Source organism: Macrosteles quadrilineatus, unplaced genomic scaffold (assembly GCF_028750875.1).
Source record: "Macrosteles quadrilineatus isolate MER2022 unplaced genomic scaffold, UCM_ALF_1.0 Scaffold_8__2_contigs__length_117827958, whole genome shotgun sequence".
Classification (NCBI taxonomy): Eukaryota; Metazoa; Arthropoda; class Insecta; order Hemiptera; family Cicadellidae; genus Macrosteles; species Macrosteles quadrilineatus.
Window position 1 is genome coordinate 116,536,138 of NW_026542601.1, and position 282,269 is coordinate 116,818,406.

The following is a 282,269-nucleotide window of genomic DNA, read 5'->3' on the forward strand; positions in this document are numbered from 1 at the left end:
TCCCGTTATAATCTTTCCTGTTTATTTGCTAAATATATTATTTGGTAAAATATTATTTAATTACTAGCTGACCCGGCGAACTTCGTATCGCCTAAGTTATAGGTTTCCCCTAAGACAGACCGATGGAAAGAAAGTACCGTTACGTTTAATTTTCAAGATGATCTCGTTCGCATCGCTCAATCACGTCCTGGTTGAAGTTCGTTCGCTACGCTCACTCACCTTTTGGTTGCAAATTAGCTGTTGTCATAAATGTAAAAGAAATAATAGTGCTGCACCCTGTTGGTAATCCTTGTAACTTTAATGCTATTGAACATCATAGAACAGAACCAACTTGTTTCATTGAAACAGCCGTTAAGATTCATTAATTCCATTTCTCATAAGGTTAACATGGGAAACTCCAGAGCCACTGGGGCGGAGCCCTTTTAAGAATTTCGAAACGGGAAATAGTTTACGTCCGATTCGCATACCTACAGAATTTACACACCAAATTTCATAACGATCGGTGAAGTCGTTCCGGAGGAGTTTGCAGACAAACACTGTGACACGAGAATTTTATATATTAGATGTAACTTGACTGATTATAGTAAATCTATGAAGTTTTGTGTGGAGTTGGAAGGTGAATTGTTTTTTTTTTTATCAAGGTAGAGTAACTTTTTGGTTGTAACATAGTTTGGAGACCATTTTCTTTCACATTCTCACCTTGTTGGCAAACACTAGTTGCATACGCACTATTGTTATCAATTCTGATAAATTGACCTTCGGATCATCAAAATTTAAAGAAAGGTCCATATTACTTGTGTTAGTGTCGAAAAGATCCGTTGTAGTTAAAATCAACTATAGTGTCTCATTTTGCGAAAAAACAGAGTACATCTTCAGGATGGAATTTATGTGAGTGTGATAATAATTTACGATAAATAAAATCGTGTTCTGTGAAAGGTGTTTTAAGTTGTTACAATGTTTCAATACATAAAATGTGTAAAATAAATGTTAAAACAGGGGACTTATTGGAATGTGTTACGCTAGTATTAATTCATAATCTTTCTAGGTTAAATTAATACAGATGCCTCAGTATCGACTCCAGAAGTACGATTTTAAATCCATCTTAGGAATATGAACCAAAGAATTAGTGATTACGTCACTAACCGTATCTTCTTTATCACTTCCCTTGGAAACAAATTGATGGTTATTCGAGTTTTAGTTCTAGATTCGGGGAAATGCCACAAAACACGACACGATAGACTTTTCTCTATTTTTCAACACTGATCAAGCTCATGGTTTTGCTTTGATTGCCTGTGATCTAATTCCCATTATATTTATATCAATGGACCATTTTCGGACTTATGTTTAAATAATTGGCACAACTACTTACTCATGTCATTTTATAATTGTACAAGGTAAACAAAAACAAAAACGTATACTAAGCTTTCAAAAATTAAAAAAAAAACACTTTTTACACCTCATGCGAGAATGTTGAAAATAATTCATTGTAGCAAACAATGTTTTTAAATATTACATAATTTATTTTCCTTCGGAGGTCTTTGGTTTAATTTACAGTCGAAGTTAATAAAAAAAAGTGTCCCGAGTATCATTTTCATTTCCGGTTTTACAACCGTTCACGTTTCCATAGCAAAGCTGGATTAGTTTCTGGAAGGAAGGATCTTGTTGCCTCATTATAAAAAGTGGTTTAACCTGGGGAAAATGATTGAAAATGAGTTCAACGTGTTTATATTTGTAACTTTTAATATTGAAAAATGGTTCGCCTTTTGAAGGCTCTGTAATTAATGAATCTACAGGCCTATGGGTATTCTATAGGTATTGAATATTATTAAATAGCATTAAGACTATTACCACGACTTAATTCGTCAGTCAGTATGAATATTAAAATATCCCCGCCACAGCAAACCTGCAGACTACGTGAATTTCAGTTGCCTTCATTAGATTTTGATAAACATATTTACATAAAAATATTGAATTGTTTCTGTCTAAATAACATTAGGCTTAATGACTTAATAGCTTAACAATTATTTTTAGTGAAATGTAAATATCACTATGAATACTATTTAATAATAATGAAAAATGAACAATGTATTTAAACAGTCTACGCGTATTGATATTTGTAGCCTAAGTAAGGTAGCTGAATCTCTCTTTATGGTATATATCTCCAATTTACATACTTTATACATTGTATATTAGTAGTTTCATTCTTATAATAATTCTTTTCACCGCACATTTATGTTACTTTAATTTTTACGGTCAATTAAATACTATATTATTCAAATCCAAGAAAACGCCTAATAATTATTATAAACCAATTTAAAATATCCAAGCTGCGCAAGTAGCCTCCTCGTTTACCTAAAAACAGTAGATAATAACTTAGCTCCAACACAAATATAATGCATTCCTAACCTAGAATTTCTGCATAAACTAATCTTTAGGTGGACAGAATAAATTATGTTGATCCTACGCCTATTTAAAGTACAATGCTAGCAACTAAATTAATTGAATGAACATTTCTCTTCATGTTGAAGTTGATAGTTTCCAGAGAGCTGTTGACTTGAACTCTCTGTTTGTGTTCAAAGTTTGCCAATGTTTATTTCTCCTTCACATCAACTGCTACTTGGGTAACCAATATGAAATATGTTACGAGGGCACACAGGAACTGAAACAGAACAAAACATTGATATTCAAAATAATTACGATCTCTTTAAGGTCGATTGATGATTTACAGTAATAGCCATAGAAAAGTGGCGATGAAATACCTTACCATTGTATCAATTAATTCTGTTTGTCCTAGGACGCTAGGCACGAGCTCAGAATTGATTTTCACATCACTTCGGATTACGGCATTATCACTTGGATAAAATCCATTGGTGATTTGGAGGGATTTTAACCCGATACCACAGGAACCGAAGCTCTAACCACTAGACCAGCAGCTCCCCGAGTAGTGACAGCAGTACAGTATACTCAATTGTAAATTACTGTCACTCTTCTCTTGTAAATCTCTGATAATGCGGGAAGGAAGCTTTATTTGCTAACAAATTCTACAATCTGAGTAAATAAAAAGAAAATTCAGTGAAATGACAAAATAAGCTAACGAAATATACCTCAGCAATCTCAAATTTAACAATTGGTGCAAGGAGATGCCATGGTGATAAGGTGAAAATTACTTAAGAGTACAGTTACCATCATGATACACTACCTATAATAATGTACTATAATATATATAATACTATAATACATCATAATGATGTAATATCCTTCCAGATATTTCCTTTGTAGTGTTAACGTTTGAATTTTGAAGGAGATATTTTATATTCTAAAATTACTGAAAGCGCAAATAATGGATACGGTAATCATTTTTTTTAGTGAAATAAATAACGTCTTACAGATCCAGTGAAGTGTTTTGAGAGATTGACCACTCCAGGTACTTGGACTTGGACTTTGTTCCTGTCCAACTGGTAAACCAGAAGGTCCATCTAAAAATGTTTTGTTCCAAGTTACATTTAATGGAAATGAAATGCACATTAGTGGGAACAGGAAATCGATACAATCCAACATTTCCTTTACTTAGTATTTTGATCTCGTATGGTTAAAACATTGTTGCTGATAATAATATTTTGTTTTCATTTTCATTCCACACTATTCTTTCTTATTTTGGATTTCTATGTGTAAAATGTTTTACCTACTCAAGCAACAATGCTTCAATCTTACAGAAGGCTATAAACTGAGTTTCTCACAAAGTAAAAATTGTGAAATTGTTATGGTTTCAATTATTGTATATCAAACTTGTTTAAGTGTTTATTGGAAACGAAAAATATATGTGCCTCTTAAAAAACGAATGAATGAAATTATGTACAAATTTAAATATCCGTGTTGCTCAAAATATAAATATAAATGCAAAGTAGGTACACAAACTGTTGTTCAGAATTAATTCTTCAACGGACTACAAAAACGGACACACTCCTATGTTATTATAAAATTTGCAAATCAGACTTGAAAATGTTGAAAAACTAAATTATTTAATTAAAAGTTCACATTGAGTGACTGCTTTGATTTAAAACTCCTTAACCATCTGCGAAAGTCAATATTTATCTAAAAGTACGATAGGCAAGTGTACAATACAATTTCAATAAGCTAGGGAAAACATATTGCAATAAGCGTTCATTGCAGATGAATGGCACGTTCTTATTTGCAAGATCATAAGTTGTTAAGTTATAAGACAATTGTAAGATTGTTAATTATTTGTAGTTCTAAGAGGCAGGTTTTACCTGAGAACGTATACAGTCGTTTAAAGAGCAGATCTTCTCGTCAAATACTTTATTAAGCATGACAGTGCTCTGAAAACGATTAAACATTCATTAGACAACCAATATTATTCACAACATCCAATTGATATTCAATTGAATCCATATTCATTGAAATCAAATCGATACTCAATTGAAGGTTTATTGTAAAGCTTTACAAATAACTATGGTTTAGTTAACTTATAACTCTACTTTAAAAATCACGATTCCTGAACCGTTTGTTTAAACTATATTTTAGATTGAAATATGACACTCGTAAGCCTTTTTTATTTCCTTGATCAAGTTATTAAATACCTTCTAGATACATTACCAAACAACTCAACACTAATGGAGTACGATTTACTCACAATAAACCAGCACAGGTAGTGAATGTAAGCCAAAAATTGTAGGCTAATTGTAAAAAATGTCAACTAAAAAGCTAATCACACGTCAACATGTTTTAACTGCTCAGTTGTGTAACGTGTGATACATCCATCAGACTTTTTCTTTTCATTATTTTTTTAGTTTCGTTAACATAACGAACCTTTAGTTTGTTTACAAACCTACAAACCACTAAATAATTGAGAAAATATTGTCTTCGTGCTCTGTAACTCATCATTTACTACCGGTTAAACTATAGTCAATATATATCCAAAAGGTGGTAAAAGACAATTGGTTTAAGTGAACACCAATCATCAGACCTACATGGGCTAATCATTCTGTCACCTGTAAGTGCCGTCCATTAAGTCTGATGACGATTACAGAAATCAATCGCCTTTGACAATCAAAGACCTTTAAAACTGTGCATAGGTCAACTTAAAAAGTATTCTACCAATTGTTGTGTCGACTACTGTAATTCCATGGTCTGTGCCTGAAGAAACTAAAAGGCATATTGTGTTATTGTACAACAGAAACGAAATAAACTGTTTTCCACGGTAATATAATAAAACGTTTAAGAAATGTTCACCCAATTATCTTTCAAATGGGCTACTCAGTTTGTTCTCATACAAATTTGTTAGTTAATTTGTTGGCCCCAAAAGTCGAAACCCGAAACTCAAATATCAAAATTAAAAAGCAAGTCCTGTTTACTTAGTTGAGGTTCCAAAAATTAAGATAGGCTACTTAATAATAAAATGTTTTGTATTGAATCAAAACTGAAATCAGAAAATTAATTTATCTCACTAATTTCTATATCTTCACGGGGGTAAAAATCTGGGGGTAAATCAGGGCCGTACATCTACAGTTGCCTAAACGCTAGTTATATGGACAGGGGGTAGAATTCTGGGTTTTAATGCTAAACTAATTTATCACGCCCTGTCTATTTTCATTAGACTCCCAAATCCACTAGGGTAAAATTCCGCCCACTAATAAACTTTAGATCGCTCAGGTTACTACGTCATAGTGACGTCAGCTTTGCCCAGAGGGTAAAATTGCAGGGGAATGAAATTCCGGCGACCCGAAATGCTTCCACACAACTTACCCCAGAGGTACAAGCCCCACCAGGTTGAGAACCGCTGTCCTAACGCCTTATGGAAATGAAAAAAATATCATATTACCTTAAGATGTATTTTTGAAATGTATGATTTTTATGATATTTGAGGTTTAAAATTTTTACAACCAAACAAATCCTACATACCACCACGTGCAGCCGGCGGGAGAAGTAGCCTATGGAGACAACCAGTACAATACACAAAAGCAGCTCGGTGTTCCAGAAGAGAAAACAGTGACATTCCTTGAAATCGCAGTAGGCCGCGGTCATGACGTGGACTGCTAGGAAGGCGCAGAAGGTGGCCAACTTCAGACCGAAGGCGGCGTTGAGATGTCCAACACAGTCCAGCAGCTCCACGTACAGCGAGCGGTAATGGTCAAGTCTTAGCCGAGACTTGGCAGTGTTATGACGACAGGCCATCTAAGTTATTACATAGAAAGGATTTGTTTAAAAATTGTTTTGCATTATATTCCAACTTATCATTCTATCTTCTATACAAGCTGAATGGTGCGTGGCAACGTCGCATCAGTTGACCTATTATCGTGGTAATAACAGGAATAACAAACGTACTAATGAAAATTGTGTAGAAGCTCCATTATGAATTGTAACAGCTATTCCAGTAGGTACCACAGCCTTGGAGTCCATGCATTTATGCATTACGCTAATTAAAAAAGTTACGTTAAATTTTCCATTTAAATGAAAAATATACAAAAATATATCGTTTCAGTTAGCAAAATCGTAAGATAATTGGAAAATAATACAATTTAAAGTATGTAAATGTGTACTTTTCATAAAAACTCAGTGGTTGTTTGTCTTTTACCCCTTTAAAACAGATTTAAATTATCTTTAATTCTAAACAAACTTAAGCTATGTTTGCGTGAACCCTTTCTAACTGCAGCTGATCCGATGTTGACCTAGGTTTCGGCCCTTTGGGGTTTTGCAGTTCTAAAATGCAGATTTGTTATTTAACTAACTGATGTGTCTTCATGGCTATGAAAAAAAAACGGTACTTACGTATTATACGGAGGCCACTTATTTTACAGCGCGCTGCGGTGGTTAGGTTAGGTTGGTCTATTATAAATATGTTTGTAGGACTTTCCCACTTTCGTTATGAATCGAACCAGTCAAGTCATAAAAGCTTCATGATGACCAAACCACCGCAGCGCGTTGTATAAGGGTGGCCTCCGTATAATACTTAAGTACCGAAAAAACAGTGCAACTCTAAATTGTTGTTCGAATTTTTTTATTGCTTTTACTTTCCAGTGTTACACAATTAAATTGAACGAGTTTTGTGCTAGTTCGTTTGCACGTCCATAATTACAAATTGAATTATAGTTGTAAAATACCTTTCTTTCATCCGTTTTAAATTCACTAACTTTGAACCCTAGTTTGATAATCATAGGTAAAATTACTAGTGTGTAAATTAGCTTTTATTAACAGTCTAAAAACAGTGCAATTTACCTGAACGTATTTCAACCAAGACGTATGCAGCTGCAATATGCGGCAGAATATTTCATTGCAAAAGAAGAAATAAAGCATGCATTGGAGAATTTCTGGCGAGCGGTAAATTGACATTGCGAAAACAGTTGCGTAGTTGACATCTGGCAAGATGGATCGTCTCCAAACCAACAAGAGGAACTGAACCATTGGTGCAATGATCCATACAAGACCTCTCTCAAACTTTGACACACGTTTCGTCAGCACGGGCACTCGGTGGATGCGGCTGTCGTATCTATCCAGCTGATGCAACAACGCGCAGACATCTGACCAGCCAATCAGGGAAGCCACACATGTCGAAGGAACGAGTATAGACTGATATATCAGATTGGGCCATGCAAAATAACTCACGAGATTTGCATTAGCCACGTAGACTGTGAAAGGAACAATGTTGAAGAATATGTTGAACAAGGTGGACAAGCTTAGCACAGAGAATTTGATAGTTAGTGTATCACTTGAAAGTGTTGCTCGCACTGGAAACTGACCAAAGAGACGACTCACAACTCCCAGGGGACCAAACCTCTCGTAGAGAATCTTCAACAGTTGTACTTCTGTCTCTAGCATCTTGAGCGGAGGATATCTCATTTGTAAGTCCTGCGCAAAAAAGGACATTAAGGTATTTAAAAATTGCATTCAATATCGGTACTAAATACTTGAATAGCTGTTTCAAAAAAGACTTTGACAGCTTCTTCACGTCTAACAATTTTGCTTATAGAAAAATTTTTGATCCTAAAGGTACTGTGACACATAACAAGTTTCTCTCTTGTAACTTTATCCTATATCTGTGAATACAAAACATGTCCCTACAAAAACTTAATTGTATTTACAGTTTAATTATTTGAGGTTAAGTCCCATCCTTGAGTTTTTTTTTTAGAAAGGCTATGGACATGATAGTTCTTGGAAAATCTCCTAATGAAAAACAACTGTACTGTAGATGTCTTAGATCTAAGCATGGTCCTGAAAGTTTCTGATATATACTCCTCAGTAGTAAGAAGCATATAATACCTATTCGTCTGGAATAAAAAAATAAATATTGAAGAAGGGTAAAAGTTAGTTAATATGCACCTTATAATATTTTAAAATACAATGAAACCAATGGTATAGAGGCAAATGTCTGGTATATGATCACTAAACTAAAGTTCATTAAAAGGCTTGCCATGTTAAATGTCTGAGCTTTTTCAAATAAACTGACGGATTATAATATTACACAAAGTCTGCTTCCAAGAAGGTTGTTGTAAGGCTTGGGCTTAATTAAGAAACTTCTTTGTGTGCTCAGTGACTTAGCTCTATTTTTTTATACGTCACACTTTTTATATTATAATTCATGAACTGGGAGTGCCTTTTTGCGACGTAGTTAAGCTGAGGTACGTAAACATAATGTTTTCATATTTGTAGAGTGCGAAAAATAAGTTAATGCAATGGAAGTAATTTTCAGTGTTTATTTGCAAATCCTTTAGCTATTTTTATATGTTGTGAAAACATAAAACTATACCACCCGCACTTTTATGGCAAGCCAAAAACAGGTGTAACTTTTGTTATTTTTCAATCATATAATTTGCTCATAATTTTATATAGTAAAAATTAGCTTAAGTTGAGAAGACCGAAGAGTACCCACATACTTTATTTAAAATGTTGACCAGATTAAACCTATCCAGTAATACTCCCACTGCAGCAAACCTGCTGGCTAAATGAATTTCCATTTTTCTGATCAGATAACACTGAAATACCCCCCTAATCAGTTTACATATATTCATTATCCATTTAAATTACATGATATTTAGTGAATGCTTAGGTTTGTTGCTACGAGGATTGAGATAAAGTGTGTTATTTATTTAAATTTTATTAGCTCATTGTGAAATAAATACATTTACCAATTTTGATCAAGATATATCCGTAACGTTGACTACAAAAGTTAGCTTACCCTCCATAAAAATAACAAGGAAGTTTAAATTTGTTTTCAGTCCGTGACCTTTGAACGTACAACGGCGCTTCAATATACTTTTTTTAGCTCTACAAAATTCTTTGGAAAGAAACTGCAAAGTTTTACATTTTCAGGGTTAAAAATTGGAAACCCCAATTACCTATGGTTCCCCGTTTCCAATTTCTAATTCGGTTTTCATGTGGTTTCGAAGTCCCATTGCCAATCATGCTGGCTCACGAAATCGTAGGAATAAACGTATAGTAGGTTAGCGGGTTTTCACTTCTAAATTTCATCAAAATCAGATGCTTTTACTCGAGTTATCGTGCTAACAGACACACAAAAACATGTATACAGTATGCATATAATATTTGAATCTGAGCTGATGGTGTTTTAGCCTCTGGGGACATCAAAACAGACAATTACAACAGTCCCGGGTCTAGGTCTTACGGTAATAGCTTTTATCCTATATGGGATAGTCACTAATATTACCAGCGTGTAGCTAATTGGAAGGTAAATATTTTTAAAATGCCCTGCTCATTATTCAAACAACTCGTAGTTTCGTGTATTTCCCAGTGCAAGCAACCTGTACTCACGTACATGTTGTACATGTGAAACTCTCCATGTAAAACGTGTTGTTTCATGTAACCGCTTGTTGGAAACTCATGTATAATTTATATCACTACTCAGGGACATAAAAAGAGGAATCCTTAAATTTTTTTGTGATCCACTTAAACACATGTATATTTCAAAAATGAGTTTTAATAGTTTCGTACTGCATGTTAAAGTAAAAACTCATAGTAGTTAGTTCAAGTATATCTTATTATAATGAAGTGAAGTTTAGTTGGAAGTAGAACAATAAAGAGCATTAAATAGTTTGGATGGGATTAGTAGTGGTTTGTCCCATTCTCAAACTTTAATAGATTTGTCTATTCCTCATGTAGTATATGGAGAATGTAGACCTATTGTTTTCGTCGAAATCAGCTAACTAATTTATACTGCTTTATAAATTACAGTAAAAAAATATATAACCACTCCGGTAATTTTCTAACACACTGTTTATACGAAATAGATGCAGTCTTTATTGGCCCCTATCACATTGTTATCAACCTATTTTATACTCAGATTTATAGATTTTAACCATAAGAGATGAACTATGGTGTTCTTCGTTCAGCAAAAAGTTAATCAAACATATTATATAGTTAAAATAATCATTTCAAAGAAGTTTGAATACTGATTACAGCCGGCAGTATCAGTATTTTTTTTTTAAGTTTATAGAAATCAATTAAACTAAATTAATATAATGTTGCAGTCTACTTACTTATTTTAAACAATGTTTTTATTCGGGCATGAGGCTCTTTTGAGGCTACTTTTGTTGTAATATATCGCACGTCCTATATATTCTGTTTTCTATAAACGTTAGTGTCCTTTTAAAGCCAGTATATTTAATCTACATTGTTATAGTAATTTTCACAGTTTACTTCCCACTCAAGTAATATATTTATTTTGATAATCTCTCGTTATGGAAAATGATGCATACAAATAAGCTACTAAGCAGAGCATGAAATTGGTTAGCTTTTACCAGGAAATGTTAATAAGTCGTCAAACTATTGTAACTTATCAATTAATTAATCAGCTTAATAATTAATACTTATTCCAATTACCTACATTAAAAAAATCCTTTCTGAATGTCATTATTGTCATTACCAGTGTTATTTTAGCCCATATTTACTGTGGTATGAAAACAATAAAACATTATCATACTGATAAAATTATTAACAAAAATTGATAAATAAGTTGCGAATGGATCCAGAATGAATTTATGTTAATATTACGTCAAAAATAAAATAATTTATGTTTTTTGTCTTTCTTTATTACTTAAAATGTGGTACTTAACAAATAAACTTATTCTCAGGAAAAATTTATCGAAGGTACGGTTAAGCTTAAATTACTTGGACAAATAATACGCGTTTTTTATTTTATATTTATGAAGAAGTGTGTTTTTATTTGCAGGATTTATTCCTGAACAAATTTTGTTTGAGATCAAATTTAAGAGGCTATCTTATAGCGTAAAAAGAGTACAGGTAAATTTCCGAAAAATCTTTCTTACATGTATCATTGAATGGAGTGATACAATATTCTCCAAAGATTAATACAACATTTTTATTTGGCTTGTAATTTTCTTCCAATAAAAGGTCATAATCATCATCATTTACTTTTATTTTAATACTAGATTTTAAAGTATAAAGTAATTTCTTTTTTTTCAGCTTAACATCGTTCTTTAGCTGAAATGAGTGAATCAATGTTTTCATTGTATTTAACCTTTAGCTTTTTTTCATAAAGATTGATCACTATATATACTTATAATAATAATCAGTAGCAAATGTTTTTTTGTTTAAATGCAGCCCGAAATAAACCAAAATTGCGCAATCATTTTATTTACTAGAATAGATCGATTTTTGACGATAATTCAAAATATTCGTATTCTTTGGTGAACTAGATCTGTTTGCATTCACCAGCTTGGACTTCCAACAACGTCAACACAGTGATGTGTCCACAATGCTGCCTTTTATTGCAGCTTGGTACACGGAATAGTGATACAACCTATCTATCCGAGGCTACTGACAATACGACAATGTTGGACCATCATCAAATTTAGTACGGGGCATTTAGACCATAGCCTAAGCATCCACACTAAAAGTAACCCTCAAATTTAATACTGTAAAAAGAAAAATTTGAGCGTTGGGTTTGACGGGGAGGTTGCTAGGTAAAGAATTTTTTTTTTATATGAAACATTTTAAAAATTACTCTTATGCTGTTAACGTACGCTCTATATGAAATCGTAAATTAAAAAAACTAACAAAAATTCCAAAACCATTATGGTTCTTTTTACAACATCCCACAAGTAAACATTTACAGGGTTTTAAAAGTTTATACTTTTCATAAGTTAATATGACTTTTATTACTATTTAAACTTTATTGTAAATACAGGATTCTGGTTTAATGTGTTGTGTCAAACTGTGACTTTACTGGGCTGATCATGTTAGTGATCACCCATTTAATGAACCACAAACTTAACCTCGTCACAATGGGCGTTACTTCTTATTGAAAATGCCACTTCCACATTGCATTGAGTCAGTTACCTGATGAAACTTAAAGGACTAGGTCACATGTAAAATGGCACTTGCGACTTTACTTACACTTTCATTAACTGGTCTACCTAGGGGCTTGGATACTTACAAGGACTTTCTAAAACAATATGTACGTTTTATTTTCAATTCTATGATTAGTTTTAAGGTTTCATTATTTGGGAATTTACAACGTCCGTTTAGAGAGAAGAAAATCATAAATTTAGTTCATATATTTATTCATTTTTATATTTCAATTAAATAAACAGTTAAGTTTGCAAATCTAAAAGTATTACAGATTGGACCATAACCCTCGTCTTAAAAGAATTTGTATAACATAGTTATAGAATGTCACAAATGTTTTCTGGCCATTTAGAACGGTTAAAACTAATTGTAAAGCAAACTGTTCTAAACAGAAATGCCTCACGGAGTTTTAAGACATGTCAACTTTTCTAATGGGTTCTTTTAGGTTTTTAATTTAATGTAAGATTAAATTAAACTTGTTCCAGCCATAACTTCAGTTTTACGAAGACGTCCATTTAATGTTGTCTTGACTAGATTAGAAAAACATTATCCTTTCAAGAGTAGTAAATACACGTCAATATCTGAAACACGTTTTATGTAGTATGGTATCTATTATACAGGGTGGCTGAAAAGTAACTTGCACCCCCCCTTAACTTTTCAACCATTAGAGATATTTGAAATCGGTTTGTGGCAACCTTCTTAGATATGGAGGGCTACAATAATTATGGCCAATTTTGAAAATTTTGCCCTTAGGGGTAGCGGGGGTAGGGGGTAGTTAAAAATTGTTAAATGACAAGTATAGTCGAGTTGGTATCATTTTACAGGTCTTGACGAATCATAAACATTGAAATAAAGAAAACCAAAATCATCTCACTAATAACAAAATGGCGCCCTAAAACGTTTCAAATCCAAATAACCATGAGGGTGGCAAAAAAATTAACTTGCACCCTCTTTAACCTATTGACTATTTGAGATATTTGAAATCGGTTTGGGGCAACTTGTTTGGATATAAAGGGCTACAATAATTATGGTCAATTTTGAAAATTTTGCCCTTAGGGGTAGCTGGGGTAGGGGGTAGCTCAAAATTTTCAAAATTGACCATAATTATTGTAGCCCTTCATATCCAAACAAGTTGCCGCAAACCGATTTCAAATATCAAAAATAGTTAAAAAGTTAAAGAGGGTGCAAGTTAATTTTTTTGCCACACTCATGGTTATTTGGATTTGAAACGTTTTAGGGCGCCATTTTGTTATTAGTGAGCCGATTTTGGTTTTCTTTATGTCAATGTTTATGTTTTGTCAAGAGCTGTAAAATGATACCAAACTCGACTATACTTGTCATTTGAAAATTTTGAGCTACCCCCTACCCCCGCTACCCCTAAGGGCAAAATTTTCAAAATTGACCATAATTATTGTAGCCCCTCATATCTAAGAAGGTTGCCGCAAACAGATTTCAAATATCTCAAATGGTTGAAAAGCTACTATGGGGTGCAAGTTACTTTTCAGCCACCCTGTATAAAATACATATGATCTCTGAGTAATTGTATTTGCTAATTCTGGGTGGGTGTACAACACCAACCTGAGTAGTGTTTGAGTTTTACAAATTCACTTGAACCAAACCGCATCTTGTGTGGTCTTAAAATGCGTCTTGATGTCCAAAGTTTCAAGATTTCGTAAAAATATTTAGGAAAATTTCAACACGTTATAATTTGCAGACCATATTGCTCTATACTTCACATTGAACAGAATCGACCGTGTAGTGACGATGTCTACATCGCTGAAGACACGTCGTGGGACTAACAGGTTTATGGACCCATCGACTGCTGTCTCGCATATGTTAGTCAGTGTTTTGCATCTTCTTGAAAAACAATCATGGCTTTATTCGTTTATATTCTCCAATCTTATATTGTAATATGGTTTTGGCTGAACACAGTTCAAGCAAACTAAACTTAAGTTATGTTTGTATTGAGAAACTAATACACTCATGTGCGTCAAAATTATTTCATTTTTTTTTCGTCAAAGTTTTTGAGTTTGAATTTTGGGGGGAAGTGTCTGTTTTTGTACCCCTGTGAACTTGGTTATGAAAGTAATATCTAGCTGTGTCTGTATGTGTTTGGATGTGTACAGAACTACAGATTACAGCTGCGATCCGATTATAATGAAATGTACTATTTGGGCACTAATCCAAGGTCTTCTAGGCATTTTATTTTTTTCATTTCGATTTTTAGTGGAGAGTCTAAATAAACCCCTATAAAATAACGGGAAACTAATACTGTCATGAAAACTGCCATAAACATATCGATTAAATCACTATATTATGGTCCTTTAACTCTAAAAAATGGTAAAATCCCCAATGCTGTAACAAGTATGGTTCAAAGTTACTACATTTTCAAGATTTCACTCATACAATATCATAGCTACTCCCAACGCTTACCAGTACAAGGTTGTTGACACGCTAATGAAAGAAAGTATGTGTCAGTCTTCTGATACAGTTTTTATATATAAAACCTACACGATATATGGATGAAAAATTATCAATTATCTATCATTAAGATGGGGACGCCACTTAGGTGCGTATTTTAACCCAAATATGAGTGAAGGATGAGTGTAGAATGGTGTGAGATGATCTGTGTAGCTTTGTTACTGACTAAGATCAGCTGTTTCATTAGCCAGGATCATTTATTTAAAGCCCAATGATCAGGAACAGCTGGGTCCAGTTTCGAACCATCAAAAAGCTACTGACTTTTCTCAGGATCGAACCGGCGACCTTTTTATTAGTAGGCGAGTATAAATAATGTGTGAAGTACGAGTATATATTCCATTACGGAAATTGATGAGATGACAATTGATAAGATGTACAATCCATCATCCGTGGTACTCAGGGTGTGACAATATGGTAATACCAAACAAGCGGTTGCCTTGGATACCACGACGATACGTGACACTTGACACCTTCCCAAAAGGTTAGATTTATTTTTCATGTATATCAATGCCTATCTCTTATATAATACATCATGTATAATGCAAAATAATATTGACGGCAATTAACGTTTCTGGTAACTATTACTTTCTTTGGGGAAAAAACTTAGAGAACGCCATTTAAGAATTCAGAAGAGGTTTTTTACTATACTTAGCATGGTGGCATTTTGGTTTGTACGATGTTGGTTTTTTACCAAATACTTGGTTCACAAATAATAATATACTTTAAAAATATTATATTATCTATGTCAAATTCAACGATTTCTTGCCCTGATGTGTCTGGACCGTGCAGTAACTCTGGACTGAAATAAACCTTCCCCGATGTTTACACGGGATGTAAAACGATATCGGAGAATCAACTATTTATATCGCAAATACAGTACTCGCTATTACTTGTAACTTGTCGAACACATATGTCGATATACGTCATAACTAGGACACATACGAGATCAAAATTGTTCAAAAGACGCTTTAGGCCAGTGTAATAGATTAAATTTTTTTCATACAGTTTTTTCCAAGTTGACTAGTTCAAAAAACTAAAAGTTTGCACATTGTTGATCTCGTCTTATCAAACCATCAAAGTTTTCCTTCAGTTCAGCTTAGCTGTTGTAAACGAAGTTTACATAGCCTACTTTTTGTGCAGAGCAGATGCTGTCGATTCCAGCTGATTATGTTTTACCTTAAGGAAATAAAAAAAAAACTTATACCGTTAAGTATGAAGTGTTTAAAATATGCAATTTTTCTGCATAATTTTGCAAACCTTTTACGAATACAATGGTGTGAATGATTTTTGAGTTGTGTATTTTGGTGTATGGATTAATTTATAACAGATCGGAAAGGTTCACATTGAGTTGGTTATTTTATTTGTAGATTTATGCTTCAGCAAAAATACTAACGGAGAAATTCGAATAGTATATAAACTTGGATTTTATTAATATTAAAATAAAAAAAGTTTAACGTTAACTTTTTGCCTAAATTCTATTTGTATTTAAGGATGAAAATAAGAAGGATAGAACGTAAATAAAATGTCCTTCAACAAAATAAACTGTTTCAAGATATCCTTGGAATTCGATTATCAAAGTGTAGTGATTTACCGGACCGTAAAATGTTTTTGTTGTACCTAAGTTTATATAGTACTAGTTGTTACCCACGGGCTTAACCCCGTTTGACTTCATGAGTATTACAAAAACTATTGATTGGTTACGTTAAACTGAAATAGACCAAACATAATACAGTAATACAAACACATTATCACACCTGAATTCAATAAGGCAATAAATTGGAAGAATAACAAACAAATAAGTACAGCCGAGGTATTTTTAACATTAGGCATATGGAAAGTTCCCTTACGACCTAAAAGGACAATCTATAAAATATAGAATAGTTTTGCGTAAGTATATGGTTTATGGGGGTGTGACTTGTAGTTTTATCAAAATTTCATGGGTACTTTGGGATTTACATATGGATAAGTTATGTACATATTTTTTATTTATTTATTCAAACCTCTGGGGACATAAAAATGAAAAGCAAATCATTCCCTAGGTCTTATCATGACACCTACAGTAATGAATAGCTACTTCCCTATACAGGTTACAGTAAGGATAAAAATTATAAAATGTAATATTTGTAAGCTTAAAACCCCATAACTTTATGTTCACAGACACTATAACAATTCAAATGAAAAGCGTTTTTTGCATCGACATAAAAAACAAGAATAGTGTTTTTGGTGGGGACATCGAAATAATATAATAAATCGGCCCCGTGTCTGGATTTTACCGTGCCACCATAAGATTATTTTTCCCATAGGGGAAATTCACTAAAATATACTTAAATTTCCTTATGTAAAAAGTATATATTTGGTTGCTAGATTTTAATTTTGACCTAGAACTTTTTTATAAATTTTAATTTACGAACGGAATTTAAAAAGCGTCTTCATACAGAAAAGCTTACGATACAATGAGCGTTGTAAAACGGTCTTTTGCAGCATAGGCTAATCTTAAGCTCATCTAGCTTCAACCAATCAATGTAAACACTTTTGAACTGCATCGTCTCGAGAGGATCCTTCGTTTACAAATTACAAAAATTAATACTTTTCCGAGCTACAAATTTCGATTGAATCTTCCAATAGTGAGGCGTAAGTAAAACAAAATTTAACATTAAATGACGCTTTGTATCTGGTAGGTAAATAAAATCGATTGAAATACTTCCATCGCATGTTAATGGCTTGTCACATGCTATAAAATATTAATTACGGTTATTGATTTAGCGAACGATTTTATAAATAGTCGATGATATGACACAGAGGGAAAGGTTTACGAATTGACAACATTCATTTACTGTGATTAATTTTAATTTCAATGATTGTATACAGTTTTAATAGTCTGTGATCATAACCGATTGAATGCACTCTTTTTGGAAACTAGTTTAAAGTAACTTTTTGAAATATAGTCTCCGTTGAGTATCTGTTACGTATGTCATATTCAACTAAACCAAAACTTTGACGCTAGAAGCGTAAGTAGCAAGGAGTTTCAAACACATATACAGTATTTAATTGACATTTAAATACATTTGTTTTTCCACAAAGAATATAAAGGTTGGATTACTTAACTCTGCACATCCAGGTATTTATATTTAGTTCTTAAAATTTTATTGCGAGACAAAGTTTTTACTTTGTTATGATTACACTTCCTGGACCAAAACGAGTTCACTTCAGGGAATCCTCTCAGAGAAAAGATCATGTTTCCTTGTTAGAAACTGAAACTTTGGTTGCTTACAGGTTCAACAACTTTTTATCATTTCCTTGTTCAGTGCAAAGGTGATCTTAGTAAATTAATACAAAACCTATTAAAAGGTCTGTATTCATTGTTTTAGCTGATTGCCATAAGAATCGAAATCGAAATAACATGCCGTGCTTTACTTTCACGTTTTGAATACGAGTTGACATTTGACGGAAAATGTCATAATTTGAAAACTGTCTGAAAATATCATCATCGGAATCATTTTTCGAGGGGTAAATTTGATTCATCATATCCATGTTTCTCAGAGCTCAATGTACTACGTTTAAGATCACTTTTATTGTTTAGTGTTTTAAAATTATTTCATCGTATTTAACAGTTCTGAATGATGAGGGAAACACCAGATCAAGGCTAAGAAATGCTTATTTCAGTGTTGTGATCGAACTTAACATGTTTTACTCAATCATATTCTTTCATTTCCCCACGTATATTTAACAGCCTACCAAATGATTTAACAACCCGCAAATAATAAATTTGTAAGAAAATTAAGGATTTGTCTAAAGAACTAGAGGGACATTGAAGGTCCATGTAGTTGGGTAGTGTTAAGATTAGAGTTAGGAGTAAAGGCTTATTAACTTTAAAATGTATGCGAGTTGTTATCATCAACTTGTTTGAATTTCCTATGACTAATATATCTTATGTAATATTTTTATTTATCTATAAAATCTAAATGTAGAAATCGCTTAACCTTTTGTTATCTTGTAAGTTAGAGAGTTAAAAATGTTAAATATGATAAACCTCTTGTTTGTAAAAAGGACAATTATCAATTATTCTATATAAACTCAGTTAAAGATGGCATACGATGAAACTCCTTTTATTAAAAATACAAAAACTACAATAAAAGTTAAAGATTACTTTAATAACTTTTGCTCATGGTCAAGTAAAATATTGCTGATCCACCACAAATCAAAACTGCATCTTTTAAGGAATAAAAATAGCTTCAATCAAATGACAATCAACTTGAAAACTCAGCGATTTGACTTTCCGCAAACCAAACACAATTTAACTTTGTACAGTACTTCTAAAGTGATCCACTTATTGAAAGTTGGATCTTGAGCTACCTTTAGTTAATTGAGAGGGTCCCTAATACAATTAACTATTTCGTTCAGATGTAACAATTTTACTAATACAACATTGAAATCTTTATATTTTATTTTACACTAAACTAAAGTGTATGTTAGGCAATTTTTTATCGATTTTCTTAAGCATAACAGTCTGCGTAACATTCTTTATCTCTTAGAAAATGTGTATTTATAAAATAATACGTACAGTAATTACATATAAATCTATAAATCGTCAAAAATAAAAATTATTATATTCGTAATTTTGCCGACAAAGCAAATAATCAGGAAACGGGAATATTCCTATAGAATTTCTCGGTTTGTATTAGTTTGAGCAATCTTAATACTTATTTTGTCCACTGGTTGTACTCAATCGAAAGACTTTCAGACAGTCAGATAAGCACCTATTGTTTAAATAGAATAGATTAGAAAGGATAGACAATACTGCAACTAATTATGGAAGCCGGAATTAAAGAGTTAAAGTTTAAATATTACAGACTTGTCCCGGTGAAGACAAAAATTAAGTTTTACACTGTGGAACTTTATTACCCCTCAGAATTAAATTCTTTTGTTTCCCTCTTTTTAATTAAAACAGAATCCTCTCAGTAAAGGATCAAGAACTGTTTAGTGGTCTAATTTGTAAAGAGGGGATATTCAAGGGGTATAAAAGAATGAAATGCATACTAATTGACTATGCTAATAATATAGGTATCTACTGAAATTTAGAAAAATAAATTGAGAGAATATTCTAGAACGAAGAACTTCTTATCAGAATATTCGATTCAAATACAGCAATACACCAATAGCTACATCAATGTGATTAGTTGTGGACCCCACCTATGAACTAAGAAAGACAGATTATGAAAACGGGTTCAATATTCTGTAATCCCCTCAACGATATTTCATTACATAATCAATTATTACAAAACCCCGCAATTTTTTTGTAAATTTGTTTTTCCAAGCAAATTAAAGGTAGTTCTTGTACCTGGACATTATTATTATACTATACCAGAACTGAAAGTTTAAATTGTCTATTGTTTCTTTGTTGTAACCAACCTAAGGTATTTAGCAGGACTATTAGAACAGAAAACGGTATGGATCATAAACATAAACAAATTACTTAACTGGCTCGAATCCTGTACTAATAACATTAACATAAGGTTTAGATAGTTCCATTAAAGCTTATAATAATGTTTACTTTCAGGCCAGTAACATAATTTATTTATGTTTTTGATCCATTTCGTTCCTGTTCTAGTATTTGTGGTATTTAGAAAAATGTTTTCTTTTGCTTGCATACAAATTTAAGTTTAATCTGAAAAATTTAATTATTGATAAATTAACTGGAAACTTGCTCAATTTACAGGTTTGCTGATTAGGTTGGATTTTGTTTGTTAACACATTGATTAAGAAATTAAAAATCTATGAATAATTAAAAAAAAGAATATGATTACAAAACTAGTTGGTTCCTTAAAACTCCTCTCCTATCAAAGAAAAATTCGATGACGTATTAAGTGATTAATAGGTTAATCAAACCTCTGTAATGGGGGTTGCTAAGCCAAACCATTATTGGCTGTATTACTAATTATGTTTGACATGGTCTAACAATATGTATAGTGGTATTCTGAAGATATTGCGTTTGACCAAGATAACTGTAATAGGGTATATGCAATAGTTCACAACTTCAACACAGTCATGAAGTCTTATCAAACCATAAAATATTAATAAGAAGATAATTACATCATAATTGAAATTGTTGCTTATTAACTAACACCAGTTCTTGATACTTATTTAATTAACACCAGTCATTTTAGAACCAGATTCAATAAATTAAAGATAGAGTCAGTATTAAACTCCAGACCAAGTGAACTCAATATTAATAATTGTCTTATTCTATTTTTCAAATGTAATTTAATCATTTACTAGTGAACCTGTGCGGCTCAATGCCCCGCAAAATTACATATGAATTTAGAAAACAAATTCATCGTGTTATATATTGGCTCAACGTCAAAAATTAAATACAGTAATAATAAATCCTTAGAAGAGAAGCAGTCCAGCAATTTTCTAGCTGTATGTGTATTTTATTTAGTAAGTTAGTAAGTGTTCAAATATGTTATAGTGTAGTTATTTTTAAATATATTTTAAAACACATTTAACAAAATTTTGTATCATATCAAACCAATAGGCCTGTGTAGCATATTTTGAGGGTCATAAAAATGCTGCTTGAAGAAAACACTTTTAAAAATAAACACTAAAAAACTATATTTGAACCACAAAAACACTTCCATGAATACAACGATTTTAGTCTTAAAGTTACCTTCAGGAAGATTACCCTCGTCAAAATTTTCCATAATGAATATGTGTAACCTATTAAAATATAGTTGCCCAAGACCGAAATCGGTCTGGGTAAGAACAGTGCTGATCTTGAGTTAAAGTGCTTAAGTTACTTGGCTTGGTGCTTTCATAACTGCAAATTCAAAATACACCCACAAGTAAAAAAGAATCAAGTTATTGGTTGTGTAACCTATGTTTGTGTAACAACATTATTCTCATGAAGAAGATGATTTGTTTGATTTGTCAATCAGCTGTTTTGTTTCAAATAAATTAATAATGTCAAAGATTTGTGATTTTTACATAAATTATTATAGTAAAGTTTTCTAAATCTTGGTAACTTATTCTTAACAAAATTTTACCATTCCCAGCATTAATATAAAGTAGTAAGATCCTTTATGAGTAAACTTTAAAGATAAACAATCCTTGATTGAAATGTAGTATACATTAACAGCCATAATACACAGCAATTATTATGTAGTTGACTTTGACTATATGTTCAAGTAAAAAACATATGTTTCTGTAAATAAAAATTATCTCCCATGTTATCCTTATGGAGAAATACGAAACTTTAAAGGGCTCCAAGGCCTCACCCTCTAATTATTCCCCTAAAAAGAATGTTTCCTGCACCACTTCATGTTACGCTCTTTCCAATGACACCAAAAACATGTCAATCGGTTTAGTAGTTTCGGAGGAGTAATTGTCACAAAAAACCTGCTTGCGTATTAAATAAGTATAGATAATGTTAGTACTGAAGTGTAAAAGTTATATTTTTCGGTGTAAACAAAACTCGATGTGATTTTCATATGGTTTAACTGAAAAAAAACAATCACTAATTAGGTTTTCTTTTTTTTTTTACTGCCAAATCCTTGTCTTCAGAAAGCATAGTCATGTGAAACGTGCTATTGTATAAACATGAGACTGAGCTTTAATGAACCACAAATACATTCGAGGATTACGTCATTAGCGTGTCCAAATGCAACAGATTTGAACACGAGTAAACACATAATGCGTGTCAATATTATGTGTGGTGCCACTACACACTGCCACAATTATTTCAATCGTGTTTTGTGTATGTTTAAATATTTTGTTTAACATTTTAGTAGCCCTAGCAACCTAGGCTACACGGTTTGACACTCCATGCCTTTCTTCATAAATAAATTAATCTTTTTACCTGAATGATTTATTTTAGTGCACTCCTCCGCTAGATATATGTAACAGACGTTTTTTGTAGACTATTAAGTCCGTTTAGGTTCTGATGAGCCTATAAAGTAGCGAGGTGGGTATTATTGTTAATATTAATTCGTCTCTATCGCAGCAAAATTTAAAATACAAATTTCATATTTACTTTGTTTGCATTTCTTACATTCAATATACTCTTATTGGATTAATACTTTATACTTTTCAATGAAATGGCGACCATACAAAGTAGGTATTTTAAGCTATATTGATATTATTCTTATTGGAAACAGACGAACAAGCACTGCAATTAATTATCTATATTTTCAGTAGTTCCAACGGATAAACATTGTCTATTAAGTGGTCGTACATCGTTGTAAACCGTGGGTACAGAGCTACTAGTGTGGTATAACATATGTTTGTAAATACATTTTAAAACTAACTACAAAGGTCAGAGAAATCAAAAATTTTCAAGTCCAACCGTTTTTGCATTTTATCCATCATATTTCCATCAATATTTAAAAGATTGTTTCCAGCCTAATGGTTGTAAAATCATCAATAGCTTTATTAGAACCTTTCACATGCTATTAAAAATATGTTATCTCTGGAAATGATTAATTGGAAAACATAAAATAACATTACAACAAAGTACAGTAAGACATGAAGGCGTAAGTGGCGAAGAAAAGTGGCATCAAAGGAAATCACCCATTCACTTTGTGGCTTTGGGCTTTTTGTTTCATGGCCTTCGTTGCCTAAAGCAATGATTTTAAAGTGCGAGATGCTTTGCTAGAGTCAGCATTTTCGAGGTCATGGACATCGTCAGTACTATTTTGATAAATGTTGTTTACAAATCCACGTTGGCTTTTTTGAATTAAACAGAGTAATTGCACAGCAAACATGCTTAGGCAATTAGTTTTCAATACGAGAACACAAATAAAAGTTACATCTATGAAGAATTACCCTTAGAAAGCTTAGAAAAATAAAAGTTAACTAATACTAGCTCAAATAATACTAAACAAGGATTATTGTAGAAAATCTGGACAAACTTCGAAATTAATTTTCATTAGATATCAAACAAATTATTAACTCAATTTGGCACAAGTTTGATCCCTCACATTTCAATGTCGCCTAAAATACTGTTGAAGTAAGGCTGAATCCTCATTATAGAGGCATACCTTAAGAAATAAATATTCAATTCCAGATGTTTCCAATTTATTTTCGCTCCTCAATTACCCATTAAAACAATATTTCTCAGGGAGAATATTTTATAAAAGTCAATTAAACCAATATCTCGTTCCTAGCGTATGAAAACGTAATTTTTCTTCTCAGAATGATTGGTTCCACTCTGGAGACCCGTAGAGTTTTAAAGTGATTCATCATTATGTAAATGTAAACTCAATATTGTTTATTTTTATAGATAGTAAGGTTACGTTAATACCAATGTGCTTTAATATCTTGGTTTTCCCATGAATATTTGTAGTTTCATCCCTCAAAGTATAATTTTTCGTTGTAAAAATAGTTTTGTCTGTTAAATAAAAAAATAGTTTTACTTACTTGTATGGAATGTGTGTTATTTGATTGGGCGAAGATAATGATGGTGACAATCAATCATTTAGCGTTACGTGTCAATATGAATTTGTATATGATATGTAACAAGAACGTTGACTGATTTCATATTATTATCAATAATTGTATGGTGAATATTCATAGTAATGTACTGTTCACCACGACAACATTTTACCACTTACTCATAACCTTATCTGAATCCATTCGTGATTAAATAATACTAGTGTACCTGTTGCTCGAATTAGATCGATTGCGAAGTATTATTAGGCGTTATTTTAAAGCGAATAATAGTAATAATTTCCGATTACCTTAAAAGAGGTGACTCAAAGATTATGGAAATGCTCATGATGTACATAACATTTCGATATAATCAACATTTCTTGTAATTATCTTATCATTTATGAAAAGCTGATCTTGTTTTTTTCTACAAATATTTCCCACTCATAGCCGCATTAGGTTGTCCGTAATAACGATTGTTAATTTTTTTTAACCATTATCTCTGATTCTTAACCTTGGTGGTGTTCTATGACTATCCGATGTTTCCATAGTTTGCAAATCGGCTCTTTTAATGATTGCCCAAGAAATGCAGCACAGTGTTAATTCAGTTCACTTTTTATTATATCAAATTGTCCAGGCTTTCTCGTTATTTTCCATCGTAATATTTATCCCTACCCAAATTTAAATCGTAAATATTTCACCTCAACCAAGTCAGTAAATGTTTACAGCACACGTTTCCTTAAATCTATATAAATAAAATTAGAGTTTTGTCTGTACATTGCTTAGAATAATGAACTTTTTGGTTATTTTTACATTTCATAGGTCAGAGAAACCGAATCAAACCTTATCTCAATTTCTGTCTGTCTGTCTGTCTGTCTGTCTGTCTGTCTATCTGTCATTCTCTTGGTAACGCTAAAATACGCACTTTATTACAACTACTCCTCAATAACTATAGCACTGTCCCGCCTGAAACTTATTTTCCAAATACTATACATATATGAGATGGTTTTAGACGTATTTCATCGAATATGAGACAGTTAGATATTTAACAGTAAACCCTTGAAAATCAAGTTTTTGTCGATTTTTGACGTGGAATTTCTGGAAGCCCATGTTAACCTTATGAGAAATGAAATTATTGAATCTTAACAGCTGTTTCAATTAAACAAGTTGGTTCTGTTCTGTGATGTTCAATAGCATTAAAGTTACAAGGATTACCAACAGGGTGCAGCACTAACACTATTATTTCTTTTACATTTATGACAACAGCTAATTTGCAACCTGGAGGCGAGTGAGCGTAGCGAACGAGCTAACCTGAAGGCAAGTGAGCGTAGCGAACGAGCTAACCTGAAGGAAAGTGAGCGCAGCGAACGAGCTCCAACATACAGGTGAGTGAGCGTAGCGAACGAACTTCAACCAGGACGTGATTGAGCCATGCAAACGAGATCAGATAGTAAAAATAAAAGTAAGCCTACCGTTATAGGATCGACCGGCAGACACAGAGGTAATTTAACCTTTTATTGATTGTCATACCGATCCGGAACAACAAAAAACAACATAAAATGAAGCTATGTATAATAGTTTGGCCAGCATATATTAAAATATGCAAACCAACTGCTGTTCGTTATATAAGAAGGTTTCAACTGAATATTATAAGATCCCCGTGCGTAGAACGGGTACACAGCTAGTTGCAACTAAAATAATAATAGCAATTAAATTATTCAGCTGATCATAATGTAAAGAAATATGTTCTTCATAAGGATAACATGGGAACTTTAAAAGCCACTGGGACAGCTCCCAAAGGGCTTTTAAAAAAAATGTAAGGTCAGTACACACCTAGACGAACATTTTGGTATACTAGTGTCCCTGTTGCTCAAATTCGAGCGATTGCGAAGTAATATTAGGCGTTATTTTAAAGGGAATAACAGTAATAATTTCTGATCACCTTAAAAGAGTTGACTCAAAGATTGTGGAAATGCTCATGATGTACATAACAGTTCGATATAATAAAACATTTCTTGTAAATATCTTATCATTTTTGAAAAGCTGATCTTGTTTTTAGTTGTTCCTACAAATTTTTCCCACCCATAGCCTCATTAGGTTGTCCATAATAACGATTCTAATTTTTTTTTACATAGTTCTGATTCTTCTACTTGGTGGTGTTCTATGACTTTCCTATGTTTCCATAGTTTGCAAATCGGCTCTTTTAATGATTGCTCAAGAAATACAGCACAGTGTTAATTCAGTTTACTTTTTAGTATATCAAATAGTCCAGGCTTTCTCGCTTTTTTCCATTGTAATATTTACCCCTACCCATATTCAAATATTAAATATTTATTTCAGCACACGTTTCCTTAAATTGCAACTAAAATAATAACAGCAATTAATTAAATGATCCAGCTAATCATCAGTCAACAGTGCCTTAGTATCATATAAAACTAGTAGTAGTTATATATCGATGTGTCCAGACAAACATTGGGAACATAGAAATGATGCGTTTCGAACATAATGTACTTTTAACAGAATCATTCTTCAAGTAAATTTTCAAACATAGCACGTTGAGATTAAAAATCATTCAACATCGACTTGGTTTTTTTTTTATTTATACTCAATTTTGTTAATTTGACATAAATATTCACTGTGCTAAAACATCCAAAATGAGTATTTGGAACATTGTGTACATTTTTCAAACTGCCCCAACATTAGATGCCATGTACCGGGATCCCTGTGGATAAAAGCAAAACAATAAAATTTCCAGAACTCTGCTGTGGCAAGAGAGAATGGGAGCGCATTTATTTTCCGTTTCTTTGTTTCATGACCGCTCTTTACCCCATTCCTGTTCTTGAAAGAGAAAAACGTACGCTAATTTTTCAAGGAAAATATAGCGATCACTTTCTTAAGAAATGTGTTTATTTATGTTAACCAACCGTGAGTTCTAGGTGGGGATGTCGTTATAATTCATCGACAAACTTTGATTGCTGTTTTTTGCATTTATAGTTTAAAATGTTTAAGCATATTGCTGCTAATGTTAACATGCAACCTAAAAATATAGGTTAATTAGGAGGTGGGGTCCCTATGCTAGTGGGGAAAGTTCTATTCATAAATCACATTGATAGTAAACTAGTCATGTTAAAAAAACTACATCAAAGGTTAGTGCAAACTGGTATAGTAAGTGTGTTGCTATTGTACTTGTGTTTCATCTAACATATTGTACTAGCACAAACCGTCGCGGCTTTGCACACAACTTAAAAAAACATTGTGTTTTGCTTGTTAGAAAATGGCAATTAATACTTAAATGATATAATAATAAGGATACATGTTAAGCTAAGGGGGAACTTCTTAATTTACATTATTAACTGTCATTCCACCAAGAGCTTTTGACTACTCACTCTTTTTTGCTTGTGTCTACGCCAGTACGGAATTATTTAAATTAAGGTACTTCAAACCCTTTTAAGGAAAAGTAGTCAAAGCAGATTAAAACTCGGGAACAATAACTGGAACTTCCCTTGAATTATATAGTATGTCAAGTTAGATAAAACCATAGCAAAAACCGTATTCGTTATATCAGCAAATATTAACTATTATAATTGATATAAGTGTGACATTATGGAAACGCTAAAATATGTATCACACAATATTGATTGATAACCAGCATCCTTAATGAGTTTTAAAATTCGTAGAAAGTGGGAGAGGGCGTTGGTCCACTAATTGTTTAGCATGTAAAATTATTTGTGCATGCAAATAGTAATCATACAAACAATTATTGCACTTTGAACACAACATCTGTTTGCTGGGGTGGTTTCTGTAGAAAATCCAATATGTGCTAATTAATAATGCATAGATATATTTATTTCCGTCACCTCGTTTGATCGTTATGTATGTTTACCTAGAACTAGATTTAATCGTTGATGTTGAATTACATTACCAAATTATCCCCCGACGAAAATGGTTTGGGAGAATTTTCAATAAGCCTGAAATATTTCCGTGATCAACTCTTTAAAACTGGAGTTGCAGTCAAACTTATTCTTTCTTTGGAGAATTCACTGATCATACGCTCTAAAATACAGGATATCCTTCAAGAACTACATAAGGTGTTCAAACATACTAATAAAAATAGTATAGTTGCAATATAATGAAAATGGGTTACTCTTTTAAAACTGATGTAGTGGTCATGTTGTATTTCTTGTATTTAGACCACCAAGGAGTTGTATAACTGAATTTTACCTTTGTCTACAGAAAAAAGGGTTTTTCTTTCTTCTGCCTTTTTTCAAAACACCTTTATCTGTGAAAAAAGGAAGGATGAGTGTTGAGTGAAGTAAAATAATCCGTACATATTTTTTACGAAGTAAGATTAGCTTTGTCATTAGCCGGAATAATTTATTTAAAGCCCAATTAACAGAACTAGCTGAACCCAGTTACGAATCATAAAACAACTGCTGACTTTTCTAGGACCAATCTAGGGTTTCAGATACAAGTATTACACATTCAAATTACAAGTATTACACGTATTATAATGTAACATGACGTTTTCCAATGACTTATGTAATTTAAGTTCAAGGGAAATTCGTGATCTTATGTCTTAGTTGAAACATCAACACTTCAAAATAATGTTGGACGAATATTTCGAGAGGAATTGTTGAACCAAGTTCATTTTGAGTGGTGTTAATATATTTAAACTATTAAAAAAATAAATTATGAAGTAACATGATGGAACATAAGAAATGTCTATGGTTTTTTTCAAAAACCAAACAATAAATCAGGAAGCAGTTCTGGGCATAATTTATATTCATTTCATGTAAAGCTGTGAGGAGTGTGAAGCGGCATTGTGCTCATGATATATGCGGCATATGCGTCATCACTTTCTGCCTCAATATTTGCAAAATTGAAAATAATATTACTGTGTGTGCGATAAAAGAAACAAATTAAATATGAAATTCCCTCCAAAATTACTTATTTATCTTTTGGAGCATTTTACTTTTCAAGACGTTTTAAGATGTTTGTAAGTTTAGGATTAGTTGTATGCGGGGTAAAGTTAGCTTCAAATTAATGGTTAGTTTTTTAACAATCTGGATAAAATACTAGCAATTTCCTTCATGAATATATTGTCTGAACAACTACTAGTTTTATTTCCATGTTGAGAATAAAAAATTTAAATTTTAAATTTATAATACGAGAGGAAAGGTTTATAGTTATTTGCTATGTTTTGATACCTTTACTAATAAATACTGTATATAAAGGAACTCTTTATCTAATTGTTATCAAGTATAATTTCTTCATAGTATTACCAAACGGCTTTTTCATTATAAAAAATAAACTATTACTGCACTTATTCTCATATTTTTTTTATTAAGTATAGGCAGGCTTTAATAAAACATTCATTCATGGAACATTAAAATGTCATTACAATTTTATGATAAATATTTAGGGGGATTTAAACAAAAGAAAACGAAACAAAGAAGCTACAGTTAGTTGTTTTGTTTAGGATGAAAATAAAACTTAAATAAAAGGCGCACAAAACGAAGAGTTATTAAAACCCGATACAGCGTTCCAATGAAAGGAGCTGATGAATTGGCGTCTCTCATTCAGCTTCAGAGATTTTTAAAAGAATATTAAGAGCGTTACCTGATGACCGATTTTATTTTCTTCCATAAATTGTGTTTGTATTTGAAACGAAATTAACTGCGTTTGAACAGTTTTATCTCCTTAGAATCTATATTGAAGAGTTATTATGTACCAATACTCTTCTTGTTTTTCAAATGCTTTTGCAAATATGACTCAGTTTATCTCACTAATGTGTGTTCATCTTGCCTATATTAAAAAGTTATAGAGCACTAGATTTGTGAATGGTGTTACCGCCATTTAAGCTAATGGCACAATCAGGTTAAAATAACCGTTTAAAATATTTTTTTGGAGGGAGGTTAAAATGTGTTTACTCACTCTGAGTCTGAGAGGTTCAATGTCCTCTCAGTAACACAAAACATACTACTAATACCCAGAATGCTAACCGCGCGTGTTAAGTACTCGGAGAGAATGCTGGTGGCTCTGCCCACGAATTAACAGGCAAAGCTCTCCTTTGCGGTTAGCATTCTGGGTAATAGTAGTATGTTTTCTGTGTCTCAGTACAGTACTCCCACTGGCTTTTTGCCCAGACTACCGGCTAAAAATCCCCTCATATCCTTGGACACTAGCCTAGCCTGGAACTGTTTAGCACATTACTTTGGGCTAGGCTTTCTTAACTATGTAATTAGGACTTTCCTTCTTATATTCTACTGAACGTCAAATTTGATCGAGATCGTCATTTTATACCGAAAGTATAGTCTCGGCGAACTGCTTGACAAAGTGCCAGGTGCCCTCCCCCTGAAGCATAGCTCCAGCGATGTTGTCGGGAGTGATGTCGAAGTCGAAATTATATACCAATTTTATGGATTCCTGCACCCTGTACTCACCTCAAAATAAATCGTTTATCCATACATCCGGTATAAAAAAGTTTATTAGGCAATCAGTCAAAGTTTTCAACAGTTCAACTTTGTTATTGAATATGAAATTTTAGAATATCAAACTCTGCATGTTTTTATACAGTGTGAGATTTTTCGTTTTTGCACTCTCGAGAACCATGCTCAAGGGTATCGTAGTTTGGAGGTGTTTGGGGATGAATCATTGATTTAATCTTCAGCCAACAAGCCAATCCAATCCACGTCCACAAAAAAAAACTGCCAACATCTAAGATCTAATCTAATAGATTTGAGATTTGACTCGTTCGGCGTTCCGAGTTCCTCCGTGTTCCTTTTGCCGTTTGCCGTTTGTGATCGGATAAACAACACACAGCGAAACATAACCTCAAACACTGAGAATTGAGAATCGATTGACTAATTTTGTGTAAATTAGGGTAGGCGAATCATTCTCGTGATAAAATTAAAACATTTATGAGGGACAATTAAATTGAATGAACTATAAGTCGTAAAAACTGTAGATATTCGTTTAAATAAATCAATAACTTAAACTTAGGTCGGTTTAAAAACCCAATTTTAAAATGGATAAAGAACATTTGTATGCCTACTTTAAAAATATGATGTTAGTTTTGTTACCACCGAAGTGCTACGACGAATTTTTTGTTAACTTCAACTTCCTTGATGGTAAGTTTTAGATGTAGGCTACTTAGATTGGAAACACTAGTCTATGCCTAGGCCCTAGGGCCTACTTCCTTGATGGAACTTTTAACCTATCAAAAAGACAGGTATTTTTGAACTTTCTAGACTTTTCTTTAAAACGTTTTTAAACTATTCCTACGATCTTAATAAACAAGAAAATACCTTTAAACTATTTTTTAAGGCGCGGAATTCACTGCAAATTGCGAAAATATATGAACTAGGCTAGGCCTAGGCTACTTTCTCAATGCGCGGAGCATATCGTACGTCAAGAAACAAGGAGCGGAGTGATACGGACCGGTGACTAGGCCTACCTACTTACTCTTGGGCACCTATTTGTGTTGCCAGCTGATTAGAAATAAGGATTTAATAAGCGATATATTGAACCGCATCAAAATTGATATTTAATCCGATAACTTAATAACTCATAGGTTATACGGTATGTTGAATTTCATGGACGGTACAGTAGGTATTAACTTAGCCTACACTTAGGGCCTATTAATAAACACAGATTGATCACTGATCTAATTTAGGCGTGTGGGGAAGGCAGGTCGTGGTTTATGAGAATTTGTGGCCATTAAGTGTTTTGAAGTAAGGTTAGATTAGGCAGGTAAAGTGTAGGTTATAGGTAAGTAATCGGGTCGTTTATTTGTGTTGCACCATATTGTTTTTTATCTTTTGGAATAGTTGGTTAAACGAGGAAACGATTTCAAAAATGCTTGCAAAAGACGACCCGATTAAGTTTACCACTACTCAGAACAAGACCTACACTTTAACTTAAACCTAATCTAACCTTACCTCAAAGGACTTAATGGAGTCAAGAATTTTCATAAACCACGACCTGCCTTCCCCACATGCCTTTTCTGCTGTAAAACCAATTTATGTAACCATACAGCACGTTTGGTTACGTTAGGTAAGTTTAGAATAGGAAAATATGATTTTATTTTAATGCCATTAAAATTTACCCCTAAAATTAACAATCAATATTAAATCAATGGTCAGCTGGTAACACAAACCATTCTAGGAGCCCAAAAGAAAATAGTCACCAGTCAGTCAGTATCACTCCGCTCCTCGTTCCTCGACAAGCAATGTGCTCCGCGACTTGAAAAAATAGATATCCATATATTTTTGTAATTTGCAGTGGTTTCCGCACCTTAAAAAATGTTTTACAGGTATTTTCTTGTCTACCTATTAGGATAGTAGGAATAATTTAAAAACGTTTTAAAGAGAAGTCCAGAAAGTTCAGATTTACCAAAAGACATTATTAACATACCTTAAATTAGTTAATTGTTATTTAGGAACAGTGGCAGATCTAGAACAGTCACAAGGGGGGGGGGGGCGAACCGCGGGGTCATTTGGGTAAACCTGGGGGATTCGGGGTTACCCCCCCAAAAATTTATGTAAGTCTCCAAAATGGCAGTTTTATACCATTTCTTTGTCCAAAGTTAGCGTGACAAATTATTTTACGCAATATATATGCACTAACTTACTGTTTTACGTGCAGTAAAAAAATATATATATGTATGCCCGATGGGGGGGGGCAGTCGCCCCCCCCTCTGTATCCCCCACTGTTTAGGAATAGCTAGGCCAGATAGATAGCCCACCTAGTCTAAATCACAGTAAACATACTACTATAGGCCTAACCCAGAATGCTAACCGCATGGTAAAAAGCGTTTTAAGTACTTCGAGAGAGTTTTGCCTGTCTATTCGTAGGCAGCGCCACCAGCGTTGCTATGCACTCAGTACTTAAAGCTTTTTACCATACGGTTGGCATTCTGGGTTATAGTAGTATGTTTTCTGTGGTCTAAATAGACAATTCTAGCTAAGAGTCCTAAGTAAGGTAGAGCTTTAATGGCAACCTTTGTGTTTGTTATGCAAAATAAGTGAGGCCTAATAAGATATTTTGATCAAATAGCCAGGCTCAAACATCCAGGGCTTTCTAAAATAAGTAGCGCCCAGCCAAGGTTGCTAAGTACATATATTAAATAATATAAATAAATATATATTGGCTGCTAAGTACATGGTGTAGCTTATAAATTTGGAAACTGCAAGAAACCTACCTAACTTATGGTTTAATAACTTATGTGAATCAGTCTCATAACCATACAAGTAGACCTATAACTTAACTTAAGTGAGTAAGTAGGCCTGACTTATATCAAATAAATATGGGTGATTGCGGGTGGTGTCAGCCAATTAGTTCAAGGAGAGCACAGGAAATTTAAAAAGTAATTTACCCTACTTCTTAACTGTTCGAATGACTTTTAATCAGAGGTACTTTAAAACTTTAATGTCTAAAATAAGTTGGCACAACCGTTAAAACTGGATTTAAATTTCTTATTCACCTCCCGGAGGGCGGAGGGATAAAGTTTAGCTGTAGGTAGCTCCATAAAAACTAGGACAAAAAATAAGTGAATATTTAAATTAGACCTATGAGAAATACATTCACCTTATCATAGTAGAGTAGGCTGTTTTGTTTAGAATTAAGTTAGTAAATCATAATTAGTAGGCTACCTATAGATTTTAGTGGATTAAGTAGGCCTAATTATTTTTTTTGTTTTAGTCCCATGTTTAAAGGCTGCGGTGAGCAAAGGCCTTGGTCTTGCAATAGTTGCTGGTTCGTTAATGGGTAAGTTTGATTTAAGTTTTGGCAATTTGTTACCTTTTCATCCTTGTTTAACTTAACCCTTTCGGTGCTATGATCCAATATATCGAATCACGGCTTTTTTAAGAAAATGGCTAAAGATCCGATATATTGGATGACTTAATTTGCCGAAAAATGCTAAGATCCAATATATCGGATTTTACAATAATGCATTTAAATCTCTGTTGTTTATTGTAATGGCAATTATTTAATGCAATATATTTTAATTCAGATGTGGTTGGTTCCACTTGCCCCCATGGTGGGGCAAATTAGAACCACAAAACACAATTTTTTTTATAAGTAGGCCCTAAAAAACATTTTTTTAAAGTTGTTGTCTTTAAAAAGCTAATTAGTTGTAGTTATGGTACAAAACATTTCACAACTACAAGTATAATATTACCTGAGCAATGTAAGGTCAAAGTTGCTATGCTAAAACCTGGTTCCACATACCCCACTTGACCCTAATTCCTTTAAAATATGAATATACTCATAAGGTTAACATGGGAAACTCTAGAGCCACTGGGGCGGACCCAGAAAGGATTTTTGAGATGAGAATATGTCTATATGTTAATCGAGAATGTGAGCTATCATCATACTAAATTTCAACCCAATCCAACCAGTAGTTGATTGACAGCGTGATTGAACTTCAAACAAACAAAGACACAAACTTTCACATTTATAATACTAGCGGAGTACCCGTTCTTCGTACTGGTTTGGCATATAAGTATAAAATGCTTATTGCAGTTATACTCAAGCTTTGTGTTTGCAATGGGGGAGGAAACAGTTTGATAAAATTTACTTCTTTAAATTTACAGTATACTATAGTATTACACAATCTACCATAGCCATAATGTTCTACCACTTTACCTAATCAATAAAGAAACAAAATTAGTAAAAATTTGCCACTGGGGCGGAGCCCGAAAGGATTTTTGAGATAAGAAAATGCTTATATGTTAGGTCTAATCGTGTGAGCTATCATCATGCCAAATTCCAGCCCAATCCGTCCAGCACGCCCGTTTTTGACCCTATCAGCACCCTATGCAAAACTAATAGCAGCGCCCCTTTAATTCAGGGTGTCCACCGGCTGGGAAAACCGGGAATTATGCTGGAGTTTTTTTTTTTACCAGGAATTATGTGTAAATTTTGTATTTCTTCTTAGTATTTTCAATTTACCGCGATCCCGCATGACAACAGTGACGTATCTGTGATTACCATTTTGCCGCGATCTGACAGACGATTATTACGTCTACATGACCGTGGGAGACGTTGTAATATTGTCTACACAGCCCCGAGGGATAATCAGAATTTTGCCCCTATCACAGAAGACAATGATAATGTCTACACGAAGACGACGATGATTTTCATACGACTGAGGACTGAGGGATATGATTAACTTTTTCCGCAACCGTGGGAGATGATTAGGATTTCCACACGGCCGCAAGGGATTACCAGAAGTTAACCGCGATCATATGCAAATACAAATAGCATTTTATTTATTTACCAATTTTTTGCACCACCCCCCCTCCCCCCCCCCCTCCCCCCCCCCCCCAAAAAGCCAAATTGCCTCGCCCTAGGCACATGTCTACCGTGCCTTTTCGGCAAGATTTACCCATTTAAAACCCTCATATCTGATGGGTTTGGAACAATTTAAAGATTGATTGGTACTTTCCTGTTAAAGGGAACATTCATTATTATCGATCTGATTTTTTTTTCTCGATATATTGATATTTTTGTTTTCCTTACGATCCATTCCTTCTGTTTTAATATCTTCAAACGCATACAAATTGACAACTGATCTTGTTAGGCAAAAATAATATATAGCCTATGTGGATTCAGAAATAAAACTGTTCTAAACTAACCTTACATAACTAACAAACTTGCTGTACCAATTGAAACAGAATGTTGTATGATAACGGGAAAAGGCATTATGTGGGGAATATGAAATGTAATTTTGAAATGTTACAGCAAGTTTGGTTGGTTAGGTAAGATTAGTTGAGAACAGTTTCATTTTAATATAATATTTTTATATTGTTTGTTGATATTGAACAATATTTATTTATCGTATTTAGGTAATTTGAGTACTTTCCTGTTAAAGGGAACATTCATTATTATCGATGATTTGTTTTGATATATCGATATTTTTGTTTTCCTTACGATCCATATTTCTTCTGTTTTAATATCTTAAACATATGATAAATTACAATTTGACAAATCTGTTCCTGTTTTAAACTGTTCTAAACTAACATAACTAAGTTAACCAAACTTGCTGTACCATTTCAAAATTCTGTTTGATAACATAAAGGCATGAGGGTAATATCAAAAGGGATTTTGAAATAGTACAGCAAGTTTGGTTAGTTATGTTAGGTTAGTTTAGAACAATTTCATTTCAATATATTTTTTAATTCTTCATGTTGACGCTGAACAATAAGTTTTTGAAGCTGTCAGCTGATATGTTTTAATCCGATATTATCAATATCGATATATTGGATCAAAAAGTAAAATTTCGATGTACCTATCAAAAAATTGTCGATAATAATGAATGTTCCCTTTAATAGGAAAGAACCGTAGTCGGGTTGTTTATTGATGTTACCCCCATGTTGTTTTTCATCTGTTATAATAGTTGGTTAAACAAGAGGACAATTTGAATAATGCTTGCAAAAAAAGTCTTAAAACTAATTTGGCTGTTTTTATGTTTTAGTGAAATTACCCCAGATAATCAAAATCGTGCAAAACAAGAGTGCAGCTGGCCTAAGTTTCCTAAGTGTGATACTAGACTTGTATGCAGTCACTACTGGAGTTGCCTATAGTTATGCTAAAGGCTTTACTTTTAGGTAAGTAAGATTTTGAATTGGCCAAAGAAAAAAGTTTGACTTGATCATTTTGAGGTTTCTAAAAAGTACTTTTAACCATATAATTTTTACCAGCCAGTACAGCTTGGGACACGTAAGCTGGCATTAGTGCAGTGTTGGAGGGGGGAGGTAAGGAAAAGACCGGACTGCAAACATTTCTGCTGTGTACTTGAGCGCCTTCTTGTGGGTTGCGAGGCCAGTTGATGTAACCCGCATGACGGCAAATGCTGTCAAGTGCCAGTTTACATGATTTGAGCTGTATTATCTGATAGTATTGAATAAATAAGAACTTTTTAAGGTTTAAATATATTCCAAGAATTGCTTTAATATTGAAAAGCTAAGTTAATATGTGTATTTCTTACTCAGATTTTATTCCCAGTTGGAAGGCTCATATTTACTTGAATCCAAATACAACTTGGTGCCCTATCCTAAATACACAGCATTTAACTTATACTTCACAACTGAAGACATAACTCCCTCCTACTCAAACCCTCCTTGGGTAAAAAAGCTGTCAGCGACAGTGAATTATTGTATTATTTTGTGTAGGCCTAGTGTAAGTTTTACTATGTTTCTTAAGCCAGAACCAACTAAAATTATATTATATATTATTAGTTATATTATTCTATTTAAGGAAAACTTTAATGATGTTTATAATTTTGCAGTGCGTGGGGTGATGCCCTATTCTTACTCATACAGACAACACTTATTGCCGCAATGGTACTTCACTTTAACTACTCGAGTAACCTAGCAGCTGTGTTTGTTGGTGTGTTCTCCATCATATTGTACGCATTGTTGGGTGGACTCACGCCCCTGGACATATTGTGGTCACTGCAAGCTGTTAGCGTTCCTATCATGTTCGCTGGAAAGGTTGGTAATTTGGGTTACTAACTTATGGTCTTTATCTGACTCAGGGTGTCTAGTAGTCGGGAAAATCGGGAAAGTCGGGAAATAGTATTGAATTTCAAAATGGTCTTGAAAAGTCGGGATTTAGTCTTAAATTTGATTTCAAAGTCGGGAATTTTTATGATTTTGCCGCGATCGTCGTCTTCCGTTTACGTAACCGCGAAAGCCAATGATGATTGTCCTCACGGCCTCGGGAATTGTTCATGATTTTGTCGCGATCGCGGACGTCGACGATGCCGTTTCCGTGACCGCGGGAGACGACGATGATGTCTACACGGCCGCTAGAAATGTTCATGATTTTGTCGTGATCGCGGACGTCGACGATGACGTTTCCGTGACCGCGGGAGACGACGATGATGTCTACACGGCCGCGGGAAATGTTCATGATTTTGCCGCGATAGTGGACGACGACGATGACGTTTCCAAAACCACGGGAGACGACGATGACCTTTTCGTGACGACGATAACGTTACCGTGACCGCGGGAGACGAGGATGACGTTTCCGTGACCGCGGGAGATGACGATGAAGTTTCCGTGATCTCGGGAGACGACGATGATGTCTACACGGCCGCGGGAAATGTTCATGATTTTGCCGCGATCGAGGACGACAGCGATGATGTTTCCGTGACCGCGGGAGATGACGATGACGTTTCCGTCACCGCGGGAGTCGACGATGATGTCTACACGGCCGCGGGAAATGTTCATGATTTGTCGCGATCGCGGACGACGACGATTACGTTTCCGTGACCGCGGGAGATGACGATGAAGTTACCGGGACCGCGGGAGATGATGATGAAGTTTCCGTGACCGCGAAAGACGACGATGATGTATACACGGCCGCGGGAAATGTTCATGATTTGTCGCGATCGCGGACGACGACGATTACGTTTCTGTGACCGCGGGAGATGACGATGAAGTTACCGGGACCGCGGGAGATTACGATTAAGTTTCCGTGACCGTAGGAGACGACGATGATGTCTACACGGCCGCGGGAAATGTTCATGATTTTGCCGCGATCGAGGACGACAGCGATGATGTTTCCGTGACCGCAGGAGATGACGATGACGTTTCCGTGACCGCGGGAGTCGACGATGATATCTGCTCGGCTGCAGGAAATGTTCATGATTTTGCCGCGATCGAGGACGACGGCGATGACGTTTCCGTGACCGTGGGAGATGACGATGACGTTTCCGTCACCGCGGGAGTCGACGATGATGTCTACACGGCCGCGGGAAATGTTCATGATTTGTCGTGATCGCGGACGACGACGATTACGTTTCCGTGACCGCGGGAGATGACGATGAAGTTACCGGGACCGCGGGAGATGACGATGAAGTTTCCGTGACCGCGGGAGACGACGATGATGTATACACGGCCGCGGGAAATGTTCATGATTTTGCCGTGATCGCGGACGACGACGATCATGTTTCTGTAACCGCTGCTGTCAATGATGATGTCTAAACATACGGTACCCCGAAGATTTCATGATAAAAAAATCAAATATGCTAGTTAGAATTTTTTATTGCTGCAATATTTCTTTACTTGAAAACACCACATTATCATAATACTACTTTATGACAAAGACAAAGAGTTGTTGTAGTATTATTTAGAACATTTGGTTAGAAAAAGCTATAAAAATTGGTATCGGTATCAAGAATCGAGAATCGATACATTTTGGTATCAACACCCACAAATTGTGGAAAAAACTAGTCTTGAAAAATCTGGAATTAGTCTTGAAAAGTCTGGAATTAGTCTTGAAATTTATAATGGAAATAAACTAGACACCCTGTTTTATTTATTTATTTACTACATGTCATTACATCATTTTTTGACAGGACATAAAGTCATATACAGGATATACTAAAACTAAGAAATAACAAAAATGCCTTACTAAATTATTAATCTAACTTAACATCCCTATTTAAATAACATTCTATAGAAAAAAAATTTTTTGTTTTTAACCAGGTCTTCAGGGTGGATCTGAACTGTGTTTTACTATCAATATTTTTTATGCGGAGTGGTAACTTATTGTAAACTTGTGGGCCTATATATTGGGGAGATAAATGAAATTTCTCTAATCTATGGGTTTCAGGCTTAATATAACTCTTATATAACTCTTGTAATATAACTCTTACTCTCCTGTGACTGCAAAGAGGGTCAAAACACAAATATTTAAATTAATTACTGCACCCTCATCTGCCTACTGTAAGCCATCAAGTAGGCCACATTGTACACGCAAAACATTTTTTATATTTCATCCTACAACATATGATGGTGGCCATATTTATTTTTTCAAAGGGTAATACTCATTTTTTAAACTCGTTTTAAGACTGATGGTTCTTTTCACCTAGCCTAACTTTAGTTAGTGCTTATTAGTCTTGATTTATTCTCCCAAGTGGAGGTGTTAAGGGATAATCTAAGTAAAACTACGATGAAAAACGAATTTAAACTATAAAATAATCAAATGTATTTCTCATTAATGTTTTCATGACAAGGAACAATATTGGACAACAAAACAGACAGCTGATAGTAAAAAAAAACAACATTCATATCATCTGTATGACTATTACAAATAAATAGAAAAGGCAGGCATTTTCAACAATTAGGTCTAATTGAGATGGATTCCTCTTGATCCATGGAGTAAATCTATTATCATGTGATAGGTATCTAGATTTGAGACAGGTAGGCTTATCAAATACTAATAGACAGTAGCCTAATATTAACACTTTCTAGAAGGTTATAAACCTAAACCAAATAATATTTTATTTTTGTCTGTAAACTCGGTGGTTCCAGCAAAATAATTTTTCAACACATTCCCTCCCAGCCATCAGACTGCTGCTCTCAATAGGCCATGTATATTCTAACACTACTTGGTAGTGGTGTGTCAGTAGTAAAATTGTATATAAATCTTGAGGGCAGAAATGGTTTCCTTTTCCTACCAGTAGCCTAAATATTTACCTATCCAGTATCCAGAGAATCACTTTTGACTTTACGATTGCAGATGGTTCAAGCGTGGACTAACTACAGTAACGGTAGCACAGGACAGTTGTCAGCCATGACCTGTGTTATGTTGCTGTTTGGTTCGACCGCTCGTATCTTCACCTCCATCCAAGAGACAGGAGACCCAGTGATCATCGTGACCTATGCGCTAGCAACTCTTGGCAACGCAGTGCTCGTCGGTCAGTTCATCTACTACGGCTACAGCGGACAACAAGACTCTGTGAAGGGCAAGAAGGCGAAGAAGAATGCTGCCAAGAAAGCTCAATAGGAGGTGAGGAAATTATGTGCAATGTTTTCCAACGCTAGAAGTAAAGTCACACTATAACATTGTATTCTTCAGGTGAAATAACGTCCTTGTACTTTCAATCTTATCGTGAACTATTCTGCGACTCAGCTTTCATGCTGATATTATCTGCGCTTTTGTAGCAAACGCCAATCCCCAAGTGTTCTGTTACTGCTCCGAAGATGGCACTCAGAATTTGCGCCAAAGCTTTTGACCCCTGTAGAGAGAACTAGACATTCCATTCTCATGTTAAAATGATAACCAGTTTTATAATGAAATTGAATGCAGAATCGTGGTCTTCTGGTAAGGACCATATTAAAATCAACGAATCACAATAACTTACCGACGTTTTGGCCTCGATGTAGAATGTCATCTACTTAATTTGTCATCACTGGAGACGTAGGAATTGGCTAACTCAGGAACTCGCTAACTCGGTCGTGTGTCGGAACTGGCTAACTCTGGAACTGGCTAACCGTCTCAGTCAGGAATTGGCTAACTCCGGAACCCGCTAACTCGATTTTGTCTCGCGGCGGAATTCGCTAACTCTGGAAGTCGCTAACCCGGCCGCGCCCACTGCACGGAGCGTTGCCAACCTTGTACGACAAAATAATCGTACACTGCCGTATTTCAAAATGTCAGTGTCAATAAAGATACAGTAAATGTTATTGTTTTTGTTATCAATTCCACTTTTAACAGATAACTAGCCCAAAGTAATTCAAAGACAATTAAAAAATCATGAAAAAGTGTTTTTTTTATTAAACTGTACAATGACCAGTTAAATGTTTATGATTTCGATCTTAAATATAAATGCCATCAGTATAAAAGAAAATAATAGAATACGAAAAATATTAAAAACTCAGTTGAATTGGTACTAAATAATTAAACCTCTACGAAACTAAGCTAAAATACACGCAAGTTCTTAAACACGGAAAACAGATTTAATCGTAATGTCGTAATAAACCAAAACCATTAATTAATACAGTCATCAACCATCGTAACTTTCATAACTAATTCATAGATTTTAAATTAAATGTTCGTCGTTGAACCGTCCAACTTACGTGTACAAATATGATGACATAGACTAAGTTTTTATCCAGGCCTAATAGTTTGAACCAAAGCATTGTAGGCCTACTAGTAAATAGTTGCCTAATTCTAAAATGTGTTGAATTTTTTAGCAATAATGTTACATGTTTTAAAACCGTTTTTAGATTGTACACCTAAGCACCACTAGTAAAAATAGGAGAAGATATAATATTCATATAATAAAACGTGACAAGGTTATTTTAATTCACGATTCTTAATAAACGAATTGACGGATTTTCCTGATTTGAGTGTTGTTTTTCCTTTATATTGCCTTCACAATCGATATAAACTATACCAAGCCATTGCTATTGCCGTTGGTAAATGAAATAAAATAAATAAATAATTGCTCGGTTCACCGTTCCCCAGTACTGAGCTACACAATAGAAAATAGCTTTGTTTTTGGATAAGATCAAGTAATTTTAGCTATGGCCACCATTCATAAGAATTGTAACAAACAAGAACGCCTGGGTCCATTTAGAACCAGCCTGGAGAAAAACTCCAGACTTTTAAAAAGTAGGCCTACTGAAAGACGAAAAATTCATATTAATTCAACAAAATTAAGAGGATGACCCGGGTTCTACACTAATAGCCTACGATAAAAGAAATTTACAAGTTGTACTTATGCGTAGACTAACTTTTAATGCAATCCATGAATACATTAGGCTTACCACTTTATAATGTATTGATAAATGTTTATTTAAATTCAATAGCTCTATTTAAAACACATTACCACTACAATGTAATTCTTTACTGACGTTTAACGTGTAAATTTTATTATGATTTATGATTCAAGGTTACAAGCCCAGTATATAAAATACGAACTCAATAATTTTATTTGCAGAAGTTCACAAAATGGTATTTATTCGAATAAAAGAAACAAATGGCGGACACCGAAAATAGACATTTCATAACATGTAATAGATCCAAATTAAATGTGCATTTTTATCTTTTTGCATAAAAATAAGCTACTATTTAAGTAAGAAACCCACATATAAAACATACTCCCTTAGTACATTTCTCATCCTTATGGATCAGCTGAAGACAGTTTTATTGTTAGTTCTGTCCGGTGCACTGTCTTTAGAGGTCGTGCTTTGTTTACAATTGTTTCTTGTTTTCAGTCATTTAAAACCTCGTTTAACCAAATAACATGCTCTAATCACAACTAATAACACGTCCCCTAGTTATATAACCAAACAGTAAAGAACAAATCATGAAGTTAACTATAAAATAATAGAAACACAATTTTGTCGACACTAGCGATCAGTGTCACCGGACATGAACTAGACACGACAAACGAGCTTCAAAGTTTACAATGGGATGTAAAGTTTACTTGTGTTGGTTAGTCTATGGTAAGACTATAATGCATTTTCCATAATAATATTCATAAGAATAATGTTAAACATACTTCTAAATATATTTATTTTAACGACTACGTTGCTCATACTCCTAATTAATCGTAGGATACGACATTATGGTACCGATACGATATAGGTACTACACTTTCGGCAACACTGGCCAAAAATATTCGTGCTTGGCTCCCATTGGACGGCCCGCGAGGCTTCTGATTGGGAGTTAGCGAGTTCCGCCGAGGGACCGAGTTAGCGACTTCCGTACGAGGACGGAATTCGCTAACCCGGCTCTAGAGCGGGTTAGCGGGTTCCGGAGTTAGCCAATTCCGAAACCGAACAAGTTAGCGAGTTCCTCTCATCGACCAAATTTGAAGATAGGGCTTTTAACATGGGGTTAGCGAGTTCCAGAGTTAGCCAATTCCGCGGACCCCATCACTGTGTAGTCAAGTCACCCTGAGGATAGCACTCTCTACATCGAGGCTAAAACAATGGTGAGTGATAGTCATACGTTGATTTTAACATGGTCGTCACTAGAAGACCACAATTCTGCAGTAAGTGACTAGGGAAACCTATTCAAGAAGAAAGTGAACGTGGGTAGTTTATTGAGTCACCAACAGTGTACTAATATTACTGATTGTTGTTGTATGAGCCCATTTAAAAATCAATCCAAACAAAAAAAGACTATAAAGTATCATTAAATTTTTAAGAAATCAATTCTGACAGCATTACACTCAGTGGCCCATTCAACTAGATAATATTTGCATACAAAATGTGTCTACAGTTTGTCCTGTTTTCCTGATTATGGTTAACAACTATTGTCTTTGAACAGATAATTTGAAATCCTTATGAAAGTAAAATGTTTGTGGATTTATATATTCTGCGATATTCTTTTTCATCTAAAGCTCTGCTGAATACCACAACTGTGATCTGATTGAGACCAGAGAGTGTTTAAATCTCCTTATTCCTGTAATACTTTTGTAATATCAAGGACTGGTTTGTGTGTGTGTGGCGTAATACAGACATGCAAAACATAAAGACAAATACTGCAAACAAAAGTTCTCATTTGTTTCTTTGTGATAACATAAGCTCCTCTTTCAGTAAGTCCTCCCTTCAGTCCTTTGCCATTGAAGATTTTTTATTTTTATACTGAGTATTTTTGTCAATAACAAAACATAAAATTTAACAGGCTGCTGCTTTATGGAATAACTTCTCTGGGTTTTTAACATGATTTGTATTGAGTGCATCTCTCTAACGTTGTGCTTATTAACTACTATAATCTATTGAAATAAGAAATAAATTTTGTTTTTTTTTACACTTCTGATTTTCTAAATTTGAATTCTGAATAAAAAGTTTTTCCATGTGAATTAAGTTTTTTATTTTAAAATAACGTCTTCACTAACATTATACATGTGGATGAAATAAAAGTCATGATGATTGTAATTGAAGTATGTCACTATCGGATTAGAAATGTTCTTTGTTGTTTTGTAATTATTTAGCACAGCAAGACTCCGAGGACTCTTAACAACTCAACTGTCGTTTTGTGTACCCTCTTCTGCTATTGGTTTAATTTTCTTCACCCCTTCTGTTTTCTGGTTACCTTCCTATCAGATTCTTCTCGTACATTTGGCGTGAGGGGTATGACCTTGATGAAACACTGTACTCAATGTATATGTGAATAAAGATTGATTGATACTGCTTGTCTTATTATGTGCTCATTCAATCTTAGCCTTCTGTTTCTTATGTCTGCTGCTGTCTGGTCCTCTGTAGAGATATCATATGTATTGCCTGTTATCCTCCATGTGTTCCCTTGTAATTTGCTTTTGTCACTTTACAGGTGCAGCTGTGGAAGCCATCAGAAAGGTGACTCGTCCGTCCAGCTTGCTCTCTTGCCTTTACGTTGTAAATCAATACAGTTTTGTTGCTGGATGCCTATGATTCAAAGTCATTGAAATAGTTTGCTCCTTAGTATCAGAATTAACTAGGCTATCTATAGGTAATAACTGATAAGTTAATAAAAGCTCAACCAATTAGATTGTGAATGTTAGGCAAATCATGATAGGGTTTTTTAAGGATAATCCACGCCTGACCATTAGTGTTTTTTTTATCCAAATTTAGATGCTTTAATTTAATTTTCAAATCTTGTAGACTTTTATTCTTAGTCAGCACGAATAGTAAAACATTAACAAATAAATTACGTAGAAAATTAACTATTAATTTATATTCTCAAATAATTAGCTTGAAATTTACTGTTTCAGTTCAGTGGCAGAAAAACCAAATTTACTGGTTTTTTTAGTGTCAAAAATTAGGCTTGTAGTGTTTCAATCCATGTACATCGCTGGCTAACTTCACTTATAATTTTTAATTCGTATTTGATTGTTAAAGACAAATATCTCCAAAGATTTGTATCTTCCAAATATTTACCAGTCACCAAAACTCTTGTGTCGCTGATGTCTTCATTGCTTAGATAGTAGTGAATTAGTAGTCATAAAGTGTAGCCCTTTTTTTAAATGTTTTATCCTCCTGTTACAATTTTTAATCTTTATTAAAATTTGTTCTTGCTCTGTAGTGGTGAATGTTTAATGTAATGCCAAAAATACAATTGATGTATATTGTATTGGCAATGTTCTATTTTTCTCCAATATGAGACAAGTCTTAAGGTTAGTACTCATTCTAAATTCATTTTATCTGTAAATCAAAAAAGCTAACAAAGGTTTTAGATTTTTTTTCTCGAATGAATAATAGGCCTATATTGGTTGTTCTTGCTTAATCTGGTAAAAATGGTTGATCAAAGAAATATGTAAATATAAATCTCTTAAAAGAAGTTTATATATATATATATGTCTGTGTATGTATCCTAAATACTTAATTACCCCTTCTGCAGTGAAGTATTATAATTACTGTCTGTTGAGACTCTCTAATGTACATAAATTATAATGTGTAAATATGTTTTAATATTTTCATAAATCATCCAACTTTTGAGCTGAGTTTGTTTTTTTATAGGTGTATACAGTAAGATTCCTTATTAACTCAGTGTTATTAACTCTTTCTCTTAGGAAATATCCTGAAGGTGTTTTATTAACTTTTTAACATTCCACTATCACCATTAAAGCTGAAACAAGAATATTCAGTTTCTAATTGTTGTTTATTGTTACTTTGTAAGATGCAGAAATGTGTAAAATTAATAATGCAACTGATTTATCTATTCACAGTTAACTAGATTCATCTAATAATTGTTTCTCTTCATATCTTTGTGTTATAAAACTGTACAATGTATTGTACCGAAGTGTAATATGTATAAGTCTGAAGATGTGCCCTTTTTTCTAGGTTCAAATTTGTGCTCCAACTATTTATTATCAATATCTCTGTTGATAATATTTAGAGAAAATAATCAAAACGTACGTAAATTATAGTAACGTTCTAGTTGGTATGAAATTCTAGTGATGAATTGAAACTTGAAAGTTTTATGAGTTAATGACTAATTGAAATTTTGGATTATGTTAGTGAAAAAATAAAAAAAAATAAATCTTAACCCTTTAAAACCTTATAGCGAGTTTAGCTCATCACGGAATTTCGTAGTTCATTACCCGCACTAATCCTGTAGTTCGTTGAATCTCACCTGCAAGTGCTAGTGTTGCATTCATACTTTAGTCCACTCGTTCCGGCCGACAGTGGCATAGTGGCTGAGTTGACTAAGGCAAGACATGTGGACTGATGAGATAAAGAAATTATTAAAATTGATTTGTCAATGGGTTGAATCATTAAATGTTGTCACATTGATGAGTTAGAATTATCTGGTGATTAGTTAACTGATATGTAGGTTAATTCTCATGCCTTGTTCGCAAATTGAAGCATAGTATTCTAGTGCAAAGATTTTCTTAAAACCTTCCACTCCTTTGCCATAAGCTTCCAAAATAATGTTAACTATTGATGATTTGCTGATCTTGTAGTTTTAGTTACAGTTTTGTAATGGGCTTTTCTAGTGAGTTCATGTTTTTCATTTTTTTACCCATGGTTTAGTTATTTTAGACCATTCACAAACTGTTTCAAAGTTAGGTGAGATAAAGGGGGTGGAATCCCTTCCCCTCAAACCGCCTACATTTTTTCAAACAAGTAGGATCCAAAATAGCTTCCCTTTAACCCTACCTCACATAGTGATTTACTGATTTATTACCCTTAAGTAAATAAATAAAAAAATTATATTATCTGAGTTTTCCTTGTCGGGAACTCCACCCCAAATGTTTGACCTTTTAATAAGCTGATAATATTTTGTGTCTAGGATAAATTTACGAGAAGACTTTTGTCTGTAAGTAATGTCTAAAATATATTTCTGTGATTTAAAACAATGTCGTACAATATTTTTGTATGATTGTGTCAAAAAAATATAATGTTAACAGTAAATAATTTAAAGGTTTTTAATTATGTGATCATACCAAAGATTAAAATTATGTTCAATCAATCTTAGTTTTAAATAAATTTCTGATTATGAATTGTTTATTAAATACTCGGAATTTATTTTTAGTCTTGAAGAATGTATTCCAAATTTTAATGTGAATGTGTGATTTATAGATTTATTTTAACGTTATTAGTAATTTATCTTTATGCATAAATTTATATTGTGCCATTAATTGATGTGTTGAACAATTATAAAGTTTCTGTGTAACATGCTTTGTTATGTTAATTTTGTATGCCTTTAGTTTTGGGGTAATTTCAAATAAGACATATCGTTATTTGAACACTGATAAGAGTTGCTTTTGTTTTACCCTGAATTTGAGAAGGCATTGGTAGTTTCAAGTTGAGACTAAATACTCGTCTTTTGCATCAAAATTAAAATAACTAAAAATCTAAATATCTTTTATTTTGTAGAAAATAAGACAATGTTTACAAAATATAAATGTATAGCCTACAATAAAAATCAGTTTTAAGATGTATAGCCAAAAAAAACTAAATTAATCCCACATAGGATTAAGTAGTATCACATGTTTGAATGTGTTACTACTTACTTTCTGATCATTATCTAGGTAGGCTTTCCAAAACCCCCGGTTTTGTCAAATACAAAGGCTAAGGGCTCTATTACCAGGCGACGTCACCGGTGGCGTCACCGGTCCTGACATGTTGGTGGGCACTGGTTCTTACGGTAATTGCAAATATTACACTAGGGTCACTGGTTGCGTCACCAGCCTTTGGTGACTGACCGGTGACCAGACGAGTAACCACTAGTGACCAAGATTTGTCGCTGGGCTTTGAATCAAATGGCACATATTACACACAGTCACTGCGGCTACGTCACCACTGTATTTTTGTGCTCTGCAAGTTCAGATTGTTTAATGTCAGTGTAGTGAGTGGACGTAATGTCGGAAAAATATAAAGAAATACTACTTCTTGCTCTTTTGATGAGGAAAAGGGGGAGACTTGGTTTTTCTCTTTCTTGGTATCTTTTTCACCACTACATTTTATAGTAGACTAGCTTCCTTTGACTGAGTTGTCTTCCCATTTTCCTTTCCCTGCTTCTCTTTCCCGTTTATTCACTAATATTTGTTCACTGGACATTTTTTAAACTGAAGAGGTAAGATGCGGATAACAGAGCCCTTTGTCCTTCAACGAGTTGACAGCGCTGAATGTATGTAGACACTAGAGTGGAAGAACTTTGAGGGTTGGTCTCACTTTTTTTAATTTTTTTAATGATACGTGGAATGTGTTATGCACTTCCCGATAAACTTTAAAACTGTTTAAACTTTCTTATTAAATGGCGACCATACAAAGTAGGTATTTTAAGCCAAGTATCAATTCAATTATCAATTATTTAAGATGGGGACGCCACAATGTGCATATTTTAACCCAAATATGAGTGGAGCGATCTTGTAGTCTTGTTAGTGACTAGATTCGTTGAGCGCACCTCCTGGTGACTTCTGGTGTTGAAGCTGGCTGCCCAAGTGCCCGTACAGTAACCGGCGACGCCACCGGTGACGTTGCCTGGTGACCAAGTGTAATAGGGCCCTAAATATGAAGTTTGAATATAAAACATTGTTTTGATTGGCACCCTTGATAGTGATTCAGTTTAAATACATTTTTAAATGTTTAATTGTATATTATCTTCTTTGTGTAACTACCTACATTGATATTATATGGTAAAACTGTAGAAACATTATTCTTTATTAAGATAAAACCAGCTCCATGCTAGACTATGTTAGGTAATCTGATGTCATCTCAACTCGCAACTACAAGTTTTAGTTCAACTACAACTTCTAAACAGAAAGCAAATTGTAATCATGTGCAATTTAAATTTAATATGCCTACACATTGTCTAAAAAGTGTTTTTCAGATCAAATTTAACTTGTTTGCTCCTTCATCAAAATTATTGGATGCAAACTTTTTCTTACCCTTGAGACAGTAGCTCAAGATTTCTTTCAACATGGATTCTTGAATGTTAAACACTACCGTAATAAAAGGAATGAAGTTATCAAGAGATAATTTGTGCATGTACATACCATACATACGGCCAAGCTCTCATTGTGTGAATAAAAAGGTTCTATAGAGGGATTTTGGAGTTTTACTTAAGCATAGAGTGAACAAAAGTTTTTCTGCGTTTCTGTACCAACAAACCCAGTGGTGTAGTACGGCAGGAATGCATTGGGGCATACCCATCACTCTGTTTTTTCCATAGAACTAACATTGGATGCGAGCCATGAGACATATTTTTCCGTGGCAATGGTGAATGTACATGGGTTTTCCTGCATTGGAAAATTTTACAACTGCAACAAACCACTATTTTCCCTCATAGCAAGGACAGTAGATAAGGAAATGGAGCATATTTGTAATGGACTCTAAAGGTGTATAACAAGTCAACAAGATTTGTTGAATTGTGTAATATAGCTAACTCCCACGTGAGATGTACATCGGCTTCCTTACTCACTTTTTTATTTGCATTTCATCTGCACCTGGTTCCTGTTTGTTCCATATCACAAATTATGTACATATTGTACATGTGCCACGGATATCAATAATTAAGGGTTTAAAATACAAGGGGAGTGAAGTGAACTATGTTTTGGCAAATTTTTTTTTAATCAACTCTACCTATGGCAATAGCACCGTTGGCTCATTGGCTGGAAAGAAAGAATAGTGGTTATGGTAGGCCTAGCCTGGTAACAACAGAAGCTTTGTATTCACCCAAAGCACAAATTGACATGAAACTAAAATTTTTGCATCATTGCAGGGGTACGTGGCTCCAGGAATAATTTTTTGGGTAGGCCTAATAAGGATCAAGAAGCTAGGTTGTGTTGCTAGCCTAGTGGTTAGCGTCTCGGACTTCGGTGCGGGAGGGACGGGTTCAATCCCCGGCACATCCACAAAGCTCTAATGGGTTTTGGCAGCTTTCCATTAAAAGTGTTTGACTTGATTACAAAAATGCCACTGGCGTAGAGTAGATACGAGCAAAAAAAAAGAAGGAGTTTGATAGGGGAACGAGAGGTTTGAGGGGCTTTTCCACAAAAAGGAGGAATTTTACAATTTAAATGCAAACTGAGTTTGAATGCTTTCAATTTATTTACATACTAGCTGTAACCCGCGGGCTTTGCCCCGTTTAACTTCTTAATTTTCAAGATGATCTCGTTCGCATGGCTCAATCACGTCCTGGTTGAAGTTCGTTCGCTACGCTCACTCACCTTTAGGTTGGAGCTCGTTCGCTGACTCACTTGCCTTCAGGTTAGCTCGTTCGCTACGCTCACTTGCCTTCAGGTTAGCTCGTTCACTACGCTCACTCGCCTTTTGGTTGCAAATTAGCTGTTGTCATAAATGTAAAAGAAATAATAGTGCTGCACCCTGTTGGTAATCCTTGTAACTTTAATGCTATTGAACATCATAGAACAGAACCAACTTGTTTAATTGAAACAGCTGTTAAGATTCATTAATTCCATTTCTCAGGTTAACATGGGAAACTCCAGAGCCACTGGGGCGGAGCCGATTGGACGGATCACGAAATTGATGGTGTATAAACCTATTCCATGAAATTCTACACGTAGGCTATGTACCAAGTTTCGTGGCAATCGGTTCAGCGGTGTCTGAGTTTATCACTGCCAAACAAACAAATATATATATATACAAACATCCTCTTTTATACTTATAGATAATTCAATTACTTTATTTATTCATAATTTTTAAATATCTACTAAAATTTTGGGTAGGCCTGGGCCTACCTCTATGGTCTGCCTTCTGGAGCTGCCCCTGCAACCGATAGGTACGTCCTATAAGTAAGATATCGGATACATAAGATGTTTGTGTCTTAGAGCAGGGGCATTAGTATCTTTCGTGTATGGGTTGCTGAGTGAATACAGTGCTTTCCTGGCAATCAGAAGGTGCTGTGTGATCCTATCCTAAGGGGAAATACTTCATATGGTTAGTTTGAAACAGGACCCAGTTGCCCTTTGGTCATTTGACTTTTGATGGTCCTAGATCCAGTTCAAGTTACATTCTAAAACGAAGCTGTCATATTACTAATTTAACAATCGTACTTGCCTTTAAGTAAAAACCATGTTTTTGCGTCGTAAATACGTATAATAGGGTAGTGGGGTATTGGTCAACGCCGATTGAAGGCGTACTGATACATAATATCATTGACTAACCAACAGTATGTTTTATTTAAGACAGTATTTACAAAAATATTAATTGTTCTACTGCAACAATTTTGTAATCGAAGTATACAAAGGTTTATAGCAGATCAATGGAGACGTCTTAATCCACAATAAAAATATATTATCAGTGGGTAAATTTAATCTACGGTAGTGTCGATGTCAATTCCATCTGAACACTAATTTCGTCCGTGGCCTGTACTCTAACCAGTCTTACCAGCAAACTCGTTATAAAAATGAAATATTTGACAGAAGGTTTAGGTTATCAGCACTGATTCCAGAATCGACGTCTTGGTAAAATGGCGTTGTAAAGTGTTCGGGTGGATTGGTTTATGTTTGTCGCTGCATTATGCTGTTATTATAAAAGAAGTGTGTGTTTTGTGTGTAGTGTAAATGATCAGGATACTATACGGATGTGTTTTCATTGGATTATAACCTTCGGAGACACTTAAGTGCATCCAAAATGAGGTAAGTTATGTTGATGATTCGGGATAGGTTTACATAGCCTAAGTGCATTATTATAAGAGGGTAGGGTTTATTTATGAATGGTTTATGAAATTATATGCTCTTTATCTCTTATACTTTCAATTAAAATCGCAACCCTAAACGAATAGCTTCGATGCAACAAGTTTCAGGAGAGCATTAGACTCATATTGCCTTATGTTTGCATGAAACCATTTAAGTTAGGCCTACCCTTTCAATTTTTACCTAAGCCTAGCCAATGCCATAGCTATGGATGATTTACTTATAGGTACAGTATTACTGGACACGATATTTAGAATCATCAAAATCCAATTTAGATCTAACATCTAATAAGTTATTATTAACTCAATACCTCCTCAATAACTTATTACTTCCTGAGAACACTCAATCATTTAACTTAGTTGGTGACTTTCCTTATTATGTTACTTGTACCTGGTAACTTATAGCTTGGACACAATTTATGGTATGGTAGGCCTACGTCCAAAGTGCACGCCGATTCAGATTATCGGCGGCATGAATGGCAAGTTACTTGCATTCAAATGGAAGTGGCTGCTGGTTGCTGAGCCCGTGCGCAAGCACCTGCTTACCAGAATGAATTTTTCATTCTCGTTTCAGATTCCCATTCAGATTTTGCTCGTACTAACACTAAGTAAGTTGGTCAAATAAGTTTTGTTTTTATAGTAAGTTAGCCTAAAATATTTAGGCCTAATTTCTTCTCTATTTAGGGTTACTTACCGTACCACTAAACGCTCTTCCGAAATTTTTTTTTTTAGGTTATCTGGTACAGCAGTTTTTTACAATACGATGTCCATTTTAAATAATAAGTTGCGGTGGTTTCAGGATCCATTCAACACAATATATAAAGAAGCTCTCCTTCATTTCTAAGTTAGCTATGGTATCAGAGGTCCATATGGGTACATCTTAATATCCATGAACATAATTTTTCACTGGCGGCTGTAACTTCATAACAGTTTCAGGCGCTATAATTTTACATGTAATTCCTCATCTGACAATACCATAGCGACAAGTGACTTGTTTCTTTGCTGACCGAGTGAGTAAGTTTACTGGGGGCGTATTTCCTGGTTGCACTGTGGTCACCATAAAATTTCTGAATCGGTGTGCACTCTGGACGTACTGTTAGGCCCCAACTTGAACTTATGCCTGCGCTTTATATATGCCCCGATTACTTTATTAGCCTAAATTAAAATTAGCGAAAGGCCTGGTCTATACTAAGTTATAGTCCTCGCCACCCTAACTTGAGGCAGCCCAAGCCTGCATTAGATATATGGCGTGCGGCCTTGGGATGCCTCAAGTTAGGGTGGTGAGGACTATAGAACATGTTCCACAACCCGTTTTTAGGTAGGCCTACCGGTAGCTTTTATACCGTAAGTCCAACCATAACTCTGCATTCTTGAATTAAAGGTTGAAACTTGTGTTCTGACTTTTTGAGTCTATTCCTGGAAACTCAATGATAGGCCTGTAACACGAGTATGCCTAGGTATATGTATATTTTAGGTACCTACGGTAAGAAAATATTTACTTACAATCTTGCAAATTAAGTAAAGCTTATTTTCTGTATCCTCAATTATGAAAGATGTAAACTATGTGTTAGTAAGTTTATAAGGCCTATGAATTAAGAAACAAATCTCTTAACTTAAACCCCTTTCAAATTCATTACCTAACTTAAGTTATTTATTAGCCTATGTGGTTTAAACCAATAACAAAGTGGCAGTAATCAGAAAATGCTGATGACAGTCCAGGACCCTAACTTTTCACCTCCATCAACTTAAAACCTAAAAAAAAAACTTAGGCTACAATGTAGAATTCCAGTTTTAAAAAAATTGAACAGCCCTTGGCGTCACAGACTTATGATTAGCTTAGGCTAGCTTTGGAGAATTTCATTTTGTAATAAGTTAGGTGGTTCCAAGGATAAGTTGCAGCTCTGCAGAGAACCTGGTACCGTATGAATTATATTAGGTAGGTATCAATTTTGATTCGGTTGGATATTTCACTTCTAAAGTACCGGTAACTTATAACTTAGATGTTATTTTTTCCCAATGTAGACCTATCCCAATAGTAGGCCTAAGCTAAAAGATCATTAGGTCTACAATTTTACTTAGTTCGACCACAGTAACTAAACGTCTACGGTAGGTAGGCTACATGAAAATACCGGTTGATATTGCTTTACTAAATCTTAACAGCTTTTTAAAACGTTTCTTCAAATAGACGTTAATGATCGGCTTGGCTCCTCCCACCCATTTAAACCTCGGAGCGTTTAATTATTGAATTCTGAAGTAGAATTCCCATCTCTGAGGCTATGTGGGCCAGCTGTTGCCAATTTTTTTTTAAGAACATTTGTGTGAGCCAGTCACAGAATGTGCTAGGCCTAGCGTCCAAAATAAAAAATTCCATTTTCTACCCTTTTTATTGTTTCTGACATATTTGTTAAAGTCATTCCATTAACTTAGCCTACTTTGTTTTAGTAAAACGTTTGTGTATTTGACATTACCTAAATTTAGTACCGTAATGTAAAATTTCGATCTGATAGTGACTCACATCAACTACGACTATTTTGTATCAAAACTGGCGACGAATTTAACAAAGTAGGCCAATTAATAGTGGTGGTATTAATAGTCAAAGTTTTGGGTTAGCGGATTTCTACCCCCGGATATTTACCCCCATGAAAAAACGCCTATGTCATTTTGACGTCACGAGGGGTGGGGCCTATACACTGTCGAGAAACAGCCCGCGACTGCAAATCTACCCCCGGACATCTACCCCCAGACATCTACCCCCGGAGATCTACCCCCAGAAATCTACCCCCAGAAATCTACCCCCAGAAATCTACCCCCGGACATCTACCCCCGGAAATCCACCCCCGTGGTACTTATGAAACTTGTTATAGATGTTGATAGTTGTGAGCGAAACTGATAAGTTAAATTGATGAAATAGTTGTATTTTGTATTATATCTATAAAAAAATGTTTATTTATTGCTTTATTAAAAACCATGAAACGTGATCGCTCCACTCAACTGGCTTTCACTGCCATGAAAGCAATCCTAGTTGACAAAGTTGCACCTAGCATGGGTAAATGTTTATGATTTTGTTTATATATCATTGTTGATTGAAATAGCTTGTTGTACAATGTTAAGTTTTCCATGCAATGCGCAAAGGTTTGTAATTTATTACATTCCTTATCATGGTATAAAATTTAAATCACGTCCTACATTTATTTTAGGCGCACATTAAAATTAGCCTAGATGTAAAAATCTAATTTATTTTGACTAATATGCTATCTAAATTGTAATTGTTTTAAAATATTGCAAACAGTTACAAGTATTTTGTCGCAGAAAAGGGTTAAACAAAAGTTTTATTGAAACTTCTGAGAAAAAAATCTTAGTAAGGGTACTTGTACGAAGAACATGTTGTGTCAATCAGGTAGACAGACAAACCCTTAAGAAAATTAGAATACTTTCATAAACCCATCAACAACAATCCTACAAAGAACGAGAAATATGCTATCAGGTCCGTTTCGGAATGCCGGGGGTTGAAACTATTTGAACACCTGCGCTGCTTCCCGGGAAAGGTTACAGAGTACTTCGCGGTAAGAAAATGTAATTCGTTCTTCCAGCATTTCGCTTAGAAGTTTTAATTATGTATCATTATTCTATTTAGGTAGGTAGCATTTTATGTCTTTGCTGTGTGCTTTTATTAGGAAATACTGTAGCTGTTTGTTTATTTGACAGCTTAAAGTACACCATTGCCCCTCAAGAACTGTAGATAGTCGCACAAAGCTTTAGCTGAGTGCGGCCTAACATTTTGAAAGTAGCAATGACTGTTTGTGCTCGTACTACACCTGATATTTCCTACCACCAAAATTAACCTATTATAACACACAGATTAAAAAGTTTATGATTATGATAGTCTGTTTACAAAATGTCATTTAGGTGATGTTTGCTTCCTTATGTTATGGTATTTGGTAACCGGATGTTAGTGTTTTACACCAATAGTTAAATCAGTTGATTTAGCGAGCGAGAATAAATCAAATTGAAATGAGCTACGGTATTTTGCGTAGGGTACTGTTCACAGGTGTGGCAATATGAATATGTCGGCCTTAGTCACTAACAAGACTACAAGATCGCGCCACTCATCCTACACTCATCTCCATTCATACTTGGCTTAAAATACCTACTTTGTATGGTCGCCATTTCATCAAAAAGTATTTAAGTATTAATGTGATCATTTCCACGCAGTAGTAGAAACTTTATTATTTCCATACAATTTAAGTCTTAGGCCTACTTGTCCAATTTGGTATGGGAAACCACAATTTCATTTTGCCTCGGAAACATTGTTGGGTCCCATTTTAAACTGCCTTGTGCAGGGGTCCCCTTGTTGAGATTACATCTTGGATAAAAATAAAAAAGCTATACCACACAGAAGTTATCAAAAGAGCTTAAATCCTGGGTGTTATTAGCTTAATGAAAGTGTACATTCAAACCTCATGTTTATGGCAATGTCATTACATTACCTACAGCTTTTTCATGTTTTCACTTTCTGCATGCTGTCTTTTCATACAACCGAAATTTTAGTTTTTTCTGTTTGCATTGAAGGCTCAGAATTTCATGTTTTACTTAGTTGTGATGTGTCAAAACCGAATCTCAAATCTCAAAACCGTAGAAAAATGTCGGTTTTCAAGATTTAAAACTTCAAAAATTAATTCAATTTTACAACACTGTTTTTGTCTATAAAAATTAGAGCCTAAAGCAATTGACTTATCGGTTAAAAAAAGTATTCATATCATCAGTACTTAAAACGAAAAAGTACCTAACAGTCCGAGGATTAGTCTAATTTTATTTTATTTATGTCGAAAATATCAAAGAGTCGTGCACATCACATATATTTTATGTCAGCCGAAATGCAGAACCGAGCGCTATGTACCGAGAGTCCACATTCAAATGAGTGTTCGACATAGGTAATAAATTCACGTAGCGAGGGGAAGGGAGACACCCCCGTGATAATGTGATGTTGTGCGGGAGGGAGGGGTTGCCCTATGCCCTATGCCCTACCCAACGCCTTCCGTGTTGGGTAGTTTGTGTTTTTGGTAGCCCTCACCCCAGTGACGTGATCGTGATTACAGTTTTTTTTGCAAACAACCCTTCTTTTCCTAGTTTCCTGATATCGCGATTGTCGTTAGTAATTTCTTGTTTCTTAGGCTAGTTTCAACTGTTTGTTTTCGGAAAAATTTCTCATGACACTTGATTGTAGGGTTAGTCACTTGGTACTATAACTCCATGTAACGTCGGTAAAATTTTATACCATGGTCATTGACAAATAATGTTGAGTAGTGCTGAAATCTCTGTGCTTTACTACATTTAATAGTCTAGTATTTTTTTTTCTTAATCCAGGCCTTTCTGTTATCTGTATACCGCAGTCACTTTTGAACCTTACTGTCCTCTAAATCACCTACACCTTTCTTACATTGAGTTTACTGAACTTTTAGATCATCTTCTACCAACATTTTTCACCAGACTAAAGATCGGTTCACAAAAATAGACTCATCCATGGTAAAAATCTCGCATACCGGTAGCCTTTATTTGTACAGGTTGTATAGTTCCGGTTGCATGTACTCTATAATCTCGGAACGTTTACTTATCACCTCAGCCCGTGTGTACAAGTATAGGAATTCAAATTGATTGTGTACATTATTTTATTGTCCTGTAGTCATATTTGTCCCTCGCGGTACGAAAACTGCAAATGAAATAAATTATGAAATGGCAAGCTACTTGCAAGTCGAAGAGATCATCTCAAGGACGTATAGATTGAATGCATCGATCGTTAAGTAGCCACGGACAATGTAAGGTTTATGCTTGGGTTTGACAGTGCGTCGCATTGCTTATTGCATCTTTAATCGTTCCTGTGCATACTCTCAAGGCGTTCGCCAAAACCGGACGAGAAATCAAACTGTATCGTCGTCTATATCCAAGTTCCTGTTTGTTACCCAACCTAATCGTCGACCAAACTTTTCTCTATCTAATATTTGTTTTCATCTATACTGGATATCCGAATTGTTATTGTGATCGCCTTTAAATCAGGAGGTTGCTTATGCGATTCCGAGCGGGATAGGTTCTCGACTCAGTTGCCATTAAAGTTGAGTTCGTCAAATGAACTATAGAGCTGGCAGTTAATGATGCTAAATATTAACAGGTTGATGTAGAATAGTAAAGAGACTAGGGGTTGGGCCGTTACCTTACAAAAAATGTCAAGAAATGCCTATGATTAATGAGGGAAACCCGTAAGTGCATAAAATGTCACCGCCCCAATTTGCCGTTATCCAACTTTGTCCTAGTCCGAGTTTGTCGTTAACCTACTTTGTCGCAGATCGACTTTGGTCCATGTCTGTCTTCACACCAACTGGTTCTACAATCTCCATAGAACTAAGCCGACTACAGTACTACAACAGCGCTCGCTGTCGCCGGTAGCGGTGGTCCTGCTGGGAGGCTAGAGGCGGTAGCGGTTGGCCTGCTGGGAGGCTAGAGGCGGTAGCGGTTGGCCTGCTGGGAGGCTAGAGAGGCTAGGAGGCTGTGGCGGTGGTACAATCAAACTAATTACACGTCCAACCCCATCTCTTGCTCTCATTCGTTACAATGTTTCCGCTTGTTTTGTCAGCGAAGGACGTTTGAGTGTTTCTTCTATTAACAGTTGGGTCGATGTTCTAAATTGCCGTTTAGCGGTACTGTCACGACTATATTCGTAGTTTCGATTTTTCGCTTTTGCAACATAAAGTTTTTAAAGTACTTCAAAGAGTGTGAATTGAAAGAAAAAGTCTAAAAGATACAAAGATGACGCTGTTATATCCTCCCGGATTTTGTCATCAAACCTCTTCGCAGTTTAAGATTTTTTCGTATCGGAATAGTAATTTGTTATATTATTTATTGTTAAACTTTTCTGTTGTCCTTATCGTTGAATAGCATTGACTATGTTGACGTTGCGTTATTAATTGATTTATTGCGTTTTAATGCAATTATTACCGTACTATTACATTTTATTTATTAGTTTTTTGTTATTTTTGCTAGTTCCTCTAAGGACTGCTCTGTCCCAAACGGTTCACACCAAGGCTTTTAAAATTTATTTACAGTAATATCATGATTAGGAGTGTGTTAGTATTTTTATGTTACGTAATACTTGTGTAAATAAATAAAAATTCCCTTAATTTTCAAGAGATTCAAGAATTTCCCTCAGATAAAAGACATTTTTTTTAATAATTTTAATAGTTTTTAAGTAATAAGTTTCATCTTAAGCCTATTATTAATTTGGTGTAGATGCCATATTTAACCATTTAAATACAGTACTCTGATAGTTATTTTTAATTTAAGTATAAAAAAAACGAGGTGTCAAGCTTTGGAAATTGATTTTAAATTTCAAACTCATGGTAAATTGGTTGGTTTCCTATATTGTATACACCCTTCAACAGTCGAATCTAACAGACCAATTCATTATGTACTTTTAAATAAATCTGTAAACGTCAACACGTCCGCAAACCATCAGTGTATCGTCCACTATCACTTATAACTTCTTCAGGTAAACGTCAGACATCGCAGGAGTCACGTGTCATGTATTCGTTTGGTCGCTCTTCAATAATGAAATTTCCTCCAGATAAACTCGTCCTTTGTTCACCGTGCTTCTTGTATACATAGAGCACCACGCCCTACGCTCTTGTCATGTTTTTGTGTTTGTTTTAAATGTGGCGCGGAAGTGGCTTTTGGCATGAACAATCGCCGTGTTGTCCGTATTATTTTTAACAGCGTTTGCGTTGTATTTCTAATTTGTTTTCGCTGTAATGTTTTTTTTAGCGGATTAAACTGTGCAATTGGCTGCGTTCACGTTGTTTTTCTCGTTTAAGTTGGCATGACTTTAATTATTGACAGTATTAATTCTGTTTAGGATGGCCCAAAAAACTATAACATGTACAGTATTTTTAATTACTCTATGCGACATGTTAAACTTTGTCCAAACGACCCCATAGCTTTACTTGACGTCAGAGCAAAATTAGTTTTTAATTTAACAAAATAAAAATATGTTTGAGTTTACTTATGTAGGCCTACATAATTTCATTTGGTTGAATCCTTGTGTGTTAAAAAAACAAGTTTTTTTGTCCTAGGACGCTAGACACGAGCCTGGGGTGGTTATTCACATTACTTCAGGCTAGACCTAGGAGTTGTGGTATTATCTTAGATAAAATCAATTGGTGATTTGGCGGGATTTTAACCCGGGACCTCTTGGACCGAAGTCCCGTGCTCTAACCACTAGACCAGCTCGCTCCCCCGTAAAAAGAAACAAAAAATACCCCCGCCGCAGCAAACCTGCCGTCTAAGCGAATTTCCATTTGGTCGGATTGATTTTCAATTGATCTATTTAAATAACATTAGGTTTAACGAGTACCTATGTTTGCTGCTACAAGGAAACTAATAAAGTAGTGTGTTTTTAGTAAAATATTTATAGCTTACTACAAAATAAATAAATTTGCCAAGTTTGATCAAAATATATCCATAAACAAGCAAACTACAACATTTTACAATATTCTCCATAAGAATAACATGGGAATTTTTAATTTACCATTTTTTTAGTTTTCTCCGTAACCAATAACCGTACAAAAACACTTTGATATACTGAATTGTTTGTTTTTTTTAAGCTCTTTAAGAAGGTTTAGAGAAAAATTGGGAAATTTTGTGTTTTGAGGGTAAGAAGTGAGAAAACCCAATTTTTACCCCCATAAAACCCCGTTCCCATGGTCCGATCATACTGGATCGCGAACTCATTCAAGTTTATCCTGCCTTACACCTTCAAACCAAATTTCATCAAAATCGGATAAAAATTACTCAAGTTATCGTGTTCACGGACACATATATATATATAAATCTATATATATATATATATCTATATATATATACATATATAAAAATTTGAACGAATGGTGTTTTTGGCCTCTGGGGACATTAAAATGAAAAAGTAAATCGGTCCCGGGCCTAAGTCTTACCATGAGACCTACGGTAATAGCTACTTCCCTATAGGGAAATTCGCTAAAAACAAGTAATTCGTTTGAAAACATAGAGTGAAAAACAAACGTTTTAAGTTTTTAGCAAAACTAGTTGTATTATTAACAGTATCTTAAAATTGAAACTAGTATTATTAACAGTATCATAAAATTAAAAATTTATTACTGAAATAAATTATGTATCTTATCAACAAGCAGAAATAAATGGACGAAGAAAACAACTGTATTTGCCGATTACTGACTACAAACAATTTTATTAGCTTCACAAAGTGTCGATGACTTGCAAACAGCACTCGGCGGCATATTTCGTGAATGTAGGACAACAGGTAAACGGCCCAGGTTACTATTGTAGGTGTATAGTCAATGCTATTGTGAAGCATATCGAACGCAGACTTTATTAGAGATTCTTTATACACATAAACACATTTTGTATAGATTTATGGCACGAAAAAATCAAAATATCACTTTTTGAACTTGTGTGACTTGGGTTACTTTGTGGAACCCAGTAGTAGTTCGAATGGTTTTCTGTTTTGAACTCTGTTTGAATTTGTAACATTTTTTTGTAAGTATATTTTCCAAACCCTGGTTTTGAACTATCAAACCTATTTTGATAGTCCTAGATGTTTTTTAAGTACAGCTGGTTCCAGTTTAGATCTATATCTTCCTTTTGCTCAGTATGGAAGAGTGAATGCAGGCAGGGTGTAGAATAGGGTAGGTGTTTTGTGAAGCTTTATTACTTAGATTTGGCGTTTCTTTGGCCAGGATCATTTAGAAGCTTACATCTGGGTCAAGTTTCGAATCATCAAAAAGCTACGTTTCTCAAGATGGAACATGTTGACGATGCTGATTACAAGACGAGCACAACCACCCAGTTATCCTACTGTCGCGTCCTTTTAACTTGTTTGAAACTAAGAGTGTCGTCGTGTTACTTGACCAAGTGAAAGTGACGTCACTATAGTCACGTTTAGCAGGAAACTGGAAGGTGGAGAGCGCAGGTGCAGTGTAAGAGACACCGTGACAGCCAAGTCAGCGGTGCGAGAAGACACCTGTCCTCCCAGCTGGACCACCCTTGCATACTGACACGACTCGGTGGCTCGGAACCCATCGTCAGACACTATGAGCTATAGCGGGGTGTTGAGCTTACATGGGAGATGATTGGACGAAGAGGATTATTTGGAGGGAAATCTTCTCAGCCCGTAACATAAAACTATGAAATATAGTTACTATTTAGCTTGAGGTTCAACTCTACAGGAAAACGATAGAGGAGGAAATGCGTCGACTTCTGCATTGTATATGCACATCCTTGAAATCTCTGCGTGACTTGTCTTCACTATCGACCTCCACAGATGAGTTGAAGCAAGCACAAGATATGATTATATCCCTTTTTAATATGGGAAAATTTAACATAGTTATGATGAGTGAAAGATATGTGAAGGACGAGTAAAACGCTTTGTTGCTTTGTTACTGAATCAATAAGATCCGCTTTTTCATCAGCGAGGACCATTTGTCAGCCCGATTAAGGACAGTGGGTAAGTATGGAAACCTCGGAAAGTTACTGATTTCTAAAGATTGGAACGGAAACCTCCAAATAGGTTAGGTGAACACAAACCACTACGAGACATGCCTAGTTTTGCTTCGTGCTCATAGCTGTTACATTATAAGTGTGTGATCTTTTCCGCATTTTCATAACATTCACATCAATATGGGCCGAGAGATTGTGTCGGACGATTAGAGTGAAGGAAAAGTCTTATATTTCTCGAAAACTGCAAGTACATAGACCCATTCATTAGACACCAATGTCCTCGCACCCTCTTCTGTGGTTATACTTTATCTAAATCCTTAAGAGTAGGTTGCTGATCTTCTCTCATAGGTGATTGACAGTTGACGATTGCAACCGTAATTGTTGTGTTCAAATTAGGCAACATGTCCCTCGTAGTGGCCAGGAAGCCCCTGTGTACGGACAGACCATTAACTAATTGTGACTCATACCCCCCTCATCTCATCACATATGGTCGATGGCTCTTCAGCTCCAACATCTGGCTCTGCCTCATTGTTTTAACTGCTCTATTCACTTTGGCTGTTTTTGTTTACATGTACACGTTACCAGTGTGACACATAAGTTCTGATTTCGCAGATGTCCTATTACTTGCACTACACTCCACTACAGAAAGTAGATTTTGGTATTAATTTTGATTTGTCGAAGGCTGTGATGTAAAGTACTTATTTTGTGTAAAAGCAAACGGGATAATACTACCTTTTGCCGCTAATTTGTTTTCGCTCGAATCTCCCTTACTACAGAAACTGCTTAATTTGCGTTGGTCGGTGAAGCAATTCAGAATACAGTGTTGGCCATTAATAGTTTATACATGGTATTTAAAACTGTTCGTACTTTATCTTCTCAACCACCCCTATGTGCTCCGCTCGTTGTCAACACCTTACGTGCTCTACTTGATGGCGGGGTGGAGATGAGAGATAAAGTGACAGTCAGGTCGATATGTCAACGATTGAGGTGAAATGTTACATCATCCAGGTTCGCCCTTGACTTATATTTTAAGTTCTATGTTTTATTAGATAGTTTATTAAGTTCTACGGAAGAAGTTTAAAAGTCTATATTCATAATAATAGGCCTACTATGTCATTATTATAAAGAACAAAATTGTTTGACCACACAACTTTGCAAACTTCATTTCATGATAGGCTCTTACAATTATTGAACAATAATCAGATATAGGCTTATTCATTGAGATGAAATGTTAAGTTATATGTTATATGTTAATCGTGTGTGTAAGTGTATGTATGACATTTATGAGAAACCTTCGTAGTGCACGTGTTCAATGAACGAAAAATTCGCTTGGTATGCAAAGAGACGTTTTCACTTATGGTTGTTTATTATTGGCTAGTAATTAATTATGAGGATCAATTTGTGATAAGACAGTCCGAAGGCTGCGCCAGCTCGATAGTGGGAGGCTTTTATGTTGAGATATCGGGTAGGCAAACAAATCCACCCTTCTTGAAGTTCCGTCTTCCCTTCCCAAGGTTATAGGTCAGAGACTTGTTTAAAGGCAACTAGATTAAGTTGCCAGATTTTCTTATTGGTTCAAGGCTTTTGTTTATTACTTCAAAATCGTGTACCCTTTGAGGTTTTTTTTAACAATACATACTTTTGTTGTTAGGATATCCCTGTGAAGTCATTACAGAATTTTTTGTATACATCGGAAAAGTCCCCAAAGTACATTTTAAGGAAAATCTACACAATGTCATGCCGGTAGTTTTATTTAAAATGTAAAAAACCATCAAAACAGTTCTATTATTTACAAAAAAGTGTATTGGCTTAGCTACTAGGCTACCTATATTTTTTGGCACCCATGATTATTTTGATTAATTTACTTTCATAATTTATCCCAAACGTGTTTATATCCTTATTTATTATCTTTAATTTTATTGAAATTATCGATTTCAGTACAGTATTTAAAAAGTGTTCTCAAATAAAACTACTTCGTGAGTTATATGTCCCCTAAGTTCCTCTAAAATGCATATTATCTTGTTAGCAAACAATTATTTTCCTACAATACTTTGAAAGGCGAGTAGCTAATCTAAAACGTTAGAGTGCCTAATTAACAAAGATCGAAATGAACTAGTATAAATCAGTTTATTCCTCCAGGTAATACGAGTACGTAGGTTTTAAAATGCAATTTGTATGTATTGGCAAAGGTAGGTTGCAATTTACTTTGATAACACATATATAGGGTAACCGTGCCACCTGAAGTGTGTCACTAGGACAGCCTGTGGGAGGACTTGCTGTATTATTGGAAATTGGGGCATTGTACCATTTAAGTTTTTGGTGTCAAACGGTGAAGTAGGTTACTATGAGGCAGGTGTCGTATTATGTGTTCAGTCGTGTCCAAGTAAGACAGTATGATTTGATGATGTCAAAATGTAATCTATGGGAATTCTTGTTATACAGGGTGTCCCGTAACTCTCTGGACATATGTATAATGTATATAGCGTTATTCCTTAGGTCAAGACAAACACACTTCACCATAGGAACATGGGTATGTGGTGCATAGTTTTCCGTCTGTCTGTATTTATGTGTTAAAAAAAAAAACTAACAACTTCTTCACCGTTTAGCGTTGATATTTTGCAAAAATGTTTATCTTATTAAGGCCTAATATCGTTAGAAATAATACTAAAAAATCATTAACCGTTTCAAAATGGCGGCCATTTAAAATATTTGATGCCAAATTTCACAATAACCGTTACATTTACAAAAAAATTGTAAGAGACAGAAGTTAGTAAGTTTTATGTAGTTTTCAATGATACCTTATTTGTTAAGAATGGATCAATAATATCAAAGAAACGTGTTATTTTCATAATGATTGACCACTTTTCTCCATTTAAACTCCATGTAAAATGAGTAATAGCATTGTTTAAATGGAGAAACATTTTACTTGTGGAGAAGTGCCACAACATTGATTACAGTTAAGAAATATATGATCGATTTTAAGCAACAAACATCGTTGTGTACCAAATACTGTTATGTTGGATGGCGAACGATTGGTGGCTTTTGAGGTTTTGTGGTAACACTCGTGATCTTTTAGCTATATCAGCTGACACGACAACAAAACTCCAACATTGAACATATGTCCAGGAATTTAAATAAAAGTCTATGAAGTTTTAATGGTGTATTGAACAAAATCGTAGATTTCACTGTTAAGTATTTGTCCTCCCACATATTCATACTTGGAAGGTAATTAAATTAGTAAAATTCCTGAGTATGCAGTTTTGTTATTGATTTGTCAATTGCGTATTCCTTTGACATTCGTTAGTCAGAGTATTTTATCGTTATAATTGTGGAGTCTTGTCTGAAACCATTCTACCACGAAAACTAACCAACACACGCAGTAATCGCCAATGGTTTTTATCTATACAATGAACAAAAGAGTGCGACTTCCTATAAAGGGTTTTTGATATCAACGCAAACTCCGGCAAAGCTGGTCAACTTATTGACATTTTTGGAGAATTCACCACTTGTCTTAATACCAGAGAAATACATCGGACTGCAACCGCCCAAAACCCAATCTTTTTTTGAAGCCGATTTGGAGTTTTAAAACACCATTTTAAAAGAAGTCTTTGGATAGTTTGCCGTGGAATCTTAAATGACAAAACTGTAAAATTATTAAAAAAAAACTTTCCTCAGAAGCCATAAGCACCCTCCCTAACACCTTTAAATTCAAATTGAACCAAGCTATGTTTAAGTATGTTTATTTCATTTTCTGTATTAGACTACTGTATAACAAAACGTCAACCCTAATCTTCTCCAGGCACAACTTGCATATAAAGTAGTTGGAGCAGCCAACGGTTTTCAACCAAAGCTGTTTTATAATTCGAACTCAATTGACTCATGCACTCTGCGCCAATTTGCTGTCCTAATTAATATGACGCCTGAGAAGCCATACGATACAATACGGTTGTAAAGTTGATTAGTTAGAGTTGAAGCGCAGTTTTAGCGACATTATCTTAATTGCGTCATGTCGCTTGCCGCCTCGGTTACTCAAGTCAGTTGCGACATAACAAGATTACATTCCTGGAATATTTTTGCTTCACTCTTTTAATTAGCTTTTGTTAACCACCTTGAGGTAAATTCTCGGGGATTTTATTTCAAGCAAGGAATCATCTTTGGAATCCTGAGGGTTTCTAAATTATTGAGGTTTGTTTAACCAGAATGTTGTTTATTATACAGGTACATCGATTACGTTCGTAGTGTTAGCTAGACAGCAACGAAACGAACCTAGATAGTTTACGCATTTGGCCTTTTAGCGAATTTTCCATAAAGGGAATAAGCTTTTACCGCAAGTCTCATGGTAGACTCGGGACCGATTTACTATTTCGCTTCGATGTCCCCAGAGGCCAAAAAATGCCAGCCAAATTTGTATTGATTTCTTTACCGAAAGTTGGATGAGAAATTCATTTGCAGGTGTTTTATTCCATTTGGAATATCTTCTCAAATTTAATAAAAATTTCTAAAACTTATGCTCAACAAGGTTGTCCGTTACTTGAATTTTATTGCCAAGTGCTGCCTCTAGGTACATAAATAGTTAAACAGTATTTTATTAAGGTTTGTCAGTTTTTTTGCACGATGCGTACCTTTCGTACAGTCAGGTAGTTGGGGCATAGAAATTTAAACAAAGCTTCACATAAATTTAATTAACGTCAGCAGTCGAGTAGTAGGATCAAAATATTTTGTTCTTGGTAACTTGGATAAATAATTTAAACTTGTGGTTTTGTGTGTTGTTAAGTTCAGCAATAATTGGACTACTGTAGGCTATTAAGCTGCAAACAAAACAGTTAGGTTCGCCATCAACAATGGGCAATACAAGACTTGTATCACATCGAAGAACAAGATTTGTTAACGTGTTTGGATTTTGTTGCATGCTAGATAGAGTGTTTTGTTTCGTAAGCAAGTCCGGAAGTTGTCAAAACGTTGTGTTGAAAGGTTGTCATCGTCTATGACTGATGCTGAATGTAGCAATTGCTTTAACTTCAAATCGGACTTTTTACAATGTAATATAATAGTATGACATTTATGTTGGTATCTTCATTTACCATGGCTTTGAAGGGTTATTTGAAATTGTGAGTGTATGCCTGCTAATTAATTATCATACATAATGATGATGATGATGATGATGATGATGATGATGATTATGGTGATGACGGCAGTCAAACATTTTCCAGTGAAGAAAGTAGCCCTACAAAAAAAAACCCCTCCATGTCCACTCCTTTGATGTCTCCCGTTATTGTTGTCCTACTCAAAACGTACAGTACAAAGTACTGTAGCCGGGAAATACTCTGATGAATTCCAATATTTTGATATATGCGTTGTCACTAACGCGAATTCCTATTGCATACAACTAAAATTTAGCCTCGTTTGCTCTAAAGTACATCCGATACTAGTGTAAAGTTGTCGGAAAAAGGGCGATATTAAGATATATATCTGTCCGCACATAGTATATCCGCACTTTTGACTATATCCCAGCTAATGAAGTAATAAAAAGTGGGTTGAGTAGATCGGGGACGATTTTGACATTGAAATGCAATTGTAACGATTATTTTTTGCTGTACTTTATTCCCACCCTCACAACCAAGGACGCAGGCTCTGCTCCGATAATGCTTAGCACATTACTTTTGTCAATGGCTGGAGGGTCGCGGAATTATCACCTGAAAAATTCCATGGGTAATGGCGGGATTTGAACCCGGGCCCTTGTAGACAGAAGCCCTGTACCATACTACTAGGCCAGGTCGCTTTGAAAATACGGATGGAATGAGAAAACAGCCTTTTTGGAAACAATTCCAAGTATTTTTACCGAAAGACTGTCTACTTAATTTTTGCCAGAAGGGGTAAAATTCCGATGACTATGTAATCGTTCACATGAGTAATGTAGCGTTTATTTGAACAAAGGCACCGTATTGAGTCATTTTAGGAACACTAAGTGAGTAATGGTTGAGTAATTTGGCTATTCCTGGAATTCTAAGTATATCAGAGAGAAATTGGTGTTATTGGTGACTTGGGACATTGGCTGAGCAACTAGCGATGCGACCTATTATCGCTTAACTGTACTAGAACTAGAACTGGTGTACTGACGTTGCTCTGAGTACTTGGTACGGAACAGTGCTTTGTACAATATGCCCACTGTATGGAATCAATTCGGAGGATTTACCATTGTACCCAGGGCCAACCGTATTTATTTTGGTCAAATCACCAACGATAATAGTCACGCCCACTGATATTGGGTATTCAATTATTCGTTTCGCATTGGAACAAGTTTTGAAGCCTATTCAAATGCTCAATTTGCATTGCAGTGATCCCAGACACAATGAGACTCCTAGAGAGTACACTATTGCTATTCATTGATAACGTAGAGACGTACTATCGTCTACGAACTACAGACTCCAAACGAGGGATTCGGACTAATATTTTGGCAAAATAGTGGATTCTTGTTCTTTTTACTTTGCTGAACTAGAGTTTGTTAACCTCCACGAAGTACGGTTGTATGGACCACCTAACCGAATATCTTAAGTAATAAAACTGCGATGACTTTAGCATGTATGTTGGAACCCTGACTATAGGCCTGGTCAACGGTCTTGTAGACGAAGATTCAGTAGACAGGTTGCATCATACAGACTGTAGTCAGTCTGACCATCGGTCACTGATGTGATGTAGATGCGTTGGTCGCGCCGTGACTATTACAGAAGTCGTGCAACTGGTTTTATACGTTTTATCCCACCTCAGCAGCTTCCTTTCTTCCACTAATCCCATGACTGGACCTCACGATGACTAATACTCCAGGTTCGGTTAGGGGTTTAGTGCGAAATAATTTTGAATTTCGTTGTATTCGCTTGTTTTTGAGCTCTTCCAAGATGTTGATTAGTCGAATCTCGCTAATCAATAGCTACGCCTTGAGCCTCTATACGATTGTACAACATATTAATGTATTATGGAGAGAAAAAAATACAATACAGCAAGATTGAAATTAAGACCATATAGTGTAATTTAAAGTTTTAACTCTTTGACAGTTAATGTTGAAAGCTGCACGTAGCTAGTTAATCTGCATTCGAATTATGTTATTGAACATTCGAATTATGAATCCATTAATATTTTACGTTGAATTAAAGATCCAACCCTTGGCCTTGTTACTATCCAACGTCGAATTTTTTAGTATTATTAACACAAATTTTATCTGGGCCCAGAATCGATCTCGCTTGAAATCGCGTCCCATCTTAAATAATTGATAATTGAAATAATTGAACCAACTACCTTCACATTTGAAGATGACACTATAACCACCTCACAGTTTAGTAGAGTTATTCTAAATTACATAATTAGTGTACATCGCTTCCGTAAAACAAATATAAAAATCTGAATCGTTCCGAATATACCATTTCCCCCCATGTACCATTATCATACTGTAGTTACCATGCAATTTTATAAAAACGAATTATTCCAATTCAAACCATAGAATACGATACAACAGTTCTGTGTTGTGTTACCAAAATGTCACTATCACGGCAGTACAGGATCTCTGTGAGGCTGTCCGCTACACGTGAAAGTGATAGTGCATGCAGCAAGCGCCAGATGAATGGTGATGACGAACATCTAACGACCAGTGTAACCGTGTCGTAACCACGACCGGACCCGGTTATTCCACCTCTAGTCACAGCTGGTCCCGATAATTACCACTTTACCGCCTGATTCACTTTTTGTCGGAGCCGTCTTTATCATTTCTCTGAAGTTTTCTATTTTCCCTAAACGTGGGTTTAGGGTGGTTGTTAGCGTGTGTGACTGGTCCGCAGGTTCGATCCCTACGTGATGCAATGTGTGCAGTGGTTTGGATTCCATTCTTAATCCTCCGTGGGATTAAGTTTGGAAATGGCTGATTATCCAGGTCCCAGGTTTGGTACGTTACGGGTTGTGTGTACGAGGATTTTAAATGAAAAAAAAAAGATTTATTTAGTCAGGCAAAGTTAGGACCACATGGCCCTCTCTTACACTTACCCTGTGAAGGAGGATTTTAAGGACATCAATAATAGGTCAATCTGTTGGACTTGCTTATGATAGACTTTGTAAACATTTCAGCACAATGGGTTGTTCCGCTTATCTGGAACAATTACAGACACTCAAAGACACACTCATGGAAACAACCTATTGTTCATGAAATTTTGTAGATTAAGTTAGAACATAAATAATAATAATACGGTACGTATAATGAACAATTAGCACACTAGATAAGATGTAGAGGCATTTGGTTCTCTGTATAGCAATTGTTAAACAATCGTAGCATGTGTTGAAGAAGTAAAAGAAGAAGTAAAAGAAGAAGTAAAAGAAGAAGTAAATGTTCTGCAGCCATTAAAACAGCTGTAATGGTTATGCTCGTATGACGTCAGAAAACCACGAATTTCGCTAAGCTGTTCTACTCGGTGGTTTCAATAATAACTTGCGCCGATTCTCGTCCGTATGTTTCAAGAAGGTCCAGAATGTAAATGGGGAACCTTTAAGGCCTACCTATTAATATGTTAATTTTTTAACAGGTCTAACTAGGGTGTTTTAATTGTAATTGACTAATCGTTCGTTATCTTCTTCCAGTGATCCCGTAAGCTTTTGCGATCTAAAACACTTCATAAGTCAATAATGTTTGCAGGTTTGTTTTGGAGTTGCTGTATGGTGCCAGAGCAATAACTAGGATGTACTCGAATTTGTTTGGATAAAAGTCTACAAACTTCAAAAATAAATGTATAAAGTATATTTAACGCTCTGTCCAGAAAATCTTAGGTGCTCTTATTTTATAGACACTTTTGTAGAAACTTTATATGTAGAAATATTTAATTTTTTGATGTTTACTGTATTTCGTGTTCACCACTGTTTAGTAATGTAATTCAATATGAAAGTGTAATTTTGTTTTGTTTTTCGTTTGTAATTTTGTGTTTTGTGTTACAGGTAAGCCTGATTTATTCCGTCATGGGGTCAGCAAAGTTGTAAGTTAAATTAATACAAACTATACTAGTCTTTGCAGACTTATTTATCTTAATTTGATTTTTAAATATTGATATATAAAATACGTTACTTATACAATAAGGACTCTTAAAACAATATCAGTTAAAATAATGTAGACCTGGTTTCCAATCAACTTCTATTTACTGTATATATTGCTTTAAATACGAGAGTTGGTTAGAAAGTATAGAAACACCGTGTCCGACCATCCTACAGCAACCACAATGTTTCTCTGGTTGAGACGTTTGAATAGACTTTTTGTGTGGCCAATTTAAGGCTCTGTATTTGAAAATTATTTTTATTTTTATTCTTAAGGTGAAGAGGTTGTACAAATTTTAATGTGGAATACTTTGAACATTATTGGTAATGATATTTTTTATGTAATCCTCAACTTAAGTTTCAAAAAAGGAGAACATCATTTTACACTTTACCACACACTTCCAAGGGTTGTTAACCTATTATCGAATTATTTAAGACTAATAATTTTATTTCATAATTATTTTGAAGTCCTTCACTAAATATGTTTAATGTGTTCTAGGATTGCCTGTATACATATTTTTGTGAACTTTCTTTGATTTAAAGGTATTATATAGGCTACACAAAACTATTTATTATGACCAGTTCAACATTGAATAGAGTTATAGGGATGGCTAAGGTGTTTCAAAGAATAAAATCAAACTAACCAACATTTTATGCATGCGCGAGTTGACAATAATATGTGTTAACTTGTATGGCTATTATGAAAATATTATTTTAAGGTTATGTAGTAATATTTTACCTCGACTTATGACATTTATTATTGCGAATAACCTTAAGTAATATCTTAAAATCAAAATGTCTTATTTTTGTAATATTTTAACTTAGTGAATATAAACTGAATTCAAAAGTAAGTAAAACAGGTAATTTGAGGAAGAAAGTTAATGGAGTTCTATCGTGTTTAAATATGTTTCCTTTGATCAAATATTAAAGTTACCTCGTCGTCTAAGGAAGTCAAAAATAAATAAGGTAATTAAGTCGTTTATCATGAGATTTCTTGTAAGAGTTTAGACGTAAACTATTAGTTGTATATTTAGGCATTCTATGTTCAATAAACTCTTTTAATGCCACACGAACACAAATTTTTGTCTCCAAAACAGGCCATGAAATAAAATTCAAACACAAGATAGATTTTGGTTTCGCATATTGTCATTCAGATTTATGCAAATTTTATTCGGGGATTGTAGATTTATGCAAATTAAATTTATAGTATTACTCTCGGTTGTATACGCTGTCTTTAGTTTTATTTTCTATTACTATAGACATACATAGGTTCAGCACTTGTATGATTTTTTCATGTAATTTGATGATTGAAAGTTACTTTTTATGTTTTATGGAAAATACCCGAAATTGGCTGGCAATTTATTTTATTTCATTTTCCCCTTAAATCAAAATAGGCTACAACAAACTTATTAAATGTTTCAACTACAGCTTTGTGGCAAGTAGATCTACATACTGTACTTTGTATTATTTTCGTAGGAATTCAACCTTGTTTGAGTCAATTAAATGTGTGGTAGTTTAATATACCATTTAAAAAATTAATCCCAGCTAATGTAAATACTATAATTATTTTCTACTAAAACTGGATATAAAGAAATTCACAGCAGTTTAATTTGTTGACTTATAACCTGGGGCAGAACTCTTTCGGATTTTGTGGTCGGTTTAAGAAACTAGGATGGCAATTTATGAAATGAAATGAGATTTATTTTCCTTTAAACACTGTACAAATGCAATGGGCATCGTTAATATCACTATACAAAACTCAACCTAAGAAAAAACAGCACGCAAAATAGGATTTTACTCACATTTTGCTCGAATGTCAAGTAGCTCGAGATTACTGAATCTTTGAAAAAATATACAATTTGCATATATATGAAAAATATTAAAAAATTTGTTTGATTCGGACGGTGTATATATGTAGATAAATATACCCGAGTAGCACATACAGCGTTGGATTGTCGATCGGCTCGATATCCTTGGATTACCCGTGGATATCAACCCCGCGACGCGACCCTAATCTCCCGAGAGCTGACTGATCCGATATTGGGTTATTAGAGCTGACCTCAGCTCGTCACTACGTCTCGTCTGAGTGTTAGTTTGTTGTGTGATATGTGTTTATTAGCTTAAACAACATTTTATGTCGTTTAAAACATCCTTGGCCGTCATCTCGTGTGATGCATGGACTTATTACTTACATAATTGAAGCGTTTAAAATGAATGCATTTTTTAATTCCTTTTAAAAGGTTGAAAACTCAATATTATATAATGGGGGGTACGATGGGGTAGTCTGTAGTTCGTTGGATGGGTTGAAGTTGAAGTACAGTCACACAAGTCAAACATTGTTGGTTACTGTACTCACGGATATGAGTAGTCGATAATAAGTAAGTATTGAAATCACCCAGTGGTCAAAACACGACTATCTGAACTTATTGTCATTAAGTAGAACACATATAAAAATCACGTAGGTTCTCTATGACGCACGTGCTACGTGACTATCTCACGTCCGTGGTGGTGTTTGACTACGAGGCACGCCTGGACGTGACTTGACGTGACCTACACGCGTGCAGTGATCTTGTACACTACAGTATCAGTGATCAGTGATCAGTGTACCCTCGTGCTGCCATGATTCGCCGATATATGTAAGTCTACTCACACGTTATTGCGATAAGTCGATCTACATAATTAGATTATGTACAATTTGTCGCCTTAAAAATGTAAACCACGTACTTCAACTTACAAGATTACTTTCAAGGTTAACGTATATTTGTTGGACCACTAGACATCCACTTCTTTTTCTAGGGTTCTAGGGACGGCTTCTCAGCATCACCAATGATTTAGCTGTGATAGCGCCTTGATATGAGGGTTGTCCACCTCAAGAGGTACAACTATCAAATTGATAACAGACCTCGTATGAAGGAAACTATATAAATCACATTATAAATGCAATACCATAATATACAAACATTGTGAATGTTGAGCAAGTCAGTTTCTACGTACCCTTACTAAACCTGACGACTGTACAAGTTGACAGTGCCGTTGAAACTTGGTTATAAAAGACAGAGATTTAATCAGGTTTATTATGTTTGCTTCAACTTTTGATTCTTTGTAGTAGTGACTTTTTATGTATCAGACCAGGTTCTTGGACTCAGTTCATTGTTTGTCAAGGAGTTCAAAGGTTGCCTTAGTTTTGCAACCTTTCAATTTTACCATCGTAACAGGTTTTCAATCAACACGCAATAACTAATACGAGAGGTCGTCCAGTGGTCGAAACTCGACCAAAAATATCTAATGTACTGTACTCACTTATCTATTTTCACCCCACACTGTAAATAAAACATGTGATTGGAGTTTCTTCCATTTGTTTTGATTTTCTGTTTATATTTCGTTGTTATTTCGTCGCCATGGCAACGCATAAGATCCATGTTAATTTTTTCAAATTTTTAAACTCATTTTTCGTGCTTATCTTTGAGCCTATTTAAATTTATAAAGGGATTCTGCACACCTACAGGAAAATAGCTTTCTAACGGTATGCGTAGATTTTACCTACGATGCACACGAGCTGAGAAAAAAGGTTTTAAAGAAACATGCTTGCCTATTAATATATAGATTGCGTCTTTGAATTGCTAAAAACATGTATCAGCTACTATACACAAAACGTGAATCATACAGTTACAGCAATTACTTTAGATGCTGACGGAAAAATCTCTCTTCCACTCTTGTCATGGACTGTATTTGACCTTTAGTTGCATAATGCAAACCATTATTAGATGTCGCTTTAGAGTCTGTGGGAAATATTTTTTTTATCTACCTTATACGCCTGATGGTTATCTTCGATTTTGTCATAACCTGCAAAAATCACGCCAGTAAATAATGTATACAGTAGTTTTTTTATTTAGAAATTTCGAACCGCTACAAAAAAACACGTTCTTTTATTTTCAGTGTAGAGTTTACTGTTTTTAATTAAAATAGGTTTTCCGTCCAATATTTTATGTTCCATACGGACGAACAACGATTATATGATTTTTTAAACAAAAAAACACGTAGTTCCATATTGCTGAAGCATAAGTGATCTTAATGATACCTAAGACTATACATCGTAGAATTGGTTGTTGAAGAATCGTTTCTTCGTTCTTCTTTATTTGTAAGCAATTCATTCCACAAGTGGACCTGATCAGAGTTACGTGCAGTGTGCAGCAAGTGTGCAGTATCATTGACTATAAACCACAAATCAATTGATGTATGGTATATAGTATGTACATACCATTCATTTATGGTATATAGTATGTATATACCATTTATCCTATGGTATAATATTACTGTATACCATTCATTTATGGTATATAGTCAATGGCAGTATCCAACGCAGTTTTGCCGGCTCCCGTCCTGAGGAAGGAACTTGTTGAGATGATGGTCCTGTAATGCCACTTGATGTCTTTGTCTCAGCCTAGCCTCATTACAGGCGCCAGGTCCACGGTTGTAGCCTCGTACGTGGGTGTCTAGTGACTGGTCAGCTACTAGTGTTGACCACCTAAATATTCTATGTCCGTGTTCTTCCTGACGAATGGACACGATGTCACAGGAGCCGATCATGAAACTCTCCTACAGCATTGGACATGTTGACGTGTTTAGACAAAATGTGGTTTTGGGCGTTTAAGTTATAGTTTTGCAAAGACTGTTGTAGGACTTGGTGAGAGGAGTGGTTTGGGATATTATTCCACAGACGCTAGGCACGAGTCTGGGATTGTTTTTCACATTTCTTCAGGCTAGACAGGGGTTGCGGCATTATCACTTTGATATATGGCGAGATTTGAACCCGGGACCTCCTGCACCGAAGTCCCGCACACTAACCACTAGGCCAGCTCGTTGCCCGTTAGTACGGATAATGGTGCTGTAACTTATAACACTTGAACTTTATGAAAATCTGTAACAGCTGAATTATGAGAATATTCAAAAAATTGTGGTTTGGACCTTAATCCATCTCTTTGTTCTCATACGCAATATTTAATTCGTGTGTTTGGTTCGGTCTTAATGAGATATCAACATGAGACTTTTCAATCTTATTAACTCTTTACAAAATAATTATTTTAGATTCCAGTCGTTGGTATTTTGCGGGTTTTTTTAAATTTGGACACCACGAAATCGGTCTGAAGTCGCAGAATTTCCTTTTTTTGTTGTTGTTTAGATTTGCCAACTTGCGTGAGTATGGTCTTTAGTAAGGATTATGCTAAGCGTGGTGTAAGGTGCAATTATTATGTCTGGTGCAGTTTTGAGTTCCAAATCTTTGCTGAGAAGTTTTTTTAGAAGACCACCAAGCGTCGGCGACACTCCTGTTCTATTATCCTGTCGGCGCGTTGATGATTTGTTGATTGGCCTAGTTACAACGTTTATGGTGATGTATCTGGAGACCTTCAGTGTTCTGCTTCTATAAAACCCTAGACTTTAGTTTTAATGTATATTCATTAAAGATAATCGGTCATTAGCTGTTAAATTCTGTGGCTGTATGTGAATTAGTAATTGGTAATGCTAAGTTCGCAAAAGTTTGCCTTGTAGTGAACTGCTACTAGATGAGTTCCCTTGCTTTTGCCCCTTTAAAATATTGTGAAATTAAGGCTTCCTCCCTGTCTAAGATTTGCAATTTTTTCCCATAACACACTCTTCAACATTTTCTTATGGCTTTTAGATCATTCAAACTGTTTTTTTTTTTTCTAGTTACTTCGTCTTTCGGTTCCTATGCGTGATCGTTCACCATGTTCGCAAATGTTTTAGAATCGATTGGGAACGAATTCAAACCCTGTCTAGAAAAGGGAGTTTGTAATATTACAGACACAGAAACATTACAGCAGTCGACATTTAACATTGGTCAATGGTTACATCGTTGAACAAGGCGAGGCAAGGTAACGTTTTGTATATTAACTTTACGATAATATATTTGTGGGTTTGTCAAATACCCTCCATATGTGTTTAGATATATGGGTTTGTAATATTGTGTACTTGCCAACTACTTCCGATCACTCATTGGTAAATGAATCATCAGTATGAAGACGCTGCTTGAAATGATAAGGCGTGATAATACGAGCACACCTATCTCTTAGTCAGTTTCGCTTCAATGACAAACTAAGAACGGTGAACACACTCGGTATTATTGGTCGATAAAAATTTATCTTAGTTAGGTTTAGTAATTTGTGTATTAGCCCGCATTATGTGTTCGTACGATGGATTTTATCATCTGATTGAGTGAGTAGGCAAAATTTCTTAGTTTTAATAATACTTGTACATGTTTTTGAATCACCCACGTATTTGAATTTTAGTATTAAGTAGACCACCCACGACGTACAGAATTTTAAACATTTAAATTGTTATATTCACCTGCGATTTATATTGTATAGCTTAAAAGCGATTTAAAGGAAATTTGTCAATTAATAAAATCTAAACATATGCATAAGCTTGAATCAAAGTGATTACCTTTAGACATAATGTGTGTCATAATTCAAGTTCCTTCACTGCAAAGACAAAAAGAGACGTAAATTAAAACCACACGAGACATAATTGCGGTTTGGTTTTAATAACTTGCTTCTAGAAGCCATTACGGTTCTCTCTGTCTTTGTCCTGAAACTGTCCTTCTTTGTAGCTACGATTGTTTTACGTTTTGTTAATACACTGCACATTCATGTCATAGTTTCCTTGCACAGACTATTTTTAACTCGTCGATTTTGTTATTTTAAATGTTAAAAACTCAAAGACGACTGAACACTACACATTGTACTACATTGTTTGCAACCAAGTCGCGAGGTGTGAATGAAGTTACATACGAACTCAAAGGTAAGCGGATATTAAGAACACGTCAGACTTTAGCTTTTAATGGGTTTTAAAATTTTACTTGCAGTATCTTGAATAAATTCTATTGAGGACTTAAATGAAACAAGCCTCGAGTTTGTAAAATTACAGCACACAATTTGGAAGTATTAAGAGAAATGGAGGCAATTTGTTGAATTGATTGTACATTTTGAACACCTTTGTTAATTAATATTATCTGTATTCACCAGCATTAGACAGGTTTTCAAACTTATCTCCGACTATTTCCATTCAAAGAGAGTTTAGCTGAGGTTATTCTATTGCATTCAACTCGAAATGAATCCGTTTGGTGATTGACCTAATGGCTTCTATAAACGCCGAACATCCTTTTGATAGAAATGTAATGGTTTTGTAGTGGAAATGTAGTGGTTTTGAATCAAACCTAATTTTATAATTTTGTCTAACAGTAAATACATGATAAACTATAAGGATAACTACAGTACTTAACGATTGCCTTGGTGAAGGGACGTTTCGTTGAATCTGTACACCAACAAATTAATTGTAAACAAGTTATAGTTAGCTCATTTCTTCGTAGGTTGTAGTTAGCTTATATTTTGTAGTTTCTCACTGTGTATCTGTTCGACTCTGGTGATAAAAAAAAATGCTTGACCGCAGTCGGTTAACAATTTTACTGAAAAGTAGATCTTCAACCCCGACCAAAACATAAGCTCCTTTCAAGTCCTTGAAATTCTTTCGGGTTACGCCCCATTGGCGTCCAAAGATTTGAGGTGATGGTTTTAGTATCTCTTGACATTTCATATTGATATTTATCTATGACTATGAAAGAAACCCCACAATGTATACTCAATCTATTTACATTTACTCTGTTAACATTAATACTATACTAGTGGTCGTCCAGTGGCCGAAAACTCGACCAAAATATACATCCCATCTCTATGGACCAGCTGTCGCAATTTTTTTATTAAAAACATGTGTGAGCCAGTTACCGAATGCTTGTCTTAAATTCAATTTTCCACTGTTTTTTCTAAATATTTATTTTTTGTTGCTGAGAAATATTATGGGTCATAACAGTTACTATAGCTGTAAGTAACTTATAAGTCATTCCATAAGTTTGACTTGGTTAAAAAAACATCGTGTATTCGACAGAAATTAGTCATTTAGTTCAGCGCAATCTGTTAGTGGCTCGCATCAACTACGACGAATTTAATAAACAAAACTGGTGACAACTTTAACATGGGGATGGAGTGTAAATGTTCAGGCTTCTCTAAAACATGTGATTGTAATTTCTTCAATTTTTTTCTATTTCGTTGTTACTTCGTCACCAGCATACCAACCCATAAAGCCCATGTTCATTTTTTTAAATTTCAAAACCAATTTTTTATGCTTATATTTGAGCCTATTTTAATTTTTAAAGGGATTCTGTTCTTCTACTGGAAAATGTCTTTTTTTTAACGGTATGCGTAGATTTTCCCTGCGATGCACACGAGCTGAGAAAAAAGGTTTTAAAGAAACATGTTTGCCTATTAATATATAGATACAGTTTACCACTGCTCACGGTTGATTTTCTCAGCTAATAGTGGTACACTTGACTTTTGTTTCTAAAAGGGGATGTAACGATTTTAAAGTACTGTAGATCTAAAGAACCAAGTTTTAGTTCTACCTTATGTCTTTGCGAAGCACGAATAAAGCAAATGTTTTTGAGCAATGAGTTTTTCAATATTTTCTTAAGATTAAAAAGTAATGCTTTTCGAAAAAAATAAATATTTTATGAGTTGCACTTCGGAGCAAGTTTTTACATAGGATAAAAGGGGTCGATCGCGTGTTTTCAAGTGCCTCCCGCCGCAATGGTTTATCACAGTGTCACTGAACTGTTGTCTAATGTTTGAACTCAATTCAACGAGTTGTTTTGGCGCCAGTTACATATAAGACAAATAGACAACCATTATTCGCGGCAAAGCCACACTTGTTGTTAAACATTGTACCACAGGGCGATATTTTCGCATCGCTACACCAAGTAAGTCTTTGTTATAATGTTACAATATTTGTTGATTAATAACATTTGGTGTATTTCACTTGCATTGGTTATTCAAATCTTAAAATGATACAAAAAAGTTGTATGTACTACACTATATTACAAGATTATTTAGTTTTAATCGACTACTAGCCTACTTCAGTTTTGAATGAAAGAGTGGACATGTTTAATGATAAGTAATCGGCCCAATCAATGGATAATGAATATTGAAAACTTTGAATGCACCTGTCCGTATAGGAGTCAACTGTTTGACAATATTTTGTAGATAACATACATGACGGATCACATCGCACGGACAGTTTTCAATTATTGTTATTGTTATTGTTTTCAATATATTATACTTTTAACATATTTATTTCCTACCCTTTGATGGCTACTCTCTCCTTTAAACTTATGAAACGAATAACTTTTTTGAACTACGTATAAAGTAAGACATTGTACATAAGTGACATTTTGATTATCTTAAAAGAGTATTCCTTTATTTTATGGGTCCTTACTGAATTTTATATAAATATAATTTTAAAACTCTTTTCTTTAGAGAAACCCTTTTCCATCCAAAGGTTAATCTAAGACTTTCTCTGGACATCAGGAGTTATGTCTGATAAAACAATGGGGACTGATGTTAAAATTTACTCCAGAACTTAAACGTCATTTTCCTAGTATGTAACTTAAACGCCTTAATGCGTTGAATCATAATGTTAGAGCTTATAATATTTTGTAATTAGTCATAGCCTAGTCCTAGTACTTATAACAGGACATTGTGAAGGTAAATAATGAAATTTGCCCAAAAGAAATCTTCTAAAACGCAAGTCATGATTTTGAGGTTATAATTAAATCGAGTTTTAATTCAAACGGAGCATTGTTCTCGCCTTAAAATAACTTATGTTTTCCACGTTATGGATATAAAATCAATGATAAATACAAATAAATCTGCTACTGTGTTGTTAATTTAAAATGTAAGTTTATTGTACAAGTGCAACGCACTAGTGAATCACTGTATGAGTATCAATGCTCGTCGTTCAATAAGTCAAGTGGAGTGCTCTTCTTTTTTAACCATTCCAACATTTTGCTCGGTCGACCCTCCTACCAAAGCTCCCATCCCTCTACCCCTCCATACCCTCCCCATCCTGCCGACAGAGGTTTCATTCACCTCTTCTGCATTTGAAAATTGTCTTGTCGTGCAACTTCAACCATTAAATCGATCATTTGATTGCCGTAAACCAAAATGATTTTCCAAATCCAGTTGTTTCACATCGATGGAAGAATTAAATGTTATTTGTGAATTAAGAAATAACGTGTCCAAAGTTCGCAGATCTACAGGGGTTTTTCGACGTTTTTTTTATGTTTAACTAGATGATCCATGCTGCTCCGCAGCGTTGAAATAAATATCACATCCCAGAAATAATCAAATTTATGATTTTTGATTGAGTAACACAGTATCTTGAACCTAACTGATTACACGGTCAATGGCTAAAATTAAAGCCTATGATTTACTGATTATTTGAGTCTAAAACATATTATAAGAACACATAAACGATACCAACAACAATAGCTATTGATTTTTAATCATAGAAAACCCGTATAAAAATGTCAATGTTGGTTGTTCATCTTGCGTTTGATTTAAACTCGTCCGATTTGAATAACGAATAGCTTAAACGAATGCCGATATTTCACTGAATGTTCTTAGTCCGTGTAGGATTATTAAGGAACGCGGCAGCGTTCCGCCCCCCCAAGTCCCCCAGCGGTACACAGCTGCTGCAGTGTATATATACATGACGTGACAAAGTGGCTTTTTTACTCGTCTATAGCTCTGAAGAAACAAAAGCTATTAAAATAATTGTTCATCCACTGGATAGGGGCAATCATTCTTGGCAAAATAAAAAAAAGAATTTAAAAAAAGGTTGTGTTTGAGCCAAGAAAAACTAGTTTGAAAATTCACAAATTTTCCGTGTTCTCCTTCTTCTCCTTAAATGTTGACGGACCTACAGCCCAAACCACTGGCTCAATTTTAATGTTTTTTATGTTGTTTGAAAGCCCTTAGCGTGTAGATGTGCCTTTTGAGGGTCACAAGTCGGTGCGTTGACCCATAAACCCTTGGCAAGCCCTCAAAGTACGATTTTGGCCCATTTAAATAACATGGGATTAAAATCAAAACAAAAGAAGGATCAGCTGCGATTAAATCTCAATTAATTTAAAATGTTAGAGAAATTCATAGGATCAGCTGAAAAATTATTTTAAAACTTTTATAAAGTATTTTTTCAGGTATACCGAATGATTTGAGCTACTTACTATATAAAATTACTTAGAGCAGTGATATTCCCCGATACTTTCCATTGAAAAATGCAGTGTACCGATGGTACACTGGTACAGCAGCTCGTCATTTTTAACAGTTTAATACTACTTATCAAAACATATGAAACCTAGGAACTTGAAACTTAGTACTAGTACTAAGGTTAGTTTTAACATTGTTTCTTCATAATATTGCCAAAATTTATTTAACTAAATAAGGTTAGTTTTATGTTTTGATACACTAAAACAAATAAAACAAATAAATCGGGAAAATCCGTCTACGTATGTTAAACAAGCAAAAAAGTGAATGTAAAAAGTGATATGTAAATTTAGGATAAAAATGAGTTTTTCAATATTTGTTTTGCCTTATGCTATTTCTAACAAACCTAATCTGTTTGATTACATTTTTACTTCTCTAATAAGGGCTCAATTTACACTAGTCTTTAGATATACGGGTTTAATTATCGGAACACTTATGTAACACCAATGCATTTTATGTGTAGTTGTGCCCTGGTCTATATATAAGAGAAAAGAGGATTTTTATTTTAACTGTTAATTTTCTACAAAAATAAATACAATCTAACAAAAAACCACTAAGTGGTAACACTTCCCCCGCCAAGTCAGCAACCCAAAAAAGACAATAAATCACCACTTTTCCGCCAAGTAAAACAATGTAATGTATGTAAGTTTGGCCACTTGGCGGCAGACTTTTGCTTGATCACTTTAAAAAATACCATAAAATTAGTTTCATTGAGCAAGTATCTCTCCCAATAGTACATTGCTAGATGAGAGCTTATTTTACAAAATTTGACCTTATTTGTGTCACATTTCATAAAATCATAATAGTGATGGTTTTATATTTACTGATTACCTCGAAATTATTATACTTAGTTGGACTAATTAATTAGAGAAGTTTATTTGTGAAATTATCCACCAACGTAACTTAAATGAAAAAAAAACCAAGCAAAAGTCTGCCGCCAAGTTGCCAAACTTACATACATTACATTGTTTTACTTGGCGGAAAAGTGGTGATTTATTGTCTTTTTTGGGTTGCTGACTTGGCGGGGGAAGTGTTACCACTTAGTGGTTTTTTGTTAGATATAATTATCACTGGTGAAATACATCTTAAACTAGGGTTGCTTTCAGAGGTGAAAGCCAGTTGAGCGGAACAAACTTGATTTGATATACGTATAAGTAACTAAATGTAAAAAAGTCAATAGATGTACTAATGCTGGTTTTATTGATTAAAATTATAATAATTCAGATTTGGTTTTACTACATCTTGTTATTCAGATACCTCTTCCAAAAGTGCATTATGGTAGTTTTGACCAGGAAAATACTACAGTACTGTAGTTGGAATCTGGTATTAACATCCAAAAAGGGCATTAAAGTATAAAAAAGAGAAAGGAAATTTAACATTCAAATTCAACTCTGTAACCTACAACAAAAACATTGGACTGCATTTTTCACCCTTACAATCGGTTAGAGTAGGCTATATTAAAGTATAAAAACAACAGTAACTATTAAAAAAACTAGTATTAAAGTATTACAACAGGAGGGGAAATTTGACATTTAAATTCAACTGTGCAACATAAACATTGGTCTTCATTTCAACCCCTGCAATCGGTTAAACTCAGCTTTCTTTGCTACCTTCCCCACATTCCTAGATTAGATCAGTGTTCAATCTGCGATTCATTAATAAGTGTAATAGCTGACTGCACCGTCGATGTAATTCAACATAATATAACCTGTGATGTATTATCGGATTAAATATCGATTTCGATTCGGTTCGATATATCGCTTATTAAATCCTGATTTCTAACATTGGCTGTTTCTAATCAGCTGGCAACACAAATAGGTTCCAAAGAAAGTAGTCACTGTTCCGTATCCCTCCGCTCCTTGTTTATGATCCGCGCATTGAGAAAGTAGTTCCGTATATTTTCTCGATTTTCAGTGAATTCCGCGCCTTAAAAAAATGTTTTAACGGCATTTTCTTGTTTATTGAAATCATAGGAATGGTTTAAAAACGTTTAAAATAAAAGTCTAGAAAGTTCAGAAATACCTTATGATTCTCTTGTTTACATTTTTCTTGTAAACAAAAAACCGTCATATGGCTACTTTTGTCCCATAAGCCTAATGTTAAAATTTGGAAATTTTAAGTTCGTTTTAAATTGCATTGGCATTATCTAATTGAGATTTGTTTGTTTAAAAACCATCTCACTATTAGTCTAAGTAATTTTGTTAAGTTTGGCTGAAATGTGTTCAGCCGTTATTGAGTGATGTTTCTCTATTTGTTGCATTGAAGTTGATCCCAAAGAGCTACGCTCGCTTCGCTCGCTCCGCTCAATTAAAGTAAGAATTCGAAAAATAAATCTAATTTATGGTTTTTGGTCGAGTAGTAGATAAATATATGCCGATGCTTGATTGATGTGCAATTTATGCGTGCATACCTTTAAATTTGAGACCTCAATCATTAAAACCAGTCGGGTAGAAGAGCCAAACAATCTCGGAAAAGAAAACCCAAATCTTTTAATAGCCTATATAAGATGTTTCACTTTCCCTTCTATACTCTCTGTTGTATTTTGGTTTGCAGAGATATTATTTCATCACTGTTCACGATCAGAACTTTCGTAGATTATTTACTTGTAAAAGGTTATAAATTACCAACTGTATGGTTTTTGTATCCTTCCGAATCGTTGGTTTATTGATTCTGCTACGTAATTCAAACCAACTCCCAATATATTTCGCGCGTTTGCAGAAATGCACATTCGTCATTTTTATTTCCATGTATTAAAGCCACATTTTTCTTGTTAATTGGTCTTTTATCTATTGTTAATTTCAAGTAGTTGTCGTTGTAAAAAGTAATCTCCTATTTTTTAGTGCTGTTGTCAAATATTATTTTTCTAGAATAAACTACACAGGTGTGAAAAAGTATGCTCGTTAAACTAATTAATCAAATTGTCAAATTCTGCCTCCTTCTTTCTGACATGAAAACATAGATAGTTATATAAGCAGTTGATTAATTATTTTGTTAAATTCATCGGGAGCTGTAAAAACACAAGGTAGCAATGTCATCAAGATCAACAACTCAATTATTGTACTGTTTTGAAACATAAAGATGGCAACAATCGTCTTCATCAACCTATTTAATCGTATCCACAACTTAACCTTACACAATATTACCATAGTGTCTGTAGAACTGTTTTAGCGGTTTCTCCAGATATCTGTGACTCAAGGTTCCGTAAAACAGCATACTAAAAGGTCTTGGAATATATAATAATATAATAAGCCTAAACTTCAGCTGGCTCTATGAGGTTTGAGTTTAGTTAGTTATTACCAATAGACTATCAATGTGAGGACTGCCAATGTTATCCGCCTGTACTTGGGTGGCAGATACCTCCACACGTCGCTCATCTACCATTCTATTGTATCTCTGTTAGACCTTGTTGAAGCTGTCTAGTAGAATGGCATGCGCCTGTAGATCATAAGCCCCCAAACAATTTTACTTGAAAATTTAAAACTGCCCTGAACTTAATGCAAGCCGACACAACTGAAAGAAATATGCTTTTCTGAAACCACCATTGCAAACTGTTTGCCAGCCGATAAAGAACTGTCGCATAATTTCATCTGGGTTTCTATCATTTTGTAACGAAAACAGTGTCTTAAACCCCTTTTTAGGTGTCAGCTTGTATAAAATGTGTAAATAGAACGTGGAGATCTTCTGCAAAATACCGGCATATTTTCCATTGTGAATTCAAGCACAATAACATTGAAAAGTCAAGCTCAAAGGCATTCCTGAAGATGCCGCGGACTCGGTTGACGGCGTATAGAAACTCAGTAATGAACATTTCCCGGTATTGTAAATTGATTTTTGTCAGCGCCGACCCTTAGCAATGCTGCTGATAAGGCGATGTTGGCCTCAGCCTTTTAGATATCGGGCCGAGGTCAAGTGTGCAATTCATTGGTCATTGTCGTCGCAATAGTGAAGCTGTGTGTATTGTGCTGAAATGGATTTCAAGATTTTGTGACGTTTTGGGAGATTTCCGTGATGAAACGTGTGTTTTGTTCGTGCTGCGCCAAAAACGAAATGTCTTCGAAGAGGTTAGTTTTGGATTTGGTAGTTTTAGAGAGATTTTTCTTGTATTTAGAATATCCGCTGTGATATTAGTGGAACGTTTCTTTAGCGATTTCCGTCCCTTTTATACATATCGATTATCAAGTTTTACCGAATGTTTAAAGGAATTAATAGTTTTTTATATTTTATACTGTAGTACAACCTACAGCTATTATATTGTATTAGTGCTATTTGCTCATAGATCTTGGAAGATCCGTTGTGTAATTATCATTAACCAGAAGCTTTAACCCGCGAACCTAGAATTTAAAATTCACATGAATTTCCTGCATTAACAGCAAGTGTAGTACTGCCATTGGTAATAAGGTTTTACATGTTAAATATGGTAATTTAAAAGATATTATTAAATTGAATTTTAATTTTTTTGTCTGAGGAATAGTTTTGAGAAAACAATGAAGTTAGATTGGTATTTAATATAAAGCATGCGAATATCATATCTATAAAGTGTTTATTATTTTTTTATTTGACTGTATTTAATATTTAGTTTATGCTTGTTATACTTAAAAGTTTCCTTAAACATCAACGTTTACAAATTAAATTTAATGACTTTTAAAGAGGTTGATCCAAGAGAATGGACCAAATTTGTTAAAAATTTTTTGCTCAACTGTGTGACGAACCAAAAGGCAATCCAGACGTCATTCCTTATCCATATCAACTAGAATATTTGTTTACTTTTTTGGCAAACAAAAGGTATAATAAAAAATTAGCAGAAGGTTTGCAGAAATATTATTTTCATTCGTCATTTTGCTTAGCCTATGTATTAGAAATTGCATCATGTTGTAAGGCATGTTTCCACACTGAATCGGTTTAGAGTACGATTGATTATCTTGTGAGTGGAAAGCAAGATACGATTTCAGGGGTTCGAGTAGTGCGAAGGGGTCGAAGTGTGAAGATTAATTTATAACCCAGCTACGTGTTACGGTACTTTTATGCTGTAGGGAATTTCCTTCATGTTTGGCAATGCCGTTTAAGCCATTGGTGGTTTCAAAATTTGGCTTTTCACCTTTCTAAATTATACAGAAGACTATGGATGCCAATGATATCAACTGGAAATATTTAGTTGCCTAACTTATGTAGGTACTTATACTTACTGCAATGGGGTTGTTTGATATAAATTATATCATTTGTGTATACGTTACTTCATAGGTGTTGAGGTTTGTAAGTATTCGTCTTAAGTTTTTCCGTTTTTTATGAATAAAGAAAGTAGTTTTCTATCTCGGAAGTAGATTTTATGTGTAGCAATATTGAGTCTATACAAAGGCGAGTGTCTAGGCAATGCGTCAAAGGTCATGGTATCACATAACAGCTTGTGGCGCGTGTCCGGTTACTACTGTATACATGTACCACTTAACACCTAGGTACCATACCTCGCACAATGAGCAGACGTTAAGATTGTTTCAGCACAATAATCGGGCGTTAGGATTGTTCTAGCACAATGGCCCGAAGGCGTTAGGTTTGTTCTAGCATATTGGTCGGGCGTTAGGATTGTTCTAGCATACTGGTTGGGCGTTAGGATTGTTCTAGCATATTGGTCGGGCGTTAGGATTGTACTAGCACAATGGTCTGAGGTTTAGATTGTTCTAGCACACAATGGTCAATGGTCGGGCGTTAGGATTGTTCTAGCACACAATGGTTGGACTTTAGGATTGTTCTAGCATACAATGGTCAATGGCCGGGCGTTAGGATTGTTCTAGCACACAATGGTCAATGGTCGGGCGTTAGGATTGTACTAGCACAATGGTCTGAGGTTTAGATTGTTCTAGCATATTGGTCGGGCGTTAGGATTGTACTAGCACCATGGTCGGAGGTTTAGATTGTTCTAGCACAATGGTCGGAGATTTAGATTGTTCTAGCATATTGGTCGGGCGTTAGGATTGTTCTGGCACACAATGGTTGGACGTTAGGATTTTACTAGCACAATGGTCGGAGATTTAGATTGTTCTAGCATATTGGTCGAGCGTTAGGATTGTTCTAGCACACAATGGTTGGACATTAAGATTGTTCTAGCGTTAGGATTGTTCTAGCATACAATGGTTGGACATTAGGTAGTTCTAGCACACAATGGTCAATGGTCGGGTGTTAGGATTGTTCTGGCACAATGGCCCGAAGACGTTAGGATTGTTCAAGTGCAGTGGTCGAGTGTTAAGATTGTTTTAGTACAATAGCCCGACGTACTCTAGAAACTAGCAGCCGGACGTCAAGATTGTTTAGACACAAGTAATTGACAGACCTTAAGATTGTTCAAGTTCAAGCATATTATAGTCGATGGTGGGCATATCTAGCTGTGTTTTCCATTATTTGCGTCGGACAAGTGGTTCAAGCGAACTATTAGATCGTGTTTCAATTCATTTTTAGTCAATTGCTGACCATAAGTGGACTAAGTGTTGGGTCACTAATGACTCAACCCCGTGAGTCAGCAGAATACACCGCATCGATTTTGCAAGACACGGCAAGATTCAACTGTCGTGACATCGAAATGTGACACCGAGTTTACTGTTAGTTGTTATGTAACCTATTAATTCTGGGAAAGACAAAAACAATATTGACACATGACCTATTAAATAATACAGTATTGGGTGTTACTTTGACATTTGGAATGGTCTCTTTCATAAGTTGTTAGTCGACTTCTGTACTTGGTTTAGGCTACGCGTGCTTTACAAAGGGGTAGGGACAATAAGATCGAAGATGAGGCAACCATTGATTATAGACACGTAACCCAATACCGTCGCTTTGTTGATTAAATTCTCTTTGCGTTACAGTAATTCAGTTGTACGGCAGAATTGAATTAGTAACTTTGTTGGAAACAAAGTAAACGTACAATTTTATTGTGGTAATAATTTTTGTTGCTCTACTGAAGATAAAATATTTGCTTTAAAATCTCCACCTCGGATAGTTAACGTCCCCAGACTATAAGTATCCGAGAGTATTTAAGGAACATAAATAGGCTTACCTATATGTGTTGTCTGTGGTAATTATAAAATTTTGTCTAAAATTTTACCGAGTTAGTTCACATTGTTCATGCGTTTATTTAGAAGAAACCGATACGCAGATGGAAACAATCTATATTTTGTAATATTAAATAGATTAACTGCATGTCTTTCAAGGATCGATCTACTGTACAGTAAAAAGATTTTCCTCGCTTAAGGCTGCCGGTTTGATCCAAAGAAAATTGTTTGAATCTGGACCCCCAGCTACCCTTGATCAATGGGGTTTATCAAATTTTCGAATTTCAACTGATGATCATTGTTTTGTCAACATTTTCGAGTTCGAGTTTTGGGTGGACATATCTGTGTTGGGTCTCCTGGACCCACAAAAGTAGTTAGAATGCGTGTGTGTTGATGTGTACAGACTACATGTAGCATGTAGTCTGATTTTGAAGAAATTTGATATGTGGGTACAAGTACATGGTATCTCCAGACTTATTATTTCATTTTCTTTTCATTGTATTTGGAATTTCCCCATAACCCATAAAATAAGTAAAAAATATGTTTTCCCCAAAAATGCCCGAACAATTTTGAAAACAATTGTATGTTATGGTCCTTTCAACTATGAAAAAATATCTGTTCGAAAGGTATTGCAAATTTTGTTATTTTACCCATAAATTATTATAGTTACTGCCACCGCTTGCCGATGAATAGGGTTGTTGACAAGCTAATAAGTATATGTCAGATAGCCATTATCTTTGCACTCACATATTTGGACTACAAATGTAACCTAACTATTGGTGAGTTTCCCCTACAATCAGCAGGGATTCAAGCCCCCAACACTTCGACTTGTACTGTAGAATGTAAGTGTGTACGAGGTTTACGTTTACGACTGTGGGTGGTAGGGCGTATGTAAGGGTGGGTTTGTGGTAGTTCTCACCGCCTCCGTCGCGGCGCCAGTGTACAGTCACCACGTCGTCCATTGAATCATCGAGTTAACCATGTGTCAGTTCCCAGTTCGTAGTTATGTGCCTTGCGCCGATACCGTCGAAAGATCTTTATTCGGAGTAAAATTCTCTTACACCATACTTAGATCTGTATAAACACGTAGGAATATTGTGTACTACTGCGGCGTTAGGTTTAATGATTTTATGACGTCAGGTTTCAGTTACTGTAGAAATCATTTGGTAGCAATGCACGCTTTAATAGAGATTTAGTTAAAATTCCAGGAATAGACTAGTCCTTAGCCTATTAGCATGATCATATTTCCAAGGCGCTTGTCATTCGCACACATATGGCGTTGGACGTTGGTCTTTAATTTATTAAATGCCTCCAGTAAACCACGAGTCAAATTTTTAGCAAATAATAACGTACCAAAGATTTACAATGTACAGTTTGACGTTTCGGAACAAATAATACAAATACTAAAATTACTTTAGCATAGATGCAAATTACTGTTTTGATTTCACTGACAGATTGTTTCTTTGACATCATGACTTTACATCATTATTGATTTCACTGCCAATAAATCATCCGTGTTTGGTTTTCTCGTGTCCTTGTTATTTCTAAAATTTGGCAATAAAACCATTTTAATTACACCTTAATATTCCTTTGTGTCAATGTTTTCTGCGAATACGTAATATTATCAGTCTGTATTTTAAGTCTTGTTAAAAATTGACTCATTGAGACTTGCAAAATTGACTTTAATCGAACATGACTTGAATATCCGATTTTTTAAGCCTATAAAAGTGAGAATAGTTTAAATGTGCAGATCTATGCAGTTATTTTTTACAACTTCGTAGATATTTTGGGGTCGGAATTCGTTCTTATTATTTTTTTCGTATGACCCATTTTTTTTGCTTCTGTCTCCGTGTAGTTAAATATCCAATTTAATTAAATTGGGTAGTTAAATGATTTCTTTCGTTACGAATGTCGATAACCAGGCCTTTACCACAATTTTTGACCATAACCATATTAAACTCTGTATCATATAACATTTTTACGTGTTCGATTTATATTGACAAGTTTATACGTGATTTAGGCTGATGTCACAAAATTGATGATAACTATTTATGTTTCAAAACATCCCTCGAGATCAATTTATATCACTGCCTATTATGCAAACCAACCTATTTTTCTAGAAATAAAGACTCGTCTTTTTAACACAGTTACTGTCTAACCGACTATGTACCGTATGCTTCAATCTATACTAATGTGTACACACCTACTACATGGCTCTCACGGATATTAGAGCAGAAACGGTATGGATCATAAACATAAACAAATTACGTCACTGTCCTGAATCTTGTACAAATAACATTAAAATAAGGTTCGGACTTTTTTAGAATTATATTTAAATAATTGTACAAATATGTTTAATTTACCAGTGACATCCTTTACGTTTATAATTCATACAGTTTATGTTCTAATATCCTTGATTGCGCTATTCTTTTATTCCCACCATCCCTGCTAGTTTCTTTGCGGTTTGGAACGAAAAAGACTGTATAGCATACCTCATAATCCCTGAGCACATATTGTCAAGTTTTTTTTTCTTTTTTCCTCAGTACCTAATTGAGCTTTAAGGTTAGGAGAATTGATCCCTTGACCGTCCGAAACCGAATTAAGAATAACTTCTGCACGCCTGGCTAAAAGTTTTCAATATCATGAATAGCCGTTTTTTACCCTTAGTGTGAAATAGTAACAATACTTGCTTTCCCTACATTTTAAAACCTTTATGTTCACTTTTCGTCAATAATGCATCATATGCATGTTTAAAAATTGTAAACATATCGTGATACATTTGTTAAAATATGTTAAACGTTTAAATCGGAGTGAACGCTGTTGACAAAACGCGTCATACTGATACGCCCTTATCGTATTTACTTGTTTATTTACCCCAGTGCGTTGTGTGATGGTTGGCCACACTCGGTGTAGTGTCAGTGTTCCATATGTTACAATGACGTTCACGCAGCTCGGAGGGAAGTGAGATAAGAGTGATAAGGGACGCCACTTCCCGCGAAGGTGAAGGAACACATGGGGATATCTTAGCGCGCTACTGTTTCTAAACTAACATCGAGGTGTTTACACCATCGCTATGGAGTCTTTTGAATCACTACAGACACTGTCGGACGATATTTTAAGGATGTGTGCCAACATGGATTTCGAGCTTGCCTTGGAAGAGGAGACCAGGTATACTGTTGAAATAATGAAGTGGTAGAACCTTTTTAGGTTTGTTACCACACGTATGCCTCGATAGTAATGCGGTAATATGGTCACGTTTCTAAGCGGTTGTAAGTAGTATTTAGGTAAAAATTTAGTTATAAACCATGTAGTTTTTATTTTTAAGTCAGTAGGTTGGAAGCTGTAGATTGGTTTTGGTTTGTAGTTTTTTACCAAGCTAAAATGGTTATGCATCTCAAGTAAACTACAAGTTTTATCTGGTAAAAGTAGTTTTATCAATTATCATGTTTCCACCAAAACTGAATAACGACAAAAAGAATTAAATTGTCAAATCTGCGTTGATTAGATTTGAAAATTACCTAAACCTCGCCTGAAATCCAACTATTTAACAGATTTAAGTGTCAGCTAACTTTTGTTGTTTTTCAATCTACAGCTATTTAATGTCAATTTAGGGGGTAAAGAGATTTAAAATCACTAGATACTATACAATAAATGTTCGAAAATCGTGGTACACGGGTGAACTTGAGAAGCATACGTGAGCAATGCCGTACTTCTTTTTAGTGTTTACCTCATTGCCACTTGGTCCTTTCTTGCAGTTATCGTATATTTTAGAAAGAGTTAAATGATCATGGTAGGATAGCTGAAAAATATTTAACATTTTTGTCTTTCTTACCCAGTATAAATTATTATTTACTAATATTCAAAGGGAAATCAATAAAGTTTCGTGCTGTCAAAGTGTGCTAGCTTTGTTAAAGTTTCTCATTATAGTCAAAAATATACTACCTGTATACTGTATTACTTTAGTATATTAAACGAAATTGCGTTTGGTGTTAACGTTTCGATTTGAGTTTTGTTTTTATTTTCTGTTAATGTTCACAATTTTTCTGTTTTGAGTTTTGTTCATGTGTTTTGGAATGTAAACTTAGTCATAAATTTTTAATGTCAATCATCGGGAACTTGCAAGTTTAATGCTTATATTGATCCCTGTATTTTTTATCAATGTATGAATCAGTGTAATGTATTATTTGTAAAATAAGATAAAAAGCATTTAAATTACAAATTTTAACTTAGTAAATGTCCGAAATGCCCGTATAAATCTTTCCAATGCGATCTATTCTTGAGAACATTGGAAGGTATTGAAACGTGGGAATGGACAATTGGTTTCGCCGTGGCATTCCCATGTTTAAGTCGACTTCCATTATTGACCTAGGCTTATCTCTAGCCATTGGAACATCTTATCAGACTGCGCTGGGAGCGTGCCTTAATAGTGGAAATAATTGTGCTTATCACGGGCTTGGTCCATAAATGTCCACTTTGATTGAATTATTGCGATAGTCCATTATCACGGTCCATTATGTTTGTTTTAGTACGTTTCAATTTTCCAAAGCTGGAGTGTTAGCATTGATTTCATCTAATTGATGTTTGCTAGTCTTAAAGCAACTTAAATGTTAAACCAACCATTGCTCTTCTAAATACTGTCTATTTTTTTAATCTGGGTCAAACGTGTAAACCATTATAGTTTTTATTGTGTTTTCGAAATATCCTCATCCTTCGGAAGGGTTTTTCTCACAAAAATTGTACTCATTTCAGTTCCTATGGCAAAAAAAAAACAAAAAAAACTTAATAGACGTTAATTTTGGTTTTTTAAAAAACCACACCACCAGGATGTAGTGAATTGAAATGTTCTACTTCAAAATTAATTATTGATTGCTGAGATATATTTAAAGTACCTAATGCTGATCTTTGTCTCCTATGCTATTCTTACTGTCAAAAATAAAATTATGTTCAAGGCTTTTTTTGTAGTTGTCTTCATAAATTATTTTGAAACCTCTTAACTTCGTGGTACCTGTATTTTTAAAATTTAATTGAAAAACTTGTTATTAATGTCCAACATTATTAAATGCAGATTTAATCCTATTCAATGCTTCACCTGCTAGCCACCAATGAAAATTCAAGGTTGTGAAAAAATTCTTCAGTACAATGTACAATTCCTGCGTAAACTTAAAAATCTTAAAAAGTCTATTCTTTACAAAGTTAAATCCAAGACAATCCAAGAGCTATGAAACCAGCTTTGCCCATACTATGTGTATGGGAAATTCTCCAGGATATCAAAGGGTTATCATTAACTAAATAATTGAAAGACTGACACACCACCGTACATTCCCCATTTCTATTTACAAACCTAAGAGTTAAAGAATATGGTACTTTGGTATTATACGGAGGCCGCTTATTTTATTTTTTTGTATCGTTCTGTTGATGTTTGTAAGACTTTCCTCGTTTCGTCATGAATCGAACGATACCAGATGAGTCATACTTTCTATTTATGATAACCCAACCTAACATAACCGCCCAACCACCTAACATAACGGTCGCTGTATAAAGGTGGCCTACATATAAAAACAAAGTACCAGGAATATTTTGGACCCAAAAAATGGTAGTTTTAGCACAAAAAGAATCTGCACGCACAGATCATATCCTCTGTTTTATGAGGTGCAGTATAAAAGTATTAAACAAGTTTAACCATACTCTTTTTTTTTATTAGAATGAAATGTATGTGAGGGCTAATTCAGATCAATGAGGGTTCAGCCCCAAATATGTTGCTGTAAATGTCACCCCTTAAAGGTCAAACCTCATAAAAGTTCATGTAAATGGTAGACCGCTAATGAGATATGAGTTTGTGATGGGTTCCTTGTTTTTGATATGGAGGCATGTGAATAATATGACTACATAAAAGGTGTGTTATGTCTATACAAAAGATGTGTATAATCTGTCATTGTCTTTCATGCTTTTTTTTAGTATTTGATACTTTACTCTTAGGAATTTCGCATACAAATGATTTATACAAAAAGTAGTCCGAATTCCCCAAAATCTTGGGAGCAATCAACAAAATTTGGATTTAAATCCAAGATTCTAACCATAATGTTAGAGGGTATAGGATATTTTTACCATTGTGTCTACTACTAAAAAACTGCCTAAACCTTTGAAGATTCAAAGGCTAATATCTGTAAAGTTATAAAAAGTGCTTGAATTCACTCTTTAATTGCCTTTTAAGTGGTACCTTTCAAGATTATCGACTATTTTAGTATCTTTAAGAGCAAAAGTAGTAGACATCGCATCAGTTGATGTTTTACTTGGTTTTACAATCTTGGATATAATGGTGTAGTAGACACACTGTACCTTGGCTAGACTACACTATTTTACTGGTCAATTTCCATCCTGCTAACCTTGAACTAATTGCTGGAGTAGACAGAACACTAGTCTACTGAATGTTTTACAACATCCTGCTGATCTTGAATATTATGTTGAGTTATTTATCTTATAATGATTATCTACAAACTTTCTATATTTCTGGTACTTAAAAAAATTCCTTCCCATAACTAACTCCTATTTTTATGAGTCAATGATTTTACTTGTAGCATTAACTACCTAATGATTGCAACTCTTCAAAAAGATAACTTGTTAGAGGTTAACTGTATTCTAGATGATGACACTCAATTTAGGTTGCAAAGTGTTTTCAAACCCAATTACTTATTAATTTCCCTACAGCGAGAAGGGATTGCAACTTTTGTCAGACCTTCTCTTCAGTTGATAAGCTCTTAAAGTTAACTTAATTGCATTAACCTTTTGTGCTACACATAAAGAAAATCTATGTCAAATTCAATGTTGGACTTAGAATTTGTTGTTATCGTAGTGGTTGTGTTTAAGTTATAATAAAATGTTGTAAGTCTACAGAAATAAGTTTATGATTACAGTTTGTGTTAAATAATACTAAAGACTACAGCAGCAAGATTAATTTTAACTGTTTATACAGGATTAATATTTTGGGAAAGGTTAGAGCTATATTATGAGATTTTAAAACTCGGATCTCTTCACAAGTATTTTAGACTGCATATGGTTTGGTAACTTATACCGTATGCTTAGCAATACCATTAGTAAGTAACATCCAGAATATCAATTATACACCCATTAGTACAATAAATCATCATTTATGGCAGGGCAGCTAGGTAATTATAGAGCTCACCTTCTAATTAAAAGGTTGCTGGTTTGATCTTAGGAAAAGTCATTTACTTTTTTATCCTTCATAACTTGACTCTGCTCATTGGGCTTGTAATAAATGTTTCTTAGATAAAAATTTGATCATCTTCGTCACTAACTAAGTTATTATCTTATTCTTAAGTCGTCTTCGCCTAAAAATATGCACTCTGTTGTTTCTAATAGCTCAACATTATACCTTTATATAGTAGTTCAAAAATTGTCCGTTTGTTGCAGTGAGCAAAGCATAGCTTCCGCTCGCGCCTCTGTGATGGTCTATGACGACGTCCAGAAGAAGTGGATCCCCAGCGGCAGCTCTTCTGGACTCTCCAAAGTCCATATCTTCCAGCACCAGATCAACAACTCGTTCAGAGTTGTCGGCCGGAAACTGCAAGACCATGAGGTGAGGATTGAAGTCTGAATTAAAACTGCACTCTTTATTGTAGTTCGTTCACAAAATTTAGGTGGTTTGAGGGAAAGTTCCTCCCTCACCACTTTTTTTGGTTAATGCATGTTGCAGCTGATTTACGTTTTGGAAAACCTCAGTTGTAAAGCTATAGTTGTTTTACATGTAGGATCAAGTGGAGGGGATATATTTCTTCGCCCAAAACCGCCTAAATTTTGTGATATAACTACTGTATTAAATACTTTATTACCACACAGCAATACTTCACCAGCAATACGATATATGAACGGATCTTGTCTCATACTTCCACTTTATTCATTCACTCACGTACGCTATTAAACAATATTAACATAAATAATTTTAAATTCTGATGTGACCAGCAAAGACAATGCATTTGTGTTATAGATCTAAGATTATGTCATTAAAGAAATATTTAAGAGAGTACAGACTCTTCTTCAATAACCAGGTGGTCAATGTTTCTTTCAGCAGGTTTGGTGGCAAATTAAGTATTTCAACTGGAAGTATATTACACATTTTATAAGCCAACACGGAATAACTATTCTTAACTTTAGTCAAGTGACACCTTAGAACTTTTAGGTTTCTACAGCATCCTGAATTGTGGTGTTTTAGTTGTAGATAGGGTTCGGGGGGTCAGTTGAAGTTTCTCTTGGAATGCTTGTTTTGTTTGAGTGTTAGAAATCATGGATTTTAAGATGGTTTTTCTTTAAGTGTCAAGATTAATAAATGCACAATACAAGGAGTTAAAGCACTAACAAAGAAATTATTTGATCTTTTATCATTTTAATTTCCACATGTTTTAATGAAGTTCTGCCTGTTGTATACCTGTTTTGCTTCTTTTCAACCCCTCCTAGAAGATGAGGACATACAGATATTCTTTTTTAGCGAATTTCCCATATAGGTAATACAAATACCATAAAACTTATAAAACGACATACCCTAAAATCGGACACTCGTAAAAAAATCGTAAAAAGGGTCTACATCAAAGAGTTCAAATAACTAAATTAGTAAGTTATATCATTGACCTACGGACATTGAATTGCTATCCATAGTTAGTAGTTTAGTGAATTAATATAAAATCCTTTTTATCAAGGTGTTTAGATTATTGATCGGTGGTTAATTGGAAGTCGGTTTGTTTAGTGTCAACAAGAATTCTAATAAAATCAATATCGGAGACAATAGCGTAGGGAGGTCCTCAAAGCCCTTATCCGCCGCTGCTCTGCCTCACACAATTAATTAGTGTCCTACCAACCCTGACCGCGTCTGTGCTCAGTCCGCCTCCAACATGAAAATCATGTTTTATCTGTTTTTCTACGTTCTACTCGTCTATGCTGTGAGCATCATTATCATTCTGGTGTCGATTTAAGCAAAGTAACTTGCCAAAGTGCCCCAGACGTGGTTTTTACAGTGTGAAAAAACCTTGGAAATTTTGGATTCTCAAGAGGTATATGTTGAAAATAATGTTGAGTAGGTTAATAATATTTTTCATAATGGACATTTGCGTAGATCTATGTTTTAATGTGTATGATTTTTATATAGATTTTGACTCTATTCAGATACATGTATGTTTCATGTTATATATTGAATAAAGACTATTTGAATGAATGAATGAATGAATGTAGGTATAGATATTTAGCACTTAAGTGATTTTTTAGTATTTTTTGTACGATTCAGATAATTTCTAGTTGAATCCTTCTTATATTCATTCTGTTGATTCTGTCAAGGTTTATTTAATTCAATAACAATTTCTTGTCCTCTGGTACACAATACAAGGTGCTTATTTAAAGGAGAGTTGGCAAGCTAATGTAAGAAAGTATGTGTAAGATTGCTCATACCGTTTATTTTTATTTAGCTTTATTGTATTTAAGAGACAGCTTTTCCCTTTTTCTAAATAGCCATTATATTTTTATACCTAAATAGTGCCAATATAAATTATTTTTACAAAACTTTTTCTGGCACAATAAACATGAATAAAACTTGAAGAATGTACATGTCAATTTGTTTGATTGCAGTGTGGCGTGGATAAATTATTAACAGTTAAATGTAAAGGGACACACCCTTCATAACATATCATCTCTGTCTGTTTTTGTATTTGCCTCTGGTCTCCAACAGCAGTTGTTCTGGTTCAGAAAATTTAAGGAAAGTTTTAAATGTGATAACGCTTGGGTATGTAAGTCGTAAATAATATTTGAAACCAGAAAAGTTATTATGCATAATGTTCTGTAAACATTATTCTAAAATATTTTCTCCCTACAAGTTTGAGAGGTTTTTAGGTAATAAAAGCCATAACCCTAAGTGGATTTTTTGTATTAAATTACTTAATTTCCATTCATTAAATGATTGAATTTCTTTCCTAGTTGTGGTAAATTAATTTAATACACAATTGTGTAAGAAATACATTTAAATAGGAATTTAAAAGTTTATTGTATACTTCTGACATAGTTTTAAATAGTTTTATGTTTTATTTTTTCCAGAAGTGTTTTTTGAATGTTCTTGTGATTGAACGAGTGCATTAGTTAAACGGGCTACTTTACTTTCTTACTAAAAACTATTTAAATCAATAACTATCACAACCATTCCTGTTGATATAGAATGTAATTAGGTGAGTCAGTAGCGTCACAGACTTCGGGCCCAAATAATGTTGTGAATTCGGATCCTGGTACCTGGCACTACTTTCATCACTACAGTTCATTCTTGTACTGTACCGACTCACTCCTTGCTTTGCTGGTTACGTTTTAAACACAAGCCACGGAACATGTGGTCGGCCAAATGTATGGTAAAAGAGACCCCAACCTCTAAAAAAAACCTTTACTTGATAACAAATTGATTTTCCTTTGTTTTATGATCCTGAAAACCCCACAATACGCCCAATTGTGGGCATTGGGTTTGTGAACTGTATTTTTGACCACTTTTCAGTTCTTCACCATACACAATTGTCATGAATTGATTTTAACTTATCAATTTGAATGTGTGATGTTACAGGTGGTGATCAACTGTGCCATAATCAAAGGACTGAAGTACAACCAAGCGACCAACACATTTCACCAGTGGCGGGACAACAAACAAGTCTACGGACTCAACTTCAGCAACAAGGAGGATGCAGACAACTTCGCCAGGGCCATGTTCCACGCGCTCGACGTACGTATTAGGAACTCTGCTAACCGTTACAACTTTTTTAGAATTTTGTTAATATCAGAATTCCCCCTTGTTATTAAGCCTACTATAATGTGCAACTTTTGTTATGTAACTGGCTTACAGTAGACTCCCTCTTATCCGGACTCCTAAGGACCAAGACCAGTACGGATAAACGGTTTACAGGTTAAACCGACGTCTTCTAAAACTCTTTGAATTAGGAATGTCGAATGCTTAATGTATACGCCAATAACGATTATTACGTAAAAATGGTAAAAAAAGACACTTTGGAATGGTTACTGTAGACACAAAAAACACCTGATATCGTTTCAGTTTGGTTAAACTGCTGTGCTTATAAACATTGTCCGGTTAAAATGTGTCTGGATAAGAGGGAGTCTACTGTAGTTCAATTTCAGGTAGAAAAATCGACTGCAATCAAAATATTTTTAAAGCTATAAAATCCTTTTTGATATTGAAGACATTCCATTTTTGTGGAAGAGCTGTATCTAGTTTTGCATTAAAATTGATCACAGTTTTAAAGGAGCTACTCTCTCTCAGAGTGTTTGTCTCTCTTAGTTTTTGGTACGTTTTTCATGAACGGATCATGAAAGACACTTTAGTTTACAGGAAGTTGACATTTCTTGTTCAAATTGGTTGAAAAGTTTTGGTAAATGACAGTAATCAGTAACTGTCATCATCACACCCATTTACAGCTTTGGTTAACCACATTATTTTTTTAAACTTCCCACCACTTTAACATGAGAATGGTGAATGGGTCGTCTAAAATGGAACCTAAGTAAGAAAATATTGTTTTGTTTGCTTTTACTAGCTGGTCTTAAACTGAAACTGTGTGTATACCTCGTGATGTTTCATATCAATCTTAGTACAGTAGCCTGTTTTGATGTTTTCAATGTCTAGTAAGGTTGGCTGTACTGATGTGGAATAAATGTTTCTTACTTATTTAAGATTAAAATTTTCAGTGTGGTTTACTCTTTAATTTTTAAACCAAACAAGAAATATTTTACAAGATTCACAGAAAACTATGTGTTTTGTAGGTCCTGAGCAACGCCATTACACGGCCTGCGGGTCCCCCTCCTCCGCCGCAGCCGCCCGTCGTGCAACCAATCACAACAGTGTACCAGACCAACAACAACAACACACAGTACCAACAGGCTAACGGCCAGTACGACGATGATTCACAGACTTACAGGTGAGCGTGTTTGATAGTGAGCGCTCGGACTGCCGTCCAGTCAGGCCACTTTCCTGCTCACAGTTTTATCACAAAGTTATGCTCATATGTGTATTATGTACACAGAAAAATACTTACAACCTTTTTCTATCGACCACAACAACAAAAACAACAAAAGACAAATATCAAATGACAGTAAAAAAATACCTAAGATTTTACGTTTTGGACTTAAACTTTGGAAAATAGTAGATTTACATAAGTCAAAAAAGGACTTTGTAGAAAAAATGTAATTGCTAATACAATAAGCTAAATATGTTATTTCATGGAATAATACTTGAATTTAATGCATTTCTGTAAAACCATGCAATACCTTACTGAGAGGTGAGTTGTTGTTTCTAGATGCATTTTCAAAGAATGAATCACTTAACACTTTTAAGGCAAGAGGTCCAAACTCATCAAGTAGTAAACAAATCTGTCCCTCTCATACCAAAGACTGAGAGGTTAACTACTCGTCTAGCAACACCCTTGGAAATTGCATTGCAAATTTGTGAACATCCCAAAAAATACAAAAAAGTAAAGTTAAATTTGAAAAGGTTGTAACTGGATTGTCTAACACCCTATTAAGTGATGGGGAAAGCATCGAGGGATTTTAGGGGACTTAAGGAAAAATTTACATCGGAATAGGTTCTAATGATTCTTTCTTGTTACTAATTTGTTCCAACACAAAACCTTTACTGACTGGGCCATATAGGTAATCTTAAACCCCTGTCAGGACTATTTTCTGCATGTCAAATCTGCATCTTAAGACAAAAACTTATTTAGTAGTTATGTGGACAAGAAGTAGATAGTTTACTGTGATGTTACAGCACTGGCAGTATTGGGTCTGCACGAGGCATCTACCACCAGGTGTCACCAGGAGGTCCCCAGCGGATAGACCTCAGTCCTAACACTCACACACACGCAAGGTAGGCCTACTATCTATAGTGGTAGTAAAAGTTAAAAAAAATAATCATCACACACACAGTCGAATCTTGATTCTACAATCAAACCAAATTCAAGGTTGGAAAAGCAAAAAATTATAATAACTTTTAAATATTATTTTAAACATATTAAAATTATCAAATTGTAAACGCTTCTCCATTATAACTTGAAGGTCAAAGTTAGGCTTGGAGGGTAGCAGCTAGAGGCTATCTTAAATCTAGGTACAAAACTTAAAATACAAAACTTTAAATTGGTTAAAAGACTAACATTGAGGCAATGTTGCGACTGACAACTAATTAGAATGCATTTTAAAGATAAGAGCTATTCCTATTACACAAAACCTTAAAGCTGTCAGTCACAGTTTATTATTTTAAGAACAGCAACGTCTCAAGGATATAAGTGTTTTTGGTGTTCTCATTGTCAAGTTTAGTTTGAAGCCTGTTTTTGCTTTGTAGATAATTTTTTCCTTATGTAATATGATGAACTATACAAAATTCTATCAAGTTTCAATTTGGTCTTTTAAAGAACAACTAAAAAAACATAAATATGAAATGTTTAATAATTTGATTGATTTTTCCCCACTTGCTGGGTAAACAAATACCCCAGAGAACTCATACAGCATTTTTTTTATACTCTAAAAATTTCAACTTAACTATTTAAATGTTTTGTAATCATCCTTAAAATTAAGAATACAATGGAAACTCCATGTACAATTTTGAAACTTAAATTTATTTAATTAAAATACAAAATTGATATTAAAAGAAAATAAAGGGTTCACAATAAAGTTTATAATCAGTGGGGAATGAATTTAATAAGGAAAGCTTTAGGTTAAGCCTATAACAATAGTTCTAAAGGTTCAGGTGTTAAAATTTATTGCATGAATCTTTATCTCAGGTGGGGTGATCGAGCGGCATTTGAATTTAATCTTGTGATTTTATATAGCCTAATTAAAATTTTGTTTGAAATATAAAATAGGTTCAAATTATAGATCGGTTGAATTAATTAAAGTTCTGAATATTAAGCTTCTATTAGTTTCTTGACTTTGAATTTGAGTACAAATGTCCAAAGGTTAGGCCTAAAAATGTTTTAATGGCTTCCAAAGGGGAAATGTCCTTTGGAGTGATCTCACCAAATTGATGTCTTCTTCGCAGCAAATTTCTTGATGTTGTAACTTAATTATTAATGTTTGTAATAAGGACGGTTCTTTTTCAATCGAATTTAACTAATTTAGGTTCAAACATAGACACTTTTTTTATAAATTTTGATATTAAAATAGGTAGTATCCAATTTACATCTTCATACTAGCTCAGCTCCATTGGAAGTGATGAAGGTCTGATGCATTGTTGCACTCACATATGTCAATGCTGACTTAATCACATAAAATTGTAGGCCACTGTTCACACATATTATAACAAATTTTATTTGCTAGAGAGCTAAATTATAATTTTGAAAAGTTATTTAAATAAAATTATATTGAATTTGAAGCAATTTTATATTTACATGAAATTATGTTATTTGAAAATTTCTATATTATATTGTTTCGAATCAATTACCCATTGGTCTGTTTGGTCATATATTATACAAGGTTTGATAAATTGACATATTGATACAAAGAAAACATATTAGTCGAGTAAATATACGCACTTGAGATAGAACAAATTCCAACAAATGGTTTTTCAACGGTTTTTGGTAGTAATAGGTGTAGAAAGTACCAGGAAAAAAGTCTACCAAAATCGGACAACCGGAAGTCGGGTTTTTCCAAGATAGCCGCCGTGAGGCCCTCAAATCGACAAGATGACTGCAAATTCGTCTATTCATAGTTCCAGGATTGGCCGATTTCCACGAAAATTGGCAAACACATGTAGAACTATATTTCCAACCTTAAATATGAAAACTAGGCAGACAAAGTAACCCAAAGATGAATTTGCAGGGTATTATGAGCTAAAAAAATAAGATTTTTTACCTCAAATATATGTTTTTCTAATATTTTGTACAAAGTTTGTTATAATTTCAAATTTATTTTTCACCATTAGATTCAACACAAAAAACCTAATAATTTAGTATATTGAATCTTTGTTCTACTTCAATTTGTTACAGAGATATTGAAAGTAATAACTTTAGTATGTTTTCTTGCCGAGATAGCTCAATGTTAATCTTATGGAGAATAAGCATAAATATTAATATTATTTTTCATTAAACCTATATAGATAAGACTTTTTGTTCTGCTTCATATTATCTGTTTTAATATTTTTTTTACTAAAAATTCCTTTTTTGGCAGTTACCATTGCAGCAAACCTGTGTATTCGGTTCCTCAGTTTTAATCATAAAGAGAATAACCAAATATCAATTTTTTATTTCTGTAGTCCGAGAAGTATAGAATATTACCTTAAAAAATTGCAAGAAAACCTTTTATGGTTTTATGTTGTAGTGTTGGGTATGCAGAGTAACATAGTAAAAATTGCCAAAAATCGGTCTACTGGAAAACCCCTAGAATCAAGATTTAATATACGGATTTTCTCAACATTGGAAAAATTTAAAAAAATCCACATGTATTTTCATTGATATTGACCACCACTGATATTTATTGGGTGGTCATTTCTTCATTTCGATAGAGAACGTGTTTTTGGCCGTCATTTTGGATCCCCCTATCGGATATAAATATTTTTTAAATGTAATGACAGTGTCATTTCAATAGGGAACGTGTTTTTGGCCGTCATCTTGGATCGGCCATATTGGATATAAATAATTTTTTTAATGTAATGACAATGTTGTGACACATAATTTTAAACTAGATTTTCACGCCCATTCCATTGCCAAAATGAGTTTTTAAATATCATTTTTTCGTTTTAAAGATATATTCAAACGAAAATTCTCCTGCATGTATTTCTTAAGGACGTTTCGTATTTTGAACATTGTATAAGATTATTTTTTCTTATATCTCCAGTACATATTAACGCTTGCAGTTTTTTCTAGCCTTAAACATTTAGTAATGTAAGGGCTTTCATTTGAGCTATTGATCGTTAAAATCTGACGAGTTAGAGACTAGTTACCAACCCCAACAAAATATTAAATTTCACTTTTAGAAATACATTTTTATTAAAATCTTTATATCTCGGGTTCTTAATACGCCACCAAGTTCTTTCTGGTTTAATATTACTCAGTAAATGTTTGGGTTAATTTTTTAAATCACTAAATACAATGTGACAAATTTAATATGGGTCTGTCTTATTTAACAATAATTTTTTTCGAGATTTGTCTTTAGTTTAAGACATATACCCCCAAATCGAAAAATAACTCCCAATACTCTTTATAATCTTAAAAGATTCATTAAAGTATTGACTTTTACTGTAGTTATGGATTATTTATTGGGAGTTATTAGAATTGGGGATTTATGTACTTAACTAAAGACAAATTTCAAATGCAAATAATTTAATATTAAATTAAGGTGCATGACTCATTTTTTATTAATTAGTCAGATATTATTTAGTGACTAATAAAATAAAAAACCTAATTCTCTACTGAGTAATTTGAGACCAGAAAGAACTTGGTGACGTATTAAGAACCCGAGATATAAATCATTTAATAAAAACTGATTTATAAAAAGTTAAATTTAATATTTTGTTGGGATTGGTATCTCGTCTCTAACTCGTCCAATTTTAATGATCAATAGCTCAAATGAAAGCCCTTACATCATTAATTATTTAAGAATGAACTACTAACTAAAGATAAGGTAAATAATCGTAAAAAATTTCAAAGTACAAAACGTTTAAAACAAAAAAATGTATTTAAAAACGGATTTCGGCAATGGAATATGCGTGAAAATCTAGTATATATAGTAATAATGTGTCACAACACTGTCGTTACAACAACAAAAAATTATATCCAATAAGGTGGATCCAAAATGGCGGCCAAAATACGTTTCCCATCGAAATGAAGTACTGACCACCCAATAAATATCGATGTTGGTCCCAAGTCAATATTTAGAAAATTGTGCATAGAAAATGCTTATGGTATCTTTTTTTCAAAATTTGTCCAATGTTGGGAAAATCCGACTCTGCACACCCAAAACTACTACATAAAACCGTAAAACGTTTTCTTGTATTGTTTTTAAGGTTATATTCTATACTTCTCGGACTAATAAGAAATTGATTTTTGCTTATTCTCTTTATGATTAAAACTGAGGAACCGAATACGTAGGTTTGCTGCATTGATAACTGCCAAAAAAGGATTTTTTAGTAAAAAAAAACATTAAAACAGATAATATGAAGCAGAACAAAAAGTCTTATCTATATAGGTTTAATGAAAAATAATATTAATATTTATGCTTAAAAATTCTCCATAAGATTAACATTGAGCTATCTCGGCAAGAAAACATACTAAAGTTATTACTTTCAATATCTCTGTAACAAATTGAAGTAAAACAAAGATTCAATATACTAAATTATTAGGTTTTTTGTGTTGAATCTAATGGTGAAAAAATAAATTTGAAATTATAACAAACTTTGTACAAAATATTAGAAAAACATATATTTGAGGTAAAAAATCTTATTTTTTAGCTCATAATACCCTGAAAATTCATCTTTGGGTTACTTTGTCTGCCTAGTTTTCATATTTAAGGTTGGAAATATAGTTCTACATGTGTTTGCCAATTTTCGTGGAAATCGGCCAATCCTGGAACTATGAATCGACGAATTTGCAGTCATCTTGTCGATTTGAGGGCCTCACGGCGGCCATCTTGGAAAAACCCGACTTCCGGTTGTCCGATTTTGGTAGACTTTTTTCCTGGTACTTTCTACACCTATTACTACCAAAAACCGTCGAAAAACCATTTGTTGGAATTTGTTCTATCTTAGAGGCTTTTTTGGGCTAAATTGACTCGTCTATATGGTGAAAGTTAAATTATCTATGAAAAATATAAGTGGAAATATTGAATTGTTACAGTATTATGAATACTCTCTATCTATACTACACAATAATCTTGTATTGTTTTGATCACTTAAAAATATTATGTTAAAAGTAATTTATTTTCTAGATAAACTTTTGTTGTAGGAATTTGTTTGGATTAATCCGCTTTTAATGATACAGTATTTGTTTTTAATTTCTTTTTTTATGACGTTGCAGGACAATGACGAGAGAAGATGCAGCACAAATTCAAGAAAGAAGAATGTCTCAACAAAATCAAAGTAAGATAAACATTTTTTTTTTTATTTGTACAGTATTTAATACAGGTGTAGGCCTACTTTATTTTTTATGATTACTTGTGATAACTATTGAAGTACAAGAGATGATTTATGAAATCAAGGTGTGACAGGTATTTTGTTCTACTGTGTAACTATTAGTATGGTTCGATGGCATTTTTTCATAAAAACCATGGGACTTTTTCTAGTTAACATCTTCTTGTAGATACATATTCTCTGACCGTAGTGAAATAAATCGATAGGTTTTCAACCAATTAGTCTATAACATTGGTCGTTCATCTACTGCAACCAGTAAGATGAATCATTGACTTGAATGTATATCTGAAACTGGCGATTTGATTCAAACTATTGTCAAGCCCCTGTCATTTTTACAATTGTCTGGATGAGGGAGAATACTAGGATCATATTTTTACCATCTGTTTAGGATATTAACAATTTTAATAGGGTTAAAAAGTACAGGTGCCTAAAACCTTTTCCGTTATACTGTAACTACCAGAGTCCTGTTAATCAGAGAACACCGTTAATCCAGACCTTAACTAATCTGAATGTCCAGCTAATCCAAACCACCTATTTGGTTGGAAAGAAAGTTTGATTTTAAAATTAAAATAAAGATAGCCTATGTGTTCTAAAATACTTTTCAGGGTACCCTACCAATCTAAAAACCAAGAAAGCTGAGAATTGTATTTACTGTACATTATTTTGACTGGAGTCTGTAAACTTTTTGGCATCGGGACATTTTGAATAATCCCTAAAAGTCTATGGTTAAGCATCGATTTGTCAATGTGTTCTTTTAGTTCCCTTTTAAGGTCATCGCGTAGTAAGTGTTGCGATCACGAGTGTTTTTGTAATTTTGGAAGATCACCGGAAACGATCTGATGTCGCTGTGTTCCCGGGAAACTATTCTGGTGATTTTGTGAACATGCGAGACAATCACAGATTACAGTGTTGTTGTGATTGCAGGCATAGTTGGGAAAGTTAGTCAAAATTTCTAACTAGTTAGAAGTTAGAAGTTAGTCCCATAAAAAGTAACTGATAGAAGTTACTAGTTAGTTGGTTTAAAAAGTAACTGATAGAAGTTATTAGTTAGTTGAAAAACTAACTGATAGAAAATAAAGTTAGTTTTCGACATTCGTAGAAGATAGCTGTTTGTTGGACAGGACAGTTGTTTTAAAGGATTTAATATGTAATGAAATAATGACACATCTTTGGTTACTAATTGTGTTTTAATTAAATACTAGAATGGTTTTAGCACAGGCTCGGTAATATCAGTACAGTCATTTTTTCGTTTGCGACCCTTTTTTTCAATTAATTTTCATTGAAATCCAAAATCTTAGAAGGATGTGTGGCCTAAAAAACAATTTGAATAGTTACACTAAGTAATAGTACAGTACACTATGTTTTCATAGCAATGATAATTATACCCTAAAATGGAAGCCAAATATTGTTAATCGCAGCATAAAATAATTGATGAAATCTGACTTGTTAGTCAATTTAAACAAATCTTGAAAAATCCCACAATTGCAAGTATTGCAACATGTTATTAATAAATACTTTTGCTACAAAAATTACTATCGGGGAAATAAATATGTGTACTCGAGTTTGAGCGAAAATATCTCTGAGATGAATTACCCGATTTTGTTGAAACAAAATTAAATATAAGGTTCATTAATAACATATATGTGCATTTACAAAATTGTATTCGCAGTAGTTTTTATGTTGCCGTTAATTTTTAAAACGTATGCTTACATCGTTAATAAGACACTGAAAATTTCGTTCAAAATACTATAGTGTTTGCTGTGACACAAGTAATAACACCAATATGACAGATTTTAGATTTATAATGCGAACAAAGGTGGATTTTAAACAGATTTACATTTGTAAACAAAAATTTCTCCCGTGACTGGCAGCGGGCCGGGCCGCCTGATGTTTGTACCATATTTCCCAGCCGGGCGGGAACGCGTGCGCCCCTGCGACGTTGCCGATGTGCGTGTATATTTATAGTTAACTTACTGTTTTATGTAACATAAATTTACTAACAAAATATTCACTAGAACCATGAAACAAATACGTCACAATAAGTTAACTTCAAATAGTTCAATAAGTAAACAATGTAGATTTGGTGGCTGATTTTACCAAACCAATCCAGCGTGAACTTGCAAGACTTATGAGGCAGTTCAACTTACATCCAACCAACTCTACGCCTACAAGAGGTAATGCAGTTCTCGACAATATCTTGACTGATCTCAATTATTCAAGTTATATTAATACAGTTATGGATTATGGCCTTTCTGACCATGCTGCAGTTAACTTAGACATACGCCTAGCCTATTCCGAGAAAACTTATCTTGAACAGTCCAACTCCCTTGTATACCATAGGCCCATAACAGAAGCCCGAATAAATACCTTCTTCCAGTTTTTAAGCAGTGTTGACTGGTCTGTACTAGCCTTAGGTACAAACTCTGAAGAAATTTTTAATTTATTTTTTGACCAAATATTGCTTGGTTTCCATGAGTCCTTTCCGCTGCAGAAGAAGCGAGACCCAAATTGCAACTCCGGTGGACAGTTCTCTGGTGGTAAAGCCTGGTACAATGAAGACCTGAAGAAGAGTAGAAGTATCCTCATGGCTCTCCTTGATCGCCACAATGTTCTTAAAACCTCAGCATCCCTTCAAGCTCTAACTGAATATAGAAAGACATACAAACAAGAACTGAGGACTGCCAAAAAACAGTTTGTTGCCGACTGTATTGAAAAATCCGACAACAAGTGTAGAGCAGCTTGGCAGGCCATTCGGAAAGAATCTTCGAGGAAACATCAACCCAATACTTCTGTGGAACCAAACGACTTCAACGACTTCTTCATTGACTTGGTGTTGGAGGTGGCGGAGAAATCTGGTGGCGTTCCTTCGGCTGCAGTGGATCTTCTCAAAACCAAGAGCATTGCAGCACCCGGTTTGGAATGGAAGTTAGTGTCATGTGAGGAGGTAGCGCGGCATGTGCGGCTTCTAAAAAGTTCTAAAAGTCGTGATATTTATGGCCTGTCTAGTGATGTGCTAAAGTCTATTTTACCTGTGATTGTAGAGCCTTTAACCTATTGTATAAATAGTTGTCTTATTGAAGGTGTATTTCCTGCAAAGCTTAAGTTATCTAAGGTTGTTCCTGTTTTTAAGAAAGGGTGCAGAGATCTCCCAGCTAGTTATAGGCCAATAGCTTTAATTCCAGTCTTTGCCAAAGTTTTTGAACGAATTTTACATGACCAGCTGTACAATTATTTTGAAGATAATTCCTTGTTTTCAACTATACAGTATGGTTTCAGAACTGGGAAATCTACAATTCAAGCTGTGACCTATCTTGTAGATGCAATCCTAGCAAACCTTGAAAGCAGAGCCGATACTGGTGTCACCTTATGTGACCTCAGTAAAGCCTTTGATTGTGTTTGTCATGAGACATTGCTGGCTAAGTTAAAGTACTACAAGGTGACTGATACAACTCTGTCACTTCTTAGCTCATACCTAGATAATAGAAAACAAATAGTCTGTGTCAATAATCAGTATTCATGTAAGAGACTTGTACCCTTTGGCGTGCCGCAAGGTTCGGTTCTTGGACCTCTTTTATTCCTTGTCATGGTTAATGACATTGATGTTAATGTGCCATTTGAGACTGTATGTTTTGCTGATGACACTACTTTGTTTAATGCTGGTTCTGATATAAAAACTGTCAATTTGAATTCTGAAAGTGCCCTTAAAAGTGTATCCAACTGGTTCAGTACCAATGGTTTCATACTTAACAATGACAAAACTCAAACCATAGTTTTTAGTAATAAAAATGTCAAGGCTAGTGATTCTCCCTCCTGTGATCAATTAGGGTTAAGTAATGTTAAACTATTAGGCTTAGTTCTTGATAGAAAATTGACATGGCAATTTCATACGGATTATATTTGTAACAAACTTTCAAGAGTTGTATATTTACTAAGATCTTTAGATAAAAATGTCCCGAAGTCATATCTCAAGCTTGCTTACAATAGTTTCTTTCAAAGTAATTTACTGTATGGCATATGTTTATGGGGAAATGCAGCTGGAGTACATGATGTCTTACTGGTTCAGAAAAAAGCTGTCAGAATACTAGCTTCAGCTGACTACTCAGAGCACTGTAGGCCTATTTTTATCCATGAAAAAGTGTTAACTGTCTTTAGTTTATATGTTTTGTATGTTCTATTAGAAGTAAAAAAACAATCTGTATTCTTGTTGAAACGGCTAAATGTACATAGCCACAACACAAGGCTCAAGAATGAAATTGACATTCCCTTTTGTAGATTGACCAAAGCAGCCAAAAGCTCTAATGTTATAGGGCTTAAACTGTACAATATACTACCTCATCATGTCAAGAATATTGAATCCTTTGCTAATTTTAAAACTGTTGTAACAAATGGTCTTCTAAAGCACCCACTTTATTCTGTTAATGAGTTTTTGCATTTGAGTGCTACTGATTTTATAGATTTTAAGTAACATGCATTGTTATTCAACAATTTTTATTTTATGACATTTATTCTCAATTGACAACTGTGATCTCTTCTGTGATATAGGCTAAGTTTTACATGTATGTTATAAAAGGTCTACTGTGATAATGTTCATGACTCTGTTACATTTTCTAGTTTATTTCTTTGACAATGTCTATTGCACAACTGTGTCTAATGACAATAAAGGATTCTTATTCTTATTCTTAAATATACACGATGATATTTTGAACGTAATTTTCAGTGCCTTATTAACGATGTTAGCATACGTTTTAAAAATTAACAGTAGCATAAAAACTACTGTGAATAAATTTTTTTTAATGCATGGAAATGTTAACAATGAACCTACCAATAACCCATAAAAGTTTCAGAAAGATTGGCTCAGTGGTTTGTTTAAAAATACATTTTTAACTTCAGTGTTGAAATGAAATGAAATGAAATGAAAAATCATTTATTTATACAGGCAAAGTTAGGGCCACATGGCCCTTTCTTACACTTAACCTGTACTTTAAAACATAATATAAATATTTTAACATAATCAGCTTATACAATAAAACAAAACAGAAATCTACAGAAACTCAGATACAGAAACTTTTATCAAAAATCAGTAAATTTTAAAAATACTTACACACACACACTCACTCACACATACATACAAGTCAGCGACCGCCATGCGCACAGGCCCCTACGACAAACCTACCATGGCCATACGTTCAAAATAGAGATTTTTTAGCGCTGCCACAAACCGGGAACGACTATCGAGGGATTTAATAGCTAAAGGAAGATCGTTCCAAAGACGGCAAGCAGTTACAATAAACGCTCTGTCGTAAACTGCGGTCCTATGGTGAGGCATACGCAAAGTTAATGATGCATGGCGTGAGTATCTGACACTTTCTTCAGCTACAAACCTAAAATCATCTACAAAATATTTTGGAAAATTGTTTTTTAATATTGAATAGGTTAGCGAAAGAATTTTGATTGATCTCAGGTCACATAGCTTTAATAACTTAGAATGAATGTAGAAAGGTGTGATGCGCTCACTGCGTCTTAGATCATAAATGAATCTTAGGCAGTAGTTCTGAGCGCGTTGGAGAGCATCAGCGAGGTTTACAGTCATGTCATTGATCACAGAGCTGCAGTAAGTGAAGTGGGGAAAAACAAGTGATTTAACCAGGTGTAACTTTATGTGCAAAGGCAAGAAATTCTGTAACTTTTTAAGTGAGTGGATTGATGCAAACACCTTTTTACGGATGTCTACTACCGCATCGCCCCAAGTAAGTGTCGAGTTGATAGTAAGCCCTAAGTTTTTGACCTTGTCATTGTAAAGCAAATCTGTTCCATTTATAGTTATTGGATTCGTCGTCAGAAAGTCAATAGAGTTCCGTAAACGTGGATGACAAATTATGATCGGTTTAGTTTTTTCGTGGTTAAGTCTGAGTCCGTGTTTATTAGTCCAAGTAATGATTTTCTCAATATCTTCGTTCACTCTCAGAACACTTTCGTTGATCTGTTTGGGTGAAAAATGTGTATAAATCTGTAAGTCGTCAGCATACATGTGGTATTTACAGTGTGTGAGGACTGAGCTCAAGTCATTTATGTATAGTACGAACAGCAGAGGGCCAAGGATGGACCCCTGAGGCACACCACTAGTAACTGTCTCCCAGTCAGAACGTAAGTCATCAACCTCAACACATTGCCGCCTGTCTGACAGATAGGATCCCAGCCAGTCCAATACACCATTTGAAAACCCTATGGCCCTTAGCTTTTCCAAAAGGAGCTTATGATTTACACAGTCAAAGGCTTTAGAAAAATCAAATAGGGTAAGAATCGTACCCTGCCGATGTTCCATTGCTAGTCTAATGTCGTCCGTCACACGTAAGAGTGCTGTTTCTGTACTGTGGGCTGCTCGAAAGCCAGACTGTGAGTTGCATAAGATATTGTTTTCAGTCAGAAACTCAGTGTGTGTGTCAGAAACTCACTCAATTAGTGTTAGTGCAAAGTTACTTAAAACCCGGTACTTTTTAGGATCTTTCAACTAACTATATACATTTTTCTGGTGAACGGAAATTTTTTAATTGACACCACGTAAAATTTATTTAAACCAGCTTATACTTAACTTTTGTTTCAACAAAATCGGATAAATAATCTCTGAGAGATTTAGGCTCAAACTCGAGGGCACATATTTATTTCCCCGACAAAGGTGATACAAATCTTGTCATCACTCTGTATTCAATAGTTCAAAAACAAATAGTGATCATCTCACCTTTCCTGACATAAACATTACTTTCGATACACAAACATAAGTTACAGCTGAAGTTCCCGGTTAGGTTAAACTCAAAACACAGTTTGTTGACGTTCAATTAGTTGAATGTTACTGTAAAATTAATTGTACAGCCGTATTGTGTTTAACTTAGAAACAATTAATGTATTACGAAATATCAGATACTTTTTAAAGGCTGATGAAGTAGTTTTCCCAGTGTGATAAAAGTATAGTTAACTCCTAGTTTTGAAAGTGACCTATTTGTGGCGAGATAGTGTTTGTGTTTATAAGAGCATGGGAAAAGCATTGAGAAAAACACTATAACTGTACATAAAAATATAAATTATATTCATTAAAAAAATGTATAATCCCTTAAAGTTAACAACGAGACCATCATACTTTTTCTCCACTTACCTACCTTAATATGCGCTCTCAAATTCGAAGCACTTGTGACTGATGCTTTAATTATTTCAAATTCAAAGCACTTGTGACTGATGCTTTAATTATTTTTGTTTTGGGTAAACACAATAAACATTTCAACGCTAGTCGAACGTTTTCATTTTTTTCAACTTGTTGGAATATTGTTCAAAGAAAAAACAACAGAAACAAAGAATTGTTGGAAAATGTCACTTAAGTTTGGCCACTTAATATCACACTCGCCCGCCATTGGAAACCAATATTATTAATCTACTGTACTTAATCAACACTGTTCACCTTAATAACTATTGTATAACAAATTTTTAACTATCACTAAAATATGTATACAGTCTAACCTTGATTTAACGAACCTCGATACAACGAATTCCTTGATATAACGAATTTTCTCAAATCCCCTAGAACTCTCTATAAGACACAATGTATATTTTACCTCTACATAACGAACAAACCATAACAACTACCTTGATTTAACGAATTTTTCGTGATTTCGGCTAAAATAAGACACCTCAATATAGCGAATTTATCATTGTCAGAACCTCTACATTGCGAATTTAACCTCTGCATAACGAATTGTCTGCGTCATTCCCTCGATATAACAAATCCCCCAACCCATTATTGTTTTTGAAAAATCTGTTTCTTTATCAAATAAAATGGAAAGGTCACGTCATCGCTTGCGCTAACATTCGTCTGCTCCGTTTTACATCTTTGTCTGCTGTCGCTGTGCGCGCTATGTTGCAACTGAGAACTGATTTCATTTACTGAGGACTGATGACGACGTAATGTTTAGTAAGCTGTGATTGGGCGATATAGGATAGCTATGGTGAATTGTACAATTTTTGTATAAAGAGAATCCTAAGAAAGAATATAAAAACAAAACCAAAGAGAAAGAATAGCAACATCGTTATTTTAACATTCCTTTTACGAGTGTTTTTATTATCCTTAAGTTGGCTATGATTATACACTTTTATAATGACTTATCTAATAATTTATTGTTTTCAATACGATTTGTTTCAACTAGCAACACCTATAGTTGATGATTATTATTGGCATTCCTCTGTTGTGATAAATCAGTACTGTACTGTAAGTAGCCTACCGGCCTTCAGCAGTAGCTTACAAAACTTTCTACTGTTTTGTTTTGTTCTTTACATGGTTTATGACTACGCAATACAGTATTTGGCTAGGTTTTAGGAGGGTTAGATCAAGCTGTGATTTTAAGCTTACAGTTTTTAACCTGTACCAAGGTCAATGCCATTGTCATGATTGCGCAATATTCAAGATCCCTCCCCGCCGGATAATTTAGGTTCTGCTGTACAATGTAAACACTGTACTGTAAAGTATTGTAGCCTATGCTACTTTAATTGTGTTTTAATGATGTTTAATCCCGACCTATATTGACCGACGCTGGTTCTGAACCTCGACTTAGCGAAATTCCTGCAAACATAACCTCTATATAACGAACCTCGTTTTAACGAAATACTTGATATAACGAATATTCAGTTCGGTCCCTTCAGATTCGTTATACTGAGGTTGGACTGTACCGACAAGACAACCAAAAACACTTGGGCGAAAACAAATTAACTAACACCTGTCACGGTCAACAGTCAGATAAGATAATGAACTTCGACTGAAGTGAAGACATTGTTTTGACACTTGAGATTACATATCAATCGCCAAACAAACACCCCCCTTCCCACCCTTCGGTGCTTGGGGTGTTGTTATTGGCTGCCATTGTCCCGCCCCCTGGGTCCGCTGCATACCAAAGCGACTGGACTTTGACTTTCTCTTTCCCCACCCCCCACGTTGTTTGTCACAAGGGCGCTGACCTCTCACGTACGCTCGCAACCCTCACTGAACACATCAAATAAATAACCCGTAGGCTATTGGAAACACTTTCGCCTGACCAAAAACTTAACGATTTAAAACCAGCGAATATATTATCTATTCGCTGGCTATAAAACTAACTGAGTAGAAGTTATTTTGAGCTCTTTTTAAAAAGTATCGACTAAAATAGAAGTTAGCCGAAAAAACGAACGAATAGCGCTATTCGTTAATATTTCTATTCGTTTTTCCCAAGTATGATTGCAGGAAAATATATTTATAGTCAATAATTATGTAATCCGAACAGCGTTAGGTCACAATTAGTTCAGACTACCAGGACTCAGGTGTACTATAAAATATTAATGATGAAGCCAAAAATACTGATATCAGTGATATCGTTATAATGCTTTTCACTTCTACATTAGTGGTGAATATACTGTGTGTGTAAGCTGAATCATAACAGCTGGTGGTGTTGCAGTGATCAGTAGCCCGATAGCCAGTTCGCCTCAGGGACCGCCCGTGCCGCCCACACCTCCCGGAGGACATCACCGGACCTCCTCAGCACCCCCCGCCCCCCAGCCACCACCACCTGCACCCCCTGCCCCACCGTGTCCGCCTCCACCCTGGTCCGCCCCCACACCTGTGTCTGCCGGTCCCCCACCACCACCTCCACCCCCAGTACCCAACATGTCACGGTCCTCCAGCTCTGATGGACCAGACCAAAGCTCGTTTGCCGCTCAACTACAAAACGCCAGACTTCGCAGGTCGAACAAGGTGCGTTTGGATATTTAGATGAAAAGTATTAATTTTGCATTGTAAAATGTACCTATTATAGACTATTCAATATTATTTATCCAATGTTAGGGCTAATTTCAAGTTATATCAACTAACTTATAGAGGTGCTTTAGTCAATCGAGAACTATTAAAAAACAGGAGGGTGTGTTGTAGGCCTAGTAGCGTCTCAGACTTTGTTGGGAAAGGGACGTGTTTGATTCCCACCGTACATACACTAATTGGATGGATTTGAATTGCTTTTCCTTTCAAGCATTTGAGTTTCTTTAATTTAAAATGCCACTAGTGTACACACTTTAAAAAAAAGTAGATTAGTGTATGTCAATATGTTCTGTAATCTATAGAGTTGATAATTCTGCTTACAAAGACAAGTTAATGTGGTCAAATTCCTAAGCGCTATAACTCGACTTTGGGAGCAAAACAAAAGTTTACACACAACTCCCAAACCAACAAAAAATGTTGCAGCTTTGGTTCAAAACATACTTCGCAATGACAGGTACACTTTGAGTCTTTTTTACCCTCATTTCCTCAGGTGTTAAATACTTAATCATCCGTTATTGTTGTAGCAATCAGCAGAAAACAGCGGGTCGTCGACTAGCAGTGCCAGTAGTGGCAGTAACTACGGCACATTGGGTCGTGGCCAGGCACAAGGCATGGCCAGCATGATGGACGAGATGGCCAAGACCCTGGCCAGGCGACGGGCAGCTGTAGAGAAGAAGGATGTAGCAGACACTCAGTCACAGGTAGACACTATATCAAACTAACATGTCAAGACTAGTAGTATTAATTAACACCTAGATCGTGTTAAAGGATTTAAAAGAGTAATATTCTCAAGGATCACTATGGTTCAATATAGTTTTATCAAAATTAAGCAAAAAATAAAACTTTTGTTAACTGCATTGTGCAGTTAAGTTTTGCTTAGTTTTTCTAAAAAAAAAATGTAGAAAAGTACAGCTTAGTGGAGAGGGTTTTAATGCAACTGTGTTGATCCAGGACGGAGATGGAGGAGGGGACAGAAAGGCTCCATGGGGGTCCAACAAACTCGGCAATGGCTGCGAGTCGTCGCCCAAACCTGGCCGCAAACAGCTGACGTCTAGTAGTGAAGAACTGCAGGCCAGACCTACGGTGGGTACAGAGGGTGAATCAACTGAAGTGGATTGATGCTTTAATGCTAAATAATACATCAGCATAAGTTTTCCCCATTCTCTGCGGACAGAATTTTATCTCGAGTCAGGTGCATTACTAATTTGTTGGGAAACACAAACCTTCTAAACATTAGTTAATTGAATTTGGGAGCTTTCATTTGATAGGGTTTTTTTTTTTTAATCCAGGTTTTAAACTCTAGGTTATAGGATCTTCAAATCAAATAAAATAAAACTTATTTTTCACCCTGTTGTGCAATAACGCAAGAATAACACTGCCAAGATGAATAAGTGACAGACAGTTCAGTTTTAACGACTAATAACCCTTCCCAGACTGCCTAGTACGTATACAGACAACAAAATAATTTTTTTTTTATAAAAACAAAAAATAATTTTTTCATATCTATAATTTATAGAATGTTGTAAATAGTTGACCTATGCAGCAATTTTGTCCAAATCTTTTTTTTTACTTTGTATTAATTTATTTATTTTTCCTAAAAAAAAAATATTTTTATTTAATTTTTTATTCTTTTAGAACTAGTACATCAGTTTAGGATATAATTGAATAAATAAACGTTTTTAAGAAGATTAATGATATCAACTATAACAATAACTGTCGTAATAATCAGCAGATATATCTGCCTACTGTCCACGGAGCCCAAAAAGATAAGTGGATATATCCGCCTACTGTCCGCTATCTAGCGGATATATCTGCCTATAGTCCTGGAAGGGTTAAATGTTAGGCACTGCCACAAAACAGTGAAAGAAAGATATTTCCTACAAAAGAGCTATGCTGTGTATGTTTTCCGTTGTACTATGCACAGTAGTGTCTTTGAGGAAGAAGTTTTTAGCTCCCACGTTTCAGTTTCGGTACATTGAATTATAGAAATCTAGCACTGACTACACTAGAGGTAGATACTTAAGCTGTTGTTCCATGTTTGCAGGTTAATGGTGACTCTGCCCCTACTGCCTCCATAACATCAGCTGAACTGGAAGCATTCAAACAAGACATTCTGCGTGAGATGAGGAAAGAAATGGGCAAAATCAAACAAGAAATTATTGATAGTAAGTTTATTTTTATAAACTATAAAAAAAATTATAGCCGATGATAGGCTTAATCTTTTAGATTGTTTGTGATGTTATAATTTCTGAAAATCTCACTTTCAATGTAGCCTATTCGTTAATTGTGTATGTTTTTTTTTCTTTTTATAAATCCTAATCTCACGAATTTTCAGAGGTACAACTATCTAAAATATGTTATCTAAAATCTTTTTCATTAGATAAACAGTCATAAACTAACTCAAGAATCAAGATGATTGCTTGTTGGTGTTTAAACATAAATAATCTTTGTTCTAAGTAGTAATGATTTAAGAGTAAATTTAACAAAGTAATATGTTAAGGTAAAAATCAGATAAACGTTAAAAATTTCTTTATATTTTTGAAATGTTTTTTGCTCATCAATGAAATTAATCGATATTACTCATTTAATTCAAATCATAGTCATTGTCTCTAATCTGATTTTAATACCAAGTAATTGATAAAAAAATACAGGACCTTAGCTGAGTAGTATCATTGACTGGTAGTACTTAGTTTTAACATAGACTAACCAACACAAGTAGACTTCTCATCCCATTGTAAATTTTGAAGCTCGTTTTTCATGTCTAGTTCATGTACGCCACACTGGGCGCTAGTGTCGACGAAATTTTGTTTCTATAGTTTTAGGGTTAATTTCTTGATTTGTGCTTTACTGTTTGTTTGGTTATATAACTAGGGGACAATTTATTGTTTATGATTAGATCGTATTATTTGGTTAAACGAGGTTTTAAATGACTGAATTAACGGAAAACAAATTGTAAACAAAACACGACCTCTACATAAACCGTACAGAACTAACAATAAAATTGTCTTAAGCTGTTCCATTAGGATGAGAAATCTACTAAGGGAGTATGTTTTATCTATGGTTTTAACTGGAAAATAACAACGCTTTCAAGTATTTACGATCAACTGTTTTGCAAATACAGATATCCAAGTCCAAAAAAATCCAGTCCCGAATTTAAATTATTATAACCTTGAACAAACAGTTGTCTCGCCGTGGCCGTGAGTCAGTGGCGCATGTAGTCAGTCCATGGTGCAAATAGATCAGCTGTTGTATTGTTCATTATTTACAATGTGTCAATTGGACACTGTTTATGTTCATTGTGACATTGTACACACATTCATCTCAACGTGCGGTCTGAACCCGTGTAATGTGAAAGAAACATCAGTGTTAAACCAGATGGCAAAACCCGTAAAGAGTGAAAGGAGTGTAACAGTTCACCACAAACAAAAACATATCTACCAAATGATACTGTTAAGTCACTAAATATATATTTCAGAATTTGTGTATATGTTTAACATTGTAAACCGATTTTTTTTGTTTTCAGCAATCAAAGTCGAGCTTAGTAGAAGGTAATGCCGCAGCAAGTGACGACCACAAACAGCGAATCATCTCATGTTAAGGACATTTATATTTTTTTGTACATAAATGTTTTTATCAACACATTTCAGTATAAGTGTTATACTGCATATATGGATGTACGCATAATTTATATATTTATAAATGGCAATAATTTCTTTTAGTCTCCCTTAGCGAATCTCGGAGGTCCCGGTCGGCCTAGTCGTTCCTTTGTATTTCTAAACACGACACAAGTGAGCACAGATAAATCGCTGCAATCGTTCCAAGTCTGATAGCCTTAGTGGTAGCCAGAGTACAAATTTTTATAACTACTTGTGCAATCTCGTAAATGTGTGTCGGTCTTATTCGTATTTCGTTTGCTTGTTTGGCTTTGGATTCGGAACAGCACAAATTACAATAACTGGTCAAAATTATAAGGTAGATGAATTTCTTTAAAGGAATTGAACTGAAAAATTTAGATAGAAGAATCTATGAACAAATATATCTTGTGATTTTATCGTGTTATCTTTGAGAATTGACTATACACCTAGAATTGTAAGCTATGCCAAGTTTAGTTGATAATTCTTTACCTGGAGACTTTTTTTAGTAAGCTAAACGTTGTCCTTTTATAAACATTCCAGTCAATAGTTGGTGCATCTTGATCCTCTTTCTTAATTGACATCTTTATTTCATCATTGGACACAGTTCAACACCCTCGGAGTTTTGTTACCATTCGTGGTAATGTTAGCATGACTCAGTGCCATTAGAATGTATTGTGTGCTCTGGCATGATAATAAAGGTATTTAAAGTGTTACCTTGTTAAAACACAATAGCATTTCGTCTTTGATTTGATATTGGGGTGTATGGTCAATGCATTTTAATTGGTTGTGATCAAAATAATACATTCTTGGATTTCATTAAATATTTATACCCTTAAAAATTGTCCATTACTGTAATGTACAGTAAACAGTTTTATTTGTTAAAACCTGTAATTGTAAGAACCTGCAAGGCAGTAGAAATGGTGGGAAAGGCTATTTTAACTTTAATGTGTGATAAATCTGTGTAGGTACTGGTTACATCGGTCACTCTTCATAAATGCAATGTTTAATTATATGAGGGAAGTGTTTCTACCATAAAGGTATAATGTAAAATCCTACCATTTCTACTGTGAATCAGGTGAAGGAAAATAATATTCAGAAAACACAATCCACAGTGAAGTTTTTAAAACTAATTGGAATATAAAAATGTGTTTACTTTGCATAACTCTAAAAAATATTGTCAACAATGCTCAAATATGTGTTGTAGAAAGCTTAACATAATTATGCTCGTAGTTTTATTACAAAATGTAATTTCAGTAGAATTTATAACAATTTTACGTGTTATACACATTCTGACGGTTTTATAACCGATGATTGTAATTGTGTAAGCTTAACATGATTTTAAGGATTCAAATAGAGTTTAATATCCAATTTTTTGCAAACTTATTTAAGTCAAGCAATAGTTTGACTTTTTAATTCCACTTGTAAAAACAGTTTTGTTTAGTATTAGTAGCCTAGACTATTTTACTGTTATATGTTACTTAAAACATATGTCAAGCTTTGTTCAGTAAGAAAGATATTCCTAGTGTTTATTTTGTAGCTTCTCTCAAGATTATTTGTCTTCAGCGTTAGTGACATTTTTTTTTTAAATTGTTGTATGGATGAAAAAGTTAAAGACGAGAGGGCACAGAAATTGCTTAATATTCACTTTTATAATTGATTAGTATAATATTTTTAGATCAGTAATTAAATTAATTTTAAAAAAGTACTTGCTCTGGCTCTAGATAGTTATGTTTTGTATTCCTAATACTTAAACATATATATTTTATGTCTCAAGTGTAAACATAATACTTGAGTAATTTTAAGCAAACAAAATATCAGACATTTATTTTTTATGTAACTTTTGTAGGTTGTTTTACACCAATAATTTTTCTCGTCTACATAGCTTTCATTTTTGAATGTTTTTATTTTTATACTCTTATGATTTATACAAACATGTTTCTTGTATAGTTCCAAACGAATATGACCGGTTCATAGTTATTCAAGTAAGTTAGTTAAGAGTTTGCGTCTCGTGCTCAAATGCAATACCCCATTTCTCGGCCCGGTCAGCCAATACGAATTAGTATTGTATTCTATCCTACGGTAATTGTAAATAACCACGATGATTAGATTATAGTTTATTTATTTATTTGTATAGTCGAAAGAGGCATTTAGTATGTGTGTAAAACTATTGATTTGTAAACTCGCTTGTGTTTTATATTGTTTATACTTGTGTTGCGTAGGCGTAAGGCGTAAGTGTCGTAGGGAAGTGCTGGGTGATGTAACGCTTGCTTGATGTGGCTGTGAGTCGGCTTCCTGCGTTGTAGAGGAACAATTTACGATCAACTTGCTCGCGGAGGGCTATCCAGAATATTGAACAATTTGCAACCCATTTTGAGCGCTTTGAATTCCGGTTGCAAGAACCTGCACAAGCTTGGATTCAAAGTAAGGAAGGATTTTTATCTAATCTCTAAACCGCAAAAAAATGTATAATCTACTAAATGACTTTTTTAATATTCATGACAGGATTTATGTTACAAACTTTAACACTGATCATGTGCTATGTAAGATCTTACTGTTGTATCCCATTTCCAGTGATATATTTTTCTAAATTGTGATGTAAAAATATATTATGTTTCTTTCATTCATAATTGTTTACATAAATGGATAGCCTTTGTGATTCTGAACAATTTTTTTGGTTGGATTTGTCTCGCAAGACCGAAAAGTATCATATAACCCCCATTTCAAGAACAAGTAAACGTTGTTAATTGTTGATTTCAAGGTTAAGCAGCGTCCTAGATTTTATATTCAAAAAAACTTATACCAGCAAAAAAGTAGATGCGTTCTATATTTATTTTGTTTGATGATTTTTAATCGGTGAAAAATGTCTTATTGAGTGGGAAATATGTATTATCGTATACAAAGACTAATTCCTTTATTTTTTATCTTCAAGTCTATGTTAAGATTCCTTTATTGTTAGTGTAAAATGTACAAACAGTGAATAATGCATAAAGAACATGATGTTGAAAAGAATTACGCATAAAGATTTGGTTTATGTTAACTGCCAATCAAATTATAGAACACTTTATAAAAAAAAAAAACTCTTTCTCATGATTATTATTGTTAACATTATGATTCTATTAAATTTATGTAACTTATACAGTGTTCACTGAGTCACAACTTTAATCATACATCAAAAGGCGTACAAAAAATACAAAACATTGTTCAAGAAGAAAACCAGATTATCAAATAAATCTACGTCTGTCTCCATAACTTTGTATCCGAACACTTTTCAAAATGCCTACTTAGTTCATAAAGACATTTAACACTACAATGTAATGGTAGTTTCTGATTCTGTAGGTAACAAAGGATTAAATGTCATGGAAAATATCTTACTTTGCATTTATTTAACTGTATGTTATAATATAGTTAATATATGTCTTCTACTCAACATAATATATAAATATATATATCGTGTATAAACAAACATGTAAGTGTAAATAAGTAACAATAAATATAGAATTATATTATGTTGTAAGTGTTGATACACTCAGTTTTACTACTTACTAAGCACACATGTTACGTTCCATGTCGTGGCATATTACATTAGTTGTATTATATGATTCAGCTTCACGCATGTTATTTATGTAGTTAGCATTGTTTTTTAAGCATATGAAATAACAACTATTCTTGAAATACAGATTTTCCATTTCAATTTATCTTTATTATTTGTCCTATGTATCCTTTTGAGAAGTAAGACAGCCCGCAGCAAGATAGTATTAATGAATAACAATGAATAAATCACAGTGTATAACCATTGACTGTAGGTGGTAATAACCTGGTATAACCTAGATTGTACAATGGCTCTTTTGAGCAGGGGCGAATCATCCATTTGGCCGGTTAACAAATTGAGTGTGGTAAATATATCGGTGAGATTTCCCCAGGGCTTGAAATTTTTTAGACATAAAATCTTATTTTTTTTTGCCAGAAGTGATCCCAGGTCAGAAATAGGATCCAAAATCGTCGGTCACTGGTGACCGTCCCCACATAATGAAGTGTTGTTTTCATGACGGAAGGTAAAAGTAAAAGGTAACTAGAGGACCCATGCTGCTCCGCAGCGTTAAAATAAATATAATTATCCAAGAAATAATCACATTTATGATTTTTGATTGAGTAATTCACTATCTTGAGCTTAACATCTATGGTTTAACTGATTCAAACTATCAACAGCTCAAATTAAAGCATATATAATTTACTGATTATTTTGAATCTAAAACTCATAGAAAACCATTATAAAAACAATATTTATGTTAGTTGTTCACCTTGTGTTTGCTTGAATAACTAATAGTATAAGTGAAAGCCGGTATTTCACTGAAGGTTCTTATACAAAAATATATATAGGATTATAAAATTATAACTTGTGAAATACATCTTAAATTGAAGTAAACATTAAAAAATTAATAAAATTATGTTTTTTGATCGAGTAATACAGAAGGGTAAATATATGCCAAAGCTTGATGTGAAATCTTTGCGTGCATACCTTCAATTTGAGACCTCAATCATGAAAATCGGTCGGGTAGAAGAGCGAAACGAACTCGGAAAAGAGAAACTAAATTTAACTCCCATAAGAAATACATGGGGAGCAAATTTCGTTTACGTATACACCGAGTGGGATTCTATAGTCCTCGCCACCCTAAGTTGAGGCAGCCCAAGGCCGCACGGCGTATATCTAGTGCGGCCTTGGGCTGCCTCAACTTAGGGTGGCGAGGACTATAGATAAATATATGCCGTTGGGTGATGGCAAATCTGTATGTGCATACCTTCAATTCGAGACCTCAATCATCAAAATCGGTCGGGTAGAAGAGCCAAACGAACTCGGAAAAGAAAAACTAAATTTAACTCCCATAAGAAATACATGGGGAGCAAATTTCGTTTACGTATACTCCGAGTGGGATTACACATACATTTAGGCCGATGCTTGATGGCAAATCTGTACTTGCATACCTTCAATTTGAGACCTCAATCATGAAAATCGGTCAGGTAGAAGAGCCAAACGAACTCGGCAAAGAAAAACCAAATTTAACTCCCATAAGAAATACATGGGGAGCAATTTTCGTTTACGTATATGTCGAGTGGGATTATAGATACATTTATTCCGATGCTTGCTGGCAAATCTGTACGTGCATACCTTCAATTCGAAACCTCAATCATGAAAATCGGTTGTGTAGAAGAGTCGAACGAACTCGGAAGAGAAAAACCAAATTTTTGTAATATATCAGATGACGTTTGTGGGCACCGTGATGAAAAAACTCCATTTTTTGTCTCGCAAACTCTGTTTTTCACACTAAAAATTTTAAATAGCACTATAACTATTACAATAATTAAATAAGGCCCCTTCCTCCCTCCTAACCATTCTTTATTTCAATAACGGCAAATCATGGAGCTCCTGATAAAAAATTGGTATTGGGAAGTCCATCCTTAAACTAAAAGTCACATAAACTAAAATAATAAACTATTCAAATATATTCTTGTGTCGTATAAAAAACAAAAACACAAAAGGAATATGTCAAAATAAATGTCCAAAGCCAATAAATTGTGCATGCGTGGGAATTTACCGGTCTCGGGAGACCGGCACCGGTCCGCGGGACCGGGAATGGCGGGCGAAACACACATTATAGGTATAATCATTAACTATATATACATACAGGTATATATATACCTATAGGTATATATAGTCAATGGTATAATGCAACACACACGCAATAACTCTGGTCGTGTCCACAATATTACGCTACACTGAGTGTTTCATTTCAGCGGGACCTGGCCGGGCACAGATGACCGCCAGCCTGCGGGCAGGCGTTCGGCGGCCGTTCCTCGGTGACTGGCGACCGGCCCGCACATGTCCTAGGGCAAAGAGGCTTAAGTCGTCAACTTTTTTCAATTAGAGAATAAGGGGATATTCAATATCATTTTTCAATATAAATTTTTTCACCTGTATTTGACACATCATGAGAAGGACAAAATTGCGCATGCACATCCTATATGTTTATTGAGAGTTGATAGCTTAACAATGGCGCAATAACAGAAAGAGCTGTGTTATTGCAAACTACGCAAAAGCTAAGCAAAACTGCACAACATCCTAACTTGTGTTGTATAATTCCTCAAAATTGTGACTAGCACACACTTTCTCACTGACTGTCATTTTCTACAGTTGAGTGACATACCATGACACATCACAAATGTGCAATATCCTACTTTTATGTAGATCGGAAACTGTCATAATTTCTCGTCATCTCACAGTATCTTAATAAATAAAAGACTCACAAAAAGAATCTCTTCAGGCATGGTAATTTCTGTAACCATCATATTAGCCAACCCTCCCTACCTTTCTTCCCTGTTGGGAGAGAGGGCACATGCGTTCAAGTTTACCTAGGTCCAGCGGCGAGTCAAGGGGGGGGGTGGTCACCCTCAAGAATCTGAGAACCAAAAAATTAGTGGTTGTAGATTTAATTTTTTTTTAACACTTTTTGTCTCTAGTTTGTCTAAAAACACGAGTTTTCAGTTCAGATTTTCCAGGATTTCCCAGGATTGGGCCCCCAGACCTCCTAGGAGATTTCCCTCGATCAATCTTACTTGCCCCCTCCCCCCAAAAATCATGCCCTGGAACCAACCTAGGCCAAAGAGAGTAATCCGGGCCTGAGTTGTTGAGTTTGTGTTGTCAAATTAAATAGGTTAATTCAATTCTCAACAATATACATGGAGTAGGACAATTTGTTGTGGCCAGTGGCCACAGTAGTCCTCTCAAAAGTCAAGGAGGGCGAGGTCTTGTAAACCTGTCAAGGCACATGTCACTATGCCAGAATTATCTAGGTTAGGTACAACAATATTATTTTACAGGAATTAACAAAATGATCCAGGTTTACAATAGAGTGTGAGTGTGAGGTGATTAAAAAAATTGTGCATACAAATTCAGTAGGATTAATATTGTGTTGTCTAAGACCTTAGCTAACCGACATTTATTATTCTACACCTTTTATCGACCTTGGATAAAATACTGGCTGGATAAAATCGGTGTATATGAACGTTCAGTAGCCTCCTGGCTTGGCTATGGTCACGTTAAAAAGTCAAATCCGTAGGACCGTAGATACTTAATTTGAAAGTACTTGGGTGGATTGAATTTTGTGTAGTTTGGACGATAATATTATTTATATTGCATATATAACGTTGAAATGGTTTACATGTTTTATTTTGTATGGGTTTCGTTACTTAATAATTCCTCACTACTTTTTTTGGCAAAAAATCTGCTAGGGCTAGTTTTCTGTGCAAGTTATTCTATGAATATTACATACAAATTTTTTATTTTGAAAAATTTATTGATGAGGTTTCCAAGTTTAATAGCCGAAAACCACTTAATTTTTAAGGAAAGACAGTAAAGTTTTATGTTGAAAAAAAACTAACATTACTGGCTCTGAACAAGTTTTTTTAGTCAGCTGCTAATTCAGACGACATCAGCTGACTAGTGAGTGACTGACTATTTTCATTTTGCCATTTCCATTTTGGTTTGGTTTTTGGTTGTTTTTATCAATCAAACAACAAAAGTCATGCATGCATGCATGCGCAAAGCGCTTTTGTGTATGTATGTTTGTTACGGCAATGAAAACTACGTTCTAGCTAGGTTAACATGATAAATTGAAATTAGTTCTTAGCACTAGTAGGGCCACCGTATTTGTATTTAAATACAAATGTATAATGTGTATTTGTAAATTTAAACGTTTACAAATTTTATGTATGAACGTCGATTAATTCTTAACTATGTTGGAGGGACTAGTTGCTTGGGTGTTAAACAATTATTTGGGTAAATATGTGGAGAATCTTAACACAGACCAGCTAAGCATAGCTCTTCTTCAAGGTGAGTAGTTTTATTGAATGCTAATAGATAAAAGCTAACGTCTGCTTGGATTTGTGATGTTTTTTAATCCACCTATTTCACCCTATGGAGCTAGTGCCTTATAGAAGCACTTGAGCCTAGGGTATCATAAAATTAAGCCTTAGGCCTAATATAGTATCCTTTAGGGGTACAGTTTCTTAACTGGGCTACGCTAATATTGATTGAGATCATTGAATTGAAAATATTGATTAATAATCGATACTTTAAAATATATCTATTATAAAATTAAACTATCATAACCTAACCAACCAAACTTACTGATGGTGAAAAAAAAGCATGAAGGTTTAGGCTACTGATCGTATCGATAGTTTCAATCAATGGCTGCACTTTACTTGACGTCCTACACTCATTCGAATGAAAATATCAATCGATATATCGATTAGTCGATTGCTTCATTCGATATATCGTTTGGTTAGTTAGGTAAGGTTAACCTAACCTAAATAACCAAACGATATATCGAATGAAACAATCGAATGAAAATATTGAACCGAAAAAAATAATCGAATGAGTGTAGGACGTCAAGTAAAGTGCAGCCCAATCAATATAAGCGTAGCCCAGTTAAGAAACTGTACCCTACTTTAGGCCACTATTTCAACTAAACTTATGCAGTAACTTATAAGTTAGCAATGTCGAACAGCCTAGGCCTAAGAAAAGTTTAATATTACAAAGTACTAACTAGGACCTTTGAAGTTAAGTACAGTAGTCTAGAGGCTACTTTTCACACTGTAATTATCATAGGTAATTCAAACAAGGTGTTAAGATGAGGGAAGCTTCAGATTGATTGTCCCTAGTCATTATTTTGGGTAGACTTCCATTATCTGATATCGATCGATATTTTCATTCGGTTGGTTGTGCCAACAGATACGGAAGTCTGGACCCATTATTTTTTACATTTGCAAGATTTGCTTAGGCTAAAGTTTGTTATATAAGTTTAACGTGATGATTAAATGTAAAACAGGTGCAGTTGAGCTTGAAAACCTACCTTTGCGGAAAGATGCTTTACGACACATCGGGCTACCGATTGAAGTCAGAGCAGGTTTCATCGGTAAGATTCGACTCAAGGTCCCTGTCAGTCAAATACGCAGTGCTCCGTGGGAAATAAGCATTGACCAGCTGTATTTGGTGACTGGACCCGTAAGATTATCAGAAGTGAGTTATACGTAACTTAGCTTTAGAAGCAAGGCCTAACTTACCGTTAATTCTTAAGATTCAAATAAAACAAACTGTGAAACAACAGGCTGTTTCCATCCCTGTGTCTAAGTCATGTGTTTGTTCCTGGCGAATGTAAAAACTACTTACGCAAGTAAAGGGGTTGAAATTTGACAATTGTAGACCTTTGAAGAGCCATCAAACAGGTATAATTTCATGTCCATCTTTTAAAAACATCTTTTAAGTTACACCCTGTAGACCAGGGCATAAAATAACATGTTAAATGTTGCCCAGTGCCGAGTTTTTGTCAGTGATGGGTGGTGCCGGCATTTTTTTTTATGATTCTCATTTTTAATGTATCAGAATTTAAAAAATAACATTACCGGTATGTAAATATTTGAGAGCATTTAGCTATGGTTTTGGCCTAAGAGGTTGTGAAGGGAGCATTGGCCTGTTACAACGTCCTAGAATATGTAATTAAGTGAGATGATATTTTGACTATTTACAAGCAAATATACCTAATCGAAAAAAATCATTAAAAGATTCGTAGAAATTTGTGATTTTCATTTTAATTTATGCACAAATTTCCGCCGGGAAACCCTCGGACCCCCCTTTTTGATGGGAGGTATTCCATACGCCCCGGTAAGTCCGGTGCCACTGTCGCTCGAGTGGAAATCCCTCAAAATATGCTCTGCTGTAGACGTAGACATAACATGTTTTGAGGTGGATGTTTTGGTATAACTTAAATAGCCTAAGTTATTGATTGGTCTTCATTGTATGTAGCCTGACAGAAAAAAACCCACAACAGTATTCATAGGATTTTTCTTTTACACTTTCATTTTAATGAAGTTATTAAATTTACCCTTGTAAATAGCTAGTCTAGAAGGGAACAGTTTTTACAATTCTTCTATGCATAAAAGAGAAAGCTGTTAACAATATTTCAGATTATATGAACTGTGAATCATCCACAATTATCTAAATGTATCTAATGGGTATTTGAACAGCTGTGATATTGGCCTTGATAGTTAACTTGTCGGTGGTAATTAATTTATTATCATACTGAACATTGTTAGTTAATGATTTGTTACGTGTTGCTAAACGTATAAAAAAGATTTTTGATATGTTACTTACAAACCAGAAGTTAGCCTAAGCTATAGCCTATTTTAATTCTGAACAATCCTTTAGCTTTAAATAACCTGCTAACTTATAAGTTCCTCTTTTTAAAAGAGGACTGATGGAAGTAACATACCGGTACTTCATCTTAGGTGGCTTTTAAGGCATAGTGTTTTTTTTATATGAGTATTTTAAAGTAGCCATGACCAGTTGAACAGCTAAAAAAAAAAAAAAAAACATAGGCCTAGTAACTTACAAAAAACAATTTTAACTAATATTTTGAAATAATGCAGGTCATCTCTTCAGATAATAAGACAGGGCAAAATATAAAATTTGTGCATTCTTGTTAAGAGAAATTTGCTGAAAATTTCTTTCTTATGGTAGCAGGACAAGACCACTTCTGTTTACAATGTTAACTTCAATTTTTTAATTTGCTGTAAGTTACCGGTAGCCTACTAATCATTTCCAGTGAGCCTAAAAGAACCTCTACATCTCGACTCTAGACTCGATTTAGTCTACATTTCATTTACAGAAACCATATATGCAGTACCTGTACTGTACAGTAATAATTATGTAGCCTACCTACTATTCGTTAATGTCAGTTAGTTGTACCTAGTAAACATTCTTTCAGTGGGATGAAAGTGTAGAGGAACAAGCATCGTACGAGTATAAACTGAGCTTGCTGGATGCTATTGAGGCAAGATGGCGAGCGGAGACAGACACAAATCCAGAGTACAGCTACTATGCGAGCAGCTACAGCTCCTGGCTTAGTTACGGCTCCAGTCTGGCTACCAGCATCGTTGAGAACCTGCAGGTGAGCAACAACTACTCAACAACATGCCTCCATTAACATCCTAGGATAATAGGCTCAAGTCTGGAACAGTTCTACATATTACTCAAAACTAAACCTAGAGGGTCGTGTCCCATGGCATTGTAAGATAGCTAAAGCTAATAAGGATTGGTAGGATTTTAACATGGGATGCTTTGATATCCTTCTACAGTTTATTTTAACTATTAATTTTATTTTAAAATACATCACTATGACAAAACACTTGTTCTTATGTATGAATTGTAGGCTACACTACAAAGAAAGTATTCTGTAAATAGAATATGTCTATGATGTGTCAATTCTCGATAGCTCCGATACTTGACATTGTTATTGAAAATCGAACCCCAAAACTGATGCCGCGACACCCGAAACGTCTGAAGTTTGCGCTACCTTTTGAAAAATTACTGCTTTTGCCACGATTGTGCATTACAATGTTGATGTTTCACAACTACAGGAGATGATCAGAATTTTGCCACCATTGAGGGAAAAGATAATGATGTCTACACGGCAATGGGAGATTCTTGATTTGGCTCTTCTCGTGAATTTTGTTGTGATTGCGGAAAAGATGATAATGTCCACAATTCTCAATGCGGAAGACATAGGCTACTATTAAGTGCTTCTTACTAACTTGCTTATATTTTAATGTAGTGTTAAATGTGAATATTCCACAGCTTCATTTTATTTATTTTTAATATCTGTCAGATTGTACACAAGGGAAGAAACAGTTTATGGAAATGAGTTTGATTAGGCTACTTTTTTATAGCCTGATTGAGGTAGGTAAATAACTCTTTATAAATCTACAATCAACATATTAAAATTAATATTTAATTTTTTTTCTAACTACAAAGTAATTAAATCTTGTCTTTGAGCCAAATGCCTCAGAGATGAGTTTTCCTATTAAAAATACACAATTTGGGCATGGGTCCCCTTGATACAATTTATTTCGCCAACTGATTACCAATCCTCTCAGTTGAAAATCTCTGACGTCCACTTCCGCTACGAGGACGACCAGACAGCCAGTGGAGCGGGGCTGGTGCTGGGTGTACAGATTGAGTCGCTGACCGCCCGCAGCTGTGATGAAACGTGGACGCCCGGCGCCTCTAGCCGAGACAAGAGTTGCTGCTTCAAGCTGCTACAGTTGGCCAACCTCGCTGTCTATTGGGACAACATCCCTGTGGAACAGATGATGGGAGACCTCGCCATTCCTGAGTTGTCGGTGAGTAGGCCTAGTTCAGTTTGGGAGGGTAATTCAGAATGTGAGTTTTGTTTTTACTTCTATAACCTGGCAAGGTAAGACCTTCATTGACACAGTTTAAAAAAAAATCTGATGTTGTAGGCCAATACCCAAAACACTATTGGTTCAAGTTTTATGTAAAATTAAAATGTAACGTACATAACTGTATGCATATACTGTATGTATTATCCTTACAAAATTAAAATACCACCCAATTTGCATTACAGACGTTATGTGAAGCTTAAAAAACAAATAATTTTTAATATTGAAGTGTTGTTGCATGAGGTTATGGAAAGAATTCCAAAACACTCTCCAATCAGAATTCCTTTGTGTTAGTCTGGAGAAAAAGTAAACTGTAGTAGTTTGCTTGTTTATTGATACAATCAAAAGCTTCATATTCATTTATTTACAGTAATGCTATAGGCTACAATAAACATTTTACCGAAATAAACCTGTTTTCCCTCCCTGTAGCAGCATACCTAAGTACTCCAAACCTAATTTTATGTAAATAATTAAAAAATCTCACATCATGAATTTTTTCTATCTGATATGTTAAGGGAAATAATTGAGCACAAATCCAATTAGACAACCTGCTTAGTTTGCTGTGACGGGGGCATTTTGTCATGCTCCAGTTTTTCAATTTACTGTAAAGGCTCCATCTGCTTTTACGAAGCTGGATAGCGGAGTGGTTATAGTTCTCGCTCAACATTCACTAGGTCGCCGTTTCGATTCTGAAAAAAACAAGTAGCTTTTTGATAGGCTGAGCTGTCCTTGATCGTGGTATGCTTTCAGTAAGAAATCCACATAGATTATATCACTTCATTATACATCAATATATCAATCTTTTGTTCGTGTTGCGTTTAAAAGTACACACCTAGGTGGCAGTGTTGTCTCAAATGTACACTATTGATGATGGTAATAGAACACTTCAAAACACACTTCAAGTTCAATTTGTGGTTTTCACAGGTTGCAATGGGAAAGAAAGCAGCAGATCAAAATCACTGCTACCTTCTAGTACCAGGTAGGCTAGGCCTATATCTATAATTTAAGCTTCGTTTGGTTTTTCACTTCATAACTTAAAATTTCTTACAACTAAGTTACTCTTTTGATGAATCTTATTAGTTTTTTCCCCTATAGTTATTTCTCATAATTTCCCACTGTAGATTTAATCACCTGTTTTTTTTTTTGTTTTTTTTTGCTCACAGTAAAAGTAAAATGATTTTGTGAATTTCATGTTTTATGATGTTTTGTCAAAAGATTTTTTGAAGCGCTTTCTGTAGGCGCTTTCTGTAGGCAAATTTAAAAGGGCTGTCCTGAAAATAACTAATGCATTGCATTGGAGCCGCTTGGGTTATTGCTATCAATTTTCAATTGACTTATGATTTTTCATTAACACAAATCTGATCATAGAGCGCATCTCACATCTGGCGGGACTGTGCAACAACAGCACTCATTTTAACACTCCGTTGTAGACAAAGTATGAGAGATAAGATGCAAAAGCTACTGTAGTATTTTAGATGTAGCCTATAGGTACTAAGTGTATGAATGCTCTGATGCATAGGTGGCGGCAATAACCTCGTCCCAACCACACCAATGCGAAATGTCTGATTTTATATGGACAGCCCTAGTATTTACACAAACACCAAACTGGTATGTTTTGGTGTTTCCTGTTAACTTGCCAACAAACTGACATATTGTTTTCTTATGTTTATGTGAGGAGAGAAATGGAATGACTAGTGTTTTAAATTACAATAGAATTACTCAACTTAGAGAATATGCTTAGAGAATTTACCAGTGCAAAAGTTTGTAGACCCTATTACCTATATTTCTACCACTATGAATCAATTACTTTGCCCTGTGCTGAAACTTGACTTTCCATGATAATTCTTTATTTTTGTACCAGTGTCAGCGGAAGCACAAACAAAGCGCAACAGATCTGAGCAGCCTTTGAGATCACGCACACAACCAAGGATTGTTTGTGACTTGAAGTTTGACCAAGTCCGTCTCACACTTACAGATGTAAGAGTTATGTTGTATTTTAATTTACACTCTTTATTTGATTTGTTTTAAATTTGATAACAGATGCCAAGTATAAGGCCACATTTTAGTGGTGATGTGGATTAGTTAAGAATATATAAATGATAAAAAATATCTATCAATGACTACTGTATTTAACATCAAATTCATTTCATTGTAATTTAAACATAATGTATTATTAGCATGGTTAAACAATCCTGATCTTTAATGCTAAATGATAAATCTTTGTGTGATGAATGAAATACATCTAGAACAATTGTAGATAAAACTAATAATATCATAAACTGCTTAGCAGAACGTTAAGTAATCTTGTCAGGTTTTTCTCGTTAAAAAATGTTTTGAATTTTGTATCCTAAAAGTAAAACCGTGCTTTATTAAATAAAATTGTAAATGCCCCTTCATAGTTTGAACAGCACTAGGTTAGTTAATCTGATTGTGCCTGTTTCTCAAAATAATCCAAATTAAAGGTGTGGTTCAAAAGTGAGTTGATAATGTTGCAGAAGCAGTTTGGCCAGATGGTGGCTTGCATAAAGATGCTGGACAGTGTGATGCTGAGCCAGAGGTACCGCAAGCATCGGCCGACAGTTGCTGTGACACAGGATCCTCGTGCCTGGTGGAGATACGCCTACACCTGCATCACCATACCTCGCCAGACTTGGGCCACCATGCACACTAGAGCTAAGGTAGGTGCATGCCACTCTTGCCTGTCTCATAGTTGACTTCCACTTGCCCGTTTGTTTCTCACTTCTATAGTAGAACTAGGAAATCTGTGTGGCTACGCTCACGAAAGTTTAAATTAAAAAGTTTAATGTTCAACCTGAGTAGGGCCTATACTTCTTGTTTTTTAAATTCATTTACATTTTCAAACCTAAAAAATAATTAAATATTATCATTTTGTGTAATAAAATAACCAGCTGTTCCCTTAGTTAATAGTGCAGATTCAAAAGTATTCATGTGTTCAAATGTAAACAAATCTTTTCTCCATAAGGATAACATGGGAACTTAAAGAGCCACTGGGGCAAAGTCATTTTGGAATTTCTTGAAAACGCTTCTTATTGCACACCTAGAGGTTGATTGGAACCATGCCAATTCCTGAGTTGTTATGGCTTGTAGTTTTAGATACAGTGATCAGTGAGTGAGTGGTATTTGACTTTTATAAGTATAGATAGATAGATTACAAAATAGGACCGAAACCAGTTTGAGTCGGGTGGGGAGAGCGTGGGTGAAGGCAAGCGGCATCCAATAAGCTTTCAGAAATCAGCCCACTGTTGCAAGCTGTGCCACAAGCTCAGTCTCTGCCTGTTAGCCGATCTGTGCGTTTGATTAAATCCTCTCAATGTGTTACTAAATCGCCTGCGAGTTTGGTTCCGCACAATGAATACGGACAATATCAAAAAACCTGGGCGACCACGAGTAAAAGAAAAACTTATATGATATTGTAAATAAGTTATATGTAATTGTCAAGTTCATAAAAAATGGCTATAAAATTTAAGGTACATTTTTAGAAAAACCACTGCAGAAATATTATTGTTGCTATTGAGCTCCTTGTTCTCCATAAGTGTGGACTCAGTCGAGTTGCAGTAATAAGATTAATGTAGCAAGCGTCACAATAGGTATTCAAATAAAGGCAGTTAGGGACCTTTGGGGTGATTCCTAAACATTGACCAACTTCGTTTCCTAAACAAAACCAAAACATTGCTGTAGGTAACGTTTAAGTACCTATGCTTATAGTTCTATGGACAATTTATTCTCTTCATTTCCATTAGTTATGAGAGTTGTTTCACATTGTTTTATAGGAGAACATAGCGTATGTGGACATCTACAGTAAGCTGCTACACACCAGTACAGCTTCTGCTCCATTGGCTCCTGACAACAAGGAGCTCAAGGACAAAGTGGAGTGGGAGAGAGGCTTTGAGGAGCTGAGGGCGTTACGAGAGGTTAGTGTTTGAACACGTAGCTTCTGCAATAAATCCTTGTTTAAAAATGAGTGTTTAGTCTTTTGAGCACCCAGGAATTATCCATTGTTTTAGTTACAAATATTTTTGTCATGTTTTCATCTCATTGTATGAAAATCTAAATTCTTATAAAAAAACTTTGGGTAGATTTATGTGTACAAGTCTAAATACCTCCTCAGTCAGGTCTTGTTCAACTCAACACTAAACTTGTTTGAGGCAGTGTTTGGTGGGATAAGCCGTAACAGATGATGTTTCAGGAGGAAGTTGACAAGAAAGGTAAATTCTTAATGAGTTGAACTTCCTATCCATCATCCATCCTGTCAGCTTTCACCTGAACCGATGTTATGGCTTCACCTACGTAAAAATTGTCATAAACAAGTTGCCACACCATCCCTGAGTGTGGAGGGATTTGAACTGTGAATCTGTGAATCCTGGCCTGGGAGGTAATGCAACAGACAACTAGCTGTTGATCAAATTAACCATCTACTGCAATAATATCGGTAAATTGAAACAGTAAGCGTAATGTTCAAATGTTTAACATTAGTAGTTAGTACAGACATTAAAACAGTGGACTTGGTTTTTAAACTACTAGAATTTACAAAGGCTATTTACTATAGTATTTTTGAGGTACTTGATGTGTTTCCCTCTTTGACCTCTCTTCAGCTCTGCCACAGTTAATATGCTATACCAACTTAAGCTATTGCTTGTCTCCACTCTATGCTGCATGTTTAGGTGGCAATGACCAGAGTGCGCCCTCCTCCACTGCCAGAGCCACCCGACAGTCACAGCCAGGGACGCAGCGTGTTGCTCAGCTGGTTCCCCCAGTGGTGGGGGTGGTATTCCTCCCCTACCTCCACCAACCCCTCACTCACACCAGAGCCTCCACCTCAGGGCGCGGCCAGCACGACGGAACAGAGCAGAGAGGTTAGTGTTCATGTTGGTAACAGTACTAGAAAAATATCTAGAAAGAAATACAAACCTATACAGGTGAAAAAACTTTGCTACTTCGGTAAAGTTCTGTGAACTGGCGTCAAATAAGCTGACGGTCCGGATTGTTTTTGCATACAAGTAAAGAATTTGTATGTGCGTTCCTCATAATCCTACTCCAGTTTTAATTATTTACCCTGCAAGCAATCTTGATGGTGAACTAGGCTTATCTCTGTAGCTTCAATGTTTGAATTACCTCAGCTTTTTGGGTTAGGCTCTAGACTCCATTCCACACTCACCGTGCAGAACAAAGTATCCATAAGCCATGAATTTCAAATAGCAGTTTCAACGAACTTGAGGATCCACTTAGTGTTACTTAAATTTAATTTGACTTTATAACTACCGGGTGTCCGAAAAAGAACTTCCTAGTTTTAAAAATACCTAAAGTATGCTTGTAAGTATTAGTTTTGTACGTTGGCAATAAATTTGGTACACCTGTTTGACCTTGAGTGTAGTTTTTCACATTTTCAGTGCAATATCAACACTTACGGGCCCTACATAACATATGAGCGTCAAATGGATTACCTATGTCTTAATTAGCGTCAAAATGATAACTTCTTGGTGTTGCTCCTTGAATTGTGTGAGGAGTAATTTTTACTCCTCAGCAGAAAGCCAATGTGTTATTTGGTTAGAGGAAACAAATTCCTTTACCCAGCAGCGCAATTTTAGGTGTAAACATGGTAGGAATAATAAAAATCCCAAAAATAAAAAAGTAATAAATAATAAAGAATATAATATAATAATAAAAAACGAAATAATAAAAATAATTAACAAAATGCTAAAAATGAAAATTGCTTTGATATCTGCAGGGCTACAAATGGTTCAAATATCGAGATGTACTAGTGTTAAAACCGTTTATTTGATTACCTTTCATTTAATGTATAAGTCGTTGTAATTTGTATATTGTACAATAAAAAAAATCAAAACTAGGGAGTTCTTTTTCATAAACCCGGTATATATTACTTCTAATTGTAATGTAAACTAATTATAACCTCACCAAACTCAAAATCAAAATTGTTACTTGAAAATACCAACCTCTTAAAAGCCCGAAGTGACGGATATAAATAAAATGTACTTTAGTACCTTCATAAGGGTGAAAGCTTATTTTAATTTGTTTGGTATATTTTTGTTTTCATAACTCAACAACAGACTTTTCCACTGAAAAAATATTTTTATTAAATATACTAAATCCAAAAATTCTATTGTTTTTCTATTTACAGATGACACAGACGTTAGAAGATGAAATACTAGATGCTTTGGCCGACTCGGTTGAGAACAGTACATTGCTGAAGAGGGACACTGTCTTCGGTCAGCTGAATTTTACCATCAACCAGGGAACATTTAACCTTTGCAACGAAAACCAGTGAGTACTAAATACCCCAAACGGCAACCTTTGTCCCAAAACTCAAACCAAAATCTCACAATCATTAATAAAAATTTGACTGTCTTATTAGAAAATTATAGTATCAGGAATCAGGACGTTCTTATTAAAAGGAGGTTTTTCATGGATAGAATTTAGCTAGTTTACCTAAGAAAATAATTTTCAATTTTTTGATAAACAAAAAAATACCTTTAAAATTAAAAATATTTCATTGCCATTTGACTTTTTCTGTAGCTATGCTCAGAAATAATCTCGCAAGTTTACTGTTCAAATCTGCCACTTTCAATTCCAGAAAACGCCTTAATCAGCCACATTACTTTCTCTTAAAATATTATCCAAGGTAAACCATCAATGGTAAATTTTAATCTCGATGTCATACATTTACATTCAGTGTAGGATATCGAAACATTGAAAGCATGGACCAGATACAAATAATGTAAAGCATGATTAATTAAAAGACAGATTTAAACAATACAAACAACCAACCTTGTATAGGTACTTTTGTGGACTTATGAACAACTAGCTGTACCCGCGGGCTTTGCCCCGTTTAACTTCATAAGTATTCGCATGGCAAAATCAAGTCCTGATTGAAGTTCGTTCGCTACGCTCACTTACCTTTAGGTTGGAGCTCGTTCGCTGCGCTCACTTGCCTTCAGGTTAGCTCATTCTCTACGCTAACTCGCCTCCAGGTTGAAGTTCGTTCGCTACGCTCACTCACCTTTTGGTTGCCAATTACGAAATTAGCTGTTGTCATAAATTAAAAAAAATAATAGTGCTGCACCCTGTTGGTAATCCTTGTAACTTTAATGCTATTGAACATCATAGAACAGAACCAACTTGTTTAGCCTAATTGAAACAGCTGTTAAGATTCATTAATTCCTTTTAAATATGAAAAATCGTAAGGTTAACATGGGAAACTCCAGAGCCACTGGGGCGGAGCCCGAAAGCCCGATCAGAATAAAAACTACTTAGTTTTCCTATTTAATGCCCAAAGAATCGGTGTACCGAATTTCATCCTCCTAGGTAAATGGGAAGTGGGAGAATTAGTGATGAGTGAGTGAGTCAGTCAGTCAGTGAGTCAGTGAGGGCTTTGCCTTTTATATATTTAGATTGAGATTAAAAAGGGTGGAATAAACAATCTACTAAACTTAAATAAATTTACTTAAAAAAAAAATTGATTTTATTGGAATTTACTCCCCGAAAAAATTAAATATCTAAGCCTAACTATTACAACCATGTTTTTATCTGGTTAAAACAGTATCCAGAATTTATTTTAAGTAGTTTGTAAAGAAAAGAAAATCTACCAACAAATAAATTGGCCTGAAATAACAATTTTCAGGAAATCACTGTGGGAAGTAAAGTTTTCCAAGACCAAGTTAGAGCTGAAAATGAGCCCCAGAACTGGTAATCATTCTGTCAATGTTCTGCTGGGCTCGGCGTTACTGTCAAACATGCGAGTACAAAATTTAAATTTTTCATTTGTGTTCTCCACGGTTTAGCAAAATTGTATGTCAGGCCTAATAAATAAACCAATCAGTTAAAATATGTGATTTATTTTTCTTAGAATGTTAAAAATATGTTTATGAATCAGTTGTGCATTGATTATTATATAATTAAAAAAAATTGTTTTTGTATATGATGAATTTGATTTTAAGCTCGGTCTGCTAGCAGAAAAGTTTTACACAGAATACCTCAGCTTCCATATAATAGAAACCCATTAGGTGACAGATTTGCTCTTGTGCTTACACAACTGTTACATTAATCATCCACAGGTGACTTTAATTTTAAAACACAAGAGTTTTTGTGTGTTGTTATATCACAGTTTTTTTATATTTTTTTTTATAATGAAATCATAAACAAACCATGTAAATATAGTAGGACTCCAGTTATCAAAACTCCAACTTTCCAATTTGCTGTTTATTCAAATTACAAAAATAATTTTTACAAAAACTTATAACATACCGGATGGCGGATAGTAATAAGAATTGTTACTAAAAAAGGCAGAAGTCGTGATCGTGGCACAATTGAAAACCTCTCTTGCTGATGCGTTCTACAATCGCAATACTAAAAGCTCTGCCTATTTTCTGTTAAATACCATGGGTCTGCGGGTCAGACTTTTTTGGTTCAGGTCGGGCCAAAAATCATTAATTAGCGGATACTGCAAGTAAAAAGAAAATAGAAATTCTATATTTCCACCATGCAATATGATATGTATAATTTATTCCTTGCCTCCTAACCTCTTAAGTATATGAGAATGAGAATGAGATTTTTATTTGCCAGTTAATATTCCATACAAATACATTGGCACGTCAAATTAGTATTAACATAACATTAATTAAAATCCAGTGGAGTCAGTGTTCTTGACCCTAGAAAAACCTCACACTTGCAATAGCATTATTAGTTACATCATCCTACAGCTCATCAGGCCTACAGCTTTACATAAAAATTATTTTTATAGGGCCTAAAATAGTAATAGGCTTAAGCAACATGACAAGTGGAGAATTTATTGAAGAAAAAATGTTGTGTAAACTGATTTACTATTAAACTCAAAAACAGTAATCAACACACACATTGTTTATGGTAGGAGGATTTTGAATAGATGAACGAGGTCAAGTCTGTTCTTAGAAAGACTTCTATTACATAATGTGGCTCCTAAGACTGTCAACCAGTAAAAACATATTAGCCTACTTAAAATATAAGAGCCTGGATTAACTCCAGAGAGTCCTACAGAGAGAGTCTGAAACATGGCTTGGAGATTGTAAAAATAAATTCACTAAATGGACAAGAAATAATCCTAGAAATCTTTTGTAGAGAGGGTGGTATAAGATAAGCAATCAAAAATGTATATCTTTTTGACGTACATGTAAGCTACCTATTACAAATTAAAGATTCATGAGCAATTTCCAATTTCTACCATATCTATGAAATCTTAAAACAAAAATGTATACTTCCAAAATGTTCTTAAATCCAGATTTGTCTAAAGCTTGACAAAATTATGTACAACCCCCAACGTATCCCAGACGTAAGAGGATATCAAGAAATATTCTTCTGCGAGTACACCAAAGGGCTAAGCTGAACTAAATGAGACTAAACCTAAATTTACAGAATTATTCGGATTAGCGGGAATTACAGTCAAATAACATAAACTTAAACAATGTATTTTTTACCAGTGTAGCGGGAATTACAGTCAAATTACATAAACTTAAACAATGTATTTTTTACCAGTGTAAACATCCATATATTGCGCTGGCGATCATGACAACTTTGTAATCATCTCCTACAATTTTGTATCTGTTACTACACAACAACCTTAAAGGTTAAGTTACACTCGACAAAAAAGGAATCGGACAGGACATGGAAATGAAAGGAGACGACTCTCTATAACTGAAGGCCCCATTAAAAATTTGATTATAAAAGGATACTTCAGGGTACCAACAGTTAAAACAAGCAAGTATACTAGAAACGAAATATTTTGAACAAATGTGTTTTCAGGCGGGTATTCAGCCTCTACAGTTATATTTCATTACAGGAAGTCACTGATGGAGCTACAGTTTGAGAAGGTCAGATTGGGACTTGAAAGTAGACCTAGGACTGGATCTCACTGTGTGACAGTAATGTTGGGCGGGTTATCTCTTCATGATAATCTCACAGAAGATTCTGCATTTCCTGTGCTCATTTCCCCCCAAAGTAAGTAATCTGATAAACTTTTTAAATTATTTTTTTTGTAAGGTCACATCACAATAGGACTTAGCTTGGTGAGTTTTATTTGTATTGTGTACTCCATTAAAATATTTGTGGACTAAACCATCAGGTTTATATTGTGTTGCCGCTGCAAGTATAGCTGTCAATATTCTGTTGTATTTGAATCATGGCCTACAAGAAAGAATTGTATTTTCTAAAATACACTACTGTATCATCTTGAAATTTTTAGAATGCGGATACAGTCCGCCAAGTCTAGTCTAATAAACTTTGCGTACAATTTTAGGAGAGGAAAGCAGGCTTACATGAATGTCTGAATGGTATTCTCTCTCTTCCTCAGATGAAATTGCTGTCAGTGACAGTGAAATATTGTAATGTTTTGTGTACCTATACAGTTTTGTGTTTCTTGTGCCAGTTTGGACTCTTTCCCATTCAGGTAAGCCTTCTATCCTCTCAAAAAATTCTAAAACCTAGGCCCTTGTGCTCTATGTTGTTATATCCTTAACCTCAAACTTAGCATGAAGTAGACCACAAAAGTGGACCACTTAGCATGAAGTGGACCACAAAAGTGGACCACTTAGCATGAAGTGGAAAAAACTAAAAACTAAATCTTGAGTCATAATAAAGGATATCATATAATATTTTTCATTTATATATAATATTACAACATTTGACATACTTAAATGCATAAATTTAAATTGCTGTGTCTGTCAGGATTGTAAATATCACCAGTGTATGTTTCTATGCAACTTGTGTACAAACTCTTTAAGGGTCCACTGAGTAATACAGATTACCACATTATTGGTTACCAAGTTTGTAGGGCTTTACAATACCAATTTCTTTGTATCCAGTAGTACCAGAAATAGGTAATTTTTTATGGTAATATTGGTCATTTACAGGCAGTGAGTCTGCTCCTTCTGGAAGACCAGCTCGGAATCTTCCTCCAGGATTACAACGGCTTCTGAATCAAAGTTCTGAAATGAAAGAAGAACCTTTATTCCACTTTCTGTATGAGTACAAACCTTTCAATTCTGCTGCTGACTTTCGGTATGTAATTAGGACCACATTGAAAATTAATGTAAGAAACATAAATACCCCCGCCGCAGCAAACCTGCAGACTAAGCGAATTTCCATTTGACTGATTGGATTTACACTGAAATGTCTACTTAAAAATATAACATTAATTCCCTATTTAAATAGAATTAGTTTAACATATACTTAGGTTTGCTGCATCAGGGAGGGTAAAACTGTTTTTTTTTTTTTGTAAAATGTTAATAGTTAGTAAGAGATAAAAACATTTTCCAAATTTGATCAAAATATGTTCATAAACAAGCAAACTACAACAGTTTACTTATTCTCCATAAAAATAACATGGGAATTTTAAATTTACAATTTTTTGGAATTTTCTCCGTAACCATTACGCGCATAATAACGCTTCAATATACTAAATTATTTGTTTTTTTAAGCTCTACAAAGTGGTTTGGAAAGAAATTGCTAAATTTTATGTTTTTTGGGTCAAAAATGGGAAAAACCTATTTTTACCCCATAAAACCCCCCGTAAACCCCCGTTCCCATGGTCCGATCAAGCTGGATCGCGAACTCGTTCGAATAAACGTAGGTTTACACGTTTGTACCAAATTTCATCAAAATCGGATCATTTTTGCTCGAGTTATCGTGCTAACGGACACATATATATATATATATATATATATAATATATTATATATATATAAATATATAAATATATAAACATATAAATATATATATATATGAATTTGAACGGATGGTGTTTTTGGCCTCTAGGGACCTCAAAACGAAAAAAAAATCGGTCCCGCGTCCAGGTCTTACCATGAGTACTACGGTAATAGCTTATTCCCTATATGGGAAATTCGCTAAAATACGGGTATTTTTCCCCTTTGTTTGGAAAGTAAAGTTTATAACTAATTTTTTTAGTTTCCCAGTGTTTCTTACCACCATTTAGTATTATTTTGCAAGTACTACTATATTTAGATATTGAGTCTAATCCTAACCAAAGAAGGGTTGGTGTTCTTGCTTTCACATGTATTTAAATAACATTAACTTATTAACAATTAACAGTTCACTTACGTCTCGTCTTCTAAGAAACAGTTGGTGAATATAGTTCTATCCAGTAAACTGTTTAGTATAGGTACAACTAGAATTTCAATAGGGTTGAGTGCTCGAGCCTTTTTCTATTGAGGAACCCTTTTAAAATCATTGGAACGGTTTCATATTCTACTCTTATACAGTTATTTCCAAACATAAAGAGTGTGTTTCATGTTTTCTCAACTAGGCCTACTGGTTTCCATTGTTTCTATAGATTTACTCCAAAAAGATATTTTTTCCTCTTTTTTTCTGATAAACCGTAACATTTTCTTATCGGCCAAATAATTGAATGAGAAGTTGAAGGGGAGATAAGTGTTGAATTCTGAGTTTTATTAGGTATAGAGACTCATCTGTAGCCATTGGAATTTGACATTTCAAGTGAACAAGATAAATTCCATTCACTCATAAAAATTGCTTCCCCATATCTTGCATTTAAGTTAGCTTACATAATCTGACTGTTGTCAATCCTAGGCTCCAAATCCACTCGCAAGCTCTGGACGTTGTGTACAACCCAGGCGCAGTAAAGTGGCTCATAGACTTCTTTGTTCGTCCGTTCCAAACTTCTGATCCAAGTTTCCGAGCGGCAGCCAGACAAGGATACAACGCTATGAAGCAGAGGACCAAGCAAGAACTGCTGAGGAACTGGGATAGAATACTGCAGGGGCATCAGGTCAGTGAGGATATAATTCAGACAAGTTGACTGCAGTGTTGTTCAAGGTAACAAGTTACATTGTGCACTGAAACAACCCATTTATCTGTAAATGTTAATGTATTACTTTATTTCACTATTTCCTAGTGTTTTGACACCACAGTTATTTGATTATTTTAAGGGGAGTGATCAAAATTATTAATGTGTCAATGGCAAATGATGAATCCACCGAATTTTAATAAAACGTTCAAATTTAACCTTCTCTCGTTTTACCCTGCCACCAGCTAACAGCTTGTCTTGATTTTAGACTGCCAGGAAGACTTGGGATGTAGAACTTGCTATTTCGGCACCTCAGATTTTCCTTGTAGAACATTTCAACGACAAGAACGCAGTCCTTTGTGTCATTGACTTGGGAAAACTGCATCTGACAAACAGGAGTCCACAGACGATGGATCAGAGGCCGTCAGTGATATCCAACACTGACGAGGAAACAGAAGGTATGATAAATGTAATTTTGGTTGGACCTGTCCTACATGACTTTAATATGTTTTACATTTGCATACATTTAGATATAACCACCTGATTAAAGCCAATACTTACTTGATACTTGTTGATGTCTTCATCTTTGACCGACATTATCGCATAGATTGCGTCAATTTAATTACTACAATTTTTACAAAAATAATATTTACAGACACTACAGTAAAACCGATATCATAGATTGCTTCAAATTGTCTATGTGGTTCTGGTTTAAGACTATTCGAGTGAACAAAAAACTGAACTGATTGGGATGAAATTTTACACAAAAAGTAGACTGTAAACCCATTTAACTCATAGTCCTCTATTGGTATTTTAATTTTCAAATTCTTCTCTTGGTATATGCCCCATACAAATCCAAAGTTTCAAGTTTGATCTTCTAAAAGAGTCTATTAATTGGTCCTAATCTTGAGCTTGAAATCCAGAATGTTTACATTCACTCAATTAAAATTTACTTTGTTTGTATTTTGGCCAAGTTAATAATTTCATTATGCTGCTCGTGTGGTTTCTACGACTTTTGTCATTTTTACATTGAGACAAGTACACTATACTGTGTTATTTAACTTGAATATGAGTGAGAGATGACTGTGGAATGGAGTGAGATGCAGTTATATTTACTATTGAAAATTGTATCAAACTTAGTAGTAGACCTTATAAATTTTGGTTTTAGCGAATCCCAAAACACCCTATAGGGAAGTAGCTATTACCGTAGGTCTCATGGTAAGACTTAGGCCCGGGACCGATTTACTTTTTCATTTTGATGTCCCCAGAGGCCAAAAACACCACTCGTTCAAATTTTTATATATGTATATATATATGTGTGTCCGTGAACACGATAACTTGAGTAATTTTTATCCGATTTTGATGAAATTTGGTTTGAAGGTGTAAGGCGGGATAAACTTGAATGAGTTCGCGATCCAGCATGATCGGACCATGGGAACAGGGTTTTATGGGGGGTTTTATGGGGTAAAAATTGGTTTTTCTCACTTTTGACCCTCAAAACACAAAATTTCCCAATTTTTCTCTAAACCTTCTTAAAGAGCTTAAAAAAACAAACAATTCAGTATATCAAAGTGTTTTTGTACAGTTATTGGTTACGGAGAAAACTAAAAAAAATGGTAAATTTAAAATTCCCATGTTATTCTTATGAAGAATATTGTAAAATGTTGTAGTTTGCTTGTTTATGGATATCTTTTGATCAAACTTGGCAAATATATTCATTTTATACTAAGCAATAATTATTTTACTTAAAACACACACTTTATTAGTTTCCTTGTAGCAGCAAACCTAGGTACTCGTTAAACCTAATGTTATTTAAATATCTCAATTGAAAATCAAATCAGCCAAATGGAAATTCGCTTAGGCGTCAGGTTTGCTGCGGCGGGGGTATTTTTTATAATAAATGGGTGGTGTGTAATTGTTTAGTGCAGTATATCTAAAAAATTGTGTTATATTTTCTCTAATGACAGTAGATCTTTAGTCTGAGATTAGCATCGGAGGACAGTAGGATTAAGAAATAAATTTTATATATAAAATTTGTAAAGCCACTCCAATTCAGGTGCCTACTAGAAGGTAGCTGGTAATAATTTATTAGGAGTTGTATAGACTTGAACCTGTTCGTTTGAAATCACAGTCAAGTGGCAGGCCCCTATATAATAAAACTTGGTTATCAACATTCATCCCATTGTAAAGCCTGGCTAAAGCAATTAGAAAGCTTAGTGTCGTACCTGCTGAGTACTTGTTGATTAATGAACATTGAATATTACAGAGGCGTTCCAGACACCTTGTTCAACACCTCCTGGCAGCGAGGCAAGCAATTCTATCTCTCCACTGGAACCTGTAGGTTCTCCTCTCAACCAAACCTTTGATTCTGGAGCTAGCATCAGTGAACTAGCAATACACCATAAACTTTATGACAGGTAATATCTTAATATGACTTTTTTTGTATGATGTAAAACAAAGTAGAAGGAAGACCCTTCCAGCATATTAGCCACAATGGGTGGCGAGAAGATCTCATATCATGCTTTGCTGATTCTACCCAGCCTGAGACTGTCCTTGATTGTTCTTTAGATACTCAAGCACGGTTAAGGTTACAGAAACTACACTGTCATGCTTACTTTTTGGGACTTGTCATCAGTACTTGTATGAAATTTCATCCTTGTTTACAGCAGAGTAATTTACATATTTTGAAATTATTAATTTACACCAAAATACAAATTACTGAATGGTAATTATTACTCAACCAGGCCTATGACTTTTCTTTCACAGCTCATAAACCAGTGCTGTGACTCTCGGCTTGGTTTTTATCACATCTATTTTCTGTGGAAATAGGTATTCAACACTTAAGACTTCTGGTAGTCCTACAATACTATTCTCACATTAAAACTACTCATACTTACATTAAAACTTACTCATGCTCATGTTTTTCTTTTTTTTTGTTTCAATGAAACTGACTTATCTCCATTTTCTAGGTACTCCGTGGACTTGAACGAGTTACAGATCCTTGTTGGAAGAGTGAAAGATAACTGGAAGTTTGCCCATCTCAAAGGCACCTCAGCCCTACACGTCCTTGACCGTTTTAGCATTTCACTTCAGGTAAAAACTTTACAAACACTCTAAATTTTCTATGTAAGCCTCCTCAATATTATTCTTCCTACTTGGTATGTGATTTCTGATTTTGCTAGAATAGGGTTGTATAGTTCGGCCGCATAGAAAACGACCTGCGCGCTAATGCTAAACCAATGCTAGAGGAGGTCGCTTTCTAAGCGGCCGAACTAACTTGAAAATGTATGTATTTCTTTGATTTGTAGCCTAAGAATGATTTCAATCTTAGTCATCGGTAGTTTACTTTCCTAATTACTGGGAACTCATCCTATTTCAGTAACTGCTAATAGCCTTACGATACAATTGGTGGAATTTTGTGTAGCTTAACGTATCAAAAGGAAATCCAAATTACAACCAAAAGTAAGTTTAAAACTTGTTTAGATGGAGCGGAGGATTGTCTACACTACAGACCCTCAGTTTCCCAGTCTCACAATAGCAGGAAACCTACCCAAACTGGTCGTTCACCTCAACGAGCAGAAGATTCAGGCTATCTGTACCTTGCTTGATGTCATCTCAGGGCGTGGCCTTCCGTCGCCTTTCAGGTAAAGGGTCATAATTTGAATAAAGTACGATTCTAAGTAGTGATTACAAAAAATATTTATTAATAGTTATTCTAATGACAATTGCACTTTTTAATACTGGTAACCTATAGAACACCACAAAATATGTAGAAAGCACTAATAGATATATATGTCAATGGTAGAGATAATTTTATACTGAAAATTCTCGTTTTGTGTAACAGAGGTCACACTAAGATAAATCTTAATTACATGATGAAAAAAATGAGAAACCCAATGTATTTTTTATTTTTTATTGCTCAAATATACTGTTGTTAAATATATTACAGCCCTGTTTCTTTTGTTTTACCTATATCTTCATAAAAGCTTAGAAAAGATGTAATTATTTTCCAAATACGAGTTTTACACAGGTTTTTTAACCTCATAATGTGTGTATACGATTTTATAGTCATGAAAATCATTGTGTACTAATTTAAAATCAAACTAAATTGAAAAAATATAACAATTTATACATATTTACACTGTACGTATTTTAAAAATATAAATTAAAAATGTGACATTCTGTTACATGTGTGTGACCTCCGTTACATGTGTATGACCTCTGTTACATGTGTGTGACATCCGTTACAGAGATGAATCAGAATCTCACACTATGACATAAAGAACAAGTATATCTTAATATTTAATATGTCCATAGGCATCAAAAGAAGATTGAAATAATGAAAAAAAAGAATATGCTAATAATAACAGTTCAAACTAATACAAGTAAGTTAGTCTTCCAACTAAACATTAGAAAAAATTTTCTTTATTTTCTCCATCTCTTTTTTTTCTATTTGGTAATGGCGTTGTGACACTGGATAAGGTGGTTTGGTCACACACATTAACCCAGCAATGGTAACTTCCTGTTTGTCTTCAGGTGTAGGCCAGAAGAATTTATTGCCACTTTTGGACATAAACGCTACCACCAATATATCTCCTTCTTTCTTCTCCTCCACAACTCCTAAAATTAAAAAAAAAATTCAAATTATTTAGGGCAAACAATAATTTTTACCAAAAAGCAATGAATTATTTAAATTTTTGAATGATTTTTGGCCTACTGTTATAAGATTAATGTAAACAAAATTATAAAAAGAATGTAAAAAATTTGTTGATTTTTTAAATTGAGTTTAAATTTTAGTTACCTGGATACCAGTCGTTGTCATAAATGACACAAACCCAGCTTCCCACATCAATGCGTCTTGTACGACATAAATTGTCTTCTTGTGGGTCATCCAAATTGTTTTCCAAGCTGGGACCATTAGTTTTATCCAATAGATTGTCTTCTTGTGGGCCATCCAAATTGTTTTCCAACGTGGGATCATTAGTCTCAAGTGCATGTACTGTTAATTTGGCTAAGAAAAAGTATTTTAATAATCTATTGGGAAGATGGTCTTAAAATTATGCCTGTTTATTAAAAATACATTGCTTAACAAAGAATGTTGTTTGACGTTCTTACATTTTTGTCTTTTTAATTAAAAGTCAAGTTTCAATTTATAAACAAGTGGACCTAAATTGTCCTGTTGCCCAATCAATTTATTTACATTAAATTTTTGAAACACAAGTTCCATAAAATCACACTTCCAACAATCTTTTGTAAATAATGGGTTATAAGTTAAATAAATTGATTTATTATTGGCAAATATGTGTTTTTAATAACTTACAAACTAATGTTAGTTACCGTAGTTAAGAAAAGCAAAATAAATTAGTGATAAAGTAAAAGGATACAATGACTTTCAACGATGTGGTATGGAGGATTGTGCGGATGATGCTTACAAGCCTTGTTGAAGGCACAGGTAAAGCAACTAAGCCTTCTGAGAAAGATTTTGCATGGTTCGTCTTTCCATGTAGCTTGTTGAATCTGACTAATGCCAACAACAGCCTGAAGCTTTTCAGGCCTTTTCAAATACATCTCATCAATGTCTGTAGATTTAATCTTTATTAGATTTACCTTACTGCAAGTTTTGCTTACACACTTTATAAATGATTCTACATCTGTTACATCATTGCCACATTTCACCATGAGATCTGCACTTCTTTTCACCACTCCACCGATTCCATCGGCAGAGCCTTTGCCGTGCCCACTAATGGAAAAATTCCATGTCATGGATTTCAAATTTGGTACATACTCCTTTATTCTAGACATGAAAAATATATTGAACCTATTTTTGTATTGTGATGACGGTCCATCACTTAATACATGTAAAGTGTCAATTTCAGGGCTTTTGTTTATTTTATCAAACAATGGCATAAGATGAGCCCAGACAGCATGTGCCTTGTGATCAGTGTTATCGGTTATGGTACAAAGTGATTCCAATTTATTTTTGGAGTACATAACTACTGTGTGACAAATGACAAATGACAAATGACAATTCTTTATTGCACATAACATCTGTTAGAGTTATTACAAATGTAATACACAGACAGGTACATTGTCAAGGTTTCTAATAAATAAGTAAATCTAAATAGGTATATAAAAAACCTAGGATTTAGCCAGTAAGTTACCCCTACAAAGCTACAGCATGGTGGAACTGTTTATGTTAGGAGAGGTTGATGAGAGATTGGGTGTCTGTTACCAGGAGTCGTTGAAAAATTCCTCAAGAGTGTAATATGCTTTTTCTACTAAAACTGTTTTGATTTTGCCTGTAAATTTTGCTAAGTTTAATTGCTTTAAGGAGTTTGGAATTTTATTGTAAATTTTTAACCCCATATAGAGAGGACTTGTTTCATATTTTTTTAAATTATGAGTGGGGTATTGAAAAATGTCTTGTCTTCGGGTATTATATGAGTGATTACTAAGATAATTTTGAAACATACCAGGATTTCCATGAACCATTTTTAAAATTTCAAAAACGTATATTGAAGTTAGAGTTAAAATTTTAAAATTTCGAAACAATTGTCTACATGATGTTTTTTTGGGGCAATTTGCAAGAGTTCTGATTATTGACTTTTGTTTTTTAAAAACTTTGTGGACATCTGTGGCTGTCCCCCATAATGTAATACCATAGCTTAAAATAGAGTACACATAAGCATAATAAACATTTTTACATACTTCCAAGGAGGTAACCTGAATTAAAACACTTAAAGCATATCTTGTTGGACTAAGTTTTTTGTTTAGAAAATTAATATGTTCTGTCCATTGTAGTTTACTATCCAAATATATCCCTAAAAACTTTACTACATTTGTGGGCGAGGCAGTAGTTTCTGTTCCAGTGGTTGAATTTCTCAATTTGAAAATTAAAACACTAGTTTTATCTTCATTCAAAAGTAAGCCATTTTTTAAAAACCAATTTGCTATTTCTCCAATTGTTTCTTTGACATCATCATGTAAAATTTTAACAGTACTTCGTCTGATGAGAGCTGTTGTATCATCTGCATAAAGGGTAAAGTTACAGATTTGACTTGAAAAATGAAAAGGTAAATCATTAATATATGTGAGGAATAAGAGAGGACCTAGGATTGAACCTTGCGGAACTCCATAGTTATTATTTGCCCAAGAAGAGTATTTGTTCCCAGAGGCGGTTCTAATTACTGTTCTTTGTTTTCTATCGCTTAAGTAAGACTTCAAAAGTTCAATTATTTGTCCATGAAAACCAATTGCTGTAAGTTTTTTGATAAGAATTTTATGATTAACACAATCAAAAGCCTTGGATAAGTCGCAGAACACACCAGCTGTGCACTGCGACTCATCCAAGGCCTTCAAAGCGCAATTTACAAAGTTATTTAAAGCTGATTGGGTATTTAGATTTTTACGGAAACCAAATTGTTCCTTGCAAAACTTGTAGTTATTTTCCAAAAAGCTAGATAATCTAGTGTGAAGAATTTTTTCATAAACCTTTGAAACATTACTTAATAAAGAGATCGGTCTGTAGTTCTGTACTTCATTTAAACAACCTTTTTTGTGAATGGGTACTATTTCTGAGAGTTTTAGTAGTTGGGGAAAAACACCTTCTGCAAAAGATTGATTAATTAGTGTAGCCAAGATGTTTGATATTTCATTTGCTGACCATTTCAATAATTTAATGGGTATACCGTCCCAGCCACAGGCATTACTGTTCTTTAAACTTAGAATAGTTTTTTTTACTTCAATTTCATTTGTTTGACGAAGATTACCTAATTTTGTCACCTGAACTGTAGGATTGTTAGCATACAGATTGATATTAGCACTGTGTGGCATGTTTGGTAGCTTAAGTATATTGACAATGTTGGAGTACTGATAATTAAACAGTTCCGCCACGACTACAGCATCATCAATAATTTCATTGTTGACCTTAAGTTTAATGTGAGGCTTAACAATTTCACTTTTAACACCTACACCTAATTCTTCCTTTACAACATTCCACATGGCTTTGGACTTATTTTTTGCTTGCATTATATACCTATCATTTGCAGATTTCTTAGCTTTTTTAACAATCTTTTGAAATATCTTTTTGTAATTTTTTACATAGCTTAGAAAATTAGGATCATTACTAAATTTTGCTTCATAATGTAATTTTCTTTTGTTTATTGATGACACTGTTATCCCTAAAGTAACCCACGTTTTTGATTTACTTTTATTTTTTGCTTTAAAAGGTTTAACTGGAAAGATTTCATCCATACTTAATTTAATCTTAGCCAAAAAATTTTTGTAATTGTTATCCACTGAACCATCTAAAGATAAAGACATCAAATTACATCTCAAGCTATTAATAAATGGGGCGATGGATCCTTCAGGAAAACGTCTTCGATAGGATTCTACAGAGTTTGTTGATTCTAATTTAAATTTACTACTAATAGGTAACTGAAGGAATAGAGCATTGTGGTCAGACATAGATAAATCAAGATTCTCAAAAGGAGCTTTACCATAATTTATAGAAGTTAGAAAGTTATCAATGCAGGTTTTTGTTGTTTTTGTTATTCTTGTTGGCTCTTTGATGTTTATCAAGAAACCATGACTACTAATTATATTTTTAAATTCTTCTACTAAATTACTATTCTTTTCTAAAAGGTTAATATTAAAATCAGCTGCTATAACAATTTGTTTCTTTTTTGCCTCAATTTTTAAAACAGTTAGGAAGCTTTGAAATTTTTTAAGAAACAAATTACTAATGCAATTTCCTGGTATTCTATAGACTGATACAATTAACAAATTAAGACCTTCAATCTCTGCAAAAGACCCTTCAAAGATAAACTCCTCATTGAAAGTTTTACTTAGATCTTGTCGTGATATGGTAGAAAGGGAATCATGGACTAGTATACAAGATCCACCTCTAGAGTAATTCCTGAAAAATCCATCCCTCAAACTGAAATTGTGTATTCTATTTAACAACAGTTTATTTGATTCTTTTATATTATGTTCATTAAAGCAAATTATTTTAACATTTTTTGTGCTTTCTAATAAAATATTTATCTCTTCAAATTTTTGCTTAATTCCTTGAATGTTGTAGTGCATTATACAATTACTTAGATTTTTTGACAACATACTTATGTGATTATGTGCTATGTTTTTTGTGTTGTTGTCTCTTTGAACATTAAAAAAGAATTGTTAGATTCAAATTTACTATGAATAGGAGTGCTAATTTGTTTGCTTAAATCTAAGTTTATGCTAGGATGTACATTGTTTGGAATTTTTTCAACAGGACTATTTCTTAAAGTAAGGCACTGAACATTTTTAGGATCACCATTGCTCTGCTTTTCACTTAACTTCACCACCTCACTATACTGTAGCTGGCCTGGAACCACAGGAGGGTCGTTTTGCAGGGTTGAGTGTAGGGTTGCCTGAGTTACAGTTGCTGTTGAATGAGCGCTGATGGGTTGAACTGCCGAAGGGGTGACTATAGATGGTGAAAGTACTATGACAGGTTGTGATGTAGAAGTGGTGTTTGGCCTGTCATCTTCCGGCTGTCCATTGCCATCAGTGTCTGGGATGGTAGGAGTTGCAGATATGAGGGTTTTGTAGTGATTTCCGATAGATGTATATAGACTATTCAAAAAATCACAGTAGTTTAGTCCATTTCTCAGGTGGTTTCTAGATTGTTCCTCAAATACAGTTATTTCAATAGGCGCTCCTGTCGTTTTATGAAACTGAACTATATTTTTTGCAAAAGCATCAACTGGTATTCTGTCTCTTGAGCATCCCATTGGAGAACATATAAGTTTTTTTAGTTGACGCTTCTTAAAATCTTGAGTCAGCTCCTTAAAAGCTAGGTTATAATCTTCCACTTGAGGTTTGTTGTGAAACTTAGCTTTGGTGACCAAGCCATATACAGTTGGGCCGTCTTTAACTGTCTGACAGGTAAGGTGTCTGTTGAGGAAGTCATTAGGAGTGGGTTTTCCAAAATGTTTTTTAAAAGCCACCGCAACTCCTGCACTCATATTTTTATTGTCAAAAACATCTGCTGAAATGCAATGTGCTAGTGCAGTAGATTTATTTTGTTTGTATTTCCTAATAGATTTACCCATAGAAGATTCTGTGATTTTGATTTTTTTATTAATACTGTCTAGTCGTAAATTAAGATTGTATTCCTTGCTCAGAGTTTTTATTATGATGTTCGCTAGTAGATTTTTCCCACTGTTGTTTAGGTGTAGTCCATGAGTCGTAAAGCTACACCTCTCCAGTTGATCTAAATTTATCAGCCGTGCGTTACTATTTCTAGCTACTAACTCTCTGATGTAGTTGTTTAATAAGACCAACTGTTGGTTGATTACATGGTCTTTAGGTTTGTCAAAGCGTTTGGGAATTGTTGTAATAAATACTTTTCTCTGTTTACTTATTACAGTTAATTTATCTTCCAATTTTTTGTAGATATTATCCAACTTATTGTCCAGACTATCGTTAGACCCTCCCATGATTATAACAGGGTTTCTTGTGTCTATTGAAGATGATTCTAGAACTTGTAGTAAACTTGCATTGGCTCTTACATATCCGAAAACATTAATTTTATTGTTGCTGAATTTTTCAATTTTCTCTTGCACATTCCTACCCTGACTATCAGAACACAAGGTCACTTGTAGTTTGGTGCACTTGCTTACAGTCGGTTTATGTGTTTTTGTATTTATGTTACGTTTCTTATCTTTCATAGGAGTTTTAGCTTCTAGATTTCTTTCTTGTAAATGACTGGCCTTATTTAAAACTTCATATTTATTTGTTAATTTGATACCATTTTCAAAATTATTCATAGAAGTCCTGGTTGAAAACATAAGTTTTTCTTTCTTTTTTCTAGGTACTTGGGTCCAGTGTTTTTTATTACATTTTGTATTCTCAGCATCATTGATATTATTGCTGTTTAATTGGGCAGATGTCTCAATATCTGTTTGACTTTCCTTGGTAGAAGTTTCGATGGAGTTTCGTGTGGAGTGACAGTTGCTGTTTTGAACCTCCAAAGTGGCAGCTTTGGATTTCTTTATAAGACTTGCATAAATAGTTTTCAGAGAAATCAATGTGGAGCAAACACTCGTTTTCTTTAAGTGATTTCTTAAGTGTGTCCATGGCATTGTATTGGTGTGTTATTTTAGATAAATGTACTTTGTAAAGATCTAGCTGTTCTTGTAGCTTCATTGCTAGTTCAGAAACAGTGCATTGAACTTCCTCTTTGATACTCACCCTCATCAGTTTAGGATTTTTGTCAGAAATCGGTTTTGTAATCTGTTTCCACTGCAAGTAATTTACTTCAGATTGATCAATATTTGAAGTCTTTATCCTGCTTGACTCACATCTCGTGCAAACACCTGACATGCAATCTAGGGATTTCTTGTTACACACTGTCTCTTCAACTAATTCATCTAATGATTTTGTCACAATCTTTGTTTGAATACATTTTTCATGTACAAGGATGACATTGCTGCAAATTATACATGCACATGTATCAAGATCGTTCAATTTTGGGAATACAACCCAAAATGGCCTCAGTTTTAAAAATGTACTGTAACAAACTTTATTGTTTGGATGTTCTTCATTGAATTTTTTGTGTAAACCTTTAGCTGTATCTAGTAGAAGTCTTTTTTGTTTTTTAACTTTGCGTCTTGTAATGCAATCTTTTTTACCAGGGAGTTGTTTACTGTTAATGTCCTGGCAGTAAAATCTTCTGACTAAATAGATTGTATTACGAGGCAATCTTCTTTTATGCTCTTGCTTAGTTTTTCCAATTCTCCTATAAGCTTTGTAGCTTCCAACTAGATTTTTGGCCTTATTTATTAGTTTTCTTTTCCTTAGTAAAGGCGTTGAAACCATGGCGTTGAATTCACTAATTTCTGCTTTGCTTTTAAGGGTGTTTTTCTTTTGAATTAAACCTTCCTCGATTGTTTCTAAATAAACCAGCCGCCTTTTTACTGGAGTAGGTACTTTTCTGTTATTTGCCAGTTGTGTTATTTTTTTCGTTGGGGATGGGGATTTGGTCACAGAGTTTTTATATCTTTGAAATCTTTTCTTATATCTTTCTGCTTTTCTCTGTGCAGATGCGAGCTGTTTTTGTGTTGAAAGTAGGTCTCTATAAACCTTAATGGTTTTTTTCGATTTTTTCCTCAGTTCTCTTTTTTTTGCACTGTGACTCTTTAAACTGTTGTTTGATATATTATTTAAGGATTCATTTTGGATATCACACTGTATAACAGCCTCATTTTGCCCATTCTGAAGTTTTTTTCTTTCTCTGCAGCGTTTTACTCTTTCTCTAACTAATTTTCTGTCTCTTCTTTTTTCCCTTTCATTCATATCTTTTCTCAACTTCCAGGTACCAGCCTCTTTTCTTTTCAATTTATACTGCTTGTCATACTCTCTCTTTTTTTCCAGTTGTTCTTCGGTAAGCTTTGCTCTATGTTTTCTCTGCCTCTCCCTTTCTTTCAAACGTTTCTCCTCTAATGCCTTTTCACTTAGCTTAGTTCTGGGTTTATTGTTTGATTTTTTAATCGCCTGTTTTGAACTAACCGAATTTTTTACTGTAGCAGGCTTAATTGGCCTTTTACTTTTATCGTTAACTTGTGAACAACTAGGCTTCACCAAGTTCAAATTATCTGGAGGGGTACTGGTGGTACATATTTTCTTTGGTGTTTGCACAGCTTTAGTAGAACCAGTTTTAGTTACTTCTAAATTATCTGGAGCTGCAGTACTTGAAGTATTTATAGGCGTACTAGAAGTCATTGGTCTAGAAAGTAAACCTCGGTCATGTTCCAACACACGTCTTCTTTTAATTTCCGCGTATTTTCGTCTTTGAAATTCGGCATTCTTTTTCTTTCGTATTGCAGATTTTTCTAATTCAATTTTTTTCTACGGACCAAAGCCTCTTCTCTATCTTTTTTCAATCTTTCTTTCAACAGAAGATCTTCATCTCTTCCATCCATGGTCTGGAAAATTAAAGAATTTGTTTTCTAGCAAAGGCCTACTTAATGTCATTACAAGAGGTCAATAGGATTAAAAAAGCCTAACTGAATCTTTAATAAAAAATACTTGTAATAATTCTACACCATGACATATTTTTAAAATATTATTTGCTGTATTTAACTTAGCCATCTAAAATTATAAAAAAAAAAAACGTTTAACTCAAATTATATTTATGATTATAAGTTTAACTTTTCATGAATGCAAACATTAAGCTATTAAATCAAGGCTTTATCATAAATTTAATAAATATGCTCAGGCCTAATTAATGTAGACCTAACTAATGTAGAGAGTAAATAAAAAAAACTAAAAAAGTAATAAAGCAAACCCCTTGCCCTATCTTTAATAAAAATTACAACACATAAAATCATTATTTTTCAAAAACCCATATCAACTAATTTCACAACTGCAACAAGAACTAAATAGTCCTAACTCAATTTAGATTGGATAAAAAAGTGGAAAGCAGTTCTAGAAATTTGCTGGTTGCAATGAAAACTCATGCATAATTTGGTCTTTTTCCCGGTTGGAGGCAACCCTGCATCATCATTATTTTCATCAAAACATTGTTTACTAATTCATTATATTATATTCCATGTCAAAATCGAAAATAATAAACCAACAAATATATCACCAACAAGATCAAAACGTATATCAACCAAATGAATCAGCGGTCACAAAATGTATCGGATGTCACGTTTAATTGTGCATCATTCGTGACCGGCGATTCACAGACCGGCGTTACAATTTCATACGTCGTGTCTGCTAACCTCAAAATGGCGGATGCTATCGCTAGAGGCAAGTCGGCATTTGGAACCGGGCCGTATTACGCAAAACTTAAACTAGTACGATGCATTGTGATTTATATTTTATTGACAATTAGTCATGTACCGTTGTTACACTTATAAATTATACATAACAGTTTCAACTAACAAAATTACTTACCTCCAAGTCCAAATTATCTTGAGAGCACAAACTACTAGCATTATTGCTGCTCATTGCCATGACACTTCTGTTTTAACGCCGATTTCCGCCGCTACTCGCGCTAGTCTCGCTGTGCGATGTGAAACAGACTTCACTACCGCCGTTACCGCTGATGTTAGGGACACGACTTTTAACTCAGTTTGGCGTTTAATGAGTATTATTTCATCCGTAATATGCACGTATTAGCCATCTTTCGTTATTAGAGATGATAATAAAATGTTTTATATTCACTTTTCTCATTGGTAAAAGTATTTAATTCGTCTCTTTAATGGTAAAACTCGTTCCGGGGACGTGTGACCGTCGTTACTTTGGCCACTATTTTCTCAGTTTAGTTCCAAAACCTCTTAATATTTAACAAATAAACTGTATATACAGCAATATTAAGGCCTAAACTTCCAAAATAAAAGGTTTTTTTTTAGCAATAGGTAAAGTGAGCAACATTTTTTTTGACTAAGGGACTGTTATTGTACCCAATTCAAATTTTGACCCTAAAACAACTGTTTGAAACCAATCATTCAATGGTAAGTTTGATAGCAAATTCAACACCCATATCGGTTTTATGTTTTATATTGGTTTTATGTTGGCCTACTAGAAAAAATGTAGGGAGTGAGCTGCTCTAGTGGTAGAGCATGGGACTTTGGTCCCATGAAGTCTCGAGTTCAAATCATAGCCTGAAGTAGTGTGAAAAGCTATCTCGGGCCGAAACCGAGTGTCCTAGGATCATAAGAAAACAATAAACAAAAATTTAATAAATCCATCCTAATATACATCAGTTTTATGAAAAAATTATTTTATCCGTAGAACATAACTTTAAATCATCCTCTGGGTTATGTTGTTTTTATACAGCTGGGTAGTTAGTTGACCTGATGCTCACCTAATCAGAAGGTTGGTTCAATCCTAAGAAAATCTACTAGCTTTTTGATCATTTAAAAATTTTACCAACTATGCTTGATCATTAGGTCCAATAAATGGTCTTGGCTGAAGAACCAACCATCTGATATTAATCAGTAACAAAGCGATCTCATCTATTCAAAAATTTTTTGGTTGAAGATGTTGCTCCTCTTCGCCTTACAATACTGGTGTGTTGGGGCTGCATCAATCTAGTCCAAGACTGATGCGTAACCTCAGGTTGGTTTTAGGTCCCAAGAGGGTTCCCCAGAGGAGGAGAAGCCTGTGGATGTTGTGGTTCATAGGCCAGAGACCAACCCTCAACCTGCAGAGATCAGTGACTGCAGTGCGGCCAGACTGCTCATGCTGCAGTTCTCTGTGGACCAGCTAGCGTTGGAGGTAAACTATACACCAGTTATACCCTCCAGAATAAACATCTTTCGAACTGCTAGGACAAACCAATGAATTGAGGTTAGGAATCGTACTACGTCTAAAAGCACCTGAATCTTTGTTACGTTGCTGGGAGTGTGTCACTAATAGTGATATAATGATGAATTAAAATGTTTTTGCTTTCAGGCTGATTAATTATTATTGGCAAAATATCTTAGATATGATGTATATGATATATTGATACTTTGAGGGTTACATGACGACCAGAAAGGATCAACTACATCATGTGACAAGGCAAGGGCCACTACTGGATATGAATAAGTCAGGAAATAGAGTGGATGCTTATTTATTAATTATTGAACTCTCCTTGATTTGTAATATAAATATTGCTGGTCAGGAAGTGAATGTTCTGTGTGCAGGTTCAGTCTCGAGGTCGGAGTGTGGCAGAGCTGCAAGTGTCTGGTGTGAGAATGTCGTACACCAAACGCCCCTTCGACACATCGCTGAGTCTCAGTGTGCACGGACTGCTGCTGGTCGACGCTTTGCAAACGTTCGGCCCCGACTTTGAACTGCTAGTCGCTAGCCACAAGCATGTGGGGTGGGTGAAATGCATCTGACCCATACTTACGCCTTTGCTCAGATTGGCCTGAATGATGTATTAACTTTTGTTGACAAAAGCATAGTCCCAGTGTTTATGAGAAATTATCATCTTAAAATAATTATCTGTATTGAAAAGTAGTAAAATAATAAATAAAAAGAGAAATAGTAAGGTAATTTGTTGTAGTTGGGTAATATTTTTTAATAAACTGTAACACTTTAATTAATTTAATATATTATATTGATAGTTTAATGACAGATTAACCACCATTTTTACAAAGGGTGATGCCATTTCATGTTGGTTTGTTTAAAGGTCCACAATTAAAATAGTTTGATAAAAAAATATCATTAGATCCGGTTTTTGGATATGTTTATGATTGTTACAGGGTTAGCATTTAACCATTGTTAAAAATCCAAAATTAACACTCATTGAGGGACATTAGGTAAATATACCGTACATTAAATTACATAAAAATTAAAAGGTCTACAAACATCACAGAACATGATCGTTCTAAAACCATGTTAGGTTCATGAAGCCCTAAAAGAAATATATTCACAAAATACAACTTGAATAAAAAACTTTCTCTGAACTGCCAGGCAGTAAAATACATTGCAAGATGTATGAAACTGTGCAGCTTTTTCAAAAAGTTACCTCATGCACATCTGGCTGATTTAAACCATTCTTGTCTGTGTAGGATGGACAGTGTAAGTGGTAGTTTGCGAGACAGTGAGCCGACATCTCCCACGTCTCCGGGATCTCCTGACCCTCTGTCTGGACGCAGTGGCTTCCGTCTCCTCCCTACAACCATCTCGTCTGCCATCACGTCTGCACTCTCCTCTCTGCAGACTGACATCACCAGAGGTAACTGTTGCTTTTATCATTATACCTAAAATTTAGAGGATTATTTTGAAAAGGGATTGAGTTCAGATAGCTTACCTGAAAAAATTAAGAGTCCAAGGTTAACATATGCACACAAATGTAACACTGAAATTGTACCGTAGTGTATAGAATTTCTTCAGAGAGTAAAAGACATGCAATGGAGGGGAATGCTCTTTTATTTTATTTTATTATATAAACTTTTTTGACGCATCCCAATTGTATATAACAATCAGTTCAATAACATATTTAAGTAAAAAAAAGTCAACACCTGAATTTGCAATGCAACTGACAAGAGTTTATATCTAGACTTTTTAGTGTAAGCCTGACTCATAACTAATAACATTCCTCTTGCAGCCAAGTCCCCTCCCCCGCCAAATCTACTTTACGCCTCATCACCTCCGCCAATAGCCAGCCCCCGGCCCCCGCTGCTGGCCACACCTCTTCTGGGAGATGTCACTGTCACTTCTGAAGCTCTCATCACCATAGAGCTGGTGTTTGTCAGTGCAGACTGTCCTTCCAACACTGATACACGGGAGAATCTGCAGATAGCCAATATCCAGTTCAACAACCTCGACATCATTGGTAAGATCGACTAGAGAAGTGGTGGAAACTATTATATTATTATAGTTTTTAATTATCTGAGAAAATCAAGACCGTAGATACTTTTCATGTAGGGTAAAGCTTTTGACTTTAACTTCCATTTTAAGAACTCAACTTTACCATTTTTGTTAGAGAACAGTTTGGTCTTGTTCTTACCTAACGTTGACCTTTTGTTCCATAGCACAATTAACTAATGATCAATGACAAAATGGCATGAGTTCACAATCAATTCTGCTTGGTATTTCACTAGCAACCTCCAGATTGTAAGAACCATTCAGCTATGTTGAAAATGATTTTAAACGTTTCATTGTTTCTATGTTTTGCACTCGGAATAACTAACCAAGATTTCTTTCTTTAAGTATACATGATAGTGTACAATTTTAATTTTTTCTAGCCAACCAAGAGACAATTGTCGAGCTGATAGGCTTTGTCAAGAGAGTATTTCCTAGCAAGCCAAATCATCACAAGCCTCCAATACCTATTGCACCAGGTAAAAACATTATCCATATATCAACTTAAATTGCAGGTGTTATTACTGGGTCATCAATGTTCCTAGCATTTCATAACATTACTTTAGCAACTTATCAGGCTAGCTATCCAGAGAACTGATTGAAGAACTTATGTTCATTCCCAAGTCCATATGTATGAAAATTCCTCTCTTAACCTTAACAGCCGATGGATTGAGATGCTTTTTAAGCCCTATTTCACTGCTAATTTTAAACTATCATATCCATGAAACAGCAAGGTAATGCAACAGCAGTCAGCTAACGATTGAACATAAACAACTTTTGTGTATAGACTGGACTAATCCTTTTTAAAACATTTCAAAAACAACATCAGTTTTTTAATTGTGATAATTTTCAGAGGACGAGGTAGATGCTCTGTCAGGGTCCGAGGCAACCAGTCGGAGATCAAGCGGTGTTGTGATTCCCTCCACCAGAACTCAACTTACCTTTGACTTCCACCGGCTGAACATCTTGTTGCTACGAGCTGTAGTGAGAGACAATGTCATAGTCGGACGGAAAGTAGCCACTGTTACACTGAGCCATGCCAAGATCAATGCTAGTGTTGGTGAGAAAAATGTTTCAAGGCTGATTAATTTTTATTTTTAGAAAGACAAATGGGATTATTTTAGAAAGAACTTTGTTACACTTTTGGTCACCACTTGAATAGTTATTAAACATGAGCAAAGCTCATATGATAGGTAGTGCTTGATACTGTTTTAGAAGCCTAAACTATTTCCTACGTGACAGAAGTCATCACATTGCTCTTGTAGACATCATCACTTTCTCCCACGATCGCTGCAATATTTTGACCCTTTCCCGTGGGCTTATAGACATCAGAATTGTCTTCTGCTGTCACAACAAAATTCTGAATAACTCTGCAGTATCGAAAACATCATCATCGTCTTCCACAATCGCAGTAAAATTCTGTTCATTTCCCGCAATTGTGTAAACATCATCGTTGTCATGCGTGATTGCGGCCAAAATGGTAATTTTTTCAATTGCCTGATCTTTGCCAGACAAGTCGGTTATTGGTATCGTCAATGAATTTTGACAATCAATCCTCGATACCGATACCAATGCGTAAGTATCCGTGGTAGGCCTATTGATAATCGACTTTTCCCTAATTATAAACTATCTATATAACCATGTAACAGCATCAATCATCTCAGAGTGTGATGGATTGTCCAGGTGACCAGCTGATGATAGAAGGATCGCTGGGTGGTCTGCAGGTCCTGGACTTGACACAGACAGGCAGGACACATCAGAGGATCCTGTCTCTGGGGCAGGACCCTCTCACAGACTCCCTGGACCCCCCACTGGACCTCATGGCTCACCTGAGTGCTGACCTGTATAGCATGGCTGGCACTCCCACTCCTAGTCTGTCCTATCAGGAGAAGGAGGCGTTCAGCTTCACTCTGCAACGAGATCTGCATTCTCAATCAGGTAGTGTGTTGTTTTACAAAATTATTACAAAATTATGAATTTCAAGTACAGCTGTAGTTAATGATCGCAGCACTACTTCGATGATCTAGGCATTGTGATTGCTAGACAATACCTTAATTGAGTTACTTGACTACTGTTGTTTTGTTCAAGAAACCAAATATTTGATTGTTTTAGTCCAACTCAGTTTTTTAGTTACCTAAGATATCTTAGGTCACTTAAGTATAGTTTTCCAGATTGGTTAACATACTTGGGTGCCTCATAGAAGCTGATAATGATGCCTGGAAAATCTTTGCTCCTGCCAATTATGAATCACTTTCTTTGATTAAGTTTTTGTGGGAAGGAGGTCAACCTATTTTAATCTGATGCCAGTTGTTGCGAGGGAGATAAATGTAGTCTCTTGTTTGTAGTAGACACCTTTGAGTTTAGATAAAAACCGTGACTAAAGTTAAGAAATTTTACTTGTTGATGGGCTACCAGGATTTACTAGTATGCTTGTCAGCCAATTCTTCGATTAATTCAACAATCTCATTCAGTCCCACTACAACCTGCATGCATTCCATTATATTCTGTTGTAACACACCTGGTGGATATTACAGACAGTGCTGCCATCTCCATCAGGTTTGCTTCAGTGTGGTACACACACTCGCCACACCTACTGTTGGAGCTGCAGTCCTGTGCCAAGGAGTTTAAGCAATATCTTGCTAATCTGGCTCGCTCCATTGGCTCGGCTGCCACGGAGATGGCAATAGGCCTTGTACATGCCAGGTAGGTTACCACGTCGCTACTGCTAGTTTGTTGAATGTAAATCAAATTTGAGTTTGAGATACTTTTATGTATCATTGATAAACGGAAGTTAAGATTATACAAATGTATTGCTTACGTAATTGTCTGGGTAGCCTAGTAGTTATAGTAGGCTACTTGCTGTTAAATCTGAAGGCTGCTGGTTTGGAGCTGAGTTAATTCCAGACCGAGTAACATTAATTTATCATTGGGCTATCAATTAATAATGCTTTAGGCCTATAACAAAAGTTTGATGTTAGATAGTTACAAGGCTAGGGTTTAGGCCAATCCCTTACAAAAAACGTAAAAAAAAGGTAATGGTGTAAAAACACACTGATTGGAAATAAAGTATAGATAATCATATTATAAAATGTCTCCAGCAATCTCAGCAAAGATAATTATTTTATGACAGAAATTTGCTATATCAGAATGTCAGCTAATTTGAACAGTGTGTGATCCAAGTTAGTTCCAAATAGCAGGAATCTACTGTATTACAACATAAAAAGGATTGGAATATTTACTAATTTATTTTGTATTTGCAGAGCAGAGTCGCTGGCACAGTCACTGTCTATGAGTGGGCGACTGTACGGGTCATCCACTGACATATCCTCCACCCCTCGCAAGCGACGACGCAGCAGTCTGTCTCAGAGTATAGAGATGTTGGACTCCGGGCAGATCACCAACACCAGAGGGACTGCCACACCTTTCACACCGGAGGACGACTTACTACGCACTCAGATAAAGTCAGTACATCAGATTTGACATTTTAAATTTTTATCAGTTTAGATACAAATGAGTGAATGCTGCACCTCGAATCAATTGAATTTCAGGAAAAAGATTTGTATTTGAGATTCAAGCGGGATTTGAGAATCGAATATAACATTTTTTTACAATCAGCGGTTTTAGATTCTTCCTATCATAATACATACAAGGAAATAAAACTGACTGATGCTTTCAATAAATTTCATAAACCTTCCAATTAGCTTTTAAACCATAACCTTATCTATTTTTACTCCAGTAATAGTATATCAGTAGAGGATTCCCAACGTAGTATTTCTAGCTAACACTTGTTGCTGTCTGCAGGTGGGATGTGATACTGGACACGCCTGTGGTAGTGGTACCCAGGTCTGCTGACAGCACTGAGGTGCTGGTGGCTCACTTGGGGCGTATGTCTCTCACCAACGGAACACCTGTGAGTGTGACGGCCTGGCATATTTGCCTCATTTTGTTGTAATTTGTTAACTTTGAGCTTAAGCTGGTTGGCCTTACTCCCTAAACCTGGCCCGTTGGCTATCACCGAATATTTGCTAGGTTGATGTGTCAACCGTATTTAGCAATATTGAATTTTATTTAACTTCATATAAGTCTCCAAGTGAACCTTGAAACTCATACTCCAATTCATTTCATTACTTTGTAACCCTACAATAATCCTAACCAGACGTCGTGGCTTGGCCGGATATGCCTTGGAATGTGCTGAATCTGCATGCACGTGTGCCGCGATAAACAATGTTACACTTCTAGACTCAGTTCCCCGCTACAATTAGTTTCATTAATGACCATTGTAATCGTTTGGCTGCAGCACCTGTCAAGCAACCGTCCACGCGTTGAATTATGGGCTGAGCGCTCAGCGTGCGCTGATTGGCTGACGATGGTCATGTGACCACGCTGAGGCTCTCGCTCGGACGATGCTGAAGCAATAGATCGCGCCGGAATGTAAGGGACGACGGAAGGGTCCGCGCGCGCGGTCTCGCGCCCTTTGCTTACTCTTTGCTTCCAAGTCCTTGTACGTTTTAAATTCAATATTGTGTAATTCGTAGTATTTGGTCGCGGTTTGACTTGATTTGTAACGTGTTACTTTAATCGATGTAATTATGTAAAGTGTTATCGTTGGTAATTAATAAAGTGTTAGTTGATCCCTATTCGCTTGTTTTAATATTCGTTCTTCCTGCTCCCAACCGCTACGAAGACCAAGAGAGGCTGCTGTGACATCTGGTGTCAGCTGGTGGGGTTGACTGCGACAATGTCAACCTAAAGGTAAGTGAAATTAGGGATTTGCTTGATCAAATTATTTTACTCATAATAATTTCCAAAATTTAAAGTTTAGATGTTTCTTGAATAAAATATGTTTAAATCGATTAAAAGTAAAATAAGAATCATTTTCGTGAAATTTTCGTGAAGAAAGAGCCATTTTTCGATTTATTAGGTAATTTTGAAGTAAATAGAATATTTTGTTCGTAAACTTATTTCGCCATTGTACGCGTGATCTAGGATGCATTGGATCTCTTTCCCCCTCCCACAGTGCTGCACTCTGCTATTGTCTTGTCAGAATTGTCGTGCGTTGTATGCTGCGTTGTGAATGAAGACGCCATATTGGAATATTTTGTTCGGTTGTTGGTGAACAATTGGTAATAGATACTTGATTAAAAGTTATTAGTATAAGGAGTAAGAAAGAAAGGGAATAAAGAAATAATTATTGTGGGAGGATGGGAAGCAAAATTTCGAAAACTAAAATGTTTTGTACTTGTGAAAATTAAAAGTGGATGCGTTCGAAGTGAACTCAAGATGGCCGCCGGGTTGGCTTGCTGTCAGGTTGTCAGTTCCATCTGCGGGATTTTATCCCGGATAAGGGAATTTTTATAGCTCGAGTGGGATAAATGTGGGATTATAAACGGAATTACGTTGTTAATGTGAATCATTAATTAAAATATTATGGTGTTAGGCCTACTGTTGTTTTTAAATAATTAGCAGGAGAAATGGAGAGAAAAACAAATTGTTGTTGTGAAATATTGACTTACTAACATGCATTTAGGCTAATGGTGATTTACTAACCTAGGCCTAGTCTGTTAAGTTAAGTGGATTGAACTTGAAAGTGAGTTGGATGGTAAAGCCTGGGCGTTAATGGAAGAGCTAATAACTAGAATTGATTGTAAATTAATTAGACTTAATGGAGTTAAAATGTTTGAAAATTTTTAATTTATTGGTAAAAGTTGTGTACGGAAAGTTTGTTTTTGCTCAATGTATTGGCAGCATTACTGGCTTATTCCATTGATCTGGTCAAAGGGCCCAACTCACTTGACAGTTCTGATAGCCTTAAGTATTATAAAAGAATTGGATTGGATTTTGTTATAATTGGACTTAGGAAATTTCCTGGAATCTTACCAGTGATATTGTGTAATCGTAAAATAATTTGGGGAAATAAATTATTTGATGTAGGCCTGCACTATCTATTGATTAAGGAAAGACGGATTAATGATAATCTTTGAAAATTTTTGGTTAATTACTTTGAGAAACTGAGAAGGTTAAAGCGAGAATTATTATTATGTGATGAGTCGATGAAAGATTGCCTGGTTTCCATTATTTAGTCCTTGAATGAGTAGTCAATGGGGTCATGCGTTCTGTATTTCCTTATATACAAAAGTAACTTATAATTATTGAGTAACAAATTGTATCTGGGAAAAGTGTTGTTATTGGCGGGATTTTGTCCCTGCATCGGGATTTTTCGAACTGCGGCAGGGATGAAACGGGATTTTATCCCTCCATAGGGATTTGTTTAGATTTTTGTGGGATAAAGGGAATTTAAATTTTTTTTTATGGAATGGGGATTTTTACTGACTTAGGTGGGAAGACTGACTGTTTGCGGTTCTCTTTTAGTTCAAAAAGTCTTTAAAATGGTTGTCCCTAATGAAAGAATACTGTTTATTTAGTGTTTTTTTTTATATTAATTTAGATTCAGGACAATTTAAGTCTGTTATGACTTAACGGTATTTTTGTTTTGTGTTTTATATTTTACCAGTATCCCGCCCCCCCCCCCCCCCCCCCCGACTTTTCTCTACCACTCCCGCTATAATGAGACTTAGGTGGTGTAGAGAGCGTCGCAGTGCGATAGTGGTTCGCACTCTTTCTCTCTTGCATGAGGTGTTGTAGGCTCGTCGGTTCATCGTTTGCACGGTGTGTGCAGTTTTCTCCCTTGGAGTGTTCGATATCTGGTTCACTGGGTCTTACCTGGCGGGAAGTAGGGCGAAGACTGGGATGGAGGAGGAAGTTATTTTCTTTAATTACCTATTTTTTTTAAATATTATTTTTGTTTTGTCGTAATTGCTGTGAACTATGGGTAATGTTTTAGAAAATAATGGAAACAGGTAAATCTGACCTTTGTCTAGTTAAATTTGAATTTTGGTTTTCTTACATTTTACCGGAAAATGAGTTTTATGGGACGCGGCAGGAAATTAATTTGGAATTTTAGTATTTGAAACGTAATTTGAGCCACTAACGTTAGTGTAGACAATAAGTGGCGAGGTAGGAAATATATATATATATATATTTTTAGACAGCCTACTGGGTAGCGTGTTGGGGATCAAGCAGGTGCTCCTTCGGACCCGGTAGGGGTCCAAGACCCTCTGATAGACGTGGGGATGTACAACCGTGAAGTGGGAATATTTTATTTGGTTTTTAAATTATAAGTTTAGTGAACAAAGCGGGGCTAAGACGTTGTGTAGTGTAAACAGGAATTAAGTGACATGTCAATTTGTTTTGTCCATGTAGGGCGTGTTCATTATATACGTTCATTATATAAAAAAATGAATAAATTAATTTTTCTGTAGATAAATTGCATTATCCATAGAATAAACGTTAGTTTTGCAAAAGGTTGAGTTTCTAATGGGCCGAGGGAAATGTCACGATTTTGCTTGCAATGTTTGTTCGAGATGGGGGAAGATTTGGAGTGTATTTTCTTTTGCCCCTGCTTTTGACAGGGCTTTACCTTAATCCGTGCAACAATTGTGATTGAGACGTGGCTAATCCCTCGCCAGAGGAAGCTGGCGTGAAAAATTGGAGGAACCCTTGATTGGTTAAAAATAAACGGTCAAGCTGATGTTAGTAAAAAGAATAAATTCTTGTTATTTAGATAAACTGGTTAGTAGTTATGATAGTTATATGGAAATTTATTTATATAAATGTACACTGGATAATTCTTTTTGTTTGTTATACAGAACAGTTTTATATAGGAGTGTAAGCCAGGCCTTGCTGTCCCTGTTGACTGGGACACATGGAGACTCCTTGCTGCGGACCTGCTGTTGGAGTAGTGGCTCAACACTGTCCCACTGTGATGGATCTGGTTTGATTAGTGTATAAGTCAGTAAAATAACCCAAATTAGTACCTGTAATTGGCCCTGAACTGAGTTGGGGTTGTCAAATTATGCTCGCTTTAGCCTAGTTGTAAAAGTATATGAAAAATGTAACTTGCGGGGGAAAATTATTTCGAAAATGTGAAAAATTATGAAGCAGTAGGAAAATTTTATTTTGAAAGGAAGAATATGAAGTATATTTCTGGTGTAGTTTTGGCTGACCGTGGGTCAGTGGATTGGTTCTTGGCCTGGAAATTTTGTGCATTGGAAGCATGCCCCATTTGGATATGGGCATCATTCAATGGTGAGTGGTCAGCGAGGTGGAGGTGCGGTCTGAGCCTCAGGCGTTTGACCACGTTTGGGATTGCTTTGCTTGCCGCGCGGTATTACATCAGGCACGGCAACATGCTAAATTCCCTGTGGACTAGGTCCGGGTGTCGTGAAAGCGTTGTGTTCTTTTTTTTTGGTGGGGGACCGTTTATTAAGTTGAAGTCACAAAGTAAGCTTGAGCTCCATTAAGGACTCTGCATAACTTGTACTGTTGAGTTAGGCCTGTTCATTTGGCAGCAATTAACTCGTGAGGGACCCTGAGAGTCCTGGTACGGATGGTGTTTTTTTTTAAATGTTGGCGGGAAATCTTTCTGCCGGTGGTCCCCCTGTAACTCGGGTGTAAGAGTTTTTTTTTGCTCGTACCTGCGTACGCTTGCCTAGCCTAACTTGCTAGCAGCTACCAGTTGTGCTTGAGCGTGGAGGGGAGTGATAAGAGAGCGTCCCCTGAGCCTAATGTGTTTAGTGCTGTGAGAGTAAGAGTTTTTTTTTGCTCGTGCCTGCGTACGCTCGCCTAGCCTAACTTGCTAGCAGCTACCAGTTGTGCTTGAGCGTGGAGGGGAGTGGAAAGAGAGCGTCCCCTGAGCCTAATGTGTTTAGTGCTGTGAATGTGAGAGTACTCTTGCTCGTACCTGCGTACGCCCGCCTAGCCTAACTTGCTAGCAGCTACCAGTTGTACTTGAGCTGTAGGGGAGAGTGGTGAGAGCTTCCCCTGGAGAAAGTGACACGTGTCATGTTGATGTGAATTGTGAGATCTCAAGTCAGAACCATGGGTAGTTTGGTTACTGATAGTTGTAGAGTGCCTGCCTGGTTTATCAGCAGCGTTCTCTGGTGAATTCGAGCAGGGAATTAGTGACGATTGTTGTCTGTCTTCTGTTAGGGTGGAGAGTACGAGTTGCTGACCTGCTCCATGACGGCCTGGAGGGTAGCGAGCTGCAACCATGGCCTACGCAGACAGGGCCACTACTCATGTGAGGGGGGCTGACAACAACGGAAACGTCTGGCGGAGACCAGGAGGTTCCAGTGGCAGGTTTCAACTATAAACCAGCCACGAGTCACTGTTGGAGTGAATAGAGTCACTGTTGGAGTGAATATCGCTATTGAGGATAGACTGAGGTGATCACCGAACCCTGAAGGTAAATAGTACCATGTTTCGAACGAGCTCGACATCAAGTTATCGGTAAACGTGGCGGGAAGACTTTTATACGGAAAGCAAGACACTAAAACGGAATAGTGCGCCTGCAGGAGCGTGAATTCGTGGAAGAAGTTTCATGGCCATGAAGTAATTCAGTGTAACAAATTTGAAAAACTTGTCTAACGCTAGTGTGTTACTTATTAACAGGAGATCTCCTATGGACAACTTTACTTAGGTTGATCTAGGTAGTTGATAAGTGTTGTGACTGTCGATTTGTTCTTATGTTATTATGTTATCGGTTATGTATGGTGGTTATTTTTGTTAGGTCATTGGGTGTTTCAATGACGAAGGGCCTGGGCGATTGTAATGTTATCGCGGAATACTAGGCTCCTATATTGGTTGTTGTAAAGAGTGCTCAACTTTTAGTTAAAAAAAAAATAAAAAAAAAATCTTTTACCTCTTGACCCGTGTGACCTGTATTTAATTAAATACCTGAAATTAATGGATATTTCCACATGTAGGGCTGGAATGGAGGAGCTACGAGAAGGTTCAAACAGCGCTGTTTCCCACTAACTTCCCTACACCCTTTCCTAACCCACCCGAATAAATAGGCTGGATCGTAGACTCGTCCATACCAGTTAGTTTTGAAAGTTAAAATTGCAAATAATCAGTAATATGTTAAAGAATTTAACTGGCATAAGCCTGGAAAGGCCTTGTTTAGAGAATAGCCGGCTCTCTAACCTTGGCTGGTGAGCTCTCCTAGGAACATTAAGTTTTCTGGTCTAAGTAACTACAGCAGTAGTTGGGTTAAGATGTTGTGTCGTGGGTTGTTTGCGTATTTGTGTTTACTCTTATGTTAGTGAGTTGGATAAGGTTAATGTAAAAAGGGGGCAAGTAGACTGGTCATGCACAGGGGTGGCTGGGTAATGGACCGACTCCAAGTGAAAGCTCGTGCGGCTTCTCCAGAGCGAGTGAGTAGCGTTCGAAATTCAAACCAAGGTGCTGAACGCACACAATATCTTTGTGACTAAGTTGATATATATGGTAGCGCTCGGTACGCCTTACCCATGGATGATAGAGTAAAAATTAAAATCATGAGTTAAAAGTTGTTGACAGTCTGCTGGTCCGCGATGTGTAATCAAATCATTACGAAAGTAGTTTGTGGAAAATGCAACCGTAATTTTTTGTTGTTGTTGTTAATTAATTTATTTTTTTTTATTTGTGACTTGGGCATTAATCCAATTTGATTCACTGATGCTGTGTGCTAAGGTTAAATGTTTGATAAGGATAGATACATGTAAGGTGTATGTTAAGTGTTAGGGATACATGTGGTATCACCGTTGGGATTAATAGGAGTTAGGTTGATTAATGTCGGGTCGTAAATTTAACAAGGCATGATGAATTTTTTTCGTGAAATGTTTTCTTTGTTAGAGTTTAGTATGAGGGGTTAAGTTTTACTAAGTTATATTACCTTTTATGTTGTTGTATCTTGTAAATTTTAACTGTGGGTTCTTTTTGTTCAATATGATAAATGTTACGCGTGTTTTGTTCGGTATCTGGTGTAGTAAGTTTTTTTCGTATCAAGGTAACCATTATTGTTCTGATTGATGGTCGAGTGGACCATGTAGTTAAGTTTTTTTGTAGTAATTTACTTAAGTAATCTTTGTAAATTCGGAAGGACTATTGATCGTAATGTGTTGGAAAATTGTTTAGTAGCTTTTGTTATTGTATTCGAAGAAAAGAGTAAGAGACGTATTATCAAAATTCGAGGGGGGGTTTAAAATTTTTGGGAATAGATAAAATTTAAATCCGCCCAAGCCACATGACAGATACCTTCCAAAAACCTTTCCAAATCTTGGCATAACTTGGAGACAGAGAAAGCTACGTCAACAAAATTTGTATAATGTACTTCAGTAGATTGAAGCTGCGGCAGAGGGCCCAGTTGGAAGGGCAGGCTGCATGCCGAGGACGGCATGAACTTGAGGTGGGGGGAGTGTGACGGCCTGGCATATTTGCCTCATTTTGTTGTAATTTGTTAACTTTGAGCTTAAGCTGGTTGGCCTTACTCCCTAAACCTGGCCCGTTGGCTATCACCGAATATTTGCTAGGTTGATGTGTCAACCGTATTTAGCAATATTGAATTTTATTTAACTTCATATAAGTCTCCAAGTGAACCTTGAAACTCATACTCCAATTCATTTCATTACTTTGTAACCCTACAATAATCCTAACCAGACGTCGTGGCTTGGCCGGATATGCCTTGGAATGTGCTGAATCTGCATGCACGTGTGCCGCGATAAACAATGTTACACTTCTAGACTCAGTTCCCCGCTACAATTAGTTTCATTAATGACCATTGTAATCGTTTGGCTGCAGCACCTGTCAAGCAACCGTCCACGCGTTGAATTATGGGCTGAGCGCTCAGCGTGCGCTGATTGGCTGACGATGGTCATGTGACCACGCTGAGGCTCTCGCTCGGACGATGCTGAAGCAATAGATCGCGCCGGAATGTAAGGGACGACGGAAGGGTCCGCGCGCGCGGTCTCGCGCCCTTTGCTTACTCTTTGCTTCCAAGTCCTTGTACGTTTTAAATTCAATATTGTGTAATTCGTAGTATTTGGTCGCGGTTTGACTTGATTTGTAACGTGTTACTTTAATCGATGTAATTATGTAAAGTGTTATCGTTGGTAATTAATAAAGTGTTAGTTGATCCCTATTCGCTTGTTTTAATATTCGTTCTTCCTGCTCCCAACCGCTACGAAGACCAAGAGAGGCTGCTGTGACATGAGTATCAGTTCAGATGTAAAAATCATGAATGAATAACCAAACATTGTTAAAAATGTACAAACCATACATTTTGTGATGTAACTCTTATCTCTTGTCCACTTTCCACAGATGACATAGTCTCTGTCATTCAAAATGATTTTACCAATTTTTTTTAATGTCCTGCAATAAAGTTTTTTTCACTTTACATCACAAACAAAAAGCAAGTTGAGGTGCAAGAATGAACAACTAAGAGATAAATAATACACGTCATCCCAAACGAGCTCTCCTCAAGTGTCCAGTGCAATTAATACAATCCTCCTGTTGTTAGTTGTTACCTATAAATAAGGCCATTCTCCCTTATCTTCCACCAACCACCAACCACCCCACTACAGAATGAGTTAAAAAAATAATTTGCCTCACTGCATCCTGAATTAGCAGAATGCAAAAGAAAAACAATATTCAAATTTTTACTGTGACATGTCCACTGATACTTTCATTCTGCAGCATTTTGCTAACAATTTACGAATTTATGCCTACCTTGAATAGAAACCATAAGTTATATTTGTTTACAGGAGCCCCAGTCATGCTGGGTGGATGACTCAGATACTAACGAACATTACAACATAGAGATACGAGATATGAACGTCTACACACTTGACATTCAGAAACATCTGTCCGAGTAAGTAATTGGTTAATTTTCAAACTTTAAAACAATTTTTTACACGTTAACTTTTGAATTGTAATATAATTGTTACAATCAACCAACAGCTAAAAAATAAGTTGTGGTAGTTTTTCCACCAGAGACTGATGGCACATAAATGAGCCCAACCGTTTCATAACTACTGACCGATGGGTCTTCATTAATCAGTGACGTTGATGATTTCATCACGTCCTCAGGGGACACTCACAAATTTCACTGCAACCTTGAGAGAGGTACAAAATTTGACCACGGCTGTAGGAGATGTTCTGATTTCCCCGCAATGGCGGAAAATAATGTACAATATTTTATAAACTGATTGTGATCCAAAAATTATAAATTATAATTTTTCTAAATCAATACTTTCCAAAGCAACCAAATCTTTGCTGGACCAAATTTTAACCCCCCAGTAGAAAAGTCTGTCCCCTCCCAGATCCCTAATATACAGCTGGTCTTTACGATACATAAACAAACGGTATCAAACGTTTAAAACTTGAATTGACACTAGAGTTTAAATTCAGGCCCGTTTTCGACCCTGTCAGCGCCCTAGGCACAACTAATAGTAGCGCCCCTTTGCAATATATATACAGGGTGTCCACCGACGGGGAAACCCGGGAATCCAAGAATTATGTTTAATTCTTATTGTTCTTAATACAATATTATTATTATTATTATTGTTCTTATTGTTCTTTCTTATTGTTAATTAGTTTAACCGGGAATTATGCGTAAATTTTGTATTTCCACCTAGAATTTTTAATTTACCGCCATCGCGAATGACAACAGTGGTGTTTCCGTGACCGCGGGAGACGACAATATATTTACACACGGCCGCGAGGGATTATCAGAATTTTCCGCAATCGCAGAAGACGATGAAGATATCTACAGAGCCACGAGGGATGATCAGAATATTTCTGCTATTACGGAAGACGAGATAATGTGGACGATGATAATGTCCACACAAACGCAGGAAACAGCAAGAACTTTTCCGCGGTCATGGAAAACGATGTTGATCGCCACACTACTGGGGGAATGATTAACATTTTGCCGCAACCGCGGGAAACAATAATTACGATGTCTTCACGGCCGTGGGAGATGATTACGATATCTGCAAGACCGTTGGAGATATAATATTGATTTCTACATGGCCGCGAGGGATGATCAGAATGCTGCGATTGCGCAAGACGATGATAATCTCCACATGCCCGCAGGAAAAGATCAGAATTATGTCTCATTCAGGGAAGACGATCTATACAATACATGGCCGAGGGAGTGGGAGATGATTACCATTTTGCCAAAATCGCGGTAGGCGATTACTATGTACAAACGACCGCGGGAGACGATATAATGATGTCTTCAAGGCCGCGAGGGATGATCAGAATTTTATCGCAATAGCGGAAGACGATGATAGTGTTCATACAATTTGAGGGAAAAGATCCGAATTTTGCCTCATTTGCGGAATACGATAATGATCTCCACAAGATGGCAGGAATGATTACCATTTTGCCGCAATCGCGGGAGGCAATTACTATGTACAAACAACCGTGGGGGACAATATAGGCCTAATGATGTCTTCACGGCGGCGTGGGGTGATCAGAATTTTATCGCAATAGCGGAAGATGATGATAATGTTCATAAAATTTGCGGGAAAAGATCCGAGTTTTGCCTCATTTGCGGAATACGATGATGATCTCCACAAGATGGCAAAAATTATTACCATTTTGCCGCAATAGCGGGAGGCAATTACTATGTACAAACAACCTCGGGGGATGATATAAATGATGTCTTCACGGCCACAAGGGGTGATCAGCGTTTTATCGCGATAGTGCAAGACAATGATTATGTCCACACGACCGCGGGAAAAGATCAGAATTTTGCCTCATTTGCGGAACACGATGATGATCTCCTCCACAACATGGCAGGATATGATTACCATTTTGCCACAATCGGCCTAGGAGGGATCATCAGAAGTTTACCGAGATCGTGCAAATACGACCAAAAATTTTTTTTATTTTCCAATTAGTAGGCACCCCCCCCCCCCCCCCCCCCCAAAGAAGCCAATTGCCTCGCACCCTAGACACGTGCATACCGTGCCTCTTTGGTAAATCGGCCCTGTTTTGATTCGTATACAATATTTTAAAATTCTTATACTAGTTATGATCTTACTGTTCAGTTTGTTTTGCAGAGGTCAGATGATGCAGCGTGTGGACAAATTGTACAGTTGTGCAGAGTCAGGCAAGCCAGTGTTGCATGACACTGTGATACAACTGACTGTAGACCACCAGGCTGGACAACTGTACATGCGACAAGCAGAGAGCATCTTGCTGGAGTCCGGCCCCGAGTTCACCTCTGCCGAGAGACAGAACACTGTTCAGGTTAGTTATGTACTATGTAGTTGATGACTTTTGAAACATTTTAATTGGAACAGTAGTTTTGAATTGTTTTAAGTTAATTTTTTTTGGACAATCTGGATGAAAGGAATTATTTTGGGATATGTGATTCTCAAATCGAATTATGACGTTCCATTGTTCTAATTATGTATATAATGGTAACAAAGTTTTTTTATTAAAATAATTTATTCAACATTAGTGAAGTAGTAGTTTACATCATTGGTGAATTCATTGGTCAAATATAATATTTGACTGGAAAGAAGTCTGATCATTTAAAATTATATGGGTCGAGTTTAAATGATTAGAATTTTTTTTATTCAAATATTGTACATTTGATACATACAAGGGTGGTAAAAAGTCCCAGGACAGCTTAATATATTTTTAACTGTTACAGATGGAGCTATACAAGTTGGTACACTGTTTACTGGGCATAAAACACTAAATCAAATCAAATCAAAACATAATTATTTTCCTTACATGTACATGTACATGGGTACAAAAATAGTGTCAAGTATAAAGTACTAAACTAGCATAGATATAAATACATTTTAAGGGTGAATATTTATTCAATGAGTTCCTCCATTGTATAAGGCGCCTTTCCTATTAAATGTTTTTTTTTTAATTTAGATTTAAATAATTTATTATTTGATTCCTTCTTTATAGAGGCAGGCCAATTTCCTTAGAATTAGTGATCCAGCAAAAGTCGGTTTTTTTGGAGAATTCCAGCTTATAAGTTGAAGTTACAATATCCTTTTTATGTCTTCAACAAAACTACTAATACTACAACATAGTTTACTATTTTACTACAACTTCAATGAGCCACTACCACTTTAAGGGGACGGCCCACAAGGAGTCGGAAGATAATCATAATTGTAGAACGGACAATCAAGTCAAAACTGGCAGCCGTTCAAAGATTTCTTGAATCTATAATTTTGAATCTTTGAACGGCTGCCATTTTTGAGTCGGTTGTCCGTTTCAGTTCAAATTTGCAGCATTGTATTCTACTAGTAAAGGCATTTAATTTCATGTGCATATCAACCTATGCATACGTTTTTGATATTCTTCCGAATTCTAGCGGGCGGCCCCCTGAGGAGGTAGCATGTATCATTGCAAATTCAATGTATCTTTGAATAGCCATAATGTTGGAGTCGGTTGTCTGTTTGAGTTCGAGTTTGCGGCATTGTATTTTACTAACAAGGACCTTTAATTTGATGTGCATATTAACCTATGCTAATGCTTACATTTAAGATTTTTTTCCGACTCCTTGTGGCCATCCCCCTGAAGCGGTAGCGGCTCAGAGCGGTAGTAGCGGTTTAGATAAGGTTATCATTTTATTTTATCAATAATATATTCCAAACAAAGGTCACAATGAATAATATATAAATTGGCTTTTATAAGAGTCTGGAATTTTTGGAGCTTAAAACACAAGGCATTGTGCATTACGTACTGAAAGTTTAGTTTTGAACAGATCATATTCCATTGTAGATTCGAGCGAACGTGGTCACTCCACTGAAGGTGTCGCTGACTCGGCAGCAGTACGAGCAGGTGCTGGAGACAGTGGCATACGTGTTGAGTGGACAGTCAGCTGCAGTGAGTGAGCAGAGCGAACAGAATGGGCACAGCGACCGACCGCTGCAGGACATCGAGGAAGACACAGAACTGACTGGAGTGACAACTCTTAACCTTGACCCCAAACTGAGAGCCAGGATGTACATGAACACTTCGGCCAACCAGGAACTGCGTCAACAGTCCTCGTTCATACTGAGAGGTTAGTATTAATCAGATATATGGAATATTTTTGTTATTTGTTGTATTTGTTGTTAGTATATGCATTACTTACTTACTTACTGCCGTGGCTCTTGGTACCCAAGGTGGTACTTTGCCTCGCCAACACACTGCCTCCAGATTTTTCTATCCATTGCCTCCTCTTCCCTTCTTCCCAGTCTTCTTAGGTCTTTTCTAACCTGGTCTCGCCATCTCAACTTGGGCCTTCCTGGTGGTCTTCTGCCCTCCGGATTGTTCAAAAGGACGTTCTTGACTAAGGAGTCATCCTCTTTCCTTAGTAAATGGCCAGCCCATCTCATTCTCCTACCTCTCACCTCGGCCACTATGTCTGGGTCCATATATAATTGCCTCAACTCCGCATTGTGTTTTATCCTCCACTCTCCATCTTCAAAGGTTGGACCATATATTTTTCTCAATATTTTGTTCTCAAATACTATCAAACGTTTTTCTGTTTTTTTACTTAACACCCAATTTTCTGAGCCGTATAACAGAACTGGTCTTATAATGGTTTTATATATACGGAGTTTTGTTTTGTGTGATAGTATTCGAGTAGTGATGGGCCGATTCCAAGATTTCTCGATTCCGATTCCGATTCCGATTCTTAAATTTGAGATTCGAATCTCGATTCCGGACTCGATTCCGATCCCAAATTCAATTATGTTTTATGAATGTGTTTAAAATTGTGAAATCAGTACAAGCTTACCAAGCATGTTATCTATATGTAGAATTTAGAATGTCACACATTCAATACACATTTACAAGGTTATTGTAAAATACTAGCTATAGAATATTATAAAATAACTTTTACATGTACTATAAAAAATAATTCATTATCATTATAAAAAATCAAGTCACACGATTCACAACAAAAGTAAGTAGAAAAAGTCAAAAAGGAAAAAAACAGTGTTAGCAGTTGAGCAAAGTAGGCCTAGATGCTCATCTTCATCATCATAACCTAACAGCTGGTCATTTTCCTGTTTTTGCTGTTTAAGTTTAATAAATTCGAGAGCATGAAAAGTCCTAATATGTTTAAACAAGTTGGATGTGGTATGTGACTTACCACCTCTTGATAATCGTTTTTTGCATATATTGCAGGTAGCAAAAAGGCTTTCGTCATTTTCCTTTGTAAAAAAGTCCCACACGTCACTTTTCTTCCTTCTAGACATGATTTTTGTTTGTCCAAATAAGTTAAACCTAACAATAATACAAACTAACAATCACGATAACTAAAAACAAGGCAAGCTCAATAGCCTACGTTTTACTTTTGGGGTTAAAGTTGATCTTACAAATTGACAAGTTACTATTTCATAACAATACAATTTGTTGATGCCGTCGGTACTGGAGCATGGAGCATTTAAGTATTTTTCACTTTATCAGTGTTGCCACTGTTGGCAGACAATAACGGAACCTGCAAAACTACTCTGCCTATCGGCCATTAAAATACCCAGTGTTCGAAGATTTACCCGTTGATTGCAACACTAAACGAGTTTATTTACAATATCGCGCACTTGAACATTTATAGGTTGTTAAAACCTTCCAATTCACTGTACAAAATAACAGTATATTTCCAAGCCCAAGCCCAAGTCGCTTTTAGGCTATATAAAAAGGACGCTCGCTGTAGTCTCGTTGAGTAGTGACGTTTCGGGACCGAATACGAAGTGTTTTGTTATACTTTGGTAATGAATGGTAGCTCAGCTCTGTTTAGGGATGAACATCGATAGTAGATGTTTTCGCATCACCGATGTTTTTCTATCGATTTTCGTTGTTTTTCACATCGATGTTTTTGACCAAGTGTATTGAGATATCGATGCTTTCCGTTACTGGAGAGTACAGAGACCAGACGAAAAATTGAAGAAAAAACTCTATGTCTTAGTCCCAAAAACATCGATGTTTTCACAACGATGTTATCGGTTACTGATAACATCGTTGTAGCGATGCAATGATTCAGTTAGTAGCACCAATAGTACTAGAAAAATACCGGTATGGATCATAAACATAAACAAATGACGTTGTTGGCCCGAATCCTCTACTAATAGCATTGAACATATGTTTTGGCAGTTCCATTTAAACAATGTGAAATAATGTGTATTTTCGGGCCAAAAATGTCATTGTTTATGTTTATGATCCATACCGGTATTTTTCTAGTATTCGTGGTTAGTAGCCTTGGTACCACTGGTTGATCTAAATCGATGCTCATCCCTTTCCTTGTATGTCTTGTGAGCTGTGACGCAATGCTTACTCGCTCCAGTCCAAGTTTGCCCGAATCTCAAATTCCCATCTGTTACTGTTTCTCATTGTACCAAGCCTCTGTATTGAGTTCGCATCTATTATTTTTGCAATACGCTCGCTCTAGTCTCGCTGAGTTAGTGACGATACGACCAGGACTTGTTGTTTGCTCAGAGTTGCAAGCAAATCATTAGCAATCTGAATTTATTTTGTTTCTTTGTTGCTTTATATGACGTTTATGGCTGATTTTAACCAATTTTATCAAAGAATCGAAGAGAGTTGGAATCGATCCCAAACCCACGGCGATTCGAATCGAATGCTCGATTCGATTCCGGCGGAATCGAGAGTATTTTGGAATCGAGAATCGGAATCGGCCCATCACTATATTCGAGAGCTTAACAGTTTGTGGGATGCTGATAAACTTCTGTGTGCTGCATTTATTCTTTGTTGTATTTCCATATCTTCTTCATTATTATTCGTCAGCATTACTCCCAAATAAGTGAAGTTGTTTACTTTTTTAAAGTTGTACCCTTCTATTTCTACGAGTATATTGTTTTCATGGTTTATTTGGGTTGCTCTCCCACCCTCCATTATTTTTGTTTTCCCTTCATTTATTCTTAAACCAACTTTCTTTGTAGTATATGCATTAGTGAAACATATATTAGTGTGATATTGGGGGGAGAGGTCTCGGGTTCTAATCCAGCCAATCACCAATGGATTTTATCTAAGTGATAATACCGCAACCCCCTCTAGTCCTAGCCTGAAGTAATGTGGAAAACAGTGGAATAAAAAAGGTGAACCTTTAATTTTCACCTAGATAGTTGTCTCATCTCCAAAAAAAAATACTTAAAAACAGTAGCCTGGTACTTAAAGTAAGTTTTACATATGTTTATACAACTTCTGTCTCATAGTCTAGGGCCGAATCATGCAAATCCTAGCATCCCGGATGCTATTTGAATTTTTCCCCCTTTCAAATAATTATTTTACTGCACCGTCTGTCAATGTTTGTATGGAACCTGTGGTTGTTATTTTAACATTTAATCCTTGTTTCAGCATCAATGGACTTGCCAGTGTTAACAGTGGAGCTGATAGCTGACCTGGGTTCCGGAGAGCAGGGACTGGTGGACTTGTCTTTCAAAGATCTACAGATACAGTACGACAAGTCTCACCCCCTGGAGACTAATATACAGGTACTATGTGATTTAAAAAAATAATCACACCAAATTTTGTTTAGAAAGTAGACTGAAATAATGCACTGCCCCAAGGACTTGTGCCTAACTTCCATTAGTAGTTAACATTTAAATATAAGAGAATTAATTTGTGACTCAAAAATGGTTGTGAAAATAGATGAAAATCTAACATTCCAAAGACGAATGTCGTAAATTAAAATTAACTAAATTCCATTTTGTAGCCCCTGAACTGCGTAGTATAGACTAAACTATTACGTACCTCGTCTTGCAGTTCAAATATAGTGTTTGAAGTCCACTACATATGTTTTGCCAAACCATTCTCAAGTGGTTACAGAAACATTTTATCCAATTTGGACTCGTCAACATTTTACGTTAGCTTAATAAATTAACTCCTTAAATTATGTTCTACTTCAAAGCAAATGTTTTATACACATTTATGCCGCTTATTCTCCTAGCACGTAGAGTGCGTTTCTTTACTGCAAGGTTGGGCTTTCTGAGATATTACCCAATCCAAATTTCACATATCCTACCATTTTGTTGACAAAAATTGTCTTGTTGTGAGTAAAAAATTTGAGTTTGGTATTGGAAAAGAAAAAACTTTGTCGGATGTAAACTTTTTACCACAAAACCCTTAATTTGATAAGATTTTATATATCTTTCATCTATAGCCAGGCATATAAGTTACAAATTAATTTGGGCATTACATTTTGTGCAGATGTCGCTGCGCTCACTACTGATGGAAGACCTGCTGCAAGCCCCAGACTCCAAGTACCGCCGGATCATGGCGTCATCGCAAACCTCGGCAGCGCCTCATCACAGCAACCACGTGTCACAGTCTTGTCCCAACCTGGCCGCAGTGCTGCACCCTGGCAGTGGCTCTCAGATGCATATCTCCTTGCCAGATCATCTGGAGACGGAGAATGTCTACGGCAGCAAGTATCACCATGACACACGTAAGTACCACATCACAACATGGAAGAATAATGGAAAATATGTCTTGGCCTTAGTAAAGGCCTTGGGATTTAGTTGTGGTAAATTGGACCTTAGCTATTTATCCATTTTTAAATACACCCTATTGACAAAAATCTATCCCTCATCAAATACCATATCCTTCATGAATCTTTTGATTTTCCTTTACAATTATTGTTGCTAATGCCTCTCCCTTACCTTCTCCTTGATTTCAGCAAGTTATTCCGAGAAATCTCATGTGCATACCCAACAAGGCTGGGCATTCAATCAGTACATGAAATGCTGTTTGCTCCTCCTCAAGGCATTCCTCACACAGAGACTCTCTATGAAATGCTATTATGAACAAACCATTTTTGTCGTTATATTTTTCAATGAACTATTTTTCATTTTGCACTATCGTGAACACAGTTGTCCTAATGCTGAATGTTTGACAGAGACAAGCAGTTCCAAGCGGACGACCAAACCTACTGTGACTACGGAGGGGTTGTATCCATCCACTCCCCCTCCCTCACCCCGTGCTACTGCCTCCCCCTGCGGCTACAGTGAGGACAACCTGGTACACATCAACATGGTGCTGCGAGCACCCAGGCACCCGGCTCTCAATGTATGTACCAGTAGATAAATCATTGTCTAATGGGTACACAAGTAGATATCCCATCCTTATGGATCAGCTGTGGCCAATCTTTTATTAGAGAAGATAACAGTTAATTAAGCCACTGAAAGAGTGTGCTATAACCTAAAATTCTGTTTCCTCCCTTAGTTTTTATTGCTGTCAAAGTTGATGTTGCATAAAAAAAAGATGCTTTGGTATACAATCATTGTCTTTTAGTTTGGTTTACTTGGCGTATTCAATAGAAATCAGTGATAAACATCAGCACACTTTGTCAGTAGCTCAATTAATTTTTATTCTAAAACTGGCTACAACTTGTATATTTAATAGAATGTCTACTTCTATCTAAGTCCATAGAAACGTAAAAATAATTAAACTTAAATGCTTGGTAAATGGAAAATCCTTACAGCTGATCACGTTTTTGTAATCAGGTTTTATACAAGCTAAAATTGACCATGTCTATTGCATGATTGTTTTGCCTAACGACAATAAAGGATTTGGTTTGGTTATGTTGCATTTTCAGAACTCCAAATGTGTCACAATAGATTTCAACAGCCTGGACGTAGTGGTCAATGTGGAGTCTTGGGTCGTAGTGTTGGATTTCTTCGGCATCAGTTCCACCGGTCGAGAACCAGACAACAAGAGGAGTCCACAGCATCCAGCAACTGAAGCTAAGTCAGGTTCGTTGCAAAATGTTGAATAGAAAACATACCATATTCTCATTCTAACCTCTCCCTTTTGTATGTTGTATACCGTCCTTAGTAACTTATGTTGAGTTTACTGAGACATCCTACAACAAGTACCTGTATTTTCGTTACTGTAATCCTTCAAATTCTTTTCAGTTGCCAGTGACAAACCGCACGTCAACACAGAGCACGAGATCTTTGTTCGTTCGCTGTCCGTGGTGTTTAACCGTGCTGATTACGAGGTTGCTCGTGCTGTCATGAGCCAGTTGAGCGCACGAGTAGTAGCAGCGAGCGCAGGAGTTACGGAGACAGAAGCGAGTGTCGGATCACTCAGTCTTGTAGACCTGACACCTTGCCATGGCCAACTGTACAGGGAGAAGTTTGTGACTGCGGGACTCAACATGGTCATGAAGAAGTGAGTAGGATGTGACAAAATAGTATCTTATACCAGGGAACAGCTTGCAGATTACTAACAATGGAATAACTTTTCTGATGTTTTTGAAAGGTTGAGTGAAATGTAGTGATTTTATTAACTGTATGGCCAGCATTTTTTAACTTAAGTAGCTGACAAACAAGACTTATGTTTAGGGATGGTAAAATCTAGCAATTCATTCTAGAAACAAAGTGAAACTTTCATCAAACCCAATATTGATTCTAGTGTGTGAACAGATTCTCAAGACTTCATATTCTAACAATTCTAAAACTTGCAATAGATTCTCAAACTTTTAATGTCAGAATCCAGCAATGTTCTGCAATCTAGGCAATGCCCTTTATCATTTTCTTGATCAAAACAAAGTCTAGATTGATTTCGTTAGTCATATTAGTATTATGATTCCTGTTTCAAGACATCAATATATATTTTCTGACAAATCAGATATTTGGGAATTTTATAATCTCAATTGCATTAAGTTTGCTACCTTAAATGAACACAGGTCCAGGTAGCTCGTGCTAACGGTGGATGCTTCTAAGTGTGATATTTGAGATTCAGCTTAATTTCCTCACTACTACTCCGTACATGTTTTTTATGTCCCTTACTGTATTATCATTTTTGTGATTATCAGTGTTTGTAATATTTACAAGGCTAGATAAAATTTAGGCTAGGGTTGATAATGTACCTAGGCAGTGTTTTCTATTTTTATTATTTGTGTCTTTTTGTCGTGCCATGTTTAATTCATAAATTTGCTTGTAGAGTTATTAATATTTCTTCTTGTTATAAGATTCTAATAACATAACATAAGTCACATCTGGATAAGGTGGCCTATCCGTTATTTACGGACCAGCAGGCTAATTTCCTTGGCTGATCAAGTGTTAATAAAAGATAATTATTGTTTTACTTGTTTTTTGTCAGACACAACACACCAGACCCCCACTTGATCAGAGAATACGACACTTATCTGCGACTAGACATGATGTCCGTACAGTATGTACACACCAAACGATTCATCGCCGAACTGCAAGCATTCTTTCGCCAGTTTTCTCAGCTTCAACGCATTCTAAACGGTATCCGCTCTACTCGACAGGTAATTAAAATTACAATATTTTGAAATTTTAGCCTAAATATTGTATTTACATCAACAATGTTATCCTTTGTTGGTGTGCATTTTGTGGTAGAAAGATCCTCAAAAAGATTACCTTCACTTCATACTACTTATTTCTATTTCTTAACCTATCCTAAGAGTTTTACTCCAGCTTTAGGCTCCAGTTGATAGTAAATTTAAATTACTTAACATGATTGGATTGTTGTTTGTAATATTAATATTTATAGTAGGCCTAAGTACTTACTAATTATTTCCATGTATTAAATTCACTGAGATTTAAACAAATCTTCCTTTCTTAAAAGATATAAAATATAAATCTAAAAAAAATTTCAAAATAAACTACCACAAAACAAAGTTATGTAGAGTATGAAAACACAACTCAATTATAAGATACAGATATTAGTTATCAGTCTGTAAACTTAAAAATCCCTTTGAAAAACGGAAAAGACATTAATAATTTTGATAATGCCAACACTCGTGGGAATATTTTTTAGCTATTTTCAACCAAGGATGGTTGTTAACTTCAAACTGAGGCCGTTGTGTTTTAGGTTACATCTAATGTATAGAGTTAAACCAAGATGAATGATACCATGTTACACAAGTTATACCAGTTATGGTGATGATGTTTTGTTGATACTTACCACAATGGTGTTTCAAATTTCAACAGTTGAACAAAAATGTAGATTTTTACCTTCTGGTTTGTTGTTATTAGATAGTCAAAAATTGTTAGCCACCTTGACCATAACACTGTCTCTATGTGGTCAGATAAGTGAACTCGAGGGGTCAGGCACCAGACTGAAGCTAGAGATGGTGGCTGCGTCTCCAGTGCTGTTTCTACCAATGAGTGCTCGCTCTGGGGAAGTGCTCGTGGTAGACCTGGGCAAACTGCATGTCAGCAACCGCTTCCTCATGTCAGGGTCGGAGGGGACCATCAGCACACCCCAGGACAACTCTAAAGGTTACCACAGTTTATAGTAAAGATGTGTCGGTTGCCTTTATTTGTATATAGTAACTGAATATCAATGTGTACAATAATCCTTGAAACAACAACAAAATTAGTTAACTCACTCTTATTCCAAAACACTCATAACTATTTAATGTTTGGACACATGACTTGTTTGGGTTTAAATAGAAAAGCAGTATTAGTTTTGGTCTGGCATACATAAATTTGGTCTGTGCATTTATTACAATGTCATCATGAATATTATACGTGATTGTGGCAAAACCTGAAACATCTCCCGTGAGCAATAAGACATCATCGTCTTCTGTAACCACAGTAAAAACCTGAATATCTCTTGCGGTCTTTTTGACATCAATATTGTCTTCCACAATCACAGAAACATTCTCATTTACCCTTGTGATTGCAGCAAAAGCGTGAATTTTTGGCAAAGACATCATCATAGCCTGTAAATGTGACAGAATTGTTACGTTCCTTGTGATTGCCAAGAGGCAATAGTGTCATGCGATTGCAACAAGCAATAAACCTAAACTGTAATGCTCATCGTTTCTCGGTTTCTGTGGTTTTTTCCTTAAATATAGAACAAACCGCTAATTGACTTCTAAATCCGACCTAACCTTAGTTAGTTTATAGTTGTCGTTGTCATATACAAGCTACTCTAGATGAGTCCTCCTTATTGTAGCCAGCATTTATTTAGTAATTATCTGGATCTAAAACCCAAAGGGTAAAACCTTTAAGCCCTCTCCTTTTTTCAAGTCAATTGTATCTAGTCTAAAGTAACTGTTGTCCTCAGGAGTGCTGTTGGACGTGATGCAGATACAACTGGACCACATGGACCTGCTGAGTGGCTACCGAGTGTCTGAGGTGCAACCCAACAGTCATGTGCTGGGTAGTTACTGCATCACTCGCCGAGGTGGCTCACTGCTACGAGACAAGTGTCATCTGCAACTACAAGTGGAGCGTAATCTCATGACGCACATCGCTCACTCCGGTAAAGTGTGGTTACTTACTGTTAGTGGTGGTCAAATATACCTATTAATATGTTCAATAACCTTAAAATTCTATTCTCACTATTATTTTCACTATTTTGAATCAATTAAAAATGTCGTAACCTGTTTAAGCTAGCATTTTAAGAGCATTGAGATAATCTCTCGCCATCTTGGTGAAATTTGTGAGCATCTTTTCCATCTACACGATGATTATCTACCACTCTCTGAATAATATAAGATTTATGTGAAAAAAACCTAACTTAAAAAAAAATATACAAGAGTACAACACTTTCAAAATTTTTTAGACTTAATATCCCTTATCAGATTTGTGGTGATTGCTTAGCAAATTTAACATTTCCAATTTAGAGTTATACAGTACTTTACTATACTGTGGGTACTTATTGTACTATACACATATGGAAGTAACACTAGCTGTCTTCGTCTTGTATTCCATACAACAAAGCAGAAAATATTTTTAACAACATTAACAGTACATAAATATTATTTTTTAGCTATTTATTTCCATTTTAAATTGCAATTTATCATTCCCCAGTGCCAGACATGAGCATTCAAGGCACTCTCTCAACTTTGGCAGCTACTGTGGACCTGGATCAGTACAAACTGATTAAAGGACTGCTAAGTTATAACATCGGAGAGTGCATCGATGACTTGACACCTAGAGAAACTGCCACTGCACCTATGCAGGTAAAAATCAAGTTTTACTCAGCAAACATATAACTCTAATAAGTCCTATACACCCCTTTATTATATTTGTCATCTTTTTGCAATGGTGTTAGTACTTAACCATTTATCTGCCAATTGTATACAGGAGGAGGTTAACAATGCATGGTTGTGGAACTCTATACACTTGGAGCTGGTAGATGTGAGTGTGTGTCTACGTAGAGGACATCAGACTCTGGCTTGTATCAACTTTGTCAAGAGTCACCTCAACGTGGACAGCTACAGCGACGCCACACAAGATGTTGACCTGGTCTCACAGGAGATACTCATCACTGACACTAGGTTTTTAGGTGAGATTTTTGTCTCTAAAAAATGTTAGAGTTGCGGTAATAAGTTGTTGGTGGTATTGTTGTGATAAATTATTAATTAATTTTGTAATTTAAATTGTTTTAAACGTTTTGTATAAAATTATGTACAATATGGAAATTAGGAACTGTCCCACAGCAAAACCCCGCAATAACAAAAAAGCATCGTTTTCCACAATCAAAAAATTTTTTTCATTTACTGCAGCTGTGTAGACATTGTTATTGTCTCCGGCGGTGATGCCAAAATCCATAATTTCCTCTGAGGTAACAAAAACATCATCGTCTTCCACAATTGCAAGCAAATTTTGTTCATTTCCCGCGGTCATGGTAAAACCCGAATAACCCAGGCTAAGTTATCCATGACAAAAACCTTAAATATAATGATAATTTAGTTGAGGATCTTTTTTTACTGTTAAGTGTAGCTTAATTTTTGTTATCTTGATAGTGTGAATTTTTTAGGTCTGTCAAACATTTGCTTAACTAATCAAACCTTATGAAAATGCAAGTATTTAAAATTAATTTGTATACAAACAATTCAGAACCAACTTAACCTAACCTTGATTTTTGAAGACTTTCTCTATCTGAAGGTAAACTAGTGTGCTAATGATACTTACATTTAGTGGATATTTCAGATGAACCAGCCAACAAGAGATCCAATATCTTCACCAACATTCTACAACCGATAGTGATGACCTCTGAGGTCGGGACAGTTCAGGCTCAGGTGCACCACAGGTCAGTCTGGCTCGTCAAAATGTCTACTAAATGGTTGTTCTGAGACTTTAGAAGGTGCTTAAGGTCTGGGGAATTAGTTTAGGACCAGGGAAATATTTTCAACAGACATTTTTGTTCAGCTGTAAATTCTATAATCCTTAACGTAAGTGTATTAAATGTGTCTGTATGTACTGTGGAACTTCATAAGTAATACCTGATGATGATGTTTTGACAACAAAACATGTACAAATTTAATCAAACCTGTAACTGATGTGCTGACCTGAGCAATCCCATCTTTCATCATTGAAATAGCTCAAAGGTAGGAAAAACATTGTTTCAAAATGAAAAATAATCTGCAAGATAGTAAAATTGGTCTAACATTAAAATATAACATTTGTGTTTTTGAATGTAATACGTTGGTGTTGCCATTGCAGAAGACTACTGGACATGTCCAAGTTTACCATTCTACTGAACAACATGAGACTAATGGCTATTCTAGACTGGTGGGAGACTGCGAGGGACTTTATACTGGAGAACCCTGTCAACCCTTGGCCAGGTAAGGCAGCACGCCAGTCATTAGTTAAGCTAACCTTTCTGTAAAAGAAATATTGGATTGCATCAGGTCCATAGTTACATTGTGTAAATGTATTAAAATCAACACTACAATGTCCAAAAGAAAACTATAATCGGTTTCAATCGCTCTGAATACTGATTTGAGAAATATGAAAACGTCACATTACAATTAATCAAAATGATTTACCTGAAGCTGTAACCATCCAGGCATTTTATTCAGCCCCTGGACTTGCTTTTTTCTGGAATGTTTTTAAGTTTCATGAATCAGTGTCTAGTTTAACTGAAATGTTGTTCACTGAAACATCTGCTTTTGATTATTATTTGACGGTGAGATCAAATTTGAGATTGAAGCAATGATACTCTCAGTTACTTCAATAATAAAAATAGTGGATTTACAACAAGAAATACATTCAACCTAATTTAAAACATTTAATATTTCAATTTAATATAAGAAAATCCAAGAAACCATCAAATAATAATTTTTATATTACTATATGTATTTACTTGATTTAATTTCCTCTGCGGTAGTGGCTAATAACAAGCGAGAGGAAAAACCAGCAAATCCGGAGGCTCCGCTACCATTTGAGATGAAACTGAACATCACCAACTCAGAAATTGTGTTTGTGGAAGACACTTCTCAGTGGGACTCTAATGCTGTCATTCTTAAGGTAACGTGGTTGTTAACTTTGTAGATATTGCCTTATCACTAAAGGTGGAGAACCTACTGAGGCTGCTCTTATGGTATAGGCCTCTCTTCAGCCTAGAATAATACAAAAATAAAAAAAGTTTCACCAGATTTTGACCGACATTTGAGTCCTTCAAGGTTAGACAGTTGGAAAAGTGTGTTAGTGGCAGAGCTGTCAGAATTGTTACGAGCCATTGACTCAGGTGGTATTGCTTCAGACAGTTAATCCAAAGTAGCAACATCTTGCATTCATATCCTAGCACTGTCACTTTCACCCCTTGCTTGCTTAATGCATTCCATGCACATTTATTTATTTATGTGGAAAGGTAAATTCAAGGTAAGTGTAAGTGTTCAAGGTAAGTTCAAGGTAACCAGATTGGCTTGATGTTGGACTGGAATACTGGAATTGACAGGCATAGCAACGTATGATTTTCAAAGTCACTTTAAAGTGTGTTTAAAATTGTTTTACTATAGATAAATAATAAAAGTGCCTCTTAATAGTACTCCAAAATAGTTTAAACAAATACATTTAAAAAAATTGTGTTAAATATCTGTTCAAAAAACTGTTTCAAGGTACTGATCAAAGTTAACCTATATTTTGCTTTGAAACATTATGGATAATTATTATTTCTATTGAGTTAAGAGTTAAAAAAAAAACATTAACAGTGAAGAATTTGAAAACTACAAATCTGTTAAAGGACTTGTTTGAAGCAGTAATACAGTGCAGGCAAGTAACATAATAATTCAACTAGCTGATGAGCACAGTGGGCTTACCATTGCATTTCACACACTAATAAACTTTATAAAAGAAGAGTTTTGGTGATTGCTATACATTACGAACATCACAAATAAACTGCAATAGGTACCAGTGATAACCACACAACTGCCAAGGAGGTGTATCATTAACTGATAAGCCTGTAGAGCTCAGCCTAGGTCAAAGGCCTAGAACGCTTATCAGTGATAAGCTAAGACACTGGTTTTCCTTTGAAACCTAGTATTTATTTTTAATTTATACTTATATATTTTATATTTATAGCTTTTACATTCAAAACAAATAACTTAGCCAAAATAAATGATCCATTTGATTAACAGTATAATTAATTAAATTTATTCATTTAAAAATGGTGAATAAAAAACAATATCCCTGTGGAAATTGTTGTAGAAATGTTGGAAAGTGTAAAGCTGTGCTATGTAAAGGTATCTGTTGTAATTGGTTCCACTTTAAATGCACCACACTTACAGTAGATGAATTTAATAAAATTTCTACTGGTGATAAAAAATGGGTGTGTGACCCATGCAAGACCAAGGATGTTACATTAGGAATTGACCAAGAAACAGAAGAGTTAAATGCGGATATAAATCAGGAACTGGAAAATCAAATTGAAATTATTAAGACTTTGAATGAGGATCTAAATCAGGCAAATAAGGAAATACAGGAACTAAAATCTCAAAAAGCATCGCTAGAAACTTTAGTGTTAAAAAAAGAAGAGGTGATAATAACGCTTGAGGAGAAAATCAAGGATTTGAAAACTATCATTAGAAAACCAGATTGGCCAACATTAAAAAACAAAAATAATGTTTCCAAATCAAAACAGAATATTCCGGTAAATCAATCTACACCTAGAAGTAGGAGTAAACCAAATGTTGTAGCTCAAACACCAATTAGTTTTATAAATAACTCAATCGTGCATGAAGATGTTGAAACCCGTAATCGCTTTGAAGGACTTGTCGTGGAAGATGAGACTACTGAAGATGAACTTGATGTTAAAAATACTAAAATTTGCCAACTACCCTCTACTAAAAAAATACTGGTTTGTGCTGACAGCCATGGGAGAGATTTAGCATGGCACCTAAAAAAATCCCAAAATCAGTATGAAACACTAGGATTTGTTAGACCGGGTGGTCGAACAAATCAGATTTTAAATCTAAAAAATGTTGAGGGTGAAAATCTCAAAGAAGAAGATGTTCTAGTGATCATTTGTGGTACAAACGATGTGGCTAAAAATGAAGCGGATGAATGTGTTGAGGGTATATCAACTTTCTTGGACAAAGTGAAACAAAAAAAAGTGTGTTTGGTAGATTTACCAATGAGGTATGACTTACCAAATTGGTCATGCGTTAATAATGAAGTACGAAGAACCAACCTACGCCTGAAGGATCTATGTCAAAAACACAGTAATGTCTTTATTGTGGAGGCTAGCAAGGCTGAAAGACATTTTCATACACACCAAGGTCTCCATCTCAACAACAGGGGAAAGAAGTGGCTTGCCGATAGGATAGCTGAAGCTGTTGCTGCTAAGGAGTACGAGCGTCCAATGAGTGCACATGATGTACAACCTCCCCCACCAGGCACTGAATCTCTATCGGGAAACGTCTCTCCACCAACACAAGGCAATGTACCCTAGTTCTATCTAAAGAATGTCTTAGCATTTTAACTATTAACATGCAGTCCCTACGTAATAAACTATGTGAACTGGAGATTATTTTAAATGAAAACCCAACTGATGTTATCTGTGTAAATGAGCATTGGCTGCTGAAAGAAGATATTTCACTGTATGTACCTGAAGGTTATATCTTAGCTTCCTTCTACTGTAGACTTTCTCCTTATGGGGGTTCTTCTATATTGGTGAAAAAGGATACATTGTTTGAGCAACTAGACATTACCAAGTATTGCCTCAGTTCCACCTGTGAAGCTTCTGCGGTTAGGCTAACAAAGCTGAATATTTTAATATTATGTATATATCGCCCCCCTGTGTCTAATTTTAAGAGTTTTATTGCCAATTTAGAGAAATTATTAACTGATCTCACTGCTAGTCCTAAGCCTTTTAGATATGTAATTCTTGCAGGTGACCTGAATGTTGATATTCTCAAATCCCATGACAATGAAACCCTAGAATTAAGTTATATCTTAAGATCTTTTGATTTATATTTTGTTCATGAAGAATTCACCAGGTTCAATTCATGTCTTGATGTTGTAGCCTCTAATGTCACGTCTGACCAGGTGGAGGTTAGATTGCTGGATCAGTATATTCTATCTGACCATGCAGGTGTATGGACTACCTTTAGTTTCAGCACTGACCTGAGTATAAAAGATTTTTAAAAATCAGGTGAGAATAAAATTAAAAAATGCCGATTTCTTTCTGAGGGTAAAATTAACTGTCTCAAGCAATTTCTGGTGGATGCTGAGTGGGGAAGAGTATACACTAATGAAGTTAATAGCTCAGTGAATGTCTTTTTTAATATTTTCTCTTTTTATTTAAACATTAGTTGTCCTAAGATCTCTGTTAGTCCTAAGAGCAAGGCTAAGGTAATAAACTGGTTTACTCCTGAGTTGAGTAATATGCGTAGACTCCTACTGCTTATGAATGACAGATGGAAGATTTCTAAAAGTTTGGAGGATAAATTGAGTCTTAAAAATTTTAGAAACCAGTACAGAAAAGAGATTACCAAGGCCAAAATTGCAGCTAACAGCAAGTTTATAGCTAATTCCAAAAACCAGTGTAAAGCTGCTTGGGCAGTCACTAAAAGAGAAGGGAACCTTGAAATAAACACAAATGTTACGATTCCTATTACATCTAAGCAACTTAATGAATATTTTGTTAATGTTAGTCATTTTTCTACAGAGCAAAACAATAGTCTTGATGTGAGTAACCTTGACTACTCAGATTATTTGAAGAATTGTGTTAGGAAAACAGATTCTAGTAATAGTAATTTTAATCTAAAACTAGTTGACGAACAAACAATATTGTCTGTGGTTAGTAAACTGAGCAATTCTCGTTCAGAAGATGTCTATGGAATGTCAAACTTTTTGTTGAGGAACATTGTTGATGTAATATTGCAGTCTTTGACTTTTATTGTAAATTCAATTCTTGCCACTGGATGTTTTCCTGATTGCTTGAAAGCTACCAAAGTAATACCTGTTTATAAGAAGGGCGATGTAAACCAACCAGAGAACTATAGGCCAGTAGTGATTGTTCCCATATTGAGCAAGATTATTGAGACATGCATTGTAACCCAACTTAATGAGTATTTTGTCAGCAATAGCCTCTTTTATCCTTCTCAATTTGGTTTTAGACCTAACCTTTCAACAACAGATGCGATTGAAAGGATTGTGGATTTTGTTTTAAATGGTTTTGAGAAAAAACAAGTAGTAAGTTCTGTTTTAGTGGATCTAAGCAAAGCTTTTGATACAGTCTCGCATGATATTCTGTGTAATAAGCTAAAGCATTATGGTATTGTTGATAAAGAGTTGAATCTGATCCAAAGTTATTTAAGCAATAGAAAGCAAATGGTTAGTTGTAATAATAATGATTCTGATTTCCTACAAGTTACAGTCGGAGTGCCGCAAGGCTCTGTCCTAGGCCCTTTTTTATTTTTAGTTTTTATTAATGACTACAGTTCAAATGTTTCTGTGATGTCTGTTTTGTATGCGGATGACACCACCCTGATACATTCTGATTTAGATTTTTTCACTGTTCAACACAGACTACAAATAGCTATGGAGGAATCAAAATCATGGTTTTTAGCAAACAAATTAAATGTTAATGAAAGTAAAACAGAACATATTGTATTTACTTTAAGCAGTCAGCTAAATCTAGTATTAGATGATAATTATTTATTAAAACCTGTAAAACTTCTTGGTATTTATTTAGACAGTAAGCTGTGTTGGGAGGAACATGTAAATAATCTATGTAAAAAATTGTCACGTGTCACTTGTTTGTTAAGAAAGTTAAGGTCTTGTGTGTGCTCAGAAGTAATTATTATGATATATTATGGTCTTTTTCACAGCCATCTCAACTATGGTGTCAGATTATGGGGAAATTCAGCTGCTGCCAAAACCGCCTTTGTTTGGCAAAAAAAGGCTATAAGAGCAATGTTTGGTTTAGATGCAGAGGCCTCATGCCGTAACCTTTTCCCTAATCTTAATATACTTACTCTCCCTAGTTTGTTTATCTTTCACAATCTTTGTTTTGTCAAGAAGAATATTGAAAAGTTTAATACAAACTCATCTGTCCATTCCTATAACACTAGACAAAGAGACCACATAGCTAGGCCTAGTATTAGATTGCAAAAATATTTCATTAGTCATAGGTACCATCAGATTTTATTTTACAACAAATTGCCTTTAGATATAAAAATGTTACCTTTTAAGAAATTTTGTACCACTGTTTGTAAGTTGCTTAAAGATAAGGCATTTTATTCAACTGAGGAATTTTTAAATCATGTATTTTAATGTTGACTTTAATGTTTACTTTGACTTTCTATACAAAAATTATATGTTGACGAAGCCTATTGTAACTGTGTTATCTAATGGCAAATAAATTCTTGATTCTTGATTCTTGATTGAAGGTTAAAAGAGCTCACCATCCTTAACTATAAAAATAATTAACAATCACATTTACTAGTGAAGGTGACGATGGTTGGAAATTTACTAATGAGTAACACATGTTATGTTGGCAGAGCACTACGGTGATCACTTACCGGCCACTTGTGATGGAAAAGCCTCTGTCTTGTAATCTCAACCATTGTGAGATGTTCTCTTGTATCCTGGGTATGGAGGATGAAACTGCTCTGTCCATCATTGACCCTGTCACCGTCAACATCGAGATTGTACTGGATAAGGGAGTCAAGACACTCAAGGTAATTATTTAAACAAGTAATCAACACTAGAAGTATTAAGCCATATTTTTGCCATAAATGCTAAAGTTTTTTAAGGTTTTGTATGATAAATTGGAAACATTGAGTTGCTGATTGTGGCAAAATTTTAAGCGTCCCCTGCGATCATGGCTAAATCATGACAATCCACTGCATTTGTGGCGAAACTGGGAACAGTTATATTTTCTGTAGTTTTCAAGACAGCCTCATCTTCTCCCTTGGTTGTGGCAAAAACCCGAGCATCCTCTGCAGTCACGGTGAAATCGTGAATGTCTTCCACGGTTGTGAACTCATCATCATTGTCTTTCGTGTTTGTGTCGAAATCATTAACATATATCCTGAAATCAAAGTGAAAATCTTTAATTGCGTAATTATTGCAGAAGCTTACTCTATCTCAAAAATAAAATTTCACTCGGCTAAAAGAGCATTTGCACACAGAACTTGGTCTGAATATTGTAATTGAAAATTACTTTAGAGAAATTTTGATAGAGAAACGATAATTAAACCGTATATGTTTAAGTGAGCTACTAAACACTTATTGTATACATAGAAACTTTATTGTATACATTCAATAATTTTGATTCTTAATTTGTGTTCTTGTCCACAGGCACAGATGGTACACTTGAGTCTCCGTCTCTCCTACCATGATGTTCGTATGTTCTCACAAATGCTGGAGTCAGTACCCAAGCAAACACGATGGGCTCGCAGTCACAGCATAGAGTCACCCAGTAGTACGAGGCCTGCTAACTTTAGAAGTGAGTTTCACAGAATAAAGGTTCTTCATCTTCTCTATTTCTTTCTTTTAATTGTTAAATTTCTGCTCAGGAGGAATGTCACCATGCTCTTCCTATGTTTTTAAATCTTAAATTCCTACCTAATCAAAAGTGTAAGTGTAGTAAAAAAAAGACTGTTAACATTTTGAAAAGTCTTAGCACTTGTTGACCCATACTGATTTTGTTAGAAACTGCTTAGTGTGAACACAGTTTACTTGTTGGAACATAATGTGCAATGATGACTTGTAGGTCAGCTGGTGAAGCTGAGTGCGCTGGGGTTCAAGGAGGAGGATTGTGTGAAGGCGTTGGAGACATGCAGTGGTCAGCTGGATGATGCTGCTCTGTGGCTGACTCAGCACGCTCTGCCTGTAGTAGAGACTCACGGTTCAAGCGAGGCTGGCTACACTAACCGGTCCTTCACTGTCATAGAGGTATATCAGTGGATTTCTCATAAAATTGTATTGTTTAAACCAAAAAAATCAGTTGAGATGATGGCTTAGTCAACTCCAAAAGTGTGGCAGTGATGTGTGTGTCCTGATGCACTAAACGACACTCTTGTACTGTACCTGCTCACCCTTTACTTTGATACGTTCTACCATAGACTTTTGTATACTGAAGTAGACATCTTATCTATATGGACCCGCTGTTGTCAATTTTTTATTAAAAAATAAAATAGTTGTGAAGTTGTTTGAGCCAGTCACAGAAGGTGCTAGTATCAAAAATTATATTTTCTACCTTTTGTTTGTTGCTGACAAAGTTGGTGGATCATAACAGTTGCTATGGCTCACAATAAGTTGTTCCTTCAGTTTAAATCAGTAAAAAAGAATTGATTAGGCCCTTAGGCCGAAGTAAACTGGCAAATGCTATCTCTTAGATACTCTAGTGCAACCAGTATTATTCTTGTGATACTTCTATAGTGCCCTAGATCATTTTTGACTACAGTTTAATCTATATGTGGCAGGTGGAGACGGACTGTCTGTCTGTATGTATCATTGACGACTGCCGAGACGCAGATGTTCCTCTGCTAGAGCTGACCCTCGGCTCACTGGCGTACCGCCAGGACTTGGCACAACAGAGTGGTTCTGCCAACTGTGCTTTACACAGTGACTACTACAACCGCACTCTGTCTGGATGGGAGCCCTTCATCGAGCCTTGGTCGTAAGTAACACTCTTGCAAGTTTGCTATTGGAACAAGATAGATTTTAGGAACAGTAAAATTGGTTCCTATTGATGGATACAGTAAACTTCTTCACCAGATGGTTTAAAGTATTTGGGTGAGAAGCCTTTATCGGATAAAAATTCTATTTGACATAAGGTCATATGGACAAGAATGCCTAGTAACTACCTGGTGGATGTTAGTATGGGTAAGAACAAAGCCACACTAAAAAAACAAGCCGTAATGCTCGTCAAGCATGACAACACGATAGAAGACGGCAATGACGTAGGTATTTATTTATTTATTTTCCAAGGAAAGATTAAAACAAGCACTGATCACAAACCGCAAACATTACGTCATTGCCGTCTTCTATTGTGACGTCATGCTTGACAAGCATTACGGCCTGTATTTTTAGTGTGGCCTTGGTAAGAATCAGCCAATGTGTTGCATAAACCCTATCGTGTGGTGACCACAGCTAAACCTCTCAACACTGTTTTACACTTAGGTAAAAAGGTTTTGCGTTTAGATTTCAAGATTGGAGATTTGTGGCTCAATTTTGTTACAGTTTAAACCAACACTTGTTTTAATGTATACTAAACTGTAGAATTATACTTTGACCTTTACAAGTTGTTTTGTAAATAGGCCTATAGTAGAAAAAAGACTCATAAAATACTGCAGACAGCTTACACCTTAACAAAAAATTTTTATCATTTTGCAAATATTTACGATACAAGACTTTGAAAAGACTATTTTATTGTCACATAAAAGTGTGAAGAACAGAGCATTTGTCTCAGATTTTAAGTAGTTTGTTTGACAGTGGCAGGAGCTTTTCCGAGACCAAAATTGAGAGACAACCATCATAGTTGAAGCAGCCATTTAGATAATCCACCATCGCTTTTGTAATACCTTTTAATAATTTGCTAAATATTGTTTGCAGATGTAGCTTTCAATGGGACAAAACTCAAGAAAGACAACAAGTGTACTTGTTGAGTGAGGATGTTTTAAACATCAACATCACCAGCACTTTAGTCGAACTGTTCAACAGTGTTAAAGAGACTTGGACCCAAGACTACTACAACCCCAAGGACAGGTGAGGCAGTTAGATACAATGAATTGACTTAAAATGGTTTACAATACCTGCATATAGTAATCCTTTGTTGCTGATTTAGGCAACTAGTTTCGGTTCTTGTTTTGAACCATCTTCAGGCCTCAAGGTGTCAAGTGATCACTTCATTCGAAGGTCGTTAACAGAGTTCAATAAATAAAACATATACAAAACACGATACACGGAACGGACACACATTACAAAAAACACGAAAAACACGAAGGGACATTGACAATCGATCGTGACTGGGCTGAGGTGACCGGGTCTAAACTTTACCTCAGCCCGGTCACGATCGATTGTCAATGTCCCTTCGTGTTTTTTGTAATGTGTGTCCGTTCCGTGTATCGTGTTTTGTATATGTTTTATTTATTGAACTCTGTTCGACCTTCGAATGAAGTGATCACTTGACACCTTGAGGCCTGAAGATGGTTCAAAACAAGAACCGAAACTAGTTGCCTAAATCAGCAACAAAGGATTACTATATGCAGGTATTGTAAACCATTTTAAGTATAATACAGTAATCCGGAGGCTAAACAACTATTTTTAAAATGAATTGAGTTTATCGTGTGCTAGGAATTATGTGGACGTTTCCAATCACCAATGATTGTAAAAGCTCAGAATTTTCACTGGGTCACCTCCCTTTGGTGTTGGTTTGTAGGTTGAGTATCTTTAATCAAATCAAATCAAATCAAAAAATCCTTTATTCAAGCAGTACATTTCTATACATGAATTGTGTCAAGTCAAGAATAAACATAACTATACATTTGGCAAATTTACTACACTAATTAATTAAGAGCTATAATCTATATGTATACACTTTCTCCCCTACAACTACTTACTGTTCAACCATTACAACTAACTATTGATTTGACATACTAATATCTAATTGAAAAAGTCCCCAATCTTGTAGCAGCATTTATCTGACAACAATTTGAACAAACTGGTTTTAAATCTTTTAAAATCTGTCAAACCCTTTATGGTGCTAGGCAGGCTATTATACAATTTTATGCCAGAGTAATATGGAGAATGTTCAATGGTGGAGGTGTTATGTCTAGGGTATGTAAGGCTATTCTTTTGTCTTGTGTTATAGTTGTGAAAATCAGAGTTATTTGGAAAATTTGATAAATTTTGTCTTATATACAAAATTAAATTATATATGTATATACTAGGAAAAGTAAGAATTTTGTGATTTTTAAAAATACTCTTACAGGATTTTTTTCCTTTAAGTCCAAAAATAATACGGATAATTCTCTTCTGCATTTTAAAAACTTTTTTTCTCCTATCTGAATTTCCCCAGAAGATCACACCATAATTAAACAAGTGATAGACATAACCGTAATAAACCATCATGAGAGTGGATATGTCAACAGATTTAGATAAAATAATGAACATAAAATGAGCTTTATTTAATTTTTTTACAACTTCACCAATATGATTTTGCCAAGTCAATTTTTGATCCACTGTGATGCCTAAGAATTTAACTGAGCTTACTGAATTTAGAGAAAGATTCAAATCTAATTTTGTTAATGAGTCTGATTTCTGGTAGTTTTTTTGGAATTCCATCAGAAGAGATTTATCTTTATTTAACGCCAAACCATTTGCTTCAAACCATTTTTCTAGCTGAAGGAAATCTTGTTCAGCTGTTTGTTGCATGAAAATTTTACTATGATCAGTGAAAATAATGGAAATGTCATCAGCAAACATTACTGATTTTGACTTTAAAATCAAAGGTAGGTCATTAATATAAACCAAAAACAGTAGTGGACCTAGTATTGAGCCTTGTGGCACACCCTCTGTGACTAATTTGAAATCAGATTTCAGATTTATTAACCGTAGGTCCACACACTGTTTCCGCATTGATAAAAACGAGGTTATCCACTTTATAGCCATGCCTGACACACCATAAAAGTTTAGTTTTTGTATTAATAGGCTATGGTTTACACAGTCAAATGCTTTTGACAGATCACAGTAGAGACCAGCTACTGCCTGCGATCTGTCAAGAGCACCTGTGACTTCGGTAATAAAGCTAAAGATTGCATCTGTCGTACTCCGTCCCTTCCGGAATCCAAACTGACATGTATCCAAAATTTGGGATGTTTCAAAATGATCATACAATCTATTGAAGACGACTTTCTCAAATATTTTTGAGAAACTAGGCAATAAAGAAATAGGTCTGTAGTTGGATATATCTTTTGGGTCACCCTTTTTAAAGACTGGTATTATGTTTGATAGTTTTAATAGGTCAGGGAAAACACCAGTATACAAACACAAAGAAATGTTTATCAAATGAACAATGGGTTGAGCAATAAACTCTGAACTTGATTTCATTAATGAAGTTGAAATTTCATCCCATCCAGAGGCTTTAGATGACTTAAAGTCTTTTATTATATCTTGGACTTCTTGAAGGTTCACTGGCTTAAATGATATAAGTTTGGACTCGGGAGGGATTCTACTGTGTAGGAAGCCAAGAGCTTTGTAAGAATCTGAACCAACATTCAAGCTTTTACATGTGTCAGAAAAAAATGCATTAATTTGATTTAGTTGCGTCCTTTCAGACATTGAATGCAACAAGAAGGGGTATCCTTTTTTGCTGTTGTCAGTTGTATTAGTCTCTTTTTTAACAATATGCCAGGCTGTTTTGGTTTTGTTACAGGATTCTTTAATCTGATTTCTGTTGTACAATATCTTAGCTGATTTTATACATTTATTTAATAATTTCTTGTAATAATTTCTTCTTAATTTCTTTTAATTTCTTCATAATTTCTTTTTAATAATTTCTTTAGATTTTAAAATTAAGAAATAGACGTATATCTTTTTGTTTTTTCAGGTAATTTAATAACACGTACAATATTCAAATTAAGAAATGTTTAAATATAAAAAACAAATTAATAATTCAGTAATAGATCTTATGAACTTAAGTTGAGAAGCTTTAAATTGTAAATTTCATATTTGGTTAAGCATTTTCATATTGATCTTAGTTGGCAACATTTAATAATATTTTTTTAGTATAGTGTAAGTAGGGTCTGCCTTGAATAGTACTATCTTTCAAACAATGTGCAAGTCAGATTTTATTCCAATATCCTTCTGAAACTCCAACATTCAGAGGATCAGTTTGGTTTGATAAAAGGATTATCATATGACTTTCGTTAGAGGTAGTTCTGTTATGCAGAAATAATTCTTCTCACCAGAGGGAACAAGCCTTTGATGTTTTCTAGATAAGTGTGACACCTTAGATATTAGAGAAAGGCAACAGCTTAAGGTAATAACGACTCATATGACATTACCACATAGCCACAAAAAGAAATCAGCCTCTGAAATTGGTGCTCGACTGAGTCTAAGCCCAAGCCTCAAGGACTTAAGTCTCAGCTCTAATTAAAATACCTCCTGCACACAATGATTGCTAAAAAATACTTATTCAAGTAACAATCAATTTTAGACCCAATTTATTTCCAAAACACCTGAAAATGTTTGTACAGTGCTCGCTGTGACAGTGCGACCAACCTGAAGGCCCTTGGTAGTCCACCTGGCTATAGAAGAAGATCTCCGTTTGTTCCGTTTGCGCTACGCAACGACACGGGTTCTCGATTGTGGTTCACAACAATCATCACTTCCAATAATACGTGAGTTACTTCACTGTCAACTTAGGAGGAGGGTAACTTTTTAGCCCAACAAGTATTTTATTTAAAGAGTTTTCGATTAACAACATAGGTACCCATTTGAAAAAGTAAAAATTTAAGATAATGCTGTAATTGTACAAATAAACTTGCACTATATACATTTTAGAGCTATAAATAAAATGTAATTGTGGTGATTGATTAGACGATAGCGTTAATTTGCATTATATTATACTAAATTGAACTGTTCTTACCTGTTTATTATACAGATACATAGATGGGCTGGAAAATGAAAGGAGAAATTCTGATAGAAATCAACAATGGACAGCAGTTGATCCTGGTGAAACCATCCCATTCTCGTTTGAAGAGAGAGGTAGATATTAGCATGGTTTAACTGTTTACCTGGTATTTTTCAATTGTTTTTAAACAATATAATATAAACATTGACAACACTTAAAATATAACATTTATTAAGTACTGTAAAATTATCACTCGGTCACTAGTATTTACCTAACGTTCACATCTACAGCTACACATATCAACTTTCTGAATACAAGAGTAGTCATGGTACCTGCCTTTAAAATCTAAAAGCTGCTGGTGTGACTCATTTTATTATTGACTAGGCTGTCACTGTCTATTAATGATGGTAAAAAAAAATGTAAAACTAATAGTAAAGGTATGCGTGTTAGATTTTTATCTTCGGATCGGGCGAGGACAAAGATTTTGGCCATTTAAGCCAAAAATAGGTTGCTTTGGAAAGAATTTGGCTAAAAAATAAAAAAACTAATACTGTAACCAGATTGTACATGACCTCCCCCATGTTGCGTTAAAATCTTACACGCCAAAATCATATTTGCCAGTGTCTACAGGTGTGCCTCAGGGCTCGATATTAGGTCCTACTATTTTTATAATATATGTTAATGATCTACCTGCTGCCATTTCCAATGAATATGTGATACCTTATATGTATGCAGACGACCTGGCCATACAAATCAGCTGTAATAGTAATAGTGGTCTCTTAAATGATCAGTTACTACTCAAGTCTAATAATTTAATTGAAGACTGGGCTGCAGCCAACATTTTATGCTTAAACAAAGAGAAGACACAAAGCCTAAATTTCAGTTTTGGAAATTCCTCTGATGAAATGTCAAGTGTTAAGTTTTTAGGTATTACTTTACAGACTAATGTTAAGTGGGATGAACACATTAAATCTTTGTGCAATAAGGTAGCTAAAGCAATCTTTATGATTAGAAGACTTAAGTTAATTGTTAATATTGATGTTTTGGCTGCTGTGTATTTTGCACATATACAAAGCCACCTGTCATATGGTATAGTGTCATGGGGTTATGACAGTAATACAATAAAATTATTGCGGCTTCAGAAGAGAGCCTTAAGAATCATGTTCAATGTTAATCGTAGGACCCATTGCAAACCACTTTTTAAGAAACTTAAAGTAATGACTGTTCCCTCTTTGTTTATATTGGATTGCTTAATGTACATTAGAACTAATTTAAAACAGTTTCAAACTAATAGCTCTGTTCATAACTACTTTACTAGGCAAAACAATTATTTAAGAACTGACCAATGTAACTATCAAAGGACAATTAATTCAACTTTTGAGCTGGGTAAAAGAATGTACAATAAATTACCGAACCATGTAAAGCAGCTAGATTTAATTAGATATAAGTCTTATTTGAAGCGACTCCTCCTAGAATTAAGTGTATATAGTGTTGAAGAATTTGTTAAATATTTAGATGTTTATTTGTGTCAAGTTAGTTGTATTGTTTCTTTTTAGAAATGTAATGACGATGCACCAGTTTGATGTTACCTGCTGTAACCCATAAATGTTATGTGCAAATAAATACTTTGACTTTGACTTTGACATAAATATCTCGCACAGCCAAGGGGACTTCATCATCTTCTCCAATGATTGTGGCTAAATTGTCAACTTTTTTTCACACATCTTTGCAGATGCTTTCTATGATCGCGGAAATAAAAGATCAAATCGACTTGATCGGACCCAAGTTTGGCTTGAAAATTATTTTTGGCCTAAACTAATTATTTGTGTCAAATTTTCGCCCAACCTGGTCCAAAATATTGGGGACCCGCAGGTTTTGTATTCTTCTATATACTTTGTGATTTCTCGTAAAATAGGTTTTTCAAAACATTTAAAGGGTTTAGTAATATCTTTTCTAGTGTACACAAATACCTACAATAGTGTTAGTGTAATTTTGTTATTTGTTTAGGAAATTCTATGTTCCAACTACTAAATTAAAAATAATTTCTTAAATCACATTTCTTTTACTTACAAAAATTACTATAACTTATCACACAGTTTGAACAAACTCCTGTGTGAGTATACACAAGTATTTGGTGATTTATACTGTTCCTCCACTTTTCTATCATTTCTACATATTGTTCTGTTATCCCCTGTGATATCTGTGTGATGTTGCAGGCAAGATGAGGCACAGATACACACACAAGGTGACCATACACCAGCTGGGAGTGAAGGTAGAAGGGTGGCAAGCTATAGACCCTGTCACTGTGGACAGAGTGGGAGTCTACTTTAGACTCGCATCGCCAGACTACTCATCTGCTGTAAGTATCCGCACACACATTTGTTCCCTCCATACATTGTAACTTCCTTTAGAGTGTGATCATTTCAGAACTACAGCTTGTCCAACATCTGGTTCATCTCACATTTCTTCAGACCTATCAAGCAAATTTTTACTCATTTGAAAAACAATCGACAGCTGATACATTCAATAACCCAGTACACTACCTCAACACCTCAACTCATACCAACTAGATTAATGGTTTTTGTACCAAGTTACTCATATTAGGCAAGATACATAGATAATCTGTTTCTAGATAGGAAATTACCTGCCAATCGGAGCTCAGGTAATGATGGCGCACAAAGACATTAATGACCCACCTAAAACCATGCCTTATAACCTAAATAAATGTTCTAGGCGACCATATTTACTTACACAAAAATCCTAAGTTTTGCTTTACTTTCAAAGTAGGTGATATGGTATGGGTTAGATTAAAAATGTGTAAACATTTAATTTTCTGGTATTGTCAAACAACACCTATTGTTTTCTGAAATTAATTTTCATACATCATAATTAACTGTTTAACCAGATAGGTGTGCAATAGATGTACCTAACTAGCATGTTGTTTGTCATGTATGAGCAGCGCAGTGAGCTACCGCAGGCTAGGGTGGTACTGGAGGTGACTCTGGAAGGCTCGGCTCGCAAGTTGGTCACTGTTCGCTCGGCTCTACAGCTGTGTAACCATATGTCCGACACTGTGGAGGTGAAACTGGACAACACGCACATACATACTGGTGGTGAGTGAGAGAATAGTTGATCTTATACACTAGACTGAATTAGACATTATGTGGAACAGCTGTACTAATTTTTTAATTCAAATTTTAGATAGTCCAACGCACTAAGAGAGTTTGCTAATGTCAAAATTCTATTTTCTCTGTTATTTTTTGATACTTTGATAACTGACATGACACAAAAAAGGATCCTATGGTTAACAGTAACTTGCCTTTTTCAGTTTGCCTTGGTTGAAAATCTGTCTATGGTAGAGAAATTAATTTTTAAAAGGGAAAAAAAGCAACTTATTTTGAAGAACTTGTTAAAAAGAAAAAGTAAGGAAGGATACACAACTAACTCATCTGAAGAAAGAGTCCCAGGAAGTTAAAAGAACAAGAAAAAACACATTTAAACTGATATTTCGTCCCTTTCAGAGGCTTCCTCAGAGGTAGAATGGCAGTTTTGGTTCTACCTATATTAGAAAAGTAATGGGTAAACTAATTATATATAGATACAGGTTTATTAAGTAGCTCATCCCTTGGTTTTTCTAGGTACATAAATTATCTCAAGCTTCTGTGTTAAAAGCTTTTCTTAACGTACTTCTAGATTAAAATATTAATTGTTTCCAGTGCCACTTCACCTGACTGCGAGCCCAGGCGCAACGTTGTCAGTGCCCCTGTCACACGCAATGGCTCAGATGTGGGTGCGACCGCTAGACCGTGCACAGGTCCCCACACACTACCACGCGTTCTGCAACCGACCAATCACGTGGCATCATGTCACCAAACCTCTACAGGACATTGAGGAGCTGAGGCAGTGTCATAGCAATCGCGGCAACAACTACAAGTGAGTCAATGTAGGAGGATTAAAAATAGAAATGTATTCATTTTTGCTGTGGAGAACCTTGTTGAATAAACTGTAAGAACTTTTGAATGACAAGTGCTAACTAGACAAATCCGCATGTTAAATTTATTGCCATTTTAAAAATCAAAATCGTTGTAGTTGATATGAGCCACCGATAGATTGTGCTGATGTAAATTACTAATTGCTGTCAAATACACAATTTTTTTTATTGAGTCAAACTGATGGAACCACTCATTCTGTGATCTATAGCAACTGTCATGACTCATGACCCATCAACTATGTCAGCAGCCAAAAATAAAGGAGAAAATAGAATTTTAGATAACACATTCCTTGTTCACTCTACTAGGTTGTTTGGAAAAAAAATGGCGACAACTGGTCCTTATAGAAGGGATGTCTACTTCAGTATCCAATAGTTAATGCTACTCCTAAAATTTACCAGTACAGTTCATCCATCTACTAAACTAGATCACTCTTGATTTTCTTGACAGGTTCCATCACAAAAAAGTAAGATACAGAGGATAAAAGCTTATGGGACAACGGTGCGCTTTTAGAAGTGGGATGGTGGGGAGGAAATGTACGTGTACCGAACAAGGAAGAGCATGAACGGCGATGGCCACAGAGCATTTTTGTACATCAGTTGTAGCGCACAGGGCTTCCTACAGTGTTAGTGCTGTACTACGTATGGCGAGGGGGAAAGGAGAGCGGAAGGGGATGACAAATAGGGAATGACAAATTTTCTCTGGACAGCAGCAACTGTTAATAGACACCAATTAAGTACCATTGAATGTATCCTCTGTATCTTACTTTGTGGTTCTATGAACATGCCTAAAGCCCATATGAACAGTGAATTTTAGATTAATTTGGGAATCGAATGTGACCAGGGTTGCTTAAGAGAGACTGTGGTTGACTAGGTTCTCGGTGATGGTGAAGAGAGAGAACTACCCGGTAGACAGACCTCCACCTCTGGCACCTCCACTGTCTAGTGTGTGGCTACAGCCAGCTCACACCATCACTCTGCTCAACGCTCTCACCATAGTGAACCTGCTGCCTCAGGAGCTGAGCTACAACATACGAGACATTGTCAAGGGCCGCATCAGGCCGGGACAGGAGGCGGCTGTACATCAGGTACATGCGGAGTAGAGGGGTGAACCTGAGCTTAAAAGTGATTGAGCTGAGATTTTATTCTTAAGATATGACTAATGCAGGTTTAAGTTTATAAATGGGTCGATCAATACAAAAATTAGTTTTGGCCGTTTTGAGGTGATGGAAAGCTTGAAGAAAATTTCAAGCAGCATGAAAAATTATTACTTTTCAATTCAAATTTTGACCAGAATCATCCGCACAATTTCATGAACATTGCTTTAATTTTAAACACAAGTTCATCTGTTTTAATTGTCTGTTACTTTAAGTCAGAATTTTTTCCCCTAAGGTTGACCAGGAGAGCCAAATAGAGCTGCATGTAGGTCTGGAGAACTATCCCGGAGGCGGGACTCTGGTTATTCCTCCATTCCCGGCTCCCTTCACGACCAAGTTGAAGCTGCTTGACCAGTCCAGACGGAGACTGCAACTGACTGCCTCTGTGGTGGCTCAGCAGGGCTGTGGGCTCAGGGTAAACATATATATTGTCTACAGTACATATAGGGTGTTGTGTGTATGCTATAGACATCCCAGAAACAAAAGAACCCTGGGCCATTTCGAGCCGCGCAGGTTTAAAGGGTACGCCACACCTACCGGTGCGAACCACGTGATCTTTTTGTTTCTGCGCAGGTTGTTTTGTTCTTGCGATGTCTATACTTACAACACCAAGATTTGTTACCGTTTGATAAGAAACTAGAAAGTAGAAATTTAGCTTTTTGTCACAGTAACTCTGTTCCAACCAGCTTGAATAGAATTGTAATTTAAAACCTGCTAGACTTAAATGGTAGCTTCGGGAATTGTATTACCCTTTTTACAAGTGTTAGTTGTCTATAGGAATATTATCACTAATTGATTGTCAAGCTAAATACCCAATTTGAGAGTTGAAAGAATATCCAGGAAACTTATAAAAATTAGTCCAAATAACTGTTTTTTTTTTTCATTTTTTTATATATTCAGAATCTCCAATATTGTTCGCTGCAAACTACAAATGTTATTATTGTCCGTGAGGTTGGCGAAGGACTCTGAGGGATTAACGTCCCTTCCACCAACGCAAACACACTCGCAAGCAGGGCCCTACCTACCTCACGGCGCGTGACCCATGTGTCTGTGTAGGTGTGTCTCTGTGTGTGTACGGACTATGGGGTATAATTCGGGAACGGTTTAGTGTATATATAAAGTTTCATCTCATAAAATAATATGATTGAATTTTAAAATAGTAGTGAAATACACCTGATTATTTGTGTCCTTGTCCCTGGTTTTTGACCACGCTGCTTGATTCAGGTGACTATCTCCGCCATGTTCTGGTTGGTCAACAAGACTGGGCTGCCGCTGGTGTTTAGACAGGAAGGAGTTGCTACAGAAACTGCTGGCCAATACGAGGAACACGAGGTGTGTGTTGTTTACTTTAATATTTACAACCAATTAATACTACTTTAACTATTTATCTCATTCTCTATGTTAAATTGTTTGTTGGATAATGTGACTGTCTAGATTAATACACAAATATCATAAATAAATAAAAGAGAAATAAAAGGAAAGATAATTAGAAGGAAAGGATAGAAGAGAGAGGATATAATAAAAGAGTAATAAATTTTACATTTTTTTTCAAGTGAGTTTGACATATATTCAAAATGTTTTAAAACGATTATTTGTGCTAAAATTGCTTTTATAAGATTAAAATTAGCAAGGGAGAAAGTTAGTTTATTGTAGAGTCTTGGAATTCCAAAGATGTTGATGTCGGAATACCCTGTTGTTGTACAGATGAAAATATTGAAAATACTGTAAAACGTTTAGAATTTCAACTGAACAATAGTGTAACTGTATCTTATTCCAAAATTGGATTGCTGGACAGTCCACTTTAACTGTGGAAGCCTATCTTGTGCTTAAAGTTGTGTAATTCTTTAAATTAAATTGAAATTAAATTGCAGTAATGAAATAGAGAAATAATCGATGGCAAAAAAAATTTTTATTGTGTTTTGAATTTTTTTGCATTTTTGCTATTTTAAAAATAAATATTCAGAGAATTATACAGAGTGTATGATATAATTACAGGTTGCTCGTATGGTCGCCCCTCTGTTGTTCTCGTTTGTGGACCAAGACGCAAGTCCCACAGTGGTGGCCAGAGTTGGCAGCAAAGTGCATCCTGAAGGAACACCCCAGGTAACTAATGTTTGATGTATTATTTCCATACACAGGTTTCTTTTAATATAATTCTGCAACTCATTTATTGTTAATTATTATTGTTGGTTTATTTTTTTACTCATTTCCCTTACGCCAGATACAGAAATAAATCCTAAAGTGCATTCTTTTAGTTATTTATTATAAAGTAAAAGTACATATTTAGCTTTACAATTTACTTTAAGGAAATGGGGGATAACTACATCTACTTAACAGACAGTTCTAAAGAATGTATGAATCCTTGATTGTGTCCATCCATAAGTCCAGGGTTGTAAAACCCAAACTGCCTGTCACTCTAAACATCTTGTCTGTGTGGTGATTTGTAGACAGTTACTGTATTTGCCTCATGGACAGGCCAGTGGTGAGCTGCAGAGCTAAGATTGTGCAGCCAGTCTCAAACATAAAATGGCTGTCCTTTCAGCCCATGACACTTTTACTGATCCACCATGTTCGGTAAATAAGTAAGTTTATTCTATTCTCTTTAATTTCCTATTAATTACTACATTCAAAACACTGAACTACTCCCCAATAGTAATTTCTTGATCAATATTCATTCAGAATGTCATTTACAGTGGTGTCAACATTTCCGGCTACACCCAGGTGTGCAGGTCCGCCGCCTCAGGGTGACACTGTGGGACAACCGGCCAGACCTGGTGTATATGATAGGTATTGACATCCGGCCCGGCCGCGGCCGCTACAGGTGTACCAACATAGTCACACTTTCCGCACACTACCAGATACACAATAAGAGCAGCTACCGGATACAGTTTGCACAACTGTGCTTTGCCACTACAGTGGTAAGTGGTAGATCGTAAACTTTGCTTGAGTATACTTTGTGAGACAATTATTTTTTGTTAGATTTTAGAGATGTTCCTCTTCTTTGGTTCCCTAAACTTGTTAACTAGATATTTGTAACGCCCAATGTACAACTTTTGTTTCCATTTTGGGTATTTTGAAGAATATTGCTGCTCTTCCTTAAAACACAACATCGCTGCATTGTTTTCACTGTACGCTTTCACCGAGTTACCAATTTTAAATAATCACTGAATTACCGATTCTTCAAATATTTATTTCTTTTCTTAATATTAATAAACTGAAATCATTCTAATGTAAACTGTTTAGAGTGACCCGGGTGCCCAAGCCACTTACCTGTCCGCTGTACCTGATTGCTCTCTGGCCTTCCACTGGCCTAGGCTGGACAAGGACCTTCTGTTGTGTCTGAGACTGATGGATGTACCTCAGTGTCACTGGTCTGGGGGATTCATGATTGACAACAACAACTCTCTACACATCAACGTCAGGTAATAATCTCTATAATTACATAAACACTATTGCTGTTGTGTTGATTTCTGTTTCTTGTATTTGAAGTAAATTGATGAAAAATGTACTGTACAACTAAGCATCCTGAATCTTTGCGTGTTAATATAACTATGAGAAACTAGATGGGAAAAGGGGTTTTAAGTTTAGTCTTTCTATCAACTTGTTTCATCTTAGGTAATTTCATAATCAACCTAGAACTTATTACCGGGTTTTCAATTATTTGTCTTACTTTCTATCAACATATTTGATTTTTGGTTGTTTTTAAATGAGACTACATCATTCTACAACCTATAACAATCCTACAAACAAATATTGCTTTACAAATATGAATAAACATTTTATTGTGAGAAAAATATAGCTGACAAAAATGTTATTTTTGAGTTAAATCCTTCATCAAACCAATTTGATAATTAATTATTGGTTGACCAATTTAAATTTAATTATTTTACAACTAGTTTTTCTGAATTCTATAATTTTTACCCTCGTACAAGATTCCATGTGTTTCCATAAAGAATTAAGTCCATTTAATTACTCTTACACTCATGTCCACATGAGCGTCCATCCATTTTTTTTTCAAAAGGAGGCCAGGGGTTAATAATTCCCCCCCCCCACAATAAAGAGGGGTATCCGAGGTTTCCCCCCCTGGAACTTTATAAAACAAATTAGGTACTGTACAAAATGGTTCATTTAACGCATTTTTTTACCTAAATTTGATTTCCAAATGATTGGTTTTTACATAATTTTACAGCAAAATCTGAAAAATGTGGTTAACGTAGGGTGTCATTGGAGTGGCTCGAGCCCCGTCCTCTGCGCATTTTTATGGACTCCCATGCAAGGCAATCTAAACCCAAGATGGATCTTAGGTCATTCTCATCTTGGTTATGTCTTTTTTACACCATCTCTTAATATATTTTATAGCCTGCCTCATGGTCACTTCCCTAAAGAGATTTCCAATTTCTGTATTCTGATTTATTTTTATTAGCCTTATCAAAAAAGCAAAGTTAATTAAATATTGAAAATACATTGTAGGGACTCCAGTGGCCGTATGTACTTCCTCCGAGCTGAGATCGTACTACAGAGAGCCACGTATTTCATTGTGTTGACTGATGCTGTGTCCATGCCAGCTCCTATACGGATAGACAACTTTTCCCAAGTCGCTGTGTCATTCTCTCAGGTAAAATTGCGCCCTCTTAATATCTAAGAATTGATTGAAAATAATATGTTTTTGTTTACATAAAAAATTAAATGTAAAGTAGTTGCTTTACATGTGCTTCACAACAGGGGATTGCAAGAAGAAAATAATGGGTTTCAATTAACAAAACCAGATGTTCACAAGCATTGACCAAGGGAGTTTTTTTTTTACATCAATATGTCTACATGTCTAGTAGGCCTATATGATCTACCATTGTGTACAATTTAAACCCAGTTGCAGTTTGGTAAACTTTGCATCATAAACAAATAGATACCTACGTATACCAATTGAAACTAAAAATTTTTGAATTTTATTTGCCAGACTGGGGTACAAGCCATGAGCTCAGTGCGACCCCACTGTTCTGTCCCTTATGCATTTGACGAGCCGACCAAGGCTCAGAAGTTAACAGTGGTGGCACCTGGTGGTGTCAGTGCGAATTACGACATCAACAAGCTGGGCGAGGGACCCGGCCTGACTTACGAGAACTTCATATACATCACCTTCACTGGCACATTCAAGAGGTAAATTTTAAGATGTAAAATAGATGAGTTGAAGTTAAGGTTATGATGTTGATGGACTTGTGTGGAAATGCTAGAGTAATTTGTCATAAGGTAATTGTTTACCATCCCTAAACTATACATTTCAGACATAAATTAATTCATACTCAGTCCATACATTTAAAATCTGACACCTTAGAAACCTCAGATAACAAAGATTGGAGCCTGTTAGTTTCAAACAAAAACATGTGAAATTTGTCAGCACTAGATTCTTCTTAGTGACCTAATCATGTCCAATTGATGCCTGTGGTCAATATTACAAATATTTAGTTAAGATAATTAAGGAAGAATTTTGAGAAGTACATTGACAATTTGTTGGCATAACAATTTTTGAATTTTTATTCCAGAAAATCTCCTTTCTAGTGATTCGTTACAGTTGATTTGGCCTACAGTAATACAGATGTCCTAACAACATTCCATATTCCTCAGCAGTGGATGTTTGTGTGATATATCTGATGTTGTCTGATGTAGTGTGGGGGACACAGTGGACCCGCTGGACGTACAGTGTCAACAGCTGGTACTGGAGGTGCCGGACGGGTCGAGCTGTGTGGTGTTGTCTCGCAAGCAGCACGGAGCACGCTCTCAGCTGTGAATGTTTGTGTGATATATCTGGTGTTGTCTGATGTAGTGTGGGAGACACAGTAGACCCGCTGGACGTACAGTGTCAACAGCTGGTACTGGAGGTGCCGGACGGGTCGAGCTGTGTGGTGTTGTCTCGCAAGCAGCACGGAGCACGCTCTCAGCTGTGGAGGATGACAGGGGAGGGACAGCTACAGCACGAGGGCTCCAGTCCACCCCGGGCACCTCCAGACAAGATACTGGTATGTAGCAGATGCTATCAACATATTTTATTTCACAACAACACACCATGAATAAATATACCCAAGACGATGGCTCCCAGATTCAAGAGGGTGATTTGTCATTTATTAAATACTCTTGTTATTTTTTAAATACTTTCTCCCCCGTCAGACTCTTGGTCCTGAAACTTTGTTTTTTACCAATAGAGATGGAAAATGTCTCCAATATCCCTTAAACAAAATCCTAGATTTGGTCCTGACAGAACCCCTATTTGACTCTGCAACGTAATTGATTCTCGTCCTGGTGTCAGGTTCTGGACATCTCGGGTCCGGCGCCGCAGCCCTCTCACTACGTCAGCCTGGTGCTGCGCCGGCCAGACAAGCGGCGCAAGTCTACCCAGACCTGGCGGTTCACTGATGACGGCCGTCTCTGCTGTGTACATAACAACATGTGTGTCCAGGCTAAGGACGGCTTCTTTGGTCTTAGACAAGGTATGCGGTCTTTCTTGACCTTGTTTCTTCCTCCCCAAATATGGGCGTCATGCTGTTGACTCATTTGCTTATTGCTAAATGATTTAATTTCTATAGGAGTATAACTGGAAAATCCAGGGTAAAAGTGACCCTGAGAAAAATCTGAACCTTGTTAATGATTCAATAATAAACCCAGCTGCTATAAATCATTGGGTTTATAAAATGATCCGGGACAAAGAACCAGCTGATTTCAGTTAAAGCTGCTATATCATTCATTCAACTCTCATTCTTCACTCATTCTTTACTTGTTCTTCTTATTCTTCACCTTAGAGTATTTTGGTTTTGTACAAATCTAATTTGATCTAATCTAAAATATTTCTTTCATTAGGTACTAAAAATGTGCAGTGTATAAGTATTCAAATTTTCATAGTACAGTAATTTGATCCACTTATAAAGTAGAAAAATAAAAGCGGTAAACTGCTAACTAAGAAAGGGTAAAATTCAGGATTTTGAAATCCCTAATCCGAATCCTGAATATCAAATCTAGGATATTGAATCAAAGTTGTAATTGAAAAACAATATAGAATCTGTTGTGGTAACTCAATTCCTACTATTACTATATTTTGGTTTTGAATCAATTCGACTAAAATAGTAATTGTATTTTTAAGTAATTGTGTTTGCAGTCACATCTATGATAATCTTTGTTATCTTGGCTACAAGTCATTACTTTCAACAATTGTTTGATTATTTCTAGAATGTAGTCTTCAAACAATCTCCAAATTTTTTATCTTGCCTGGTAACTGAAAAAATTAGGTAAACAAAAATCTACACTATTTGAACTTGAACATTCAGATTTTGGTTTATTTTCTACCTTGTACGAACAAAGCAAATAACAGCGGGTTAGAATAACTCAGGAAACAGCAGGTGTAACTAAATATGAAAACAGCTTACAAAATCATTCAAGAGTCATCTTAGACACACCACAAATTATTTATTCAAAAGACATATTCTATACAATTTTACTTGCTGTCTTGTAAAACTTGGTACTGGTGCATTCCTCCTTTGTTAATTTTATTTTACTGAAATACCATATTCTCCTTGTAGGATTTTTGATCAAAATTAACCATGTTAGTCTGAATGTATGAAGTATGTTGGCAGGAGAATCTCGAGGAGTTGCGTGGCAGAGGTGTATGTAATGTTCTAATTATTTTCTCTTTCCCTTCTATTCAATTTCAGTTTGCATGTATTTTTTTTTATTTTCTACTGTACTTTGTTCCAAAAAGTGTAAATCAAATGTGTGTTTGTGTGTGTTTCTTTCTATGTGCACTTTAATCATGTTATGATGTTTCTTCTATGTTTGTGATTTGTTTTTGTATGTTTACTTTTTCAGCGGTAAACTGTTCTATTTACTGTTTTTTTTTTTATTAGCGTTTTTTTTATTAAGTAATTCTTATATCCCCCCTTTATTTCCTTGCTTATAACTACAATTTTTCTTTAGCAATCTGTCACTTCACAACCCTCTTTCAAAATATAATCAACACTACCACATAACTTACTTCCTTTCATTATCCTGTACTTTCAGACACATCCTTCTTTTAGGTCATATTTGGAATAAGCAGGTTAATATTTCAATAGATTACCAAATGGAAAGTTATTTTAACAGTGAACTATTTTACAGCTGTAGGATAAAATTGTCAAAAAAAGTTACCACAACAAATTAATCTGATTTCCCTGATGTATTTTTGTTTAGATTTTCTCAGCACATTTTTATCTTATGATTCAGGAATAATGGGTATATCTTTTCCTGACTTCAACAGTGACAGTTCACTGTCTTCTTACAAGATATAATTCAAACTTGTATAACTGACCTTATTTATAACTAGATCCTGGTTCCTGGTATATGTCTATGTTGCCTCTGTATACATGAGAGTTTTGTTCGCAGGGAGTGAGGTGGTGCTAGGTCGCAGCTCTACGTTGCCAGATGGATCAGTACCTCTGGAACAGCTTGTTTCAAGGTAATAACATTGCATGTCACAATAACAATCAATAAAGTAAAGATAAACTTTCTTCTCCTCTCATCCCTTACATTAACATAAATCTTAATTCAATGAAACAAGGCAATAGAATGGATTTCAATATTCATAAAAGGTTCATCTATAAAATAAGAGGTTCCATTTTGTACAAGGTGCAAAGTTTATACAGCCAAATGGTCACAATTTAATTCAGAAAAGCTATCCATCCTTTACAGATATTATTCTCAGAAAGCAATATTATTGAGAGGACGGTCTCTTTGTAGAATTTATATTACAGAATAAACTAAAAAGACTTTAGTGGATCATACCAGCCTTATTTGGAAAAAGTACAAACTATGAGTTTTAAAGATGTAATTAGTACTATTATTTTATCTTTCCTCTTCTATTGTGAATAGTTTGTCAAGTGTATATAACAGAGATTGTTGTTCAATCATTTTTAACATTTCAGTTGGTTCTTATCAATTTGTATTTGTTTCACAGACAAAGACTGAGGCCAGGCTCTGGATATCTCACAGTCAAAGTGCTCACTGACGGACCTACAAGAGTGCTGCAAGTCACGGACGTCAAGGACTCGGTAAGTGTCTCAGATGTGTTTTTTATCAGTCATTTAGCTCATGTAGCGAGTTCACAAAGTATGAATTATACATACCTGTTCTTGTATCTTTTGAATTAAAAGGAGGATCTTTTTGTATTTTCATATAAAGCGAAATTTGTAGGCATTTCACTGATGTTGCAGGTACAGTAGAACCTCTTTAATCCGAACGTCCACTAATCTGAACGCCTCATTGCTGTACTCTATACACAGTACAGTAGCTCTTTATTGTAAACTGTATTTATTGATATACGCACCGTAATTATTTTAATTGTAATGTACAGTATTTTTTATTCCCTATGTTTACTACTGTATTAAATAAACACTGTATTTTACTTTATAAAGCATTTTACTCTTTTCCCTAGCTATTGTTATGTAAAAACAACAATATGTTCTGTAATCCGAACTATTCAATAGTCCAAACTACCCCCGGTCCCAATTAGTTCGAATTAAAGAGGTTCTACTGTATTTGAAACAATGCCCTGTTAAATCTATTTGCCATACTAGCAATAACAGAAAATTGTATATGGCGCTCAGAGATATGTGGTAAAAGTCCTTAACATAGAAGATGGTGTGGTCTGAACTTATTAGAGAGGCTGTGTTGATGAAGTACCTACTAGGGTACAAGTGGCCACTTCAGTAAGTAAAATCCCAACTGTAAGACACTATCTGATCTTACAGAGGATGGTGGCAGTACTGGAGGAGAGTGATTGGGTGAATGTGTCGACCAATCACAGACCAGCGGCTCTGCTGACGGACGACACAGCTCTGCTAGCTCCCAAGGACAACAAGGAGTTCCAGCTGAACGTGGAGTTGCCTTGTATCGGAGTCAGTCTGGTGTCCAGACAACCGCCGGAGGAGTTGGTGTACATCAAGCTCAGTCAGATAAGGCTCAGTGCAATGTGGACTCATGAGGCGGAGATGTTGGACGCCTGTGTGCAGGATATTCAGGTTTGTCATTTTAATGGACATGCTTATAAAGATGAGATTAAGGTATAGGAATTCACCCTAGTGAATATTTTTCCTGATGGAATTTCTGTTTGTTGTGGTAAACGAAACATCCGCATAGTAGCCTCAGTAAGTGTTCATGATTGAGGTGGTTTATGGTATACATACATACTTAGTAAGGGTAAAGGGTATAGTCTATCTGAGAGAATATCTAAGTTCAAGGGATAAATTATATATTAGAAACAACGAACAACATCGATCTTTTGTCTGCAGTGTAATACTTTCTGCATTTCAGTTAAAACAAAACTATGTTTTTAAGTACAGGCTTGGGTGTGTAGCAAACTGGTAAAAAGAGAATCATACTTGAATTTTTTATGACTGGATAAATTGAAATAATCTGCAATACCCTATCTATGGCTGAGCATTTTTTTCAATAACGACGTTCCATTGGTTCTCTATTAAGATCATCGTGCAATAAGAAGAATGCAACCATAGGAAATTAACACAGGGTGTTGCCAAGTTCCTGGTTTTTAATCACGAATATTTCTGCAGTTCAAAGAGATAATTGGAAGAGACAATCTCATTGTTTCCGTTACTGCGGGAGCAACATATGACCATTTACAGTCATAAAAATAAATTTAATTCAATTTGACTGGATTTCCAGCTAATCTGAAAATTTTGCTCCACCAAATAGGGTCTGGTACCAATTAGTTTGGATGAGCGGAACTCTGGTGTAGGTACTACTATCTCCTTTTTGAAGATGTCCTACACTTTAGATAAGACATAATTACTGTACCGTTCAGCCCCTGTACTTTTTTTCTTCCGTAATTTGACTAAAATCTATATCTCAATTACCACGATATTTTTCAGTACAGCCAACATTTTTTAAAGAATTTTTTATATAAATGTTTTAACTGAATGTCAATCAGCTGATGAAAAGGTTTCCAGTAAAGTTCTGCAGTATTGTCTAATATGTGTGTCATGTGATTTCAGGTAGACAATCAGCTGTTCAAGGCACAGTGTCCAGTAGTGCTGCATGTCACGCCTCCCTCACGCTCCACAGACCCAGAGGAGGTGGCCAGACCAGCTCTGCAGATAACAGGGGAAAGAGTGCCTCGGAGACACACCAGCAACGCGGAGATTGTCAAGGTTATTCTATTTTTTTTTTACATTTAAAGTGTAAGTGGCCATCCGTTTTGATAATGAATAACGATAGACATCCAGAAAGACGCAGTAAGAAACATCCGTTTGGTAGTTTAGATATTTGTTAAACTCCTAACTGGAATCAGACTATGCCTTTAGAAGCTGTGACATTTTGACCGTTGGGAATCAGGCCAAAATCAGGTCGGGATGAATTTGGTTTGCTTTAAGAAGGAAGACTGATCATAACTATGAAAAAAAGAATATTAGTTTGTTATTTATTGTTTCTCATTCCTGTACAGCAGTGAACAAAGTACTTGATTCTTCGAGATACATTAAAGTTTAGAAAAGTTCCCAACCAGTGTACATGAATAGGTGCAACAAATTTTAAATTAGTAAAAGTTTATCAATTCATTTCATTTTTTCATTCAAAATGTCTTGCTTAACCCTCCTGAGTGTTAAGCGTCGCAAAAGCCAACGCACAACACACCCGCTATGCTGTTATGCGTCGCTTTTGCGACTCACAATTATCGTTTCCGGCGAAGACTCTGGGACTGACTGAATCAGATTGAACTGGATTGGTATCGTTGTTTTCGGCAGATTCTAAGCTTTCTCCTGATGTCTGTTTATAGACGCTTTTCATTTTAGTTCCGATCATATTGTAGCAGACAGATGACGTGCGTATTTGTAAACAACTTGGTTAACCTCACATCGGTGACTGATGTGTTTTATTACGTTTATCATTGTTTTAGTGTTAAAAATAAAAAGTAGTGATATACGTGGTGCATTATAAGAAGATTTAGGTGATTTTGAAGGGCTGGTTGATGATCGTGAAGAAGTAGGTAGTGATATTGATGTAAATTATCCTCCAGATTCCTAGCTATGGTTAGGCTATGCATTCTTAGCTAACGCTAAATGTACGAAATCTGTTTTTCACCCATATCTTATTTATTTGCAAACCTACTTCCTTATCTAATATATAAAATTCTCGTGTCACAGTGTTTGTCTGCAAACTCCTTCGGAACGACTTCACCGATCGTTATGAAATTTGGTGTGTAAATTCTGTAGGTATGCGAATCGGACGTAAACTATTTCCCGTTTCGAAATTCTTAAAAGGGCTCCGCCCCAGTGGCTCTGGAGTTTTTCTGCAGCACTATTATTTCTTTTACATTTATGACAACAGCTAATTTGCAACCAAAAGGTGAGTGAGCGTAGCGAACGAACTTCAACCTGGAGGCGAGTTAGCGTAGCGAACGAGCTAACCTGAAGGCAAGTGAGCGCAGCGAACGAGCTCCAACCTAAAGGTGAGTGAGCGTAGCGAACGAGCTCCAACCCAAAGGTGAGTGAGCGTAGCGAACGAACTTCAACCAGGACGTGATTGAGCGATGCGAACGAGATCATCTTGAAAATTAAACGTAACGGTACTTTCTTTCCATCGGTCTGTCTTAGGGGAAACCTATAACTTAGGCGATACGAAGTTCGCCGGGTCAGCTAGTATTATTATATTTTTAGAATCCTCATAAAATTTAGAAAAAAGTGGCTATTTTAAAATATTTGTAGACTTAAAATTATAAAAATGTATTGATTGCAAACATAATTTTTCTTCGTTTATTTTATAATTTTTGAGAAATGTTAACCCCACAAAAATTTTTGAAAATTTTTTTTGTAATGTTTTATATATTACATTGAAGCCCATAATTTTCCAAACAAAATTATATAAAAAACAGTATAGGTACTTTAGAGTGTTTTTAAGTTTCTAAGATACATTTTAATAAAACCCTGCGATTGCGTAATAAATGGGCCAACATTAATACCATTACTATGGACACTTGGAGGGTTAAGGATGAATTTTAAGTTACATTGTTTGTTCAGTGGGATACCAATTCAGACTGATTCCAATATAACTGAAAAGCAGTTTATAAATCATAAGCATAAATATAAAATGACATAAAATTTGAGGTGTCAAGCAAATGTTTATTTACCTGTCACTGTTGCAGCACTTGGTTGTTCGAATGAAGAACATGTCTCTCAACGTTGAGGAGCGTCTGTTGCTGAAGTTGTTTGCATTCCTTGGCTTCAGTGGACAGGATGAACAAGAGACTGCAGACGAGAGTGACTTTGAAACTCAGAGAATCCTGGCTGAAGCGACGTCTGCCCACGCCAAGCGATACTACTTCGGCTCTCTTAAGCTCATCTTCTGCCAAGTGTGTATTATTGTCTACAACATAATGTATGGTGACATCTAATGTAATGATGACAAACAAAACAGAGTATAGTTTTCTTTTATGTAAAGTGTGTACAGAACTGAACCTCTGTCAAATAATTTGCAAGGGGGACTTAGGTGGTCTGCAGTATATATTGACAGGTTGGGATAAAAACTGTTCCTGAACGAGAATGATTCATTACCTTGAAAGTATGTAAGCTGATTGTAGTATAGATTGTTCCTCTATTGATGAAACATTTTTCTTGTTGTAACGTGTAGGTGAGACTAAGCGTGTCGACGAGTAACAAACTGAGTGAACAGCTGAAGGTGATCAAACGCAAGCTTGGCCTGACTCTGATCAAGTTCCAAGACGCGGCTGTTGATCTGGAACCGTTTGTCAAGCGCCACATCTTTGAGAACAGCCAGTTCCTGCTCAGCTCTATCATCAAGCATTACAAAGAGGTAGGTCTGAACATTCATACAGGTTAATCATTGTGGCCACCAGAGCAGTGTATATTGGTGTACATACCAAACTTATTGTCATACTGTGCACTGTGATAGTTTGATAATTTCAGCATTGAATCTAGACTTAGTTTTCGTTATGTTGTTTACCGTGTTTTTGTGTTTTGCGTTTTTAATTGAGAATTTGTTGACTGCATTGCAAGATGAATTATTTTTTACTCTTGACAGTCATAATTATGATCATGGCTTGATATGAGCAGAAATCCTACAAGCTAATATTGTTGATGGACCTGGATCGCCTACTACAAGGACGGACCAGAGCTGTGAAGGAAAATGTGGTGTGTTCAGTACATCAGTTTGCCCAGCTTGTTAAAATTCCATGCCAGTTAAGTTTCTCATTAGCAGTTAAACCTTGACTACTAAAACATAGCTCCATAGTAGTTAAAACATAAAATACAAACATAATATAATCAGTTCAGATTCAAGAGACTAAGTTTCCAACAGATTCAGATTTTCAACAATTTTCACTTTCAGGATCTGATGTGGCAAGCAGCTATCATCTTGGGGTCTACAGACTTCCTTGGAAATCCTTTGGGATTTTTCAGTGATCTGACTGAGGGGGTTACAGGCCTCTTCTATGAAGGCAATGTTGGAGCATTGTTCAAAAATGTTACACACGGCCTTTCAAATTCAGCTGCCAAAGTTTCAGGTAAGGAGTATCACTATAAATTACCATTACATAGTCAAAAAGATCATAAAGACTCTCTAATGTTCTAGGACCAATTTAGTGAATAAGTAAAACCTAAAACATGTATATAAAAAAATGTATTTAAATTTAGATTTTAGAATGTAACTCTAATGTTGGATTATATATTAAATTTGTAGAAAGAAACTGTCATTTAAAATGATTTGAAAAAACAATGTTAAAACAAAATGGAATATCTGGGTTGATATATATTTCATCTTCCTTTTTTATGTTTTCAATCAGAGTACAAAAAATCTTATGAGCTAAACATGTATGTACTCTATACTAAGCTTCATTTAGTTGAATAATTGTATTTCATATCATTGTCATTACAGAGTCGCTGTCCGATGGATTGGGTCGTGTTGCATTGGACGATCAACATGAGGAGCAGCGGCTGCGCATCCGACGCGGCCACGCTGGCACCTCGCGCGACCACTTGGCTGCAGGTCTGCGTGGCTTTGGGTTTGGGGTGCTTGGCGGAGTCACCAGTGTCTTCAAACAGACCTACGAAGGAGCTGCTAATGAGGGGATACCTGTACGTACAACAGATTTATGTTTGATCCAATTTTCAACTGTTGCGCTCGTTTGTAAGCAAAAGTGTAGAAGAGTAAGTTTGCTCCTTTTAGTTTCTCTGACCCATTAATATTCAGTAGTAATTGTCACTCTGACTCGTGCAGTTTTGATATAGTGAGACTTTTCTTTTTTGTACTTGAGAATTACTTACTCTACTCTACTCTAACTCCCATGACCATGGATACCCAATGTGGTATTTGGCCTCGCCAACATGTTATCTCCATCTCTCCCTGTTCTCTGAATTTTCTTTCCTTGCTTTCAATTTTCGCAAATCTTTCTCCACGTGGTCCTTTTATCGATTCTTGTGTCTTCCTTGTTGTCTTTTTCCTACTGGGTTTTGTCTCCTAACTTCTTTAATAATTAGTCTGTCATCTTCCCTCCTGCCATGGACAGCCCACCTTAGTCTTCTGCTCTTTGCTTCTCCTACTATATCTGGGGAATGGTACATGTCTCTTATTTCTTGGTTGTGCTTAATTCTCCATCCTTCTCCCTCTCTAGCAGGTCCAAATATATTTTTTTAAATTATGTTTTCAAATGAAACCAGCTTCTTTTTTATTTGTTTGTCTATGATCCATGTCTCTGTTCCATAAAGCAGGATTGGTCTTGTGATAGTCTTGTAACACTTGAGAATTACCTGCAGGAAAAGTTAAATCCTTTTGTTTGGTTTGTTCACAGGGTTTCATCTCTGGCCTAGGAAAAGGCCTTGTTGGAACAGTAACCAAACCTGTGATCGGCTTTCTGGACCTTACATCAGAAGCTGCTAGTGCCGTCAGAATTACCAGGTTATTTACAAATCTTTTGTATTTTTAACACAATAGTCGTTAAAATAATTAAAAATTACTAGGAAATTAATTTCATGTCCTTAGCAAGAAAAACTAGCCAGATTTTAATTCCGTTTTTAAAATGTTTTATTTGCCAGAAAGATAATCTGAATTTTGATTTCAAGTTTAAAAGATTGTTAAAAAATTTCACTTTCTTTTAGTTTACAATAAGTTACAATCATAAGAGTAGTTTTTTAAATTTAAACTTTGTTTTCCCGCAGTTCCAATCGTAAGAGCCCGGAGCGGACGAGGCCGCCGCGATGTGTAACCAGCGGCACTGGGCTGATGCCTTTGTACAACCAGAAACAGAGCAGAGGACAGGAGTATCTCTACACCATCAACAACTACGACTATACTGAGCTGTGAGTACTTGTCGGAAAAGATTATTGATATATTGTCTAATTATTTGTATTATATTTTCTAAGTTTTTGAGGCATACTAATGCTGTGCAACGGATGAAAATTAATTTGATCGTACATTGATTAAATGTTCTGTTTTATACAGGATCAACTGTTTTTGTATAATAAATGCAATCTCAGGTTAGTTGTAGCAAGTTACCATAGGGATAGAACATGACAATACTTGTAAATAACATTAGTTACCTCTCACCGAATCCAATAGTAAAAAAAGGTTATGCAATAATGAGCGATTTAAAAATTTAATTGATTTTATATCATGGAAAAATAAGATAGGCTACTGTCTATTCAGTTTTCTTAAGACAAAAAAAGTTGTATTAGTGCCGTGTATATCAACTAACTTAAAGGAACAGGTGGACAAAGGAAAATAAAGAGTGCAGAATTAAGGGAACTAATTCCAATCACAGAACATTGTTTCCTGAACAAAAATCAGACATTTGAAAAGCCATGATAAAACAAATATGGAAAGAAGACCTTAAAGAAAAAAGACCCTTGGATAAGAGATACGTGCTTGCTTTACTGATGCGGCGTCAGTACGGCTGATTTTTTGCCTCGTATATTAGCTGCTTCCACTCTTCTCTATCCTCCGCCATCCGGATTTCTCCTCCGCATTGGATCACATCCTTTTAGACAGGACTACCCAATGGACGTCTTCTAATGGACACGAGATGGGAAGATTCAAAGAAGCTAAATTCACAAAGATCTCTTGCTAATGGTGAAGAAGCACAAGATCTGAAGAAGTATATTATGTTATTTGTTCAAGTGTAATTCCCTTGTGGATATAAATTGCTAATGAGTAAGTAACTTACTAGAATAAGGTGTAATTGTTCTCAAGTACATGTTATTGATGTTTAAAACTCAATGATATTACATGGTTAACTAACGTCACAGGTTCATGGCCTATGAGGTTCTACGCAGTGGTTGCGAGGACCTGAGGATCATCATATCAAGCGATATAGTGCGAGTGTTTAGCGGAAACACATTCAACTCGTTCCTGCAAGTACATCTCAGGTAACCATATATTGTTCCTAGAAACAAATCATGCTGTAGAAGTTAATGCCATAGTGGTGTTTGCTGCTGTTGAATTGGTTAAAATTTAAATCATATAACAGAATACACTTAACGTCACAGGTATACAGACCTCGAGGAATTATTACACAGACTTTCCGACCTGAAGATGTGCTACATTTCTGACAGCACTTAAAAGCTGTAGTTGATTTTTACCACAACAGATCATTCCGTTAGTAAACACAAACCTTATTATATTATATTTTCATTCTAACAAAATACATATAAACAATTTGTTTAAATGTCATAGATTATTGTTATTGTATGGAGAGCTTGTACTGTTCTAGAGAATTGGTGTCTTGTCATCCACTGAGTCTGTACGAGGGAGGGACCACCCTGCACTACATAGAGCTGGCTATCCGTGTGGAGGGAGCCTTGCTGAGCCAAGAACCTGTCAAACGACCTCGTGTGCGGTGTGACACTAACACCATCGCAGCCTGGGTTAGACAACGCAAATTTCACTAAATAATCTGTTACTACTGGACGATTAGGATAAATAATGATTTTGCCTTTTTCTAGTTTGTGCAGCAACCTCCCCACGATTTATTTGTAAAGATATTTATGAGTACACGGTCTAATTTTCAAGGTGTGATATATTCAATCAAACAGAGATAAAATTCTGTGTTCCTAAAATATTGGCCTTGGACTACTTTTTTACTACTCTGCAGAGATTTACAACACATGTTTGTTTACAACACCCTGGAAACATGTTTAATCCTTGAAAGAGGATAGTGTTGCAATTTTCTGCACCAAAGTTGTTAAAAAATACAGGTAGTTCGCTCCATTCAGGGTTATGAGTTGGATTTTGCATGATTCACAAACAAAGTAAAGGGCATCTACAAAAGCAATTTTGTTTTGATTCGTACTTAACTGTAGGCCTATAGCAAAAGCCAAAGGTTTTAGTTTCTGTCATCTTCCATTCATATTCAGATTAAAGTACACACTTCAAATCTGTCTCATCCAACAAAAGTGGTTTAAGTAATAAAACGTATTTACATTACAGTATCTATACGAAAGCCTAATTTCTTTCAAATTGGTTACAGATTTTTTTCATTGACAGTGGCAGATGGCAGTTTATAATTAGTCCTCACTTTACACATTTTTGTTTGGCACCGTACTTAGCCGTATCTTCAGATTAAAAAAGGGCTCTTTATTCTCCAATATTACTAAAAATGCTTTGTAGATCAATTTTGCAATGTCTGGTATTTGTTTATGTAAGTCATGGTTTTGCAGGTCCAGGCTCTTGAAAGTACTGATAAGCCTTATTTAATGAAGAACCAAACTAAACAGGTAATTTCAAGAGTTCTATATTTTGGAGTCTTTAATTTATTACTTACGTAACTAATTCATTAATTTTCTAGGTATCTCAACAAGTGAATCACGCCCGTGCAATATACATAGAACGCCAGCACACGCTAATGTCAAGTGCGGAACACCAGTACGCCACGGAAGACTGAACGCTCCCAAAGACTGCTTCCTCTCTACCTTGAATCTTGTGATATAGAGTAGGCTTTAGTTCGTAGCTGAACTGTTGTTGACTATTTATTTTTGCAATCGTTGAATATATTTTTTCTAAACAATACAGTATTTTCCGAAAGGCAAAGAGGGCAATAAATATTTTTGTGCTAACGGTCGGGATTATTCTCCTCTGTAAATATTGTTAACTCGTCTTAGTTTGTTGTGATTTAAATTTTTCTAGTCTTGCTTTTGAAAGGTTTAACACAATAATTTTTTAGATTTTTTGCATTTTTTCTTTAAGTAAAATATTTTTCTGAGAGACACTGATTCGTAGCTATTGTTTGTTAGCCTAATGAGCGAGCGATAATGAAGTTTTTATGACGTTTAAATTGCAACCAATGTATGAATAAGATTCCTCAAATTACTTAACTAATTACTATTTCAAGAACTATGTGTTTATCGGACAGGAAAATAAATAATACTTTATTTATTCATTCTAAATTATTGGTATAGTCAAAATTTGATCAGTAGGTGGGCAATTATGAATAAGAGAACAAACAGGAAGCAATTTTTCAGATACACAAAATATTTATGTTGGCAATGTTTGAATAATACTTTCTAAATTAGGAAATTACTTGTGAAATTACTTTCACAATATGTAAAGCATGTTACTAAAATTTTATATTTTGTTTTTACTGGTAGTTGTATTACTCTAATACAATTTGTATCAACTACTTAAGTAAATTTTATTTTCTTATAGAAGTTAAGAAATTGCAGCTAGTTGTGTGTTTTTCCATTTGTAAGTCCTTTTCGTATTGTAAACCCCAATGCATTGAATTGAAACATTTTAAAATGTTTTATGAGTAAATTATGATAAAACCTTTGTTTAATTTAAAACATTTAAAATTCTTTATTTAAAATGTAAAAAAAAGGTATGTAGTACAACAAAATCATATCATAGCATTTACAATAGATGTGTTACCCGTATTGAAGTATTTATTAATTGCATATGGTAGCTCTTAATCTTTTAACTAAAGAATAACAATAACTTTGTTGTTTTAAATGTTATCTTATTGTTATTTGTTATTTTATAGCAGTGTTGACTTGCTTTGTAGAAATCTTCTCATGTCACACATTGTGCAATAAGGCAACAAAGTATACAATGTAATTTAGTTGCAGAAATCATTCATTCCATCATGTTAGACTGTCTTGATACTTATTTATAGCTTTTTAACCCAAAAGTCTGCCTTTAATTGGTTATGCTAATGTTTAATGAAGTTTTTGCATCAAATGTTTAATTACTTCGGTTTTGTATTACTTAAATTATTATAATTAAAATTTTAAAAATTCCCCAATTGTTTCTTTGTATCCTTTTTTATTTCCTACTCTTACACTCCTTTCACACTATACGATTTCGCTCTTGTGGTTATTAATTGTATTTGTAGTCGACCATTGGAGCTTATGGCCCCTTTATTATACGATTACGAATCATGTACGATTTTCACCTGCATTGTTTAGTTGTTGTTATTAATTACAGTGGTGTTGATATAGTTAAAATTACAGACGTGATTGACCCTGAAGCTTTAAACGATTCTCTTGACATCCAAAAATAGTTGCAAAACTTTCCTTTGTCATTTCTTGATATTTCACACCCCACGGTAGTCACCCCCCCCCCCCCCCCCCATTGTTGGCCTCAAGGAAAAAAAGAAAGCAATTAATGGCAAGTTCATCCAGTATTTCTCAAGGGGAATCGTCTTTCATTTCTGCAAAAGAACTCCCAATTGATCATGGGCAATAAGATTCAAGCCTTGACTCCTTTGACTCTTCCCTAATCATTTAAAGATAGTCCAAATGCCTATGTTGGACAAAAAGGTACCATAACCAAACATACACCAATCCTGTTCACTGTTCATTGCAGATCATAGGACCTATCTTATCTTTTCTTATCTAACAGGGGCAGGCCAAGACCATGAAGCACTTCATCTAAAAATTTGAATTATTACGCACTCCAGACAATTGTTTCCTTGATAGACCTTACAAATTCAGGCATCCGATGAAAGCCTGTAGTTTCCCAAGTAGTTCCTCCTCGGGAAGATATTTACCTCTTAACACATTGCCAAGAGTTGCCAACTTCAAGACACCAACGGTCCACCATAAGACCGCAAAAGCCCCCGTCGTTTCAAGGGGTGGCAAGTCTGAAGGCAATTTCTCCTAGATCTGGAGAAGGCACCAGTTTTCAACCAGGGAGTTAGGTGCTAGAAACCGTTATTCCTGATGATGTTCTTTACTATTCCAAGTTACTCTTAGAAGATGATAAACCAAAAATCATTGACCAAGAACAAGACCAGCTTACTGTAAACCTGCTGAGTCCATGGCAGACCAGACATAGTGTTGCTAGTAGAAGGACAGTTATCCCAACCAACTGCTCTAAACCTCAACTATACTTGAAGATCTTGTTTGCCAAACCATACGGGTGAGGTCATACGAGAAGGATGAAACTGATGGAATTGATACAAAGCACAGGAAGAAATTCCTGATCCTGCTTGGGTCAGTATGTTTTAAGTAGGCTAATTGACCTGTAAAAATGGTTTGTACCTGTATGCTGAATAATGTGCTCTTTCCACTTAACGGCTGAAAATAATATCACCACTTTCCGGTTTTTATGAACTTGACTCTCCTACCATACATCTGGAGCTGTGCGTCTCCTCAACTTAATCTTGGTACCAAAGTGACACCACCAAATTGTTGCAATCTTCAAACATAGTGGCAAAGAATAAGTGCAGTTATGTTGCAGTATACATTTTTCTTTCTTCATGCCAGTCCATCTCGCAAGTCTCTCCTTTTTGTAGTCCTAACAAAATTTCTGTGTCCCATGAGTACAATCAAATTAGAAATAGGTTTTAAGTGTTTTTGGGAAAACTTCTTTACATTCATTTTATTTTGCCCTTCTGGTCCCATGAATTTGACGAGGAAAACATACAGTATTCCTAAATTTGTTATTCTTACTCTTACTCAGGGTTATTTGTTGAAGATTTGTTTTGGATTAGGTGTGTTGTTTTCATATACTTCCTTTATTTATCCTTTTAGGAAAGTAACGACAGAAGAAAGTCATAAATAAGAAAGAGGTTGACTAGGTTGAATCAGGAGTGAAGATTAAGATGAAAAGTATTACTAACCATATCATCAGCTACCATATCATTCTGTAGTTTCAAAATAGTATACATTTTATTACCTCTTGTTTTATTTACACCCTTCCTCTTCCATACTCAAATATAATTTGTTCAGCGTGGATCATAACAGCTAAACCAATAGATAAATAGGTTACTTAAATACCTTTTCCTGACAAAGAAGGGGAAAAACAATATCAACCTGAAAAAATATAAAATGGTTTTCCTACAGTTAACTAACAATGTACATGTTCTCTCACTGATTTGAGAAAGCAAAGTGGCCAATTCGCTGGTCAGCTGTTGTACTGTTGTATTTGTCACTTCACATTAAATGTTATATTAAAAGTTCACTTCTGTGTAAAAATAGGTTATGTTTCTTCACCAATTTATTTGTTTTATGGTAACTGTAGGAAAAGTATAATGTGCAACTCGAGTGCAAAGTACAATTGCCTCACTCGAGACACCATTCCTCACTCGCCTACGGCTCGTGAGTAAGTATTTCTCTCGAGTGAGTCAATTGCTCACTTTTCTCACTAGTTGCACAAATAACTTATTTCCTACAGTCACCCGACAAAGTTGGCTTCCTTGCACTTTTTATAGTACAGAAAGCTGCTAATTGTTGCATTTTCTTACTTTGTCGCATGTCGCACGGTTTATACTTCTGGCGCGCATCAAGATTCCACCCAAACAACACAAAACAGCGTGGTTTTATTATGCACGTAATCCGTGTACGCTTGGAAATAGGTTGGCAACACTTAAAGATAATAACTATGATCAGCTGATTGACTATTATAACTACGATTTAACCTGTCATTTCGTGTTTATAGTTTATATTATATTTTTGTTCGACGCTTGGTTTAAACATAACCTGAAGTGTTCAAGTGAAGTAACTGAAAGATGAATTATAAATGGGCCTAAAATGTTTAAAAATAATGAACTCGGTGAAAATTGTTGTGAATATAATGGTAAATCAGAAGTAGCAGAAAGTGAAAACATGTTTCATTAAACCTGTTACCTGAAAAATCAAGAAAGAAGTATGAACGAGCATACGAACTGTTTTCCTCTTGGCACGTAAGTAAGAAAGTTGCAAAACTGTCAGAAAATGTTTTATTGTCATATTTTGAAGAACAATCTACTTTATGTGTTCATGCTGTATACTCAATGTTATTACTGTTTATACCTGTATCGATAGATAAAACATACTCCTGTAATTTTGAAAATAAGTAACACCTTCAGTATCCAATAGTCAATGGCAACACTTAAAGATACTACGACTACAATCAGCTAGGGCACATCTTCAGGTTGTCAGAAGAGCATTAGACAAAAAGAGCATTCATCCGTAGATGAATTTGTCGAGTAGATATAACACAAAGTACACCACTGACAAGATACTCAGTTGCTAAAGGATGTTTGAAACAGGTCCATAATTAATTACAGGCACAGCAAAGAGGCTACGTGAGGTCTAGTGTACTAATTAAACATTATAAGGGATCAGATCTCATGGGGTGACGGGACGGGTGGTCCATGGAACAGGTGTAAACACACACACACACGACCGCGATGGGGAACGCTGAATCCTGCACGTCTCGCTGCATTATGACGTTTGTGAACGGAGTTAGTGTAAACAAAACAGAAATTACATTAGAAACTATCATAGTTGCCCTGAAGACGGAGCGTGTGGGCGGTCGAAACGTTTAATCAACCACACAAACTCTGGCCCGAGGATGCGATATGAAGTGTATTAACGAGATGAATGAATCTAATTTGTATATAGCTTTGATGTGCTGCCGTCGAAACACGAGGTTCGGACATTATGGTGTAGTTTTGGTGGGAGAATGCAGGACGAAATACCATATCGGAGATTGGTAAACTGGTTGATAATTGGCTAGAATAATACTTACGAAATATCCTTCCGAGGCTTATATAGAACAATATACACCAGTTTTACAAGGATATGTTTTATCTATGGGTTTTTCGGTGGTCGGGTGAACGTTTTGGTAATACATACATATATGACTCAGTACACAGACTACATAGACAATATTCACATTTACCGATTACTAGGGAGGCGACCTATTTTTAACACGAGTGGCATGCTGTAAACTGGAACCACCGCAGGTGGCCAATTTGTATGAAAACCATCAAATTTGTAACAATTCAAACAGCCGACGACATAACTGACTACACAAACCACAAAAATGTTTTACACCATCGTAAAAGCATTTCAAAAATTTACGCAGCTGTAAAAATCCAAAAATCTGCCATCGCCCGAAAATACTGCCATTCCTTGAAAACAAATTTAGTCAATCAGCGAGAAGGCCGACAATTTCAATTACAAAGAAGCAAGATTTACGGTCCACGATTCCTATAAAGTCGCGCCGGTTCTAAACGTCAAACGATACAATCTGACATGATACAACTGACGGTCATAATGCAATTTATTTACGGTCGCATTTACGGTCCCACAGAGTCGTGAGTTGTCGCTAAATCCATTATTGGAGAGAGATCTCCGGGAGTCTTGAGTATTGATTTACATTGTTTGTTGGGTGTAAATCGCGAGCCTTGTTACTTGGATTGGGACGACGTTTATGCTGCACCTAGGGGAGTCCCGGGGATTGAGTCCTGTAGGAGATTTACACGCGCGTGCACGCGTGAGTGGCGAAATTGATATTGAACGTTGTCGAGTTGTAGAACTCACGATACTCTGTATAGTGTTGTATAGTTAGAGTTGTTAGTATAGTTTGTTAACAGAATTTGTTTTGTATTAAGTGTGGGTACATAGAACATTATATTCTTGATCTCTAGCGGAGATTCAAAGTCATCTTTGGCTCAGGTCAATAGTGTAATCAACTCTCGGAGTTTGTTATAACTGAAAAAAGTTAATTAGGTTGTCTGGCGTTCAATTTATTTTTTTTTACGGAAACATTTATTCCTCGCTTACAAACACATTCTTTGCTGTTTTAGATTGGTAAACCAAACTGCAGGTTCGAACTACCGTCTCAGCATAATTGCAATTACATTAAATATCTAGGGACAATATAGGGTCCGTTATTTGTGTTATTACCCTATAAAAACTGTACATTTCTGTAAAATGAATTTAATTTCCATACTTTTTGTCTTTTGTAACTTTTTTTTATAAATCCTATGGTTTTTAAGTTATTAAGCTTTGAAACATTAAAATGACCACCATTCTGAAATTATACAAAGTAGAAACTTGGTGCTTTGCAAAATAATAGTTCGATATTAGTCATCATACACATGCCAAGTTTGAAGTTGGTACCTCAAGTTGTTCGAAATTTATGTCAAGTTATGTACAAAATGCATACACACTGACAGGCGGAAAACAAAGCGAGATAGGGTAATATGTTTATATGATATTTTTTTCGTTTCGACCTAAGGAACATGACCATGGAGTTTCAGGAGATAATTTCGAAACACCCTGAATATAGAATTTCAAACTAAATCGAATAATTTCAGGAGAAATTTCTCACTCCAACTCCAACCTTCATAGTTTCATCCCACAATTTAATAAGTGTAAACAAGTGTAAATTTGTTGTTTAAATCTAACAGTGTAAACGTTGAATACTAATATTGATCAGCTCATGCATCCACCAATTTGAACGTTTAGCTGAGTTTCATTCTACTTAAACTTAAACCCCTTTTAAAAGTCGCAATCTTTCACTATGGCGACGAGACATCTTTACATCTCGAGATACAGTATAACTAACTCACAGCCAATGCTGTAGTTCGTAGTCCACTAAGGAGTGGCATATCTCCTGACACGCTGACAGCAGCATCATCACAGACGGATGCCTCTACTAATTTATTTAATTCATTTCCCGATGGCAGAAGCAATAGGTTTGTTAACATTAATGAGGCCCTCTGATGGATGGGCCCCGCCCCTCGGTTATTAACAGGCCCGCAACCGAATATCCGTTTAATCATCCTAGGCCAGTAGCCTAATTCGATTGCGCGCAACACTCATTACATGCGGTGAAATATAACCTCCTGGTAACCCGGGGCCAATTATACTAACTATATGTTTAACTCGTCGCTTTACGGTCTGAAAACCGATTAATTTTGGGAATTGCGGCTGCCGAGATTACTGGTCAACGTAGGCCCGCGGCGCTAGACCGGGGACATTATGGGTGATGAGCGCTCTTGGGCAGGCATTCGTCATCTAGGAACAGCTGTAGTTGTGTCGTAGTTGTAGTCATATGTTTGTAAACATGTGATAACAGTCGTGTGCTATTTTGCACGTTGAACAATGTTTTGGTAATAATTAATTGACACCAACCCGTGTTTGTCTTAAATATATAAAAAGAGTCTATAGGTAGTGGTTACAAACATGAGTTTTACTTTTTATCATTATAGTTCTATATACTGTAAGTAGACCGTTTTATCTATTGTAAAATGCACATATAGCTGTTAATTTAAAACGCCAAAAATGAGTTAGGAAATGTGAATAAGTTTTCGTTTGGTGAATAAGTTAAGCTGAGAATTGCAATGCTGCATATTCCACCCTGTGCTGTGCGCCGAGTGCAACTTAGGGTGCCTTTTGATAAAATCATAATCATCCACGTTATTATTAGGATAATAGGGATAAATGAAGAACGTTAGTAGCAAAATACCCCCGCCGCAGCAAACCTGCAGACTAAGCGAATTTCCATTGACCTGATTGGATTTACACTAAAATGCCTCCATAAAAATAGCACATTTATTTTCTATTTAAATAGAATTAGTTTAACAAGTACCTTAGGTTTGCTGCAACAGGGAGGGTAAAAAAGATTTTTTTTATAAAATGATAATAGTTTAGTAAGAAATAAAAGTATTTTCAAAATCGATCAAAATATGTTCATAAACAAGCAAACTACAACAGTTGACTTATTCTCCATAAGAATAACATGGGAATTTTAAAATTGCAATTTTTTTGAATTTTCTCCGTAACAATTAGGCGCATAATAACGCTTCAATATACTAAATTATTTGTTTTTTTAAGCTCTACAAAGTGGTTTAAAAAGAAATTGTGAAATTTTGTGTTTTTAGCGGCAAAAATGGGAAAAACCTATTTTTACCCCATAAAACCCCCCATAAACCCCCGTTCCCATAGTCCGATCATGCTGGTTCGCGAACTCATTCAAGTTTATCCCGCCTTACACCTTCAAACCAAATTTTATCAAAATCGGACAAAAATTACTCAAGTTATCGTGCGGATGGACACATATATATATATATATATATATATATATATCTCTATATATAGATATATAAAAATTTGAACGAATGGTGTTTTTGGCCTCTGGGGACATCAAAATGAAAAAGTAAATCGGTCCCGGGCTTAGGTCTTACCATGAGACCTACGGTAATAGCTACTTCCCTATAGGGAAATTCGCTAACAGTACATTTCTCAAAGGACAATAGGGGTTAGAAGACGTTTTCGTCTGTGCACTTCATAAGTTCATCAACAAATTATGAAAATACAAAGTTTTAAAATAAAAATTGAGAAAATGCAATCTTCCTGATGTAGTGGACTACCATTAGTAACCAATGTCTTTGCCATACTGGTAACTATTTCACAAATTAATATTTTGATATATGCTTCGAAAATATTTGATTATTCCTTGAATTCTTTACTTTTTAAGTCCAGGGGCTTGACATAGTGATATCTGAATTACAATAATAAATTATTATTGTTTTACGATTGAACTAACTTCACCATATGGACGTAGGTGATGTAAGGTGCGAGCGCGAGCAAAACCAAATGAAGATTTGAGATGCATCAGATCCCTGTGGCGATACCACATCACTTCAGCATGTTAACGCGTAACAGACCTCTGAATAAATTGGAACCCGGGACTACCTCTGTTAATCGAATTGTACGGATTAATTAATCTTTTAACTACCCAATACATTCTCCGTCTAATAGGACGGCCGAACACAGCAGTGTGATTTGTGGATAACGAATCTGGCGACTTCATCTTGGACCGATTACCGATGAAACATCGCCCAATAAAGTCAAAAGGAGTGAAAATCAAATCCGGTCTTTATGACAAACCTAGGGGGGAGGGGTCCGCCCCCCCTTAATCGGATCAGCCTCCGATAATCCGTAATTAAAAACTATTTATAACCGTTCGCTCGAGGTGGCGAGCCCTAATCTGCGGAATTAGCGGCCGTAACAGACCATTAATTGTTAATTTCCAGCGGGGCGGATTAGAGGGCAGTGTTTGCCGTTAAATTAAAAATTGTAAAGTGGCCCGTTGGTTTAGCAATTACATGTAGATCGGATCGTCCGCTTGTTTATCGACGGTGGGTGTGAATCGGGTAATCGCCTCTCAGCGAAGCTCGCAGCTCGAGTACTTAGCGTGGGCCTCGGCCGAAAACGGAGCGTTATAAAATCTGATACGTTTAAATTGGCGGCAACAACGGAACGTTAATCAACGCAAAAGACCCGCTTTTGATTTATTTACACGTATAAACAGTTAAAAGAGCGCATCTAAAGTAATCTCCGGCCCATGAGACACTAGAGGTGGGAATAATGATTAATTATGAATAATGCATGGACTAAAGGACTGTTTGTATTCATAATTCAGAAGCGTTACGGCCAGCCACGGCAGTAACGTAGCGGACGGACGGTGACGTCCAGCGACGGATGTATAGAACTACCAGGAGACTGTGAAGTATGACACGCACCCGGCAAAACAGTAATCTTGGTGGTCTGATACGTACAATGTAATTCATTCCTTGATGTATATTGAAGTTTGCCTCTGAACTGTCAGTAGCTGATATAAATGAACAGAATACAATAGGTCGATCTTGGTAAGATGATTTTACATGATGGACATCTGAGTAATTGAATGTCGGCGCCCGAAGCAATGTTGTAGCAATAGCGGTAGTTATCTCAGGACCTTCTCACTAAGCAATAAAGGGTGGCGAAGTCAATAAACCTCTATTAAAAGAGAGATTTTTCAATTCCTCAAAATTCTTTCACAAATTCTTTCACAGAGATTTCTTCAAAGCAAAAACAAAAATCATTACTCACAAAAATCATATCTTCACATGCAATGTTTCTAAGCAGGGACTGTACCTGTCCTATTAATCCATTTGTCTTCAGCTTGCAAACATATGGATTAGCTGTATTTACCTGTATCATCCTGTCTTCTCATCACTTACCTTTCTATCTCCCTTTTCTCGAGTTCTTTTTCAGACCATTCCAAGGTGTAATGAAGACCGTTTCGAGGGTGGATGGCCGCCAGGCCTATTGAGTGATGTCCAAACGATACCTACAGAATACCAGGTGCCATCCAGCTCCAGCAGTCAGCTGTCTGGCCCGGGCATTCCCGGGGCTCTGTCCGGATCCACTTCCAGATCCCTAGGATTTCGTGGGAATAGTATTTATGCAAACACATCCCCAGCAAGGAGAATATGAGGGAGGGATGGTCCACGAAGAGAAATGCTCAGCGGTGCAGAGACTCGCTGGTAGCTACGTTTCCTTGAACAGGGCATGGGGTCTGATGAGGCTATGAAGGAAGTTGATGAACGAAAGCTGGAGAAGAAGGACACGGCAACCCAGCCTTCAGCAATGGCAAAAGGTGAATACTGTAGCTGGGGGGCCGTTCGGTGAGGGTTAGATGATGGGGTAATGGGTGGTTAATGGTATGGAGGAGGGAATTCGGGTAATCAGGAGGGAATAAACAGGGTAAGGCTAATAGGTTAGGAATAGGTGTGTCTGGACCAAACTTAATTTAAGCCTGCTGAATCTGCTACCAATAAAATTAGGAAGATTGCTGGGGACCAGAGGGACGGAGACCTTTTACCCAGATCAGAACACCTGCCTAGCCAGCTTTGATTTGAACTATGGAACTAACTATTTACATATTAATCTATCCTTCCCACTAAAAACTGAACTTGGATAACTGGAAATAATTGCTAAGTTACATTCTGGGAACAAGTGGTTTAATATTTCATGTTCGATAAGGATGGGTGCTGAAGGCAGCCATCTCAGCTAAGAGTTAATTGACCTCATTTCAATAGTCGGGTGAGCCAGAAGGGCTCCCCGCTTGTTTCCTGAACTAGCCAGACATTATTGCTATTAATTTTAGTCCTAAGCTAAGGTAAAAAACTTATCCGTAACATGAGAGTCCGGTTCGGCGAATTTTTTGGCTTCCTTTTCGTCTGACGGTTGGTTGAGCAAGAAGGAGGAGAGGACAAGAGTCTAGGAGGGTGGGGATAGCGCGTTTATGCAGTCGCGGCAGGCAACGAGATAGTCATGCAGCCCGGCTTCGCGAACGGCACACACTATTTAAAATATAGCGTGTCGCTATGCGTCACAATACATTAGATAGCCCCGCATCAAAAGAGTATATAGCTAAAGGAATTTGCCCTAAATTGTACACCAAAAGGATGTTGAGCCATGAGAAACTGACTCAGCAATAGGATGACGCAGCAATATAAATCCCAAAGCACCTGTTTTCAGCTTGCAAGGCAATCGTCCGCTGTAGCAGGTACATCTCGATAGACTGGATTTCGTCAAAATATTAGGGCTGAAGGAGGCGCTCTAGGCAGGACTGGACACAAGTTTGAAAGGCACGGTAAATATTTTAGGTATCAGTGTATTCTGTCCACGCATATATCATAGCATCGGGATCAGAAACCTTACACAAAGTAGACAAAATCTGTATACTGTAATTTTTTTATGTTATTTTTTTTTTAAATCACTTAACCATTAATTCTTGTGGCCCGGTCAACTTAAATTCCGTATACCCTCATTATGACCCAGCCAGGACCGATTGTAGTTCCATAGACCTTCTCCACTATAGCAGCAGGTGCCCCAGTTCAACACTGGCCCGAGGCCTTTTACCCTGCATCAATCTACGTGTCACATATATCACGTTCTCCAACCATCCTTACCGTGTATGCAAATATTCTAACCTTACACTCTAATCTAATTTAGGCAATTGTTGGACGCCGGACGTATCCATCCTTACGTCACCCGAGGGTTTGACCCAGAAGCGGTTACTTGCGTGTAAAAAAATATTTTCACTTTATATTTTTTGTGCAGGCTCGTCATGCCCTTAACCTATTTTGTCATGATTATGGGTTCGTGGATGAAATTGTAATTTATTATAGAGAGTTCATCGGAGATTGTATTTTTTTATGCTAGAATGGTAAATGTAAAAGACAAAGATAAGTTATATATTTGAAATTTTTTCATGTGTAATGAATATCTACATTTTGACCTGAAACAGAATTTCACATCACAAAGTTCCCCAAAGTTGATTTTGGTATCTAAACCCGCATCCAGAGTGTTTAGGAGCACGAGATGCAATCAAATTCGTCAGCAAACGCCACCCGGAGTGTAGAGCGGAGGATGTAATGTAAAGTGAATGCTACCTGGAGTGTAGACCGCAGTATGTAATGTCAAGTGAACACCACCCGGAGTGTAGAGCGCAGGATGTAATGTCAAGTGAATGCTACCCGGAGTGTAGAGCGCAGTATGTAATGTCAAGTGAACACCACCCGGAGTGTAGAGCGCAGAATGTAATGTCAAGTGAACACCACCTGGAGTGTAGAGCGCAGGATGTAATGTCAAGTGAACACCACCCGGAGTGTACAGCGGAGGATGTAATGTCAAGTGAACGCCACCCGGAGTGTAGAGCGGAGGATGTAATGTCAAGTGAACGCCACCCGGAGTGTACAGCGGAGGATGTAATGTCAAGTGAACGCCACCCTTAGTGTAGAGCGCAGGATGTAATGTTAAATGAACGCCACCCGGAGTGTAGAGCGGAGGATGTAATGTCAAGTGAACGCCACCCGGAGTGTAGAGCGCAGGATGTAATGTCAAGTGAACGCCACCCGGAGTGTAGAGCGCAGGATGTAATGTCAAGTGAACGCCACCCGGAGTGTAGAGCGCAGGATGTAATGTCAAGTGAACGCCACCCGGAGTGTAGAGCGCAGGATGTAATGTCAAGTGAACGCCACCCGGAGTGTAGAGCGCAGGATGTAATGTCAAGTGAACGCCACCCGGAGTTTAGAGGGCAGGATGTAATGTCAAGTGAACGCCACCCGGAGTGTAGAGCGCAGGATATGATGTCAAGTGAACGCCACCCGGAGTGTAGAGTGCAGGATATAATGTCAAGTGAACGCCACCCGGAGTGTAGAGCGCAGGATATGATGTCAAGTGAACGCCACCCGGAGTGTAGAGCGCAGGATATAATGTCAAGTGAACGCCACCCGGAGTGTAGAGCGCAGGATATGATGTCAAGTGAACGCCACCAGGAGTGTAGAGCGCAGGATATGATGTCAAGTGAACGCCACCCGGAGTGTAGAGCGCAGGATATAATGTCAAGTGAACGCCACCCGGAGTGTAGAGCGCAGGATATGATGTCAAGTGAACGCCACCCGGAGTGTAGAGCGCAGGATATGATGTCAAGTGAACGCCACCCGGAGTGTAGAGCCGAGGATATGATGTCAAGTGAACGCCACCCGGAGTGTAGAGCCGAGGATATGATGTCAAGTGAACGCCACCCGGAGTGTAGAGCGCACGGTGGCTGCAATGTCGGCAGCTACAATCCCGACTAATCGCCGTGTAATGGATGTTGCCCGCACTGATTCTCATTTCTGATAATTGGTGCAGGAAATTTCCAATAAGCATTAGACGCTCCCCATCGCCCGATCACTCCACCAATTAAACTTTTCATCTAAACCTTCTGGAATTCCTTTATCGTATTTTTATACCACTTATCAAATTTAAATTAGCCCCCGTCCGTCGCCGCGATAAGGTCCTCGTTGTGCTAAATTTATCTATACTATTATACAATCGACGTCATAAAAGTCTTCTTTATTAGAGATCGGCGATGTGAATAAATTCACGCTCGAGTATTAGCCGGCCACTCCCAATCCTCCGACTCTGCCCCCGTCGCTTATTTAACGTCCGTTGATGATGAATGGTAACGTGTTTATTTGTCATCTGCTCGTTATTTCAGCGATTGATTTAGTTTTCACTTAGCCGGCGTTGATTCAATTCGGCTGCCGGTCTTGTTAGGCGAATTTTATTGAGGATGTATAAATAGCTGCGGTTTGCATTAACACGGGTCCGTTTGTTTGAATATCGGCCCGTCGGGTCACATTTCCACGGGCGAGTTATACTACAGTTATGAGCCTTCTGTTTAATATACACGACGGGCTAAATTAGGGGCAGTTTATGTTCTCGTTACATTTGAATTTCGTTCTCGAGATCTGTTCTGGTCGTATGGTTCTCCACATTCCGTCCGCGAGAGTGCACAGCTTTCTCAGCCATTCTAGGACTCAAAAGTTGTCCCTTTTGCACGATCCTGTCTCTTTTGTGTGGTATCTTTAGTCGCACTTCGCCCTCCGTTTATTTATCAAGAAATGGCCTTTGTCAATTTTGCATTGATCGTAAGCGTGTTGTGTGCTGTAGTGTAAACGTAAAATATAACAGTTTGGACCCTAAAACACCTATTAATAGTGTCTATTAGTTGATGTCTTTAAAATGAACATTCTAAAGGATAAGATACTTGCACTGGTTTAAGCATTAAATATTCAACTACTGACTAAGCTAGACACAAACGAAACTTTTCATTTCGTTTTCTACTTGAAACGTCTTCATTGAAAAGTTTCTACTGCAACTGCACTTATATATTATCTGATAGTCCCCCTGTCGAACCAGAAAAATACGTAAGTTTCTGACATTAGGACAGATAAAAAGCTCACTTCGGTGTGTTGGACTTTCATTGTAATAAAATCTTTTAGCACCAGGTCATTCGTTTTATTGCTCAAATTCTTTTGTTAAAAGTGATAGGGTGCAAGGAAAAGGGTGCATCCTAGTACAGACCACATACAATTTTTTATCAAATGAACTAGACATCCACCTACGTCTAAGAGAATTATCCACCTAAATATCTTGAGTATGCAGAGACGATCGCGATATTCCACTAATATGTTCTAAACTAAAATGTATTGAAAAAGAGCTGAAACTGTGGTAAGTTTATACTTTGACCTAATTAAATAATCCACATCTACGCTTTTAGGCGATTTGGTAGCCCTTTGGTTAGTTACTCGTTTATAAGAAAAGAAAAACTGATCTTGATTGAAGAATTGACAATGTGTTCCAGGTTTATTTAAAGCTTTACTAAAACGTAGACCTTCGCAGTCAACATCTTTCGAAATTAGGTTTTCAGAAGATGACTGCGTTGAACTGACGAAAATGCTGGTTAATATTTTTGACAGGTCCACAACACGATCATCATTCGAAGATTTGGATTCGACAAAATAGTTATCAAGTCAACTTTTTACCCGCGGAAATGTACGCGCGAACGCGGGAACATGACCGGTACAAGTGTGCTCCCTGAGGGAGTCTCGTATGTAATGAATACGTAAGCGCCTCCGCGGGCCACGACTTTTCACTGTCCAGTTGACACGCTGATCGATTATTATTATTTCGGATTGATTGATTGAACAACACTTTAGTCGGTTGATTAGCATAATGTAATAACGAAAGGGAGCTGACGGAGGAGTTACGGCGCCAAATTGTAGGCTTGCCTGATTGGATGTGGACGATGCCGCGGAGCTGCTGAGTAGAGTGACGTGTTGGAGCGGAGATGGTGCGAGTTTGGATTATTTTGAAGTATATCGAGTGATCAAGTACACATCAAGGCACGCCAGTCTTTTATGGTAAAAAATGGCTGCACTTTACTTTAGGTCCTACACTCATTCGATTGAAAGTATCGATCGATATATCGATTAATCGATTGTTTCATTCGATATATCGTTTGGTTAGTTAGGCAAGGTTAACCTAATCTAACTAACCAAACGATATATCAAATGAAACAATTGAATAATTTATATTTTCATTTGAATGAGTGTAGGACCTAAAGTAAAGCGCAGCCTAAAAAATTCTCACAATGTACATCAGCAGTTCTACTAGCAACCCTAATCCAAATTACAACAAAATATACTTTAAAATTAATAATTGATTTTTCATCCTACACTGCCCATTACGTGTACTTCTTCTGTTAACGTTTTGGTAAGTTATAAGCATTGGGCTATTATATCTGGAGATAGCACTTAAAATCAGTGTTGGTGTAGTACACGGGACCGAGCTTTGCTAGGAGAAAATCATAAGTATACTCTGAGAGCAGTCTTTGGGCAATGTCAAACTTCAAATCAGCGATTCGTCGACGCTCCTGCTCAAGATGATTGACCTATTGCTCAGCCATAAGATCTTAAATTAATTCTCTACTTTCATTCTTCGATGTGCGATTGAATTAAAGTATGAGACATTTGGTGAGATGTATGAGCTAGTTGGAACTGGGTCGGTTGGAGACGAAGTGGTAAAATTTGTTTCCTGACGATCCATTCTAGCTGCTCTACCTTGCAGATTCTGTATAAATATTCGCTTCGGAGGGCTTCCGCGTTTCATTTCTTAAAAACTAACCACGAAAACAGTTAGCACTGATATGTTCCTAATAAACTAAACTAAATATAACTATTCTTAAAAACGTTTAGTATAGTCCAAACTAACCAATACAGTTATTTTTGTTTCAACGTCAAATCAAATTATGACAATAAAAATAGCATGGATCAGCTGTTTCTGTTAACTACATACAAATGGTATAGACGATAACATGGGCACTTTATATTTAGACGGAAGCTGGATTTTTCCCAGCCTTGTCTGCACAGGCTAAATTCCAAAGGGCCTTGCCCCCACTGTTGGCCTTACACGTTTTTGAAGTTTGCATTATTCGATTAATTTTGAGAACAACGTTTACTTGAGAAGAAAAAATAACCTTGAAAACGCTTCACGTTTTTATTGGTCTGGCGAAACGTTGGAGCTGAGAACTTTAGTCTGTTATTTTATATTTAGTCTTATTTTTATTTTTGTATTTTATCAATGTGTACGTGAACTGTGATATGACAAGGACTGTGTTCTCCTGATTTTAATAAGGCGAGTGATGACCGCAAATATTTATCATACTGAAGTATTGACTTCACCTAAATAAGAAATACTGTAGAACAACAGCTGGTCCATGCAACTGACAATAGTTTGTTTATTTACATTTTTGTTTACTTATTTTATTATTTACTTTTATCCTTTTATGTTCTTAATACCCCCGCCGCAGCAAACCTGCAGACTTAGCGAATTTCCATCTGCCTGATTAGATTTAAACTAAATTGTCTCCTTAAAAATATCACATTCATTCCCTATTTAAACAGAATTAGTTTAATGAGTACCGTACTTAGGTTTGCTGCAACAGGGAGGGTAAAAAAGTTTTTTTTTATGTAAAATATTAATAAAAGGTACTATGGTTTAGTAAGAAATTAATGTATTTTCCAAATTTGATCAAAATATGTTCATAAACAAGCAAACTACAACAGTTGACTTATTCTCCATAAGAATAACATGGGAATTTTAAAATTACAATTTTTTTGAATTTTCTCCGTAACAATTAGGCGCATAATAACGCTTCAATATACTAAATTATTTGTTTTTTTAAGCTCTACAAAATGGTTTAAAAAGAAATTGTGAAATTTTGTGTTTTTAGGGCCAAAAATGGGAAAAACCTATTTTTACCCCATAAAACCCCCCATAAACCCCCGTTCCCATAGTCCGATCATGCTGGTTCGCGAACTCATTCAAGTTTATCCTGCCTTACACCTTCAAACCAAATTTTATCAAAATCGGACAAAAATTGCTCAAGTTATCGTGCGGATGGACACACACACATATATATATATATATATATATATATCTCCATATATATATATATATCTCCATATATATATATATATCTATATATAGATATATACAAATTTGAACGAATGGTGTTTTTGGCCTCTGGGGACATCAAAATGAAAAAGTAAATCGGTCCCGGGCTTAGGTCTTACCATGAGACCTACGGTAATAACTACTTCCCTATAGGGAAATTCGCTAAAAGAGGTGCGGTAAATTAACACTGGTGTTATTTCTAGCCTTTTGATTCAAGAGAGTGCTTTAATGCGTTTAAAATACTATGGATATGAGATGAAAAACCATGTCTGTTGATCGTCCAAGAGGTTGCAGGTCGTCGTGAAAGAGAACACCTCGGCCACCTCAGAACGTAAGGTATGAAGGTCCCGCTGCTTTTAAGATTCATTCTGATAACAATTTCTCTAACTTGGGCCCTTTAAATTAAATATAAAGGCAAAATTATTAAATTAACTTGAACCTCTTGTGTACAATTAACCATTTTCAAAAATGTACTTTTACAAAATCTCTGCCGTTTAGAAACAAAAGGTTTTTTTACTGTGGCAAAATAGGCTGAGCAAATAAAGCTATGTAGGTAATCTTTCGGTGCGATTTTTACTAACTAATATTTAACTCGCAGTTTTTTTTTCGCTTTGAGGCGTAACTACGGGTATATCGCCACATTAGTGTAACTTAATGCCACTTATTTTCTGCAAAGCCAAATATTACTGATATTTACTATAACCATTGACTATTGGAAGTCAAAACTACAACATTGTATTTCCTCATGAGATCAAATTTTGTACAAAATAACACGTCACGTAATCATTTTCCAACACTCGAGCCAGTCTTAATTACCGCTATACACATTCCATTAACCGCTCCTCCAGCTCGTTACAGAATCGCCCGTCCTCTGGTGAATCCATCTACGTTATCGATGATCACAATCCGTCCAGGAGCGGGTGCTAGACGTAGTCACTTATCGGCTAATTTGTAACATGGACGAGACGTATTAAAAAGCAAATTAACAGGTTTGGTTAATTAACTTAGGCGGGGGCCGGCAATATCGATGTGGTGATATTGGGATTATTTATGATATTATCGGTGACCGGACGAGCACTATTAATTACCGGATAATGGAAGCCAGCTAGCGCTCCGGTGGCGGGTGGCTGCTTGAGGTACTACTATATACACCAATAGTCCCTCCGCGGGGATTTTATAAGGGGTATTTCTGTGTGTATAGTGCAATCTCTAGTTTCATAATATATTTTTTTACTTGAACTATTAGCCAACTGTTGTAATCATCCTTAAAGTTTGGAATACAATGGAAACTCCATGTACAGTATCTAAATTTAAATTTATTTAATTACAATACAAAATTGATGGTTAAAGAAAAGAAAGGGTTCACAATGAAGGTTTACAAAGAGTGGGGAATGAACTAATTAAAGCTTTAGGTTAGACCTATTACAATAGTTCTAATTTTAGGTTCAGGTGTTATATTGCATGGATCTTTATCTCAGGTGGGGTGATCGAGCGGATTTTGAATTTAATCTTGTGATTATATATAGCCTAATAAAATTTTGTTTTGAAATATAAATTATGTTAAAATGATTTTCTGATTGTTGAATTAAATTCTGAATGAGCTTCTGCTAGTTTCTTGACTTTTAAATTGTGGTACAAAAGTTCAAAAGTTAGGGCTAAAAATTTTCTAATGGCTTCCAAGGACAGAAAATGTCTACTGGAGTGATCTCACCAAAATTGATGTCTTCTTCACAGTTAAATTTCTTGATGTTGTAGTTATTAATGTTTGTAACAAGGACGGATCTTCTTTAATCAAATTTCACTAATTTATTCCAAATATAGGCACTTTTTTATAAATTTTGATATTAATATATGCAGTTTACAATTTATATCTTAACACAAGCTCAGCTCTATTGGAAGTCAGGAAGGTTTGATGCATTGTTGCACTCACACATGTCAGTGCTGACTTTATCACAGGGAATTTTAGGCCACTGTTCACACATATATTATAACAATTTTCATTTGCTAGACAGCTAAATTTGAATTTTGAAAAGTTATTTAAGTAAAATTATATTGAATTTGAAGCAATTTTGTTACAACAGTTTTAGGCTATTATATATTTACATGAAATTAGGTTATTTTAAAATTTTCTATATTATATTGTATTGAATCAATTACCTATTGGTCTGTTTGGCCATATATTATACAAGGTATGATAGATTGACATTTTGATAAAAATTTATTTTAAATTATTCCATTGAAAAATATTAGTGAAAATATTGAATTGTTACACTGTTTTTAAACATTGTCGGGGATTTAATTCGTAATTATTTTACTTTGATATAGCTCAATATAAAATTGATTTCGTTAGGAGTTCGAGTGGTGACGTCATTCTGAAAAGCATTGACTATACAATTGTTATTGGAATATTAGTCATATGTCATTACTATGGCCATCAACATTATCTAGGTTTTCCGAAAAAGACGATTTACCTTTATAAGTTCACAGCATGGAAGTATTTGAATCGCGATAAAAACTAATGTTAAGATTATATTGTGTTTAAAATGAATTTCAAGCTACAGACTACGTCATTAAAGTTTCCTCAAAGCCGTTTCAGCCAATTTTCCTTCAAAATCATACAAATCAGACTACCAAGAACAATATTTCCAACTAATCAACGAAGGGAGAAATAATTAGAGAACGATGGTTGTCTTATTCCTGTATAAGTGGGATTTATTAATAGCAATCACAGGGATAAGTGGGATATTTGACGACAGTGTGGGATATCTCGTGCTGTGTCATCCACGGTAGCTGTACGTGGTTGTTGAGTCAGTTATCAATTACAAGTACAAGCTGGGCGCGGCACCGGAGATGATAACCCTGTTGGCTCACTGGACATGTGAGGGATATATAATATCAATGACAGGGATAAGTGGGATATTTGACGACAGTGTGGGATATCTCGTGCTGTGTCATCCACGGTAGCTGTACGTGGTTGTTGAGTCAGTTATCAATTACAAGTACAAGCTGGGCGCGGCACCGGAGATGATAACCCTGTTGGCTCACTGGACATGTGAGGGATATATAATATCAATGACAGGGATAAGTGGGATACTTCACGACAGTGTGGGATATCTTGTGTTGTGTCATCCACGGTAGCTGTACGTGGTTGTTGAGTCAGTTATCAATTACAAGTACAAGCTGGGTGCGGCACCGGAGATGATAACCCTGTTAGCTCACTGGACATGTGAGGGATATATAATATCAATGACAGGGATAAGTGGGATATTTGACGACAGTGTGGGATATCTCGTGCTGTGTCATCCACGGTAGCTGTACGTGGTTGTTGAGTCAGTTATCAATTACAAGTACAAGCTGGGCGCGGCACCGGAGATGATAACCCTGTTGGCTCACTGGACATGTGAGGGATATATAATATCAATGACAGGGATAAGTGGGATACTTCACGACAGTGTGGGATATCTTGTGTTGTGTCATCCACGGTAGCTGTACGTGGTTGTTGAGTCAGTTATCAATTACAAGTACAAGCTGGGCGCGGCACCGGAGATGATAACCCTGTTAGCTCACTGGACATGTGAGGGATATATAATATCAATGACAGGGATAAGTGGGATATTTGACGACAGTGTGGGATATCTCGTGCTGTGTCATCCACGGTAGCTGTACGTGGTTGTTGAGTCAGTTATCAATTACAAGTACAAGCTGGGCGCGGCACCGGAGATGATAACCCTGTTAGCTCACTGGACATGTGAGGGATATATAATATCAATGACAGGGATAAGTGGGATACTTCACGACAGTGTGGGATATCTTGTGTTGTGTCATCCACGGTAGCTGTACGTGGTTGTTGAGTCAGTTATCAATTACAAGTACAAGCTGGGCGCGGCACCGGAGATGATAACCCTGTTAGCTCACTGGACATGTGAGGGATATATAATATCAATGACAGGGATAAGTGGGATATTTGACGACAGTGTGGGATATCTCGTGCTGTGTCATCCACGGTAGCTGTACGTGGTTGTTGAGTCAGTTATCAATTACAAGTACAAGCTGGGCGCGGCACCGGAGATGATAACCCTGTTAGCTCACTGGACATGTGAGGGATATATAATAGCAATCACTGGGATAAGTGGGATATTTCACGACAGTGTGGGATATCTTGTGTTGTGTCATCCACGGTAGCTGTACGTGGTTGTTGAGTCAGTTATCAATTACAAGTACACGCTGGGCGCGGCACCGGAGATGATAACCCTGTTAGCTCACTGGACATGTGAGGGATATATAATAGCAATCACTGGGATAAGTGGGATATTTGACGACAGTGTGGGATATCTTGTGTTGTGTCATCCACGGTAGCTGTACGTGGTTGTTGAGTCAGTTATCAATTACAAGTACAAGCTGGGCGCGGCACCGGAGATGATAACCCTGTTAGCTCACTGGACATGTGAGGGATATATAATAGCAATCACTGGGATAAGTGGGATATTTGACGACAGTGTGGGATATCTTGTGTTGTGTCATCCACGGTAGCTGTACGTGGTTGTTGAGTCAGTTATCAATTACAAGTACACGCTGGGCGCGGCACCGGAGATGATAACCCTGTTAGCTCACTGGACATGTGAGGGATATATAATAGCAATCACTGGGATAAGTGGGATATTTCACGACAGTGTGGGATATCTTGTGTTGTGTCATCCACGGTAGCTGTACGTGGTTGTTGAGTCAGTTATCAATTACAAGTACAAGCTGGGCGCGGCACCGGAGATGATAACCCTGTTAGCTCACTGGACATGTGAGGGATATATAATCGCAATGACAGGATAAGTGGGATATTTCACGACATTGTGGGATATCTTGTGCTGTCTAATCCACGGTAGCTGTACGTGGTTGTTGAGTCAGTTATCAATTACAAGTACAAGCTGGGCGCGGCACCGGAGATGATAACCCTGTTAGCTCACTGGACATGTGAGGGATATATAATCGCAATGACAGGATAAGTGGGATATTTCACGACATTGTGGGATATCTTGTGCTGTCTAATCCACGGTAGCTGTACGTGGTTGTTGAGTCAGTTATCAATTACAAGTACAAGCTGGGCGCGGCACCGGAGGGGTAGCGGATTTCTACCCCCGGATATTTACCCCCATGAAAAAACGCCTACGTCATTTTGACGTCACGAGGGGCGGAGCCTATACACGGTCGAGAAACAGCCCGCGACTGGAAATTTATCCCCGATATATTATTAAATAATCAACATGTAATTGTTTGATTATAAAGTGATTTGCCATAGCACGGAAATCTACCCGCGGACATCTTACCCCAGAAATCCACCCCCGGACATTTACCCCCGGATATCTACCCCCAGACATTTACCCCCGATATCTACCCCCGGACATCTACCCCCGGATATCTACCCCCGGAAATCTACCCCCGGACATCTACCCCAGATATCTACCCCCGGACATCTACCCCCAGACATCTACCCCCGGACATCTACCCCCGGACATCTACCCCCGGAAATCAACGGCTCTTCGGTTAAGCATTGTCTTGTAATATCCAGTATTATGCATGCGATATGTCATTGTCTTGTTTAACATTATCTATCTTCCTAATTCAATAAGCTGTAACAGTCCTTTTTTCACCCGACCTACTTCGCCGATTGTTACAATTGAGGTGTCATTTTAAAGCTTAAGATCTTGCGCAGAGCAAAATGTTAATTAAAAAGGATATTTCGATTAGGGCTTCAAAAGGTTGACCCCTAAGCCTTTGATTTATTCCTAGAAGGTGATTCCAATGGTTGACCAACTTTCACACTATACAGTAACAGTTATAAAGGTGAAATGTGAGCAGATTAATAATTAGTTCCATTTTTAAGTCAGGTTGAAAACCAGAATAGATCGTCTGCAACTGTAAACAAGAGATGGAACACTACCCCAAAACGACTTTTCGTTCTCAATTGGCCCTCTATCAATAACCTGTGTTGCCTGTACAGCGAGGCATTTTGAGAAGGAGAAAACCGGCCGGATGAATGCTTTAGGTTTATCAATAACGAAGATAAACATGGTTTTAGTTACACACCGGTAATCTTTGAGTTGACTCATTTAAACTCATTGTAAATATTCATTGTTATTCATTTTGAAATAACTCCTTTAATACTTTGCAATTGCTTGAATTCGAGCAACATGTACACTAGTTACATATTATTGCACTTACGATTTATTTGATCCGTTTAGTTACGTGAGTCACAACGTTTTCATCATCTTACTTGGTTTGGATTTTATTACAAAACATGATCGGAAATGGTTGCAGTATTTGTAAACTAAATGTAATAACAAATTTCCAGTGACAGCTAGAAAAAAATCATCTTTATCCAGCTTTACATCGTTCACAGCTGTTCGTTATTTCATTGATGTCGTATTCTCCAAACAAATTATTAGTATTTCATTAATTACTGGTAAACATTAGGAGTAGCCTAAACTTGACAAAAATGCAAAAAATTGGGGGCTTGAACCAAATTTATTTTAATTCATAAGTAGTGAGGCCATATTTTAATGGCTTAAGTTACTCGTGTCAATCCACCGAATCCAAAAAGACTATTTAAATCGAATCACGATCGATGCTATAGTTTTTGAGAAGAAGGCCACGTAAAATGCCTTCTGGGCCTTGACAGACAAGACAGAAATTGAGATAAAGACTTGTTTTGGCTTCTTTAATGTATGAAACGTAAAAATGACAAAAAAATATATAATTTTAAGCAATGTTCATACTAAACTCTAATTTCATTAAAATAAATTCGTAAAACCAAAAGAACCATGAGGTAAAAATACCTATCCCGAAATATCCAATTTTATTCTTTTACATTATTCTCCGTTATTTCATAACCAGCATTGACAACCAGAACCAATCATAAAATATGTTTATGTTTGATTTTTTACTATTAATTATTTGTGTAAACAACTAGACTTTTTAGCCAATGTAAAACTCCGGATAGTGTCTACGACATAGGGATTATGCTATTTCGTATTACTAGGAGGTAATTGATAGTGAAAAAAATATTAATTCATTAATCAACCTGTGGCAGGCTTTTTATCAACATTTAATTGCATTTTTACCACTAGTAATCAGAAAATAACCTCCTTCAGTGATATGTTTTAAATTTCACGAATTGCGCTCGTGCATGTGCCGTTAGCTATGAGTGTATGTGAAAATTGGTTAACCATTTAAATCACTGTCTGAAAATAAATCAAATGCTTATGGGTTAAACTTTTGGGGCCCTTTATCAACATATCCTTTTTAATTACCATTTGCGTTTCACTGAATCTTAAGCTTAAAAATGACACCTAAATCAGTAACAGCTTAATGAATTGGGAAGATAGATGACATTAAACAAGACAACGACATATCACATATGCTTAATACTAGATATTAGAGGGTAATTATTAAACGAAGAGCCGTTGATTATTTTTATAAACCAATTACTAAAATCAACTACAACAATGAATATTGACCGATACGTAGTGTAGCACGGGGGGTAGATTTCCGGAGATCGGAAATAAATAATTCCGGGGTCGGACATATATGATTTGACCACTGGGGGTACATTTCTGGGGGTAGATATCCGGGGGTAGATGTCTGGGGGTAAATGTCCGGGGGTAGATGTCCGGGGGTAGATGTCTGGGGGTAGATTTCCGGGGGTGGATGTCTGGGGGTAGATTTCCGGGGGTAAAGTTCCGGTGTCAGGTTTATTAGCATTTTGATTAATTACAACTGTTAAGTAAACCGTGAAATGCGAGTTGATTGAATATAAAATAATGTATCCATCCTAAAAGTTCGCGGCCGGAAATCTACCCCCATACATGTGACGTCAAAGTGACGTAGGCATTTTTTCATGGGGGTAAATATCCGGGGGTAGAAATCCGGCGACCCGCACCGGAGATAACCCTGTTAGCTCACTGGACATGGTGCCAATTAGCAAGATATATTTTGGTTCTACTTCCATGCTGGCTTATTTGATGTTATGTATTTGAATTTGAAATAGGGTGGCATCGACAAAATTGGATAAATGTGTCTTCAGTGATATTTTATTGGGCACAAGTAAGTACCTATTTAGTTAATATCGGTCGTTAATTTAAACTGTAAAATATTTTTCCTAGGTAAATGTCAGTTGTTTGAATTTGAATGAACTGTTATAATATGAAGAAAAAAACTAAAGTATTACGTTTGTGAATTGTGGTATAACGATGTTGAGTTCTAATTTTGTAAATTTAGGTTCCTATTGGTTTGACTATTTTGTACATTTGTCTTTTTCCAAAATGTGTAATTTTAAATAAAAAATCTATTTTTTATAAACTAGAAATACGCCTAACCTTTTGAAGTAAAGCTTACTCGGCGTTGGTTGAAATGTTGATTTTACAATAAACATGTTGAACAAACGTTCTGTAAAGCAACAAGATGGTCGCTTGATCTTCACGTTCATTTTTTGTTTGGTAATGTTAATTAATGGACAATTATCAGTGGTACCACACAATACCTTTTCTAGACCCTCTGTCTTACTTTATCCAATACTTTATTTAATACACGTTTTAGTGTCTGTCCCAATAAATACAACAATAACTAACCTAACCTAACCTAACCTAACCTAACCTTTACAAAAGAAGCTTCGTTATAATAGGAATATAGCCTATCATGTTATCGTAAATACTATGCTAGAATTGTCTGTGCACATGTGTATTTTTTACAATGTCAGTAGTAAGTTTATTTTTTGACGTTTGGATTAATTTAATAAAAACTTTTCAATACATTTCAACTAATTTAATAAGTTTTAATCAATTCAATCATGGTGTTGCACAATGTGATATAGGTTAATTAAAAACTGACCGTGAGTGCAGTTCCGGTACCCCCAGAAAGGCTCAAAGTGACCGTGAGTGCAGTTCCGTAGTTGGATTAGGACCAGGGACTGACCGTGAGTGCAGTTCCAGCCCTCCCTAAATACCAACCATTTATGTGACCAACCAATAATTCAACACATTTCCCCTAATGCAGAACTTACATGGTCAATAATATTGTCAATATTTATTATCAATCCAGGACTTGCTCTGTACCAAAATGGACTCTAAGAAGGGAGCATGTCTTATTGTCTTGCCGTAATTTTACATTGTGCTTTAAAATGAAGATTAAAACGTAAGAAGTGGGTAATAGGAGTCGTTGCTAAAACGTGAAGAGTATACACACTTGAAGTTGATGATGAATGAAATATCGTTGAGTGACCTTGGAGACTAACACAATTACCTAACAATAAAAGAATATAAGTTCCAGTTGTTGCTCTACCAGTTGATGGTAGAGTCATATTTATCGAATAAAGTACAAACATGCGAGCATATATTACTGTTGATGAAATTTTGTTTAGACCTTCGATACCTTGACTGGAAGAAGCTTTGAAGATTTGAAGTTTTCAGCAGTTATGTCACCTGCAACGATCGGTAAAGCTATCAGAGACAATTTTTTATTGGTTTATTGGTCTCATTGGTCGTGTAAGGTGCCTATAACACACACTTAACAATGTAAGAATAACCCAAAGCGTCCACCAGAGTATTTACACCCACCCAGTCAGCCGGACAATACATCACCTGAGGGTCCGCTACAGCTACAGGTTCGTGAGCCCGCGGATTAATGCTTATAAAATACGGCCTCCCCCGCTGCGAGGATTTTGCTTTTTAATAGACCCTAAAACAAAAAGTCTCCCCTCATTAGGCGGAGCCCCTTTGTTCCTCCCGACGTAAAATTCAATCAAATTTCCATCTGAGAAATGTTTACTTTTGGCCGGTAATTGCCTGGGGAATTGATTAGCTGGATAGAGCTGTGCGGTGTGCGCCGCTGACACCCCGTCTGTTGTTCGTATTTATAGTCTTATCGATGGTCTCGGGCGAATTTCCCTCTCGTTAATCACATCCAGCGATGGCGGCTATATCCTGTGTTTGCTATCAATTAACTTGATAAACTGTTCATTGTTAGAGTTTAGTAATACGAGCCCATTTTGTTTCGGTCACAGAATTAGAAAGAGTTTTTACGTTTGGTGTTTTATTTGTTTGTATAACGATCGTTATTTATGTTAAAGGAAATGATCAATTTTGATTTTGCAGAAAGAAAGTGCGATTTTTGGAAATGTTTAATGAAAACGATAATTAGAATTTTTTTCTGTTTATCCCTGTGGATAAACCTTTGTAATCTCACTTTGGAAAATCACTTTATTATCTTACGATTTGTTCTGATATAGTTATTTGGGTTATAGTGAGCAAAGTGGCACTCCAACAGTTACTATAAAGCATATAAATAGTGGGTAGTATTTATAAGTTGTGTATACAGACGAACTGTTCTTATGCAGTTTGACAAATTAACAAATCCTAATGAAATTGTCTCATCGGCGGCCAAGGTAACAAGGTTACCTATAGATGGCGCCCTCAACAACGGAGCCGTATATTAACCCATAAAGATGGTGCACTCAAATACGGCGCCCCCATATAACCCCTATAGATGGACCCCTCATAAGTTGAACCCCAGGTTTGCCCCTATAGATGACTCCCTCAATAGCGGTGCCCCAGATCGTCAAAAGTGTACCCTCGACAGCGGCACCCCAGGTTACCCCCTGCAGATGGCACCCTTAACAGTGGCATCCCAGTTAAACCTCTTTATATGGCTCCCTCAACAGCGGCGCCCCCAATAACACCTACAGATGGCACCCTCAACAGCGGCGCCCCCAATAACACCTACAGATGGCACCCTCAACAGCGGCGCCCCAGGTTAGCCCCTATAGATGGCACCCTCAACATCGGTGCCCCAGTTAAACCCCTATATGGCACCCTCAACATCGGTGCCCCAGTTAAACCCCTATATGGCACCCTCAACAGTGACGCCCCAGGTTAACCCCTATAGATGGCACCCTCAACAGTGACGCCCCAGGTTAGCCCCTATAGATGGCACCCTCAACAGCGGCGCCCCAGGTTAACCTCTATAGATGGCACCCTCAACAGCGGCGCCCCAGGTTAACCTCTTTATATCGCTCCCTCGACAGCGGCGCCCCCCAGGTTAACCCCTATAGATAACACCCTCAACCACGGCGCCCCCCAGTAACCCCTATAGATGGCACCCTCAACAGCGGCGCCCCAGGTTAGCCCCTATAGATGGCGCCCACGCATGATTTACAACCCTGTTCGAACACAAATCGACTACTTACGCCGCCGCAGAATTGAAAACAAATACGGCCGCTGTAGCCTCGTTAGCGGGCGACCGTAAATCAATTATAAGCGCCGGTCAACGTTAACGATTATTTTGTTTGTTTACCCAATTAGAAAAGAATTGTCGGAGTTTGAGTTACGACGAGGTCCGGTGTATTAATGAAGTTATTACGACTTCGTTAGCCGTATGGCGACCACCCCCTCCCCTCCCCTTCACTGCCTGGGGACCCTAGGACCGTAAAGCAGTCGAGAGCCGCCCTCGCCAGGCAATTAAACATATTTGCTTTTATAATTAGGGCATTAAAATCGCTCATCGACTCGTTAGAACGTATGTCCGACATAAAAATTGATTGGGTTATAACGACGATAATTTATTTGGACGGCCTCAGTTAGTGATTCCGCTTTACTTAACTGCCGGGCAAGAAATCATAAGATTTTTTAATTGGCAGACTCAGCCATTAATAAGTTTTTATTCTGGTACATGAATGAAACGTTGGTTGGAATGTCTTCTCTTTGAAGTCAGAAAAGATATAGTATTTGAATGTGTAACTGAGATGATTTAGGCATTCTTAGGTTTTTTTTAATAACATATGCACGACAATACCATTAGAGATTTTAATATAATTATGTGGTGTCTTTGCGTATAAAGTATTAATAATTACTGTTGATCCTTCAAATATATGCCAGGGTATGTAAGGCCGGTTAATTTGGACGGAAAAAGCATCACCATCTTCAAAACATCAACCGACAAATGTCATGTTTCATTATCTTACTGAAAGGTGTAGTCCTATGGAATATGTTTGTCAGAGTAGGCCTATAGGGAACTTATATTGTCAGAGACATAGGAATTATATATTTATCAATGATTTTCATGCAACTGTGTTATCAATACTTTCTATTTTCAAAGTAGGCAACGATGATGTTTATCATACTACAAACAACCGTACTATATCGTTTTGGAGTCATTGGAAACAAAGCATACAGTTTTATTATTATGTAACATGTTATTCTTTCAGACGTTATAACTCACCGACTGAACTTGATAATATTGTAATCAAATTTGAAAATTATTATTTATTTGAATAAGATTTCCAACAGCCCGATCAATCCATTGAAAATGGTTTGGGACGTAAATAATGGGAGGGGGTTTTGCAACTTAACCATCTATATATATAATACGCTAAGCTGATTTTTGTGAACAGAACTCCTCCCTCATTTTTTGACCGATTTTGATGATTAAAGTGTCAAAAAAATGGCCCTGATCTGTAGTTTTGCAATGTGTTTTTCGATTTTTGATATCTTTATTACTTTGGGCAGGATCTTCCATCAAAGTTGGGTTTTCTCCCATAAGATTGACATAGGGGAATCTACATATTTAATTGGAAACTTTGTCTCCACTAATTTGAGAGAACGGCTGGGCGTAGAAACTTGGTAAAGGTGTCCAAAGAAAGGTCTTGGTCTGTAGATGAGTTATCAAAAGAAACACGAAGTAAATTAGCTAAGGGCTCTGCCCCAGAAGCCTTTAATGACCCCTCCACAGATTTGTTTACATTTTGGCCATGTGGACAATATTTTTTAATGAAACAGCTGTTAATTTAAAAATTGTATTTTAAACAACACACATGTATCGAAATTTACTGAATTCTCCAAAAGAGGTATTTTCGCAATGTTATTTACTGATTTTAAAATTGATTTCTTCTGTATCATGTCATGTTTTGCAATATAACGTTCCAGTACGAAATCAGTGGAAAATCCTTTTATCACAGTTACTCTTACAATTTTTTCTTATTGAACTATCTTTTATCTATTTTACGGGTTGGAGTCTGCCTTTATCACACCTTTTCAATATATTTCATCATATTATTCTAGACATATCATTATAGGTTCATGAGATTATTGTGATACATGTTTTCAATCATTGGAAAGATCTTTGATTGTGTAATACAATACAAAATAATACAAGCGCAGAAGGGCACGGTGCCCATTTGAGCCGTGTCCATATTTTGTTACATTAATAGTAGTTTACAGCAACTGGATAAAACGTTTAACAATATTTTTGTAGAAATATGTGCATGATTTTGAAAGTCATTAAGCTGGAAAACTGCAATATACCGCTGAATTTTCAGAGAGGTTACTTCGATGTATCCATTCAGCTTAGTGAAAACATAATATAGATATGTATACAAATAAGAACTTGAACTCTTAGAGAGCCTTTGATATTATTAGACTAACGAAAAGGGTTGTCCATGTTTACTAGCGCTACTCAGCAACAAATACCATTTAATTTATCTCAAAAATATATATATTCTTTAAGTGCACTGAGCAGTAGCCTAAAAAATCTATGTAACCTGAAACCTACCCATATGTTGTTACAAAATGCTCAAACTCGCATTGTGACATTTATAATTCGGCTTATATTTCTCCAACAGATAATTCATCTTCAGAAGAATTTTATTTTGCTCTTACCGTGTGTTTATGTCTAATAACATCCAACACAGAAACCTTGCCTAAAATGGTACCTATCTTGACAAATTATTTGCAGTGGCCTATATTACGGACTTCACTTAAAGTATATTCCACTACACCTAACATTCCGTATAGCGATTATATTCACAACTTTATGTAATTGATAAGGCTGAGACAACTAACTGACATCCCCCATGTCAAGGAATTCCAGCTTTAACAGTAACCCCACGATCAATTTCTCAAAACTGTGCTAGAGGGTTATCCATTGGCACAGAAGTACTGTGACTGAACTGAGTATGAACTGACGCGACGTGACAAAGGAAAAAATCAAACTTACACTGTAACGGATATACCTCCCTTTGAAGTTAGATCGTGTCTTCCTAACAGATTTTTTCCCAAATAAAATCATAGATTAATCTGCATTACACTGATAAAATCACGGACGTGTTTAACTACAAAGATCCACCAATACGATTTTTATACTATTTAAAGTTTCTTCCAAAGGAAGAGATACTTAATAATATAAATATCATATATTATTCTTTAAACGTAAATTTTTCACTGTTCACGGACAACACCTGAATAAGCTTGGGAAGCACGCTAAGCAGAAGAATAGCAGATTTAGCATTAAATCTAAACCGTACAAAAGAATTGGCAGAAATTGAAACAAAAATATTCTTAAAAGTAATGGAGAAAGACATGGATACATACATTGAGAAGAATAGCAGTGACCCAGAAGTTGCATATGCTCACTGTATTTCAGCAGATTTTGATGACCAAAAGAAACACATGAGTCAAGGAGTTGCCACAGTATTTAGAGACAAGTTTGGAAGACCAAGTAAAAAAGACTTTTGTTCAAGAAATTTGACATATCAGAAAACTGTACAGGGAGCCGCTGTGTACAGTCTTGTAATCTTTTAATATTTAAAAACACTGTTATTCTTCAATTTCCCCGGCCTTACAATTTAGTACATTACATTATTTACAATGCCAACTGGCAAGCGCATAGTCTTAGTCACATATCAGGAAAGCTTACTATCTTTTCATAATATCTAATTGTAGTTACAAATTCCCTTAATCCACTTCCTCATTTGTTAAAGTCACTCGCAGCAGCAAACCTGAAGACTTATTGAGCCCATTTTTTATATTGCTTAATTAATACATGTGCATCTTATATTTTACCGTATTATTAACTTGTTGGAACGTTTTTGTAAAACATAGTCCACACCCAGGTTAGGTTCCCTTTTACCAGCTGATTAAACTACAATTTCTACATTTTGATGCATTTTCAATGCCATCAGCAATTCCCCGTGCCTTATTACTTTTATATATTTAAAACGGAAACACTATTACGAATCGAACAATTCTCAAAACTAATTGAATGATTCTACAGTGTATAAAATGCGTTTCCTCTACACGCATGATATATGCGATGACATCCCTCAGCGTACGCGACGCTGCCTACAGGCGCGTAAATTAATTTAGTTACCGTTACCAATTTGTAATGGCTAGTCATGGCGGCTTCTGCAGCTGCTACTGTACTCCGCATACTGCATATAACATTATGCATACCGCATATAACATTCTGCATACTGCATATAACATTCTGCATACCGCATATAACATTCTGCATTATGCATACCACATATTACATCTGCATACTGCATATAACATTCTGCACTGCATATAACATTTTGCATACTGCATATAACATCTGCATACTGCAAACAACATTCTGCATACTGCATATAACAGTTTGCATACTGCATATAAAATTCCGCATACTGCATATAACATTCTGCATACCGCATATAACATTCCGCATACTGCATATAACATTCTGCATACTGCATATAACATTCCGCATACTGAATATAGCATTCTGCATACTGCATATAACATTCCGCATTCTACATACTTGTTTCTGTACACTTTCTGAGTTCTCTGTGTTATCTTTCATACTTTTCGGAAGAAACCTGAAATTAAAATTGCTATCGTATTGTAATGGATTGAGTTACGAGTGTGTTTCAAATGCTGTAAAGCATTTTCTAACTTATTATATCAAAAATTTCGTTTTTAAACATTTAATAAACTTATAAAATAATAATTAGAACAACGTTGACTCAGAGGCAATAAAACATGAACAGTTAGTTATAAAAATGATTTCAAGTAGACATAACTAAAATTCTATTCATCGAATGAAAAAGTATCCTTAACAAGAAGAACTATCTACGTATTTGAGTGAAATCTCATGTAATAATTGGAGAAGAACCATACTGACGCACCAGCGCCCCGAAACCAGGAACAGTTCCAAAATTATTACCCTTCAGACAGACAGACTGCTTCCGATTACCATAAGGCGAACATTAACGTCGAACATAAACTGAAAACAATGAACCCAATAAAAACATTGGAAGGGTTGTGTGTTTTGAAATTCATTTGGTTCAGCCACTGGCTGTAGCTAATGGCACGCTCGTTTATATTGGTTGTTTAACGACCGAATTATGCCCTTGTCTACAAATTAGTCCATCCCTACATAAATACTGCCTTCGTCAAGTCTTAACTAATAGCAAATATAATGGCTGATTTGCAATGTAAATGTCAGGTTGGAATGGAATCTGGGCCTGATTTGAGGGCGGCGCAGCGCAGCTTTTGGAGACTTTAACGCCCGATTTGAGTGAATGCTTGTGAGATATAGTTGAAATTAATCATAGGAGGTTACAAGAAATTATACTTTATAATGCTAAGAAAGCATATTGTAAAAATGTGGTGTGTTATTGGAGGGAAAAATTATTTTCTTTGGTGTAGTATATGGTTATGTCTGTCAAAAGCTTACATTGGAGAATTTATGTACTGGAGTATTAATCTAAAAAAAAACAAATATTAATACTCCAGTGCATTAAATATGTATATTTCGGGCTTAAGGTATTTTTGTCCACCAACTTTCTAGATTTAGCAAGTCTAATAGCTGCTATAATAATAATCTGCGGTATTTTTTTCCATTTTCGCACCTGATTTTATATTAAAAAATTGTAAATTTAAATTTTCTTTTAGTATGAATGAAAAATGAGAAAAAGAATACTAGTTTGTTAGTTCTTTGTTATTCTTTATGATTCTTTTTCAAGTTTATCAATAAAACTAGCTGTACCCTCGGGCTTTGCCCCGTTTAACTTCATAAGTATTCGCATGGCTCAATCACGTCCTGGTTGAAGTTCGTTCGCTACGCTCACTCACCTTTAGGTTGGAGCTCGTTCGCTGCGCTCACTTGCCTTCAGGTTAGCTCGTTCGCTACGCTAACTCGCCTCCAGGTTGAAGTTCGTTCGCTACGCTCACTCACCTTTTGGTTGCAAATTAGCTGTTGTCATAAATTTAAAAAAAAATGATAGTGCTGCACCCTGTTGGTAATCCTTGTAACTTTAATGCTATTGAACATCATAGAATAGAATTAACTTGTTTAATTGAAACAGCTGTTAAGATTCATTAATTCCTTTTAAATATGAAAAATCTTAAGGTTAACATGGGAAACTCCAGAGCCACTGGGGCGGAGCCCGAGAGTCCGATCAGAATAAAAACTACTTAGTTTTCCTATTTAATGCCTAAAGAATCAGTGTACCAAATTTCAGCCTCCTAGGTAAATGGGAAGTGGGAGAATTAGTGATGAGTGAGTGAGTGAGTCAGTGAGGGCTTTGCCTTTTATATATTTAGATACTTATCACGAACAAAATATAATGTACAACAAAAATCTAGAGTAATGAAATGAGAAAGTGTGAATGAAAAATCAATGAAACCCTTAGTTTATATTACGTTCTCAGGTATGTCTCAGGTACAACCTTGCAACCGCCATACCACACCACAACCATCCGACATCAGTTTAAGGTGGTTATTTTGGTGCTTCAATCCTCCATGTATCAGCGTATCAATTAATCTTTACTTTCACCACAGACTATAGACAGTGTGTGCTTTCACTTAAAAAATACCTTTGAATCTTTCGATTCTTCCAATAACAAAAGTCATATCAATTGACAAATTCAATTTTTTATTCGGATGTTTAAATTCGTCGTGGGAGATGGGATTTAGGCTGCAAGTTACAGATTGTACGATACAGAAGCGGTTTTTATTGGGGGAGGTGTCGTTTATGCCCCCCCCCCCCCCCACCCACTGATGTGGCAATTTGTAGACTCCTGATGTCAGATAAGGCTCGGGCCGCACGTGGTCACCTTAGTTTATTGGGCTTTAAACATATCAATCCCTGATTGTGATATGCTATCTGATGATTCAAAGTTGATCAATGTTTAATCCAACATTGTTCCGATATTTTTTTCTCTTAACGGAATCCTTGCAGTGGTTTGAATAGGGTGATAAAAGAATCAACCTCTGTCCTTGAGGTCTCGTGATTATTCAAAGTGGGTTAATGATTAATCTTAAGTGATTAGTTAAAGATTAGTACCAGGGGACCGAGAATTACTCGTGGTGTTTGATTTGTTCAAGAGGTAAAACAATAAAACCTATAAGCCTACAATATTTTCAGTTTTGCTATGATTAAACAGGGGTGCCCACAAGGGGGGGCCGTGACGCAGACTGCGTCATTGAAATTCTTGGGGGGGGGCTCAAAAATTCAAATGGGGGGGCTTAAGTTAATTGCAACAGTGTTCAACGTGACGACAATCCAAAATACATTACGAAATTGCCAGATAGAAAGTGGATAATTAATGACAATAGTTATATTATTGAATTAAATTAGTTAAAATAGGACTTTAGGATTGTTTAGGATTCGTGTAGAAAGTTATTATTTAAGATTAGCAAGACGTGAGATCTAAGAGAGGGAGCGCACGGGATGGCTCAATTGCTGTGATAGATAAAAGATAACGCGTGGTACAGACACGTCCAGCTACAAGACCGCGACTTAAGCACAGCAAAACGCTTTGTTGACATAAAGCTCGTTAAAATACAATCAAGTAGCAAGTAGCATAGGCTACAATACTTAACACTATTGTGTATACTCGATTACCTGAGTTAATATGGAGAGGGGGGGATACAAAATACGGTTAATCCAATATAGTATAAAAACAGATGAAAAACTCATTAAAACGCTGTAAACATCCATTAAGTCACGATTTACATTTTTATAAACGAAATTCAATATTGCACAATCATTATTATTGTAAATTTCAAATCATTTATCTTGGTTCATTTGTACAAACGGCAACGTTTAAAATTGTAGCTAACTCAAACTCAACTAATCACTAGCCATAAACATTACATTGCTATAAATAACGTAAATATTAAAGGAACCTTTAGAAAGTGTTATAAGGTACTGCTCATGATAGACAGATAGGCTACCGATAGGTGCTGTATCACAGCATAGGAATTTAGAGATAAGTAATAAAAAAGTGTAAAATTATATTTAGAGATAGTTAAAACACTCTTAAAAAAGAATGTAACGAGAACAATCTTGTTATTCTATTTCTTTGTTCTTCTGTTCATTTAATAGGTTTCTCTTCAATTCATACACAAATTCAACAAGTCGCCATATTTAGACCTACTCATTGGCCAATCACAGCCTTACTAAAGTTACCATGGTTATCACTCAATCACAGTGTACTAAGCATTATCGTCATCATTCCCCAGCTGTTGTATCTGAAATCTGTTGTAACATAGCGCACAGCAGACAGAAGTGTATAACGGAGCAGACGATTGTTGGCGCAAGCGTTGTTTCCATTTCATTTTCATCAAAGGAGCTGTGATGTTTCTAAAGGGAGGGAGAGGGGATCGTTATATCGAGAAAGACGCTGACAGTTCGTTATGGATATTCTGGCAATAAAAAATTCCTTAAACTGAGGTGACTTATAAAACTCTAATTTTATTTATATAGAAAGATAATTTTTCCAGTCCTGTACAACACTGATTCACGTTCTTTTCCCTATAATCAAAATTCAAGTACAACTTGATACACACAGAATCTCCGGTTCCCGACCTGGATGATGGCTAGTTATTTAATTTAATTTACAGTTACATATTAGTACTCGTGATAAATCAAACCCGTTATGTAACCCAAAGCCACACGGTTATTAATCTCACTTGGTTTTGGATTTGCTTACAAACGTGATCGGAAATGGTTATAGGGCCTACACAGTATTATTAAAGAACATTTATGTAAACATATCAGTGACAGCTAGGAAAAGGAATCTTTATCAAAACAGCTGTTCGTAATTTCATATATGACGTGTTCTCTTAACAGATTATTAGTATTTCATAAAAAATGACGTATGTAGTAAACATGGAGAAAATAAACTATAAAAATCACACAAAATTGTATTTTTGATCGTCCGTTATTTTATTTCCAAAATAGTGAGGCCATATTTTAATGGCTCTAAGGACTCTCTCGCCAATCCTGTGGATACAATTAAACCATTAGAATCATAATCGGTACTCTAGTTTTCTTCAGAGTAGGCCATGAGTAGGCTGCATAAAACCTTCTGGGCCGTGACAGACGGACATAAATGGATATAAGACATGTTTCAGCTTCTTCAATGTATAAAACATAAATAACCCAAAATATGTATAATTCTGAACAATGTACAGACAAAACTATAACTTTATTGACATATATTAACTGGGTTTGAATTTTAAATATCTAAAAAAAAATTATAAAACTTCTTTTATAGTTTTACAAATAGTGCTGGGCGGGGGAATAATGTTTCTCATTGGTTGTGTACATCATTTAAGGGGGGGGGCTGTTGCTCAATTGGGGGGGGGGGGGGTGCGTCATGAGTCTAGGGGGGGATGGGCACCCCTGGATTAAAAGTTGTAAAGTCAATTAGTTTTCTGTAGACATCATTTTTGATTTAGCTAACAAACTTTTTCTTGTGGACGAGCAATCTATATTGGACATTCAATAAACTTAAACTAGTGTCCCTGTTGCTCGAAATCGAGCAATTTCTAAGTATCAAAGGCGTTATTTTAAATACAATCATAACTTTTGATGACTTTAAAAGAGTCGACTCAAAGATTATGGAATACCGGTACTGAAGATGTACATAACAGATCGATATAATAAACATTTATTGTAAATGTCTTATCATTTTTCCAAAGCTGATCTGGTTTTTTAGTGTTTTCTACAAATAGCCGCATTAGGTTGTCCATAATAACGATTATAATTATAAAAAACATATTATATCTATTTCTTCTACTTGGTGGTGAGAGACTTTCCTATGTTTCCATAGTTTGCAAATCGGCTCTTTCAATGATTACTAAGAAATGCAGCATAGTGTTAATTCAGTTGTCTTTTTAGTTTATCAATATATCCAGGCTTTTTCTTTTTTTTCCATTGTAATATTTACGCCAACCCAAATTTGAATAGTTACTATTTCATTTCAACCAAGTAAGTAAATGTTTGTAGCAAACTAACTGTTAAATTAGCAAACTCATTGACTGTTTAAAATTAACATATGTTCTTCTTCTCACTTTTAATTTCTGACAACAGCTGGAGTTTCATAACAATATTTGTTTCCCATGTTAATCTTATGGAGAAATACGAAACTTTAAAGGGCCCCAGGGCCTCAACCTATGATTATTTCCCTAAAAAGAAAGTTTCCTGCACAACTTCACGTTACGCTCTTTCCAATGACATTAAATCGGTTCAGTAGTTTCGGAGGAGTAGTTGTCACAAAAATCCTGCTTGCGTATTAAATAAGTATAGATATTACATAGCATCAGTCGACCGTTATTGCGTTAGTCATTGGGATCACGGAACGTCGCAGATAATTACGGGATCGTGGAACAACACCTTGTTTAAAGTTCGAACCTTAAGTCATTTCAAAGTTATGGGAAGTTGAGTAAAAAATACATACACACTGACAGACGGAAGAAGAAGCAAGATAGGGCATATGTTTTTAGGATATTTTTGCTTTGTTTTGACCTAAGGAAAATGCATATGGAGTTTCGGGAGAGAGTTTCCAAATACTCTGTATAGTCTATGGTATATATTCTAAGGTATATATTGTGTATATAGAGGGTGATTGATATAAGTGTGCCAGCCGTTTTATTCGAAAACTATAAGAAATATAAAAAAAGTTCAATGGTAAGTGCCTTGGATTTTTTATTTAAGAAATTGTAGTCAAGTCGAAAAAAATATTTTAGCCGCCATTTTTCCAATATGGCCGCCAACTTTGATTTTTCTTATGGAACACCCTGTATTTTATGATGTTTTCCGATAGAAAATGTAATTTTAACACGATTTTATTCTTGTTATTTGTTTCATAAACCTAACCGGTTCAAAGATAATAATGGTTAAAATTTTGAAATTTCGGCATGAGAAAGAGTTTTGATAAAGGCCTTAAGCAAGCATGCCAGCTGTTTTATAAAAAAAAAACTATTCAAAATTTCTCAACTTACACCATTATTATCTTTGAAACGGTTAGGTTTATAAAAAAATTACAAGAATAAAATAGTCTTAAAATTACATTTTCTGCCGGAATACATCATAAAATACAAAGTTGGTGGCCATATTGGAAAAATGGCGGCTAAAATAATTTTTTCAACTTCACTACAATTTTTTTAATAAAAAATCCAAGGCACTTACCATTTAACTTTTTTTGATATCTCTTATATTTTTCGAATAAAACGGCTGGCACACCATATCAATCACCCTGTATATACTGTAGTTTAATGCATTTCTCTAGTTAGACTACATACGTCGATGGTTGCACCAATACACTCTAGTATAGGTTTTTTAATGAATAAATCAATTTTCAACTACATGACTGTATTCGCTGAACCTCCTAGTGCACCTCCAAAGAACACGCTATTCAAAGTCATTCGAGGACGTTTAGATAATGAAGACCGCCATAAACACGACGTTCCGCTGTTCCGCCGTTCCGTCCACCGTTCCAGGGTCCGCAGTCCCTCGTCCGGCCATATAACATTACCGAGGTACGATGACAACCGTATAATGATGAGACTGAAATACGATCGCGGCCTAACAAGTCCCGGACGCCCACACTTAGGTAAACATCCTTTATTAAATTTAAATATTCCATCGGAGCCGGGCTGTAAAGCCGGACCGACTAAACGGCAGTAAGTTGGAGTCGAGGGACGGCCGATTGTGGATGTGTCAAAAGTTTGAAAATTATTGTCCTAAATGTAATTGAAAAGTACGGCTGGCTGGGGCCCCGTGGCGCTCGGATGGGTGTTTTAGACCAGACCGGCTCCGCGTCACCAATTAGATACGTGTGCTGGCCACTGTGGCCTGGTGGGGTTATGGTTGGGGGATTTCACGAAATTCGGAATCAAAGTATAGGATTAAATATGTAGTAAATTAGTGGAAAAATTACTCTTCAACCTGAAATAATTAAGATCTTTGAGATGTCATTTGACAGTTTTGAATTGTTGATTTTGTTGATTTACTAGTGTAAATTCATTTTTGAAAGTAACGTTATATTATCAATTTAAATAAATAACAAAATTGAATTATTCATATAATCCAATGTAGGAAAATCATTTATTTTATTTCTGGGTATCCGATTTGTACAGATAGATTATTACAATTTATTTCATATAATTAATTTTTTTATTGTTTGTGCAATCAGTTGAATTAAGCTGTTTACTATATGTGATCAAAATACTATGAATTAATTATTGAGTTTATGTAATTCAATCAGTAACATTTTAATATATGAATGTATGTTATTGACATAGTTAAATTCAATTCGATAAATTGCATTTTTATTTTATTTTATCCTATTTGTAAAAATAAAATACTTAAAATAAAACTTGATGTTATCCCATTAGTAAAATTAAATTGCAGAATTTATACTATCCAAACAGTATGAATTAAATTATCGAAATTATGGTAACCATTTAGATACGTTACACACCTTATTCCATATTACCTTATTACTATTTACTAGTGAAGATCAAATTTTAAAATGTATAAGCTACTATAGGCCTACGGAACAAATTAAAATTGAAATGTAAAATTTCCATAAAAAATCACGTCGAATTCATCAACATTAGGATCTATAGGCTATTTCCAGAAGATTTAAAGTGCACAAGTTTTAGTGCGTGTTTAACTACGTGTGTGTGTGTGTGTGTGGTGGTATTTGTGTGCGTGAGTCGATGATTGACAGTTCCAATTACCTGACCAGCGACCAGAGACCGCTCCTTGCTGACAGAACTACTTGTCCGCTAATTCCATTAGGCTGCGTCAAAACACGGCCTAATGTGATATGCCACCCGCGGTTCCTAACCTCTAAACAGCTGATCGCCCGATGGTTAATGACGCAACAGGCAGTTGTAATTGTTGACTCAAGACGGATGAATTTGAATATTATCAGATTGTTTACAGTTGTTTTGTAGCGGTGAAGATGTTCTCTTCTGTCTTCTTTGCCTGTCTTCTCGTGTGAGAATGGATGAGTTCCTTGAAGCATTCGTTCAGTTGATTCTAGACGATTCAATGTTCTGCTGGTGTCAGTTTCCTAATTGAAAAATGTAAAATCATGTGCCTAACTGAGGAAGTGTAGCCTAATCACACAATCTAGTACACTAATTGGGATAAAATCTCCAAAACTGCCGCACGGACTTTTCTCTTACGGTACTCAAAATCACGAGAAGAAAAATTGCTAAAACATGTATAACTAATCTTGCAAGAGAGAGAAAGGTAATTCATTATCCACAATGACCACAACTACAGCATTTGGCTGACTTGGATACGTTTTCAAGCTGAATACGTTCTGCAACACGGGATTAAAATATGTTGGAAAAGACAACCCAAAACACCAATCTTGACAACATGCCAACAATAATCATCAAAAACTTTGTTCTGTGCCTTCCAAAAAGAAACTTGAAACTTCTATTTTTGCTTTTAAACCCATGTTCCTTTAGAGTGGTTTGTTTCAAACCCGTGAACCTGTTTGACATTTTACAATGTAAAGTACGAACACAAGGTTACAATCTCCACATCTTCCAATCCTTAGACATTCTTTTCCACGCAGTAGCACCAACCCCGACCAACGGCGCGAAGAAGGCGGAGTCTCTAATTGTTGTTCCTTTTCTAATTGGATTTCCCTTATCTGCCATCGACTCATCGTCGAAATGCTTGTAATTATTGAATTACCCCAGCCGCGCCTATCCGTCTGTTCACGTTCGCTCCAAAAAAAGCTATTGGTTTTTTTAATTGTCCACTTTGCTCCCGCTCGCCAGTTCATTTCAGAACTAATTATGAAAGCGCTTTTTGTACGGAGCTGTTTAATCAGGTCTTGAGGTATCTTGTGTGTAACCAGTTCAGCAGTTCACGGCGTACTGTAGGGAAGGATTTATAGCGGGTTCTTTGATACAAGTTAGGGGACGAATCTACAGGTTTTGATAGCAAGCTGGTATATTATAGAATCAGTTAGTTTTTTTCAAAACTGTAGTGACATATGATAGTAAGTTCTTGTGCAGTTTAGAGATTGCACCTTATTAGATGCATGAAATAGAATTTGCCTAAGCAATGTCTAGAACAATATGTTTTGAAAATCAATTTTAGTCGATTTCTCAAATACAATTTTCGGCTGCACTTTAGTTTACTTCCTACATTTACTCACATACTGCAGTTTGGTTAAGGTTAGGACTTCATTTTACAGGTTTAGTACAGTTTCATTGTATAATCAGCTGGTAGTTAACGTATAATGTGTAATAGTAAATGTAGGACGTAAACTAAAGTGCAACGAAATTTTCGCAATAGTCAATAATCACATCCCTCCAACGCTCCAACCAACGATCACGCTCCAACACAGTCCCACAACTTGTCATCATTTTACTCGCCTAAGCCACGTCGAACACAAACTTGACTAAACACTCGAGAACCGGTGGAGATTAACACGCGACCGACGTGGCGATGAGCGGAGGTTATTAAGTAATCTGGACCGATGGAGCGAGATTGGACCGATTTGAGGGTAATGGGCTAATGGGCTATCAGCTAGGACGGGCATTCCAGTCGCCCATTAGAACTACAATTATACAATTACACAGGTTGCCAAATGTGAGGTAATCGTAGTGACCGGTCTCCCGTGGGGGTTTGGTCTCTCCGAGGGGGGAGCACTTTAATTTATCCGGCCCGATAGTGACCAAATGGCACGAGGCACGAAGTTGTTACTAATGGACTTGTCAACCGGACTGTTGATGTTACTTTCATTGATCATTAACGGGTTGTAGAAAACTATGGGGTTGTGTTGAAAATATAATTGTGGGATAGTTCAATGAAATTGCTTATTTTACCATCCTTGATGACATTTGTTTGTGATTAAAGACTCGCAAAAAGTACGCTTGGAAAGTTCTTAATTTTGTTACAGGTTAGATTCGATGAACAGGTGTGTGTTCAATATTTAATATTTTTTATTAGTGTAATAATGATCAAATAGTTTGTTGAAAGGGTCTTTATAATAAACAAGGTGACTGGAATGTTTTTCTTATTTATTTAATTATTGTATTTTATAAAATTGCACTGTGGAATAGGTATCAAGTTAAATAGTTAGCACATGTCAATTCTAAGAATGACAGCATCAGCCTAATGTAAGCTGATCAGCTGTCAACTGTTGTTTCAAAGATGAATCGGAGGGGATACAATAGCTTCTCCTCAAACCGCCTATTTTGTGATCGGAACATCGGAGTACTGTATAACTCAACGTGGGGTGTTATTAACTATGCACTTTTTAATCTACGTATAATTAATATTTATTACACTACGACTAAAAATCCAACTCATAAAATAAATTCTACAGTCACAATGAATATCAAAAACTATTGCTACGAGAAATAAATCTACCTCAAACTTCAGGTCAAAAATTGGCGAAGAGGGACGTGAAATAATGTCAAATATTTTAGGTAAAAATCTTCACCTAGAAGATCATCATCATCTTCACTATTTACAATGTGTATCTCACGAAAATCTCAGTTTTCTGGACACGTGTCACAGCCACCGCGTGCGCCAAAAAGAACACACCAGGCGGAACTTGAAACAATTTGGCGCTAAATTATATTCCGACAGCGCGGCGCGCAGCTTCAGAAGCCCACGTGGGAGTCTAGTTACCACACAACAGACAGTGACGGAGTCCTACCATCAATAACATGGCGTAATTGTCGGTAGCTGTTGGTACTTGGAGGTCCATCCGTCAACGAGATGACGTTCGATGAGCCAAGCTCTCCCCCCACTACAACGTACCGTTAGCATTGGAGTGTTAGGTACCATTGTACCTCAATGTTCATGCAAGGTTTATTTGTCCACCTGCTCGAACATGATTGGTCCATTTTTGTAAATTATGTGGACAACATTTTAATTTTTTTGACACGTTTGGATAAAATATGAAGAAAAATATTTTAAGACATACAGGGTGAATAAAAAGTCAAAACCCCCCTCTCTAATATTTTTCTAAGTAAACATTCAGAGATATCCTTTTGGTGGTCGTGCAATCTTAGCAGGAAGTTTTATTTTATGATTTTGAAACTTTTGAGTGTTCCCCGAAAGGGGGAATTTTGGGGGCAACTCAAAATGTTTAAATGTAAACCTCCTTCAAGTGACACCTCATTTTGAAGTGGTTACAAAAACTTAAATAATGGTGAAAACCAGAGTTCGTTATCTCTTCTCTATCCAAAATGGTAGCCAATAGTACCATTACGAACCAATATTACAATTGATTGGGAACCGGAGTTTTGCCAACGGGTGTCAGGTAGATGGGGGGATGCCTTCGGCCACCTCTTGGTGCGGAGATTTGCCAACGGTGGTGGTGGGAGAGTGTGGCGAAGGGAGGGAGAGCGATTGTCAGGGTTGTCTACGCTTGGCAGTTATGCGCTTGTCGCAGTGGGTTAGGTTAGGTTAGGTTAGGTTAGGTTAGGTTAGGTTAGGTTAGGTTAGGTTAGGTTAGGTTAGGTTAGGTTAGGTTAGGTTAGGTTAGGTTAGGTTAAAAATTCAATACATTTCCTTTCACAGTCAGAGGTGCATAACTCCATTACTTTTTAATACAGTCAGCATCCTGCCTGGTTTGTCCACCCCTAGCGGAAGCCACTCAAAATGTTTAAATGTAAACCTCCTTCAAGTGACACCTCATTTTGAAGTGGTTACAAAAACTTAAATAATGGTGAAAACCAGAGTTCGTTATCTCTTCTCTATCCAAAATGGTAGCCAATAGTACCATTACGAACCAATATTACAATTGATTGGGAACCGGAGTTTTGCCAACGGGTGTCAGGTAGATGGGGGGATGCCTTCGGCCACCTCTTGGTGCGGAGATTTGCCAACGGTGGTGGTGGGAGAGTGTGGCGAAGGGAGGGAGAGCGATTGTCAGGGTTGTCTACGCTTGGCAGTTATGCGCTTGTCGCAGTGGGTTAGGTTAGGTTAGGTTAGGTTAGGTTAGGTTAGGTTAGGTTAGGTTAGGTTAGGTTAGGTTAGGTTAGGTTAGGTTAGGTTAGGTTAGGTTAGGTTAGGTTAAAAATTCAATACATTTCCTTTCACAGTCAGAGGTGCATAACTCCATTACTTTTTAATACAGTCAGCATCCTGCCTGGTTTGTCCACCCCTAGCGGAAGCCACTCTCACGGTCACGTGTAATCGCTCTCGCTCAACCCACAACCGTTGGCAAAACTCCGCAGTATGTGGAATTCATGGATGGGGACCCTTTCTACCTGATGCCCGTTGGCAAAACTCCTATACTCAATTGATTTTCCACAACATTTGACGGGCTATCATTTTGGATAGAGAAGATATGGTGAACTCTAGTTTTTACCACTCTTTACGTTTTTGTAAACACTTCAAAATGAGGTGTCACTTGAAGGGGGTACTCAAAAATTCCAAAATCATGAAATGAAGCACCAGCTATAACACTGTTATTTTCTTATTCTTTGTATGTTCTTGTATTAGCCGTTCAAAAATCCGTGGTCACTGTATAAATTGTGAACTGTCGTTCATTGTTAAAACTTATTTCATGTGACAAAAACTATACAAGCACACAAACACAACTAAGAAAAGCACACAATATAGATGCATTACCATGTAGGACTGTAGGTGAGGACTTATCGTAATGAAAAGAGGAAATTAAAGATGAGAAGTACTCATGTTTTGTAATGGATCAATGCAAATTGAAGGCTGATACGATCGGTGCGGATTATCCTCCATCGTTAAGTCAATTCCCTCACCTGCACAAGTGAGTAATAACAGTCATTATTGCGTTGCAGATTATTTACAAATTGTGTAAGAAATAGTCCGTTAATAGTATGTTGTGATATAGGATCCAGCATATGTTGATACTTGCTTAACGACTTTGGATACTTTTCTTTATTGAATTAAATTTGTTTGCCTCACCACGTGGATTAATTGGTTTTCAGTTTCTGAAAAGTATTGGACCACAGAATATAGAGTAATATTTTTCAGTTGTCTGTGATCAGATGATGCATTCCTTCCTTTCACATCTTGTTCAGATAATAGCGAATTACGCGAGGCTATAAAATGTTATGTAATGTAATTTTATGTAAGCTTATACAATTTTTGTATATGTTAAGAATCAGAAAGATCCATTGTGTTGAAACAGTATAGGCCATAGCTATACTGTTTCAGTGGTTTTTTATGCACTTGTTTTAGGACAAGCTAATTATTAAATTATTGTCTTGTTGCAGATATAAACGGCCTTAAATTCTTAGCCTCTGCAAGTAAGGAACAATCCGCAAAGGTTTTTGCAAGATCAGTGAAGATATATCTGCAAACCCATTCTATTCCCTGCGAGTTGAGGAGCCTTTAGATCTCAAAAAAGTAGGTAATCATTATCAATAGATATAGGTGTGGTTTATCGTTTTAGTTTAGATTTTTTTTATTTTCTTCGTTTTTTTTTACCCTGCATGAATATTTTACTATCTCTTTAGTCCTTAATGGGACTTGAACGGTTTCATATCCGCAGCGCACTTTCTGAATGATCATCAACGTTGACTCGTCTAGGCAAGGGGGTGCTAAGTATTTTGGAAACTCGTTAACATTTTAGCATAGTGATGATGAACAATCATTCACATATCACTATGATTTAATTGCCACTCATATCATTATTCATTTACTCTACGGAATCGTCCGACATTATACATGGCACTTAATTATATTCTACGCTGAATTCACTTGTCTCGAGCAATAAAAAAGTTCCTAAACGACAATTTAAAATTCAAAGACGTTTATAATAAGAAGAACAAAACAAACTGAAATACAGATGGCACTGGAGGAAAGAAGAAACATCATGATTCAGTCAGTTTTACCTGTTTTAGTCAGTGGCAGTGTTAAGACAGTGTTATCATGTATAGTTTTAATCAGTTTTATCTATTTTTCTTCCATTTTAACTATTCATCAACATGACAAGTTTGAACTAGTGTTATTGTGATTTTAAAGAAGCTATTGACATACCACAATTTATTAATACAATGATAACGTGGTTGCATACTAAATGACTTGATGAAGTTGTAAGGAACGAAACTAGTCGTCATATCAACAACTGTGGTTGGATAAGGTAATCATTTTATTGTATCATTAATTTACACGCTCACCCATGACAGAAGATGCTTTTAGTTGATGGTAAAGTTTCATTGTAACTATAAAGAAATTGTAGAAACTAATCGACATTCTTAATAAATAAAAAGTTTTACAAAATGTCGTGTTCTGTTTTACGAGCTAAAGTAATCTCTAATTCAATTTTCTTCCCAGGAAACATTAATTGGCACAGCAATTCGAAGAATGGCAAACTTGAGTTTCTATCCTTGTTGTTAATTACGGATACAACTTAATTGGTGATTTTCACTATTTCACCGGACCGAGTTTCGAATTGAGATTTCTTTTTACTGTCATAATACAACTCCTTGCCATTGTATTCCAAGACAGGATGTATTAATCTTTTATCCATATCACATTTTATGGGATCTTTTAGCTGTGCGATTACAGAAAAGTGATATACTGAAACGTTTAATAGTTTTAGCGGGATTATACTATGAGACGTGTAGTAATAGTGACAATATTTACTTAACAATTAAATATTTTAAGCTATAGATTAGTATGGATAGTTTTACGATGACACATTAGGGTGTGTATAGGATTTTTGAATGCATCAAATTACAGCTTTGTTACTGACATCGACTGGTTTTTTTTATAAAAAGGCCAACGGTAGTGGATGGATTGGTCCAGTTTTGAAAAGATTTAAAATCTAGGATAGAACAGGAAACCTACGGTTGCGATTACTAGGCAAGCACTATTACCAATGACTATTAATCTTACATTTACTGATATATACACTGGCTATTACTCCAATCAGCTACTCATCTGTTTTAAAGCAGTCACATTGCCTACGTAACTATTGCCATGTAGTGTGAAATAAATTAGCTAAACTTAATGACACACTTATGGGAAGTAATGGTGCTACTAGCATTGTTGAATATATTGTCAAGGGATTTTCGTCACTAACTAAACTATACTGCACTGTGCATTTGCCAATACAAAACTTGTCTCTACAATTTCATTTTATATTCCACTTAATTTCATTTCATTTCGTCTTGGTCCTTTTGAAGGAGTTTTAACAAATTCTATTTATTTATGTCACTTTAAATACATTTCATTGACTCAATAAGATATATTTGGACGCCAGTATAATGACTTGACTGTTAGACTAGGCAATTCTCACTCCAAGAGTATCTAATTTGAATGTACAAATATTCAGGAAGATTATTTTAATATTTTTATGTTGGCTTCCAATCTTAATTAAAGTAAACGCCACTCCTTGAATTTTTATATCAACTCATTAGAAATGCAAAAGATACACATCCACTAACTTCCCAGATATAACTACACCCTAATGATAACAAGCCCTTAATGTATAAACATGTTGATTTTGTGTGTCAAATCCCCCAAAAATCCTAAGATTTGCCGTTGCAATGATTATTCTTTTGTTGTATTTAACCTATCTTTATATATGTTAATAGTTTGTTCAAGTTTTGCTTAAAATATCTCAATGGATGACTATCAATATATGTAGTAACAAGTCAGGTAGTAAAACTCATAGCTGTCATTATCTACTTCATATTAATATACAGTATATCTTGTAATTATTTATTTTTGGAATTGGAGTATGTTGATGGAAGACATCCATCCCAAAAAAACACATTTATCCCAAAGTACCCATGAACTTTTGAGAAAACTACAAGTCACACCCGCATAAACCATGTACTTAAAATGCTGGTCATGACGAGAAACCTTGCGCAAAACTATCCGTTATTTCATAAATTGCCCTTGTCGTAATTCCTCTCGTAAAGGGAAACTTTCCATATACCTAATGTCAAAAATACTTCAGCTATTCTTATTTGTTTGGTATTCTTTCAATTTGTTATCTTTATTTGTTTGTATTACTGTATTCTGTTTTGTTTATTTCAGCTTAGCTTAACCAATCAATAATTGTATTAATACGTATGAAGTCAAACGGGGGGAAGTCCGTTGGTAACAGCCAAATGTAATAATTTGTTTTGTTTTTAACATTTTCTTTATGCATACTAAATAAAAGAATATAAATTTTATATGCAGCATGATAAGTGTAACGAAATAAATAAATAAAGGAGGTACATTTTATTTATCGGCAAAGTTTAGGGTAGGGGGAGTTGTAGCTTCGTTTATTAATCCTTTTTGTTTCTTCTTAGTGCTACCAAATAGTATATTTCGTACCTAGGGCCGAAAATGAGGTTTTGCCGGCTCGAGATAGTTTTTAAGTTCGAGACGAAGTCGAGAACTTAAATCGATCGAGAGCCGCAAAACCATTTCGGTCCGTGGTACGAACGCTATTTTTCACCACACTATACCCTATTACCACTATTCACCACAATAATAATGCACACTGATAGTCAACACAACTACAACTTTAAGGTTATGTGAAGAAATAATTTGAGGAATCAGCAAAAATAAAAATATATAGTTGCTAGGCAACGGTGACAATAACACAATTCTATTGAAATGCTATGGATTTTGATTATGTATTTAAAATGCATTCATGTTTTAAGTAAGTAAGCGGACAGCTGATTTTGCGGCCCCGGCCTGTAAAAACCTGCTCGGTCCCCAAATTATGGACAGCTGGCATCGCCAGCAAAACCTAACTTTCGGCCACCAATTAACGTATGTAATACAGCCAAAAACATGATAGTGTGGTGAAAAGGCTTTTTCAGTATAAAAAATAAATAAACTATTGACACACTTTTTTACTTCCCTAAAAATTATGTATTTTTGATTTTACAAAACCATCTGATAAAAGAGTGATAAACACATTATTTCATTGTGTTGTTATTATTCCTCATGGCTAAGCCAAAATATAGAATTTGTTATGGTAAAATGTAGGTGTGGTAATAGTTGATTTATTATTCATACGGTTACAAACTATGAAATTGTGGTATTTTAAAATACGACCAATACTATATTTTACCATAAAACTCTGGGAAATGAAAAAGACAAGGTAAACAGTTAACTCTTACTTTAATTTTTATAAAATCAATACAAAACGAAAACTAAAGCTATACATTCGCCATCATCACAGCAATGGACGGATAGTTTCATATACATTGGGCCTTAACTAGGTTAGAATGTAGAGGGTAAATGCAATTCGAACAACAAACATACATTATCACAAACAAGCAAAATAGCTATATAAATTAAATTTCATTAATCAAACTTTATGAAATCTTTTCGATTAGGCTTTAGGGTTGCACATAACAGTTTATTGGTTATTGAACCAAACACCAAACCAATAAATAAACAAATGTAGCAGAAATTAAATGCCAACGTGCTAATTTTTCCTAATATAAGATAAGAATGTAATTAAGTGTAGACATATAAACACTGATGCCCTCAGGAAATCGACATAAACTATACATAAATGTATATAAACAAAAAATTTATAAAAGTTAATTAAAAAAATTCTAGAAAATAATACAAGTGTTTTTAACAAATAGAGATTCCATATACACTTTCCATTACTGTATTAAATAGAATATTATAAACATTTCTTTCAACATATAACAAAAATTACTAAATTAGTAAATTAAAAACACATTATTGCACAGTTCAAACTAATCTATGGTGTACAAATAGTTTTGCCACTGAATGCATATTTTGTGTGAATAATATTGAATTCTCTGTTGAATATATGTAGTATTCATTGAACTATTGTAATTTAATAAACTGATGAATTGTGTGCTTAATTTTTTTTGTTTACGGTATAAATTTATTAGTAGATGTTTGCTTTTGCAAAAAAATTACAATTGGAAGGTTTTAGTGATAAAGAAATAAATAAACCCAATAGAAAGTTACTTATGTTATAATTATCCAAACGTGAATGATATGTTTGATTTTT

At 35.6% G+C, this 282,269-nt stretch overlaps 3 protein-coding genes and 1 long non-coding RNA gene across 5 annotated transcripts; 3 read left to right on the forward strand and 1 right to left on the reverse strand.

Moving 5' to 3' along the window:
- Positions 1–2,461: 2,461 nt before the first annotated feature.
- LOC128999513 (uncharacterized) lies at positions 2,462–4,333 on the reverse strand. The gene is made up of 3 exons (XR_008491300.1): positions 4,269–4,333; positions 3,387–3,476; positions 2,462–2,659 (listed from the first exon to the last, which is right to left on the reverse strand). It is a non-coding gene; the product is annotated as an uncharacterized LOC128999513 (long non-coding RNA).
- A 26,702-nt stretch (positions 4,334–31,035) lies between these two features.
- On the forward strand, positions 31,036–48,056 carry LOC129001272 (mannose-P-dolichol utilization defect 1 protein homolog). Its single transcript, XM_054428514.1, has 6 exons — positions 31,036–31,373; positions 33,946–34,011; positions 36,725–36,857; positions 37,538–37,742; positions 40,780–41,049; positions 45,328–48,056. Exons 1-5 carry the CDS (start codon positions 31,271–31,273, stop codon positions 41,044–41,046), a joined length of 774 nt encoding a protein of 257 aa, XP_054284489.1. The 5' UTR covers positions 31,036–31,270; the 3' UTR covers positions 41,047–41,049; positions 45,328–48,056.
- A 4,346-nt stretch (positions 48,057–52,402) lies between these two features.
- Positions 52,403–125,739, forward strand: LOC128999839 (protein enabled-like). 2 transcript variants are annotated; one of them, XM_054426545.1, is made up of 11 exons: positions 52,403–52,582; positions 97,868–98,033; positions 101,037–101,192; positions 102,242–102,396; positions 103,242–103,340; positions 108,478–108,539; positions 118,058–118,353; positions 118,938–119,114; positions 119,365–119,496; positions 120,458–120,578; positions 121,937–125,739. In XM_054426545.1, the coding sequence occupies exons 1-11, from the start codon at positions 52,578–52,580 to the stop codon at positions 121,963–121,965; spliced, it is 1,398 nt and encodes a 465-aa protein (XP_054282520.1). In that variant the 5' UTR covers positions 52,403–52,577; the 3' UTR covers positions 121,966–125,739. The 2 variants fall into 2 exon arrangements, with proteins under 2 accessions (XP_054282520.1, XP_054282519.1); XM_054426544.1 differs by lacking the exon at positions 52,403–52,582 and adding an exon at positions 87,350–87,463.
- A 3,922-nt stretch (positions 125,740–129,661) lies between these two features.
- Positions 129,662–231,586, forward strand: LOC129001837 (intermembrane lipid transfer protein VPS13D-like). Its single transcript, XM_054429292.1, has 76 exons — positions 129,662–129,933; positions 130,931–131,121; positions 132,866–133,048; positions 134,034–134,279; positions 135,264–135,318; positions 136,201–136,316; positions 136,835–137,017; positions 138,131–138,271; positions 139,022–139,213; positions 140,497–140,639; positions 144,187–144,344; positions 145,256–145,403; positions 146,951–147,149; positions 147,436–147,625; positions 149,434–149,584; positions 150,137–150,260; positions 150,651–150,811; positions 162,293–162,440; positions 162,851–163,029; positions 163,724–163,890; positions 164,263–164,490; positions 164,903–164,998; positions 165,373–165,579; positions 166,203–166,457; positions 167,054–167,222; positions 167,780–167,980; positions 168,321–168,429; positions 177,161–177,267; positions 179,468–179,657; positions 181,158–181,440; positions 184,737–184,873; positions 185,589–185,826; positions 186,277–186,446; positions 186,976–187,132; positions 187,295–187,553; positions 188,487–188,658; positions 189,442–189,634; positions 190,428–190,625; positions 191,177–191,328; positions 191,453–191,654; positions 192,302–192,401; positions 192,815–192,936; positions 193,482–193,621; positions 199,099–199,278; positions 199,901–200,048; positions 200,316–200,497; positions 201,028–201,224; positions 202,160–202,312; positions 205,804–205,947; positions 206,211–206,314; positions 208,397–208,539; positions 209,140–209,293; positions 209,897–210,113; positions 211,043–211,256; positions 211,561–211,740; positions 212,550–212,657; positions 213,321–213,428; positions 214,019–214,243; positions 214,569–214,747; positions 215,796–215,940; positions 216,280–216,479; positions 217,144–217,336; positions 217,624–217,804; positions 219,726–219,798; positions 220,297–220,390; positions 221,090–221,359; positions 222,350–222,505; positions 224,494–224,700; positions 224,979–225,161; positions 225,696–225,870; positions 226,242–226,441; positions 227,155–227,261; positions 227,522–227,662; positions 228,608–228,727; positions 229,072–229,225; positions 230,146–231,586. The coding sequence occupies exons 1-76, from the start codon at positions 129,837–129,839 to the stop codon at positions 230,239–230,241; spliced, it is 12,588 nt and encodes a 4,195-aa protein (XP_054285267.1). The 5' UTR covers positions 129,662–129,836; the 3' UTR covers positions 230,242–231,586.
- Positions 231,587–282,269: the final 50,683 nt, after the last annotated feature.

Excerpts from the sequence above, each read along its gene's own strand:
- LOC129001272 (XM_054428514.1), top strand. The coding sequence starts at position 31,271 with ATGGATAAAGAACATTTGTATGCCTACTTTAAAAATATGATGTTAGTT. Across the intron at positions 31,374-33,945 it reads TAACTTCAACTTCCTTGATG|TCCCATGTTTAAAGGCTGCG; the intron begins GTAAGTTTTAGA and ends TTTTTGTTTTAG. Across the intron at positions 34,012-36,724 it reads AGTTGCTGGTTCGTTAATGG|TGAAATTACCCCAGATAATC; the intron begins GTAAGTTTGATT and ends TTTATGTTTTAG.
- LOC128999839 (XM_054426544.1), top strand. The coding sequence starts at position 87,411 with ATGAAACGTGTGTTTTGTTCGTGCTGCGCCAAAAACGAAATGTCTTCG. Across the intron at positions 101,193-102,241 it reads CCATGTTCCACGCGCTCGAC|GTCCTGAGCAACGCCATTAC; the intron begins GTACGTATTAGG and ends TGTGTTTTGTAG. Across the intron at positions 119,115-119,364 it reads TAGCAGACACTCAGTCACAG|GACGGAGATGGAGGAGGGGA; the intron begins GTAGACACTATA and ends GTGTTGATCCAG.
- LOC129001837 (XM_054429292.1), top strand. The coding sequence starts at position 129,837 with ATGTTGGAGGGACTAGTTGCTTGGGTGTTAAACAATTATTTGGGTAAA. Across the intron at positions 163,030-163,723 it reads GCTAGCCACAAGCATGTGGG|GATGGACAGTGTAAGTGGTA; the intron begins GTGGGTGAAATG and ends TTGTCTGTGTAG. Across the intron at positions 164,999-165,372 it reads TCCAATACCTATTGCACCAG|AGGACGAGGTAGATGCTCTG; the intron begins GTAAAAACATTA and ends GATAATTTTCAG.